Here is a 288,358-nt window from a genome sequence, read left to right on the forward strand (position 1 = left end):
CATGTATAAGATATGCATGAGGTCAATTGAGGTCACTGCGATCATTGCAATATACTATTAACTCATACTTCCATACAATTTTTCCTATTAAAGTGTGAAATATATCGATATATCTTTGCAAAAGATTGATCTCTTACTCTCAGCAAATTGTGGAAACATAAACATGAAGCCACTGCGAAGTCATTAACTTTATATTAGATTAATTTGTCTGGTGATAGTGAAATTCAGTTAAATCAAAGTGCATGTATCTTAGAAATTTCAAAACAGAAAGGCCATATCAGGACAGTACAACATATAATTGTACACTATTTTAAGCATACACTACATTCTGTAATGCAGATGGCAAGTCTCTGATTTCTAGTTTTATTTCTCCATGGTATAAACAAAGAGTGTGACCATGGCCTTCAGTAAGTGTCAGTCCTTTTTAAAATCTTTTGTTGCAGATGAACTTGGCATTTTCTCTTGTAACTGTGTTGTTTTGGGGAATTTCAACATCAAAGGGTGCAAGGGTGCATCCTTGCAATCATTCATACATGTAAAACAAGTAAGTATTTTTAGATTTATGTTTATTACTAACTAAAAACTGATAAAAATAAGGCTTTTCAAAAAGTTTGGTTAAAACTAGTAGACTGAAAAGAGCGATTTATTTTCTTTTCTATTTTATTTCGTTAGCACACCATTAATACTTTAGTTGTTTCATTCCTTTTCTAGATTGGTACAAACTAGAGGAGGTGAAAAATTAGAAATTGAGAGAGGCTACCAAGTAACACAGCTTTGCAGTAGTAGAAGGATGTCTTTGGATTGGATGATGCACATCAAGAATGTGATTGCAGCTGTTTTTATGAGAAACAATTTGTTGTTTGTATTTCCATTCATCTCTCTCCACAATTGATAATACCTGTTGGTACAACTGCAATGAACTTGCATAGAGATGGCCTTTGATAAAGAAACATGTGGAAGTGCTCAGGAATTTTATGTCAAAGGTCATTTAGGGGTCGGTTTAGTTGATTGTTTGGAAACGCTTCTTCCTGAGTCCACGGACGGACATGTTGATGTATGCAAAACGTGATCATAATTATGGTCATTCGAGTTTCAGAAATTTCAGTTCAGGGACACTTTAATCTATTCTTTAACTACTTAACTGTTAGCTTAAAATCTTTTCAAATTCATCTTTCTTGTGGTGATGATAATCTTCACTTACCACTGTTTTTAGGAGTTAAGGGATGAGCTTATGACTAAACCATTTATGGTATCGTTCAAGCCTAGTTATTTTCTAGCATATGTTTGGTTTGCCTGTGCAAAGTAGTGATATATAATTGTAATTAAATTAAAAATATGAATTAATTACCAATAAGTACATAATTAAATTTAAAAAGTAAATTTGGTATTAGGCCATCCTTAGCAACAACAATGAACATAGATCTTCTTAGACCTTTCTATCTAGTTTAATTGTAGTCAGTATAGGCCCCAAGTTATAGCACGCTATATTGGCAAGAAAATTTCAAAAAGTACCCTCCTGGAGGTCTTTACTCTCCAATTGTTTTCAGACATTTTTAAGGAACACACAAGATGACTGAATGGGAACATTTCCTCAAAGGTTGTTATAAAAACATCTTAAGTTTTCTTTCCAAAGGTGACCACATTTGAATATCTAGCATATTTAGTTCTAATACAGCATACCATAAAGAAAAGAAGCGGCTGACACAGGGCTGAATTTTACCTTAACAAAGGTTATCGGGAGAGAGACTTTTTTACTTTTTTTTTAAGATAAAGGAATAGGATCCATTTCTTGTTCTGTACTGAAAACTATTCAAGTGATTTTCAAGTTGTATCCATGTGCAAAAGTGCTGATCAAGGTCTTGGTATCCCTGTTACATTTCACAGTTGATGTCCAGCAATCAGAGCTTCAGCATGTGACGATGGTTATGCTGTAAATATGTCCTCCTTATTTTTGATTTCAGTATTAAATTTCTTATATTAATACATTGTATAAACATTTGAGGAATTCATTAAACTAAGTTGCGTTAATTCACTTAGTACTCAAAATTTAAAAGTAATGAAGATGCAAATAAAGTTAGCTATCAGTAGCATTGATGATGCTGTTTATAATTTGTTTTGCTTTTTCTCAATTTGAATGCATTGCAACTTAAATGGAGAATACGGTGGCATACCGAATAGTATTAACCAGTTTAATATTAACCAGGATAATGGTGACATCAACCAGGAAATGTTGGTTAATTTGACCAGGAAAGAGGTGGAACATCTTATGGTATTAACCAGAAAAGTATTATAGAGCTGGAGCCCAGAGGGTTTGGTTAGCTGGGAAGGTAACCAATTGCCTTTTACATCACAAAGTTTACAGTGCATTCCTGTATATGAAACCAGACGACTGATTAACCGGTTGTGGTGGGTGTGGCTGGGAGAGCAATTTAAAAGTCACCTTAAAGCTAACCTTGATCAGCTTTCATGGTAACCACATCAAAGTAAGTACAATGTGTGTCAGGTATGGGCCCAAGAGCAACAAATGGCCATCGCCAGTAATTATTGGTGGTGGGGGTACCTCTGCCAGTCATCAATAATTGACCCCTCACGGCTGACCTGGGTAAAAATTCGGTTCGTCTTTTTTTCCCGACTACTCGATAGACTATTGCAAATCCACGCGTCGTCGGTTCCATGTCGATAAAGACGTCCATATTGCGCCAGTAAGACATTTATCCGACTATATTGAAACGACGTTAAATGAACTTCTTTCCAATATGAAATATGTACTCCTGTTGGCCGTAGAAGAGTCGTACTGACTTTTCCAACGGATAGTCCGACCCAAATCTGACTTTCACAGTACAACTCTGACCTTATTATTGATTGTTGTAGCGAGTGCCTTATAGTTTACTAACAAATTACACAATATATGGTTAGTTTGTTTTAAATCGAAAATGAAGAACATGAGTTGACTGAAATATTTTGTTTTAAAAGAAAACGGCCCTTTTATATTTGATAACAATAATATGAGAAAGTCACAAGAAATGTCTATTATAAAGTTAATAGAGGTAAAATGTGCTACATAGCATACACTATATGTTACTACAGCTGCATGTTTATTAGTTTCCCGTTAACAGGCAGTAGAAGTTGTTGACTGTTGTTCCAAACTTGCCAACATAAACCGCTGTGGTAAAAAGGAGCGTTCTACATGTACATTGTCGTACGAGTTACACCCCACCGCCAATGAAATGCCATATGTTAAAGTCCCATTCAGAGTTTCCTTATGAATTTAGAAAACAAACTTCCGAATTAGATTCCAACGTTTCTTAACCTAAATACACTCTGACCAGGTGGGTTTTATGGAGAAAAGCTGTCGCAATCGAAGGAAAGAAAGAGATTATTGTCTGTCGCCATATGGTGGTAACGATTTACCGTAATATCACTGCAACCGGCTATGGTTCATTACACAAATGTAAAGAAAATAGTCCATGCAGTCCTATTGGTATCGCATTTTACAAGTAGAAATAGGTTGACACCGCTAGGTCACGGTAAGAGGTAGGGAAAATTCCGAAAACACTCGAGAAGTAAAAAAGGAAAAGTACCACAAAAAACAATGTAAAAAATAAATATTGAAAGCCACGGGCATTTTCCCATAACAGAAATCCAAAAAAAAGTAGTGATTGCCTCTTTAATACAACTGAAATTTCGAAATATAAATGTTTATACATCAGTTCTTAAATCGTTAATAGACACACGTAGATTGCAAATGTCGGTGCCTTTGAGAATATACCACATTCTGTCTATCTACAAGATGTAAGGTTATTAACCTCATTGCACTTTTGACATTCCCTTGGTTCCCACGATCACATATAAAGAAATACATAAGAAATTGCTTGACCTGCCATTTCAGATGTCTAGTCAATTCAGAGAAAAACAATAAAAGGATGAACTACACGTGACATTTCTTTCTCACTCATGGTTGGTCCTACCAGTGACCGATTTGATGAATTAGGTAACATTAAACCAATCAGTGACCAGATGCCCGACCATGAGGTTGCCCAAGCTTGAACGTGCGGATATGTTATTTCAGAGGCATGTCAGTAGGGAAAAGTCAGTCGAAACAACCGCTCTTAGTGATCATTGTTTGCGGACGTACAAGCTATTTAATTAAACATGGTTTCTTATCAGTATCTTGAGGTAACTTTACAACGTTAATTGAACTTTAATTTAGAGACGAGGACAGGTAATCTTAAAATCAACGGAATATTTGACTCATTTACTTGAGCAAGGGCGATAAATCGAGATACCAGTTATACCGAGCTCACAAGGCGTCGTCACACTGACAGTAGTAAACCGACTCATAACACTTGTTACGGATCTCCATTCCAGCCTAATAACTTTTTTCCAATTAATACGAGAATATATGCAATAATATAGATCGTGCTACCAAAAACACGGAATGAGCAGTATCGATCGAGTTGATAGGTAAGAACATATTTATCCCATCAGTTGTTTAATCATCATGTTACTCGTCCTCAGTTGCTTAGTCATTACCAGAGTAGAAATAAGATTCCGAGTTGGTCATGCCCTGGATAACCCTACAGCCTGTACAGGAAGGGTACATGCCGTGGACCTATCAAGAATCAATCGAAGTTTTCAATAGCAGTTGGTATATAGTTGCAGTACAATATTTGTATACACTATTTTTATTTGTAGCTTATTTGGCTAATGCTTGAATTCCAACACCCTTTAATTTAGATTAAAGTTCAGGCCAGGATTTCCTTTGCAATTTTGTTGTTGTTGTTGTAAAGTCGGTCTGCGTATCGACCAGCATGTAGCAGTGCTAATTAAAGGTATGCAGTATTTCCACAAAATATGCCAGAAACTTAAATATGGTCACCTTTGGTCATAATTGTTAAATTGTTTTTTATTGCCTTACCACCTTGGAAGAAATTTACCCCACTGAGAAATTCTTTCATCTTGGGTGTTCATTAAGAAAATGTCTGAGAACAATTTGGAGAATAACGACCTCCAGGAAAATTCTTTTTGAAATTGTCTAGCAATTATATTGCATTTTTTTTTGTACAGGAGAGTCAGATTCTTATAGCAAGAGAAAATAGGTGGGACATATACTATGTGGTATGTGCATCCCTTCAGCTGAAGTGGAAGCCAAGAGATACAAATTTACAGCCCATTTGCCATCACCATTCCCCCTACCCTTCAATGGGGTGTATACAAGACCTATACAGGTTATAGCAAAAGTTTCAAGGTATACAATATTTTGTGTGAAAGTAACACAATTACAAAATCAATAACGGAGTTATCTCTCAATGTGATTTGGCATTGGTTCAATACATACCAGGAGTAGATGATGGTAAATGTAGGAATTGAACAGAAAGTGGGAGGGTTCTTTAACGTGGGTTAAAATAGTATATAAATGAAATACTACTATTGCTACCTTTAACCTCAAAGTACAGGATAGCCAAAGCAATGGAGGTCAAGGCAACTCCAACAACCCCCCCCCCCCCTAACATCCTTAGCTTCAAGACAGAACGGAAATGTTTCACAGCCCGGCCCCTGAATGATTCTCCCATTGCAAACAGGGTAAAAAGGGTCTATGTTAAAGGTATGCTGTATTGACCCCAAATATGCAAAATTTTCAAATATGGTCCATTGCATATGGTCATAATTTTTATACTCTTCATATTACCACCCTGAAGGTAATTTACCTCACTGGGACATCCAGCCATCTTCTTTGCTTATTTAGCATTATGGGAAAAGTTTAGAGGGTAATGCCTCCAGGAAAAGTGCAGTTTGAAATCCTATAGCAAGTATAGCATTTAGTTAGGGGCCTATACATCTTTAACCTCTATACATTAAGAGTGATCAAGAGAAATATATTGGGTTGGGATAACTTAAGTACATATAGGCAAAGGTATTAGTAAGTATATAGGAATACCACCTTTGAAATTAATTTATTAGCCAGGCAACAAAAAAGGAGGGCAGAGGATATACCCAGTAGCTTATCAAAAGGAAGATCAAACGGGGATCAGGACCGCCAAGAAGTCATCCCTTAGCTTCCAGATGGAAGGTATAACAGAAGTTTTTTAATCAATACCGCTGACATTTGTTCATCCCTTAGGTAGAAAAGAACAGGGCAGGAATATGCCCAGTAGCTTGGACAAACAAGGGTGGGGAGGCAGAGCATCCACAGGGAAGACTTAAAAACATAATCAGGACCACCAAGAAGTCTACCGTCAGCTTCCAGATGGAAGCCAGCTGAGGGTACACTTCAGAGCCCCAATGATCACCCCCTCCCCTCCGATCCTTCCGTTGGAAACAGTTTAAAATAGGGTCTATGTTAACCTATACACATTGAGTATTGCAGTTATCAAAATGAGACAATAAAGGAAGCACGTCTCAATTTGATTTTACATCGTTTCATGCATACGAGGGCATGGAGAATGGGTGAGGGTAGAGATTAAAGGAAAAATGTGACAAAGATATTTGGGAGTAGGTTAACATTATTACATATAGGCAAAGGTATATTGGGAAGTATATCTAAGAATACTACCGTGAAATTAAATCGGTTAGATAATAAAAAGAAGAAAAGTAGGGTAGGGATATATCCTGTAGTTTAGCCAAACAAGGAGGGGAGGAAAAGGGGGGGGGGATAAATCAGGACCACCAAGAAATCTCCTTAGCCTCCAGATGGTAGCCAGCTGGGGGAATATTTGATAGCCCACAATAAATCCCTGTGGCCCATTGCAAATATGGAAAATTGGGGTCTATGTTTACCTCTTCATAATTGAAAGTTATCAATAACATAATAAGGCAATCTAAAAGGGAGGAAACTTTCAGTGTTATCTTGCATTGGGTCTGCTTAACAGGTTTAGAGGAGGGGTAGGGTCGAGATTGAAGAGAAAGGGGGAGATGTTTTGGAGTGGGGCAACATTATTAAGTATGCTATATTTATAGTGAAATATCTAGCACTGCTATTTTTGACCTTTATGTATGTACAGAGCAACACAGGACAAGAAATTCCCCATCCCCTTGCCATTTGTTGCAAAACAGAAGCCAAGGGATATTTTTTCACAGCCCCAATGTTTCTCCCCATTACAAACAGGGTCAAAAGGGGTCAATGTTAACCTCTGCACATGCAGTATTGCCTGCAGTAACAAAATTAGGCAATCAACAGAGGAGGCAACTCTCAATGTGGTTTTAGAGTGAGTATTCTGACTGGGCATACACAATTTCTTAAAGTTATTGAATGAATGAACAAACATTTACAGATACACAATGAACATGAAGTTTACCCACTAAAAATCCCAAATGCATAAATGGCAATAAGATTTATACAGATCAACCTTACTATAGTGCTTTAATATTGGATTCTATGCAGTACTCTTTTTGCCTTTTTCCAATTTATTTGGTATTGACTTGTCCGCTTTCTAGTGAATACTTTAGGATATATTATTCCTTTCAACATTTCATCATGGACTGGTTTAACTTTAAGTTATGAGTAGGGGATAATTGCTATCTGTATGGAATAACATATGAAGCAAGCATGAATGAGTTCTGACACATTATTACAATGTCAACATTAAGTTTATTTAAGGTGATCCTAGCAGGTTAGGGTCATGTACCATAGATCCTATTGCTCAATTGACACATGCTTTTGCAATTTGCTTTCTTGCATTGCAATTGCAAAGAGATATCTTATAGTTTTAACACATTGACATAGTCCTAGATTTATCCATTTTATTAAATGTTTTCTTTTAATGGGGTTGCATAAAAATAGATATTTAAATAATCAAACATAACCAACTAATCAACCAAGTAAACAATCAATCAATACTGAAAATAAAAGCAAGCCTTTGTCAAAGTTAATGTACAGTAAAGGCTGTTAAACGAACTACAGTATTGATTAGATGAGCATGATTTATATTGCTCTGTTTTACACAGCCTTAATTTCTATTGATGAATCTTTCTTAGATGATCAATAAAGCAGAAGGATTACCTTCAAAAGGACACAAAAGGACATGTTTTCCAGGCTGGAACTGTCATTGGTCGCTGCCTGGAAGAAACTTCATTTTGTAGATTTGAATGAAGTATAATGAAAGAGTATTTTAAATAAAGGGCAACACTAAATATAAGTGTATTTTATATGAAATAGATTTGTGGTTTCAAACCAGTGTACTTAAACCAGTAGTCAGCCAACTTTTGACTGCAAGAACTTTTGACAGCAAGAAATTCAGGCACTCAGCCATGAACAAACTGATTATCAGCCAATCCCATGCTATCCCCCCCCCCCCACACACACACTCACACCTCCACAGAAATACAAAGTCTTAACTCTCCAGAGAAAGGGCTTATCAGAGTATCACTTTTCTGTGTGGTAAAAAGAGCTAGTGCACAGGTGCAATCATATCCATAAATGTCTGCAACTTACCTGACTTATAAACAAATTTGTCCGAAACAACAGAATGGAAAACAAGTGCAACAAAAACTTACGGGTACTACAGAGTTATCTCTGACATCACTGTCTGTAGCTTCTTCCTCATTCTCTGGCTGCTAAAGAGAAACAAATACTCCTCAATTGATTTTAATATAAATGAAATTCAATGCACGTTAAAGAATTGATGTAAGTAGAGAAATGAAGGAGAAGGGGGGGGGGGGGAGGCTCAGGTACCTAACGGTACTGTGGTAACTTCTCTAGAATTACTGTAGAACATTACCAGACAGAACATAACATAAAGAAATCATAACAAGTAAAAAATTACTCCAATGTTGCTTTTTAACTTGGGAAGTTTGCACTTACTTGTGCATCATTACTTTGAGCAAAAATATTGGCCATATTCCGAGGTCAAGTTCTTTCATACCCCTAAATTGACACATTCGTTGATAAGCTAACTGTAGTGTAGTGTAGTGAGGCCTTAGTATACATCAATTGACTTTGTATGCAGTTTGCTATGCTCTGAGCCTCTAAGCTCAGACAGGTCAGGTCCCAGAGATAAGTGGTATCATATTGAGGTAATGTTGGTTATTTTTAGGGTGTGAGATTCCAAATGACCAAGAAACGTGCAAAACTGGGTGGAGGGTGTTAAAAGCTTAAGAAAAGCCACAATGTGGTCAGCAAATAGCTGAAATGGATTCAAGCTGATAAAATATGTAATTCTGCTACACTGCAAAATGTTTAGGTGGCCTGCTGTATCGTTGCTAGTAATATTTGAAGGTGTGTCAATTACGAGGGTGCGTCAATCATGAAGCCTTTACTATACTACAGTTAGTTACTACTGCATGTGTAATGTATTGAATGGTGATACCTAGTACTAGGTACTGCAGTACTGGTAGTCCTACAACTTACAAACTACGTGTAGGCTAATCAATCGCAAATTCAGCTAATTCAATGCATCCTCACTAAGAAAGTAAGTATCACATTTATCATGCTAGCAAATCAAAGCAGCTGTCACCACTGCCATTACCACTCAACAATTTGAACAATAAAGTACTACCGTGGTATTGGGCCATTTTCTTTGAATAAAGGACCCAAGGAGTTCTCAATCATCATATTTTTCTGATGAAATGCAATTGGTTTTTGATTTGTTAGTGCAATGTGAATTGTGTTATTTCAATTGAACAATGCTTTGATAGGGAAATATTGGAAGGTTTGGCTGTTAATAAATTTGAGCTTAGGCTGGACAATTGTTTAATCAAAATCTTCATGACTTATGGAAGTGGATTGACTTCATTTTAGTCCATATAAGATTGTATATTCAATCAACAGGGAACATAAGTAGAATGCTCACGCTTCAACCTACCTTTTGGAGATAAAGCCCACCAGCCTGCTATGCTTGACTAGTCAAGAATTTTTTACTCATTTATGGCCAGACACAATTGTTCAAATAGTGCAGATTAGAGAAGGGTGTCTTTGAATTCAGTCACATCTATGTATAATACTCATAGAGTAACATAACATATCCTAGGCCTATACTGTTACTTTAGTCTTAGAAGAGTTTTGACCATCCATCTTACACCTATTTTGTATTTCAGTCCTGTAGATGAAGTTATGTCCAAGATTAAGAAAAACTAGTCATTTGCAAGCAGCTATTAACTACTGCAAAGAGAAAACAGATCACACTTCATTGACATCTTGTTGGATAGATGACAAAATAGGTACAGTACATTGTTAAATTTTGTATCTTTTCCAGTTAAACCTAGTGCAAAGCATTTTGTCAGAGTTTATATGTAACTTAAAGTGTGCTTGCTGTATTCCAAGTTCCAACATTCAACATGCCAACTCTACAAGAGATAATGCTCAAGCCAAGCTAAACATGATCTGAACCTCTCAGAATCAATCAGTTTAACAACATTTATTTTTTCATCGTCTTTGCAAACTGAACTGTACCAGAAGAACACATACTAGTGAAAAACATAAGAAGAATGATGTATATATTTCCAGGCTAATTTGAAGTCAGAGCTTTTTTTTAACTTCTACAGTCTACAGCTAGAATGTAATCTCATAAGCTTTTAAAGTGATAGCATGCTGAATATGGGGCCAGTAAGTACAGATCTTTAAGATACAATTAGTTGATTTGTTGCAGTTTCTGTGATCATGGGAGATGTATACATCTCACATCTCAATTGCTACACATACCAATTTTCTTGCAAAATTTTAAGATTTTGTGTCATGTTATTATATAGAAAAGGTCTTGATCCGGCTGCAATAGTCTCTTTAAAGCTTTGATATGAGATTGATATAAACTAGTGTTTGCACAAGTAACCCAATTACCCTCCCAACTGATTGCTACCTGGTTCCGAACATACTACCCGGTTCCGACGTAAAATGTAAAGTTATATTTTTGTACAAAATGTATAAGTTTGTTCAGGAAACCTATTGCCGCATTGTGTTTAATGTTTGCCACAATGCCCCCGAAAAATAAATTACATTTACTGTAGAAATGTTGATACGACTGGAATCCATAGTCGCCATAGTCACAAGCTGCTACTGTATTTCATCAGTAAACACGTCTGATTCTTCTAGAATTGATGTATGTTACGCCTAATGTTCAGTTGTAACATAAAAACAGGCCTCGGAATATTGCCAATATTTTTGCTCAAAGTAATGATGCACAAGTAAGTGCAAACTTCCCAAGTTAAAAAGCAACATTGGAGTAGTTTTTAGTTGTTATGATTTCTTTATGTTATGTTCTGTCTGGTAATGTTCTACAGTAATTCTAGAGAAGTTACCACAGTACCGTTAGGTACCTGAACCCCCCCCCCCCCCCCATTCTCCTTCATATCTCTACTTACATCAATCCTTTAAAGTGCATTGAATTTCATTTATATTAAAATCAATTGAGGAGTATTTGTTTCTCTTTAGCAGCCAGAGAATGAGGAAGAAGCTACAGACAGTGATGTCAGAGATAACTCTGTAGTACCCGTAAGTTTTTGTTGCACTTTTTTTCCATTCTGTTGTTTCGGACAAATTTGTTTATAAGTCAGGTAAGTTGCAGACAATTGTGGATATGATTGCACCTGTGCACTAGCTCTTTTTACCACACAGAAAAGTGATACTCTGATAAGCCCTTTCTCTGGAGAGTAAAGACTTTGTATTTCTGTGGAGGTGTGAGTGTGTGTGTGGGGGGGGGGGAGGGTGAATAGCATGGGATTGGCTGGTAATCAGTTTGTTCATGGCTGAGTGACTGAATTTCTTGCTGTCAAAAGTTCTTGCAGTCAAAAGTTGGCTGACTACTGGTTTAAGTACACTGGTTTGAAACCACAAATCTATTTCATATAAAATACACTTATATTTAGTATTGCCCTTTATTTAAAATACTCTTTCATTATACTTCATTCAAATTTACAAAATGAAATTTCTTCCAGGCAGCGACCAATGACAGTTCCAGCCTGGAAAACATGTCCTTTTGTGTCCTTTTGAAGGTAATCCTTCTGCTTTATTGTTCATCTAAGAAAGATTCATCAATAGAAATTAAGGCTGTGTAAAACAGAGCAATATAAATCATGCTCATCTAATCAATACTGTAGTTCGTTTAACAGCCTTTACTGTACATTAACTTTGACAAAGGCTTGCTTTTATTTTCAGTATTGATCGATTGTTTACTTGGTTGATTAGTTGGTTATGCTTGATTATTTAAATATCTATTTTTATGCAACCCCATTAAAAGAGAACATTTAATAAAATGGATAAATCTAGGACTATGTCAATGTGTTAAAACTATAAGATATCTCTTTGCAATTGCAATGCAAGAAAGCAAATTGCAAAAGCATGTGTCAATTGAGCAGTAGGATCTATGGTACATGACCCTAACCTGCTAGGAACACCTTAAAAAAACTTAATGTTGACATTGTAATAATGTGTCAGAACTCATTCATGCTTCCAAACAGATAGCAATTATCCCCTACTCATAACTTAAAGTTAAACCAGTCCATGATGAAATGTTGAAAGGAATAATATATCCTAAAGTATTCACTAGAAAGCGGAAAAGTCAATACCAAATAAATTGGAAAAAGGCAAAAAGAGTACTGCATAGAATCCAATATTAAAGCACTATAGTGAGGTTGATCTGTATACATCTTATTGCCATTTATGCATTTGGGGTTTTTAGTGGGTAAACTTCGTGTTCATTGTGTATCTGTAAATGTTTGTTCATTCATTCAATAACTTTAAGAAATTGTGTATGCCCAGTTAGAATACTCACTCTAAAACCACATTGAGAGTTGCCTCCTCTGTTGATTGCCTAATTTTGTTACTGCAGGCAATACTGCATGTGCAGAGGTTAACATTGACCCCTTTTGACGCTGTTTGTAATGGGGAGAAACATTGGGGCTGTGAACAATTATCCCTTGGCTTCTGTTTTGCAACAAATGGCAAGGGGATGGAGAATTTCTTGTCCTGTATTGCTCTGTACGTACATTAAGGTCAAAAATAGCAGTGCTAGACATTGCACTATTAATATAGCATACTTAATAATGTTGCCCCACTCCAAAAACATCTCCCCCTTTCTCTTCAATCTCGACCCTACCTCTCCTCTAAACCTGTTAAGCAGACCCAATGCAAGATAACACTGAAAGTTTCCTCCCTTTTAAATTGCCTTATTATGTTATTGATAACTTTCAATTATGAAGAGGTAAACATAGACCCCAATTATCCATATTTGCAATGGGCCACAGGGATTTATTGTGGGCTATCAAATATTCCCCCAGCTGGCTACCATCTGGAGGCTAAGGGTAGATTTCTTGGTGGTCCTGATTTACCCCCCCCCCCTTTTCCTCCCCTCCTTGTTTGGCTAAACTACAGGATATATCCCTACCCTACTTTTCTTCTTTTTATTATCTAACCGATTTAATTTCACGGTAGTATTATCATTTCACGGTAGTATTATTATTTCACGGTAGTATTATCTAAGTTGAAATATTATCTATAGGAAAACATGCTCAGAACACTATACCAGACCCTGGTTGTCCCGCATGTCACTTATTGTTCCATTATCTGGTCTGGTACATACAACACCAACCTTAACAATCTTATAATACTCCAAAAGGCAGCCATTCGCCACATAACACACTCAGCCCCACGTGAGCACACCAGTCCCCTATTTAAAAAACTCAACTTACTAAAATTGCACGATCTCATTAAAGTTAAGCTTGCATTATTTGCCTACAAGACCTGGAATGGATTACTACCGGCTGCCTTTGACAATTTTTTAACCAGTAACAGAGATGTACATAATCATAACACGAGGCATGCTAATCATGCCCACTATAATCTCTACAATACCACCATTGGAACTTTAAGCCTACAAAACCGTGCAACAAAAACATGGAATCTTCTAATGAACGATTTAAAGAGTAAAAAGTCAGTCACATCCTTTAAGAAGTGGTTTTGTAAGGAAATAATAGCTAGTTACTGACTAAAACTAAATTATACCTGTATGTAATTACTATATATATATATATATATTGAACATTTAATTTGTACTTATATCTATGTATAAATTCATACACATATATATATATTGTTTTTTCTTTTCTTTTCTTTTCTTTCTTCAGGGAGTCTTCCACATTGTTAAGCTTTTCAGCTTTATGGAAGACTTCCTCCACTTTGTACTTTTGTGGGAAACAAATAAATAAATAAATAAAGTATTCTTAGATATACTTCCCAATATACCTTTGCCTATATGTAATAATGTTAACCTACTCCCAAATATCTTTGTCACATTTTTCCTTTAATCTCTACCCTCACCCATTCTCCATGCCCTCGTATGCATGAAACGATGTAAAATCAAATTGAGACGTGCTTCCTTTATTGTCTCATTTTGATAACTGCAATACTCAATGTGTATAGGTTAACATAGACCCTATTTTAAACTGTTTCCAACGGAAGGATCGGAGGGGGGGGGGGAATGATCATTGGGGCTCTGAAGTGTACCCCCAGCTGGCTTCCATCTGGAAGCTGACGGTAGACTTCTTGGTGGTCCTGATTATGTTTTTAAGTCTTCCCTGTGGATGCTCTGCCTCCCCACCCTTGTTTGTCCAAGCTACTGGGCATATTCCTGCCCTGTTCTTTTCTACCTAAGGGATGAACAAATGTCAGCGGTATTGATTAAAAAACTTCTGTTATACCTTCCATCTGGAAGCTAAGGGATGACTTCTTGGCGGTCCTGATCCCCGTTTGATCCCCTTCCTTTTGATAAGCTACTGGGTATATCCTCTGCCCTCCTTTTTTGTTGCCTGGCTAATAAATTAATTTCAAAGGTGGTATTCCTATATACTTACTAATACCTTTGCCTATATGTACTTAAGTTATCCCAACCCAATATATTTCTTTTGATCACTCTTAATGTATAGAGGTTAAAGATGTATAGGCCCCTAACTAAATGCTATACTTGCTATAGGATTTCAAACTGCACTTTTCCTGGAGGCATTACCCTCTAAACTTTTCCCATAATGCTAAATAAGCAAAGAAGATGGCTGGATGTCCCAGTGAGGTAAATTACCTTCAGGGTGGTAATATGAAGAGTATAAAAATTATGACCATATGCAATGGACCATATTTGAAAATTTTGCATATTTGGGGTCAATACAGCATACCTTTAACATAGACCCTTTTTACCATGTTTGCAATGGGAGAATCATTCAGGGGCCGGGCTGTGAAACATTTCCGTTCTGTCTTGAAGCTAAGGATGTTAGGGGGGGGGGGGGTTGTTGGAGTTGCCTTGACCTCCATTGCTTTGGCTATCCTGTACTTTGAGGTTAAAGGTAGCAATAGTAGTAGTTCATGTATGTACTATTTTAACCCAGGTTAAAGAACCCTCCCACTTTCTGTTCAATTCCTACATTTACCATCATCTACTACTGGTATGTATTGAACCAATGCCAAATCACATTGAGAGATAACTCCCTTATTGATTTTGTAATTGTGTTACTTTAACACAAAATATTGTATACCTTGGAACTTTTGCTATAACCTGTATAGGTTTAGTATACACCCCATTGAAGGGTAGGGGGAATGGTGATGGCAAATGGGCTGTAAATTTGTATCTCTTGGCTTCCACTTCAGCTGAAGGGATGTACATACCACATAGTATATGTCCCACCTATTTTCTCTTGCTATAAGAATTTGACTCTCCTGTACAAAAAAAAAATGCAATGACTCTCTGTAGAGTAAGCAATTACCCTGACATGTCACACAATTGAATAGAAGCATGCTGATAACAGCTAATCATATATGGTGTAAAAAAGTTTTTGAATAATCTACCATTTGATTTTAAAATGTTGTATATAGGACTTCTGACATCATATACTATTTTAATTGTACATGATTTCATCTCATTCAGCTAGTTATGTTCAATCTTCCTGATCTTCCAAAATTATGATGTGTTGGATATTTGTTTTGCAGAAACACACACAAACTGACTGCAACAACAAGACAGATGGAAAATATTCAGTCTCTGAATCAGATGAGGATGGTGAGTTTGACTGTTTCTCCACAGGATTGTCCTTAGCCGGCTAACTAAATGTAGTACCTTGTAAATTTCCAGCTAACTGCACTCTGCTTGCTTTTATGTCATCTTTATGTTACTGTACAATAAACCACATATAAAAAAGTGAGGTATATGACTAGAACAGAACAACTGTTGAAGATATAATCTTATAGGTCATACTGCTGTATTGGCCCCAAATATAGCATGCTACCGCAAAAAAAAGTTTCCTACAATTATGTAATCCACCTGCCATGGTCGTAAAATGACCTCATTTTAACAGTTAGCCTGCACTGCCTGGCACATATCTTTCCTTGTATCAGAATCTTTGTGTATAGACACTGTCTTGTAAACTACACTGTCGACATATAACGATATATTACCACACAGCGTTTACACGAAGAACCTCACAGTGTCAAGCTGTGCAGACTACTTCATAGTGACCATCATCGAGGTAAATGAATCTGGAGAAACTATCACACAGTAAATACGCGCGTACGCGCGTATCATGCATGGGGGGTCATGTGATGTGTTCCAGGGTGGTACTAATATATTACTCTCCCCATTACGCATGATGATTTCACCCAACTAGTACGTAAATGTGTACGCTTGCTTAGAGCAGCAGACGACACCCGTTACCTAGCAATAACCGTGCATGTAGCCTAACGTGATAGCTATATTCCCGTCGAGCATCATTAGGCTATGTCCCATGGAGAATTCCATGGTTGCACTGAACTAAACATTTCCCCACAGCAACACGTCCAGTTCAACAATCCTTTTCGACAAAAAATCGTTCTTGATAATACAATTCAGACATCGACATTTCCTGCTGCAAGCCCAATGTATCTGTACTTGTTCTGTGCCAGCATGTCTAACGTTAGCATATTAGCTATGAAGTACCAGTACCTTCTTATGCCGTTAGTTCCCATGTCCGAACCGACAAATCTTTCACAAAGTCACTAACACTATTCTCGAACTGCTACACAGAAATATCAGTTTGGTACCACCCTGGAACACATCACATGACCCTCCATGCATGGTACGCGCGCGCCCAATTGACATGAATCCTCCAGATTCATTCACCTCGAAGGTTACCACCAGTGAAGGTGGCAGGTGTCACATTAGAATAGTATAATTTAGTTAATTTGTATTTGTATGACAGAAGAAGTCAATCTGTCAGCTGTTTATTTTAGAAAGTTTTGTTTTAGTAACTTTTACTTTAGTCAATGCTGGTTGTTGTTGATGTTGGAAAGTAGTATCCAGGGATGTAGGACAATTTACATAAACCCTAATCCCTCTATTCACTACAAAAATACAAGGTAGCATAATTGAGTATGTATACAAAAGAAACATCACCAGGTCAGGGCATAGTATAATAATACAAAGGTACAGGGTAGCATAGCATAGCTAGTGCACACAAAAGAAACCTACCAGGGCAGGACATAGTCAAGATGACAATGTATTGTATTGCCAAGTTATGCAAATTGATGCACTAGTAATTATGTGTGACATCACATCCAGCCAGTGAAGTGAGTGTTGGATAAGATTTTTATTCACTCTCCAAAATACCATCATCGGATTGAGTCCTGCTATATCTCTTAGCTGAAAAAGACGGAGCTACAATATTGTGATTTTCATATCATGGGGCACAGGATCCTATATATAGGATACCTGTATTGAAGCCTGGGCCGGCATACTTTAATTAATGTCTGGCATTTAACTGTGAAAGCTTGAAACACAATTTTTCCCTGGAGATTCCAGTATCACACAATATTTAGTGTTCTGGATAGGGCAGCTTGTCGGCAGAGTTGGGATGGAAGTACATCACCTGACCGGATAAAGTATAGCTGTATTGCAGAGCTCGTCTGACAGTTTAAGAACTGGAACCATTGTAAGTAGAAACTCGTTATATTAGTCTGTTCTGTATATGTAATATTTGGGATGCAACCATTTTAAAGTTTGTATACTTTTGGAGGTGCACAAAAGTCAGTTTAATTTTGTGTAGTAATTTTTCATTGTGTTGGATAGTAAAAGCCACGCCTTAATTGACTTTCCTTAAGAAAGTGGGTGTTTGCTATGATTGTAATAGTGATGGTAACTTTTATAGCATTACAAATTAATTCAAGTGATTTTGGCAGAGAGGGGTTATATGTTTAGTGGAGTGAACATGAGGTTAGTGTGCATAAAGGAGAGTTATGATGTGCTCACCATAGCTTTGGAGTAGGAATGTATATATGTTTGAGTTTAACCAATTTTTTTGTTTGTATGTGGAACAAACTAAACTTTGTTCAAGATTCATATATGGCTTATTGTTACAAATTTTGTATTATAAATTTATGCAACATATTTGGTATATTGTATTTGGACAACGTATTATCAGAGAATCTGATTGTGTATTTTGTTCCGATACAGTGCCACTCTCCTCACATTGAGTCGAAGACCGGAAGCTTTTGAGGATAGTTTTTTCACCGACTATGACACCTACCACAACCTGATATCAGCAACCACGTGTCAACAAGTATTATCAACATCTTTAGGCAATATTCATCACAGTGACAACTCAGAACTCATTTTTTTTTTAAAGATAAATGTTAAATCAGAATTTAATGATGTAAAGGGGGGAAAGCTCTTCAGACTAGAAGAGGTAATCTCATTCTTTTATAGAGAAAAGAATATCCAATTAATATATATTAAGACTAAATTTATACGTGCCAGTTTGCTCTCTCGCAATTGAGAAAGATCCAGGGATATCAAAACTTTGGAAAGTCTTAAACTTTTCAGTAGTTAAGCTAAATCTAGTATATGTTATCCTCTGGTAAAGATTGCGCCAAAGCAATCTGTCATCTCTAAGTATTCAGGAGTCCTACGTATTCTTAAGCAGTATTACAGAACGTTGTAACCTTTATTTTCCATGTTCCTTTTTTTTTTTTTTTTTTAGGGAGAAAGTTCCTCCTCAATAAATACCTGTTCACTTAAGAAGTTGAATTTATAAAACTTGTTCTGCATCATTAGTTGGTTGGAGTATTTCTTTTTTACATTGCATATTGATTTTGGATAGCCGCTAGGCGAATGTGTCGCATTGCCACTTACTAACTTTTTGTGGGTGACAGCAGGTTGATAACATAATTACGAAACTTTCCTAGCTATTGCGTGCTATAATTGGTCACAATACAACAGATTTTGCAATGTAGCATTTACACATACTGAAATACAAACTTTTCTTACTTTGGTAATAAACTGGAAACAACAATTAAGGCTATTTAGGGACCATTTTCATCTAAAGGCTAGAGGGTTCAGTTGAAATTCAAGGCCAAAGTCTGAAAACCTCAAGTAGCAGTGGGTACATTGTTTAGATATTAACTCTTTATCTTTAGACATTGATCAATTTATAAAGAAGAATTCCACTCAAAAACTTGCCTGAATTCATCCTTTCATATACAAATTTAGTCAGACTATAATCAAGCATTCACATTTAAGCATGTCCGATATGAGGAGAAGAAAGAGCATGGGGAAATTCATCCTCATCACAGTAAGCTGGTTAACCATTAATACTCATTTACATAAGGACAAGCGCACAATCTGTAGGCATACATGACACTTAAAGAGGGGTGAAATGGACAGATTTATGAATCATCATTTTATATACACTCGTAGCTTTCCAATGATACACAATTTGTGTCAAACAAAGCTTGCATCCTCCAGGAATAAACAATCAAAAATTCTCGGGCAATAAAATCTTTCCAAAAAATTGTTGTATATATGGTCGAGGAACCCAGCTCACTTCCGAGACGCTTTTTTTACATTCTTAAACTTCTGAGTACACACAACATTACACTGTTGCAGTGCTCTATAGTAATTGAGATTAGGTGACTGGCGTTGTGTTATGATTTTAACGTAACAATTGGATGATACAACTTACACAGGCTAGCCTGTTATAGAACGTCTATTAGTTAGGTCTAGACCCATGTTACTACTACTAGTACTATAGGGTTGCACTTGCACTGTAAGTAACACAATTTCTAGAAGATTTGCTACTATGTTAAGTAGCAGGATCATCGACATTCGAGTAAATTTAACTCATATTATGGTCTTAATAATGGTGGTTTTGTTTATGCTCAACCGTCCAATTTCGGTTCAGGATAGTCCACCCATTCTGCTCGGGGACTTCCATCGGCAGCAACGCGTCTCGGCCATCGGGAACGTATTACAATTCTTCTGCAAGGGGCTCAATTGATAGGATAAAACACCAATATCTTCATCACCCTAAAAAACTATTTCCTCTTCTTCTTTCTCAAGAAAATAATTGTTGTCAAAGCTTTTGAATGTTCTGAGAGTTAAAGGCCCATTTCCTCGGAATCGGAAGATTCGGGAGATGACTTTTTCAGTTGATGAGGAGAGTGTGTTGTAGTTACCTGTACGTAGTAAACTGAATGACGCCGTAACAGTAAATATCGGGCAGTCGGCTTTGGCTGAAATGGTCCCTTTACTGACGTCATATGAACTGCAGGTTTTTTTTCACAAGTGTCTGCTCGGGAGTTCTCTAGGGAATACTTCGACAGCGAATTTCTGGCTTTGGCAGCTGCATTTACGGGAAGTAGTGAATGCATGGTGTTGAAGTAATGTAGATAAATATTTCTAAGACATGAAAATCCACCATTTCATCCCCTCTTTAACTTCCAAGTTATGTCTCATACAAGAGTTGAATTTGATTAAACTCATGTGTTTTTGCACCATATTGACTGAAAAAAGCTTGCTTTGCTTTTGGAAATGTCAAGAAGTAAAACCATAGTCAACCAGGAAGCTCATAGCCCATAGTTTTTATGTCTATGTTACTTCAGATTTAAGGCAATGAAGACTCGCCCCAAACCGCGTGCGGCCATCTGCAAAACTTAACTTTCTGTTGCTTGCAAGTGAAGTTTTGTTCGTGTCGCTTCAAAATGCCGACAGTAATGAAACGTGATACCGTGTTATCTTTAGCTGGACCTGAGATGTCCATTGCTGTATCGTGTATACACTGTGCCATGGGTATTGACCGCATCTGTATGTACTGACTGTACACTAGTGTCTTATTACCGACGGTAGCAAGCTGTGTGTGTATTTTCTGGCATCGATGGTGGTGTCTAACACTTCTGTTACACCTCATTCGAAACTAAGTCATATTACCGGCATTAGATGTTCTTTTTGCGCGAGTCTTCACACCCTGTAATTGCCGTCATAATTTGTTTTGGGTCAGCCAGAATGAAAGTTTGAAGCAGCTAAGTGTAGTAAAACAGAAATGAAGTATTTTGTTTTTCCTTTAAAATGTAGAAGTTTGTTTTGGGTCAGCCAGAATGAAAGTTTGAAACAGCTAAATGTAGTAAAACAGAAATGAAGTATTTTGTTTTTCCTTTAAAATGTAGAAGCCTGTATTATTCATTCTCTTCATCGTTATGCACCGTTGCTACACAACATTGCTAATCTGTCACTCACATGTAATATTGGTTTATTGCAATGTGAAATCAAGTGGTGAAACACACAGAATGGACAAGGGTGGACTAACTACACTGTAAGACAAGACTGGACTAACTACACTGTAAAACTCCTTGTCCCTTAAATCATTCTGAACCACAATATGGCTATGTTGATGAATAATCCAACCAGAGTTCATAAGTAATTTAGGCTGTTATCATATATATATCATATACCACAGGAAAATTTACACCAGAACCTGATGAAAGAAGCATGGAACTGGGAACACTTTGTGAAAGTTGTGAAAGTGTCTTCATCTGAATTTATTGAAATCTATATTTCTTTTTAATTAAAGAAGACATCAATGTCGATATCAGTAATGATTGGCTCTGTGTACAGTGAATGTAATTGGGCAGTTTGTGGTGACCGTGGGTGTTACCAATGCATTTGCAACCATGGTTTAAGTGCAATTTGTCATTTCTTTTACTTCTTATTTACAGCTCATAAACCGCTTCAGCAAAGGCAAGGATGTCCACAGAGATTGTCACAGTGCCCGTTCTGTTCAAAGACCTTGGCTGGATCTCAGCTTTCTCGACAAAAAGAAATCAAGAACCATTTCAATTAAGAATTTTGACAAAAGGTGACCATATTTGACTATATAGCATATTTGGGGCCAATAGAGCATACTGTTATGAAATAGTGATACCATCTCTTTGATGTTACCGAAACACTCCATCGAGACACCTTACAGGCCTCTTATGTATTTATCTAGGTCATGGATTCAGTTTTCCCACGAGAAGTTTTTTAACTATCTTATTGAATCTTGGTACAGGGCCTTTTCCCAAAATAGATTCCATTATGTCTGTGGAACATTCGAGAAGGTTCTCTCACGTGGTATGGAAGTTTCCATAGAAAGGGGATGGACTTCCAAACTCCCAACCAATCAGGGCAGATCAGTGCCAGCGCACTTATTTTTATATCGTTAGGTTAATACAGGATGGTCAGGTTATTGGTTGCCTACTGATTGTGCGCAGTGAGATTTTATGGAAGTAAGGTTTAAAAGAGGGCATGGGGCCGAAAGTTTTATCACTTGGTCAGCAAATTTATCACTCCGTCAGCGCTCCGTGATCAAGTCAAGGCAAATCATTGTAATTTAGTTTTATTTGTTAAGAGAATCGACAGAGAAGAAATTATACCGAATCATCAAATCAAATCCTATCTCGTCAAATTGTTTTTTGTGTGAAGTCATTGTTTTCTTCCGTTCGAGACATCTCCTGAAGAAGCATAAATACGGCATCAAGATATCCCAGTACCTTTCTATCGCGAGTCCCGATATAGTTTTACTATCGGAGGAGCCGGGCTCGTCACAATATTACATGGTGGAGATCGGTTGCTTTCTTCAGGAACAAAACGGTAACGGAACTTTTCACAACTTTCGTTCGTTACGTTCAATAACGAACAGGAGATTTTTTTTTTTGGCCCGAAGACCTAACGAGGAACACAACGTATGTTCACGACCTAGCCTAACGGAAACACTCTACGAGGGAAGACGGCCTATACTAGCCTAAGCCTGTACACCGGATGCCGGAACCACTGATCTGTACACTAACGTTAATCAACCCAGCATGCAGTTCGCGTTTGAACATTCGCGCAACTAGTACCTAGAATACTACAGCTCTAAACATCAGAACTGAACATTTTCGCGATCTAAGCCTAGACTCTACCCGATGTTAACGGCGAACGAATCTGCAGTTATACGAGATGTAGGCCTACCTGCTACTACCTACTACTACTGCTAACCGAGGGACTTCAATCATCGTTTGCAGTACCAGTTCTTAGTTAAACTTAAGGGTGAGTGAAATCATGCCAATTTGTATCCCAACCCCTATTTGAGATCAGAGTGTACCGACAAGTTATTTTAATAGTGTCCATGTATTGCATATTTGTTATTTGTATTTAATAACGGTCGATAGTGTGTTCAATTAAGTATAGGCTCATGTTGTATACTCATAACTAGCCTAATTGTATGCGGCATAATGTCCGTCAGTAAACAGGAAACTTCGACCTCTGTTAATGTTATGCAGAAACATAGGCCCACTGATTTTTTGCCATCACGATTTCAGGGTGATGTAATTGATGCAGATTTAGCCGAAGCTCATTATTTGGGATTTGAAGATTATTTAGAGGTGCATAAATTGCCGTCCCAAACCACCCCTGAGGCTGTAGCGGAAGAATTTAATGAAATATGTCGCATATTTAAGCGAACACTTAAAGGCCAAGCCAGACTCTGGATTGAAAACAAAAATTTTTCAACTGTTGCTGATCTTCAAAAGCAATTCCTTGCTCGTTTCAGTCCAGGCACTTCTTCCTATGCAAATCACAGGCATTTCATGCATTAAGCTATACGCCAGGTGATACAGCTCAAGCTCATTTGGCCAAAATTTCCAAAGCTGCAGCACAATTAAGCTATGGCGAGGACCAAATTAGAGATAAATTCATCTCGACCCTGCCATTGCAATGCCGCTCAGCAGTGTTAATGTCTGCATCACCAAAAGCAACAATTGCAGATTTGGTCATGAAAGTACAATGCTATTTTGACTTACAAATCCAAAGTCAACCCACAGTTTCTTCCGAACCATTTATGGCAATGCACGACAAAGCGTCTACTATTTCTGCATCTTCTGAGATACACGAGTTGTGTACCAAAATTCAGGAGTTAGAAACCAAGTTTGATCAGTCACGTAGGTCAGAATCGCAAGACAATCCAAAAGATATGAGGCAAAGATATAGTTCTCGTGATTCTCGTGGTCCTAGGACAGGTCAGAATGATAACAGGAGAAGGTTACCGTATTTTAATCCTTCAATCACATGTCATTACTGTCAAAATCGAGGTCATTTTGCACAGTATTGCCAAATTCGCCTAAGCCATGAAATGGAGGCTAATGTAAAGAAAGTACCAACACAGAATTTTCATTAGGGAGCACTTGTGACAGCACTCATCATACAGTGACTCCAGACAAAGTACCAAGTAAGGGAAGATCGAAACGAAAAACAAATAATATTTGGAAGAATAGTAATATTCCTAGTTCTAGATATACAGGGAACGACCGTAGTGTGGATATTCAACTGGACACACGTAATTTTGTAAGAGGTACTTTACATGATGGTAAAGGAATTTCATTGTTGTTTGATAGTGGAGCGACACGCTCTATCATTTCTTCTTCTACAGTGCAAAATTCAAAGTATTTATCCTCTATACAACCAGTCTCAGTTGATGTAGTAAACCTAAAGTTGGGTAATGGTCAGTTTATTCATGCGTATAGCACGATAACATTTCAGGTCAGAATTCAAGGTCATGAATTTCAGCTTTCTGCTTTAATTGCTGCAAACCTGACAGGTATTGACTTAATATTAGGTAGTCAAACTCTGAAGGAATTGAATGGTTCTTTGGACTTTACCACAAACTGTTTTAAAATTAAACAAGCCAAAGTTTTCCTTAGGCCAGTGCAGAGATTTGTTATTTACCCAGGTCAGCAAAGATACATTACTGTACAGGGACGTCTTCCACTATATGCACGAAATGCAGATGTGGTTATTAAACCGTTCCCTCTAATATCTCGTATGTGTCCTTCACGAATGTTAGTGAAAATGCATAAAGGTAGAACAAAGATTCTACTAAGGAACATGGGTAATCAGAAATTTTGTCTGCATCCTTCTCGCACAGTGGCTCATTTAGATTTAGCAGATATCATTACGGTCACAGAAGACATACCTACTGATTCTCTAGATTTTCTCAATGTCATGAGAGACGTCGAAAAACCGTCTCTTTTTCGAACCAATTCTAACTCTAAAGAGAATCGTGATGAAATTACACGATATAATTTACATCGTTATCCACATTTGGCAGCTGATGATCCCCTGGTTTCCAAATCCGAACAGGATTTCATGAGAGAAAACATTAATTTGGAACAAAGTATTCTGAATGCTTCAGAAACAGAAAGCATATATGAATTTCTAGACTCACATAGAGATGCATTTTCTCTTTATGGTGAATTATCTCACTGTCCAAATTATGAGGCTGATATTACACTTACTAATGATGAGCCATTTTACAAACGTCCCTATAGACTTTCAGATGAGGACAAAGTCATTGTCGCCAGTGAGCTAGACAAATTAGTGCGATTAGGAATCTTAGCGGTAGGACATCAGTCTTATACCTCACCGGTTTTCCTCATTCCAAAGAAGGGAACAAAAGACAAAAGGGTTGTCACAGATTTTCGCTACTTGAACAGTAGAATAAAACGTCTCAATCACCCATTTCCATTACTGAATGAGACTATCCGTACCATAGGGTACTCTGGAGCCAAAATTTTGGGTGTTCTTGATTTAAAGTCTGCATTCTTCTGTCTGCCACTCAGTGTTCATGCACAACAATATACAGGTATTGCTTCATTTCATGGAGGAAAGCATTATTATTATAAACGCTTACCACAGGGATTGAATTTATCTCCAGCGATCTTTCAGTCGAAAATTAATGATATTTTGGCAACGATCCCAAATTCCAATAAGTTCTGTATTGCTCATCATGACGATATTGTTGTGTACAGTGCAGACAAACAATCTCACCAACAACACCTAAAGGCAATTTTTAAGGTTTTAATGGACAACGGATTGAAAATCTCTCCGAAAAAGTGTAGCATTTTTCAAAATTCAGTCCGATATATGGGACATTTGCTCTCAATAACCCCAGAAGGTGAGGCTTGTATCCAACCTTTGCATGATAGATGTGCAGCAATCAGGAACACACCGAAACCACACAATGTTAAGTCAGTTAGACGATTTGTAGGTGCAGTTAATTATGTGGCTTCGTTTTTCCCAAATATTCAAGCACTATTGAGACCATTACATCATTTGAGTCGTAAGAGAAAGGTATTTAAATGGACAGAGGAACATCAGTGTGCATTTCAAAGTATTAAAGAGTTGTTGTGTAATCCACCTATATTGCATATGCCACAGAAATATGGTCGTTTTGTATTATATAGCGACACATCACGAGTAGCAACAGGATCATACCTGACACAAAGAGTTAATGGCAAAGAGAATATTATTGCATATTACTCTAAGATATTACCACCAGCATGTCAGAGGTATAGTGTCACTGAATTAGAAATGATGGGTCTATTTATTAATGTGACAGCATTCAAACATTTATTGCAAAATGTAGAATTTGAGGCATATGTTGATCACTCTGCCATTGTGGAATTGTTTAAATCGAAACAAGAACCAGCAACTTCACGCTTACGTAAGCTTCTGTTCAAATTGTCAGAATATACATTTCAGGTTGGTTATAAGAAAGGCTCAGAATTGGTTTTGGCAGATTATTTGTCTAGAGCACCACATGAATTTCACTCTGAAATAGATCAGGTTGCTCAAGAGGTCAGTTCTAGTGAGGATTTTTCAACTCCACCTAAGGAGACATTTAATCCAATCATGACAAGGTCAATGGCAAGGTCAAAGGGAGTCAAAGTTCCAGATTTATTTCCGAATAAAGTCACAAAGGAGTCCAAGCAGGATTCCCCAGCCAAAGAATCAACAAATAGAGTTAATAGGACATCCGTTCCTAAGGCAACACATTCTAATGAGCATGTTACACAGAGACCACAATCTGAGTCACAAAAGACGACTACACCAGTTATTTCTACGGATAAGAGAGATACATATAGTCAAAGGCCTACTATTACTATGCCGAGTGAAAAGAGACATACATTTAGCCCTGACATATTAGTTGCGCCAAATTTTGCAAGTGTTTCTCAACCTTCAGAGCCAAGATTAGTGGATCAGAGTAGACATAGAGTGCAAGAGGTAGTCAGAGAACCACCACCAGAATTATTTTTTCAGCCAAAGCCAGTCATAACAAACATTGATCATTTGGTTACAGGGCACATTCCAAAACAAAAGGAATTGAATATAGTCATGAAGGCAATTCAAGGAAAGCTGATCAAAAACTATGATCTACCGTTTGATGTAAAAGAGTTGCAAATTCAACAACAAACTTGTCCTTACTACAAACCAATTTATGATTTTCTTGCACACGACATTATTCCAGGTAATGTTAAGCATGCTAGAACTGTTCGTTCTCAAGCAGAGGATTATTTGTTATGTAATAGTTTGTTATTCAGGATATTTTTGCATGAGACTAATGATGCTAAGATGACTCTTCAGTTAGTCGTACCTGAGACTATGGTAGAACAAATAATATCTCGATATCATGATGACTTGTTAAGTAATCATCAGGGTGTAATGCGTACATATTTGACCATTAGACAGCATTTCTATCTGCGCAATATGTTTCAACGCATCAGTAATTATATTCAGGCATGTCTCCGTTGTCAAGAATTCCGTAAGATACCGGACAAATTGAGACAATATCATGCTCGCATTCCTGTTTCTTATCGTCCTTTTGACAGACTTAGTCTGGATTTCAGGACTATGCCCACAACGGCTACAGGATTTAAACATTTGATGGTTGTTTGTGATGAGATCACTAGATTTGTTGTATGTGTTTCTCTTAAGACTCTTGATGCTGAAACAATATGTGAAGCATTATTGCAGAGGGTAGTCACAACCTTTGGTCCACCGTCTTGTATCATAAGTGATGCGGCAGCTTCTCTTACAGGAAAATTAGTGGAGCTCTTAAGTAAAGCTTTAGGCATTGAACAAAAGTTCATCAGTGTAAACAATCATGGAAGCTTACAGGTTGAAAGACACATTCAGACTCTTTCAAATTTCCTCAAAGTGAACTTAAATCAGTTTGGTACGGATTGGGTACGATTTGTCCCAACATCAGCCTATGCATATAACACATTTTCCTCTCCTCAGTTAGGTAACTATAGCCCATTTGAACTTGCATTTGGACGTAAGCCGCAAAATCTTACAAATTTATCGTTCAATCCAATGGCAGGATTATCACAATCTCATGGAGAATATGCTGCATTGTTAAAGAAACGATTTGATCATTTGTCAAGGGTAATGTTAGTCTTACAAAAGAAGCAACAAGATGCTCAAAATGTTAAGATAAGTGCAAAACTGGACAAAGGTGCAATTTATTCAACGGGTCAATTAGTGTATCTGTATAAGCCAACGTCTTCCTCCTTGACTGCGAACTCTCGCAAAATTGCTGCAGAATGGTGTGGACCACTAGTGATCCATCAAGTTTTGGATAGGACTCATTATTTGTTGGCCACTCTCAAAGGAGAAATTCTTAGTGATGTATTCAATTATAACAGGCTTAAACCATGTTTTGTAAGAGCATCTTCTGAAACTAAGAATATCACCAACATTCAGAAATTGCGTCAGGTCTTGAAAACAAAGGGTTCATCAAGTGAAAAGGTTGCACGAATGAGAAATGTTTTGAGTAGTAACATTTCTAATGCAGAAAATGTTAATGTCATGCAAGATGCACATATTGAGTTTCATGATGAGTTTGGTAACATTTTGCCAGGGGTAACTTCAGATCACATCATGTGTCTTATGACCACTAAGCCAATGAATGTTGCATCATTTCTAGAGAATAGAGCGCATAATGAAGGATTAGCACTTCCATATCCTTCCATCAAAGATAGCATATTAAGGCAAAAGAAAGTTTTTGCAAATGCTCCACAAGGAGACATGAAAGTCCAACGTGCTCGATACAAATTGGGTGAATTACAGGTTCTGGTCACCTATCAGACACCATGTTTTCCAACAGGCTTTAAGAGTCATGGTTTTTGGTGGAATGTAGGAAAATATTCCAACACAGGGGAAATAATGAATTTTCTCCATGAAAAGGGATTGAACATTACAGGCAATCCAGGTAGGATGTTGCAAACATTATATGGTTAATATGTATAACTGCATAATTGTTTAAGTTAAGATGAACAGGTGTTTTACCCAGATTGTATGAATGGAATGCGTCATGGCAATTACCTGCATACCTTTTAAGTGGAAGTCATTGTACTGTATGGTGTAACAATATAAGCTTTATTGTTAAAAACGCCACCAAGTGACCTAGTTTCATCTTTTATAACAAATGTGTAATGAGTATACCTTATTTCTCCTTATGAATTCGTTCAAACGTTTACCCGGCAATTAGAACATATCCGGAATATTAGCAACTTGGGTTTTCATATATTGAGAAATATTTTAAGGATATTTACATTGCATCATTTATGTTATATTGAAAGCTATTTAGAGACAGCATTGAAGATGTGCAACTTTTTACTTACAGCAACAGTTATCGAAGCAAATGAAAGTATAGATGTTTTGAGGAAATTATGTATATATTTTCTTTTCCTCAAAAATTTCATCATGAAGTTGAAAAGAACAAGATGTTAAGTAATATGTAATTTGAAGAAAGATTTGTTGATGTCATAGTCTATGGGGTCTCTTTTATGGTATCGAATATCTAGTACTTTGGTACTTTACTAAATCATTCGGAGTGCATACCTAGGGTCACCATGCTATCGAGTCACATTTTCTTGATTTTCTTGAGGTGAATGTATGTATGTATGTATGTATGTATGTATGTATATGTGATCTTCCCGCAAGCAGGAACTCGCGAATGTATATGATTCACAAGGTTTCAAAGCAGTTTTGAAACTATGACTTCATTAAAGAGGAGTTTTGTAAATGAGTTTGTAATATTTTAAGGTTCTTTTTTAGTGTACGAATTTTTATGGAACGCTAAGGTGTTCTGTTCAGTAAAAAGATAACTAAGTCTAGTATTTTCTGATCTCTCCCCATTCACGGCATGATTTCACTTTTGATATAAATGTATTATTGATGTATGAAATGCATAAATGTATTTTGTAAGAGATCCTGCATATTTTGCTGTGTCATGTAACTTTAAGATATCTTAATGATATTTTTTTTAGATTACATCATATGATGTCATCAATATTGAAGAGGTACACACAAAATTCATGGAGATAGTGTCAAAGTGTCAACGTATATACCATATGATCATTTTAATAATTCGTAACCAAGATGTTAACCTTTGAGATATATGAAGACCATTTATTGAAGTCAATGAAAATTAGTGAATGTGCTTACAGTACTCTACCTTCTTGAGATAATGATAAGTTAAAGCAGTATGATGTTAAAATTTTGGAGTATCCAAAAATTTTAAAAGATTGAGGGGGATGTTATGATATAGTGATACCATCTCTTTGATGTTACCGAAACACTCCATCGAGACACCTTACAGGCCTCTTATGTATTTATCTAGGTCATGGATTCAGTTTTCCCACGAGAAGTTTTTTAACTATCTTATTGAATCTTGGTACAGGGCCTTTTCCCAAAATAGATTCCATTATGTCTGTGGAACATTCGAGAAGGTTCTCTCACGTGGTATGGAAGTTTCCATAGAAAGGGGATGGACTTCCAAACTCCCAACCAATCAGGGCAGATCAGTGCCAGCGCACTTATTTTTATATCGTTAGGTTAATACAGGATGGTCAGGTTATTGGTTGCCTACTGATTGTGCGCAGTGAGATTTTATGGAAGTAAGGTTTAAAAGAGGGCATGGGGCCGAAAGTTTTATCACTTGGTCAGCAAATTTATCACTCCGTCAGCGCTCCGTGATCAAGTCAAGTCAAATCATTGTAATTTAGTTTTATTTGTTAAGAGAATCGACAGAGAAGAAATTATACCGAATCATCAAATCAAATCCTATCTCGTCAAATTGTTTTTTGTGTGAAGTCATTGTTTTCTTCCGTTCGAGACATCTCCTGAAGAAGCATAAATACGGCATCAAGATATCCCAGTACCTTTCTATCGCGAGTCCCGATATAGTTTTACTATCGGAGGAGCCGGGCTCGTCACAATATTACAATACCTTTGATACACTGTTCATTTCTATCACTTTACCTCCATTGATTTATTAATGTGAAATTTAATTTCTTATCAGTACAACTTTCATGTTTAATAAAAGCAAAATTGACAGTCTACTGTAAATGTGATGCCCATTTGGATGAATCTCAATAATAGTTAAAGTAAATTTCACATGGCTTTACTCAGCTTAGTTTTTCATCAATATATCATCATGATACATTGTTGTTACACGATGCACATTACAAACATTGTACCATGGGTGATTCATTAAAATGTGTATATCTGATCATCAGCACAATCTTCCTTCTTGCAGAGCATAAATCCTTTATACTTTAACTGTTCTCTTGTTGTTATGTGACTGTTCATTGCCAAGTTTCTAAATTATTTATCAAAGTTTACTTATTTTTCAACACACAATATTCACACAACACATTTTTCTTAGAGAGTTTTGTTTATTTCCCCTTCTTAATAGTGGAATCAATGTGCCACATTGGAATAAGAAAAGAGACTTTAAAGAGAAATAAAAAAGAAAAAAAGGTTTAGAGAGTTCAACACCAATTGACTGTTATTAGTCACAACAAGTTCAACAATATACTTACAAGTTTATACAATAGAAAGCAGTAGTGGCTCCTGCTGTATTTATCATTTAAGTCACAACAGCTTGAAACAAGTTTCATTGGAATTTGCTGTATTAACAGGGAGAAACCAAATCTGTCAATTCGATAAAACCAATAATAATTGATACCCTATTGTATGACACTTAGTTTGGCTCTTGTTTGTTAATCATAAGTGTCTGCATGTGTTATGTTGAGACTCTTGTCACTGAAGCTAATTATCACCAATATAACTGTCTTCATTCTATAATTGAATTATTATATTATATTGAATTGTATCGAATTATTGTAATGAAATGACCTAATCTTAATCTTCATTTTTCATTGGATCATTTTGATCTCTGAAGTTGTTTTTGCATTGTTGACTTCAATTATTCAACAAGGATTTTCCTAAAAATATATGACATTTGCATTCAGTGTTGTAGCCATAATTGACATAATTTTGCATGAAAAAATTACCTAATATACTGTCACACAATGAAATTAATTATCTCATGCATTCTGTGTTGTATCTTTGACCTCCTATGTATAAAATAACCAAGCATATAGTGTCAAGCATTGGAATTCTTCATTTCATTCATTTTGTGCTGTAGCCACCATGTACTTCACTTAATGTTAAAGAAATAGCATACTGGTGCATTCTTCATTTCATTCATATGTATTGCAGCTATCTTTGATCACCTTCGCATGAAAAGAAATCACCAAAACTACTGTGAAAGTCAATATTGAGAATGACTTAAAATATGATATAGATAGTCCCACCATTCAGATGTAATTTTTTTATTTAAATGCACACTGAAAGTACCTTTATACTTGGTATGTTAAGGATCATGTATGCACTTTTAACAGTAGAGTTAACAATTGAAATGGAAATAACTGGCTGAAAAATTACACTTTAAGCATTGTTGTCTAATCATTCCAAGTAGCTGGAGTACTACTCAGTCGAGCACACATACCCCACTAGGACTTCTATGGCCTGCACTGACAATCCCATGTTCAAAGACATTCACAATTTATGAAGGACAGAAGGCATTGTAGTCAAGCCTACGTGGTCTTGTGGAGCCAGATTCGCTGATAAAACATTTTACCCTTAGGTTTGCAGGTTAAAGAAAGCAGCATGAAAGCTTGAAAATAAAAGATAAAAAAAAAAAAAAAACTATATAAAAGACAGAAGGAAACAACTTAGGCTCATATTCCGCTAGTTTGTAGTACCGGTACTATAAGATTTCAAGGCCAGAATTCTGCCTAAATTAAGCATTTCATAGTGATGGAATCCTTTGTTTCAGGTATTGTTTAAAGTGAACTGTCACAAATTGGTATTGTCCTATATGCATAATAGACCCATTAATTAATGGTTCATCCACCAGTCCTTCTTTTGAATATATTTGTTAACTCACAATTGAAATATTATGTAACATCTTGCCAGTCCAAACGCTTTGCATAAGTTTAATCCTCTTGGGATTACATAACACAAGTAAAACCCTTTGTGTAGGTTAATAAATGTGACAATTAAAAAAGCATGAAGTTTGTCTTCATTTGTGTTTGTGCTTTTGTAATCTTTTGTAGATTATTTAGGCAACCAGATGGAACAAGATGGAAAATGTAGTAATTCACTTTGCAGTACATTTCCCCATCCTTGTCTTTTTTCTACATTTAGACTGGAGAGGAATGTGTTTCTTCAAAGTTTCAAACACTCATTTGGAACAAATAATTTCAGCTTCATTGTTTGTTTTCCATGATTGAACCCTATACTATAGGAGAGGGGTGTTAAAACTGTCCAATTTACCTTGGCTATGTACCTAATGAGGTGTTATGTATCATCCTCCCTTTTCGGTGGCTGACTTGTCCATTCAGGTCAAAATAGTAGCAGTACTGGATATTTCACTTACCATTTGTAAACTAAATGAACCTACTCCAAAACATCTTCCTCTTTCTCTTAATCGCTGCCCTTACACATCCTTCACCCCTGGTATGCAGTGAATCAATGTATCTGTCTTGCAAAAAGGGGGAGGTACAAAGCCTGTCCACTCATTAACAGTGTTCGATATTTCATTTACTTATGTTACCCAACTCCAAAACACCATCCCCTGTTTCTTCAATCTGTACCCTTACCCATTCTCCATCTCGTGCTATGCAGACCCAATGCAAACTCAAATTGAGAGCTACCTCCCGTATTAATTGCATAGTTTTGTTACTGTAATTCACAACGAAAATAGACCCTGAAAATTTTGATGCAATATCTGATGACAATAAATATACTGGCTAACATACACCCCACTTTTTGGACAGTGAAGCCTTTCCTGTTGTTTTAATGCAACTAGGCGGAGGGGGTCTTGGCCCTACTTTTTTTCTATGACCTGTACATTGTCATAAAAGTAAGTATTCCTAAAGCATTAACTAACAAGTTTGCCTATATATAATGTTTCACCACTCAAAATCATTTTCCACTTTGCGTCCACCCCCGCCCCCTACATCCCCGGCATGCACTGAAGCAATCCAAAAGGACATTGGGAGCTGCCTCCTTTATTGATTGCATAATTTTGTTTCTTTCACACCAGATATAGACCTTCAAAACGTAAGTGCTAATTCTGATAACACTAAATATATGTGGAGATTAATATACACCCCTTTTTTGGTGTGGTGGGGGGGGGGGGGCTGTGAATCATTTCCATTTGTCTTTTATGCAACTGAGGGGAAGTGGGTGTCCTGCCTTTCCTTTCGTCTATGGGTTACCTGCACAAAGTTAGTATTCCAGGATAATTTAACACATAACTTTGCCTATATATGATTTTACACCACTCCAAAACATTTTATCCTTTGTGTCCAGGGCCCACCCTTACCCATCCTCTCCCCCTAGCATGCAGTGAACCAAAGCAAAAACACATTGGGGCTTCTTCCCTAGATAATTGCATAATTTTGTTTCCTTCACACCAGATAAAGACCAGCCTACAACATTAATGCAATAACTGCAAATGCTAAATTCATGTAGATGTTAACATACACCCCAGTTTTGGGGGCTGTGAATTATTGTTCTTTATTTTTTTCATGCTGTTAATGGGAGGGGGGTGCTGGCCTTCCTTTTGTTTATTTGTAACCTGACATTACATCGAAGTTAGTATTGTAAGTTATCTCACTACAATAACTTTGCCTATATATAATGTTACACAACTTTGATACATTTTCTCCCTTGTGTCCAGCCCCACCCTAACCTTCCCTCCTCCAACCATTGCGTGCAGTGAAGCAATGCAAAATACTATTGGGAGCTGCCTCCCTTATCTATTGCATTTCTTTCCTTTACACCAGATTTATACCTTTAAAACATTAATGCCATATCTGTTAACACTATTATATATATATATATATATATATATATATATATATATATATATATATATATATATATATATATATATATTATAACGAAAATCCACGTTTACTCCAAAAGAAAATATTATTAGAGAAAACCAGAGAAATAAGATATGACTCATAATTGACAAATAAGGAGTAAGTTTTACAAAATATATTGGAATTTTCGGTCCCCCTGGGACCTTCGTCAGCAATACTTGGCAGTCGAATGAGAAGTACAAAATGTGACACAATGAAAGTATGACGCTAGATAAGAGTAAGTTGCAATGATGGAATTAAAACCAAATAAACCATGACTATACAGGAAGCGGATTAAGGAGCAAAGAACGGATTACATATGCTTGTAGAACTGGTAGTTGTTAAGGGGTCCCAAGTCTTTGTTGAGGCCGGTGATGTGAGACTTAATACGAAAGATCCAATCGATTTCTTTACGTTTACGTTCAGTAGTTGATTTGAAGTTCGAGGCAATTAAAATACATTTTAGGTTTTTTAGAGAATGACCATGAAGATTGAAATGTTCGGACACTGGGAATCCTGCAAAATTATCACGAATAGATTTTTTGTGATTATTAAAACGTAAGCGGAATCGGGAGCCTGTTTCACCTACATAATTGCCCTCTTTGCAAAGTACACAATAGAAAATGTAAATAACATTAATAGAATCACAAGAGAGGGAAGGGGGTCTAAGACTAAAGTCAACATTGGGAATCTTGACCACGGTGCCTGGGGTAATATGGGGGCATATTTGGCATCTAGGTTTACCGCAAGGAAAATTGCCTGCGGAGGTGGAAACTGAGCGGGGGAGTCTGGAGGAAGTGAGAAGAAATTTAAGGTTGGGGGGTTGACGAAATGCTAGCATTCCGTTCGTTACCAGTTACAACCCCCTCATCAAATCTTTCATTCGCTCCATCAAACAGGAATTTGCTGTATTTCAAGACGATCAGTCTGTAGGAGAATCGTTTAAGGTACCCCCCATGCTAGCATTTCGTCAACCCCCCAACCTTAAATTTCTTCTCACTTCCTCCAGACTCCCCCGCTCAGTTTCCACCTCCGCAGGCAATTTTCCTTGCGGTAAACCTAGATGCCAAATATGCCCCCATATTACCCCAGGCACCGTGGTCAAGATTCCCAATGTTGACTTTAGTCTTAGACCCCCTTCCCTCTCTTGTGATTCTATTAATGTTATTTACATTTTCTATTGTGTACTTTGCAAAGAGGGCAATTATGTAGGTGAAACAGGCTCCCGATTCCGCTTACGTTTTAATAATCACAAAAAATCTATTCGTGATAATTTTGCAGGATTCCCAGTGTCCGAACATTTCAATCTTCATGGTCATTCTCTAAAAAACCTAAAATGTATTTTAATTGCCTCGAACTTCAAATCAACTACTGAACGTAAACGTAAAGAAATCGATTGGATCTTTCGTATTAAGTCTCACATCACCGGCCTCAACAAAGACTTGGGACCCCTTAACAACTACCAGTTCTACAAGCATATGTAATCCGTTCTTTGCTCCTTAATCCGCTTCCTGTATAGTCATGGTTTATTTGGTTTTAATTCCATCATTGCAACTTACTCTTATCTAGCGTCATACTTTCATTGTGTCACATTTTGTACTTCTCATTCGACTGCCAAGTATTGCTGACGAAGGTCCCAGGGGGACCGAAAATTCCAATATATTTTGTAAAACTTACTCCTTATTTGTCAATTATGAGTCATATCTTATTTCTCTGGTTTTCTCTAATAATATATATATATATATATATCTGTAGAGGTTAACGTACACCCCATTTGTAAGGACAGTGAATAATTTCCCTTTGTTTTGCATGCAGTTAATGTGACATGGTGTCCTACCCTACATATTGTCTATGGGTAACATGTACATTGCATCAAAGTTAGTATTCCAGGAAATTTCACTACAATAGCTTTGCCTATACTGTACTGTTTTAACACTCCACTTGCCCCTTTGTGTCCAGTCACCACCCTTACTCCCAACCCCCCCCCCCCCCACCCGCCCCAAGCACCACTGCCATTTAGAAGCACATTGGGAGCTGCCACCTATATCGATTGCATAATTATGTTTCTTTACACCAGATTTAAACCTTACAAACATAAGTGCGATATCTGATAACACTATATATATGTAGAGGTTAACATACACCCCATTTTTGTTGGGGGGGGGGGTAGGAGCTGTGAATCATTTCCCTTTGTTTTTCATGGAAGTAAGGGGAGGCGATGTGGTACCCTTCCCATGGATGTCGCTCGAGGGGGATGTGGGGATGTCTCAACCCAATCTTGGTAAACTGACGATAGTCGTAAAATATGAGTGCGACAGTCGGAATTTCCTACTGTCGCACTCTAATTTTTCCGACTGTCGCACTCTAATTTTCATACATTCTTTGTAATTTTGAGTGACCTAAAATTTCCAGTCAAAATTGACCTTTAATCAGTCATATTTACCACGTTTTCCTTGTCACGTTGAAAAATTGTGTCTCGCGATCCTTATACTCCACCATACAAGAAATGCCTAATATAACCACTATGCAACGTAAGCATAAATAAAACTCATGCTAATCTACGGAAGCTAACAAGGGCCATCAACATAAGAAATACTTTGCCCCATAAGGCGAAATTTTCAGTAAATTGTTTAGATAACAAGATAAAATCTGATCAAAAGACAGAAAAATGTTGGATTGCTCAGTTGCTTTGACCATGGAGGTAAAAACAGACTGAGCAATTGAACAATTATATGAAAAATGTTTAATTGACAACTTATCATATCTCGTGAATTGGACATTTTGCTGCAAAATGTTCAATTGTTCACTTCATTCCATCTAAGCAATTGAAAATATTTTTGCAAAATGGTTAATTGACACCTTATCGTATCTCGTCAACTCAACGTTTTTCTGCAAAATGTTGAATTGTTCACTTCCAAACGCTCAGTTGGAATGAAGTGAACATTTGATTTGTGAACACTTGATGTGAGCGATAAATAGCCCCAACCCCCCTCCCCCCTAAAAAATATATATTAAGCGCGCTAGGAAAAAGCACTGCATTTTCCCCCCTTTATTACGTTAACATAGCTTTTGTACTTAGTAGTTTATGTAGCCTATCAAGCAGATAACATACACTCAGTTGCTTACTTGCTTAACCAGAGTGATTATGTTTGTGAAGTGTGCCAGTGGTACAAATGTACCGAAAAAAGATCGGAACAAAAGTGCAGTCGTGAAAGATAGGTACGGTGTCTGACTGTAACTGACCGTATCGTTGGCGAGTAGTGCGGGGGGGGGGGGGGTACAAGGCAGCAGTCGGAATTTTCTGGCTCCAAAACCCATCTACTTGGAATTTCAGCCAGTACACCCCCCCTCCCCAATTATCAGGCCTTTGCTACGTCCCTGACCCTTCCTTCCGTCTTTGGTAATCGGTACATTAATGTCATAGTTAGTATTCCTGGATATTTCACCAATAACTGTGCCACTTTATAGTTTTACTCCACTCCCCTGTGTGTCCATCACCTTCCACCGCCTCACATACACCTCCCCCCCCCCACTGACCTTCCACTTACCACCGCCTGGCACGCATCTTCCACCGCCTCACACATATCTTCCATCCCTTCCCACTTACCTCTCCCTGCCTCATCTTCTCCCCTCGCACTCAGCTTTACCCCCTCCCACTCACCCTCCCCCTGCCTCAGCTTCCACCGCCTCGCAAGCACCTTCCATCCCCTAGCACACACCTCCCCCCTCGCTCTCACCTTCCAACGCCTCGCACACACCTCTCACCACCTCGCACACATCTTCCTCCCCCAATCACCCCCCCTGCCTCACCTTCCCCCTAGCACTGACCTGCACCCCCTCCCACTCACCTTCCCCTTGCCTCACCTTCCAACGCCTCGCACGCACCTTCCATCCCCTCGCACACACCTTTCACCCCCTCCCACTCACCTTCCCCCCTAGCACTCACCTTCACCCCCTTCCCCTCACCTTCCCCCCTAGCACTCACCTTCAAATCCTCCCACTCACCTTCCCCTTGCCTCACCTTCCAACGGCTTGCACGCACCTTCCATCCCCTCGCACACACCTTTCACCCCCTCCCACTCACCTCGCCCTGTCTCACCTTTCACCCCTCGCACTCACCTTCACCCCCTCCCACTCACCCTCCCCTCCCTCACCTTCCACCGCCTCGCAGGCACCTTCCATCCCCTAGCACACACCTTCCCCCTCGCACTCACCTTCCACCGCTTCTCACGGCTCTTCCATCCCCTCGCACACACCTCCCCGCCCCCCTCGCACTCACCTTCACCCCTCCCACTCACCCTCCCCCTGCCTCACCTTCCACCGCCTCGCACGCACCTTCCATCCCCTAGCACACACCTCCCCCCTCGCACTCACCTTCCACCGCCTCTCACGGATCTTCCATCCCCTCGCACACACCTCCCCCCCCCCTCGCACTCACCTTCCACCCCCTCGTACGCACCTCTCACCGAATCGCATCCACCTTCCATCCCCTGCCTCACCTTCCACCGCCTCGCACCCATTTTCCATCCCCTCCCACGCACCTTGCAATCACCTCCCCCCACTCACCTTCCACCGCCTCGCACGCACCTTTCACCCCCTGCCCCACTCACCTCCCCCTGCCCCACTTTCCACCGCCTCGCACGCACCTACCCCCCCCCCCCCCCCCCTTGGCATGCCGTGAACCAATGCAAAACATATTTGGAGCATCCTCCCTTATCGATTGCATAATTTTGTTACTGAAGATATATACCATGATAGCATTGGTGCAATATATAATAACACTAAATGTATGGTGGTAAACAAACACCCCGAAAATGGGATATGAAAAGCGCACTGGGTATATGTTAACCGAAATGGATATACCGTTCCCTTATGGGCTATAGAATACCCCCTAAATAGTTTTGTCATCATATACCCCCTTGTTTGTGACAAGTGGTATACAAGGTACAACATGACACCTCTACCATGGTGTTTGGTCATATGTCCAAATGGCAACCTATACCCCACTTAGAAGGGTGTCAACATATGCCCCAATTCAGTGCTATATATATATATATATATATATATATATATATAGCACTGGATTGGTATTAACGTTTACTTCTCCAAGTTGGTGCTTAGGTTTACCTGAGGTGAAATGATTGGATCAACTCGAAATTTAATATCAGTATACCTTATGGTACTAAGACTGCATATCAGTCGTTTAAAGGTTGCTACCTACTTTTTGGGTCATTTGGCAAGGAAAAATTCAATTGGTCAAACCCTTACGGTAAACCTAAGTCTTGCTCTCAAAGTATATCCCCAGTTAGTATATAAGTTTACTTGACGTACAGGCATCCGTAGTTTTCTGGACAGCGGCAGTAGCCTGTATTCAGTATATACGCTGTACACTGTGTACACTGTATACGCCAGGGCTAACGCTAAAGCAGGCTGCATTGCATGCAACCCAATAACAGTTTCGGCTAAGATGATGTGTAGTATCTGTTCCCTCTCGATGCAAGGGGACCGGGCTTGAGATCGGGTCAGTCGTTCTGTAGTTTGGTTTTCGTGCCCAGGTTCTTTCCTTGTTGATTTTTTCTTAAAAAAGTACCGTTAACACGAAAACGTCTCACCAACAACTTCAGGTAAGGTCCATGAGATTAGTCAATAAAGTTTGGTGATATAGCGCTGATATTATAACGTTGTTGCATACAGCTTCACGTAATTCGTTCATACCCATATTCCAATACTATAGTCTAGACTAGCTTCTAGCCTAAAACTTGTAAGGCCTAGCCTACGTTCGGCTGTAGCCTAGGGCCATAGTCCAAGTCCTAACACTGCCTTAGCATTGGGTCAAGGGTAAACTGGTCTGTAGTTTGAGCTACAAATTAATACCAACTGCCAGAGAAATTAGATTTCAAGTAGGTCAGCTTAACTTCTTAGCCTACTGTGCATGTATGTATTATATAGCATGGTGACTTCGAAGTTCGGACACTTAAGACTTAAAACACCCCAAAACTAAATCTTCTGGTATAAATCACCTGAAAATATACTTCATATGGTGGGAGAATTGTATAATAGTAAGATACACGGCCAAACTTTCTTCCTGCAAACTGTTTTCACGTTGTTTCCAAGAAGATTCTTCGTGATTGTGGAACTGGTATTTATTTGCTAGAGTATTGCGAAGTTCGGACATGCAACCCACAGTGTGGCGCTGGTGATAAAATTGGTGGCGCAGTTGCTCTTTCAGTAATTATAACAGACTTCATAGATCTTCGTCATTTTATTGACAAATATGTAAGTAATATCATGACCAGATACTGTAGCATGGTGGGCTCATAATTGACGCACTTAAGGATTTGATCAATGATATCTATCAAGGAAAAATCCAAATTACTCAACTGTATGTGTTTTTCATATGTGTAGTTCCTCAGAAATTTTCTGATCTCAAAATATTTAAGGTTCTGTGCTTATGTACCGTACAATTGAGCAGAATTTGACCACAAAATGTCTGCCGTCTCAAGTTCTTTCATACCCCTAAATTGACACATTCGTCGATAAGCTAACTGTAGTGTACGCCTTAGTATACATCCATTGACTTTAGATGCTGTTTGCTATGCTCTGAGCCTCTAAGCTCAGACAGGTCAGGTCCCAGAGAGTAGTGTTATCATATTGAGGTAATGTTGGGATTCTTTAGGGTGTAAGTTTTCCAAATGGCCACAAAACGTGCAAAACTGGGGGGAGGTTGTTAAAAGCTTAAAAAATACCACAATTTGGTCAGCAAATACCTCAAATGGATTCAAACTCATGAAATATGTAGTTCTGCTTGACTGCACAAAAGTTTAGGTGGCCTGCTGTATCGTTGCTAGTAATAATTTAAGGTGCGTCAATTACGGGGGTGCGTCAATTATGAAGCCTTTACTAGTAGCTATGCCTAGATTATTAAAGACTGAAGTCACCATGCAAATGTAACTTACAAGTAGCCTGTATTGAATAAGACATGCTATAATTGCTAGAACTTTTTCAAAAAGTTCTTGGAAGTCTTTACTCCCCAAAATATTCTCAGACATTCTAAACATCACAGATGTCTGAATATCCCAGTGAGGGTATCAATAAAAACAGTTAAAGGATATAATACTTGAAAATCCAGCATCAAATTTGGGTCAATGCAGACTACCTTTAATCTAAGTCTCTCAAGTGATGCATTGTGTTTCTTTTGTGTCTTATTTATAACTAGCCAAAATGTGTACAAAATAACAATGCCATGCGTCCAAAAGGTTATTGAGTCAGTACAGTTCCATAATGTAACTGTTACAAGAGCAGAGTGCACCTAATTAAAAATTAACATCCTCCAAATATCTATATAACACAAAAAATTGATAAAGCCTTCTATCCCCCCTCCCTTGCATATAAGTCCTTTTGTTAAGTCTATTTACAGTAGATCCATAAGTAATACCAATTTGACTGAATGTGCAATATTCAGTGTTAAAGATCTGAGCTCTGTATTGGCCCAAAATATATTGGAGAGAAGTGTACAATAAAAATTGAAATAATGCACATCTACACTCTGACCATTTGATATTTATTTGATTGGTACTGTTAATGTTTTCACAGACAAATTTGATGATCAACATTCTCAAGATGAATGACAACAGCCCACTATCCGAGGGAATAACACTGTACGATGTAGCTGCCATGCAGTGAAAAAGTCAATGTTGGAACGGTAGCAATCATAGCTAGAGCACAGATGCCGTCTGGGACAGACTGATGTGGTGACCTACTGCATCATTGACAGCAAAATGGAAGATATTTTCTGAATTAACCAAAAAGTAAGTTAATATTCTGTAGGTTTGTCATCGCATAAACTTGATACCATAGGACTCTATTATCTCAGATACGAGTAACATCTGAGGTAAGTTATTCCAAAGTTATGGAATGAAGAAAGAAACAATCAGAAGGGATGAAAACTTTTGTATGATCTGGTTAATGTGGTGGTATCTTTTCCTCTATCTCCATAGTATTTAAATACACTAGAGCTATATCCACTCACTGGTTTTTCACTCTTAAAGGTCAATGCAGGACAACACCAAATTTTCAGGTTAGGTCCACATAAAATATACATATTTAAATTTTGAAATCTTTACAATTGGTGAAGCTTAAATGACTTGCAACTTTTAAAAGCACTTGCTATGCTATTGAATGCATGGCTGCATAAATAAAATGTGTAATGTTGTACAGTATACAAGGCAAGATGAATCAAGAATTTATGGGCCCAAAATGGGATAGATACACGAATTGAGATTTACAGTGAAAATAGTATATATGAATGGTTTTGAGATGATTAAAATATTGGCTGATTTACAGGAGATTTAGTTTTGTAAAGCAGTCCATTGTTTTCTTCATTTGTAGAGTTTGAGGTCATGTGAGGTCTATTCGGTTATCGCAAAACATTCCAAGCTATATTGCGTGCTATCTCTCTCTGTAATGGTGATCTGCCTTAAGGCAGGTCCCTCATCAAACACAAAATCATAATAACCGCTCTTCTGCATTCCTCTTCATAGTGAAATAATTTCTGCCATCTCTGATATCATCAATCAACATTATTCTCTTTCTCCCTCTTGGTCGCTTCCCGTTCATTCTACCTTAAAGCACATCTTTCAGTAGTCCGTTATGTCTCAAGATATGCCCAATCCACCTTTTCGTTCTCAACTTAATAGTTTCTCCCAGCCTGCGGACCTCACCAACCCTCTGTAAAACTTCCTCATTTGTGACCCTGTCTGACCACTTTATGTTCTCAGACTTTCTCCATAGCCACATCTCCAATGCATCTATTCTTTTTTCTGTCCTCTTTCCTTAGTGTCCAGGTTTCTGAGCCATACAGGAATACACTCCACACAAAATATTTCATTAGTCTCTTCTTTAATTGTTACTCAAGACTAGCTGTAAAAAGAGAGTTGTGTAGTTTGAAAGTTTCCTTGGCCATTGCCACTCTTGCTCTGATTTCGGTTTCACAATATCCATCTTCCGCCAGTAGACTACCAAGATGTTTGAAGTGTCTGACCTGTTCAAGTTCCTTCCCCTCTATCTCTATGTGAACTCTCCTTTGTTCCCTTCCAATCTTCATGACTTTCGTTGTTCTTGATGTTAATCCTCATCCCATAATGGTTGACAACTCTGTTGGTATTCTCCATCATACGTTGAAGTCCAGCCTCCGTGCTTGCTAACATTGCCTGGTCATCTGCAAAACGTACCGACTTTATCCATTGTCCTCCAACTTGTATTCCTTCTTGAATTTCATCAAGTGCGTCAATTATCATGGCTTCTGTGTAGATGTTAAATAGGACCGGAGACATAAGACATCCTTGTCTCACTCCTCTCCCTATTGTGGCTGATTTTGTTTTGCCCATTGTAGTTCTTACTACCGCTGTCTGTTTCATGTACAACTCGGCGATGAGCTTTCTGTCCCTCCAGTCTATACCAATCTTCTTTAGAATCTCCATTAACTTGCTCCAGTTTACCCGGTCAAATGCCTTCTCGAAGTCCACAAAACAGACAAACACATCTTGATTGAATTCTATGCCGCGCTCACTTAGTACTCTTATAACTCCAGTCGCCTCCCTAGTTCCACAGCCTCTTCTAAATCCAAATTGATCTCTTCCTATCCATTCGTTGGCATGTTTCTCCAGTCTGGTTGTGAGCACATGTAGGAGAACTTTTTATTGCGTGCTATAATTGGGACCAAATCAGCATATCTTTAAGAGAAAGCTTTTCTTTTTGTACCAACAGACCTACAGGCTGATACAGCAAAGGATATGCTCTAATTAGAAATGCCACGCAAGATTATCACACATTTTACAGTGGGGTGAATACAATCATCAACCAAGCTTTTTATCATGCTGTACATAGTGGTATAGCTCCTTGTTGGGCTTATCAATTAAAAGCTTGCATAGAAGCCGATGCCAAGCAAAGCAATAGTATGTCCTGTAAATCGCGAAGTAGATTCACACGTCTTGTGTATATCCTCTGGGACACATCACATCTTTCAATGGAGTTAGGAAGTTGCTGGGAATAGTTGTTGGATTGACACAGTAATAAAGTATTCGTTTCACATAAATGCAGAGCAGTAACAGAAAACTAACTAGTTCCAGGATATGTTACACTGTTACACCATATAAAAGATAGAGGAAATTAATAGTAAAAGCTTCAAGCAGACAGAACCAAGAGAATGCAGACCAGTCTTCATGGGAAGTCTTCTACATATTTAACTGTATAAATGGAAATGTTTTAGTTTGGTGACATTGTGGCACCACATGTTTTTGTAAGTATTAGGGAACATTTGCAGCTGTCAAGAACATGGAACTTGTTATACAACTGAAGTGGTCCTGATGCTTAAGTGTTTGGGTTACTGGATATCTTGCTGCCTTACCTTGCTTTAACTATTCTTAAATGCATTTCTCATGTTTTAAGATGTTTTAATGTTTTATTCCAAGCAAGATCAGCCAGCCATAGTACAGTAATTTTCAACAACCACCACACAAATAGTTGTGCAGGACTAAGGGCATTTGTTAAGCAGATTACTATTACAAAAATCTTTCAAACTTCTATCACTCAAAATCTCCAGGGGTACACTGCATTGTTTCTGAACCACAGTTTCACAATTCTACAAGTGGGATTCAGAGGTAATGCTATGGGAAAAGTTTACAATATTAGGCCTGACTTAATAACTGAAAGCTTGCGGTCCTGTATTACACCAAGAACCAGTTTACTCTTTAAACAAAATTAAATTATTTCCCCTCAAAATTGAGGGGAGTGAATACAGCAAAGGCACGTGCAACTAGCACCAATGTCATGGACACCTTCTAGTGCAGCCCAATGAAACATACTGTAAAACCACAACATTTGTAACTATAGGTATGAAATTGTGCAATCCAGGGGTATTGTGTATAATTTTTTTCCCTCCAAGCATGGAAACTCCATGATATTGTGGTAATTTGCATTGGTTACGGTATTAGATACAGCCTATATTGGTAAGATAAATACTTGAGGTATAAGTTAGTTCCCAAAATGTTTCTCATGTATGAGAGAGGTCAGTAAATTGAGGTCATGAAATAGTGAAATTTTCCTTGTTTATGTGAAATAAATCTTGTGGAAAATATAAACTGGGATTGAAAATGCAATCAACTGCTTGAATATGATTGTACAATTTTTATTGTGTCTCGTCTTTCAATATCATGCTAATCTCCACTACTGTATGTGTTTGGTAATAAGCCAGATTTCTGGGTAGAAGTTCGTCAACAATTTTTGATGAATTTTAAGCAATCACATTCACTGCCTATATCTCTGTTTATGTTTTGGGTCAGCAACACAGTATACTGTACAGTAGTGTACAGAAAGGGACACTTTCTGTTGTATTCCTGATCAATTGAAAATTGTTTGTTGTTTGACTGTTTGTAGCAGTATTCCTCTGAGGAGTGAAAAAAATAAACATACAGTGAACAGTTGCAACTGCGCATGCATTTATACATTACTTAAATTATGTTCTGATGCAATTCATGTAATATTCACTGTCGATTTTAGTTTAAAACTGCCAGTATACCATTAGCTTCTGAGCCATAATTTTTTTGCTTTAAAAATCAGGCTTTGAGTGTATAGTATTTTGTCAAACACATAAAAGTGGAGGGGTTGTTTATCATCATTCCCTGAACAGGCTTTACCCAATTTGTTAACTATAATGGAAGCATATCAAAATGTCTGGGGGACTGGCCGCAGTGCTGACAATATTCGAATATTTCCATGGTTCCACCAGGGATGTTAGAGATGGACAAACAACATTTGAGCTTTCTTTAACGTTTGGTTCGTGCCGACATTAATACTGTTTTTGGTCCAATACTAATACCTAAATAGGGTGACAGGACAAAATCCCCCCTGACAAAATCCCCCCAGGACAAAATCTCCCCAAGCTATAAAAAATCCCATCAATTCTTTACAAAAAGGCGTCATCCCGCCCCCCTCCGGTCCCCGGTATCGTCATCCGGTACCGTCATCTGGTACCCTCACTTGTATCTCCATTGGTACTCTCAGTGGTACTCTCAGTGGTTCCCCGGACCAGCACTCCGACCATACCCTGACCGGTACCTTAATAGTGAGCCTGACAGTTACCCCCACCGGTACCCCTCCCTGACCAGTACCCCGGCCGGTACCTCAACCGGTACGTCGACCCAATTCCAACTGGTATCCTGAAAGGCACCCTGACACGTACTCTGACACGTACCCTTACTAGTACTGGTACAATGACCAGTACTTTGACCAGTACCTTGACCGGTCCCTTAAATGTCACACCATGGAGCTGTATCCCATGGCCACACTAACAGGTAGCCTCGCCATTACCCTCAATGATCTCCCGACCAGTCCCCTGACCAGTATCCTGACCAGTACCCTAACCAGTACACTGAGTGGAACCCTGACCGGTACAGTAACCAGTATGATGACCTGTACCCTGACCAGTCACATGACCAGTACCTTGACCGGTAACTTAACAGGTACCCTAACAGGAGCCCTCGCACTTACGCTCGCCAGTACCCTCACTGGTACCCTGACCAGTTCCCTGACCAATCCCCTGACCGGTACCCTAACCAGTGCAATGTCCCATGCCTTGACTGTCACACTGGGCCATCCCTGGTTGTTGCAGGCAGGCTTTGTATGGGTCAGGGGTATTTTGTCCGGGGGGATTTTGCCTGGGGTATTTTGTCCGGGGGCATTTTGTCCTAGAACCCCTAAATAGCACTCAAAACGGATAATGGTACCACACGGTAACCTGTATGTTGTCTGCTAGATTCATACGATGTCAAAAGGCTAGAACATGCACTGTAATACTGTTATCAGTCGTCAGTAGGTATATGCCACACTCATCTCATATCAGTCTTTGTTTCTAATGTCATAACAGGCAGTGGCGGAGCGTCCATACAGTCAGAGGGGGGGGGGGGCGGACTCAAATGGAAAGCTGGCGCCCTTTTCAGCTATTCACCACTTTTTACTTATACGCGATTATTTACTTTTTTATTGCGCTCTCGTCTACCTATTGACATTTGTCACATTTTGTTGGCGATGACACCTATACCTAAAGGGTCATTTCTGGCGATATAGGGAGTATCTTTACTCAAAAGATTTATGTACGCTCTGCGCCAACCTGTCGTGGCGCTCCGCTTAGATAAAGTCGAAAGCGCCCATACAGACCATTCTCGCCCCTCTGACCAATACCCCTAGCTCCGCCACTGGCTCCCAATCTTCTTCCCCGTCAATCCGTCTAGTATCCCCCCCCCCCCTTCACCAACCGAGCCTCATTTGTTAAAGGAATATCTAATGATTAGAGACACTTATTCTAATGTTAAATCAGCAAAGAAGAAGCAATAATGATTTTATCACTAAGATTTTTTTTAATTTCTTAGTTACACCGTCATTTAACTTCCCACTCAATCCTACACTCCCTGATACTCTTCCATCCCAATGTAGGAAACTTCATCGTTACACGCAGCACGCAACGATCTTTGTTCTACTTAATTGATCCTTACTGAGTCTTTCAACTTAAAAGCATATTTTTTCCAAATATACTCAGTTTTAAGTAATAAATTAGCAGCATTTCCTTGTTAAAACTTTGTATTATCCGCGTATAATCTTCCGATAAGCGTAACTTAGGGTTGAAAGAAATCAGTGAGAGCAGGCAGTAATGATATAAACGTACATATATATATTTTCAAATCTCTTATTGAACGAATTATCAGCCCCCCCCCCTGGTTTCATCGTCGTTTATCCCTCCCCATCCTGCCCTACCCTTCTTGACCTCACACACTCCGCTCTATAGGGTTAAAAGAAATCAGCGAGAGCAGGCAGTAATGAAATTTACTTACATTAATGAATTTTTTAAAATCTCATTTAGGACAAATTATTAGGTCCCCCTGGTAACATCATTTACCCCCCCCCCATCCTCCCCTTCCCTTCCTCACAATCACCGCTTCTCTTACACCTAATATATGAGATATCCTCGCAAAACGTGATGATCTAGGTCCCTCATTTATCTAATGCATGGGAGGAACTCGAAACTTTCTTCCTTATCCGCATATTCCAAGCTTTCTCCAAGAAAAGAGTTACAGTACCTTTCACACAGATTGTTAAAAATAGTCTCTCTCCTAATAAAGCGTGATGATCTATGACTCCCATTAATCTAAAGCATGGATGAACTACCATCTTTAAGCATATTACAAAGTTTTTCCACAAAAGAGCTGCAAAACCTACTACACACAATCATGTAAATGTCACTAAACGGCATCCGTAGGGACATCGTTTTTTGGTCCACATTTGAGTTTCCATCATATCTTTAATCTGCTTTTCATACATATCTGTTATTGTGATTGCTATAATGACCACATCTTTTGAGTCGTATTTATTGCATCCAGTGGAATTGTCTCACTGAGATATAAAAGGATGAATTTTCCGTACGTTTTCACGGTAGGCCCTTCTGTTCAAGGTCAACGCACGACTATAACATTAGGTCCACCAAGTGCGGATATTGGTCTCCATTTGCCACTATTGCAGTAAACCCAACCGAGCAACGTATCTACGGTGTCTCTTAAAAGACAATATTATTAACAAATTCGAAAAATTTTTTTAGTCTCTTTGGTGTCATTTTAAAAGTATTTCTGATAACGTACAGAATTCCTTTATATAAGAAAGGTACATATGAGACACATGACAATGACCGTGATAAAACCAATTTCAAGATTACTAGCGACCAATTCGCTCAATTTGTTTCAAAAAATGGTTGAAAAGTGATATGAATTCCTCCTCATTCATTCTTTTTATTTGAGCATGTTGAACGCTTCCGATTACATGTCATTACGAATCATTGCAGACGCTCCCCCAAACCGCTAAAAAATACCGCCCCTCCCCCCCCTCTTCTCTTCCTACACTGAGCTCCCAACAGTGGCGGAGCGCCGGGAACGTCAATACAGTCAGGGGCGGACGCCCCCCCCCCCCCAACGGACTCAAATGGACTGCTAGCGCCATTTTCAGCTATTTATCACTTTTTTACTTATTCGAGATTATTGACTTTTTTATGGCGCTCTCATCTACCTATTGACATTTGTCACATTTTGTTGGCGATGACACCTATTTATTCTTCGTTTATCTGCAAATTAGCAAGTCCCGGAAAGGGTCATTTCCGGCGATATAAGGAGTATCTTTACTCAAAAGATTTATGTACGCTCTGCGCCAACCTGTGGTGGCGCTCCGCTTAGATTAAGTCGAAAGCGCCCATACAGACCATTCTCACCCCCTCTGACTAATACCCCTAGCTCCACCACGATAACAGGAGTGACTCTCCATATGTTATTGGTAGGAAATTGCAGGAATTATTGGAATCCTCAATGAAAACTATACCTAGGTAGTCTTGTTTGCGTGGGGATTGAGTTGTGTAGGTGTTACACAAAAATGTAGATATGCTTTCTTTATTCTTGTGGAAAGCCGCTTTCACTTTGATATCAGATAAACCTGTGGTACATGCAGTGACGTAGCCAGGATTGTTTCAGTGGAGGGGGTGGGCGCTTGGGGGGGCTTGACCAATTCCTGCGAGGGCGTCTTGTTACTACCTGAGTGGAGTGCCACAATGGGTTGGCGCTCAGCGTACGGGAAATTTTCAGCTATAAAGACCTCCTAGATCGTTGGAAATGACACTTCCCAGGCCTTTTAAGCTGCTCTAAAGTTTCACAACATCCTTTATTTTGAGACCCCCATGTCTTGATATGGTCATCAAATAGTTTAGAGAAATAGAAGAAAAAAGACAATCTGGTAAGTTGCTTTGAAATATCATGACATATCTCCGCCTATGCGCTACGTCACGTCAGGTTTTTCAGCAACTATAGCCTACTGCCGGTCCGCGGTCGAAGGGTCGTTTATGAGTGGTCATCATGGAGATTCGATACCATGCAGACCAATGAATGATATATGAATGATATATTTTTCGACACCCAAAATCCCAGTGGGAGGGCGACTTAGGGGCGACAAGCTTTCATGGGGCTGTCGCCCCCCCCCCCCTGGCTACGCCACTGGGTACATGGTGCAGAATCACATATCTTCAAAGAACTGTCTCCAACTTTCAATTGTTTCAAGCTTCTATGTGACCAAAAAAAAATACTCAAGATGAAGTTGCAGATCTGAAAGGACCAGTATTTTTACTAGGAAACCTTTCGACCACACCTTTGAAGTAGTATAGGATTACACAGTATTTGAATTCTTCATCGATCGGCTTAAATTCTTAGCTTTGTTCGTTGTATATCCATCTCTAGATAACACATCCCAGGTTCTACAAGGCTTTGTATTAAATTAGCTGAAACTCTATAGACCAGTCTTGCAAGGTTTAAAGAAATGGGTCCTTACATAGTTGGCATGATTCAAATTCATCCAGTTCAAATTCATCCAGATGCAAATTCATCAATATTGGTCGAGAACTTGCTAGAACATTCAGTAGGTATATTGAAATTTACACAGTATGAAATGAGGTGCCACATTAATCTCATATCAGACGACAGGGAGATGGGTTAAACAAATCTCCCAAACCTGAACATCTATGTACCCTAACCTACAGCGAAAGTTTAGTATAATGAATGAAATTCATACTTCAACCAAAGCTAGTCATGTTTGTCAACAATAGCGATAACTGGAATTTTGCATCAAAGGAAAACCCTATTTCTCACCAGGCAAGTCATAACAGTAAGCTGTCTGAATTAGCATCTTCAGATCGAATATGGGTTTGCTGAGTTAGGGAACAAAATGTTCGAAGTACAAGGACCAACCCATGAACACAATTTTAACATAAAAGGCAGAGATAAGACACTATTAACAGAAATCATTATGTGTTCTTTCTGTTTATTACTGATAAATGCAAATATTGTCATAAAAATCAATATGAAATTTCATGTTACTTTCAAAAATATATGAAAAAAGCAACTTCTACAACTTCAGCTCATTCACATTCATGCTATCAGCTAGAAAATATACCATGAGACACATTTTCTATGAGGCATGTGAATACCACTGACATTACTTGTGCTATTCAAATGGATAAAGGGCTTGGTCAAATCATGAATAAGGCTCTGCCCCATACGTATATTGCACATGTACAAAAAGGGTTACTGCTGTACATGCAATACTTTTTTGATGGGGGAGAGAGGGGGCGGGGAGATGTGGTAACATGTTGAAAAGACCACATCTTTTAATTTGTCATTTTTCTTTTGAACATATGCAAATGCTAGAAATGAAAGCACTTGGAAATGTCTTAAAGAGATAGGTAGTTGTTGCAGTTGTTGAATTCTGCACCACTGTAAATATTGTTGAAGGAGTGGAGTTCTGCAAATCTCTTGATAGTCAAGTAATAAATTTTTCTTTTACTGTTTGCTAAACAGATCCTAGCAGTAATATGTATTTACACGACATTGTATCTGAGGTTCATTATGTAACCGGTCTTTTCTACATACAGTCAAATTAAAAACCAATGTTAAACTTGTTCACCTGTTATGGTCTAAATTCAGAAAGTACATCAATATCATATCTCTTTTGCCTGTTGTATAACGGTACTGAATTTGAAGTGGATTATATTTATCAATGAATAAAGCAATGTTTTGGGTAAAAGCAATTAAAGCATCCATTTGAACTTCATGTTTTCCTTGCATTGTTTGCTACTTCCTCCTATCTAGATTCGAAAGGGAAATATAGATAAATGCTCAATACCTCAAACAACATTATTTAATCTTGTTTCCCACAAAACATGTTCTGTCCCAGTTTCTGTAAACTACTCGGGATAAATGGAGGGGGGGGGGGAGTTGGACGGGTAGGGAAACTAAATATTTGACAGATGTTGTATTTGACAATAAAATTCACCTTCCCAAGAAAGTAATACAGTTCTTTAATTAAGTGGCATTTTATGAAGGACCTACAGTATGTAACGATAGCAGAATTGGTTATTGCCTCCTGCTGAAATGTCCAATATAGACTCGCAGTATTGCAATGTTCATCAGATTCCCCATTTTATAGAAACATCTGTGTTTATTGAAAGTTTCCTAGGATGTTGCCAAACAAGATGCAGTTGAAATCCACTGTAACTTGTTGTCAAAGGTGGAGCTCACAAAAAGTCCTATCAACTAGTCTTATTCAAGCAGTGGCAACATATGGTAAAAAAGAAAAGCAAAATATGGTACATTTTTGTTAATATTATTTTGAACTATTTATCCCAACACCCTATCCTCCTTTTAGGACTTTTGCAAGCTTGTAAACCAGTTACAGCACTCATGCAACATGATATGACAAAGGTTCATATGCCAGAACATGAAACTAGCAATTTGGAGTAAATTTGTTAAAAGAATTATGAAGTTAATACACTGCAATATTGAATGGGGCTCAAAAGAGCTTAAGAAGTCTTTTGAGGTACATTACTTGTTCTGATAAATATATTAATTGCCCTAAGATTCAGCTATTAAAGCAGCTACTAGTCAGATACTAAATAATGGGGGATCATGAAGGTTTTCAGATTTTAGCTATATTGGCCTCAAATAACCTTTGACTTGGCTAAACGCATTAGCGTGAATTCAGCACATGATACACCTGCATACAAACTTCCATTCATCATTCCAATATTGAATTATCATGTAAACAGGGCTTTCAGTTTCAGATATCTAGTTTTCTCAAATGGGCTTCTGCTATACTGAACAAATTTATAGAATAGTACTCAATGTCAGAAACCTATATGCACTACATATGACTACCAACTTTTCCTTGTTGAGTTAGGTGCTCTATGTTACTCTACTGACCTTGAGTAGCCTTTGACCCTCAATGAAACCAACACCTACTGAAAATTCCAGTATAAATATATAATTAATGAAATGATTCAGAAAATACTTTAACAGAAAGAAAAACTATTATAAACACTGCTGTTCATATCGACCTGAGCGTAAACAATTTAGAGACCAAGAGCATATGGTATAATAACTATTAGCTAACATTTTTCCTTCTACTCTGCAATTTTGAGAGAACAATAAGCAAAATTGATACTGGCAAATGTAACATGGCAACAATAACAATAATTCACAAATGATGATGACATCAGAAAAAGTAGCAACCATGACAATGATGATGATTTGAAAATATTAATGTGCAATCCTAAATGTAACTAGAATATCACTTTTAGTAGAGCAGGGTTCTCCAAGCCCGTTTAAACCTGGCGGTGGTCGCAGTTTGAATATGATTTTGCCTCTCCCTGCATGGTTTGAAAATTGAGCGCCCGGTCTGAACATTTATGAACCAGGAAGGGCTTGCTGCCACTTATCTGGTCCGAAAAAAATATAGCATGAGGTAAATTTCCTCCTGGGTGCATAATTATCAAAACAGTTCAAGAATTTTCACCAAAGGTGATTATATTTGAATATCTGGAGTCGGCTCGGACTTGAGGGGTCTTGGATTTGGCTCATACCAAGTGGGCTCGGACTTGGCTCAGACTCTAGCTAATTTGACTCGACTACAGCTCTCCATAAATATAAAAAGATGATGGATTGTTAATAATTTATTATATGATGTTGAGAAGGTAGAGACTTAGAGAGTTAACTCCTATATGTAATGGATAGCATTAAACTCTTCGTTTCACAAACAAAAGGATTCTCAAATACAGTACTAGCAATATTACAGCTGGAATAATGGATCACCAATACGATGCAGTGAAGAAAGGGACTTTAATAAAGAGCATCCCTCAATGTAATGACTAGGATGAAACTCTTAGTTTCACTAACAAAAGGATACCACATGCAGTACCAACAAGAGGGATGCCCATTATATTGAGAGTCCACTTGACTTAAGGTTTGCTAGACCCAACACCCCCATTGTAGGAAGCATTATTGAGCGTCTAGTTACCATTTATTGGGTAACTGAAGTATTGAAGGACCTTGGTGTCTCCCCTCCCAGCAGTTTTATAACATTAATGAACCAGGAAGAGCTTGCTGCCACTTACATGTATCTGGTACGAAAAAAATATAGCATTAGGTAAATTTCCTTCTGGGTGCATAATTATCATAACATTTCAAGAATTTTACCAAAGGTGATCTTTGGTATCTGGAGTTAGCTCGGACTTGAGGGGTCTTGGATTTGGCTCAGACGAAGTGGACTCGGACTTGGATCGGACTCTGGCTAATTGGACTCGACTACAGCTCTGCCATAAATATAAAGAGAAAATGGATTGTTAATAATTTATTATATGATGTTGTGAAGGTAGAGACTTAGAGAGTACTCCTAAATGTAATGGATAGCATGATGTTGAAACTTTCCACTCACGATGGCATATGTGTGCGTGTGCGTTGGCGGGAGTACTGTGTTTGTGATCCTAGCTTGTAAACACAGTTTCTCATGACAGTAATCCTTATTGGACAGATCTCATAGTTGATACAGTATGTACATAGATGCATCAAAGGTACAAGAAGCCTATTGTTTTTGGTGAAGGTCAAAGGTAATTTAGGTAAAAATGGTCAAATTGTGAAAACTCAATTTGAAGCATGGATAGATCTATTGATTGGTATGTCTAGGCCAGTGGTTGAGTCAACAGGGCAAACTTGTGAAAACCTTATTTAAACCATACATCTCAAGCCTTGCAGAGATATATGATGTTTAGTTTCATGTTATATCGCTAAAGAAGGCTTTCAGTGGTCTTTTTAGATCCCCAACTGTCACTTTGAAAATGTTGTTTATTACAGTTCTAAATAGTTTTTTTGCTGTAAATTATTAAGCTACAATAAGTTGTACATGCAGCCTACATATAAACAGTAGCATATATGTCAGATTCATAAAATAAAACTTATTACATAATGGAAACCATGTGCAGTGCAGTTTGCATAATGGTGATCTATTTACACACCCAACCAGCTAGAATCGGATCATAGCAACATGTTACCACATATATGCATTTAAGTATTTTGTCACACAGTACAGTGCTAACATCATACGAGGGAGTTGTTATTGTTCCATAACAACTCTGATTATAATAGCCTGTTCGTGCAGGAAGTTGTAATGGAACAACTCCCTGGTTTGTGCTATGGACATGAGAACTATCTAATGCCTGTTGAACATTAGTCTTGTGCATTTTCATGTTACTTACTAACACCAAATTACTGCACACAGATGGTCATTTTTTAAAGTATGAAAACTGAATACAATCAAGAGCTTTTATTTGGACATGATACCCAATATGAAACTACTTTAGTTGCACATACTGTATGTATGCTGGTTTTTATCATGAATGATTTTTAAAGGAGCCATGAATTTGTTTGTTTTTTTATAAAGTAGGTCTGGATTCCCTTGACATTATAACCTGATTGAAATTTAACCTCTGTGATTGCACTAATATGTGAGACCATTGATTAACCTAATTAATAGCTTTTAATGATGAAGACTTTGATAACAATTTCATAACTCATTCGTGTGAACACAATGCAAGGTTCAATGAGGTACTGTTTATTTCCTTAAAATGCATTGCTGGTGGTTTTTCAACATACTCTAATCCTTTCAAATATGTTACATTGAATCTTTACACTTTTCCATTGATATATATCACAGACTGTGTTTTTTTGTTATGGGACTCCGTAAAACTGGATCAAACCTAGCAATTTCGGACAAGGAATTTGCTCTTTTCGCCAAAAGTCCTAAGTGCTCAAGTGACTGTTCACCCTGTAACGGCATTGTGGGACGTTGAGGAATACTTTTGATCAAGCTATTACTTCAGCACTATTAACACTACCCCCATCATAACGTTAATATCAAAATGCCTAAATTACTCAGCCATGATTGCCTTGTTATTCTAAAATGCAAACTCAATTGTTTACCTACAGCCATGATTCATCCCATAGGTGCAGGAAAAAAAACAACTCATGTTACAAAAAATTGGTGTACACTGCTACACTGAGGCCATGTGTGACTTAGTTCTCTGAATCAGAACCAATGACACACCACTACTACTGTACGCACAGGGCTAAGTGATGCACTCTAACACGTACAGAGAATATTGTGGGGATGAATATTGTACCGAGACGGCAAACGTTTTCACATTTTTTACTTTTGTAACTCGTTTAAGGAATATGGAATCTATCAGGCCCTTTCTTTTACTGTAGTGTTTCGTTTGCTTGTGTATCTGTTTTTGTGGAGTTGTGACTTTCTGACTGCCTTATTTTATTACAGAGAGATTAAGACATACCCAAAGATTTATATTTCGTGGAATGGTTCAAAATTGCATCGCACGAATGTAAGTTTTTCATACCCCTAAATTGACACATCTGTCGATAAGCTTACTGTAGTGAAGGCCTAAGTAAACATCCATTATCTTTGGATGCTGTTTGCTATGCTCTGAGCCTCTAACCTCAGAAAGGTCAGGTCCCAGAGATTAGTGGTATTATATTGCGGTAATTTTGATATTTTTAGGGAGTAAGATTTCCAAATGCCCAAAAACATGCAAACACACAATTTGATCAGCATATACCTAAAATGGATTCAAACTCATGAAATATTTAACTCTGCTTGGCTGCAAAAAGTTATGGTTGCCTGCTGTATCGTTGCTAGTACTAGCTACAGTATATACTTCTAGCTAGTATAGTAGTAGGCCTAGTAATATTTGGAGGTGCGTCAATTATTAAGCCTTTTCTTTAAAAGATCTGGAAGATCACTAGGCTGCAAAATGTGTAGGTTGACCAGTCTGTTACAAGTATATACTTAAATTAATTTATCACATTTTATATTCAGAGTATCAGCAAAGGCAGTTGCAGGCAGCTGTGATTTACCATAGTCAGTAATACTAATAGGCCTAATTTAGGACTAACGCTAGGCCTAGGCTAGTCCACTCTAACTCTAACCATTGTCTTACTTTATTTGTGTTCAGCATGAAGGTATTTACTCTGAATGTTATTAATATATCCCGAACACTTTTAAGGAATTTACTTACAATGCATATACTCCACCAAATTTCCAAAAGCCAACTTCAAATGGGCAACGTTTACGGTAACCTGCGTCACTTTCCTTTGTAGACTACCTGGCTAGGCCCACATAAAGTAACGTTGAATGTAGGTTATTGTGTTAGCAACGATACGATCCGATCGACTGCCCTGTTACCGAACACAGAAAGAGCTGTGTCACAAGTGACACATAGTGACCCTTTCCAGAAAGTAACGCTCAATCGATAACCAAGAAACCACGCAAACACTCTGCTTTTAATTCTCATGGATTTATTGGCACGAGATATTTCAATGATTATTTGTAAAAGAAAACATAAAAGAAATGCACATATGAAAATAACTACACCCCCTTGGATACTTATCCAGTGAATCCTACCCCCTTTATGCTAACTGACACTGCTATAGTACGCTTTAGGACCGGCTTCAGAAGATCACCGCCCACAAGGTAGTCGCTATAGGCGGGGTCAAACCATTCAGCTTTTCGCACGTGTCAAAGTAGGATACCTGTATCCGGCGTCTTAAAAGTGTGGACCAGACCACATCTATTGGCACGGAAGAATACCCCCGTGACCCCAAGCAGTTAGTTTGGAGTGACCCAAAATAAAACCCTGTAGACAAACAGAGGAACAAAACCATTCCTAATATTTGTTTTAAACATACGGTCAATTTCCCGAAGCAAAACTACGATTGATTTATCGTAACTTATAAAGGACATTTTAACTCTCACTCCTTCGAGACACATTAACGTAAACATGATACAGCATTTCCTTTGCTTTCTAAAAATAATCTTACAAATTGTTCACAATAAATTCTTTACGCGACAAATTTAAGATCTGCCCTTGTTCCTCAAACAAATAAGGCTCTTATATACTTAGTTTACTCTTCCCTTTTCTTTACAGGGAGACCTCTACTTTGTTAAGCCATCTGAAGGTTTTTTAGAAGATTTCCTATCACATTGTACATATTCACGTGATACAACAATTAAATCAATCAATCAAATATAAATTCCATACAATCTCAATAATAAACCAATTATGCGACAAAATGAAACTAACTCTCGTTACATGTATTAGTCTCAGCATTTCTACTAGGTTTTCGACCACTTTTGAGAATTTCGTTTCAATTCAAGCACTTTGAATCATACAGTTTACTTACAAATAAATTTACGAAATGATGACACTCTCTCATTTAATGTGGTCCTAGAATATACCAATTTTACATTAATACTTAGAATACTCACAGATTATTGGGGGTCGCCTGCCCGTAATCTGGTTTACTATACAGCAAACTCCGCTTGTCACACTAAACGAATAAAGCACTCTGCTCGACCTCGTGCGTCGAGAATACAATGTATCGTAGCGGCTTGTTCTCAATAACAAGTATACAAAATTGTCCTCAGTGACAATATCAGAGGAACACAATTTGAGGCCTCATTGCCTTTTAATTGAAGATGTTAACTCTCGTTCTCAATAACGGAGAAACTACCTCTCTCGCCGACGTGATATGGTTACCAGATGGAATGCAACTAACTAACATTCCTGTACCCCACCCTAACATCAACTTTGCACAAAAAAAAACGAATCTAATATGACGTAACCGCTCTTACAATTTGTAAGCACAGGTATTCCGATATATCTCGGTGAAACATACCAACAATAAGGAGCCGAGAAACCCGGAATTTAGTTTCTCTTTATATGCGATACAGGTGCTCCAATGCACACAGTGAAGCATATCAATACCAGGAATTTTGCATCCACTTACGTGACAAGCTGCTTATGTATGGGGGCGTTGTTTCGTTAGGTGTAAATTTGCCAGTTAAAATAGAAACTCTTATTTTCTTAAATATTCCAAATTAATGGAAGAAAAAGTACAAACGCGAAGTTTTCATTGTAATTAGAGGAACCTTTAAGTTTCGGAACTATATATAGCCGCATTTGGTCAAAATCGAGGTGTAAAGTTGGGATCAATATATATACCATGTACGTAATTCTGTTATATACCCTTCGGAATTTCCTCCACTTTTGAGGGAAAATCCCTTTTAATGAACGATTTTTTTCTAGTAACTTCGGAATTGAAAAGTTAATGAGGTTTTCTCTTAACTCAAAATGATCATTCCTCAAAGGAAGTGAAATTGATTAAACAAGAAGACCCTAGACTTACGTTTACCTGATGTCAGGTAAACGTATCCCCGAGATAAATTTAAGTCCCAGCTATCATGCGTAAGTAAACTCAAATACCAATGTGTGTGTGTGTGTGTGGGTATATATATATATATATATATATATATATATATATATATATATATATATATATATATATATATATATATATATATATATATATATATATATATATATATATATATATATATATATATATTCGAACCCGGGTGTCCCGCTTGATACGCGGATACCCTAACCACTAGGCTGTGGGCGCTGATTGTATGTCCAGAGGTTCGAAACCGGTAAGGAAGGTCGTAATTCCACTGTATGTGTTTGTCACTTGTATCGAAAAATACAAGTTTTGTTTTTGGTGACAAATTTTGCCTTACTCTAGAAATCACACATGATGTTAACCAACTCGAAATCATTTGTGATCGCTAAAGCCGGATCTCGAAAGAGATACTTGGAACAGTCTTTATTGTTAATGATAGGAAGTTAAACGACAAAGGCAACTTAATATATATGTAATTGAAATCGCAATGAGTCGGAAATCAAGAACGGTGAAAAAATGTCCAGCCTCAACCGGGATTCGAACCTGGGTCTCCCTTTTTAGATGCGGGCACCCAAACCACTAGTCTATTAACGCTGATTGTATGTCCAGAGGTTTGAAACCGGTAAGGAAGGTCGTAATTCCATTGTAGGCGTGTGTCACCTATATCGGTCAATACTAGTTTTTTCTTTGGTGACATATTTTTTTCTTACGAGATACGTTACATATAATGGGGAAAACAATTTATAAATAATGCACTCATGTTTTCTCCATTTCCACGCAGTAGTCAAAATAAATAAAACAGCTGGGAAATACGTTAAAAATAGTTAGTTTGGCCTATCTTTAAATGTTTGACATATATTATGCTTTTGAGTTTGCTGGAATAAATTCATAAAATGTTTCATAACATTGTCATTGTTCATGATTTTATTAAACTCTTATCTTGCGAAAAGAAATAAGAAATAGGTTCCTTTCGTTTAAAATGTCAATATTAATTCACACAATCTTGCGATCATAAATCTGTAAGACTTCTTCCCATTGCATATGATGTTACTGCTTGGGCTCCAAAAAAATATATACGGGTTATAATCACCATATAAAGGACTATTGTTTGTAGGCGGATTGCTAAAATATAAATTTCATTAACTCGTTAAAGTTTAACAGATTTTGGTAATGATCGCAGTTCTAGTATACTTCAATACGTCATTGATGTATCAAATAGTCCGTTAACATATAGGTGAAAAGTCATTCATCGAGTTAATCAATCTTCGTTTGCAATTGTTTTAAAGACTGATTGATGGAAAGTACATGAACATGCAATAAAAATTAAGGTTATCAAATGCAAACAAGTACTCGTTTACTATATGCTAATATAATTAGACTGATGCACCTCTTGCAAACCTATGGTTGATAAATGGCATGATAACGGATTTAAGCTATATATATATTATATGAGAACAATGAGACAGTTGAGAAAAAAGGACTTTGATATGGATTTAGTGACAAGGTATAACGACCTTGTGTGTTCTTCGTTGTATATCAAATATGCATCAACTGAATTTGCCACGAATAATCTGCCACACGCCGTTAGTATTGCAAAGAAAAACAACTTGTGAACGAAATGCTTTCTTTCCAATAAACTGAATTCATTATTATTATTATTATTATGATTATTATTATTCATTAAAATCTTAACATTCCCTTATTTTAAATTCATTTGTTTAAAAACGTCATTTTCACCTAAACTGTTAATGGTACTTTTGGCATATTTGAAGAAGCTTCGGTGAAATATCAGACTTCCACCAAAATATGTCGAATACTATAAAAATGAAATGTTACAAACTATTCAAACAAAGTTTCTTTTGGTTAAGAAAACTCTCACGTTTAAACAAATAAGGGATATATGACACATATCTAACATTTCGACCAATGACTTTCTCTGTGCATTCAAACAGAATCAATACATGATATGTCACTGGTTTTGAAAGACGCCCTTGATGATATAAAGCAGTTTGCTAACTAATAAAAAAAAAGGTATTAAACGTAAACAAAAAATGTTCTATCTTGAAATGCGGAATATAATAATATCTAACAAACATGGAACATATTAAATGGCATAAGCAATATAAAATAACACATACAAAGCGTGTACCTATATTCATTATTTACATCAATAAGAAATTTAAACATTGTAAATGGCTATTTTTTTCACCGATTTTGCTTCTGATTTAGCCGCAAATAAACCAGAAAAAGCTAAATCATTGTATGATGTGTGATTATTGTATGAATAATGTATGATTGTTAAGGTGACAAAAATAATAATTTTATGTTTTAGTAGGCACTTGTGAAATTGAAATTCTCGCTGTTACTCGAGAAGTAACTGACAAAGCCTCCTTTGATTGTATTATTGTTACGAGTAAAACATACTATTTAAAATGTTACACCAACTCTGAGGTACTTTTGTGTTTTCTCCTGGACAGTGTTGATGTGGCAAAAGTTATTGCAAGTTTTAAATGTGGCGGAATGAAAGCTTTCACAAAGTATAGTTATGTTTCTCCGTTACAAAAATCGTCCACGATACTTGATAAACATATTTGAGAAACTATTGGATGGCTTCATTGCCCAAACCCATCTCCTCACCGAGAGTCAGTATACTTTCAGACCTTCTTTCTCTACAACTACATTGCACATAAAAAGAAAAAGTATTACCAACAATATTCATTATGTCGCATTCTACTGTAAATGTTAAATGGATATGTAATTTTAGTATTCTTAGGTCAAACCGTGTACTCACCCATGCATACGTTCAATAAATGAAAACCCTCTGTAAAGAAGTTTTTATTGAGAATCTTCGAATTGCCCGATCCCTTCAATGCAGCAAAAGTTTGGCATAAAAGTACTTCGTTATTATGTTGATCGTATATAACACAAACATTTAAACCAAAATAGATTGTTTGGACGGTCAAGATGGATGTCATAACGAAACTATTACATAAATTTGTAAAGTAGCTTGCTAAAGTTTACTGCTGTGTGCCTCACCATCAAATACATGAAAGAAAATGTATTATTTGGTTTATGTCTGCATAAGTGTATACAACAGATGCCGTTCCTTTGTAAATTTTCTGATAAATTAAGTCCGATAAGCCATATGTCAGGCTTTTCACTGATTTTATGTTTTTGCATTACCATAATTCACAGCACGTTTACTTGTTAGTTGAGGGAAAACCATTTAATATGTTGATGGTTTGCAATATTGATAATGATGTGCAACCAATTTTAAGTTTTGTAAGATTTATGTCTTGTAAAATTCGTGCGTGACTCTTTCTGATATTAGCAGAAGAAGAATTTGAAGAAGAAGAAGAATTTGAAGAAGAATTTGAAGAAGAAGAAGAATTTGAAGAAGAAGAAGAATTTGAAGAAGAAGAAGAATTTGAAGAAGAAGAATTTGAAGAAGAAGAATTTGAAGAAGAAGAATTTGAAGAAGAAGAAGAAGAAGAATTTGAAGAAGAAGAAGAAGAAGAAGAATTTGAAGAAGAAGAAGAAGAAGAAGAATTTGAAGAAGAAGAATTTGAAGAAGAAGAAGAATTTGAAGAAGAAGAAGAAGAAGAAGAATTTGAAGAATTTGAAGAAGAAGAAGAATTTGAAGAAGAAGAAGAATTTGAAGAAGAAGAAGAATTTGAAGAAGAAGAAGAATTTGAAGAAGAAGAAGAATTTGAAGAAGAAGAAGAATTTGAAGAAGAAGAAGAATTTGAAGAAGAAGAAGAATTTGAAGAAGAAGAAGAATTTGAAGAAGAAGAAGAATTTGAAGAAGAAGAATTTGAAGAAGAATTTGAAGAAGAATTTGAAGAAGAATTTGAAGAAGAATTTGAAGAAGAATTTGAAGAAGAATTTGAAGAAGAATTTGAAGAAGAATTTGAAGAAGAATTTGAAGAAGAAGAAGAATTTGAAGAAGAATTTGAAGAAGAATTTGAAGAAGAATTTGAAGAAGAAGAAGAATTTGAAGAAGAATTTGAAGAAGAAGAAGAAGAAGAAGAATTTGAAGAAGAAGAAGAAGAAGAAGAATTTGAAGAAGAAGAATTTGAAGAAGAAGAAGAAGAAGAAGAAGAAGAAGAAGAAGAAGAAGAAGAAGAAGAAGAAGAAGAAGAAGAAGAAGAAGAATTTGAAGAAGAAGAAGAAGAAGAAGAAGAAGAAGAAGAAGAAGAAGAAGAATTTGAAGAAGAAGAAGAAGAAGAAGAATTTGAAGAAGAAGAAGAAGAAGAAGAAGAAGAAGAAGAAGAAGAATTTGAAGAAGAAGAAGAAGAAGAAGAAGAAGAAGAAGAAGAAGAAGAAGAAGAAGAAGAAGAAGAATTTGAAGAAGAAGAAGAAGAAGAAGAATTTGAAGAAGAAGAAGAAGAAGAAGAAGAAGAAGAAGAAGAAGAAGAATTGAAGAAAGAATTGAAGAAGAAGAAGAAGAAGAAGAAGAATTTGAAGAAGAATTTGAAGAAGAATTTGAAGAATTTGAAGAAGAAGAAGAATTTGAAGAAGAAGAAGAATTTGAAGAAGAATTTGAAGAAGAATTTGAAGAAGAAGAAGAAGAAGAAGAAGAAAGAAGAAGAAGAAGAAGAAGAAGAAGAAGAAGAAGAAGAAGAATTTGAAGAAGAAGAAGAAGAAGAAGAAGAATTTGAAGAAGAAGAAGAATTTTGAAGAAGAAGAAGAAGAAGAAGAATTTGAAGAAGAAGAAGAAGAAGAAGAAGAAGAAGAAGAAGAAGAAGAAGAAGAAGAAGAAGAAGAAGAAGAAGAAGAAGAAGAAGAAGAAGAAGAAGAAGAAGAAGAAGAAGAAGAAGAAGAAGAAGAAGAAGAAGAAGAAGAAGAAGAAGAAGAAGAAGAAGAAGAAGAAGAAGAAGAAGAAGGAAGAAGAAGAAGAAGAAGAAGAGAAGAAGAAGAAGAAGAAGAAGAAAAGAAGAAGAAGAAGAAGAAGAAGAAGAAGAAGAAGAAGAAGAAGAAGAAGAAGAAGAAGAAGAAGAAGAAGAAGAAGAAGAAGAAGAAGAAGAAGAGAAGAAGAAGAAGAAGAAGAAGAAGAAGAAGAAGAAGAAGAAGAAGAAGAGAAGAAGAAGAAGAAGAAGAAGAAAAGAAGAAGAAGAAGAAGAGAAGAAGAAGAAGAAGAAGAAGAAGAAGAAGAAGAAGAAGAAGAAGAAGAAGAAGAAGAAGAAGAAGAAGAAGAGAAGAATGAAGGAAGAAGAATGAAGAATGTGAAGAGAATTGAAGAAGAAGAAGAAGAAGAAGAAGAAGAAGAAGAAGAAGAAGAAGAAGAAGAAGAAGAAGAAGAAGAAGAAGAAGAGAAGAAGAAGAAGAAAGAGAAGAAGAAGAAGAAGAAGAAGAAGAAGAAGAAGAAGAAGAAGAAGAAGAAGAAGAAGAAGAAGAAGAAGAAGAAGAAGAAGAAGAAGAAGAAGAAAAGAAGAGAAGAAGAAGAAGAAGAAGAAGAAGAAGAAGAAGAAGAAGAAGAAGAAGAAGAAGAAGAAGGAAGAAGAAGAAGAAGAAGAAGAAGAAGAAGAAGAAGAAGAAGAAGAAGAAGAAGAAGAAGAAGAAGAAGAAGAAGAAGAAGAAGAAGAAGAAGAAGAAGAAGAAGAAGAAGAGAAGAAGAAGAAGAAGAAGAAGAAGAAGAAGAAGAAGAATTTGAAGAAGAATTTGAAGAAGAATTTGAATGAAGAAGAAGAAGAAGAAGAAGAAGAAGAAGAAGAAGAAGAAGAAGAAGAAGAAGAAGAAGAATTTGAAGAAGAAGAAGAAGAAGAAGAATTTGAAGAAGAAGAAGAAGAAGAAGAAGAAGAAGAAGAAGAAGAAGAAGAAGAAGAAGAAGAAGAAGAAGAAGAAGAAGAAGAAACACCTTGTTGACTTATTATCATCAACATTTATCAACATTTATTAAGTAATAATGTTAAAGTTAATCATGAAAATCAAAATACAGCTTTATGTACCAAACATCAATAAAAAATATAAACTGTTTCATAGTTTCAAGCTGCTTTCTACTTATACTTTCTACTATAACATATATAAAAGGGCTGTTTTTATGTTTTGTACTGATTCACTTGACAACATTATCTTTTAATGTGTATCTATATTAGTATATTATATTATAATACATCTGAAGGGAACGATCTCTAACAATCGTAAGTGACTAATGATTACTTTTCAGTGAGCATAATATTCAAAGTTAATCAATGAATTTGTATCGATGTTGGACTGAAACTTTGTTGTCACTTAAAAGCAACTGTATTTTAATTGTTTGCAGGTGTTAAAGGTGTTGTGTTATTTCAGCTGATGCTAAAATCAGAAATAGTCACGCTGTAATCTTACAAGACATAAATCTTACAAGACTTAAAGTTGGTTACACATCATTATCAATATTGCAAAACCTTAAACCTATCAACATATTGAATGGTTTTCCTCAAGTAATTAGTAAACGTGCTGTGAATTATGATAATGCCAAAAGGAAAGGTACCTTTTTAAAACGAAAGAATTGGGAATTGTAAATGATAATTGAACATAGACGATAATGAATTTCAATTTATTCGAAAGATAGTCAAGCATTTTGTTCACAATATGTTTTTCTTTTCAATACTATCGGTGTGTGGCAGATTATTCGCTGCAAATTCAGTCAATGCATATTTGATATACAACGAAGAACACACAATGTCGTTATGCCTTGTCACTAAATCCATATCAAAGTCCTTTTTCTTAACCGTCTCATTGTTCTCATATAATATAGAACTTAAATCCGTTATCATGCCATTTATCAACCATAAGTTTGCAAGAGGTGTATCAGTCTAATTATATTAGCACATAGTAAACGAAGTACTTGCTTGCATTTGATGACTTTATTTTTATCACATATCAATGTACTTTCCATCAATCAGTCTTTAAAACAATTGCAAAGGAGGTTTGATTAACTCGATGAATGACTTTTTACCTAGATGTTAACGAACTATTTGGTACCTCAATGACGTATTAGAAGTATTGAAGAACTGCGACCTCTACCGAAAGTTGTTAAACTTTAACGAGTTAACAAAATTTATATTTGAAAATCTGCCTATAAACAATGGTCCTTTGTGTGGTGATTATAACCCGTATATATGTATATATATATATATATATATATATATATATATATATATATATATATATATATATATATATATATATATATATATATATATATGTTGATACTAGATGAGACTAGTGGAACACTAGTAGTTGTAACTCGGAGTTTCACGCTTTGTAGCGATCTTCAGACAACTCAACAGAGTTGTCTGAAGATCGCTACAAAGCGTGAAACTCCGAGTTACAACTACTAGTGTTCCACTAGTCTCATCTAGTATCAACATATATTCCGCTCTGTCCAATGGACATAGAGCACTCTGCGCCAAGATAGACGCCAACCTACTCTATATATATATATATATATATATATATATATATATAAATGAAAATCGTAATGAGTTGGAAAATCAAGAACAGTGAAAAAAATCCCAGCCTCCACCGGGACTCGAACCACGGGCCTCCCGCTCTGTACGCGGACACCCCAACCACCAGGCTATGGACGCCGACTGTATGTCCAGAGGTTTTTGGTGACATATTTTGCCTTACTCTAGAGATCAAAGATGATGCTAACCAACTCGAAAATCATTTGTGATTCCTAAAGCCGGATCTCGAAAGAGATACTTTGAACAGACTTAATGTTAATGCAATGGAGGTAAATATATATGCAATGGAGGTATATATATATATATATATATATATATATATATATATATATATATATATATATCTTTAGAGAAAACCGAAGGTCCCAGGGGGACCGAAAATTCCAATATATTTTCTAAAACTTACTACTTATTTGTCAATTATGAGTCATATCTTATTTCTATGGTTTTCTCTAATCATATTTTCTTTTGGAGTAAACGTGGATTTTCGTTATACTATATGCCTACTATGCCTTCAAACAATGGTCGTTTCTGGAGCGTGCACTCAAGAGATTCGATAATGTACTGAACGAGGACTCACATCCTGCTCATCAGTATTTCCAGTTCTTGCCCTCTCGTAAAAGGTTGCGTACATTCAGTGGATCAAAGAGGCTCATAAATAGTCATTATCCTGATCTTGTAAAGATATATAATACACATAATGCCCGCTGATTATAACCCGTATATATATATATATATATATATATATATATATATATATATATATATATATATATATATATATATATATATATATTGTGTCAATTAATAGCGACATTTTAAACCAAACGGACTTATTTCTTAGTTGTTTACCCAAGATAAGAGTTTTATAATATAATTTACATTGGCAATGTCAATGAAACAATTTATTCAAGCAATGTCCGAAGCATAATATATTGTAACAATTTTCTCTATGAATACCGCCGACCAGCCGATTCATTGTTCTTGGCCTAAGATATAGTATCGTAATCGGCCAGAGAATGGAGATGGACACAAAGTGAGGTGATGATATTTTTAACAGCGATATATTGAAAGGAAACTTCTAAGAGTAAGGTAAGTGTCTTGTATTGGATATGTGGTACAAATTGCAATCAGTAATTATAAATACTGAGCGTATTATTGGTACGGGCCTTCCGTCTCTCCACTCTCTGTACCAGGAGCGTGCACTCAAGAGAGTCGATAACGTACTGAACGAGGACTAACATCCTGCTCATCAGTACTTCCAGTTCTTCCCCTCTCGTAAAAGGTTGCGTACATTCAGTGGATCAAAGAGGCTCACAAATAGTCAGTATCCTGATCTTGTAAAGATATATAATACACATAATGCCCGATGATTGGTTTTAGTCTTGCCTTCACGTTATAGCCACTGCTTCTTATTGTGTAATATGCTATATTTGATATACTTTTTTACCTCTGAATACTCTTTTTATATCATGAGCAGTATACATAGTACCCTTTTATATCCTTAACATATTCAAACGTATTGTTTACTTTTTAATTTATTGTCTTAATCGTGTCATTGTTTTCGCTTGAGCTCATGTTTTCATCCAATTTTCATTGTATATATTTCATCCTTTGGCTGAATAAATATCTATCTATCTATCTAAACTTGAGGCTACGTGGCCCTGAAGCAGACTATCAAGAGTGTTTCGTCCAACAGCAACCAGAGTAGACTGGCATGTTCCTCCCAGGTAATGCATTTTATATAAATCCCTAAACAATACGTGGAAATACCACATGTATACAAATGATGAACTTTACCTTACAATAATACACAAATACTACAGTACATTCCTGCCATCCCCAAGCAATTGTACTCGTTGACAGAGATGAATGTGATCACATGAGCATCCCTAGAAAATATCAAATGTGTTACATCACAATCCCAGGATAAGCCTAATACCACATGCCGATCCATAGGAGCAGCCCAAAAGGCCATAATCTGCCAACAATTACAACTGGTTTACTTAATGCCAGGAGAGATAACCCCTATATGATTCCAAGGGGATTTAAACTAAGACAATGGTGCTACACTGTCCATACATAACTCCCATTTCTCCACAACCTTACAGTGACAGCGCTACATAAGTCAGGTGGCTTAGCAACAATTTTCAGGCTTAACGTTACCGGCCGGACAAAAGTACCAAATTTGGCATGGAGTTTCTTTTCGACCTATCTATCGATTTTATCCGTGGAACCCACTTTATCGGTTCCGATTGGCGGCCAAAATCCAAGATGGCCGCCAGAAAAAAAGGAAATGTCATATATCTGGCTGTAAAAATCGGAGATGAACAAAAGAGGGGTCAATTAAGGTGTTTCCGAGTTCACTGAAACAGATGATGGTCATGGTATGTTGCTTGGGCCACCCACTTCCAAGATGGCGGCCAGAATCCAAGATGGCCCCCTGGATAAAAAAGGAAATTTCATATATATTCAAACCCCAGACCCCATGTGCCTTTTTCTGATCGGGACCATCAAACCTTCCGTCCTCAAACGTGTAAATGAAACCGGGCTAGCACCCTGACTATATGTTATGACTGGTATTCTAATTGTGTCACTTTGGCTCAGGAAGCCACTTAGGACTTATTGGGGAACTTTGAGGTGTGATCGACCGTGGATAGACACTGTCGCAAAGCCCGTTATTATATGGGAGTTACGAGTGTCATGTAATACTGATTACATTGAGTCAACTATATAATAGTGTAACTTGAGGGAAAACAGACCAGATGTGAATACCGAATCATTGAGAGATTGTGTACGATTGTGCACCTTTCATAAACACAACGTCAATTGTGCGAACAACACACGCAAAGTCAGGTCACTAGTCATCTGAGGTATTTAGGTCGTTCTTTTCGAACCTGTACTCCAGGGCTGCTATTAGCGAGGATCTCCAGGAAGACTTGTTGTCTGGTATAGACAAGCCCCCCCCCCCCCTTCATAAACACAACGTCAATTCTGCTAACAACACACGCTAAGTCGGGTCACTAGTCATGTGAGGTCAACCAATAACACTAATAACCAAAACAACAACAATAACAACCAATAACACCAATAATGAATGCGCGAAACCATCATTTCCACACCAACCGGACAAAGGGACACTCCAGCAGAAGGTGTTGCATAGTCCTGATGGCTTTACAGCCCACACAGGGACAAATCCCATAACCTAATCGCCACCTGACTAGGCGAAAATGGTTAGTGATGAGGACCCCATGTGCAATCCTCCTCGCCAAGTCCCGGAGACGGCTATGCAACACACAGAACACCACACATCTGGAGAGATGGCTGTTTGGCAAGCCGAGGGGGCCACGTTCAGCAGAACATCTGGCCCACCCTCCTCTTTGATTCTACAAAGTGAGTCACCAATCTGAGTATACACCCCCGAAGGGCGTGTCGCCTTTGGCCGGTTATTGGGAAAGGATCCGGGCCAGTAGTGGCGAAAAAGAAAACCACCCCAGAACCTAACAAAAAAAGGCAAACTCGGGATTCTCAAACGCAACGAAAAAACCTTTCAAAAGGAGAAAGCGCAGTTAAGATGGTAGGTGGACCAAACCATGCCCACCCGCTCAAGGGGCCTTTTACAGAACGGTCCTTTTGAGAAGGTTTGGTTTGCACTTTCCCCAAATGAAATAAAAAATGATCCTCTCCAATCGCACCAAGGCATAATCTGGTGCAACGATCACCGTACCAGGATACCAAAGGAGAGGAACAATAAAACGATTGACAACTGTAACCTTACCAGGGAGGGAGAGTCACCTCGGATTGAATGTGCCGAGCCTTGCCTCCACCTGATCAGCCTTCTCGGGCCAAGTGGTGGCCTCCGGGGCACCATAACCTAGCCAGATGCCGATTACCCTGATCATGACATCTGACCAAGTAGCATCGAACGGGAAGAATTGGCCGCGCCAACTTCCTGAATGCAGCCCTTTGGTCTTGGACTTGTTAAGTCTGGCACCAGTAGCCTCTTGGAAGGTGGCCAAAACCTTCGATAAAGGCTTGAAGGAGACCAGGTCCGACACAATACAAGTGACGTCATCGGCATATTGCACGCATTTAACTAGAGCCCCACCCGGTACATTGAAAGGTCGAAACCCCAAGCATCTGTCCAGCGAGGTACTGAGCGTTTCGCTGAAGAGAACATTCAACAACGGGGAGAGGGGACAACCCTGACGGACTCCCCTTCGAACCGGGAAGGGACCAGAAGTAAATCCGTTAACAGTGACCATGCTCGTGACGTCCTTATATAGTAACGAGACCCAACGAATAAACACTGAGTTCAATCAGAAAGACTCGCACAGCGCAAGTCTGGAGAGGACCTACAATATCCGGCATCACATCCGCTAAGCGATTTCCTAATGCTTTGGCCAGGATTTTGTAGTCCAGATTTAACAGCGTTATTGTACACCAATTAGGGTCCAAATGGTTTCCCGACTTTGGGAGGAGAACAATATTTCCAGCCCTCTGTGTTTGGCTCATGTAATTCAACTGGAAAGCGGTAGCGAACACGTCTCTAAAGTCCCCACCGAGAACCTCCCAGAAGGTCCGATAGAACTCAGCAGGGAGGCCATCGGGACCGGGGACTTTCCCTTCTTAATAGCTGCTACCGCTGTCCAGAGCTCACCAACGGAGAGATTCGAACCCAAGCTATCGTTTTACTATGAGGGGGGGGGGGGGGCCTTGTCTATACCAGACAACAAGTCTTCCTGGAGATCCTCGCTAACAGTAGCCCTGGGGTACAGGTTCGAAAAGAACGATTTAAATACCTCAGATGCCTAGTGACCTGCTTAGCGAATTTGGTTCGCACAATTGACGTTGTGTTTATGAAGGGTGCACAATCGTACACAATCTCTCAATGAGTCGGTATTCACATCTGGTCTGTTTTCCCTCAAGTAACCCTATTATATAGTTGACTCAATGTAATCAGTCTTACATGACACTCGTAACTCCCATATAATAACGGGCTTTGCGACAGTGTCTATCCACGGTCGATCACACCTCAAAGTTCCCCAATAAGTCCTAAGTGGCTTCCTGAACCAAAGTGACACAATTAGAATACCAGTCATAACATATAGTCAGGGTGCTAGCCCGGTTTCATTTACACGTTTGGGGACGGAAGGTTTGATGGTCCCGATCAGAAAAGGGCACAGGGGGTCTGGGGTTTGAATATATATGAAATTTCCTTTTTTTCCAGGGGGCCATCTTGGATTCTGGCCGCCATCTTGGAAGTGGGTGGCCCAAGCAACATACCATGACCATCATCCGTTTCAGTGAACTCGGAAACACCTTAATTGACACCTCTTTTTTTCATCTCCGATTTTTACAGCCAGATATATGACATTTCCTTTTTTTCTGGCGGCCATCTTGGAATCTGGCCGCCATCTTGGAAGTGGGCTACTCAAGCAACATGCCATGATCATCATCTGTTCAGTGTACCCGAAAACACCTGAATTGACCCCTCATTTGTTCATCTCCGATTTTTACAGCCAAATATATGACATTTCCTTTTTTCTGGCGGCCATCTTGGATTTTGGCCGCCATCTTGAAAAATCGGAACCGATAAAGTGGGTTCCACGGATAAAATCGATAGATAGGTCGGAAAGAAACTCCATGCCAAATTTGGTACTTTTGTCCGGCCGGTAACGTTAAAGTTGCTAAGCCACCTGACTGATGGTGGCGCTGCTCTAGTGGCGACACGCTTGCACTTGTTCTCGTCTGTTTACCGTCTTTTTCACTGTCTATATCGTAAAGTTACATATACTCACACATACAGGATGGATTCTACCACATGGACGATCATGTTACTCATGTTTCTCTCGATATTATATCCTTGCTTCGGGGAAATGGAGGATTGTTTGCCACCTGTCAGTATCCGATACACTACAGCCGAACTCTATGCACTGCGTAGTAAGCCTATACACGACGACCTACAACGTTTACTCAGTACGGACATATCGATCCCCAAGGAAGTTCGCAAACGGAAACGCGGCAAAGCAGGAGGCGTGCGAAAGAGAATGCAGAGACTGAAGCACAAGCCCTATTTACCAGCCATCGTAATGGGTAATGTACAATCACTGACCAACAAAATTGACGAGATTTCTGCTAACTGTAAATATTTCCACGAATTCCGTAACGCTAGCATACTGTCCTTCACCGAAACCTGGCTTACAGATCATCATAACGACTCACATGTCTCAATCGATGGATTTAAACTATTACGGGGGGATCGGACTGCCCAATCTGGCAAAGGAAAAGGGGGTGGTGTATGTATTTACGTAAATGAGAAATGGTGCCACCAGAACAATGCACTCATCAAGCGCCATTCGTGTTCACCGAATATCGAAGTTCTAACTGTTAGTCTACGCCCATATTACTTGCCAAGAGAGTTTTCGCATGTGATCGTTCATACTGTTTATGTGCCTAATCGTAACGTGGCCAAATCGGCAGCATCAGAACTTGTTGACATTATTGATCAATTCGAGACCATGGCCCCAGATGCTTTAACTATTATCAATGGCTACTTCAATCACTGTAATCTTAAAAGGAGTAGCGTGAACTACTACCAACAGATTAAATGCCCGACCCGAGATGCAGCTATCCTGGACCTATTGTACACGAATGTCAAAGATGCTTACCTGTCCATTCAATTACCCAAACTCGGAAAAGCCGATCACAACCTTGTCAACCTGGTGCCTCGCTATAGACCCAAGATACAAAGGGAGAAACCCCGAACAATAGCAGTAAAGCAGTGGAATAATGCCTCTATTGACCATCTCCGGGCAGAGTTGGACTCTACCTACTGGGATATATTCGTGGAGGCCAGCGCTGACGTGCACGAGCTAACCCAGACAATAAGTGATTACATCTCATTCTGCGTCGAGAATACCATCCCATCGAAGCAGGTCAAGATCTTCCCGAATAATAAACCGTGGATTACGAAGAGGGTGAAGGTAATTATCAACAAGAAGAAAGGACTCTTCAAAAAAGGTGACACAAATGCATTGAAAGAGGTACAGAAGGAGCTCAAAAAGGTGATCGCCGAAGAAAAATCCGCTTACCGTGACAAGATCGAGGGCTTATTCAAAGACAATAATATAAAACGTGTTTGGGACGGTATCCGACTTATGAGTGGCTATAGCAATAAATCTAAATCTTGCCACTTACCTGCAATCACCACAGACTATGCCAATGATTTGAACACATTTTACAACCGTTTTGATGATCATGATTTTTCGGATGAACTCCATGGTTTGAAAACTTCATTGACAGATTCTAACTGTAACATAGTAGTGTCAGAGAATGAGGTTCGCAGGCATTTTTTAAAGTTACATCCATCAAAGGCTGCCGGACCAGATAATGTTTCACCCAGAGTTTTAAAACATTGTGCCCTAGAGTTGGCTCACATTTTTACTAAAATTTACAATTTATCTTTTGAAACGGGACAGGTGCCTCATCTCTGGAAGCAATCTAGGATAGCTCCAGTGTCTAAGCGGCCGGTCATATCGAGTATGAATGATCTCCGCACTATTGCCCTAACGGCTGTGCCCATGAAAGTCTGTGAGCGTTTATTTTTGAACCACTTTAAGCCTTTGGTCACCCCTTTTTCAGACCCCTTACAATTTGCCTACAAAGCCAGTCGTAGCTGCGAGGATGCAATCCTCGTTCTACTTCAGTGGTTATATTCTCACTTAGAGCAACAAGGCACCTCTGCACGTGTGACGTTTTTCGATTTTTCTTCCGCCTTTAATACTATCCAGCCACACATTCTCACAAAGAAACTTATCAGAATGGACATCCCTCATGGGTTCATTAACTGGATAATGAATTATCTGACAGAAAGAACCCAGTTTGTTAGTCTCGGTCCTACATGCCGGTCAGGTGTAATTCTGTCCAACACTGGAGCTCCCCAGGGAACTGTCCTTGCACCTTTTCTCTTTACTTTGTACACGGCTGACTGTAGGTCTCAGGAGGAGATGTGCCCCCTCATCAAGTTCGCTGATGATACAGCCATGGCTGGTCTCATCCATGGTGATGATGATGAGGCATATCTCCGTCAGCTGCAGTCATTTGTGGACTACTGTGACACCAACTTTCTTCAATTGAATATCTCCAAAACGAAGGAGATGGTTATTGATTTTCGCCGTAGTACTGTCCCACCACCACCTGTCATTATCAAGAGTATGGAAGTTGAAAGGGTGTCCTCTTACAAGTACCTTGGCGTTCACTTCAACGATTCTTTAACTTGGGGCGATCAGGTGGATGCTCTAATCAAGAAGCTGAATAGCAGGTTGTATTGTTTAAATAAAATGGCCAGTTTTAACGTCCGTACTTCTATAATGGATATTTTTTACAACGCTACTATCTGTGGCGTATGGCGGTATTGTCTTGTCGGTTGGGGCGGGAACGCCACGGGGACTGACAGAGACCGTATTGACAGCATTATCCGTAAAGCGGGTAGAGTCATTGGAGACCCCCAATCAACAGTTGAGGAAATTTATGTGTGCTTGCTCCAAAACAAACTAGACATTGTTTGGAATGACCATGATCACCCGCTTCACTGTTATCTGCACGATAATATCATAACTAGGAGCACTGGCAGACTGCGTCTCCCACCCATGAGAACCAACCGTCATCGCAATTCGTTTATTCCACGTGCAATAAGGCTTTATAATGATAACTTGAGCCATTAGGTCCTGCCTATGTGTGTTTTTTATTGTTCGGTTGTTTAATGTTTTATCGTCCCGTTCTATCCCTGTCTTTCATATTTGTAACATAGCCATATTTTTGTACTGTCTTTTTACATTTTATGTGCAAGATCTTAATTTCCTTCTTTGGAGTAATAAAGTTCTACTTATCTTATCTTATCTTATCTTATCTAACAATATATATCACAAGCATGTGAACATTGACCAAATTAACTACTTTCAAACATATTTCCCAGCTGTTTTATTTTTACTGCTGAGTTGACATGGAGACAACAGGAGTGCATTACCTAAACATTGTTTTGCCCATACTATGCTGTAATAAATGTACTGGAAACGCAGGTTGTAAGAGAAACATTAAACACATCAAGTGCTACATAATTGACGATGAATCATTTAAAAAAAAATATATATATATATATATATAGCAAATTTAAATACTGCTTTTATCTGGTGTTAGAAGCTTTCACTTGATATCAAAGTAAACAATTGTCCAATATTTGTGGGAATAACATATGACATGTTCTTAACATACACTCTCCAGTTATAAAATACATTTGATCAGATAGTAAAACTTTCAGAGGTATGGTCTAACAAATTTGCATTATAAATTATATGTAAAACGAAGAACACATAATGTTATATGCCTTGTCGCTAAATTCTTATCAAAGTCATTTTTTAACAGTATCATTGTTCTGATATGTATAACATAAACCGTAATGATGCCATTTAATAACTAAAGGTTTCACGAGGAATGCCTTAATACCAATTGAAAAACGAAATACATGTTTGTCTTTGATGAATTGATTCTTTAATCGAATGAAGACGTAGTTTGCTTCAAAAAAGTGTAACCAAGTTCAATAAACTTTTCAACTTAAATGTAACAAACTATTTGGAACGTTAATGACGGCTTTAAAGTATTGATGAAATGCGATATCTACAAAAGATTTAACGAGTTAACGAACTTTTGATGTTTACAAATCACTGTTGGAGCAATATACCCATAACAGGTAAACAAAGACCCATATATAATTTATTGATGCAAAACAAAAGTAAATAATTAATTTTGATATTTCAAAACTAGAAAACGAAAAACGGTTTGTGGTTCCAATGAGATGGCTACATATATTCATGGAGTGGTTAGCCATACGGTGTGATATTTATGAAAGTGTGCCACACTATAATGAAGAGGATTATCTATTGACTAATGCGGCAACATATAAAAAAAGGTACCAGGAATCAGTTATCACGTTAACAAAAGAAATTTTAGTGATATATTGTAAACATATACATAAATGATTATTAATGAGGTCACATTTTATGGTCCCATAAGCTTATATCTTTATACTTACAATGTATTATCGAAGTTCATGTGTGAAGCTTATTAGACATACTATAAGAAAGATATCTGACTGGAAATTGTATTTTCACATATTAAGATTAATAATTTGCAAACAAACCCTGCACGGTTGATTGTATGAATGTATTGTGACAAAGTGTATATGTCAAGGATACAATCTATGGAAAATTGGTTTTTCTTTCTGCTTCAAAGCCATTTCTTGCAATTTGATGAATATCAATGACATAGTGTTGGAGACGTCATGAAAATGCTCCTAATGTGTACTGAATCGCCGTACCAGTATGAACCAAATTTTACGTTGAGCCCCGTCCACTAATTAATATTAATGAGATGAGAACCAAGAATAATTGGGAACATCTACTCATCATGGGGTTTTTCTATTACGTAACGCATTGATTCAACTGGTGGTTGTTGAGATATCTTGCTTACAAGTTGTTTTGACGATTTTGAAATTAATCCCGTCTATTCATGATCTTAATGTTGCAAAACGTGTTGCTGCAATGACCGTGTACATACTACATAACTAAATAACCATATCAAGATTGGACTAAATCGGATATAAGATTGCAGAGATATTGACATTTTGAGAATTGTATGTAAAGCCCCGACCACCATTAATAGTCGTGAGATCGGATCTTACAGCAATATGGCATATCTGCATATCATGGAGCATCTACCTACCAACTACGACATCAATTCACATTCTAGAGATATCGCTTTTACCGTAATAATACTCTAGGCCTGCCCATTCATGAGCATTAATGAGAATGAATGTTTTGAATATATGAACATGTACCTATCATCAACTGACATCATCATACCAAGTATGAAGACCATTAGACATTGGCTGCAAAGAGGTATACATGCTCATCGCCGTCCACTCATCAATATTAATGGCATGCGTACCAAAAACATTATATATCATGTACTCAATATGTACAACATATGTACCATATATGACATCATCTCATGTTCTTAGTATTGAAAGCAAAGTGTCACTAACACAAATGCACTCGCACATTTACACACAAGTTAGCATGACTATAAAGGTACCTTAGACTTTGGCATCGGAACCAAAGGAATTCATTTCTTAGTTATTTACGCCAGAGAGAAGTTTTATTCTCTTCTCGACGTGTTGGTTAACATCATGTGTAGTATATGTTCCCTCTCCAGGAAAATCAATCGTGATACACACCTGACAATGATCACACATTCACAGTCTCGATGCAAGGGGACTGGGGTTGAGAGCTGATCAGTCGTTCGGTTATTTGGTTTTTGTGTCCATGTTCTTTCTGGGTGACTTTATACGTAGTAATCGACGCGTCTAAACTGTTCAAATATCAAGCAACATAAAATAACGCTGTATGGTATAGTCACCAAAGGTAAAAAAACAAATCGAAAACAAATGAATGCGATACAGAACTCAATCGTAAGAAAGCAAACATTTGATCACAAGATGCTTATTAAAACATCATTGGCGTTAACAAGACTTGGCGGCAAATTCATTAAATGAATAACTGATATCAAACAAAAAATGTACAAGACGTTTATTGCCTTGTTGTTCAATTCTTATCAACTTCTTTTAGTAACGTCTTTCTGTTCTCATCATATAAAAATGAAAACCGTTATCATGCCATGTATCAATATGATGTTGTGTTATACCAGTTATCATTCTTAATATAATATCGTTAATGAAGAACTTGTTTGCCTTCTATCAATGGTATCTTACATCGCGTGTATTCGTAACTTGCTTAAATAAGTGCTATAAAATCTGCAAAGAAGTTCGTTTCACTAGGTCAATGACTTTTGATCTGAGATGTTAATGACTTATTTGGTATCTTACGGATGTTTTCAAAATATTGATGTATGACGACCTCTACCATAGCTGTTAACATCCAGTTAACGAACAATTCATTTTACAAACAGCCATTGACACAGAAGGCCTTTATTTTGTGACAGATAAGCTTATAATGCCCAAAACTGAACATATTTTTTCTTACACTATTTTATGATATCACTATTTTGTGAATTGAATTTGACATTTAAAACCAAATGAACCAATTTATGAGTTCTTAGGCAAGATAACAGTGAAATAATCATTGATTAAGGAACTGCTTAATGTCGCCAAAAGGCGCCTGCCAAAACCCTTGATATAACAATATATTGATTATGTTGGAATAGGTATATGTCATTCTAAATTCTTATTAATTTTTTTAGTCATAATTTGTTGGATGATTCGCGAGAAAAGGAATGTCTTTCATGGTGATGTTTACTTTATCGAACAACTCTTAACATGATAGTCCAAAACTAATCATAACTAAGTTGCTTCGATATGCAATAAGTATCGAAAGGAAAGATCAAGTGTGACAGCTGAAGTATATTTAGATCTTTGCATTAAAGCTGTCTTTGCAATAACTCAAAATATATTGTAACAAACCAAACATAAAAGGATTGCTTCGTTGACATTCTGGGGAGTACACAAGAAGAAGAAGAAAAGAAACCTGACAAAAACTGGAAAGAAACCTTGTTGAATCAATACCATTTTTTAAGCAATAGTTTAAAGTTAATCATGAAAATAAAAAAAAAAGCTTTAAGGACAAACATCAATAAAAAATATGAACTGTTTCATTTGTTCAAGTTGCTTTTTACTTCTACTATAACAGATATAAAAGGGCGTTTCGTTCATAAGTTGTTTTTCTTTTCAATACTAACGGCGTGTGGCAGATTATATATACATATATATATATATATATATATATACATATATATATATATATATATATATATATATATACATATATATATATATATATATCTATATATATATATATATATATATATATATATATATATATATATATATATATATATATATGTGTATATATATATATATATATATATATATGTGTGTATATATATATATATATATATATATATATATATATATAGCACTGGATTGGGGCATATGTTGACACCCTTCTAAGTGGGGTATAGGTTGCCATTTGGACATGTGACCAAACACCATGGTAGGGGTGTCATGTTGCACCTTGTACACTTGTCACATAGAAGGGGGTACATGATGGCAAAACTATTTAGGGGTATTCTATAGCCCATAAGGGAACGGTATATCCATTTCGGTTAACATATACCCAGAGCGCTTTTCATATCCCATTTTCGGGGTGTTTGTTTACCACCATACATTTAGTGTTATTATATATGGCACCAATGCTATCATGGTATATATCTTCAGTAACAAAATGCAATTATGCAAAGGGAGGATGCTACACATATGTTTTGCACTGGTTCACGGCATGCCAAGGGGGGGGGGGGGGAAGGTGCCTTCGAGGCGGTGGAAGGTGAGGCAGGGGAGGGTGAGTGGGAGTGGATGAAGGTGAAGGCGAGTGCGAGGGGCGAAGGTGAGACAGGGGGAGGTGAGTGGGAGGGGTGAAAGGTGTGTGCGAGGGAATGGAAGGTGCGTGCGAGGCGTTGGAAGGTGAGGCAAGGGGAAGGTGAGTGGGATGGGGTGAAGGTGAGTGCTAGGGGGGAAGGTGAGGCAGGTGGGTGAGTGGGGGGAGGAAGATGTGTGCGAGGTGGTGAGAGGTGTGTGCGAGGCGTTGGAAGGTGAGTGGGAGGGTGTGAAAGGTGTGTGCGAGGGGATGGAAGGTGCGTGCGAGGCGTTGGAAGGTGAGGCAAGGGGAGGGTGAGTGGGAGGGGGAAGGTGAGACAGGGGGCGGTGAGTGGGAGGGGGTGAAAGGTGTGTGCGAGGGGATGGAAGGTGCGTGCGAGGCGTTGGAAGGTGAGGCAAGGGGAAGGTGAGTGGGAGGGGGTGAAGGTGAGTGCTAGGGGGAAAGTGAGGCAGGGGGAGGTGAGTGGGAGGGGGTGGAAGGTGTGTGCAAGGGGATGGAAAGTGCGTGCGAGGCGTTTGAAGGTGAGGCAAGGAGAAGGTGAGTGGGAGGGGGTGAAGGTGAGTGCTTGGGGGAAGGTGAGGCAGGGGGAGGTGAGTGGGGGAGGAAGATATGTGCGAGGTGGTGAGAGATGTGTGCGAGGCGTTGGAAGGTGATTGCGTGGAGGGAGGTGTGTGCTAGGAGATGGAAGGTGCTTGCGAGGCGGTGGAAGCTGAGGCAGGGGGAGGGTGAGTGGGAGGGGTAAAGCTGAGTGCGAGGGGAGAGGATGAGGCAGGGGAGAGGTAAGTGGGAAGGGATTGAAGATATGTGTGAGGCTGTGGAAGGTGCGTGCCAGGCGGTGGAAAGTGGAAGGTGACTGTGGGGGGAGGGGGAGGTGTGTGTGAGGCGGTGGAAGGTGATGGACACACAGGGGAGTGGAGTAAAACTATAAATAGGCACAGTTATTGGTGAAATATCCAGGAATACTAACTATGACATTAATGAACCAATTACCAAAAACGAAAGGAAGGGTCAGGGACGTAGCTAAGGCCTGATAATTGGGGGGGGGGGGTGGGGGTGTACTGGCTGAAATTCTAACTGGATGGGTTTTGGAGCCAGAAAATTCCGACTGCTGCCTTGTACCCCCACCCCCCCCCCCCGCACTACTCGCCAACGATACGGTCAGTTACAGTCAGACACCGTACCTATCTTTCACGACTGCACTTTTGTTCCGATCTTTTTTTTTTCGGTACATTTGTACCACTGGCTCTCACTTCACAAACTTATTAATCACTCTGGTTAAGCAAGTAAGCAACGGAGTGTAAGTTATCTGCTTGATAGGCTACATAAACTACTGAGTACAAAAGCTATGTTAACGTTATAAAGGGGGGAAAATGCAGTGCTTTTTCCCCCCTGGGGGAGGGGGGTTGGGGCTATTTATCACTCACATCAAGTGTTCACAAATCAAATGTTCACTTCATTCCAACTGAGCGTTTGGAAGTGATTAATTCAACATTTTGCAGAAAAACGTTGAGTTGACGAGATACGATAAGTTGTCAATTAACCATTTTGCAAAAATATTTTCAATTGCTCAGATGGAATGAAGTGAACAATTCACGAGATATGATAAGTTGTCAATTAAACATTTTTCATATAATTGTTAAATTGCTCAGTTAAAGCAACTGAGCAATCCAACATTTTTCTGTCTTTTGATCAGATTTTATTCTGTTATCTAAACAATTTACTGAAAATTTCGCCTTATGGGGCACTTTTAAGCTTCCGTAGATTAGCATTGAGTTTTATATATGCTTACGTTGCACAGTGGTTCGTGTAAGATGTAGGATGTGTAAGGGCAGCAATAAAGAGAAAGAGCAAGATGTTTTGGAGTAGGTTCATTTAGTTTATAAATGGTATAAGTGAAATATCCAGGACTGCTACTACCTTGACCTGAATGGACAGGTCAGCCACTGAAAAGGGAGGATGATACATAACACCTCGCCTTAGGTACATAGCCAAGTTAAATTGGACAATTTTAACGCCCCTCTCCTAAAGTATAGGGTTCAACCATGGAAAACAAACAAGGAAGCTGAAATTATTTGTTCCAAATGAGTAGAAGTGTTTGAAACTTTGAAGAAACATGTTCCTCTCCAGTCTAAATGTAGAAAAAGACAAGGATGGGGAAATGAACTGCAAAGTGAATTACTACATTTTCTATCTTGTTCCATCTGGTTGCCTAAATAATCTACAAAAGATTACAAAAGCACAAACACAAATGAAGACATACTTCATGCTTTTTTAATTGTCACATTTATTAACGTACACAAAGGGTTCTACTTGTGTTATGTAATCCCAAGAGGATTGAACTTATGCAAAGCGTTTGGACTGGCAAGATGTAACATAATATTTCAATTGTGAGTTAACAAATATATTCAAAAGTAGGACAGGTGGATGAACCATTAATGAATGGGTCTATTATGCATATAGGACAACACCAATTTGTGACAGTTCACTTTAAACAATACCTGAAACAAAGGATTCCATCACTCTCAAATGCTTAATTTCGGCAGAATTCTGGCCTTAAAATCTTATAGTACCGGTACTACAAAATAGCGGAATATGAGCCTAAGTTGTTTCCTTCTGTCTTTTATATAATTCTTTTTATTCTATCTTTTATTTTCAAGCTTTCATGCTGCTTTCTTTAACCTGCAAACATAAGGGTAAAATGTTTTATCAGCGAATCTGGCTCCACAAGACCACTTAGGCTTGACTACAATGCCTTTTGTCCTTCATAAATTGTGAATGTCTTTGAACATGGATTGTCAGTGCAGGCCATAAAAATCCTAGTGGGGTATGTGTGCTAGACTGAGTAGTACTCCAGCTACTTGGAATGATTAGACAACAATGCTTAAAGCGTAATTTTTCAGCCAGTTATTTCCATTTCAATTGTGAACTGTACTGTTAAAAGTGCATACATGATCCTTAACATACCAAGTATAAAGGCACTTTCAGTGTGCATTTAAATAAAAAAATTACATCTGAATGGTGGGACTATCTATATCATATTTTAAGTCATTCTCAATATTGACTTTCACAGTAGGTTTGGTGATTTCTTTTCATGCGAAGGTGATCAAAGATAGGTGCAATACATATGAAAGAAATGAAGAATGCATATGTACCAGTATGCTATTTCTTTAACATTAAGTGAAGTACATGGTGGCTACAGCACAAAATGTATGAAATGAAGAATTCCAATGCTTGACACTATATGCTTGGTTATTTTATGCATAGGAGGTCAAAGATACAACACAGAATGCATGAGATAATTAATTTCAATGTGTGACAGTATATTAGGTGATTTTTTTCATGCAAATTTATGTCAATTATGGCTACAACACTGAATGCAAATGTCATATATTTTTAGGAAAATCCATGTTGAATAATTGAAGTCAACAATGCAAAAACAACTCCAGAGATCAAAATGATCCAATGAAAAATGAAGATTAACATTAGGTCATTTCATTACAATAATTCAATACAATTCAATATAATATAATAATTCAATTTATAGAATGAAGACAGTTATACTGGTGATAATTAGCTTCAGTGACAAGAGTCTCAAGTAACACATGCAGACACTTATGATTAACAAACAAGAGCCAAACTAAGTGTCATACAATAGGGTATCAATTATTATTGGTTTTATCGAATTGACAGATTTCTCCCCGTTAATACAGCAAATTCCTATGAAACTTGTTTCAACCTGTTGTGACTTAAATGATAAATACAGCAGGAGCCACTACTGCTTTCTATTGTATAAACTTGTAAGTATCTTGTTGAACTTGTTGTGACTAATAACAGTCAATTGGTGTTGACTGTTATTCAACAACTTGCTAAACCTTTTTTTCTTTTTATTTCTTATTAAAGTCTCTTTTCTTATTCCAATGTGGCTTATTCATTCCACTATTAAGGAGGGAAAATAAACAAAACTTTCTAAGAAAAATGTGTTGTGTGAATATTGTGTGTTGAAAAAAAAGTAAATTTTTATAAATAATTTGGAAAATTGGCAATGAACAGTCACATAACAACAAGAGAACAGCTAGAGTAAAAAGGATTTATGCTCTGCAAGAAGGAAGATTGTCCTGATGATCAGATATACACATTTTAATGAATCACCCATGGTACAATGTTTGTAATGTGCATCATGTAGCAACAATGTATCATGATGATATATTGATGAAAAACTAAGCTGAGTAAAGCCATGTGAAATTTACTTTAACTTTTATTTGAGATTCATCCAAATGAGCATCACATTAACAGTAGACTGTCAATTTTGCTTTTATTAAACATGAAAGTTGTACTGATAAGAAATTAAATTTCACATTAATGAATCAAAGGAGGTAAAGTGAAAGAAATGAACAGTGTATCAAAGGTATGCTCTATTGGCCCCAAATATGCTATATAGTCAAATATGGTCACCTTTTGTCAAAATTTTTAATTGAAATGGTTCTTGATTTCTTTTTGTCGAGAAAGCTGAGATCCAGCCAAGGTCTTTGAACAGAATGGGCACTGTAGACAATCTCTGTGGACATCCTTGCCTTTGCTGAAGCGGTTTATGAGCTGTAAATAAGAAGTAAAAGAAATGGTTGCAAATGCATTGGTAACACCCACGGTCACCACAAACTGCCCAATTACATTCACTGTACACAGAGCCAATCAATACTGATATCGACATTGATGTCTTCTTTAATTAAAAAGAAATATAGATTTCAATAAATTCAGATGAAGACACTTTCACAACTTTCACGAAGTGTTCCCAGTTTCATGCTTCTTTCATCAGGTTCTGGTGTAAATTTTCCTGTGGTATATATATATATATATATATATATATATATATATATATAAATGAAAATCGTAATGAGTTGGAAAATCAAGAACAGTGAAAAAACTTTCAGCCTCCACCGGGATTCGAACCACGGGCCTCCCGCTCTGTACGCGGACACCCTAACCACTAGGCTATGGACGCTGATTGTATGTCCAGAGGTTCGAAACCGGTAAGGAAGATCGCAATTCCACTGTAGGCGTTTGTCACCTATATCGAACAATACTAGTTCTGTTTTTGGTGACATATTTTGCCCTACTCTAGAGATCAAACTGATGCTATCCAACTCGAAAATCATTTGTGATTCCTAAAGCCGGATCTCGAAAGAGATACTTTGAACAGACTATATGTTGCATTAACATATATATATATATATATATATATATATATATATATATATATATATATATATATATATATATATATATGATAACAGCCTAAATTACTTATGAACTCTGGTTGGATTATTCATCAACATAGCCATATTGTGGTTCAGAATGATTTAAGGGACAAGGAGTTTTACAGTGTAGTTAGTCCAGTCTTGTCTTACAGTGTAGTTAGTCCACTCTTGTCCATTCTGTGTGTTTCACCACTTGATTTCACATTGCAATAAACCAATATTACATGTGAGTGACAGATTAGCAATGTTGTGTAGCAACGATACGTAACGATGAAGAGAATGAATAATACAGGCTTCTACATTTTAAATTTACTCGAATGTCGATGATCCTGCTACTTAACATAGTAGCAAATCTTCTAGAAATTGTGTTACTTACAGTGCAATTGCAACCATAATTATACTAGTAGTAGTAACATGGGTCTAGAGTCTAGACCTAACTAATAGACGTTGTATAACAGGCTAGCCTGTGTAAGTTATATCATCCAATTGTTATGTTAAAATCATAACACAACGCCAGTCACCTAATCTCAATTACTATAGAGCACTACAACAGTGTAATGTTGTGTGTACTCAGAAGTTTAAGAATGTAAAAAATGCGTCTCGGAAGTGAGCTGGGTTCCTCGACAATATATATAACAATTTTTTGGAAAGATTTTATTGCCCGAGATTTTTGATTGTTATTCCTGGAGGATGCAAGCTTTGTTTGCGCAAATTGTGTATCATTGGAAAGCTACGAGTGTATATAAAATGATGATTCATATAAATATGTCCATTTCACCCCCTCTTTAAGTGTCATGTTTGCCTACCAGATTGTGTGCTTGTCATTATGTAAATGAGTATTAATGGTAGACCAGCTTACTGTGATGAAGATGAATTTCCCCATGCTCTTTCTTCCCCTCATATCGGACATGCTTATATGTGAATGCTTGATTATAGTCTGACTAGATTTGTGAAAGGATGAATTCAGGCAAGCTTTTGAGTAGAATTCTTTTTTATAAATTGATCAATGTCTAACTAGATAAAGAGTTAATATCTAAACAATGTACCCACTGCTACTTGAGGTTTTCAGACTTTGGCCTTGAATTTCAACTGAACCCTCTAGCCTTCAGATGAAAATGGTCCCTAAATAACCTTAATTGTTGTTTCCAGTTTATTACCAATGTAAGAAAAGTTTGTATTTCAGTATGTGTAAATGCTACATTGCAAAGTCTGTTGTGTTGTGACCACTTAAAACTTGCAATAGCTAGGAAAGTTTCGTAATTATGTTATCAACCTGCCACATTCATAAATTACCTTGGTCACTATAAAGTAGTCTGCACAGCTTGACACTGTGAGGTTCTTCGTGTAAACACTGCGTGGTAATATATCGTTATATGTCGACAGTGTAGTTTACAAGACAGTGTCTATACACAAAGATTCTGATACAAGGAAAGATATGTGCCAGGCAGTGCAGGCTAACTGTTAAAATGAGGTCATTTAACGACCATGGCAGGTGGATTACATAATTGTAGGAAACTTTTTTTTGCGGTAGCATGCTATATTTGGGGCCGATACAGCAGTATGACCTATAAGATTATATCTTCAACAGTTGTTCTGTTCTAGTCATATACCTCACTTTTTTTAGATGTGGTTTATTGTACAGTAACATCAAGATGACATAAAAGCAAGCAGAGTGCAGTTAGCTGGAAATTTACAAGATACTACATTTAGTTAGCCGGCTAAGGACAATCTTGTGGATAAACAATCAAACTCATCATCCTCATCTGATTCAGAGACTGAATATTTTGCATCTGTCTTGTTGTTGCAGCCAGTTTGTGTGTGTATCTGTAAAACAAATATCCAACACCTCATAATTTTGGAAGATCAGGAAGATTGAACATAACTAGCTGAATGAGATGAAATAATGTACAATTAAAATAGTATATGAAGTCAAAAGTCCTATATACAACATTTTAAAATCATATGATAGATTATTCAAAAACTATTTTACACCATATATGATTATAGCTGTTATCAGCATGTTTCTATTCAATTGTGTTACATGTCAGGGTAATTGCTTACTACACAGAGAGTCATTGCATTTTTTTGTACAGGAGATTCAAATTCTTATAGCAAGAGAAAATAGGTGGGACATATACCATGTGGAATGTACATCCCTTCAGCTGAAGTGGAATCCAAGAGATACAAGTTATCAGCCCATTTGCCATCACCATTCCCCCTACCCTTTGATGGGGTGTATATTAAACCTACACAGGTTATAGCAAAAGTTTCAAGGTATACAACATTTTGTGTGAAAGTAACAAAATTACAAAATCAATAAGTTATCTCTCAATGTGATTTGGCATTGGTTCAATACATACCAGGAGTAGATGATGGTAAATGTAGGAATTGAACAGAAAGTGGGAGGGTTCTTTAACATGGGTTAAAATAGTAAATAAATGAAATACTACGATTGCTACCTTTAACCTCAAAGTACAGGATAGCCAAAGCAATGGAGGTCAAGGCAACTCCCACAAACACCCCACCCCTACCATCCTTAGTTTCAAGACAGAACGGAAATGTTTGACAGTCCAGCCCCTACCAATGATTCTCCCATTGCAAACAGGGTAAAAAGGGTCTATGTTAAAGGTATGCTGTATTGACCCCAAATATGCAAAATTTTCAAATATGGTCCATTGCATATGGTCATAATTTTTATACTCTTCATATTACCACCCTGGAGGTAATTTACCTCACTGGGACATCCAGCCATCTTCTTTGCTTATTTAGCATTATGGGAAAGGTTTAGAGGGTAATGCCTCCAGGAAAAGTGCAGTTTGAAATCATATAGCAAGTATAGCATTTAGTTAGGGGCCTATACATCTTTAACCTCTATACATTGAGAGTGATCAAGAGAAATATATTGGGTTGGGATAACTTAAGTACATAAAGGCAAAGGTATTAGTAAGTATATAGGAATACCACCTTTGAAATTAATTTATTAGCCAGGCAACAGAAAAGGAGGGCAGAGATATACCCAGTAGCTTATCCAAAGGAAGGGGATCAAACGGGGATCAGGACCGCCAAGAAGTCATCCCTTAGCTTCCAGATGGAAGGTATAACAGAAGTTTTTTAAACAATACCGCTGACATTTGTTCATCCCATAGGCAGAAAAGAACAGGGCAGGAATATGCCCAGTAGCTTGGACAAACAAGGGGGGGGGGGGGCAGAGCATCCACAGGGAAGACTTAAAAACATAATCAGGACCACCAAGAAATCTACCCTCAGCTGGGGGTAAACTTCAGAGCCCCAATGATCACCCCCCCCCCGATCCTTCCGTTGGAAACAGGAATGGGGTCTATGTTAACCTCTACACATTGAGTATTGCAGTTATCAAAATTAGACAATCAATAAAGGAAGCACCTCTCAATTTGATTTTACATCGTTTCATGCATACGAGGGCATGGAGAATGGGTGAGGGTAGAGATTAAAGGAAAAATGTGACAAAGATATTGGGAGTAGGTTAACATTATTACATATATCGGCAAAGGTATATTAGGGAAGTATAGCTAAGAATACTACCGTGAAATTAAATCGGTTAGATAATAAAAAGAAGAAAAGTAGGGTAGGGATATATCCTGTAGTTTAGCCACAAAAGGAGGGGAGGATAAGAGGGAGGGGATAAATCAGGACCACCAAGAAATCTACCCTTAGCTTCCAGATGGTAGCCAGCTGGGGGAATATTTGATAGCCCACAATAAATCCCTGTGGCCCATTGCAAATATGGAAAATTGGGGTCTATGTTTACCTCTTCATAAATTGAAAGTTATCAATAACATAATAAGGCAATCTAAAAGGGAGGAAACTTTCAATGTGATCTTGCATTGGGTCTGCTTAACAGGTTTAGAGGAGGGGTAGGGTCGAGATTGAAGAGAAAGGGGGAGATGTTTTGGAGTGGGGCAAAATTATTAAGTATGCTACATTAATAGTGAAATGTCCAGCACTGCTATTTTTGACCTTAATGTACAGAGCAATGCAGGACAAGAAATTTCCCATCCCCTTGCCATTTGTTGCAAAACAGAAGCCAAGGGATAATTTTTCACAGCCCCAATGTTTCTCCCCATTACAAACAGGGTCAAAAGGGGTCAATGTTAACCTCTGCACATGCAGTATTGCCTGCAGTAAGAAAATTAGGCAATCAACAGAGGAGGCAACTCTCAATGTGGTTTTAGAGTGAGTATTCTAACTGGGCATACACAATTTCTTAAAGTTATTGAATGATTGAACAAACATTTACAGATACACAATGAACATGAAGTTTACCCACTACAAATCCGAAATGCATAAATGGCAATAAGATGTATACAGATAAACCTCACTATAGTGCTTTAATATTGGATTCTATGCAGTACTCTTTTTGACTTTTTCCAATTTATTTGGTTTTGACTTGTCCGCTTTCTAGTGAATACTTTAGGATATATTATTCCTTTCAACATTTCATCATGGACTGGTTTAACTTTAAGTTAATATGAGTAGGGGATAATTGCTATCTGTATGGAATAACATATGAAGCAAGCATGTATGAGTTCTGACACATTATTACAATGTCAACATTAAGTTTATTTAAGGTGATCCTAGCAGGTTAGGGTCATGTACTATAGATCCTATTGCTCCATTGACACATGTTTTTTCAATTTGCTTTCTTGCATTGCAATTGCAAAGAGATATTATAGTTTTAACACATTGACACAGTCCTAGATTTATCCATTTTATTAAATGTTTTCTTTTAATGGGGTTGCAATAAAAATAGATATTCAAATAATCAAATATAACCAACTAATCAACCAAGTAAACAATCAATCAATACTGTAAAATAAAAGCAAGCCTTTGTCAAAGTTAATGTACAGTAAAGGCTGTTAAACGAACTACAGTATTGATTAGATGAGCATGATTTATATTGCTCTGTTTTACACAGCTTTAATTTCTATTGATGAATCTTTCTTAGATGATCAACAAAGCAGAAGGATTACCTTCAAAAGGCCACAAAAGGACCTCTTTTCCAGGCTGGAACTGTCATAAGTAGCTGCCTAGAAGAAATTTCATTTTGTAGATTTGAATGAAGTATAATGAAAGAGTATTTTAAATAAAGGGCAACACTAAATATAAGTGTATTTTATATGAAATAGATTTGTGGTTTCAAACCAGTGTACTTAAACCAGCAGTCAGCCAACTTTTGACTGCAAGAACTTTTGACAGCAAGAAATTCAGGCACTCAGCCATAAACAAACTGATTACCAGCCAATCCCATGTTATCCCCCTCCCCCCCCCCCCCCAAACACACTCACACCTCCACAGAAATACAAAGTCTTAACTCTCCAGAGAAAGGGCTTATCAGAGCATCACTTTTCTGTGTGGTAAACAGAGCTAGTGCACAGGTGCGATCATATCCATAAATGTATGCAACCTACCTGACATATAAACAAATTTGTCCGAAACAACAGAATGGAAAACAAGTGCAACAAAAACTTACGGGTACTACAGAGTTATCTCTGACATCACTGTCTGTAGCTTCTTTCTCATTATCTGGCTGCTAAAGAGAAACAAATACTCCTCAATTGATTTGAATGTAGATGACATTCAATGCACTTTAAAGAATTGATGTAAGTAGAGATATGAAGGAGAAGAGGGGGGGGGGGGGGGGTTCAGGTACCTAACAGTACTTTGGTAACTTCTGTAGAATTATTGTAAAACATTACCAGACAGAACATAACAAAAAGAAATCATAACAACTAAAAACTACTCCAATGTTGTTTTTTAAAATTGGGAAGTTTGCACTTACTTGTGCATCATTACTTTGAGAAAAAATATTGGCCATATTCCGAGGCCTGTTCTTATGTTACAACTGAACATTAGGCGTAACATACATCAATTCTAGAAGAATCAGACGTGTTAACTGATGAAATAGCAGCTTGTGACTATGGCGACTATGAATTTGAGTCGTATCAACATTTCTACAGTAACTGTAATTATTTTTCGGGGGCATTGTGGCAAACATTACACACAATGCGGCAATAGGTTTCCTGAACAAACTTATACATTTTGTTCAAAAATATAACTTTACATTTTACATTGAAACCGGGTAGTATGTTCGAAACCAGGTAGCAATCAGTTGGGTGGGTACCTGGGTTACTTGTGCAAACACTAGTTTGTATGAAACTCATATCAAGGCTTTAAAGACACTATTGCAGCCGGATCAAGACCTTTTTTGTATAATAACATAAGATATAAGATATATAAGATATAAGAATCTTTATTGACCATAAAAGGAATTGGAGTTCACTCCATCTCAGTATAACATACATAAAACAGTCAAAAATACATCAAAACATAAGATTTATAATATATACATTTCTTAAGACAATAAAAATTCATGTACTGGCATATAGTAAAAAACCTTATTTCCTACAAAACTCGTTGGCAAGACTAAGAATGGCCCTTGGCAAGAACGAACGTCTGTATCTTTCTGTCCGGCATCTGATGACAATTGGCCTGCCAGTTCGACTGCTATAATCAACCTGATTTCCTAGAGGATGTTCCGACGACGTAATTGACAAAATATTTCTTTTAGTTACCCTGACAAGCAGCTCATCTACTGATCTGAGATCATCAGACCGGCAAACTCGCCTCGCTTTTCTAACAAGTGTATTAATCTTAGCCATGTCTCTAGCGGTCGTATTGCCACCCCATGCTTAAAATCTTAAAATTTTGCAAGAAAATTGGTATGTGTAGCAGTTGAGATGTGAGACGTATACATCTCCCATGATCACAGAAACTACAACAAATCAACTAATTGTATCTTAAAGATCTATACTTACTGGCCCCATATTAAGCATGCTATCACTTTAAAAGCTTATGAGATTACATTCTAGCCGTAGACTGTAGAAGTAAAAAAAAAAAGCTCTGACTTCAAATTAGCCTGGAAATATATACATCATTCTTCTTATTTGTTTCACTAGTATGGGTTCTTCTTCTAGTACAGTTCAGTTTACAAAAATGATGAAATAATAAATGTTGTTAAACTGATTGATTCTGAGAGGTTCAGATTATTGTCCAACTTGGCTTGAGCAATATCTCTTGTAGAGTTGACATGATGAATGTTGGAACTTGGAATACAGATAGCACACTTTAAGTTACATATAAACTCTGACAAAATGCTTTGTACTAAAGTTTAACTGGAAAAGATACAAATTTAACAATGTACTATACCTATTTTGTCATCTATCCAACAAGATGTCAATGAAGTGTGATCTGTTTTCTCTTTGCAGTACTGTAGTTAATAGCTGCCTGCAAATGGCTAGTCTTCTTAATCTTGGACATAACTTCATCTTCAGGTCTGAAATACAAAATAGGTGTAAGATGGATGGTCACAACTCTTCTAAGACTAAAGTAACAGTATAGGCCTAGGATATGTTATGTTACTCTATGAGTATTATACATAGATGTGACTGAGTTCAAACACACCCTTCTCTAATCTGCACTATTTGAACAATTGTGTCTGGCCATAAATGAGGAAAAAAATCTAGACTAGTCAAGCATAGAAGGCTGGTGGGCTTTATCTCCAAAAGGTAGGTTGAAGCGTGAGCATTCTCATTATGTTCCCTGTTGATTGAATATACAATCTTATAAATATATGGACTAAAATGAAGTCAATCCACTTCCATAAGTCATGAAGATTTTGATTGAACAATATATCCTTATCAAAGCATTGTTCAATTGAAATTACACAATTCACATTGCAACAAATAAAAAACCAATTGCATTTCATTAGAAAAATATGATGATTGAGAACTCCTTGGGTCCTTTATTCAAAGAAAATGACCCAATACTACTACAGTAGTACTTTATTGTTCAAATTGTTGAGTGGTAATGGCAGTGGTGACAGCTGCTTTGATTTGCCAGCATGATAAATATGATACTTACTTTCTTAGTGAGCTTGCATTGAATTAGTTGAATTTGCGATTGATTAGCCTACTGTACACGTAGTTTGTAAGTTGTAGGACTACCAGTACTGCAGTACTAGGTATCACCATTCAATACATTACACGTAAGTTGCAGTACAGTACAGTAGTAACTAACTGTAGTATAGTAAAGGCTTCATGATTGGCGCGCACCCTCGTAATTGACGCACCTTCAAATATTACTAGCAACGATACAGCAGGCCACCTAAACTTTTTGCAGTCTAGCAGAATTACATATTTGATCAGCTTGAATTCATTTCAGCTATTTGCTGACCAAATTGTGGTTTTTCTTAAGCTTTTAACACCCTCCACCCAGTTTTGCACGTTTCTTGGTCATTTGGAATCTTACACCCTAAAAATACCCAACATTACCTCAATATGATACCACTTATCTCTGGGACCTGACCTGTCTGAGCTTAGAGGCTCAGAGCATAGCAAACTGCATCCAAAGTCAATTGATGTATACTAAGGCCTACACTACACTACAGTTAGCTTATCAACGAATGTGTCAATTTAGGGGTATGAAAGAACTTGACACGGCAGACATTTTGAGGTCAAATTCTGCTCAATTGTACAGTGCATAAGCACAGAACCCTAAATATTTAGAGATCATTACATTTCTGAGGAACTACACATATGAAAAACACATACAGGTACAGTTGAGTGATTTGGATTTTTCCTTGATATACAGTAGGCTACATCGTTGATCAAATCCTAGGCTTAAGTGCGTCAATTATGCCACCATGATACTAGTAGTAGTGACACGTAAATTTAGGCTACAATTCTTCAGAACAGCAAGGAAGCCCCAAAGCCCCCTACTCATGACCTTCAAATATAAACAAGTAGCCTAATGAATGAGATAGGTACTTGTTCGGCTCGGCACACTCGATACCTCCTACCCTATAGTACCTAGCTTAGGCTTGCCTAAGGTATGCCGTACAACCGGCTAATATGCACAATTTCCATCCAATAATACTGCTGTTAGTGGCGACAAGTTTCACATGAAGAAGTATATTGGATATTCAGGTAATGCGTAAGCCTTGGTTTCAAGTGAGCACCTTATCGGTAGTCTTTCACCGATAAAATTACAGCCAATATGAGATACTTACGTTGGATGATATACAGGATGTGTACAACAGTCGTAGCCTACTTCGCGTACGTACGAACAGTGTATACCTCTGTGCTGTGTCTAAACAGTTGATGGCGCCATGTCGTTACAAGTCTCGTACTGCGATGGTCTAAAATTGCCAATTTTCGTTATTTTACAACCAGAATATTCCAAATTTCACCAAGAATAGCAATCATGTGTCTTTAATACAAATTCTGGATGTCGCTGATATATATATCCTCGTTTTCCCATATATTGCGCGGAAAGTTGAGGATATCCTACATACACCGTATGCGAAAATAACGTTATATACACTGTTGAGTGAGGCTCAAATTTGCACTGAAAATGCTCTTTATAGCAAGAACATACAAACAATTCTAAGTTAATTTCTGATAAATACCATCATGTTGGCTAAATACGAAGTGAAATTTGTTTACACAACGCAGGATATTTGAATTGCTAATGCCTCAGACTTATGTTTACCAAAAAGTTGGTAAACAGATGCCCAAGGTACACATAGGCCCCGGCTACCATGCACGAATGTAAACATATGCCCGCATTCATAACTATATATATATATTGTTACGAAGTCCAGATATCATGGTTTGGGAAACGAACACAATAAAGTAGGTTAGATAGGTTTTGTTTTAAAAGAATCTAATGCGTGTCTCTTGGTAACAAAAAAATATAACTTAGCATAAATACATTACATACCTTAATACTTAAAGTTAACTTAGCGCGCACGCAAGGTACCTCGCTACCGTCGGGGTGTCAAATCCCAGGGTAGTCTGTAACCGTAGTGCGGGTGTGTCGGGAAGCTTCCGGAAGGCGCTTTTCGTATAAATAACAGCTCCGGTATAGAGAACAGGACCAGGTAAGGTAAATAATAAGTTCATAAGAATGGTATCCAAAAGAGAGTTAAGAGTAAGTCACACACAGCGTGGTTGGCATGGTGAAGAAAGGCCGGAACGGAAAAGGTAGGTTTTCTAAGGGCTATGCAGACATAGTTGTGACACGTGGCGTGACGTACAGGTTGGTGCCACTGGGAGAAGAGACCGAGCCACTCCTTGAAAACTAATTTATATGTCATTCGGTGAGGTTACTCGACCGTAGCTTAGAACTGCACTGATTGTGCTCTACGTTTACAAATTAGCATAATAATACACCATTAAAGAATTGCATAACATCAATTAGCGTAGTTAACCTTTAAAGTAACATGCTACATCATAACATCCCCCCCCCCATAAAGTGGAAAAATACAACCAAAAAGGGAGTCTTTTTCCCTTGAAAACACTTAGCATGTGATGATAATTACACAAATTAAAAACACTTTAACCACTCACATATATAAACAATTAACCGACACGGCTGAGTGCGTCTGCACATATGTTTTCCTTTCCAGGTATATGAACTATCTTTAGGTCATACCCTTGGAGTAAAATACTCCATCTCATCAAACGTGCACTCTTGTTCTTAAACTTATTAATGTAAACCAATGGATTGTGGTCGGTATATACGACAGTTTGATATGGACCGTTAAGATACACTTCAAAATGCCCTACAGATAAAATAAGAGCCAATGCTTCCTTGTCAATTGTAGAATAGTTTCGTTGACTTTGATTTAATTTTTTGGAAAAGTAAATAACAGGATGTTCCACTTTTTGGTCATCCTCTTGAAATAACACAGCGCCGACTCCGACGTCACTTGCATCGATAGTCATGCTGAATGATATCTTAAAATTTGGAGCCGCAAGTACAGGCTCACTTATAAGAATGAGTTTAAGATTCTCAAATGCGGTCTGACAACATTCTGACCATAAACATTTATTTTTCTTTGCTAATAGGCTAGTGAGTGGACTGGCCACATCTGCAAAATTCGGACAAAATTTCCTATAAAATCCTGTCATTCCCAAAAAAACGCATTAGTTCCTTTTTGTTTGAAGGAACTGGAAATTTATAAATTGCTTCAACCTTAGCTGTTTTGTGTAAAACTTTACCCCCTTCCACAACATGACCAAGATACATAACGGAAGCCTTTCCTAGATCACTCTTGTTTAGATTTATTGTTAAGTTTGCACTCTTAAGTCTCTCAAAAAAATCCTTGGTTTGTTGTATGTGAGATTGCCAGCTGTCAGAATATAAAATAACATCATCGATATAGGTACCACACCCTTTAAGACCCTTACAAACTATGTTCATGAGACGGGTGAACGTACTTGGTGCATTTTTCATGCCAAAAGGCATTACATTACATGCCCATACACCATCCGGTGTCACAAAAGTCGAAATTTCTTTAGCTCTTTTAGTTAAGGGGACTTGCCAGTATCCCTTCAATAAGTCATATTTACTCACAAATTTTGAATTTCCAATACGATCGATGCAATCATCGAGACGAGGTATAGGATGAGAATCGGTGACTGTCACTGAATTTACTTTCCTATAATCTATGCATAACCTTTGGGATCCATCTTCCTTGGGTACTAGTAATATAGGTGAAGACCAAGGGCTATGACTAGGAGAAATAATCCCGTTTTCAAGCATATATTCAATTTCTTTCCTAACCACAGATAGTTTTGAAGGATTGAGTCTACATGGGTGTTGTTTTATTGGTTTTGCATCCCCAACATCAACATCATGGAACAATACACTTGTTTTTCCTGGAATATCGTTAAGAATACTTGGAAACAAAGAGATTAACCGTTTCAGATCTTCCCTTTCATTCCGCTGTAGGTGACCTAACTTGCTGTCAAGATTGCAAAGAACTTCAGAGTTCGTTTTAGTCACTTTCAAGTACTTTCCCACCAATTCTGTCTCATCACCATTATCCTCTACTACTGACATCACACAAAAATTGTCTTCTCACCTCTCATGATACGATTTCAACATGTTAATGTGACACAGACGGTTAGACTTACGCCGTCCAGGAGTATCAATAATGTAGTTCACATCACTAATTTTCTTTGCAACACGATACGGTCCAGAGAATCTAGCACGCAATGGTTCACCGTGTACTGGCAGTAAAACTAAGACCTTTTCCCCAGTCTGAAAACTTCTTTCTTTTGACTTCTGATCGAACCTTTTCTTCATTCGATCTTGACTCTTTAACAAATTATCCTTTGCCAATTTGCTAGCCTTGTGCAATCTCTCATTCAAATCTGATACATAATCTAGTACATTGACCTCAGCAGGCGAATCTGTCAACCACTTTTCCTTCATTAACTTCAAAGGCCCACGAACCTCATGCCCATAAATTAACTCAAAGGGGCTGAAACCCGTAGACTCATTTGGTGTTTCTCTAGTTGCAAATACCACAAAGTCGATACCTTTATCCCAATCCATCTGACTTTCGTGACAGAACGTTTTTAGCATATTTTAAAGGGTTTGGTGGTAACGCTCTAGTGCACCTTGGGATTCGGGGTGGTAGGCAGATGACGCCGTTTGCCGAATGCCTAGTGTTTGCAATACTTCTGAGATCAACCCGCTCATGAAATTTGAACCTCGATCATGTTGTATTTCCCTAGGAAGTCCAACTCTGGTAAAGAACTTCAAACGTGCATCAGAAACAGATTTTGCCGAAATATTTCGAAGTGGGATTGCTTCAGGGTATCTGGTAGCCACGTCCATTATCGTCAAAAGATACATAAAACCGGACCTGGTTTTGGGGAGTGGACCAACACAATCAATGATAACTTTATCAAAAGGCTGCCCTACTGCGGGGATAGGAATGAGGGGAGCACTCTTAATTTTCTGGTTTGGTTTACCTACAATTTGGCAGGTTTTACAACTTCTACAAAACTCACTTACATCTTTATATAACTTTGGCCAGAAGAAGTGCCGCAGTATGCGATCTCTAGTCTTCCTAACGCCTAAATGACCTGACATTGCATGGTCATGAGCAACCTGAATGATCTGAGCCCTGTACTCTGATGGGACAACAATCTGATGAAAAACTAGCCATTCTTCATTGGCTGCTACTTCTGGGTGCCGCCATTTTCGCATAAGCACCCCAGACTTTGACATATAATACCCTACTGGTATCTTAGAAATCTCCTGTTCAGTATGAACCGATTGCAGAAGTTTCTTGATTTGATCGTCAGCTTTTTGCCTTTCGATCAAGAGAAATCAAAAGACGATGGAGATTGCCCTATGTGACTTTTCGTTTCCAGCATTTTAAGAGCCATTTCATGTTCTAATTCCTTCAGTCTAAATTCGTTCTCTATCTTTAACTTTTCACTTTCACGTATCTCTCTTTCGTTTTGCAATTCTAGTTCCCTAATCTTCAATTGGATTGTTAATTTCTTTAATTCTTCACTTTCTTCACTAGATTTTGGCATATCCTCCCCTTTTCCTTTGATGAAACCCCATTTTAGTCAATGATTACCAACTATACGGTTCAACTGAGGTTTCTTAGCAGCTGGAGGTACTACGATACTAAGGTGCTTAGCTAAGTCTAGGAGATTATCTTTGGATAAATCATCTACATTCTCTATAGTCAATTCAGTATGTGATACAAATGCTTCAGCCGTTGTAAAGGCCATAGCGAAATATAAATACACCGCTATTACATACATATAGAAACACTTATAAGACAAGAGACACTAATTAGATGCAAATTTTGCTAATCTGGTATTTTGAAAAATTTGCAAGTTTAGCCAATTTGTTCGTTTCCCGGACAGGCCCCCAAATAATATCTGTTACGAAGTCCAGATATCATGGTTTGGGAAAGTAAGTAAAGTAGGTTAGATAGGTTTTGTTTTTAAAGAATCTAATGCGTGTCTCTTGGTAACAAAAAAATATAACTTAGCATAAATACATTACATACCTTAATACTTAAAGTTAACTTAGCGCGCACGCAAGGTACCTCGCTACCGCTGGGCTCTCCGTCGGGGTGTCAAATCCCAGGGTAGTCTGTAACCGTAGTGCGGGTGTGTCGGGAAGCTTCCGGAAGGCGCTTTTCGTATAAATAACAGCTCCGGTATAGAGAACAGGACCAGGTAAGGTAAATAATAAGTTCATAAGAATGGTATCCAAAAGAGAGTTAAGAGTAAGTCACACACAGCGTGGTTGGCATGGTGAAGAAAGGCCGGAACGGAAAAGGTAGGTTTTCTAAGGGCTATGCAGACATAGTTGTGATACGTGGCGTGACGTACAGGTTGGTGCCACTGGGAGAAGAGACCGAGCCACTCCTTGAAAACTAATTTATATGTCATTCGGTGAGGTTACTCGACCGTAGCTTAGAACTGCACTGATTGTGCTCTGCGTTTACAAATTAGCATAATAATACACCATTAAAGAATTGCATAACATCAATTAGCGTAGTTAACCTTTAAAGTAACATGCTACATCATAACAATATATATATATATATATATAAATATATATATATACACATCAAAGAGGCTCACAAATAGTCATTATCCTGATCTTGTAAAGATATATAATACACATAATGCCCGCTGATTATAATCCGTATATATATATATATATATATATATAAATGTGATGCCGTACGAGAGCATTCACTAAAGAAGAATCAAAAACAGACGGATAGTTCTGCTCCAATTTATTAGGGGTTTGAATTAGCCTTTACTGGGTGTATGAGCCAGTAAAATATAGAAGAGGATAAATAGAGGACGGTGGTACAACCCACCGGACGGATGCGTAAAGCTCTGAAACTGTTAATAAAAATATGAAAAGAAATCATAAGTATAAATCCATAAATGAAACCTCAGTAATCAACGGTTAATAAGACAAAATACCTCCTTGCATAATATATAGGTCTATGAAACAACATGAATAATAAATGGCCATGACACAGGTATTTAACTCATGCATCAAACCTTAAACGATTCATAAAATAACACTTTAGGATTAAACAAGTAGTGGAGGTAACATTTAAGTTATGGCACGTCTGCCTCTAAACAACCACAATTGCATTCTAAAAACAAATTAACACAATTTAATATGACATCGTACCTATCCATTTCGATTTACCCTCGACTGATACAACGATTCATAAACTAAAACTCATGACCATAAACTGCAAGTTAATTTACTTTGAGGTACGGCATGCTAACCTTAACTGAAAAATGCAGCTAAATAACCACCGAGATATTCATATAGGACATACTATGACATCGTTGCATTATTTAGGATACAATATTCAGCACAATATGTATATGGTGAACCTATACACTTAACGGTACATGGGCGCAGCCATCTTGAATATAATATATAATGTACATAAATCTAACGAGACATGGGGGCCGCCATCTTAATAGGTGGCGCTCTTACACAACGACCTAGCACGTTATTACCACATACACAGTGTAAGGCATTTACAAACAGGCTCACACTGTATATACTCTAGACCTAGGCTACAAGAAATAGCGTAAATACGGTATTATAAACGTAACATTTACAGCATGTACTAAATAAATTGAGTGTGATTTAGAAAACAATCATTTAAGTATAATTAGACATAATACATATACTCTTCGTAAGCGATTGTTTACGATTAGCCTACAGGACTATTACAGTGAGTATGCAACAAGGAAAGTAACGTTGCCAATACTTGACTAACAAGCACACGTGAGGACAACAATTTGGCTATATTTCACGTGAATGAACCACTTCTTAACTTAAAATTGATATTGGGTGATCAAAGTGAATATTTATATTTACCTTTACAGCTTCTCACATCCCGAATGTGATAGATAAAACTTTAAAATAGATATACAGAAATGGTTGGTTACTTGATAACGTGATATTGCTTCAGTAGTTTGACGGCGTGTGTACAGAAGCAACGCTCACGATAGCTAGAACGGAAGGGATGCTGTACACCAAAACAATACAAGCCACTGTTCTAGTGAGTGACAGTACAGATAAACAATACAGTCCACTGTGCTACGTGCGTAGATACAGGCAAATTGTCGGGTCACAGGTCAAACTAGTTGCTAAGGGGAGAGTTCGTGAATATGGATTTCGCCAACTTCCCTCACACATATATATATATATATATATATATATATATATATATATATATATATATATATATATATATATATATATATATATATATATATATATATATATATATATATATATATATATATATAAATATATATATATTTATATATTGTGTCAATTAATAGCGACATTTTAAACCAAACGAACTTTTTTCTTAGTTGTTTACGCAAGATAAGAGTTTTATAATATAATTTACCTTGGCAATGTCAATGAAACAATTTATTCAAGCAATGTCCGAAGCATAATATATTGTAACAATTTTCTCTATGAATACCGCCGACCAGCCGATTCATTGTTCTTGGCCTAAGATATAGTATTGTAATTGGCCAGAGAATGGAGATGGACACAAAGTGAGGTGATGATATTTTTAACAGCGATATATTGAAAGGAAACTTCTAAGAGTAAGGTAAGTGTCTTGTATTGGATATGTGGTACAAATTGCAATCAGTAATTATAAATACTGAGCGTATTATTGGTACGGGCCTTCCGTCTCTCCACTCTCTGTACCAGGAGCGTGCACTCAAGAGAGTCGATAACGTACTGAACGAGGACTAACATCCTGCTCATCAGTACTTCCAGTTCTTCCCCTCTCGTAAAAGGTTGCGTACATTCAGTGGATCAAAGAGGCTCACAAATAGTCAGTATCCTGATCTTGTAAAGATATATAATACACATAATGCCCGATGAGTGGTTTTAGTCTTGCCTTCACGTTATAGCCACTGCTTCTTATTGTGTAATATGCTATATTTGATATACTTTTTTACCTCTGAATACTCTTTTTATATCATGAGCAGTATACATAGTACCCTTTTATATCCTTAACATATTCAAACGTATTGTTTACTTTTTAATTTATTGTCTTAATCGTGTCATTGTTTTCGCTTGAGCTCATGTTTTCATCCAATTTTCATTGTATATATTTCATCCTTTGGCTGAATAAATATCTATCTATCTATCTAAACTTGAGGCTACATGGCCCTGAAGCAGACTATCAAGAGTGTTTCGTCCAACAGCAACCAGAGTAGACTGGCATGTTCCTCCCAGGTAATGCATTTTATATAAATCCCTAAACAATACGTGGAAATACCACATGTATACAAATGATGAACTTTACCTTACAATAATACACAAATACTACAGTACATTCCTGCCACCCCAAAGCAATTTTACTCGTTGACAGAGATGAATGTGATCACATGAGCATCCCTAGAAAATATCAAATGTGTTACATCACAATCCCAGGATAAGCCTAATACCACATGCCGATCCATAGGAGCAGCCCAAAAGGCCATAATCTGCCAACAATTACAACTGGTTTACTTAATGCCAGGAGAGTTAACCCCTATATGATTCCAAGGGGATTTAAACTAAGACAATGGTGCCACACTGTCCATACAGAACTCCCATTTCTCCACAACCTTACAGTGACAGCGCTACAATATATATCACAAGCATGTGAACATTGACCAAATTAACTACTTTCAAACATATTTCCCAGCTGTTTTATTTTTACTGCTGAGTTGAAATGGAGACAACAGGAGTGTATTACCTAAACATTGTTTTGCCCATACTATGCTGTAATAAAGGTACTGGAAACGCAGGTTGTAAGAGAAACATTAACACATCAAGTGCTACATAATTGACAATGAATCATTTAAAAAAATATATATATATATATAGCAAATTTAAATACTGCTTTTATCTGGTGTTAGAAGCTTTCACTTGATATCAAAGTAAACAATTGTCCAATATTTGTGGGAATAACATATGACATGTTCTTAACATACACTCTCCAGTTATAAAATACATTTGATCAGATAGTAAAACTTTCAGAGGTATGGTCTAACAAATTTGCATTATAAATTATATGTAAAACGAAGAACACATAATGTTATATGCCTTGTCGCTAAATTCTTATCAAAGTCATTTTTTAACAGTATCATTGTTCTGATATGTATAACATAAACCGTAATGATGCCATTTAATAACTAAAGGTTTCACGAGGAATGCCTTAATACCAATTGAAAAACGAAATACATGTTTGTCTTTGATGAATTGATTCTTTAATCGAATGAAGACGTAGTTTGCTTCAATTATTGTTGATAAAAAGTGTAACCAAGTTCAATAAACTTTTCACCTTAAATGTAACAAACTATTTGGAACGTTAATGACGGCTTTAAAGTATTGATGAAATGCGATATCTACAAAAGATTTAACGAGTTAACGAACTTTTGATGTTTACAAATCACTGTTGGAGCAATATACCCATAACAGGTAAACAAAGACCCATATATAATTTATTGATGCAAAACAAAAGTAAATAATTAATTTTGATATTTCAAAACTAGAAAACGAAAAACGGTTTGTGGTTCCAATGAGATGGCTACATATATTCATGGAGTGGTTAGCCATACGGTGTGATATTTATGAAAGTGTGCCACACTATAATGAAGAGGATTATCTATTGACTAATGCGGCAACATATAAAAAAAGGTACCAGGAATCAGTTATCACGTTAACAAAAGAAATTTTAGTGATATATTGTAAACATATACATAAATGATTATTAATGAGGTCACATTTTATGGTCCCATAAGCTTATATCTTTATACTTACAATGTATTATCGAAGTTCATGTGTGAAGCTTATTAGACATACTATAAGAAAGATATCTGACTGGAAATTGTATTTTCACATATTAAGATTAATAATTTGCAAACAAACCCTGCACGGTTGATTGTATGAATGTATTGTGACAAAGTGTATATGTCAAGGATACAATCTATGGAAAATTGGTTTTTCTTTCTGCTTCAAAGCCATTTCTTGCAATTTGATGAATATCAATGACATAGTGTTGGAGACGTCATGAAAATGCTCCTAATGTGTACTGAATCGCCGTACCAGTATGAACCAAATTTTACGTTGAGCCCCGTCCACTAATTAATATTAATGAGATGAGAACCAAGAATAATTGGGAACATCTACTCATCATGGGGTTTTTCTATTACGTAACGCATTGATTCAACTGGTGGTTGTTGAGATATCTTGCTTACAAGTTGTTTTGACGATTTTGAAATTAATCCCGTCTATTCATGATCTTAATGTTGCAAAACGTGTTGCTGCAATGACCGTGTACATACTACATAACTAAATAACCATATCAAGATTGGACTAAATCGGATATAAGATTGCAGAGATATTGACATTTTGAGAATTGTATGTAAAGCCCCGACCACCATTAATAGTCGTGAGATCGGATCTTACAGCAATATGGCATATCTGCATATCATGGAGCATCTACCTACCAACTACGACATCAATTCACATTCTAGAGATATCGCTTTTACCGTAATAATACTCTAGGCCTGCCCATTCATGAGCATTAATGAGAATGAATGTTTTGAATATATGAACATGTACCTATCATCAACTGACATCATCATACCAAGTATGAAGACCATTAGACATTGGCTGCAAAGAGGTATACATGCTCATCGCCGTCCACTCATCAATATTAATGGCATGCGTACCAAAAACATTATATATCATGTACTCAATATGTACAACATATGTACCATATATGACATCATCTCATGTTCTTAGTATTGAAAGCAAAGTGTCACTAACACAAATGCACTCGCACATTTACACACAAGTTAGCATGACTATAAAGGTACCTTAGACTTTGGCATCGGAACCAAAGGAATTCATTTCTTAGTTATTTACGCCAGAGAGAAGTTTTATTCTCTTCTCGACGTGTTGGTTAACATCATGTGTAGTATATGTTCCCTCTCCAGGAAAATCAATCGTGATACACACCTGACAATGATCACACATTCACAGTCTCGATGCAAGGGGACTGGGGTTGAGAGCTGATCAGTCGTTCGGTTATTTGGTTTTTGTGTCCATGTTCTTTCTGGGTGACTTTATACGTAGTAATCGACGCGTCTAAACTGTTCAAATATCAAGCAACATAAAATAACGCTGTATGGTATAGTCACCAAAGGTAAAAAAACAAATCGAAAACAAATGAATGCGATACAGAACTCAATCGTAAGAAAGCAAACATTTGATCACAAGATGCTTATTAAAACATCATTGGCGTTAACAAGACTTGGCGGCAAATTCATTAAATGAATAACTGATATCAAACAAAAAATGTACAAGACGTTTATTGCCTTGTTGTTCAATTCTTATCAACCTCTTTTAGTAACGTTTTTCTGTTCTCATCATATAAAAATGAAAACCGTTATCATGCCATGTATCAATATGATGTTGTGTTATACCAGTTATCATTCTTAATATAATATCGTTAATGAAGAACTTGTTTGCCTTCTATCAATGGTATCTTACATCGCGTGTATTCGTAACTTGCTTAAATAAGTGCTATAAAATCTGCAAAGAAGTTCGTTTCACTAGGTCAATGACTTTTGATCTGAGATGTTAATGACTTATTTGGTATCTTACGGATGTTTTCAAAATATTGATGTATGACGACCTCTACCATAGCTGTTAACATCCAGTTAACGAACAATTCATTTTACAAACAGCCATTGACACAGAAGGCCTTTATTTTGTGACAGATTAGCTTATAATGCCCAAAACTGAACATATTTTTTCTTACACTATTTTATGATATCACTATTTTGTGAATTGAGTTTGACATTTAAAACCAAATGAACCAATTTATGAGTTCTTAGGCAAGATAACAGTGAAATAATCATTGATTAAGGAACTGCTTAATGTCGCCAAAAGGCGCCTGCCAAAACCCTTGATATAACAATATATTGATTATGTTTGAATAGGTATATGTCATTCTAAATTCTTATTAATTTTTTTAGTCATAATTTGTTGGATGATTCGCGAGAAAAGGAATGTCTTTCATGGTGATGTTTACTTTATCGAACAACTCTTAACATGATAGTCCAAAACTAATCATAACTAAGTTGCTTCGATATGCAATAAGTATCGAAAGGAAAGATCAAGTGTGACAGCTGAAGTATATTTAGATCTTTGCATTAAAACTGTCTTTGCAATAACTCAAAATATATTGTAACAAACCAAACATAAAAGGATTGCTCCGTTGACATTCTGGGGAGTACACTAGAAGAAGAAGAAGAAAAGAAACCTGAAAAAACTGGAAAGAAACCTTGTTGAATCAATACCATTTTTTAAGCAATAGTTTAAAGTTAATCATGAAAATAAAAAAAAAAGCTTTAAGGACAAAACATCAATAAAAAATATGAACTGTTTCATTTGTTCAAGTTGCTTTTTACTTCTACTATAACAGATATAAAAGGGCGTTTCGTTCATAAGTTGTTTTTCTTTTCAATACTAACGGCGTGTGCAGATTATTCGTGGCAAATTCAGTCAATGCATATTTGATATACAACGAAGAACACATAATGTCGTTATGCCTTGTCACTAAATCCATATCAAAGTCCTTTTTCTTAACCGTCTCATTGTTCTCATATAATAAAGAACTTAAATCCGTTATCATGCCATTTATCAACCATAAGTTTGCAAGAGGTGTATCAGTCTAATTATATTAGCACATAGTAAACGAAGTACTTGCTTGCATTTGATGACTTTATTTTTATCACATATCAATGTACTTTCCATCAATCAGTCTTTAAAACAATTGCAAAGGAGGTTTGATTAACTCGATGAATGACTTTTTACCTAGATGTTAACGAACTATTTGGTACGTCAATGACGTATTAGAAGTATTGAAGAACTGCGACCGCTACCGAAAGCTGTTAAACTTTAACGAGTTTACAAAATTTATATTTGAAAATCTGCCTACAAACAATGGTCCTTTGTGTGGTGATTATAACCCGTATATATGTATATATATATATATATATATATATATATATATATATATATATATATATATATATATATATATATATATATATATATATATATATATATATATACATACATATATATATATATATATTTATATATATTTATATATATATATATATATGTATATGTATATGTATATATATATGTATATATATATATATATATATATATATATATATATATATATACATATATATATATATATATATATATATATATATATATATATGTTGTTTATTATACTTCATTATACCATCAAACTCCCGTAAGTGGCACATCATGCATGTACGATGACAAAAACGTCTAAATGTGACAAATTTGATTCCTACCAACGAGTGACGCTCTTTTTTATTTAATCGTGTTGCATTTTGTCTTTCCATCCATTTCCTGAAATCATGGGTTGGTCATATTGAGTCATGTTACATGAATTGATTTCAAAATTCAAATCCGGTTAGCATTTCAGTCCTCATTATAAAATATGATGCTTGGTCAAGTAAAATGTCAGAAAGTCTTACCTTGCTCAGTTTGTTATGAACTTGGGTATTCTAAATAAAATTGCGTGAGCTGTTAAAGAGAATATGCTAATTTCATAGGGGCTCCGTGTTTCATTTGGCAGTACAGTTTTTCTAAATTTTTATCCGCAAGCGGTAAAGTGACGTACTTTGCTGTATCTGATATCAGATCGTACTTTTAAGATAGGCCAACTTCCTTACCGCCAAAAATGGTTTCAACCAGTCGATTTACACAGAGATTACAGTAGCTTTTGTAAATCTTAAAGTTCTGTACCACATTAAATACTGGATTGTGCTGACAAATCTGATAAATAGGTAGCATGTGCTGTTTGATTTACATTAACAACTGAGGATATGTGTAATCCCAACAAATCAAAAACCATCCAGTTTTTACTTTGGTACAACAATTTAAGATTTACAGTAGTAACTGTTTTCTCTGTGTGTACCGGGTGTTTCAACGCATGAAGAAATAAGGCATGACGTGACAAAGAAGTATTACTCATTATCGCTATTTAACGAACGCCTGTAAGTTGTTATCTTGTGCAGGGTCTGTTATTTACTTTTATACAGAATGTTTGCATTGATTTGCATAGATATGCTAATATAATAAACCAAAGTCCCATCGTGGTATACTGCTTTATTTGCTCGATTCATACCACGCTATGTTCATAACAGGATTGATGACTCGCACACGTTACTCTCCTTTGGGCAGAAGAAAATTCATTTTTCGTAAAGCAACATACTACTAGACCCCAAGCCACAAGAAGACATTAACAAGTCTTGTCTAATCGAAGGTAAGATTACGTTGAAAGATATTTGTTATATTGCATTTTCTACGCAGTGATGTCAACCTAAATAGCGTAGACCTACGGTACATGCACAGAGTGAAAGAATTATATCATACTTCCTAGTAGTGTATATATAACATATACCGTCGTTAAAGAGAACTACATGAACTGTTACTGATGTTTGGAGAACTTTGTTACTATTTTCATGTAGAAATATGGCACAACCAATAATGTAATAAATCTTATTTGAACATAAATAATATCTATGTAAATAAGACAGCACATAATACCATATGTACTTGACTACAAATATCTATCTTAACCATCAGTCAGTTACATCATAATAATCGTTTATGTTAGTCATTTTCTTTACGTAAAGCGGTTACATTCCTTGTTTGATTATTTGTAACGACGTATCGATACTTTGAATGAACCAATTCTGAATAGCAAGATAACAAAATGGATTCATTCATGCAAAATATTATAAATTCTCAGGAATCAAATCATCACAAAATGTATTACATTGTTTAACCAAGTTCGTCGTTGTCTCATACAATAAATTAAAAACACATCTATGAATAATTTCAAAGCATACGATGATAACAGTGCGAAATTGCACACACTGTTATAAATGTGTCTGTCACTCTGCTCAATGTTAATCGTTTGCGTTACAGATACTGTAACTTAGGGATCAGGTATGAAAAGCATTCATCTTTTGTTTGTGACGATGACGTATGCTGAAGTTCGTAACGTCGAATTCGGGTGAACTTAGTGATTATGCATTTCACATATCCTAAGGTTATCGAAAACTATTTTCACAACAATATCAGTATAATATAATTTATGTAGTATAATGCTAGTTGTATTGTTTATGTCTACAATTCCACATTAAATTGTCAATCAATCACAACAAACTATATTACGATATTATTCATATCTTACTTTCTTCTATGTGAAATGTAAACTATTGTGAAACCAAATCATTATTATATTTCACTCTGGGACTTACAGTCACTATATGGTGTTTTCATCGACCTTGGCATATTTGAAGTAAACGTCATTTACCATCACGTTATGAATTTAATCGTAACAGCATATTCCTTGCAGCTGTTGACAATATAATAAGAGTCAAACAATTATAGCTATAGCTTCAAAAAACTTCAACATCCCCTCAGGACTCTTTGAGTAGTGTGCCAAGGTAATTGCTAACAGTGTAAACCTTCAGTACATGTCTCAGTCGAGGATCGGCTCTACCACTTAGCTTAAATAACATGTACAAACAAATGCCAACATACTTAACAACCGTTCCTTTAAAACTGTACAATTATTTATAAGACCGTTAGTCCATCCTAGCTAATCTACCTACCTGTGCATTTTTACGAGATTATAATGAACTTAAGTGAGACACCCACCTTATCATTATCATCGTTCTTAGTGGTATCAATACATGTTATGACAACCGATTCACACAGAGATAACAGTTACTAATGTAAATCTTAAAATAAGAAAATTGGTAGCATGGGCTAGGATTACAGTAAGAACTGAAGATATGTGTATTTCCAAGAAATTCATTAAACTGGATTTGTTGGGACCACACATATCCTCAGTTCTTACTGTTATCTCAATAGCAAAGCTACGGGCTATAGAACGACCCACTTTTCACTGTGGTACAACGCTTTAAGATTAACATTACGTCCTGCGTTCTGGGTGTGCTTTGGGTGGTTATGAAGAACTTCTATAAACATATATAACAACAATTATATTGTATTTGAGAGATTTCAAGGATTAATGTTCCTCTACATTCAAGGCAAAGACTTTATCAAGTATAAATATGACATCATTTTGACATTTTTTCTTGATTTATTTCTGAATGGGGTTTTGCAAATACTGAATCTAAACAATGATTGAAGCTGTTCACACGACCTGATTATATAAGTTTCAGTGTCACCTAGAAAAAAATGGCAAAAAACATAGATAAATTAAAGGCTTCGGATCCTGATGGAACTATGATATCACATATATACGAATGCCAGCTCCAGAAAAGACCTTTACATTAGAAAATCTCTCACTTCCAACCGGAACAAGATTTTCTTAATAGTCTCCATCAGCATCGTCTCCAAATCTGAGCAGAAAAATATACCTGTTACGGTTACCAATTCCAACATTTCAAGAACCGTTTTACTGTCACTCATAATGTTGAAATCTACACTGTGCCCAATAATTATTGTACGTTTTAACGATTACCATTACTTTTCGAAAACTAATTTAAAAAAATAATGGATGGAGTGATAGACATGCATTTTTTGTTCAAAATGAGATGTTTGATTTGTTTTATCCTAGCGGCGGTATCTGCTGTACAAATGCAGAATCTATATCAACATCTTCCTTACGAAAATCATGTTACAATTTAACATCAGCATGTAATGATTGGTATTGCTTTGTAATAGACTTAAATATCATATAAGTTTCAGAAAACAATATGATCGTTTCGTTCCACTACCATATACGCACGTTAGCCAACGAATCTATAATCTCTCTCTTTGTGTGCATTGTGATCTTCAATTGAGATTACACAGTCGATTAGAGAGCAAATCAACATTAGGCTATGTAATATTTTCTATATTTAGTTTATTTTCCCGGGTACTGCAGTGATAAGTCAGAATCACAAACTGCACAACAAACCTTTGTCATGTACTCGATCATATAGGGTTATTTGATCAGTGCAGCAACGTTTAGTCCTTTAAACTATAATAATGCATTGATCGAAAAGAGGATAATTGATGTTTATCAACGAAAATTTGAGTAAGAGCTAAAAAGAAAGAAACATAGAAAAAGAAATTAAAAAAATGTGTTGATAGGAATTGAAATGGATGCAAAATTGTTGTATGTGTTTTAAGTCCTTTTAGATGTCAATAAAGATCGGATGTTGACGTCAGAGCAGCTATATTGTAACCCTTTGTGTTCCAGGTAGAAAACAAATTCTCGAAAGATTTATCAACCATTAGTTTTCGTACGTCTGAGTATACATAACGCATTACACTACATCAGTGTACAATACTTGAGTTAAAACTAATAAGGCCCATTTCGTTAATAATATTAACGAAAGGATGTGCATATTCATGAGAGCTACTAAAGAATATTATAAAGAAAGAACGCATTACACAGAGGAATTGGGATGAGTTTGCTTGACTGAAATTAATCAATTAGGTATCGCTTAAAGGCTGCTTTCAGTTGTCTGCTTCTTTCTAATATACCAAGACCAGGCTGCAAACAAAGATAATAAGGTAATATACAAGTTTAGAAGGAGTATGGTGGGGAGGATGCCGTCGGGGGTGTTAGGACCCTTCTTCCACGTATTTTGTTTTTTTTTGTGAATGATCAACACCTGCAAATGCGAATTTAAGCAAACGATTTCAAGAGCCTCGTAACGATTTTATTAAGGCTATTTAGGTAGTAGATTACTTAAAATAGTAAGGATAGAAGTAACCGGAGTGTAAGCCATGCAGGGACAGCTCCAATTCCAATGGAGTTGATGTGCTGACGTTCATAGAAAATCTACATACAATCCTTTAAGATAGAAAAGTAGTTCCAAAACGTATGATTAAAAAGTACGAGTTTTTTTTAAATCAATGAAATGGAATGTTGAAGGGGTTGTTTTGAAGATAATTCGAAGGTGAAAACGGGTACACGCTCGCCCCCAGGTTGTGAAGTAGCTTTCCGGCCCTCAGCCATAATGATCGAATGAAAATGACTCTCAATAAGCTTACGACAGCATCCAAAGCTCTCTCTCTCTCATGACACCTACCTCTCAACACGATGTGACGACGATAGGTGTAAACACCCAAACAGTGTCCAATAGAAGAAGTAACTTTCACATTTTATCAACTGCCGCACACCCACTCATGAATAACTGCCTTTATACAAACGGCCCAGCTACTGGTGAATTAAGTTACAATGATATCACGGAGCTTGTTAAAGATGGATCTCCTCTTCTTGGAACGATTTCGAAGTGGCTTCACAAATTTTCGCCGAAAACTTAAGCTGCTTAGTAACGTGACCAATTCCAGTCAACACGAAAATGCAGGTGTCTGAAAATGGGTTTTTAGAAAATTACCCTACAGATTAAAACAATCCAGCAAAGCATGACACGGCGCTTAAATTGAGTCTTTCATGAAATTTCCTTAAGAAATACGGGATTCACTAATACCTAAACATATTTAGCCGCAGTAAGGTCAATGTAACCTTTTAATTCCTGTTCATTAAATACGTGTACATCACCTACTCCCCCTTTAATTAATGTATGTAATACATTTGAGGACGATGAAAAATCAATAATTCGACCATTTCGTATGTGGTGATATCATAGCGACTCTTTGCCATTAAATCCTACTCAAAATATGCCTCAACGTTGGCTTTCCTTTTAATGATTTCAACTCTGTACATATACGGTTGAAAAGTTAAAGGCCAACGAAGCATACGCCTTTTGACAATTTTTTACCTACTTGTGCATGCCAACGGCTGGTGGTCTGTTTGAATCATGAATATCTTGCCTTAAAGATATGCTTGACATTTTTGCACTGCCCAAATAATGGCGAGTCATTGTTTGTCCGTCACTGAACATGCAGACTGCCACAGGCAACAGGAATAACTCTCTCGCCGATTCATGTAATAGGACTGCCCCAAGACCTTACTTTAAAACGTCACTGCAAAGAGTGAACTGCTCACTTAATTAGGCAATTGAAGAATTGGGGCGTCTGTCAGTTTACTTTTCAGAACTTGAAACGACCTTTGTTGTTTTTTTCCCATATTATTTTGTAAGGTTGTCCCTTTTTTACCATCTGTCAAAGGTAAAGCAATACTAGCAAAATCCTGAATAAAATTTCTATAAAAGCCTGACAAACCTATGAAATATCTCAGTTGTGTTTTAGTTTCTGGTCGTTTGGCCTGTTTGGTAGTCATGGTTTTGTCAAGCTTTGGTTTGACAATTCCTTTTCCTATAATGTGACCCAGAAATGCAATTTCTTCGTACTTACATAACTTGGATTATCTGGCGGTTAAGTTTATCAATTTGCCAATAGCCTTTAATAAGATCGACTTTTGTAAAGTAGTTGTCTTTACATGTTTCCTCTTGATTAAGTATAGGTTCTGCGTCAAAACCTGCAACTTGATTACTTTTTCTCATGTCTACACAATTGCGTAACGCGCCATCTGGTTTGCCTATAGCTACTGACGGAAAAGCATAAGAACCATTTGCATGTGTGATTATACATGTGTCCAACATTTGTTGTATGTCGTTATCAATTCTGCTTTGAATACATTAGGTAATGCATAGGCAGTATATAGTCTTAGTAATCAAGAGGTACTGTGCCTATTTTCTGTACTTGCTATGAGTATCGGCTGAAAACAACTGCTAAATAATATTATAAAGGTTGAAATCATTTCTGCTAGTTCTACATGCTAATTTACATTTCGGAGTAGTGTTGCACGAACCCCTTCATAACATTCATTTGGCCACCATTATATATATATATATATATATATATATATATATATATATATATATATGTATATATATATGTATATATATATATATATATATATATATATATATATATATATATATATATATATATATATATATATATATATAGGGTTCGTGTTCCCCATAGAATATATCCGCGCAGAGAGTATTTGTTCAGTTGTCTGACGATCGCCACCCTAAGGGCGTGAAACTCCGAGTAACAGCTGTACTTACCAAGGCATTTACTTATATGTTTAGGCTCTGCCCTAATAACGTTATTTCGGGGTTTAAGAACCTGAGGGCTGTAGAGAACTCAGTGGCGTAAGAAGCTACCAAAATACGAGGTGGGGATGAGTGTCAGCACATCTGTGGCCAAATTGTTTTGATGTGGTGGATGATCCAGATGGGAAACTTTATCAAAAAATCATCGGTTTCTTTTCAAATTAACTTCAGTTTTCCTCAGATTTTCAACATTGTATTGGACATTTGAAATGTTCCTTGAAATTTAAATTTAATACCGACATTTGCATTTGTCCGCCAAAAGTTCGTTTTTTCTTAAAATATGTTTATCAAGTTTTATATTGTTTTTCCGTTTTGTTCCATTTACAGATTTCTGTCACAGAAAAGGTAAATAATTTCTCAAATCAGTTGCAAAAAATGTCGAAACGGATGTGTTTCTTGCTTGATATACTGCAGAGTTTATTACAAAGCAATTGTTCAATTTCTCCTTGCATAATGTTCAGTCGAGGTTTAGGAACTTGAGTAGTGAAATAGTACTAAGTGGCGTAATTCGCTACCAAAAACCGGGGTGGGGATGAGTGTGAGCATTTCTGTAAAAATCTGTAATAGCAACATTTTCTTTTTACCCGTGAAATGTTCGTTTTGTTTTAAATATTTATAATATTTCAATGAAATTCATTCTTTTTTGTTTACCTTTATATCATTTACAGATGTCCGACGAAGAAAAGGTAAATAGTTTGTCAAATAAGTTGCCAAAATTGAAGTCAGCAAAATGTATATACTCGTAGTCGTAGCAATTAACCCCCAACGGTTTTGTCACGTAACAAAATCCCATTTTTTTTAAGTAACAAAACCGTATTTCTTGTACACCTACCGAGCACGCATAATGCAAGTAGTCCTAGCAACGCCTCGCATAATGTTCGGTCGAGGTTAGGAACTTCAGGGAGTGAAAGAGTACTAAGTGGCGTAAGAAGCTACCAATAAACGGGGGTGGGATGATTGTCAACATATATGTGTCCAGATTGTCAATCTTCGCAAGAAAAGTTTCACTGTAGAGATAATGCGGTGGTCAAGATGGGAAACTTTATCCAAAAATCGTCGGATTTTTTTTTTAGCTTAAATTAACTTTTTCTCAGATTTTCGACTAATGTATTGAAATTTCGACATTGTATTGGGAACTTCTGTAACAATCTGTAATAGCAACATTTCCTTTTAACCCGTCGAATGCTCGTATTATTTTTAATATTTATTCTATATATATCAAAAAAATTCATTATTTTTGTTTACCTTTGTTCCATTTACAGATGTCCGTCGAAGAAGGGGTAAATAGTTTCTCAAATAAGTTGCCAAAATTGAAGTCAGCAAAATATATATACTCGTTGTCGTGGCAATTATAATAAATATATGAATCCTATTATAATGAAATTTCAAACATTGTGTTGAACATACATGTTATGCCAATTTGATGTACTGTAGATGTAGAGTTTATTACAAAGCTTTCGTGCAATTTGCCAGTCACAATAGCTTTTCTATCTGGAAATTAAGCAATTATGTTGTTAGTACTTAGAAACTGAAGAATACGACCAAAGTCTTACCAGTTCAAACCATTTTGGAGATTGTTTGAAATTTTGATCTGAAACACCGACATTTCCTTTCAACGCTGTTAAATGTTTTCTTTTGTTAAAAAATATAATGGGGACATCATTTTATTACCTTTAGTTCCATTCACAGAGGTCCGGCGACGACAAGGTTGATAGTTGCTTAGATCACTTGTAAAAATTGTCTGAACGGATGTTCTGCCCATTTTATGTACTTTAGATTTATTTTATTCCAAAGCATTCGTGCAATGTGCAAGTCAAAATAGCTTTTTCCATCTGGAAATTAAACAATTTTGTTGTAAGTACTTAGAAACTGGAAAATAAGAAATAAATTCATTCCGGTTCAAACCAATTTTGACACTGTTTCAAACATTTGAAATTTCGATCTGGAATACCGACAATTCCCTTCACCAAGTCAAATGTTCGATTTTTCTTTGAATAAATATTATCGTGACATCCTTTTTTTTTTTTTTTTTGTTCAATTCACAGATGTCCGGTGACGACAGGGTAAATAGTTGCTTATATCGCTTGTAAAAACTGTCGGAACGGATGAGTTGCCCATTTTATGTACTTTAGATTTTTAATTTATTCCAAATCATTCGTGCATTTTGCAAGTCACAATTGCTTTTCTTTCTGGAAATTAAACAATTTGGATGTAAGTACCTAGAAACTGGAAAATAAGAACAAATTCATTCCAGTTCAAACCAATTTTGACACTGTTTTTAACATTTAAAATGTCGATCTTAAATACTGACATTTTCCTTCACCCAGTCAAATGTTCGATTTTTTTTTAATAATTATTATCGTGACATCCTTTTTTTCCCCCTTTTTTTTCATCAACAGAGGTCCGGCGACGACATGGTAAAAGTTGCTTAGATCATTTGTAAAAACTGTCGAAACGGATGGTTTGCCAATTTGATGTACTGTAGATTGATAGTTTATTCCAAAGCATTCGTGCAATTTGCAAGTCACAATAGCTTTTCTATCTGGATATTAAACAATTTTGTTGTAAGTACTTTGAAACTGGAAAATAAGAACAAATTCATTCCAGTTCAAACCAATTTTGACACTGTTTTAAACATTTGAAATTTCGATCTGGAATACCGACAATTCCCTTCACCAAGTCAAATGTTCGATTTTTTTTAATAATTATTATCGTGACATCCTTTTTTTTTTTTTCTTTTGTTCAATTCACAGATGTCCGGTGACGACATGGTAAAAAGTTGCTTAGATCATTTGTAAAAACTGTCGAAACGGATGTTTTGCCAATTTGATGTACTGTAAATTGATAGTTTATTCCAAAGCATTCGTGCAATTTGCAAGTCACAATAGCTTTTCTATCTGGAAATGAAACAATCTTGTTGTAAGTACTTGAGAAACTGAAAAATAAGACAAAAGTCTTTCCAGTTCATACCAATTTTAACATGGTTTTGAACTCTGAAATTACTATCTGAAATACCAACATCTCCCTTCAACGCTGTTAATTTTTTTCTTTTGTTTATAATTATTATCGTGATATCCGTTATATTTTTTTGCTCCATTCACAGAGGTCCGGCGACGACAAGGTTAATAGTTGCTTAGATCACTTGTAAAAATTGTCGGAACGGATGTTCTGCCCATTTTATGTACTTTAGATTTATTTTATTCCAAAGCATTCGTGCAATGTGCAAGTCAAAATAGCTTATTTCTATCTGGAAATTAAACAATTTTGTTGTAAGTACTTAGAAACTGGAAAATAAGAAATAAATTCATTCCAGTTCAAACCAATTTTGACACTGTTTCAAACATTTGAAATTTCGATCTGGAATACCGATAATTCCCTTCACCAAGTCAAATATTCGATTTTCTTTGAATAAATATTATCGTGACATCCTTTTTGTTTTCTTTTGTTCAATTCACAGAGGTCCGGCGACGACAGGGTAAATAGTTGCTTATATCGCTTGTAAAAACTGTCGGAACGGATGATTTGCCTATTTTATGTACTTTAGATTTATAGTTTATTCCAAATCATTCGTTCATTTTGCAAGTCACAATAGCTTTTCTTTCTGGAAATTAAACAATTTGGATGTAAGTACCTAGAAACTGGAAAATAAGAACAAATTCATTCCAGTTCAAACCAATTTTGACACTGTTTTTAACATTTAAAATTTCGATCTTAAATACTGACATTTTCCTTCACCCAGTCAAATGTTCGATTTTTTTTTAATAATTATTATCGTGACATCCTTTTCTTCCCCCTTTTTTTTCATCAACAGAGGTCCGGCGACGACATGGTAAAAGTTGCTTAGATCATTTGTAAAAACTGTCGAAACGGATGGTTTGCCAATTTGATGTACTATAGATTTATAGTTTATTCCAATGCATTCGTGCAATTTGCAAGTCACAATAGCTTTTCTATCTGGATGTTAAACAATTTTGTTGTAAGTACTTTGAAACTGGAAAATAAGAACAAATTCATTCCAGTTCAAACCAATTTTGACACTGTTTCAAACATTTGAAATTTCGATCTGGAATACCGACAATTCCCTTCACCAAGTCAAATGTTCGATTTTTTTTTAATAATTATTATCGTGACATCCTTTTTTTTTTTTCTTTTGTTCAATTCACAGATGTCCGGTGACGACATGGTAAAAAGTTGCTTAGATCACTTGTAAAAACTGTCGAAACGGATGTTTTGCCAATTTGATGTACTGTAGATTGATAGTTTATTCCAAAGCATTCGTGCAATTTGCAAGTCACAATAGCTTTTCTATCTGGAAATGAAACAATCTTGTTGTAAGTACTTGAGAAACTGAAAAATAAGACAAAAGTCATTCCAGTTCATACCAATTTGACCATGGTTTTGAACTCTAAAAATTACGATCTGAAATACCAACATCTCCCTTCAACGCTATTAAATGTTTTCTTTTGTTAATAATTATTATCGTGAAATCCGTTATATTTTTTTGCTCCATTCACAGAGGTCCGGCGACGACAAGGTTAAGAGTTGCTTAGATCACTTGTAAAAATTGTCGGAACGGATGTTCTGCCCATTTTATGTACTTTAGATTTATTTTATTCCAAAGCATTCGTGCAATGTGCAAGTCAAAATAGCTTATTTCTATCTGGAAATTAAACAATTTTGTTGTAAGTACTTAGAAACTGGAAAATAAGAACAAATTCATTCCAGTTCAAACCAATTTTGACACTGTTTCAAACATTTGAAATTTCGATCTGGAATACCGACAATTCTCTTCACCAAGTCAAATATTCGATTTTCTTTGAATAAATATTATCGTGACATCCTTTTTGTTTAATTTTGTTCAATTCACAGAGGTCCGGCGACGACAGGGTAAATAGTTGCTTATATCACTTGTAGAAACTGTCGGAACGGATGATTTGCCTATTTTATGTACTTTAGATTTATAGTTTATTCCAAATCATTCGTGCATTTTGCAAGTCAAAATAGCTTTTTCTATCTGGAAATTAAACAATTTGGATGTAAGTACCTAGAAACTGGAAAATAAGAACAAATTCATTCCAGTTCAAACCAATTTTGACACTGTTTTTAACATTTAAAATTTCGATCTTAAATACTGACATTTTCCTTCACTCAGTCAAATGGTCGATTTTTTTTAATAATTAATATCGTGACATCTTTTTTTTTTCTTTTGTTTCATCAACAGAGGTCCGGCGACGACATGGTAAAAGTTGCTTAGATCATTTGTAAAAACTGTCGAAACGGATGGTTTGCCAATTTGATGTACTATAGATTTATAGTTTATTCCAATGCATTCGTGCAATTTGCAAGTCACAATAGCTTTTCTATCTGGATGTTAAACAATTTTGTTGTAAGTACTTTGAAACTGGAAAATAAGAACAAATTCATTCCAGTTCAAACCAATTTTGACACTGTTTCAAACATTTGAAATTTCGATCTGGAATACCGACAATTCCCTTCACCAAGTCAAATGTTCGATTTTTTTTTAATAATTATTATCGTGACATCCTTTTTTTTTTTTTCTTTTGTTCAATTCACAGATGTCCGGTGACGACATGGTAAAAAGTTGCTTAGATCACTTGTAAAAACTGTCGAAACGGATGTTTTGCCAATTTGATGTACTGTAGATTGATAGTTTATTCCAAAGCATTCGTGCAATTTGCAAGTCACAATAGCTTTTCTTTCTGGAAATGAAACAATCTTGTTGTAAGTACTTGAGAAACTGAAAAATAAGACAAAAGTCATTCCAGTTCATACCAATTTGACCATGGTTTTGAACTCTAAAAATTACGATCTGAAATACCAACATCTCCCTTCAACGCTATTAAATGTTTTCTTTTGTTAATAATTATTATCGTGAAATCCGTTATATTTTTTTGCTCCATTCACAGAGGTCCGGCGACGACAAGGTTAAGAGTTGCTTAGATCACTTGTAAAAATTGTCGGAACGGATGTTCTGCCCATTTTATGTACTTTAGATTTATTTTATTCCAAAGCATTCGTGCAATGTGCAAGTCAAAATAGCTTATTTCTATCTGGAAATTAAACAATTTTGTTGTAAGTACTTAGAAACTGGAAAATAAGAACAAATTCATTCCAGTTCAAACCAATTTTGACACTGTTTCAAACATTTGAAATTTCGATCTGGAATACCGACAATTCTCTTCACCAAGTCAAATATTCGATTTTCTTTGAATAAATATTATCGTGACATCCTTTTTGTTTAATTTTGTTCAATTCACAGAGGTCCGGCGACGACAGGGTAAATAGTTGCTTATATCACTTGTAGAAACTGTCGGAACGGATGATTTGCCTATTTTATGTACTTTAGATTTATAGTTTATTCCAAATCATTCGTGCATTTTGCAAGTCAAAATAGCTTTTTCTATCTGGAAATTAAACAATTTGGATGTAAGTACCTAGAAACTGGAAAATAAGAACAAATTCATTCCAGTTCAAACCAATTTTGACACTGTTTTTAACATTTAAAATTTCGATCTTAAATACTGACATTTTCCTTCACTCAGTCAAATGGTCGATTTTTTTTAATAATTAATATCGTGACATCTTTTTTTTTTCTTTTGTTTCATCAACAGAGGTCCGGCGACGACAAAGTAAATAGTTGCTTAGATCACTTGTAAAAACTGTCGGAACAGATGTTTTGCCCATATTATGTACTTAAGATTTATAGTTTATTCCAATGCGTTCCTGCAACTTGCAAGTCACGACAGCTTTTCTATCTGGAAATTAAACATTCATTTCATTCATTTCATTTATTGAAAGCAGTATAAATATAGCATATTTATAAAAAGGAGAACACATGTCAAACTAAAAATAAATAAATATGAAAACCATGCTAGATAAGATGTTCAAATGATTGCACATCAAGAAAGCGTTAAAACTATGTACATTACTAGAACTAGGTGAAACAATTAGTAAAATTAAATGAGTGGTTCCAAAGTACCAAATTTAATGTATATTGCAGCACGGTAGATGAAAGAGTTCTTATAAAGTTGAATTCTATATTTTGGCAAGATATGTTCCTAAAATTCCTGGTAGCTTTCACCAACAGACAATTAAGTGGCACATGTAATGAGTGATCTTTGTCATCTCTAATTTTATTTGTCATCCTTACAAATTCATTCTTTGCAGCTGTGTTTACTTGATCCTTCAGTGATAGCTGGCTTACATTCAATATACGCGAAGTATACTTAAGGAATCTCATCAGTCTATGCTTGTCAGAAGATGATATAAAGTGATACCATATGGGAACAGCATACAGTAAACGTGGCAGAATAAAGGAGCTGAACACATTTTGCCTTGCACCTTCATTAAAGAAAGACACAATATAGGCAAGACTTGATACAAAATAATGCACTTTGCTCAATATTTTCGAGATATGCGCCGTGAACGTTAGATTGTCATCAATGCATACTCCTAGGTATTCAGTTCTTGATGTTTGCTCTACTTCAGATTCATGTATGGTGACACCTTGTGATTTTGCAGACAGAAGACCTTGATGTTTTATGTTGATATTAGCAAAGCACATTTCCTTCGACTTCTTAGCATTTAGCAACAAATTATTTCTGTCACATGTTGAAACCACGTTGTTGACTGATTGCTGATAGTTCAGCTAATCATTGACACATGAACACTTGGATGTTTTGCATAATATAGCAGTGTCATCGGCATATTTTGTGATTGAGATATGACCACCAGACTTGATTTCATCCGTATATAATGTGAAGAGTAAAGCAGACGATGGGCCACCCTGAGGCACTTCAACTTTAATCTCTGACCTATCTGACAACCCATTCTCCAATTTAACGTGTCTTGACCACCTAGTTAAGAACTGAGCAAGCCAGTGTAGGAGCCATGGTTCAGTGATAAAACCTGACAGATCTGTGATTAATTGATTTGGTAGGACGGTATTAAAAGCGCTTGAGAAATCTAAGAAAAGCACCTTTGCTATTGTGGTTTCCTTGCAATTTAATTCTGACACAACCTCGTGAATAAGTAACAGCATCTACACATGATACACCTTTTCTGTAGGCGAATTGACGCTTGTCCCCAAATTGATTGATACTGTCAGTTAGTGGTAGCAGGAGGATTCTTTGCATGCTGTTAAAAGCAATACTTGCTAGGTCAATTGGTCTAAAATCATTCACATCTTTGGGATTCGCCACTTTTGGTACAGGTGATGTTAGTGCTGTTTTCCACAGGTTAGGGGATCTGACTATGTTGTAAGCTTTCTTGGAAGAGTGATGTGTATATTGGTGCTAATTCAATGAAAAGTAATTAAAAGCCCACCACGGAATGCTATCTGACCCACAAGCAACACCCCTTTTGACCTTCCCAAACTGTTTCCTTACCACATTGACATCAAGTTCAGGACAACCCTAATTCTTCTCAGGTAGATGTAACGGTATATGTTTACTTATTGAGTCATTAAACCGTCCAAAATAGTCGCATAGTTCCATCCCAAAATCTGCATCAACCCGACTAGGCTGGTCATCTTTAATAGGGTGTCTTATGGATTTGACGATTTTGTTGTAAGTACTTAGGAACTGAAAAATAAGACCAAAGTCATTCCAGTTCAAACCAATTTTAACATGGTTGTGAACTTTTAAAATTTCGATCTGAAATACCGACACTTCCTTACAACGATGCTGTTAAAAAATATAATCGTGACATCGTTTTATTCCTTTCAGTTTCATTCACAGAGGTCCGGCGGCGACAAAGTCAATATTTGCTTAGATCACTTGTAAAAACTGTCGAAACGGATGTTTTGCCCATTTGATGTAGTGTAGATTTAGTTTATTCCAATGCATTCGTGCATATTGCAAGTCACAATAGCTTGTCTATCTGGAAATTAAACAATATTGTTGTAAGTACCTAGAAACTGAAAAATAAGAATAAAGTCATTTCAGTTCATACAAATTTTGACACTGTTTTGAGCATTTGAAATTTCGATCTAAAATACCGACATATCCATTCACCCAGTCAAAAGTTCGATTTTATTTAAAAAAATATGATCGTGACATCCTTTCTTTTTTATCCTTTAGTTCCATTCACAGAGGTCCGGCAACAACAAGGTATATAGTTGCTTAGATCACTTGTAAAAACTGTCGGAACGGATGTTCTGTCCATTTTATGTACTTTAGATCTAGTTTATTCCAAAGCATTCGTGCAATTTGCAAGTAACAATAGCTTTTCTATCTTGAAATTAGGCAAGTTTGTTGTAAGTACCTAGAAACTGAAAAAATTAGAACAACATCATTCCAGTTGAAACCAATTTTGACTGTGTTTTTAGCATTTTAAATTTCGATCTGAAATACCGACATTTTCCATTCACCCAGTCAAATATTCGATTTTTTTAAATAATTATTATCGTGACATTTTTTTTTCATTTGTTTTATCAACAGAGGTCCGGCGAGGACAAAGTAAATAGTTGCTTAGATCACTGGTGAAAACTGTCGGAACGATGTTCTGCCCATTTTATGTACTTTAGATTTAGTTTATTCCAAAGCATTTGTGCAATTTGCAAGTCACAATAGCTTTTATATCTTGAAATTGAACAATTTTGTTTTAAGTACTTAGAAACTAAAAAATAAGAACAAAGTCATTCCAGTTCAAACCAATTTTGACACTGTTTTAAACATTTGAAATTTCGATCTAAAATACCGACATATCCATTCACCCAGTCAAATGTTCGATTTTATTTAAAAAAAAATATGATCGTGACATCCTTTCTTTTTTTCTTCTTTTGTTCCATTCACAGAGGTCGGGCGATGACAAGGTAAATAGTAGCTTAGATCACTTGTAAAAACTGTCGGAACGGATGTTCTGTCCATTTTATGTACTTAAGATCCAGTTTATTCCAAAGCATTCGTGCAATTTGCAAGTCACAGTAGCTATTGTATCTGGAAATTAAACAATTTTGTTTTAAGTACTTAGAAACTAAAAAATAAGAACAAAGTCATTTCAGTTCAAACCAATTTTGACACTGTTTTAAACATTTAAAATTTCGATCTGAAATACCGACGTTTCCCTTCACCATGTCAAAGGTTCCATTTTTGTAATAGTTATTATCGTGATATCCTTTTTTTTTTTTTTTTTTCTTTTGTTCCATTCACAGAGGTCCGGCGACGACAAGGTAAATAGTTGTTTAGATCACTTGTAAAAACTGTCGAAAGTTTTCGAAACGGATGTTTTGCCAATTTGATGTACTGTAGATTTAGTTTATTCCAAAGCATTCGTGCAATTTGTAAGTCACAATAGTTTTTCTATCTGGAAATTAAACAATTTTGTTGTAAGAACTAAGAAATTGAAAAAAAACCCAAGTCATTCCCGTTCATACCAATTTTGCCACTGTTTTTTACATTTAAAATTTTGATCTAAAATACCGACATATCCATTAACCCAGTCAAATGTTCGATTTTATTTAAAAAATATGAACGTGACATCCTTTTTTTTCTTTTGTTCCATTCACAGAGGTCCGGCGACGACAAGGTAAATAGTTGTTCAGATCATTTAAAAAAACTGTCGAAACGAATGTTTTGCCCATTTGATGTACTGTAGATTTATAATGTTTTCCAAAGCATTCGTGCATTTTGCAAGTCACAGTAGCTTTTCTATCTGGAAATTAAACAAGTTTGTTATAAGTACAAAGAAATTGAAAAATAAGACCAAGTTATTCCCGTTTATACCAATTTTGACACCGTTTTGAACAATTGAAATTTTGATCTTAAATACCTTCATATCCATAAACCCAGTCAATTGTTCGATTTTATTTAAAGAAGTATTATCGTTACATCCTTTCTTTTTTTTTTTGTTCCATTCACAGAGGTCCGGCAACAACAAGGTAAATAGTTGCTTAGATCGCTTGTAAAACTGTCGGAACGGATGTTCTGTCCATTATATGTACTTTAGATTTTATTTATTCCTAAGCATTTGTGCAATTTGCAAGTCACAATAGCTTTTCTATCTGGAAATTAAACAATTTTGTTGTAAGTGCCTATAAACTGAAAAACAAGAATAAAGTCATTTCAGTTCAAACCAATTTTGACACTGTTTTAAACATTTAAAATTTCGATCTGAAATGCCGACGTTTCCCTGCACCATGTCAAAGGTTCCATTTTTTTAATAGTTATTATCGTGATATCCGTTTTTTGTTTGTTTTGTTCCATTCACAGAGGTCCGGCGACGACAAGGTAAATAGTTGTTTAGATCACTTGTAAAAACTGTCGAAAGTTTTCGAAACGGATGTTTTGCCAATTTGATGTACTGTAGATTTAGTTTATTCCAAAGCATTCGTGCAATTTGTAAGTCACAATAGCTTTTCTATCTTGAAATTAAACAATTTTGTTGTAAGAACTAAGAAATTGAAAAAAAAAACCAAGTCATTCGCGTTCATACCAATTTTGCCACTGTTTTGAACATTTGAAATTTCGATCTAAAATACCGACATATCCATTAACCCAGTCAAATGTTCGATTTCATTTAAAAAAATATGATCGTGACATCCTTTCTTTTTTTTTTCTTTTGTTCCATTCACAGAGGTCCGGCAACGACAAGGTAAATAGTTGCTTAGATCACGTAAAAACTGTCGGAATTTCGTTTTTCAAGTACTTAGAAACTAAAAAATAAGAACAAAGTCATTTCAGTTCAAACCAATTTTGACACTGTTTTAAACATTTAAAATTTCGATCTGAAATACCGACGTTTCCCTTCACCATGTCAAAGGTTCCATTTTTGTAATAGTTATTATCGTGATATCCTTTTTTTTTTTTTTTTTTTCTTTTGTTCCATTCACAGAGGTCCGGCGACGACAAGGTAAATAGTTGTTCAATTCACTTGTAAAAACTGTCGAAAGTTTTCGAAACGGATGTTTTGCCAATTTGATGTACTGTAGATTTAGTTTATTCCAAAGCATTCGTGCAATTTGTAAGTCACACTAGTTTTTCTATCTGGAAATTAAACAATTTTGTTGTAAGAACTAAGAAATTGAAAAAAAAACCAAGTCATTCCCGTTCATACCAATTTTGCCACTGTTTTTTACATTTAAAATTTTGATCTAAAATACCGACATATCCATTAACCCAGTCAAATGTTCGATTTTATTTAAAAAATATGAACGTGACATCCTTTTTTTTCTTTTGTTCCATTCACAGAGGTCCGGCGACGACCAGGTAAATAGTTGTTCAGATCATTTTAAAAAAACTGTCGAAACGAATATTTTGCCCATTTGATGTACTGTAGATTTATAATGTTTTCCAAAGCATTCGTGCAATTTGCAAGTCACAGTAGCTTTTCTATCTGGAAATTAAACAAGTTTGTTGTAAGTACAAAGAAATTGAAAAATAAGACCAAATTATTTACGTTTATACCAATTTTGACACCGTTTTGAACAATTGAAATTTCGATCTTAAATACCGACATATCCATAAACCCAGTCAATTGTTCGGTTTTATTTAAAAAAGTATTATCGTTACATCCTTTCTTTTTTTCTTTTGTTCCATTCACAGAGGTCCGGCAACGACAAGGTAAATAGTTGCTTAGATCACTTGTAAAAACTGTCGGAATTTCGTTTTTCAAGTACTTAGAAACTAAAAAATAAGAACAAAGTCATTTCAGTTCAAACCAATTTTGACACTGTTTTAAACATTTAAAATTTCGATCTGAAATACCGACATTTCCCTTCACCATGTCAAAGGTTCCATTTTTGTAATAGTTATTATCGTGATATCCTTTTTTTTTTTTTTTTTTTCTTTTGTTCCATTCACAGAGGTCCGGCGACGACAAGGTAAATAGTTGTTCAATTCACTTGTAAAAACTGTCGAAAGTTTTCGAAACGGATGTTTTGCCAATTTGATGTACTGTAGATTTAGTTTATTCCAAAGCATTCGTGCAATTTGTAAGTCACACTAGTTTTTCTATCTGGAAATTAAACAATTTTGTTGTAAGAACTAAGAAATTGAAAAAAAAACAAAGTCATTCCCGTTCATACCAATTTTGCCACTGTTTTTTACATTTAAAATTTTGATCTAAAATACCGACATATCCATTAACCCAGTCAAATGTTCGATTTTATTTAAAAAATATGAACGTGACATCCTTTTTTTTCTTTTGTTCCATTCACAGAGGTCCGGCGACGACCAGGTAAATAGTTGTTCAGATCATTTTAAAAAAACTGTCGAAACGAATATTTTGCCCATTTGATGTACTGTAGATTTATAATGTTTTCCAAAGCATTCGTGCAATTTGCAAGTCACAGTAGCTTTTCTATCTGGAAATTAAACAAGTTTGTTGTAAGTACAAAGAAATTGAAAAATAAGACCAAATTATTCCCGTTTATACCAATTTTGACACCGTTTTGAACAATTGAAATTTCGATCTTAAATACCGACATATCCATAAACCCAGTCAATTGTTCGGTTTTATTTAAAAAAGTATTATCGTTACATCCTTTCTTTTTTTCTTTTGTTCCATTCACAGAGGTCCGGCAACAAAAAGGTTAATAGTTGCTTAGATCGCTTGTAAAACTGTCGGAACGGATGTTCTGTCCATTATATGTACTTTAGATTTAGTTTATTCCAAAGCATTTGTGCATATTGCAAGTCACAATAGCTTTTCTATATGGAAATTAAACAAGTTTGTTGTAAGTGCCTAGAAACTGAAAAATAAGAATAAAGTCATTTCAGTTCATACCAATTTTGCCACTGTTTTGAACATTTGAAAAATAGATCTAAAATACCGACATATCCATTCACCCAGTCAAATATTCATATTTATTTTAAAAAAAATATGATCGTGACATCCTTTCTTTTCTTTTTTCTTTTGTTCCATTTACAGAGGTCGGGCGATGACAAGGTAAATAGTAGCTTAGATCACTTTTAAAAACTGTCGGAACGTATGTTCTGTCCATTTTATGTACTTTTGATCTAGTTTATTCCAAAGCATTCGTGCAATTTGCAAGTCACAGTAGCTATTCTATCTAGAAATTAAACAATTTTGTTTTAAGTACTTAGAAACTAAAAAATAAGAACAAAGTCATTTCAGTTCAAACCAATTTTGATACTGTTTTAAACATTTTAAATTTCCATCTGAAATACCGACATTTCCCTTCACCCAGTCAAATGTGCGATTTTATTTAACAAAATATGATCGTGACATCCTTTCTTTTTTTCTTTTGTTCCATTCACAGAGGTCCGGCAACGACAAGGTAAATAGTTGCTTAGATCACTTGTAAAAACTGTCGGAATTTTGTTTTTTAAGTACTTAGATACTAAAAAATAAGCACAAAGTCATTTCAGTTCAAACCAATTTTGACACTGTTTTAAAAATTTAAAATTTCGATCTGAAATACCGACGTTTCCCTGCACCATGTCAAAGGTTCCATTTTTTTAATAGTTATTATCGTGATATCCTTTTCTTTTTTTTTTTTCTTTTGTTCCATTCACAGAGGTCCGGCGACGACAAGGTAAATAGTTGTTTAAATCACTTGTAAAAACTGTCGAAAGTTTTCGAAACGGATGTTTTGCCAATTTGATGTACTGTAGATTTAGTTTATTCCAAAGCATTCGTGCAATTTGTAAGTCACAATAGCTTTTCTATCTTGAAATTAAACAATGTTGTTGTAAGAACTAAGAAATTGAAAAAAAAAACAAGTCATTCCCGTTCATACCTATTTTGCCACTGTTTTGAACATTTGAAATTTTGATCTAAAATACCGACATATCCATTAACCCAGTCAAATATTCGATTTTATTTAAAAAATTATGATCGTGACATCCTTTCTTTTTTTTTCTTCTGTTCCATTCACAGAGGTCCGGCAACGACAAGGTATATAGTTGCTTAGATCACTTGTAAAAACTGTCGGAATTTCGTTTTTTAAGTACTTAGAAACTAAAAAATAAGAACAAAGTCATTTCAGTTCAAACCAATTTTGACACTGTTTTAAACATTGGAAATTTCAACCTGAAATACCGACGTTTCCCTTCACCATGTCAATTGTTCGATTTTTTTCAATAATTATTATCGTGATATCCTTTTTTTGTTTCTTTTGTTCCATTCACAGAGGTCCGGCGACGACAAGGTAAATAGTTGCTTAGATCACTTGTAAAAACTGTCGGAATTTTGTTTTTTAAGTACTTAGATACTAAAAAATAAGCACAAAGTCATTTCAGTTCAAACCAATTTTGACACTGTTTAAAACATTTAAAATTTCGATCTGAAATACCGACGTTTCCCTGCACCATGTCAAAGGTTCCATTTTTTTAATAGTTATTATCGTGATATCCTTTTCTTTTTTTTTTCTTTTGTTCCATTCACAGAGGTCCGGCGACGACAAGGTAAATAGTTGTTTAAATCACTTGTAAAAACTGTCGAAAGTTTTCGAAACGGATGTTTTGCCAATTTGATGTACTGTAGATTTAGTTTATTCCAAAGCATTCGTGCAATTTGTAAGTCACAATAGCTTTTCTATCTTGAAATTAAACAATGTTGTTGTAAGAACTAAGAAATTGAAAAAAAAACAAGTCATTCCCGTTCATACCTATTTTGCCACTGTTTTGAACATTTGAAATTTTGATCTAAAATACCGACATATCCATTAACCCAGTCAAATATTCGATTTTATTTAAAAAATTATGATCGTGACATCCTTTCTTTTTTTTTCTTCTGTTCCATTCACAGAGGTCCGGCAACGACAAGGTATATAGTTGCTTAGATCACTTGTAAAAACTGTCGGAATTTCGTTTTTTAAGTACTTAGAAACTAAAAAATAAGAACAAAGTCATTTCAGTTCAAACCAATTTTGACACTGTTTTAAACATTGGAAATTTCAACCTGAAATACCGACGTTTCCCTTCACCATGTCAATTGTTCGATTTTTTTTCAATAATTATTATCGTGATATCCTTTTTTTGTTTCTTTTGTTCCATTCACAGAGGTCCGGCGACGACAAGGTAAATAGTTGCTTAGATCACTTGTAAAAACTGTCGGAATTTTGTTTTTTAAGTACTTAGATACTAAAAAATAAGCACAAAGTCATTTCAGTTCAAACCAATTTTGACACTGTTTTAAACATTTAAAATTTCGATCTGAAATACCGACGTTTCCCTGCACCATGTCAAAGGTTCCATTTTTTTAATAGTTATTATCGTGATATCCTTTTTTTTTTTTTTTCTTTTGTTCCATTCACAGAGGTCCGGCGACGACAAGGTAAATAGTTGTTTAAATCACTTGTAAAAACTGTCGAAAGTTTTCGAAACGGATGTTTTGCCAATTTGATGTACTGTAGATTTAGTTTATTCCAAAGCATTCGTGCAATTTGTAAGTCACAATAGCTTTTCTATCTTGAAATTAAACAATGTTGTTGTAAGAACTAAGAAATTGAAAAAAAAACAAGTCATTCCCGTTCATACCTATTTTGCCACTGTTTTGAACATTTGAAATTTTGATCTAAAATACCGACATATCCATTAACCATGTCAAATATTCGATTTTATTTAAAAAATTATGATCGTGACATCCTTTCTTTTTTTTTCTTCTGTTCCATTCACAGAGGTCCGGCAACGACAAGGTATATAGTTGCTTAGATCACTTGTAAAAACTGTCGGAATTTCGTTTTTTAAGTATTTAGAAACTAAAAAATAAGAACAAAGTCATTTCAGTTCAAACCAATTTTGACACTGTTTTAAACATTGGAAATTTCAACCTGAAATACCGACGTTTCCCTTCACCATGTCAATTGTTCGATTTTTTTCAATAATTATTATCGTGATATCCTTTTTTTGTTTCTTTTGTTCCATTCACAGAGGTCCGGCGACGACAAGGTAAATAAATGTTTAGATCACTTGTAAAAACTGTCGAAAGTTTTCGAAACGGATGTATTGCCAATTTGATGTACTGTAGATTTAGTTTATTCAAAAGCATTCGTGCAATTTGTAAGTCACAATAGCTTTTCTATCTGGAAATTAAACAATTTTGTTGTAAGAACTAAAAAATTGAAAAACAAAACCAAGTCATTCCCGTTTATACCAATTTTGCCACTGTTTTGAACATTTGAAATTTCGATCTAAAATACCGACATATCCATTCAACCAGTCAAATGTTCGATTTTATTTTAAAAAAATATGATCGTGACATCCTTTCTTCCTTTTTTTCTTTTGTTCCATTCACAGAGGTCCGGCAACGACAAGGTAAATAGTTGCTTACATCACTTAAAAAAACTTTCGGAACGGATGTTTTGCCAATTTGATGTACTGTAGATTTATAATTTTTTCCAAAGCATTCGTTCAATTTGCAAGTCACAATAGCTTTTCTATCTGGAAATTAAACAAGTTTGTTGTAAGTACCTAGAGAGTGGAAAATAAGAACAAATTCATTCCAGTTGAAACCAATTTTGACTGTGTTTTTAGCATTTTAAATTTCGATCTGAAATACCAACATTTTCCATTCACCCAGTCAAATGTTCGATTATTTTAAATAATTATTATCGTGACATTTTTTTTTTCATTTGTCGCATCAACAGAGGTCCGGCGAGGACAAAGTAAATAGTTGCTTAGATCACTTGTGAAAACTGTCGGAACGGATGTTTTGCCCATTTTATGTACTTTAGATTTAGTTTATTCCAAAGCATTCGTGCAATTTGAAAGTCAAAATAGCTTTTCTAACTGGAAATTAATCAAAGTTTGTTGTAAAGTAATGAGAAACTGAAAAAATAAGACCAAAGTCATTCCAGTTCAAAACCTATTTTAACACGGTTTTGAACATTTTAAATTTCGATCTAAATTACCGACATATCCATAAACCCAGTCAAATGTTCGATTTTATTTTTAAAAATATTATCGTAACATCCTTTCTTTTTTTTCTTTTGTTCCATTCACAGAGGTCCGGCAACGACAAGGTAAATAGTTGCCTAGATCACTTGTAAAAACTTTCGGAACGGATGTTCTGCCCAATTTATGTACTGTACATTTACAGTTTATTCCAAAGCATTCGTGCAATTTGAAAGTCAAAATAGCTATTTCTAACTGGAAATTAAACAAGTTTATTGTAAGTACCTAAAAAGTGGAAAATAAGACCAAAGTCATTCCAGTTCAAACCAATTTTAACATGGTTTTGAACATTTGAAATTTCGATCTAAAATACCGACATTTTCCTTCACCCAGTCAATTGTTCGACTTTATTTTAATAAATATTATCGTAAGATCCTTTATTTTTCTTTTGTTTCATCAACAGAGGTCCGGCGACAACAAAGTAAATATTTGCTTAGATCACTTTTTAAAAATTATTGAAACGGATGTTCTGCCCATTTGATGTACTTTAAAATAATAATTTATTCCAATGCATTCGTGCATATTGCAAGTTACAATAGTTTTTCTATCTGGAAATTAAACAATTTTGTTGTAAGTACCTGAAAACTGAAAAATAAGATTAAAGTCATTTCAGTTCATTCCAATTTTGACACTGTTTTGAACAATTGAAATTTATATCTGAAATACCGACGTTTCCCTACAAAGCTGTTAAATGTTCGAAGTTGTTAAAGATATAATCGTCACATCCTTTTATTCCTTCACTTCCATTGACAGAGGTCCGGCGACGACCAGGTAAATAGTTGCTTAGATCACCTGTAAAAACTGTCGGAACGAATGTTTTCCCAATTTGATGTACTGTAGATTTAGTTTATTCCAAAGCATTCGTGCAATTTGCAAGTCACGATAGCTTTTCTTACTGGAAATTAAACAATTGTTGTAAGTACCTAGAAACTGGAAAATAAGAACAAATTCATTCCAGTTCAAACCAATTTTGACACTGTTTATAACATTTAAAATTTCGATCTGAAATACCGACAATTCCCTTCACCCAGTCAAATGTGCGATTTTATTTAAAAAAATATGATCGTGACATCCTTTTTTTTTCTTTTCTTCCATTCACAGATGTCCGGCAATGACAAGGTCAATAGTTGCTTAGATCACTTGTAAAAACTGTTGGAACGGATGTTCTGTCCATTTTATGTACTTTAGATTTAGTTTATAACAAAGCTTTCGTGCAATTTGCAAGTCACAATAGCTTTTCTATCTGGAAATTAATCAAAATTTGTTGTAAGTAATGAGAAACTGAAAAATAAGACCAAAGTCATTGCAGTTCAAAACTATTTTAACATAGTTTTGAACATTTTAAATTTCGATCTTCAATACCGACATATCCATAACCCAGTCAAATGTTCGATTCTATTTAAAAAAAATATTATCGTAACATCCTTTATTTTTATTTTGTTCCATTCACAGAGGTCGGGCTACGACAAGGTTAATAGTTGTTTAGATCACTTGTAAAAACTGTCGGAACGGATGTTCGGTCCATTTTATGTACTTTAGATTTAGTTTATTCCAAAGCCTTCGTGCAATTTGCAAGTCACAATAGCTGTTCTATCTTGAAATAAAGCAAGTTTGTTGTAAGTACCTAGAAACTGAACAAATTAGAACAACATCATTCCAGTTCAAACCATTTTTGACACTGTTTTAAACATTTTAAATTTCGATCTTAAATACCGACATTTCCCTTCACCCAGTCAAATGTGCGATTTTATTTAAAAAAATATGATCGTGACATCCTTTTTTTTTTTTTTCTTTTGTTCCATTCACAGAGGTCTGGCAACGACAAGGTAAATAGTTGCTTAGATCACTTGTAAAAACTATCGGAACGGATGTTCTGTTCATTTTATGTACTTTAGATTTAGTTTATTCCAGAGCCTTCGTGCAATTTGCAAGTCACAACAGCTTTTCTATCTGGAAATTAAACAATTTTGTTGTTAGTACCTAGAAACTGAAAAATAAGAACAAATTCTTTCCACTTCAAACCAATTTTGACACTGTTTTTAACATTTAAAATTTCGATCTGAAATACCGACGTTTCCCTTAACCATGTCAAATGTTCGATTTTTTTTCAATAATTATTATCATAACATCCTTTTTTTTTCTTTTGTTCCATTCACAGAGGTCCGGGAATGACAAGGTAAATAGTTGCTTAGATCACTTGTAAACACTGTCGGAATGGATGATCTGCCCATTTGATGTACTTTAGATTAATAATTTATTCCAATGCATTCGTGCATATTGCAAGTCACGATAGCTTTTCTATCTGGAAATAAAACAATTTAATTGTAAGCACTAGAAACTGAAAATTAAGAACAAAGTCATTTCGGTTCATACCAATTTGACACTGTTTTAAACATTTGAAAAATAGATCTTCAATACCAACGTTTCCCTACAAAGCTTTTTAATGTTCGAAGTTGTTAAAAGATATAATCGTCACATCCTTTTATTGCCTTCAGTTCCATTCACAGAGGTCCGGCGACGACAATCTAAACAGTTGTTCAGATCACTTGTAAAAACTATCGGAACGGATGTTCGGTCCATTTTATGTACTTTAGATTTAGTTTATTCCAAAGCATTCGTGCAATTTGCAAGTCACAATAGCTTTTCTATCTTAAAATTAAGCAAGTTTGTTGTAAGTACCTAGAAACTGAACAAATTAGAACAACATCATTCCAGTTCAAACCATTTTTGACACTGTTTTAAACATTTTAAATTTCGATCTTAAATACCGACATTTCCCTTCACCCAGTCAAATGTGCGATTTTATTTAAAAAAATATGATCGTGACATCCTTCTTTTTTTTTGTTTCTTTTGTTCCATTCACAGAGGTCCGGCAACGACAAGGTAAATAGTTGCTTAGATCACTTGTAAAAACTCTCGGAACGGATGTTCTGTTCATTTTATGTACTTTAGATTTAGTTTATTCCAGAGCCTTCGTGCAATTTGCAAGTCACAACAGCTTTTCTATCTGGAAATTAAACAATTTTGTTGTTAGTACCTAGAAACTGAAAAATAAGAACAAATTCATTCCACTTCAAACCAATTTTGACACTGTTTTTAACATTTAAAATTTCGATCTGAAATACCGACATTTCCCTTCACCCAGTCAAATGTGCGATTTTATTTAAAAAAATATGATCGTGACATCCTTTTTTTTGTTGTTTCTTTTGTTCCATTCACAGAGGTCCGGCAACGACAAGGTAAATAGTTGCTTAGATCACTTGTAAAAACTCTCGGAACGGATGTTCTGTTCATTTTATGTACTTTAGATTTAGTTTATTCCAGAGCCTTCGTGCAATTTGCAAGTCACAACAGCTTTTCTATCTGGAAATTAAACAATTTTGTTGTTAGTACCTAGAAACTGAAAAATAAGAACAAATTTCATTCCACTTCAAACCAATTTTGACACTGTTTTTAACATTTAAAATTTCGATCTGAAATACCGACGTTTCCCTTTACCATGTCAAATGTTCGATTTTTAAAAAACAAATATGGTCGTGACATCCTTCTTTTTTTTTCTTTTGTTCCATTCACAGAGGTCGGGCGATGACAAGGTAAATAGTAGCTTTGATCACTTGTAAACACTGTCGGAATGGATGTTTTGCCAATTTGATGTACTTTAGATTTAGTTTATTCCAAAGAATTTGTGCAATTTGCAAGTCACAACAGCTTTTCTATCTGGAAATTAAACAATTTTGTTGTTAATACCTAGAAACTGGAAAATAAGAACAAATTCATTCCACTTCAAACCAATTTTGACACTGTTTTTAACATTTAAAATTTCGATCTGAAATACCGACGTTTCCCTTAACCATGTCAAATGTTCGATTTTTTTTTCAATAATTATTATCATAACATCCTTTTTTTTTCTTTTGTTCCATTCACAGAGGTCCGGGAATGACAAGGTAAATAGTTGCTTAGATCACTTGTAAACACTGTCGGAATGGATGATCTGCCCATTTGATGTACTTTAGATTAATAATTTATTCCAATGCATTCGTGCATATTGCAAGTCACGATAGCTTTTCTATCTGGAAATAAAACAATTTAATTGTAAGTACGAGAAACTGAAAATTAAGAACAAAGTCATTTCAGTTCATACCAATTTGACACTGTTTTAAACATTTGAAAAATAGATCTTCAATACCAACGTTTCCCTACAAAGCTGTTTAATGTTCGAAGTTGTTAAAAGATATAATCGTCACATCCTTTTATTGCCTTCAGTTCCATTCACAGAGGTCCGGCGACGACCAGGTAAATAGTTGTTCAGATCACTTGTAAAAACTATCGGAACGGATGTTCGGTCCATTTTATGTACTTTAGATTTAGTTTATTCCAAAGCCTTCGTGCAATTTGCAGGTCACAATGGCGTTTCTATCTTGAAATTAAGCACTGTGTTGTAAGTAACTAGAAACTGAAAAAATCAGAACTACATCATTCCAGTTCAAACCATTTTTGACACTGTTTTAAACATTTAAAATTTCGATCTTAAATACCGACATTTCCCTTCACCCAGTCAAATGTGCGATTTTATTTAAAAAAATATGATCGTGACATCATTCTTTTTTTTTCTTTTGTCCCGTTCACAGAGGTCGGGCGATGACAAGGTAAATAGTAGCTTTGATCACTTGTAAACACTGTCGGAAAGGATGTTTTGCCAATTTGATGTACTTTAGATTTAGTTTATTCCAAAGAATTTGTGCAATTTGCAAGTCACAACAGCTTTTCTATCTGGAAATTAAACAATTTTGTTGTTAGTACCTAGAAACTGAAAATTAAGTAACAAATTCTTTCCACTTCAAACCAATTTTGACACTGTTTTTAACATTTTAAATTTCGATCTTCAATACCGACGTTTCCCTTCACCCAGTCAAATGTGCGATTTTATTTAAAAAAATATGATCGTGACATCCTTTTTTTTTTTGTTTCTTTTGTTCCATTCACAGAGGTCCGGCAACGACAAGGTAAATAGTTGTTCAGATCACTTGTAAAAACTCTCTGAACGGATGTTCTGTTCATTTTATGTACTTTACATTTAGTTTATTCCAGAGCCTTCGTGCAATTTGCAAGTAACAACAGCTTTTCTATCTGGAAATTAAACAATTTTGTTGTTAGTACCTAGAAACTGAAAAATAAGAACAAATTCATTTCAGTTCATACCAATTTGACACTGTTTTAAACATTTGAAAAATAGATCTTCAATACCAACGTTTCCCTACAAAGGTGTTTAATCTTCGAAGTTGTTAAAAGATATAATCGTCACATCCTTTTATTGCCTTCAGTTCCATTCACAGAGGTCCGGCGACGACAATCTAAACAGTTGTTTAGATCACTTGTAAAAACTCTCGGAACGGATGTTCTGTTCATTTTATGTACTTTAGATTTAGTTTATTCCAGAGCCTTCGTGCAATTTGCAAGTCACAACGGCTTTTCTATCTGGAAATTAAACAATTTTGTTGTTAGTACCTAGAAACTGAAAAATAAGAACAAATTTCATTCCACTTCAAACCAATTTTGACACTGTTTTTAACATTTAAAATTTCGATCTGAAATACCGACGTTTCCCTTTACCATGTCAAATGTTCGATTTTTAAAAAACAAATATGGTCGTGACATCCTTCTTTTTTTTTCTTTTGTTCCATTCACAGAGGTCGGGCGATGACAAGGTAAATAGTAGCTTTGATCACTTGTAAACACTGTCGGAATGGATGTTTTGCCAATTTGATGTACTTTAGATTTAGTTTATTCCAAAGAATTTGTGCAATTTGCAAGTCACAACAGCTTTTCTATCTGGAAATTAAACAATTTTGTTGTTAATACCTAGAAACTGGAAAATAAGAACAAATTCATTCCACTTCAAACCAATTTTGACACTGTTTTTAACATTTAAAATTTCGATCTGAAATACCGACGTTTCCCTTAACCATGTCAAATGTTCGATTTTTTTTTCAATAATTATTATCATAACATCCTTCTTTTTTTTTTTTTTGTTCCATTTACAGAGGTCCGGGAATGACAAGGTAAATAGTTGCTTAGATCACTTGTAAACACTGTCGGATGGATGATCTGCCCATTTGATGTACTTTAGATTAATAATTTATTCCAATGCATTCGTGCATATTGCAAGTCACGATAGCTTTTCTATCTGGAAATAAAACAATTTAATTGTAAGTACTAGAAACTGAAAATTAAGAACAAAGTCATTTCAGTTCATACCAATTTGACACTGTTTTAAACATTTGAAAAATAGATCTTCAATACCAACGTTTCCCTACAAAGCTGTTTAATGTTCGAAGTTGTTAAAAGATATAATCGACACATCCTTTTATTCCCTTCAGTTCCATTCACAGAGGTCCGGCGACGACCAGGTAAATAGTTGTTCAGATCACTTGTAAAAACTGTCGGAACGGATGTTCTGTCCATTTTATGTACTTTAGATTTAGTTTATTCCAAAGCATTCGTGCAATTCGCAAGTCACAACAGCTTTTCTATCTGGAAATTAAACAATTTTGTTGTAAGGACTGAGAAACTGAAAAATAAGACCAAAGTCATTCCAGTTCAAACCAATTTTAATATGGTTTTAAACATTTTAATTTCGATCTAAAATACCGACATTTCCCTTCACCCAGTCAAATGTGCGATTTTATTTAAAAAAATATGATCGTGACATCCTTTTTTTCTTTTCTTTTTGTTCCATTCACAGAGGTCCGGCAACGACAAGGTAAATAGTTGCTTAGATCACTTGTAAAAACTCTCTGAACGGATGTTCTGTTCATTTTATGTACTTTAGATTTAGTTTATTCCAGAGCCTTCGTGCAATTTGCAAGTCACAACAGCTTTTCTATCTGGAAATTAAACAATTTTGTTGTTAGTACCTAGAAACTGGAAAATAAGAACAAATTCATTCCACTTCAAACCAATTTTGACACTGTTTTTAACATTTAAAATTTCGATCTGAAATACCGACGTTTCCCTTTACCATGTCAAATGTTCGATTTTTAAAAAACAAATATGGTCGTGACATCCTTCTTTTTTTTTCTTTTGTTCCATTCACAGAGGTCGGGCGATGACATGGTAAATAGTAGCTTTGATCACTTGTAAACACTGTCGGAATGGATGTTTTGCCAATTTGATGTACTTTAGATTTAGTTTATTCCAAAGAATTTGTGCAATTTGCAAGTCACAACAGCTTTTCTATCTGGAAATTAAACAATTTTGTTGTTAGTACCTCGAAACTGGAAAATAAGAACAAATTCATTCCACTTCAAACCAATTTTGACAATGTTTTTAACATTTAAAATTTCGATCTGAAATACCGACGTTTCCCTTTACCATGTCAAATGTTCGATTTTTTTTAAATAATTATGATCGTGACATCCTTTTGTTTTTTTTTTGTTCCATTCACAGAGGTCCGGCGGTGACAAGGTAAATAGTTGCTTAGATCACTTGTAAAAACTGTCGGAATGGATTATCTGTCCATTTTATGTACTTTAGATTTATAATTTATTCCAAAGCATTCGTGCAATTTGCAAGTCACAATAGCTTTTCTATCTGGAAATTAAACAATTTTGTTGTCCGACAACGACAAGGTAAACAGTTGCTAATATCACTTGCAAAAACTGTCGAAACGAGTCACAATTGCTTTTCTATCTGGAAATTAAACAATTTTACTGTAAGTACTGAGAAACTGAAAAATAAGACCAAAGTCATTCCAGTTCAAACCAATTATACATAGTTTTGAACATTTAAATATCGATCTGAAATACCAAAATTTCCCTTCACCCAGTCAAATGTGCGATTCTTTTTTAATAAATATTATCGTGACATCCTTCTTTTTTTTCTTCTTTTGTTCCTTTCACAGAAGTCAGGCGACGACAAGGTAAATAGTTGCTTAGATCACTTGTAAAAACTATCGAAACGGATGTTCTGCCCATTTGATGTACCTAGATTTACAGTTTATTCCAATGCATTCGTGCATATTGCAAGTCACAATAGCTTTTCTATGTGGAGATTAAACAATTTTTTTTGTAAGTACTAGTCAGTGGGCCGAACCCCAAATATATGCTTAAAAATTGACATCCGTTGCATTCTTTAGTCACTAAGGTTTGATGGTTGGGTATGGTTGAGGAACACCTGAATAATATATTTGCACTTGTTGTTCTGTAAAAAACGAGTTACTTTTTGAGAAATCAAAGGATTTTGAGAGGAAAAATCCACACACTTAAACGCCATATAAGAGTTCTGCTATTTATTTTTTGCTGAAAAATCAAAGTTCAGGCAATGTCAATGATAACTGCAGACAATGAAATATACGAATGAAATATACAAATGACCAAAACATGGACAGAAGTGCAAAGGTCGAAGGTCAAAGTCATGACCTCAAGGGATAATTAACTGTTGGAAATACATTAATATTTATTGATATTTTGAATACAAGTGCATTTATTTTTTGGAAAACATAACATTCATCCACCGCCTTGACCTGAAATGAAATATATTAAACGATATGAAATATAACAAAATTATTTTGTGAAGAAGGAAAATGTTTAGAAGAATTCTTATGTGAAACCTAAAATGAGCTGTGTTGCATATTAACAGATGCCACCAAAAGGACGTGTGCTTTGTTAACTACAAAAATGTGTTCATGTAGTTTCTTGTTTAACTTAATCTGTGAGGGTAATACTGAGATCTGTTAAGTTATTAAATACATTGGCTCAATTGTTCACTCATTGAGTTCATTCCTTTTTAAATATAAATGCATCCAGCAAAAGAAGAACCAATTGTTAAATATATTGATTTTATGAGCTAAAAAAGAATAGGTCCAACAGTAGCCTATCATCCACATACAAGTTTTCAAAAAGGCATTTGAAACTTTGTTCACAATGTAATAGTGATTAACGTTTTGGATCTGTATTTCATCACTCCAATTTGTTTCTACCCCTGCCACCCCCACCCACACACACACGTTCTGGAAGTGTCAAGGTGTATATACAAAATAAAAACCACATTTATAACATACAAATTGAAGCATGTGTTTGTAGCAGCATCCAGGGCATATTTCAAAATTGAGGAGAAAAACAGGTTGTTTTGGTAATTAATCAGTTACAACAAATGTGCCATTGCTTGGCATAAAAAATTATCAATTTTGCCCATAAATTGTCTCAATTTGAGGAACTTGACATACCTTGATCCTGCTATTATAAAAAATATGGTTAAATTGTATTAATAAATTATACTTAAGTTTGAAATCTAATTTTCAAAAACATGATTTGTCAGCACAACAACTAATTATCATATACGGAAACACCATAGGTGACAACATGTTTGTACATCAGCAAGACACCCTATTGTACAATTGTTTTCCTTTAAAATGTACCTCTAATTTTATTTTCCACAATTGGATGGATCCATAAAATTAATGTACCATGGTATTGGTAATTTATAAACTTCACATCCCCTTTAGACAAACTATTAACCAAATCCAAGGTAAAATCAATAGACTGAAAAATAAAGAAAAACAAAACATTATTTGTAACTATGTGTAACTATGACAGCCTGTTTGCTCCAAGTTTTCTCATGGTACGAAAGTTGGCAACTTCAACTGTCAATATCCCAAAAAGGTACATAGGAATTAAATGTCAACTAGAATGATAAGATTATGTTCCTCTTTAACATATCAAAACGAAATTTTGACCTGGACTATTCTTTTAAAGGAATGCTGTACTGGCCCCAAATATGCCAGATATATAAATATATATAAGCATCACAATTAACAAGTTGCTGTAACACAGCCATTGCGTCAAATATCCAAGCATGATTCTCTTCAGCTACACTTTTGAGTTCCATTGTTACATGGTCCTTTTCTTGGAGTTGGAGAAGTTTTGACTTGCATGTCTTGATCAAACATCCTCCAGGTGTGGAGAGGGAATACGGATAGGTTCCAAGAGTGTAGGTGAACATATCCTGAAGATCGACTTTCCGTTGGAGCTTGTTAATGACCACCAATATCGAGCTGAAGAGATTGCGATCTTCCTGGACGTTAACTGTGGGAGAGACTTTTACCACTTTCTTTATGGTGTTGAAAGTTTTCAATTTCGAAAGCTTCAGTGTGGAATAAAGTCTATATTGTTTGTCAAGAGCCTATCATTCACAAATTGTAAAAACCTTTCCTCACCAATGGCTTTTGCACTCAACAAATCAGAATGAACTTCAGGAGGAGGGACATATCCTGCTGTAAGATGCATAACTTGGTTGCAATCTTCAGTGAACGGATTTGCAAAACCTTCAACGGTATCCATCACTCTTGAGACATCTTCCTCATCCCTCTGAAGTTGACTTTGGTCATTATGATGCCAGACAGAGCTGTCATTTAGTCCTGCCAGCTATCTGCATTTGGCCACAGTTGCAGCTCTCTCTGGGGATGACAGTATCTACTTTGCCACAGCACCACTGTTAAGACTAAACGCAATAATTCCACCTGAAGACTTGGTATCTGTATTGAAGGTCTGCTCAATGGCCATGTCACAGGCCACCTGTCCAAACTTGCTGCTTCTTGAGCGTTTAACAACAAACTCGCCTGAAAGTATCTGCTGACTAACACTGGGATAGGTGTTTGGTAAAACCATCATCTCTAACCAGCAAACTGAGAAATACCTCATATAATTGTGCTTGTCATATGCACACATCCAAGGCAACATAGATCGAATTGCAGCAAGGTGTAACTTGAAATTGCCTGTTCTTGTTGCTCTGATAAAATTCAGCACATATTGCATCATGTCCAGGAACAATGACCAGACAGAAAACATCTCAGATTGATGACCCAGGCAGAATTCAGTGTTCAATGTCTAGAAGTTTCTGAAAGTCTTCATTTGTCAGATATCTTTGAAGCTTTTTAGCATCATTTTCGATGAGTTGAAGTTGACCAACAACTTTGTCCTTAATTTCTGCATGTGCAGCCATGTCCTGTGTCTCCAAAAATGACTGCCAGTGTAAACGATGAAGAGCTTCGTAAATGATCTTGAAGATTCGAGTTGCTCTGTTGTAGTGCTTTCCACTCATCACACCATTCATCGAGCCAGAAGCAAGAATGCCCGAATCAATCAGAATGTCTTCCAAGCCTGCATCCCTGAATCGTTTCCCTATCACTGCCAGCATAACACAGGTTGTGTGGAAAGATCCCAGTCGTTAGACAATCTTGCTAAATTTCTCCTTCTCTTTCCAAAGAACCTGTTGTGCTTTACAGTATATTGCCTCATCGTGCACAGCAACTACCTCTTCTTGATCTAGCTTTGAGCAAATTACCAACGATTTTACAAGCAAGGAGTATACAGTTGACATCTCAGTGGGACTAGCTGGAACCTATTCTGCTGATTTTGGGAACATCTTCTGTCTGCATTGAATTAAAGACAGACCAACCAGGTTCTGTCTGTTGTTCAGTCTGCCTTGTTGCTGCTGGCCCGGTCACATATTGTTCTTGACTTGTCGAGGGCATGTCTAATGAATAATATGTTGTTCTAGCAGTAGACGCTTCATACAACCCTTGCATTGTTGCATCGTTTAAAGGAGTAGGAACGAAGAAGCAGCCAAGCAAAATCTAACGAAAGGGCACCGTTACCTGCCGACTTGTCTTCAGTCAACAATGAGGAATCCAACTGAAATTCCCCTGGTCCTTCACTTTTAGTTTGGAAGTAATGTGGAAGTGGCTGGATATGGCTTGCAAAAGAACGTTCTCTTGTTCGTTTAACTTCTGGGGTGGTATGGGCCTCTATCTCTCTTACTGCATTCCTCTGAATAACAATTCCATTGGTGTTATGAGTGGTGCCCTTTCCAGACAGTGTTTCCTCCATCAGGTCTCTATTGTCAAAAACTAAAGTGGTATATTGAGAAGGCATAATATTTTCTGGAACACAGTTTTTCTTCAGTACTTCATTCGCAATGGCAGTATCAAGCTCCTGCAAGTAGCTTAGTGAAACGGAATGCCCAAAACTGTTCATCATTCCCAAAATTTTGACGTTTTTGCTCAGATGTCGAATGCTGACTCCAAGTGCAACATGTTTGGGAGTGGCAACTCTTCCTCGATAGTGGGCAAAAAGTATGTCTTGAGCGATAGATTCTACCTAAAACATCATGTCCTTAGGCAGCCTGACCTTTTCCTTATCTTCAAACATCAAATCTTGACAGTCTGGTGAAATCAATAAAACAAGAAAGTTATGGAGTTTCAAAGGAATGATTTGATCTACATCAGAGCTATTCAACTGGTTGTTTGTTAGTGGCCACTGCAGTCCATCACCAATATCCATCATACTCCTCCGTAAAATTTGAGCAGCATGGTAGAGATCTCTTGTCTCCTCTACTTGCACTCTTTGACCTGGGTTTGTTGATCTCACTTCAGTACAATCTGAACCTTCGCTCATTGAACTTGGATCCACATTTTTTTCAAGCAAAGCTCCCTTTGGAAGAAAGTCTGAGTAAATCAACTCACATCTCTTCCTTTTTTTGGGCACCAGAATGTATTTTAGGCCCAAACCTTGCAAGCATTTTTTTCTGTCCTGAATTGTGTATTACTTCCACCTTTAGCATGAACAAAGCCCGTGTATTGTTTCATAAGTTTTGAAATTTTCAAAACTTCCCCCTTCACTATTACTGTTCCTTCCACATAAAGAGCAAGATCATCAAAAGCTTCAGCATCAGTTTCTTTATTTTCTGCTGATTGCTGGTTAGTTCCATCAACATTTTCATGTGTTCTAACATATAAAAAATAACAGTTCCTGTGGTAGCAAACTTCAACAGCAATCAAATCTTTATCTCTTATTTGGAACAGTAACTTTTCATCATTGCTCTGCAGAGCTGCTAACTTCAATCGTCTTTCTGCATCCAAAGTTAGGCATTGTTTCTTGTTTTCTGTTGCCAGTTTTCCTGTCTCTGATAAATTTGTGACCGAATTTGCCACATAGTTTTGACGTTGATACCATATGAAAAATACATTCACGCGGTAGTATTCTGGTCGCAGATTCTTGGCCGGGTTGGGAGAACGAACGTCGTTGCCTCTTGGTAGCCGGTGGAGCATCAGCCGGTTCTTCTGAAAAATACCAAAATAGGAACAAATACTTAGGAACGCTCAACTATACATACATAGTTACAGAATTAAATAATGCTTTTCGTTTAGAAAACCACGGTTATGCAGAGGCTATGTTGAAAATAGTGCAAGTTTTCAAGTACTTTAATACTACAGTATATCTATGCGTTTACTGTTTAGACTACAAGAGCATCAACATGGAATTTCTCTTCTTCATCAATCTAACACAAACATGAATTACTACCCACCCACCGAACCTACTAGCAGTCACAAAAGTATAGTTATAGGAGATGTTATAATCATCGCACTCATCAAATAATATCAAGGAAAACTTTTACCTATGTAACAGATGGTGGTTAAAATTTATAATCAGAACGACCAATTAAAATAAAGTATGAATGAAAGTAAATAATTTCAACATTAATATTTGCATGCATGCCTGCCTAAATATGGTAAAGAAACTGCTGTCGATGATAAAATATATGATATAATGGACAAAGAAGAGGCCTAAATTCAAATACAATAGATACAGTTTCATTGAAGACGCTGTTGTAGCCTCCGCTAAAGACAACAAGATATACTCGGGCCAGAATGCCAACTATAATCGTACAACATATAGAAACTGAAAAACTGAAGCCTTGGTTATGGGTATACACGGCTACACATCTGGGAGAGTTGACTTAACTACGCATACTGTATTGCTGTTGGCTAGCAAAAAATTATTAATAGTAGGACTGTGTCATATTGTAAGGATCGAGTGAGAGAGATGACATGTGCATAATCCAGGGCCTGGTGCAGCTCATAAGCAAATATAAGTTTTGGATAACCAATGGCTAGATGGGGACACAAGGAAACGCAAGATAGTAAATACATCATTATCCTACACCTCAATGGTCCATCCGACCCCATCTCTCTTAAATGTCATTGTTATGAATAGGCTAGTTATGAAAATGTTTATAAACACAAGAAGCAGTAGGCCTACACAGTCGGGAAGAACAGAATGTAAAGTTAAAAAAAGGAAGCCATCTTGCACTATAAAGCTGATGTTCGGATTCAAAATATGTGCTAAAATAGTTATACGGTATGCCCCAACGTTAGGCTTACAAATGCTCGAGGCACTCGTAACGTTAAATATCACTAGGTCCATAGATATGCACGTTAGGAATACGAGCCTCTCACTATAGGCCTCAAAAAGAGAAAGTCAAAAGATTCTCACGGGAAAAATTATGATTTAAAAATTGATTGAATATGTGGTCAGTGATGAAAATTAGGAATCATATTAATAAAAATCACCTTCCGAAGTAGTATCATGAGATTTCCTTTCTTTACTGATGTTCATTTTAATGGTGAAGTCCTGGTAGTAACTTCTGTGATAACGAAACGAATCGTACTCTCAATTCCCTGTCCAAATACTCTCCGATTGAAGGGCAATAAGGCTAAATCTGCTATGGCAGATATCTCTCAACTGCTTCGCGCAGGTTCTAAAGGTGTTCCAGCTTTTTCGGAAAATTTTGCCAATTTTTCAGTACTATTTGCTCGAGAACAGCACACACATTCATCCATCGTTCGTATCGGTTTTCGGTATGACGCCGATCGGTTTCAGGTGAAAACCACAACAAAGCCTTTCTATAGCGCCAGGTGACATAATCACGAGACACAAACTGCCTTTAGCCATTGGCTTAAAACGTCAATATTGTTACGCGAGGTAGGTGACTTTCACAGTATCGGAACGTACACAGGTATAAATTAGTAACTATTTAACTCTTGTTTTCTCGAAAAGTATCTCGTTTCACTCTGGACAACAAGTTGAAATGACAAAAGGGTAAAATATTAACGAATTCTGACTGTCAAACCTTAGTGACTCTAATGGTGCAACGAAAGTGTAAAATTTCAGTGGTCGGCCCACTGACTATTCCTAGAAACTGAAAAATAAGACCAAAGTCATTCCAGTTCATTCCAATTTTAACATGGTTTTGAACTTTTAGAATTTCGATCTAAAATACCGACATTTCCATTCAACGCTAAGAGATGTTCGATGTTGATAAAACATATAATCGTGACATCCTCTGATTCCCTTCAGTTCAATTCACAGAGGTCCGGCGACGAGATGGAAAATAGTTGCTTAGATCACTTGTAAAAACTGTCGGAACGGATGTTTGGCCAATTTGATGTACTGTAGATTGATAGTTTATTCCAAAGCATTCGTGCAGTTTGCCAGTCACAATAGATTTTCTATCTGGAAATTAAACAATTTAATTTTTTTTCTAAATACTGAGAAATTGAAAATGAAACCAACGTCATTTCACTTCAAACCAATTTTGACATGGTTTTGAACATTTAAAATTTCGATGTGAAATACCGTCATTTCTCGGATGTTCTGCCCATTTGATGTACAGTAGATTTAGATTTTATTCCAAAGCTTTTCGATCTGGAAATTAAACAAATTTGTCAGTATTGAGAAAGTGAAAAATAAGACCAAAGTCATTCCAGTTCAAACCAAAGCTCAGTCCAAACTCTTGTTTCTCTTCAAAAATGAATGGCATGGACGAATGATGAATGGCATACTGAAAACAAGCTATCGTAATGTGCAACATGACAAATCTAAAAATAAACAACACAACAAATTAACAGAATGGGTTTTATTAACATGCGAACAATGAACCATGATAGATGGTACAGTTCACTCTGCTTCATTCAAATTTAGTCATTAAGTTGCCCATGTTCTAATAAATTAAATACAATGGTCTTTTTTGAGCCAGCGAATAAGTCTTGGACCTCAACGCATTTTTGTAGTTTTGATTTGGCACGTAATAGTACCTCGTTTTGTAAAAATAAAAAATAACAATAACTGTAGTTCCTTCTAAACATGTCGAGCACACAGAATGCAGTGGCGTGAAAAAAGAAAAAAAAACATAAAATGAGGGAGGGGGAGACGGGCATTTTACCGTTGGTCAGTTTGCGGATCTTCGCCAGAAAAGTTTTAGTTTTGAGATCCTGCTGTGGTCCAGATGGGACACTTTATCCAATACATCGTTGGTTGAATCTCATATTAAATTGAGATTTCGTTCAGATTTTCGAGTAATGTATCGACATTTTGGTAAGGTTCGGGGCTTTTTTTCTGTCGTACCGACATTTTCTTGTTTCCCTTAAAAAGTTCGAATTTAAGCAAATATTATCTAGCTTTATTTTTATTTCCTCTTTTCCTTATGTTCTATTTACAAAAGTTGGTCGAAGAAATGGTAGATCGTTTCGCAGATGAGTTACAAGAGTTGCCGGAAAAGATGCGGATCTTCTCACTGTGTCTTAGATCTCTATATGTGGAGCATGCAGTGGGTTCTTTTGCAAACATAGCCACTGGTTTCAATAGCATCCGTGATCAAACGAGGAAAGACGCTATCTACTATGTGAAAGCTATTTTGCCTCTGTCTACCCAAGTGGTAAGGTACATCCAAGAGTTCTTTGCGTACTATGAAGGGCTGGAGCTAGACGAATGGAAACAATTTCTTCCTACTATCCTGGAAGACGTGACCGGACAACAGCAATGCTGCATCGAGATAGCAAAAATGCACGAAGAAATGATGGGAATCCTGCAGCAGAGACTTGAGGATGCGAAAACTAATTTCCGTAAGCTTGATGATTTTAACAACGATCTCATGGAAAAGATAGCCAAACTGGAAGAAGAAGCTGTGAACTCAATGGCATGGATCCGTGGAGTGTCGTTTATTCCAATTGTGGGATCAGTTTTAGCCTCTCTATTCAACAAGAGTGTAGAATATGACTTGGTTAAGGCGGTGGCGGACGTTCAGCAGGTAAACATCAATTTTGTAGCAACCATGGTCGTTAGCAATGCAATAATTCCAGCACTTTCTGGTGTCCTGAATGGGCTTGGTAGAGTTGCATATTTCTTGCAGATGATGAAAGAGGAGCTCACTACTTTCCACAGCAAAGAAGAACAGGCAGTTGAGGAAACCAAACGGCTTCATTACATCATGATGAAAAAGAAAGCAGTGGAGATGAAAACAAGCTGCAAAGCATTTTACGCCATGATTCCTGGAGTACGAACCGACCTGCAGTGTATCCCAGAGATGCCGGATGACCTGAATTACGTCGATAAATGGCTTATCAAGCAGCAGGAACTTATTAAGAAGAAATACGAAAATGAGCTCACAGACCAGTTGAAAAAACTGCTCAAGCAATGCGAATCAATCGAGGGGGTGCAACAGCTTGCGATTGAGTAGTAGGTGCTAGTGCCTTGGATGTACCTAACACGCTGTCGCGTTATAGTCATTTCTGCACTATTAGCACTTAACTACTTACGCTACAGCTTAATAGTCTACTCGGTAAATTTCAAAATGTCGACACTTTCTGTTTTGCTAATACCGCACTGATATAGAAAAAAACGAAGTAATTAATCTTCATGTGGCCACATAAATGAGTTTGATCAATAACTCTATAACTATGCAGCTTGCAATATATAATTTCAATGATAAATTGGCAATGAATTAAACTTTTGATTTAAGTTGAGAGAGATACATTTGACATGCATGGAGGGGAGTGTTACTTTTAAGGGTCATAAACGGTTGTTTGAGCAGAACGGTCGGTGGTTCCAGCATATCGATAATCAATATTTTGTATTTATTTCATTTCCTGAGTTCCATTCCAATATTTTAGCATTTATCTTAAAAGGCAATGTAATGCTTCCTTAGCGATGAAGTGAATCGTATACCTTAAGGAAAGGGAGCATGGCTTGATAATCCACTTGATTTAGTATATGAGTAAACGAGAAAATAAAATATGTTGCTCTACGTACTGTGCTCAGTGTAGCCGGGTATAGTTTGCTTAAGTAGATAACTAATAATATACCTATTGTGAATGATCTGTAAAGTGTTCTACGCGTTGTTCATCTTTCTTTGGTTGACTGAGCAAATAACTGAAGTGGTTTTCGGCAGAGCTCAACCATCATTCATTAAAGAAGGGCCAATGAAGTGAGGACTTGTATTTATGATACAAAAACTGGTAAATTATGCATATGCGTGGTAGAATATATAAATACATAATATGTACAGGTATATGCAGAATGGTGAAATAATCCCAGTAAGGGCCAACAGCAATAAAGCTTATAAGCAGATCTCCAAAGACGGTAAATGATCATTTCAGTCATGTGGCAATGACCCAATGATACCATGCCATTCTAAAGACTCACCCTGTCACTCACGAGTATTTGTCTGCCTCAAGGTTGGCCAGAGGAACCCGTTGTAGTGTAGTCCGTAGAAGAAGTATTGTGAACACTAATTAATTTTTAACTCGTATCTTTGAAATAATAAAAATGCTACTTTTTTGGGGACAGACAACGGGGCATGTTTAATCAATCAACAGTCAGTGGTTTACATGGTTTAATAAATAAAAGCATTGTAGTTTCTTCCTCTTGCTCTCTTTTTTGATTGTTAGCGTTTAATGAATACTTATATCAAGGATTATCATGCGGTGACCGGACAACTCCCCTCTAGACAATTACCTTTAGGGCAATTACCACCCGGACATCTCCCCCCCCCCTGGACAATTACCCCTCGGACAGTTCCCACCCACACAATTCCCACCCGGACAGTTCCCGCCCCCCAAAAAATCCCCCCGGACAATTCCCATCCCGGTCGACCCCCCCCCCGGAAAATTAGCCCCCGGTCAATTACCCTCCCGGACTATCTCCCCGGACAATTTGCCATTGTCTTAGGGCTTATTAGAAGGGTATATATATATATATATATATATATATATATATATATATATATATATATATATAATGAATTTTTTTGCCGACGAAAATGGCAATAACACCACGCAACAAACCAACGACTTGCATTCCAATTTTAAGCCAAAAAGCTCGTGGAATCCACCCAAGGCCCATTATGCGCCTCTTGAATCATTTATTTCGGCCATTGAAGAGGATATTAAAACACACACCTCCGCCCCAGACTTCCGCGACAATCTCAACAAAACTGAGAGACAGGCCATTCATGAACTCCGGAAGCGCGATGACATTGTCATCAAGCCAGCCGACAAGGGTTCTGCAATTGTCGCTATGGGCAAACAATTCTACAGAGAGGAGGCCAACAGACTACTCGGCAACCCTCAACACTACAAACTCCTAGATTCTGATCCTACTCAAGAAATCACACAAAACGTGAAAAGAGTCATCCAAAAGATAGTCTCTAACGGTTCCATTGACCGCAAGTTAGGCCAAAACCTCCTGGAAAACGACCCAAAACCTGGTCGCTTTTATTTTCTGCCTAAAATTCACAAAGAAGGCAATCCCGGGAGGCCCATAATATCGGGTAATGGCACAGCGACTGAAAAAATTTCCAAATTCGTGGATCTCCTCATCCAACCTCTCGTTTCGGCCCTACCGTCCTATGTGCAGGACACTACGGATTTCATCCGGAAAATTGGGGAAATCTTCCCTTATCCTCTCTGTTAGTTACCTTGGATGTGTCTTCGTTATACACAAATATCCCTAACGAAGAGGGCATTTCGGCCTGCACAAAAGCATTCAAACCGAAACGTGGCAAAACCCCCACGAAGAAAGAATTGGCCGAATTAATGCAACTTATCTTGACCAACAATAATCTGGTATTTGGCAACAAACACTACCTCCAAATTCATGGCACCGCAATGGGTACCAAAATGGCACCGTCTTTTGCCAACATCTTTATGGGAAACCTCGAGAAAGAATTTTTATCTCGACAAAACTTGAAACCACACACGTGGTTACGTTACATTGACGATATCTTTATGATATGGACCCATGGTGAGGAAAATCTAAAACTCTTCATTGATGACATAAACTCGTTTCATCACACTATCAAATTCACTGCTGATTTTTCTGGACATGGCGTTTACTTTCTGGACACCACCGTGACCCTACAAAATGGTTCACTCAAAACAGACTTGTTCAATAAACCCACGAACAAGCACAACTACCTCTTACCAAGCAGTTGCCATTCACGTCACTGTACCAGAAATATTCCGTACAGTCAAGCGTTGCGCATTCGACGCATTTGCTCCTCTGAAGTCGATTTTGATTCACGCACCAAAGAACTGTCACAACACCTCCTAAACAGACAGTATTTTCGGGGTACTATTGAAAATGCCATCAAAAAGGCTAAAAGCAAACCCCGTACAGAAACATTGACGTACAAAACTCGTCAAACCAGTTCCAAAAGGGTACCATTGGTTACTGAATTCCACCCTGGTCTCCGGCCACTGGCTAATATCATTCAGAAGAATTTTCACCTACTTCAAAGCACCGAACGCCTGAAATCAGTATTCCCAGAATTACCTGTCATCGCCTTTAAAAGACCCAGCAACTTACGGGATATCTTAGTTCGGGCATCCTTTCGGGATGACACCCCATTAGGGGAAAGCAATACAGAAACTACAGGATCTTCGCCCTGTACACAAAATTGCAAAACGTGCTTACTTGTCGATTCGACCGGGGCCTTTTAGAGCAACCAAACCAAACGCACGTTCCAAATTCGGCACAAAATTAACTGCCTATCCAAAAATGTCATTTACCTCATCTACTGCAATATTTGTAACTTACAATATATTGGAGAGTCAAAAAAACACTCTTAGAATGAGAATGACACAACATAGATCGGCGATCAAAACAAATCAGTTGCAAATCAGTTCAATCTCTAAAATCATTCAATTGAGAATTTGCGTGTTATTGCCATTGACCAGAACGATTCTTGGACAGATAAGTCTAGGAAAGCGAAAGAAAATTTCTGGGAACTAAACCTAAAGACCACGGCACCATTCGGTTTAAACATCAGAAACGATTTGCCGTCCCAGATAAACCAAAACAATTCCTTTACAATTACGACGGAATCGGATTAAAATAATCCGACGCGGATTAAAATAATCCGAATTTCTAAAACTTCTGCTCAAGTCGCTTTGCCTTTACAACCATGCCGACATCTTCTCTATAAAACAGTTGCAATTCCTGCTACTCCTTGTCACTTTCGGTGATAATGCACTGAAGAAGAGCTAGTTTTGCTCGAAAGCTTTGCAAAAACCAAACATTGACTGTTTTACTTCCAATCACTTACCTAATTCAATTATTGTATCTCACTCGAGATCCAGCCTTAATATATATATATATATATATATATATATGTATATATATGTATATATATGTATATATATATATATATATGTATATATATATATATATATATATATATATATATATAATTGAAATCGTAATAAGTCGGAAAATCAAGAACAGTGAAAAAACTTCTAGCCTCCACCGGGATTCGAACCCGGGTCTCTCGCTCTGTAAACTCTAACCACAGGGGTTATGGCGGGCCATCAGTCTTAAATCGTGGTGAATCGACTTATACCGATTTAAATCGACTTATCCCAAACAAACAAAAAACAGGGAAATTATTGTTGATTTTCGTGCAGTGCAAAGTCATGCCCCATTGTACATTGACAATAATGTGATTGATTGTATCAGATTTTAAATATCTTGGATTAACTTTCAGCAGTTCGCTTACTTAGAATACCCACGTGAACAATATGGCATCTAAAGCTAAAAAAAGATTTGTTGTATTCGTAGGCTCGCCGGTGTAGCAGTACAAATTGTAGCAAATATCCAATATTCAATAAATACTATCCTAGTCCCAATGGGACAATTTATACTGGATTTACCAGTACATTTGGTCTCCTCGGACCTTTTGTACAATGCCATATGGTACATACTGTTTCCCGTACAGTATATGCTATGGTTAAACGAAGGGGGTACATTATTTGACGGTTGTATATTTTGTTGTAAATTGTGTCCCCTGAACACAATGTCCGCCCTAGCAGGTACGTTGGAGAAGCAAAAATTTAATTAGTAATGGACTCTGGCAGTATCCGTATTTGTCACATTTCGGCTTCCGTATATTTAGCAGTAAGTCGATCGATCGTGCCGAGCGACAAATAAAAATGGAAAAGTTAGCAGAAAACGTGAGACAAATTGACGATATTCTAAGAGATGGGAGCTATCAAAGTGGTTTAACAAATATAAAACAGAGAAGGATCTTACGGAGAAAAGTACGTTTTTCATACCGGCTGAAAATGAAACTCTTGCATACCGAAATTGAAAGAAAGTTTTTCTATCTAGGGCTTCTCAACTCGCCCAAATCGAGGCAGCTAATACTAGATACTGAGATAGTCTGGTCTGCATGCATGAAACAATATAACATGCAACTAGTGGACTATAGCCTAGCCTATTTCTAGAGGAAAGTGGCACTAATACTGTACCTAACATATTTGGTTGGTAAGATATTGAAGGCCTTATAGTATTTTCTTTAGGTGTGCCATATTCATTACATGCCAAACCTTACTGCAGAAGAAAACTTCATAAACATCTAAACCCAAATAGTGGCCATGCAATATGTACAATAATGGAAATATTTCATTTCAAACACATTAGAGTTGTAGTTAAATTTTAGTGACACTTTAGTTAAAATTACCAATCCTGTGGCCCATATAATTGTTGTTGTTTTCTTTGGGGGGCGGGGGGACAAAAAACATGATATCTCCTTGATCATGAATTTTCTAATCTCTTTGAAGGTGCTCATCTTTGCATAGGTAAACCATGCAACAGAATATTTCGAGATTATGTTAGAAAACTACGTTGATGTACAAGGTATATTCAACAGGATGTCAAAGCTTCATTGTCTTGTAGACCTATTTGAACAAGTCGCCATAGCATTCCTGTAACTGGATTATGGAAACAGTTAATTCTCAAACTGTTCTAAGTGTACAGGTTGTCCGGAGCATGCAGTGAAGATTAACTTTAGTTAAAGTCACTCTGTCTGGACAAATTGAAAATTTACAAGTGTAAAGGGAGCCTATATAGGCTTTAAATTGTGGTCACTTTATTTAAGTCAGAAGTTTTCAAAAAGTACTTTCCTGAGAGTAATAACCCTTTAAATTGTGCCACACATTCCAAATGATGACACTAGCAGATTGAATGTCCCATGAGGTAAATTTCCTGCAAATTAACTGCAGAGCAACCATCAATATAGGCATATAAATGTAAGTTAAAAAAGTGGACGCACTACTTTTCTGGTTAAGTGGTTTAAGCGATTGTAAATATATGGTACAGTATGGTTTAAGTTACATTTTCATGAAGGCAAGGTGAAAATAATTGGCCAAAATCCACCAACACTCTGTTTCTATCAGATATCACACTATTTTTTTTTATCTTGATATGTGTACAGAATGAAGCAATGGAATAGAACAACAGTCAAAACAAAGCCTGCAACTAGTAAATGTTTTTGAAATTTGCACCTAAATGCTGTTTTCTTTCTTAACAGGTTGGTGTTGATCTGAATGGTCCACTGCCAGTGACAGCTGCCGGTGACTGTACATAATAACACTGTTTAAATTCTGTTCAAAGTGGCCTGAGACTAAGGCTGTGCCTAACAAGACTGCAGCATCAACTTATTTTATTACTGATGTAATGAGGTAAACATGTCTAAAACAGTTGATATTTCTCTGTACTTAGTGCCAATAATGAATGGCGCCATATCTGTTATTTGTACCATGCATATTACTGATAGCGTATGGCAGAATGGTCAACACTGCTGTGTTTGAGTATAACTATTTCCACATAGGTATAAAGCATACGGAAAGGTCATGAAGGTAGGTGAGAACAGACAAAGTGTAGGCTACTGTAAATCTTTGCAGGTGTAATATCCATTAATTAAGTTAATCTAAATTTTCATATGGGTTTGTTTAGACGGAAGCATTATTCTGATATTAATGATGTTATAAACTTCATGGAGATATGGTTAACGACATCAAGAAAGTTACACGGTTATATAAAGGTGGATTAATCTTAAATGTATCATGCTTGGACTGACTGTAAGCAGAGAAACTGTTTGCTTGATTCTTGAATTTCTAGATTCAGAGGGCGTTCAAGTAATTCGGAGAAGAAGATTGAGACGACACCAATACCGCGTTGCCGGGTCTAATATCATATGGCACATTGACTCGTATGATAAACTGAAGCCATACGGCATATGCATAAATGGATAAATTGATGGATTCTCTAGGCAGATCATATGGTTAAAGGCATACCACAATAACAGTGACCCACGGCTAATTGCCGGCTATTACATGGATTCGATCCGTGAGACTGAAAGATATCCAGCCGTACTTCGCGCTGACTTTGGCACCGAAATAGCATAATCAAACGTATACAGCAGTTTCTAAGGAGAAATGGTAATGATGCCCTGGCTAGTCCTAGTAACTTCCTGCAGGGCACAAGCCATCACAAACAAAGAATCGAATGTTGATAGGGTTTTCTTTGCAAGCATTGCACTCAGTTCTGGATTAATGCTTTTAGTTACCTCAGAGAGGAGGGCATGTTCACTGGAACATACCTGTACACAACGTTGTTTCAGTTTTGCTTTCTAAATCTTATCCAAGCAATGTATTTTGTTTGTAGTCAAATAAATCCATGATATGTGTTACGTTGGAAAGCGAGAGGTCTCGATAATTAATTTTTAACGAGACACAAGCCTGGGTTCGTTTCCGTAAGGAACACAGACAAATTGACGAGTCTAGAGAATTTGAATGAGAACGTAAACTATATTGAACAATGGAGTCTGAACCAACAACAACAAGTGGTAATTACAAATGTACAGAAAATTACTCACAAACTTAACAAGATAGGATACACTTTAAAACACGCTGGTCTCTTCCAACGGCGATATCCCTCAGCGGCCACGACCTCGATGACGACGATTCTCGGTCCGTTGTACAGCGAAATTCACTGGTCCTCGACGAAGTTTCTCGCGATCCCAGAAACAGCAGTCACCTTCTTTCCGGCGATGCTCCAAAATAGAAGACGGACTTTCAGCCACAATCGAGTGAAGCACAAGTCGAACTTCTCGCCGACTAAATATTACCAGAGTCAGTCCAAAATCAGCTTTATAGCCACCAACTCCTGGCGTAACGAACTTCCTCAACGGAGACAGAAATTCTTCACCTTCTCCGAAATAAAGACTGGAAAACTGTACTTTCACAGCAAAGTCCTCTTCAAACTTCTGAATGGAAGTGTAGAATCAATGTTGTTATCGATTTCTCAATCCTTCAGAAACTACTGGCAGTTGAGCACTGACGATATATAGTAGAATGGTAAAATATGTGTCGTCGCTTGTATTCTTTCAGAAACTGAGAAACTCTCCGATCTGGGCGGTTTTTTTTTATACGATTCGCCATGTCAAGAATCATCTAGATCTTTCTCGTTACACTTGACCCAGTTTCTCTATTCTTGGAAGTCCTTTGCATATCTCGCGAACATTCCAGAGAATCCACGAAAATGAGTGTACAGCTTACACGCGATTTCACGTAAACCGACGTTAACCCGAGACTAGCGCGTCATCATGAGGAATATACCAGAACAATCGTGTATTATAACATTCTGACACGGTAACCCGACCTAATTTCTCAAATACTGATTTATCACGTAGGCCATTTTTTCAAATACTTTCTATATTATAACATTAGGTTCCTCACTAGCAGTGACTAGCGTTAGGCTACAATGGGCCCTCGTAACATATGTGTTAGTAACAAATTGCTTGTTTATGATATGTTTGCAAAATGATAAACCAGAATGCAGAAATGGATGAAGATGGGACACATTTTATACTACTGACTATGTTGACCAAATGACAGACTTGTGCTTGAACCAATGTGATTCATCAGCATTCAATATGCTATTTTAACCATGATATCTCTCCAAGCTTCCGCATCTTGAGATATTGTCTTCACATTGTTTCACAAATTGATGCCTGTTAACCAAAACTAACCTTTGACCTCCATCAAAACAATCTGCTTCTTGTAATCAATGCAGTAAAACTACATACAACATACCAGACCTTTCAAGCTCCCAGCCTTGAAATATGGTGTTTACTAGCTAGGCGTCACCACACGCCAAAAATGTAACGATTATCATCTATTAAAACAACAGGAGGGGCGGACATAGCAAATAGAACAAGAGCATGAAAAGTTATACTTCAAAATTGTGTGCAGCTAATGATTTCTAGGTGCAGAAAGATGGATATGCGAATTCAATAAGCATTTTCACCATGGAGGTAAAATTCAATATATACATGATTATGTTTGAACCAAACTTCGGAACACTCCAACCCTATTTTTTTTATTTACATACAGAATTACAAGATCTGCAGCTTGGATGGAACAACCATCAAAAAATAGCATCCAGATATAGAATTGGTTCTTTCGGTCGACCGGAAAGTATGTACACTGCACCGGAACTATATCAAATTAGGAGTTTACCTAATGGAAGTGCAACAGGACGAAATATAAGTATGTGAGGAAGAATGTGTCTTTAGGAATAACTTTCCCTGCGACAGAGAGATGTATATGAACTATGGTGTATTCAAATGGTAGATAATAATATTGATGTTCCAGTTACAGCATTTGATGCCATGATGTTATATTAACGTCTTAGAAGATTTGTGCTGACTGAGCTCTAGGGAAATTTGCCACACACCTGCACCTTTCCTTTCTGTTTTTACCCTAGTTTTTCCTTTTCTTACCCAAAAGCCGTGCATCCCAAGCTCACCCTGGACAAACGTTGTTAGTTAATTTGGTTTGAGAATAAGGATATGCTTGTCTCAAACTGTGGGATCCCCTGACTTTTACTTCAATTATCTGATGTTAATATGCATGTCTTCTTTAGCTAGTCTTCTCTATGCAGCAATTAGATCAATAATTCAGTAATCAATTGCCCTATTAGCTCATAACCGCTAAACCGACCAAGTTCATATTAGCCCCCTTTTGCAATCCTTCTCCAAGGTTGTCATAGGTCTATGTACAAATGAAAATGATAATTATAGGGTACAATTTTTGTGTAGTTTCATACATATGACATATCACGTGGTAATATAGGGCACATAACCTGCAGACCTATAAGATAAAAACAAATTGTTACAGCAAATACACAGGATCATACACAACAGTGGCTTAATGAAAATAGTTTGTGGTCAAATTTTAAAAGTAGAGTTAACACCCCTCTGAGAAAGAAGCAAGGCACACCTGACAGTTGTATGGACAAAATCAAATGTAAATGCACATAGGTTGCATTTAAACTTGTTAACGGACGTATGAGGAAGGACATGAGACAAGGTGAGTAATTGAAGGAATGGAATGCTAAGAGTGTAAATGGTTGTCAAACGGTTGGCAATATAAGTAAATGGCATTAGCTGACAGTACTAGCGGTACCTGTTCTGACGAGGGATTTTTAAATACCAAGACAGAATAATGTAAAGAGGACACTACGACTGACAGCAGTATCCTCCAACTACAGAATATTGATGTGGACACAATATGTAAGGATATAATGACTGACAGTAGTGTAACCCATGTTCTGCAGAAGCAGGCTGCGTCCAATCTAAACACGTACGACAACACATGTTACAAATATGTTACAATATAATTACACAGATTTGAAGTATTATCAAATCTGCAGTGTAAAAATGATCATTGGACACAAGAAAATAGCATCAATAACTGAACTGATAGCTAGACAACTGAGTATCCATCTATATAAATGTTCTTCAAAAAGTGTCGTATAGGACCATGTTTTAAGTATTGATCGGAATGATTAAATGAGACAAATTCTTTTTTTTACTTTGGTATATGTATAATTTATGACAAGAATTTAAAGAATTCTTCATAAGAACAAACTTATTCATAAAACAGAGAAATGGTGCAAACTTCAAACTGTTTTTTTCTTGTATCCAACTGGTCATAGTCAATAATTAATAGATTAAGTACATATTTCACAACCACACTGCAAGCAATACATTTCTCAACTTTTGTATGTCAATTGTTTACACTATTAAACAATAACTCCTAACACTAAACAGCAACAATAAGAAATTCTTTGTAAAGGCTGACTTAAAAGAAAGTCAGGTGTAGAAAATATCACAAAAATATCATCGCATTTTTTTCTTAAAAAAAAAATTTAAAAAAAAAACAGCTTTAATGAATTTTATTGACCAAAAACACTGTTTAACCTGTAAACTCATATACTAGAAACGAAAAAAAAAAATAAAATGATCATCTTGGAACTTTGATATTTCAGACTGGAAGACCCATTTTCATGGAATCGCCCTCATGGTAATAAAACAATTCGGCAGCATTACTGGTATTTCGTATACTGGACAAATTTTGAAAATTAATAAATGAAACATTTCTAATATAATATTCAGGTCGTGTAAAACTTCAGCTTGAGGGAGACTTGACTGTTGTCCTGTAAGAGGATGGAACCATCATAGATGAGGATGCGATCTTGATGGAGTTCACTAGTGCAACTTTATTGTTGTGTCAAGGAAACGAAGTATGGACACATGCTGCAAAAGATTTGCCAGTCCCCGGTCTAGCGTTGGAGGGCAGTGCTGGTACCGATTCATCGAGTACTTCTGGGCCTTCCCATAGTAGTATTGTAATTTCTTTAATTTTGCCTGGACCTTCCATCTCAACTGCCGTTTCTGGCAGTACTTCCATTGCTACTGAAGAGTTTGCTCCACGAGAAAATAGTAGTTATTCAATCTTTAATAGTGAGTCATAATTGTTTTTGTTTTTTTGTTGTTCTATGCATGGGTACAATGCAGTCCTAAAATTCTCATTCCACTTCACTGATTTTTAGGCAAACATAAGTTCTCACCAGGCAGCTATAACATACAAATTACAGCTCACTACAAACCACAAGTAATGAAACCTGATATTCTGTCTGCCTCCGAGCATGGAGCTAAAAAGAGCTCCATTGTAGAAACTGGAATTGTATTGTAACTGGCCAGCTGATGCATGTTTTTTAACCCTTTTCAGCTTCGGGGGTGGGAAAACAATTAGGGTCTGGGGGCACTTATCTTGTTAGGGCTGGCTATAAAGTTTAGGGACAACTTCTCTATTAGGAAGTTGATTTAGATCCATAGGGAACAATATTTGGAATTGATAATTTTTTTTAAAAATCCAAATATATGCAAATTATAATATGCAAATTAGGTCGCAATTTAATTTTAATTGGAAAACACCAAAATACAATAAAATCACTACGGACTTCAAAATTGACTTCAAATTGTATGATAAAGGTTCTTCTGGGGCTGCTCTTTCAGATGATACCTTATTTTCTGAAATCTGCTGAGGATTGACAGAGTTATGACTGATTTAATTTGTTGTTTACTTTGTTTACTTTCTACAAATACAGCCTAACGTTGGCATAACGTTAGGCCTAGCCTAGCCATTTTTGTAAAAAAACGCTATGGAACTTACAATTTCTGGGTCCTCAAAGGACCGAACCTTGATAAACTGGTTCGACCAGAAGGTCCTGGACCTCATCAAGGTATCTGACCAATCGTCCCACATCTTTAGGGCCTATTGGGCCGTAATTTGGGACGCTGTGTGCAGCCACGACCTATTTGAAAATATCCACTACGTTGAAATGTACACTAAACATTCAGTATTGCCGTTCTTACACACTATTGCGCAAGAACGTCGGTTGCTATAGACTTACAAAGGAATGTGATGGCGCTATGTCATAACTATCAATTACAAAAAAGTGAGCGGCCTAAATATCAAAAATAAGAAAAAATCACGTACGTAGGTTGAAGCGTTCGGGAACGAGAATTCGATCAAAAATGAACGGATTTGGACGATTTTAGTGTCAAATTACAGGAAATTTCAAGGACATTTGCATTTTTTTTAGAACTCTCTATAGATATATTCCTGAAATGCTCAGAATATGTTCAAAACATGTTAGGGTTTATACCAAATATAATGGGGGGGTTTGTTCAACCCTTATTTTCTCTCACGATTTAGTTGAAGCGAACATCGATTTTTAGCCAAATTACGTCATTTTCAGATTAACCTTTGACCTTTGAGCCCCACCCACTAAAAAAAAATCACAGTGACCCCCCTTTTTATTTGTTTTATACACAAACGTATGGTCTTAGATACATTTCAATACCTTAAAGGAATGGACTCCACATTTGATCTTGGATCAATTAATCACAGAAGCTGCAAATTTTTACCATGCTACTGGCAGCATACATAGCAGCATAGAGTACCAGGCTGTCGGCTCAAAAACGTATAACATATATCCATCTTTTGGGATGGATGGCAGCGAACCATGGGTATGTACATGTAACACCTTAATCTTATAAAGCACCTTTCTTTATGCAAGCGTATACTCAAAGTGTGTTACAATGAAACTTTGATTCTCAAAGCTGCAGTCACATATGTTGCATCGGCTCAAGCCTGTACTTTTACCCTGCTTTGATCCCGTAAACGGGCTGGAAAACGAGTGCCCTTTGAGTTAATTGAGCTAACCAGATGGTTTAAAAAATACATTGAACAGAACTTGTTTGGTGGACAATGCTTTTAACATGCATAGTTTTGTCACAAAAGTATTACTTGATCTTGTGTAGATATGCATGCAAGTAATGCAATTTAGTAAAGCTGTACTTTATTGTAATTGGTTGTATAACCATTTTGAAATCACTTGTACTCAAGAAAATGACTTACTTTTTCTCATCAGCTTTAAGCATTTATACTCATACAACAGGTAAGTACTTACACTACACAGTCTGACTAACTAGTGGTTTCTTGAAGCTGGGACTGGTAGTGGTTTGTCAATCACAGGTGCAGTGTAAAAATCATTGCATTTGCAAATGTCCTAAACATGATATATCCATTACAACTCCCTATCCATTTTTCAGAACTTGTTTACTACCACTTTAAGTCAAAGAAATAGACATATGAGCTGGCTGGAGCAGGAAAAAATCCCAACCAACTTCTACCCATCCTTCTCCATCCTTCACAACCTCTGCATCCAATTCCAAACATAGATGCTCAGGAATGAATATTGTGTGTTTACCTGAGGAGGAATATAATATGCACATAGAGCAGTTGAAGAAGGAATGAGCGAAACTAGCAATCAACAGAAATGAAGCACACATGAACAATTTACTGAAAGAGACATTTCAAAATTAAACAAAATATGTAAAGAGCTTGACAGACAGACTAATTGCACCAGCTCTCCAAAAAAAAAAACTAATTGGAAGAGGGAACATTCGTAAGTTTTTCACCTTTCATTTTTGTCATTGTATGACCTTTCTTGTGATATAAACCAAAAATTCAAAAAACAGTTCCACAGAGGTAAGCTGATACTGATTAAAGGGTAAGTTTACCCCTAGGAAAAATGTTAGCACATTTAGTTCCAGCGTCGCGTATACGCGTCCAAATATGGAGCCTTTCATAACCTCCGACTTCCAGACGTGGTTTCAAAATACTGCTGGGACTCAATGGGTAAAAAGAACCGCGGAGAGTTCCAAAATCCGAAAATATATGTAGCATCATTCCGGTAGGCGGCCCACCTGGTCAGTCAAGCCGAATGAGTCTGACTATGCTGCTCAGAAGGCTTCGGACACCACAATGATCAAGTGCTGATTTACACAATGAGTCCCAGCGTCGCGTATATGCATCCAAACTTCCAGGCGTGGTTTCAAAATACTGCTGGGACTCAATATGTTAAAGGGGGTAATACATTCATTTTAATTATGTGTACCTTCTTAAGCATAACGGGGACATAAACTTGACAAAACACTTTTACGTAGCTTTTAAAAAAAATGGCATAAAGCTTTTGTGAAAGGATAACTAAGGAAAGACGTAACAGTGTACAGCATTTCATTTGACTTTATTAATATTAGACTGCATATAAACATAAACTCAATAGGGCTTTTGAACTTTTTCTTCCAATTATTTTTTAATAAATCCTTTGCTTGCATGTACTGAGAAAACTTGAAAAATATGACAAATTTAAGAGTCAGGTAGTGTTATTATGTAACCATGAAGAAACATGTTTTTTAACGATTTATTTATAACAAACATCTTCACTATGGATTTCCCTTCAGTTTATATGTCAACAGGCCACGGCTAGTAATAGCAGGCTACATCAAGCTTATGTTGATATTGCCAAAGGGCCAATTAACAGTTATTACCTAGACCATGAGCTCTCAGACTAAATAATGCACAGATGGAAACAATGTTGGGTAGTACACAACATTTCTCCTTGGATCTGATTTCGCCAAGCATTTCCTCTAAACGTTGTGCTGACCTTAGTGTCACAATGCCCCCTCTTCTCTCAGCAGTCCCCATAGAGTGTTTGGTCAAATTTTCACAAACCACCAAAAAAGTAATTAAAAAACAATATTTTCACCTAAAAATGCAAGATTAGTCTTTGAATAGCAAAACATTATATGCACACAATGTCCACAGCCCTCATAGCGAAGATGTGATGTCACATGCTGGTCACCGTAAAGTAAATTACGCAAACACACACAACACCACACTCGCAAACATACACACACGTCAGCATGACTATAAAGGTTCCTAGACTTTGGCATCGGAACCAAGAAATAATTAATTTCTTAGTTCCTTACGCAAAAGAGGAGTCTTATTAGCTTCTCGGCATTCTTGCTAAGACCATGTGTTGTATGTGTTCCTTTCCAGGGGAATCGTGATACACACCTGACAATGATTACATAGTCCCGATGCATGGGGACTGGGGTTGAGAGCAGAACAGTCGTTCGATTATTTGGTTTTCGTGTCCAGGTTCTTATCTGGGTGACTTTTCTTAAAATGTATTCTTCTCGATTTTCCTCTCAAACTTACATCATTGAGAATGAGTTAAGAATCAACCTCCGTGTTAAACATATATGGTCCAGATAACTTTGCACACTTACCGGTCACAAATTGTTTTATATAGCCAATAGTCTTAAAGTTTTTCAAAGGCGACTTCAAACACAAAGTTAGTTTTCAGATGTTGTTGACCGGCGTTCAAACACTGACCAAGATGTATGTCTTTACCAAATTTTAGTTTGCAAAAAGACCACCTCAACCAATTTGAGAGGCTCATTATTTAATCTGACTGCTGTACTTATTCTAAACCACAAACGATTCCATCACAAACCCATTAAGAAAATAGGACGTGTATGACAACATTAACATGTTTACAATGATGTTCTTATTATCTAGGAACATGGCGTTAAATAACATCCAAGGGTACCTATTCAAATAAAAAAATATATATTGTTGAGATTATATAATACATACAATTTTTGTTCACATCAACGTCGAAAAGCTGAATTTGTTACTAATTTTGCCTAAAGGTATCTAAATAACATAAAGCGTACATCGTAAAGAAAAAAAAATACAATAACATTATTAATAGATATAGTAACATCTAGTACTCAGGTTAAGTGTTCTTGTTGGTAGGGCAAAACCCTTGCTTAAAAAACGTATTTATTATGATATTGTTATAGTAATTGACAAAAGTATGATATAATGTTCACTTAGTAAGTAGTAAGTTGAGTCTCGTCTATCCGACATGCTCAGTGATTAACCTCCGCCACGTATCACGATCTTGCGCAAGGTTTATTGCTTCTTCGAAATTGTTAATATTAATGTCCTTGAATTGCGATTTTATTTTTCCAAGCAATGTAGTCACGGGCCTTCCAACTGGTTTAGCAGTATGTCTCAGTGCTTCTCTTAAAGCAACCTTTGCTGGAGCGTCCTCTTGGAGTCTTGCTACATGACCGAAAAATCTCAATCTTCTATGTGCGACTATCGATGACCAAGGTGTTTGGTTGGTTTCGTTGTAGAGCTCATCATTTGATAACCAATTATTATTGGTCCATCTAATGTTGAGAATATTTCGAAGTAGTCTCCTTTGAAAAGTGTCAATTTTGCGATCAAGATCCTTGGTACTTAAAATATCTCATAGCACTTATCGAGCTCTTTACTGTGCATCGTATAACCAGTAATTAAAGAGCTTCTTAACGCCATCACAAGACGTCTGTCAAGACCCTTGAAAAATAATTTATTGATTATGTTTGAATGCACCGTAGATAAGATGTCTTTTGACATTCTTATTCATTTCATTATCCATTGTTTGATGATTCGCGAGATAAAGAATGTCTTTCATATATGCTGTTTACTTTAATCAAACACCTTTTTTTACAATTTGGACTTCACATTCCAAAACAAACTTTAATAAGACGTAAGCTGCTTCTCTATACAATATGTATTGAAAGGTTAGAACAAATGTGAAAGATGAAGTATACTAAGAATAATTACAAAGATCTGTCTTTGCAATTACTCAAAATATGATGTTACAAATGTTACGTTGGAATGCGAGAGGTCTCGATAATTAATTTTTAACGAGACGCAAGCCTGGGTTCGTTTTTGAGAGGAACACAGACAAATTGAGGAGTCTAGAGAATTTGAATGAGAACGTAAATTATATTGAACAATGGAGTTTGAACCAACAACAACAAGTAGTAATTACAAATATATAGAAAATTACTCACAAACTTGACAAAATAGGATACACTTTTAAACACGCTGGTCTCTTCCAACGGCGATATTCCTCAGCGACCACGACCTTGATGACGACGATTCTCGGTCCGTTGTACCGCGAAATTCATTGGTCCTCGACGAAGTTTTTCGCGATCCCAGAAACAGCAGTCACCTTCTTTCCGGCGATGCTCCAAAATTTAAGACGGACTTCCAGCCACAATTCGAGTGAAGCACAAGTCGAACTTCTCGCCGACTAAATATTACCAGAGTCAGTCCAAAATCAGCTTTATAGCCACCAACTCCTGGCATAACGAACTTCCTCAACGGAGACAGAAATTCTTCACCTTCTCCGAAATAAAGACTGGAACACTGTAGTTTCACAGCAAATCCTCTTAAAACTTCTGAATGGAAGTGTAGAATCAATCTTGGTATCGATATCTCAATCCCTCAGAAACTACTGGCAGTTTAGCACTGACGATATATAGTAGAATGGTATAATATGTGTCGTCGCTTGTATTCGGTCAGAAACTGAGAGACTATCCGATCTGGGCGGGTTTTTATACGATTCGCCATGTCAAGAATCATCTAGATCTTTCTCGATACACCTGAGTAACAACTCGACCCAGTTTCTCCATTCGCGGAAGTCCTTTGCATATCTCGCGAACATTCCAGAGAATCCACGAAGATTCGTGTACAGCTTACACGTGATTTCACGTAAACCGACGTTAACCCGAGACCAGCGTGTCATCATAAGGAATATACCAGAACAATCGTGTATTATAACATTCTGACACGGTAACCCGACCTAATTTCTCAAATATTGATTTGTCACGTAGGCAATTATAAGTACTTTCTATATAATAACATTAGATTCCTCACTAGCAGTGACTAGCGTTAGGCTACAATGGGCCGTCGTAACACAAACAAAACATGAAAAGTACGGTATCTTATGCTTCGTTAGGTTCTGTGGATTTTACAATAACAAGAAGAGAGGACAAATCATAAAGAAAAAAAAAGAAAAGTGTAGCTAAACCTTTTTGAATATTTATGTATCCACCATTTATTAAGCAATATTCTATAGTTTAATCACAAGAAACGAAAAACAACTTAAAGGAACAAAACATCAATATAATAACATCTAATTTGTCATTTGTTCATACTTTTCCTAATATAACAGATAGAAAAGTCCGGTTTTATGTTATGTACTGATTTACTTCACAACATTTGCTTTTAAGTTTGTCTGAAGATTAGTATATGAAGCAGTATACGTAACATCACCCCCAGACCACAATCATGGTACAACGGCAGCCTCCGCTGTTTTAAAGCAAACTAAGCGTGCTGCTGTGAGTAAGTGGATTAAGTCTGGACTATAGTTTGAAAAGCAACCGTTAATTGAAAATTGCAAAGAATACAAACATGCACTTTCAGAAGCCAACAAGGAATACCACCAGAGCCAAGTCACCAGAACTGCTCCAAACGGATGTTTTGCATGATTGATAAACTCTCGACCCACAAACCGACGCAAGTGCTCCCTTTACACACTTGTTTAGAGAATGCTTGCCAAGGATTTTGTTTGTTTTTCGACGACAAATTCCGCAATCTTCATCTTGCTTTAGATCAAGCTCAAACTTGCCCCAGTCTCAAGCAGACCGAGACTCTTTACTACAGTGCCTACAATACATTTTTCGCCTCTCTTTCACAGAAGATCTTAAGAAAGTAGTATACGTAACATCACCTTCAGGCCACAAACATCATGATACAACGACATCCTCCGCTGTTTAAAGCAAACTAAGCGTGCTGCTGTGAGTAAGTGGATTAAGTCTGGAATATAGTTTGACAAGCAACATTTAATTGAAAATTGCAAAGAATACAAACATGCACTTTCAGAAGCCAACAAGGAATACCACCAAAGCCAAGTCACTAGAAGTGACTCCTAACAGCTGTTTCGCATGACTGAGAAACTCTCAAACCACAGACCGACGCAAGTGCTCCATTCACACACTTGTTTGAGAATGCTTGCCCAGGATTTTGTTTGTTTTTCGACGACAAATTCCGCAATCTTCATCTTGCTTTAGATCAACCTCAGACTTGCCCCAGTCTCAAGCAGACCGAGACTCTTTACTACAGTGCCTACAATACATTTGCGCCTCTCTCACAGAAGATCTGTTCAAATTCATCAACATTTTAAAGCTGAAATTATGTCAGCTTAACTCTCTCCTGTTAGCTTGACATCGAAAACTTGTGTTTGCCTGCCGAGGATCGCTGACATCACTAACATATCGCTGTCATCAGGCCGTTTAACAACTACTCTGAAATCCGCGCTCGGCAATTCCAATATTAAAGAAACCTCATCTTGACCCAAAAGAAATGAAGAATTACCGATCCATTTTAAACTAAGAATTTTTAGGCAAGGCGATTGAGCGTTGTGCCATGAATCAATTTGCTGACTATTTATCAGCACCACAGCGTCGAAACGGCACTAACCCGTGTAAGCAATGACCTGGTCATTAGCTTGACCAAAGAAGGTGGTGAGGCGAGCCTTGTGTTGTTAGATCTGACTGCAGCCTTTGACACCGTTGATCATAGTGTTTTCCTAAACGACTGGGTGACCGTTATGGTGTTGGAGATTCAGCCCTTGCCTGGTTCGCGTCATAATTGGATAGAAGGCATCAAAGTGTAGTCATCGGATACGTTTATTTGACCCTATGAAGCTCGGATATGGTATGCCTCAGGGATCTGTCTGTGGTCCAATATTTTTTATCACCTACACCGCACCCCTGGAGGATGTTATCCGAAAGCATGGTCTTTCATGCATGACTTACGCTGACGACTCGCAATTATTCATCGGAATGAACTCACAAAAATGTCAGCTGACCGTAGCAAAAGTGTTATGTTAATTGTTAAAAAATTGTTAAAAATATTTATTGTTATTGACAGAAATAGGTGAAGAAAGATCTTAAAATAGGAGTGCGGTTAGTATTGTACAGAGAAGTTGGTTTATTGATGGGCAGAAGTTTAGCTGTAAGGCAAGAATGGTGTCTGTACACGTTATCGTAGTAGTTTGTTATTGGTGGCCAGAAGTGTAGATGTGAAGTTGGAATGGTGTCTCTACTGTACAAAGTTACTAAAAGTGAGATGCTAAGGTAAGAATGGTGTTAAGACTGTACATGGTGGCCAGAAATGTGAAGCGATAAGGGCAGGAATGGTGTGATGGCAAAAGAATGAGTAGATGTAAAGGAAGGAGTGGTGCTAGTATTGTACACAGTAAGTGGTCTTTAAGTATATTGAGAGTAGGAGAGAGGATGTTAGTAATGTTCTATGTTTGTAGTGCTGTTTACGTTGGCAAGAGTTTTAGATTTGAAGGTAAGGACTAATGTATGTATTTATGATGGTAAAATGTTTTTGCTGTGGTTGGGGTTATAGTTTTGAGAATAAAACAGTCATCAGTCGGAATCTGTATCGAGAACTTTGTCAAAGTTTTGTTTAAAGGACATTATCTGTTTGTCTTGAATTGTGGATGTAGCTGATATGTGCATTTCTTGATCCAACCCTGCGATATTTTCCTGAATGAGGGATGAATACCGCAGCATTCGTAGTTTCTTCAATGTCTCTTCTGTGGATTTATATTCCAATGTCTAATGATCAGTTGAGCAGAGTAGTAGGAAAGTTTTGTCTTCCACAGTGTACCCAGTGATGTTTAGGTGGTCTATAATGTTGGTTTTACCTGTAAAGAGAAATGAATAGTTAATGAATAAATTATGTTAGGAAAGCATGGATATGTAGTTCACTATCATTTCATGTTTTTTGCAATTTTGAGGCAGAGAGGTGCACAGGAATGCATTGCTATAAGGAGCCTTGATTTTGTTTTGATCTTTAGTGTTTACATCATTATTTATGCAGTGCCTTATGCTAGAGTTAAATCCTTTAATATGGTGAGATTATTGGGACTATATTCAAACAATGGCTTTTTATGATAACTAAATGATCTTTTGAGCTAAAGTTCTTGAACACAGACATTTAACCCGGTGCTGTGGCCGAGTAGATAAAGGCGGTGGCATTTGAAGCAATAGGCTTAGCAATCGGGAGATTCGGGGTTCGATTCCCGGCCGGGTCATAGTAAGGTTGGTTTTTCATCCAAGAGCAATCTACGGTTTTCCCATCAGAAATGACTTTCTATTTTGAATTGAAAAGACTCCAAATTTGAGTTAAAATGTATAATTGGAAGCCACCTGACGTGGAAATTGTAATCCATAAGCCCTTGCGGGCTTTTCCCACATTTGTGGTCGCTTAAGCGTCGTAAAACATAATTGCTGTGTTCAAGGTAATTATAATCAGACAAAGATCATATCTCAATATATAAGCAGTTCACACTTAAACATCAAATACATTGTTTTTCTCCCAGTTTACAATCTGATTATTCTATTGTCAATATGGAATTAAATGTTTTCTGCGAGAAGAGAGGTCCAGGGTACTGGAAATTTAATTGTTCTTAACTTAATGATGAACAGTACCTTAAGATTATTGAAGTTACTTTTCACTTGATTTGTAAAAATGAACCTAAGTTTTTGAAACCATCTATAAAATGGGATTATATAAAATTCTTACAGTGTCATCATATTATAGTAAAGGAAATGCTAGGACTCGTGTAAAACATAAAATAGATTTTGTTAAAAATATTTCTAAGTTGGAAAAGGACTATTTTGCTACCCTTTCCTTAGATGTTCTTCACAAGCTCAATATTGAAAGAAATAGGCTTGATTTTGATTACAAGCTGCGTGGTATTACTGTCCGTTCTAGGGCGAGGTGGGTAGACGATATGGAGAACAATACTAAGTACTTTCTTAATCAAGAAAGACACAACAAGACTAGAAATGTTATTCGCAAGTTGCAGGATCCAGGTGGTTCAATTATTTCTGATTCTACTTCCATTATTTGCATGCGCTCATCCTTTTATGGGGACCTGCACTCCAGTTAACGTATTTCACGGACCTCGAGATCACAAAATCTTTAAATATTGAGGATGCTAATATATGTGATCGGCTGTTAACGGAGGATGAATGAAGAACCGCTCTCTTTTCTATGAGTAAAGGCAAAGGGTAATGATGGATTGTCGATGAATTACATCAACATTTTTTTGCCTTTAATCGGTACTGTTGTAACACACTCTTTAAATTTCTCGTATGCTCACTTGGGTCTCTCGAAAGAGCAGGCACGTAGTAATATCATTCTTATTCCTAAGCCTGGAAAAGATCATAACTTTGTTAAAAATTATAGGCCTGTTTCTTTATTGAATGTAGATTATAAGATTTGTTCAAAAGCATGTATTTTAGGTTCTATCGATTTCTATCAGCTGAATTCAATCCCTGGTCTTTTAGTTTTTATTGATTTTGAAAAAGCGTTTGATAGACTGAATTGGGATTTTATTTTTTATATTTGAATTTCAATGGAAGTTTCTGTCGTTGGATTCGTACGTTATATTCAAACTCTTCTGTTTCAGTTTTTAATAACGGATTTTCCTAAGCGCCTTTTGACATTACTAGGACAAGGTTGTCCTCTCCTCCTTTACATTTTTATACATTTTGTGTGGAATTTGGGCTAAAGATTAATTTTAATAAGTCTAGGGTTTTTCCACTAGGTTCTTTCATTAATCATAAACCACACTTTATTGACCAGTATTTGACCTGTTTTAGGTATTGTCATCTACAATGATGAACATGAACCTTTTCGGTTAAATTTCATGCCCAAGTTGTCTCGACTAAAGAAGTCATTGAATTTGTGGTCTTGTAGAGACCTTACACCTATTGGTTAAATAATGTTGGTAAAAACGTTTGCTTTATCTCAATTAGTGTATCTATTTCAATGCTTTTCAAATCCTCCCAATTATTTAATTTAGCTTGTGGATAATGTGTTGTATAACTTTATCTGAGCGGGAAAACCCGATAAAATCAAACGTACTGTTATGATTAATTCAATTTCAGAGGGAGGATTAAACGTTACTCATACGATCAGTTTTTTTTTAATGGTTTAAAATGTACATGGGTCAAGAGATATACTGACACTACAGAAGTTTATTGGAAAATGTATTTTTTCCTATTATCTTTAAAAGTTTGGAAACAAATTCTATTTGACTGTAATTTATGCCAGGCGACGTTAAATAAGATTTTATTCCAAAGGGTGTTTAATTAAATCTCAAAACGATTTATTTTAAAGACACAGAGCCAAAAATTCACACAACGTAGTTCAAGTCTTAAATCATTGAACAAAATTTATTCAATATCAGTTCTAGACAGTCATTCTGGACAATCTAAACAAGCCTTTAACTAAACTAACATTAACAACAATCATTGTATTATATGACATAAAAGTAAAACTGTACTTTCCATAAACATTATCATTCTTAAATTACACTAATGTAATTTGTGGCATCAAAGGAGGTTTAAAGAAAACAACTTACATGAATTTTTTTGCTTTAAGCCTACAAAGCAGTTGCATGTCCATCGCTAGCAATCGTTGTGACAAATTAATTAGAATAATCCAGAAGCAAATACAATAAAGGGTTATTTAAACCAAGAAACACTGCACGAAGTAACTCACATGCAAAAATGTTACCCACGCACGACGACACGTACAACACTGACAGGCAACGTGAAACACAGCATCACACGCATTAAAACAATCGAAGACCATTAACAGGGTGTACTGCTGAGTTTCTGAAGAAAGACTGTAAACCAAACCAACTGCTGCTTAAAAAACAAAGTCTAAACATTCAAGAGTTCTGCTGCCTCCATTGGTCTTTATTATGACTTTTCTGTCAAATATCATTGGTGATATGGATATTTTGTCCTCCAGATTAAAGTTACGAAGCAAACGTCTTGGAGGTAAATGCTCCTAAAAAGGTCAATGCCCGTTCCCTAATGCACATATTATATGACATCATGGTCACGCCAAAACTTGTGTCCAAATGCTTCAAAACATGCCTTTTCTTTCATTGTTGATGCTGGGTCTGGACAATAACCTTTTCATCCTGAATTAAAAATCTTGAATTTCGATATATCAACACTGAGGGAACCCTGACGGATTGATAATATAAAACAATCATAGTTTAGAAAAGTTGTATCTGGAGGAATTTCTCAACCAAGGCTTCCTATACAATGAGTTTTCTCCTGGAAACTTGAATCCAGTGTAATGACCATTGGCTGGAAACTCACTTCTGATCCTTTGGACTGCACATGATGGTAGCACAACCCTGACGTGTCTTGCTAGGAACCCCAAGTACCATTGAACCTGTTGATCGTAGGCTATGTATCTGTACTGCCTGGGGAAAAATTTATGAAAGTTCAAAAAGGATTAATGTTGGCCCATGATGTCCACAATAACAAGCAGGCATACAATGTACAGTTATGGTTACATTTATTGTGATTTTACACCTTCCATGTATCATGAACCATTCTTTTGTTTCAGAAAATTGATTTGCATAACTCCAGGCCAAAGTACTAGCAAAGTAATAATGAGTATGAAATAACACATATGCCTATCTAGCATGGCTGCACAATGCAACTTACATCCCTGAGCCAAACTTTCAGGAACACAACGCACAACACGGTTTAGGGAGTTCCGCGAATTCCAACAACACATGCACAAAATGGACTGAATTTTCTTTTTAAATGCTTCGTTAATAAATTCTTACCACGTTGTATGTTCCTTGCAATCGTTTCGAACGGATTTCTGCTTCGATATGTTCTGGAGCTTCAATTTCGGCTCGTTTAACAGGCTCGAACTGATACGGTTCTAACACCTCCGGTCCACCCTCAACGTTCGGTTCAATATTGGAATGATCATCGCCTTCACTGTCTGCTTCGATTATGAGAAAGGGCACTCTAATTATAGCCCAATTTCACTGCCTGGTGAAGAACCACTATCACTTTGAACTTCGGTTGCCGCAATTGGTTCTGGATCCGCCATTTCACAGGAATTTTTTATTTGATATCGCACTTGTGATCGGTGTTTTGTTTAGTAACTACTAGTGGTATGTGTACTTGTCTACTGTGTACGTGAATGGTATGTTCGGAGGATCGTAAAGCAGCGACAACAAATGTGTTCAAAACGTGACGTCACATGACGTCATGAGAATCGGAAAATTTTCGAGTAAACAAAGTTTCAAACGCCGAAAAGGGTAAATTCATTCTCAATTTTTAACTTGAAAAATCAAGTTTTAAACTGGCAGATTGGTTGATAAATGTTCTTTAATTAACTTTGTTAATAGTGGAGCTTACACATAAACCTTTCAAGATGATAATTGATTTTATATATGAGTTACAATGTGGCATTCAATACTCATAATATTGCTTTCAACTTTTATTTTGCACAGATTTGGCTGTACTAATGCTCATCTCTGACCACCAATGGAGTTAACAGAAGACCCCAGAAGACATGTCTAGACAAATTTTTTGGCAGTTTACTTGTTTCCGGCAATAATCCTGTCTTTCACTCTAACATATCATGAGAGAAGATTTCGTCGGCTGCTACACGTTTAAGCAAAGACAGGCCATTGACTTTACACTGCCATTCGTTCAGTGTAAATACATATATTTTGCAAATCAAGTTGACGCGATGTGACGCTCGAATTTTTTTCTCACCTCATTACTTCATAAAATAACAAATAAAAAGGCGTGTTTCTTGGTCCTGTAAATTGTGCTCAAGTTAACTTCTCATTTAAAAAAAAAACATATAACCGAACATAGTATGCTTCCTGTTGTAAAGTTTGCTGTTATGGAGTTATGTGTAAGTCTTAAGGACAAACCTGTTGGATATATGACAATCAGCCATTTTATTTGTAATTTACAATAAAGATTTAACTTTTGGCAGTATGAAGTTGCACATTAAATCATTATACAGGTAATCCTACTGTTTATGGAAAGCAGTTCAAGGGGGAATTCTATAGGGAAAATTCTGCATGTTTTTATTGTTATTTTGTCAAGTATTCCACATTAAAAACTCCGAAGACCAGATTGGAGAACAGGAAACCTCCAATGGGCAAGTGACGATCCTTGTACTTGAATATGAATACATAACCAACACACTATATATATATATGGGTTGTAGTTCACCGTAACACAACGCACAATACGGTTTAGGGAGTACCGCGAATTCCAACAAAGCATGCACAAAATGGACTGGATTTTCTTTTTAAATGCTTCGTTAATAAATTCTTACCATGTTTTATGTTCCTTGCAATAGTTCCGAACGGGTTTGTTCTTCGATATGTTGTGGAGCTTCAATTTCGGCTCGTTTCACAGGCTCGAGTTGATACGGTTCTGACACCTCAGGTCCACCCACAACGTTCGGTTCAATATTGGCATGATCCTCGCCTTCACTCTCTGCTTCGAAAATGAGAAAGGGAAGTCTAAATATAGCCCAATTTCACTGCCTTGTGAAGAACCACTATCACTTTAAACTTCGGTTGCCTCATTTGGTTCTAAATCTGACATTCCACTGGAAATTTCGATCTGATTTTGCGCCGACTTGTTATCGGTTGTTATGTGTATTTATGTACACTTGTCCTACTGTAAGTATGATGTGTGTTCGGAGGATTCAGAGAGAGCAAAATTGTGTTCAAAACATGACGTCACATGAACGTCAAGTGAATCGGAAAATTTTCGAGTAAACAAAGTTTTAAACGCCGAACAGGGTAAATTAAATCTCAATTTTCGAAGGGAAAAATCAAATTTTTAACTGGCAGGATGGTTGATAAATGTTCTAGAGAGCATGCTTAGATGGATCCCAAAAAGACATGACGTTGAAATTTTCGTGTCATGGCCACTTTAAATGCTAGGTAAAAGTTGTTTTCGACCTAAAAGGTTTGTTGTGTGGGTAAATTAATATATATATATAGTATATTGAACAATATAATGGAAATTGTTGAACACATTATACATCCTTTGCTTCAAAGCTTTGATGTTATTCTAAATTGGTGAATTATTTAATATAAAAAAGTGGCTGTAGAAATGACCTCGTCTTTATGCGAGGTAAAAGCAAAGATAAGTTAATGAACAACATTACATTCAATGTTGAACATATTATATTTATCCTTTCAGAGCTTTGAAGTTAATCCAAATTGGTTAACAGTTGAAAGTGTCTAAAATACTAAGTGTAGAAAAAATTACTTTTTCCAACTTTGACAGGCCTCACTTATATTTTAAACTGTGTTGGGGATATTTTAGATGCGATGGGCCAAACAGCAACTGTGATATTGTTTGTCTGGCAATCGATGCATACCCCATCACGGAGAATGAAGCTCCCCTTGAACTGGCCATTGCTGCTGAAACTCGCAATGTTAGGAACTGTGCGTGCTGTTCTTTCTAGCTATGCTTACATGTCTGCATCTGCAACATCCTGCAAAGATAATAAGTAAAAACATCTGTTGTTTCACTTCACTCATAGGCGTAGAAGGTGGGGTATCGCGACCCCCAGTTGGAGAAGAATATGTAATTTTTCGGGCAAACTTAATTGTGATATTTTTCGATAACATTTTAAGGAAATATGTGCCCAGCCCCCCCCCCCCCCCCATTTCCAGAACTGCACAAAACGACAGCACGTACATGTATAAATCTTACTACTTGAACAGTTGAAGGGATGCGATGTAGATCATTACAACTGTATTTATTAACATGTTCGCCCATGTGACGCCACTCATCAAGAAACCCTCACTGAATCCTACCGTTCTCTCAAATTATAGGCCAGTGTCAAACCTTCCATTTGTTTCAAAGATTCTAGAAAAAGTTGTGTCATCCCGTCTCACATCCTATCTTGAACACAATGGTCTACAGGAGACTCATCAATCTGCCTACAGGAAACACCACAGCACCGAGACTGCCTCGTGCGCATTCAGAATGATGTGATGGTAGCTCTTGGAGGTCAGAAAGCGTGCCTGATGGTTCTGTTAGACCTTTCGGCCACTTTTGATACGGTCGACCACCGCCAGTTTCTTAGTACACTCAGTGACCTTGGTGTTAAAAGTAGCGCCTTAAAGTTGATGACATCATACCTCAGTTATCGCCAACAGATTGTGTGCCTGGGAAAGGATTCTTCTGACCCTCAGACGTTAGAATGTGGCGTGCTCTAGGGTTCGGTCCTGGGGCCTGTGCTCTTCACGATATACACGTCTTCACTGGGTCAGCTCCTTCGCTCGCAGGACATGGACTATCACTTCTATGCAGACGACTCGAGTCTCTATCTTATGTTCCATCCCAATGACATTTCTATCACTGTGCACCGTCTAGAGAAGTGCATAGCCTCAGCTCGGCAATGGATGTCTCACAAATGCCTGAAAATGAATGACTCAAAGACTGAGGTGCTTCTAATATCATCAAAGCATCTAGCCAGGAAGATAGCGTGTCCAAGCATTGGTGACCATCAGGTGGAGCCTAGTGATGTGGCAAAGAGCATCGGTGTCATAATGGACAAGCATGCCTCTATGGAAGACCATATAACATCTGCGTGTCGGTCTGCTCAGTACCATCTCTACAACATCGGAAGAATACGAAAATACCTCACCAGAGAAGCCACAGAGCAGTTAATCCATGCTTTCATAACATCTAAACTGCATTACTGCAATGCACGTTTATGTGGACTACCAGTAAAACAAATAAAACGACTGCAAAGGCTTCAAAACATAGCAGCAAGGATCGTTACACTAACAAGAAAATCTAGTCATATTACCCAAATTTTTGCATGAACTTCATTGGCTGCCAGTGTCACAGCGGATTAGGTTCAAGGTCCTTCTTCTTGTGTTAAAGTGCCAAGAACAACATGGTACCTCCATACCTGCAAGATTTGATCCGTCTTTATCAGCCAACAAGAGCCCTACGTTCTGCTGGTCATAGTCGTCTGGAGGTTCCGATCACCAAGACAAACAGCTATGGGAACAGAGCTTTTTGCGTGGCTGGGCCACGCCTCTGGAATGAGCTGCCAGCTGAACTGAAAACTGTTTCTACTCTCACGACCTTTAAATCAAAGCTGAAAACTTTCCTTTTTAGACAGCATTACTGCAATTTGTAACTGTGTATTTAAATTTCTTCCATGTGCAATACTCAAACGTGCATGTTTTTTTTTTTAAATTTTTCATACTTATTTATATTGTATTTAATTCTGCATTTTTTACTGTGTCATATTTTTATATTTCTTATTTGCTGTTACATAGCGTTTTAGAGTACTTTTATGGATTTTTCGCTTTACAAAATAAATTATTATTATTATTATGTTGATGTAGTTGTATGTGATTTTTAAGTACCAAAAGTTTGTTTGTGGACTACACTTAAAATACCAGCTAAAATGGCAGCTATGTCACAAAAGTTGGTTCGTTATGTGGCATCACCAGTGAGCATCTATAAACCAACATATTTCACTAGCCATAATAGTCTGTAAGAATACCAGGACCTGTGACTACTGTATATCTGCTGATAAACGGCTGTGATTTTGAACAACTGGCAACCAATGCATTTTCCAGACAATGCCTTTATTTCAATTGAGAAAGTACTACCACTTATAAGGCCTTAAATGCACAAATCAGTCAAAATGCAGAAAATTTATTTGAAATATGCATTTAACTTATAAAAAGGCAAATTTGAACAGGGAATATGCAAGGAAATTCTTCACGGCCCCACAATGCAATATATTGTAACATGTGAACATTTTGTCATGTGTTCCCCATGCAGGCGATACATATTTCGATTAATCAACGCAATCAAATACTTAAGTTTAATTTAATTTTGAGACTGGAGTGTAATGCACGGTGGCATAGGGACCGTACAGTGTATGTTGTGTTTGTCGGTTCAGCAATTTTTTTTTAGATATCTGTCCCAAACTTTGGTTAGTTGATACCCAGACTGTGTAATGATAAAGGGTACCTGGTTAAACAATTTTGCTACCCAACTCAAGTTTAATTGGTTCACCAATTCTATATAGTAGTCATATATTTGTTCAAAACTAATCCTATTTTTTTTCTTCACACTTTTATTTCCAAAAATTAAACAATTGTAGTTATTGCATTCAAAACTTTCTCTGTATGTGATGTCACCAAGATGAATTCATTCTCAACACATACCACTTTTGTAAGCAGAAACATTTTTTTCCACCATATTTTTGTTATTGCACCTATGGAACTTCTAACCTTCATCCATGATTCCTATATAACTTGTAAGACCAACAGATTAGACTATTATGCTTGAACCAAAGATGATTTACCTTTGTTTTTGTACAATAATTGATGACTTATTTGCTTTTCCTCTCCCAAAGCATGCTTTTCTTTCGCTATACATAATGCACTTCAGCATTCTTCCAGCACCCTAGGAAGAAAGACAAATTTTCATTCACATAAAAGTGGTGGTGAATTGTTTCTATCACTGTCAAAAGAAGTGGATTAACCCTAAATCCTCTAAAGTGTCTGCTTACTGAATTTAGTAGAATGAAAACGACGAGTACAATTCTTTCCATTTCAGTAGTGAATATAAGGGTCAAAGAACTTTTACAGAATTTTTCAGGAAAGGGTCCAGTATCCAGCTAGCTGCTGGGGGAGTATTATTAACAGGTGTTCGTTTCAAAAATGTTGCTACGCTACCCAAAACAACCATTACACCTGTACACCTACTTTGACTTTCCCTGGGGAATTTGTTCAATAAGAAACTAGCACTATACCTCCTCTCACATTAAATCCTCGACTGCTTCCAGAAAAGTGGCAACTGCCTTCTTTAGGCCTATGTATGCCCCAATTCCTAGGAGAAGGCGGAAATCATATAGTAGCTGCGGAAGACACTACAAAAATAGATTATTCAGTTATTAAGGAGGAGCAATAGAGGAGTAATTCCGTGACCGTGACGTACTCTTACGGTCACAGAATTGGCTCCGCATTACCCTGGGACCCTTTCACGGCAATGCAGTGCCAATTCCGTGACCGTGACGGACTCTTAAGTCACAGAATTGGCCAGATGTTCAATTGAGGGCTGCACTTGCTGATATTAGCTTCCTGCTGAATTAAAAAAAAATCCAGCTGAACCTTTAAGAAGGTACAAATAATTAAAGTGAATATAGTACCCTCTTTAACACATTGAGTCCCAGCAGTATTTTGAAACCACGCCTGGAAGTTTGGACGCAAATACGCGACGCTGGGACTCATTGTGTAAATCAGCACTTGATCATTGTGGTGTCCGAAGCCTTCTGAGCAGCATAGTCAGACTCATTCGGCTTGACTGACCCGGTGGGCCGCCTAACGGGATGATGCTACATATATTTTCAGATTTTGGAACTCTCCGCGGGTTTTTTAACGCATTGAGTTCCACTAGTATTTTAAAACCACGTCGGAGTTAATGATAGGCTCCCTATTTGAACGCGTAAGCGCGACGCTGGGATCAAATGTTCTTACATTGTTCCTAGGGGTAGACTTACCCTTTAATGAGTATCAGCTTACCTCTGTGGCACTGTTTTTGAATTTTTGGTTTATACCACGAAAGGGGCATACAATGACAAAAATGAAAGGTGAAACACATACGTATGTTCCCTCTTCCAGTCAGGGTATTTTTTGGACAGCTGGTGCAATTAGTCTGTCTGCCAAGCTCTATATATTTTGTTCGATTTTGAAATATTTCTTTCAATAAATTTTAATGTGTGCTCCATATCTGTTGATTGCTGGTTTCGCTCATGCCTTCTTCAACTGCTCTATGTGCATATTCTATTCCTCCCCAGTAAACACACAATATCCATTCCTGAGCATCTATGTTTTGGATTGGATGCAGAGGGTGTGAAGGATGCAGAGGGACGGGTAGAAGTTGGTTGGGATATTTTCCTGCCCCATTCAGCGTATATGTCTACTTCTTTGACTTAAAGTGGTAGTAAACAAGTTCTGAAAAAAATGTATAATGATTTGTAGTGGATATATCATGTTTAGAACATTTGCAAATGCAATGATTTTTACACTGCACCTGTGATTGACAAACCACTACCAGTCCCAGCTTCAGAATCCACCAGTTAGTCTGACTGTGTAGTGTAAGTACTTACCTGTGGGTATGAGTATAAACGCTTAAAGCTGTTGAGTAAAAGTATGTCATTTCTTGAGTACAAGTGATTTCAAAATGGTTATACAACCAATTACAATAAAGTACATCTTTACTAAATTACATTACTTGCATGCATATCTACACAAGATCAAGTAATACTTTTGTGACAAAACTATGCATGTTAAAAGCATTGTCCACCAAACAAGTTCTGTTCAATGTATTTTTTAAACCATCTGGTTAGCTCAATTAACTCAAAGGGCACTCGTTTTCCAGCCCGTTTACGGGATCAGAGCAGGGTAAAAGTACAGGCTTGAGCCGATGCACCATATGTGACTGCAGCTTTATGCATCAAAGTTTTATTGTAACACACTTTGAGTATATCCTTGCATAAAGAAAGATTAAGGTACTACATGTACATACCCATGGTTTGCTGCCATCCATCCCAATAGATGGATATATGTTATACATTTTTGAGCCGACAGCCTGGTACTCTATGCTGCTGTGTATGCTGCCAGTAGCATGGTAAAAATGTGCCTCTTCTGTGATTAATTGATCCCAGATCAAATGTGGAGTCCCTTCCTTTAAGTGGCGTTGAACGAGTAATGAAAAGTTGGGCAACACCATATTCTTCAGATTTTTGCTTGATCTTGGGGTTACAAACAACAAAACGAACAATCATTATATGCTTGATTCACTTCCAACCATAAAATGAAGACACTAAGTTTTATATTTTTTAGCATGAAACGACCCCTTCAAGGATACACTACTGCATGTTGTCTAATAATTGTAATCTAAAGTAACAGTAACAGTGTTCACACTAAAGTTTTTGCGGGGTGGTTTCCCTATTGCATATTTTGTTTGTTGGAGGACTGGGGAGGGGGTTGAACAGGGAGGGATATTTAAATGTTAAAATCTTCCAAAGTTTTTTTGACATCACTTCTTCTTGCGAAGTAATTCCTTTAATTTCTTTACCTTGCCGAAATCTAAAACTTATTGTTATTCATCACATGATCAACTAAACAACACCAGCGTTTTAGTTTTTGCGCGAAGTAATTTCTTTAACTGTTTAATCTTGCCGTGATCTAAAAATTATTGCATTTCATCATGTGATTGAAGAAAAAACACCAACATTTTTATTTATGCTCGCAGGTATTAAAGACTTCGATTCAAAGTGAAGATTGTAAAAACCATTTTTAATTTTTGTTTTTTCTGAAAGATCATGGTCAGACTATAGTGTTACTCCTTGACAACTGTTTATGCATAAAATACATATGAAATACTCTATTTCGTTTTGGTTCATTCAGATTTTTTGCAGCAATTTTTTCCCTTAACAATTTTCTTGAAGGGGATTCGATTTTCTTTTGAGAAACTACTGCAATTTTTCCTTATAATCTGAACACATTTTTTTAATGTGAGTACATTTTATTTAACCAGAAAGCAAAAAGACCTAGTAGTTACGATGCATAATACATTTAAGAGAAAAAAAGACATTTGGTTTTACAAATATAACCAATCTGAACCATATATGACATTCATAATACCAGTGTATTGTTTGTGAGATTTATTGTGTTTAAAAGCCTTTTTAGACAAAATCACATTAACTCCGCCCACTTTGCATATAAATGATATTTAACATTTTGATATCATTCAAACGTACATACTAGCTACAGCAACATAATTACACTAAATATGACACAAACTAAACATTCGGAGGGTTAAATTATGAAGATTTCAAGAATCTTACAATTTACTGCCTACTCATTAATATGCATGGGTATCACTAATAAAAAACAATAGTGCACATCTACGGTTCTATGGGATATCAGTGTACCCAATATAACATGCATCCTATGGATCGTTCCTGAGATTTCGTGTTTACAAGCTTATCTTCACACACATATAAAGTGTGTACATGGGCTAAGAAAATCTGCGTTCCTTAACCGCTCATTTTCATTCATTCACAGATGTTCCCTGTCATTGATGCGATCATATCACATATAATTAAAAAACATGCATCAGCTGGCCGGTTACAATACAGTTCCAGTTGCTATAATGGAGCTCTTTTTAGCTCCATGCTTGGAGGCAGACAGAATATCAGGTTTCATTACTTGTGGTTTGTAGTGAGCAGTAATTTGAATGTTATAGCTGCCTGGTGAGAACTTATGCTTGCCTAAAAATCAGTGAAGTGGAATGAGAAATTCCGCAAGGTTCCTAAGGAGATGTACACGCTATGCAAACACACCAACATGACTGCATTATACCCATGCATAGAACAAACAAACAATTATGACTCACTATTAAAGATTGAATAACTACTATTCTCTTGTGGAGCAAACTCATCAGAAGCAATAGAAGTACTACCAGAAACGGCAGTTGAGATGGAAGGTCCAGGCAAAATTATAGAAATTACAGTACTACTATGGGAAGGCCCAGAAGTACTCTAAGAATCTGTTAGAGCACTGGCCTCCAACGCTAGACTGGGGACTGGCAAATCTTTTGCAGCATGTGTCCATACTTCGCTTCCTTGAATCAACAATAGAGTTACACTAGTGAACTCCATTAAGATCGCATCCTCATCTATGATGGTTCCATCCTCTTCCAGGACAACAGTCAAGTCTCCCTCAAGCTGAAGTTTTACACGACCTGAATATAATATTAGAAATGTTTCATTTATTAATTTTCCAAAATTGTCCAGTATACGAAATACCAGTAATGCTGCCGAATTGTTTTATTACCATCAGGGCGATTCCATGAAAATGGGTCTTCCAGTCTGAAATTTCAATGTTCCAAGATGATAATTTTAGTGTTTATTTTTGTTTTCTTTTTGGTTTCTTGTATATGAGGTTACAGGTTAAACAGTGTTTTTGGTCCATAAAATTCCTTCAGCTGTGTTTTTGTTGTGCTCTTAAGAAAAAAAATGTCAGCCTTACAAAGAATTACTTATTGTTGCTGTTTAGTGTTAGGAGTAATTGTATAAAAGTGTAAACAATTGACATAAAAAAGCTGAAAAATGAATTGCTTGCAGTGTGGTTGTAAAATATGTAAATAATCTATTAATTATTGACTATGTCCCGTACGACACAAAAAAAACATTGAAGTTTGCACCATTCCTCTGTTTTATGAATAAGTTTGTTCTTATGAAGAATTCTCTAAATTCTGGTCAAAAAGTATACATACACCGAAGTAAAAAGACAAAAGGATTTGTCTCATTTAATCCTTCCGATCAATACTTGAAAATGTTCCCATACGACACTTTTTGAAGAACATTTGTGTCGTACGGGACGTTTGCAAATGTCCTGTATGGCACAAAATGCAAAGCTGATTGAAACCAATCATTTACACCTACAGTACATGTAGTTTGATATGTAAATTTGGAACACCAGGCAGCGTTGATTTAGATACGTTACTTGCATAAGTTGAAAACTATTTTCATCTCATAATTGATTTAAAAATTGCAAAGGAGCCCAGCTGAGATTACTTGAACGTTGTATATCAAAGTTCATACCTAGGGTTTCTATGTATAAAATCGAACAGTTGTTGAATTTGCAGATTTAAAAAAAAAACAAAAAAAAAACTTCGATGTATTTCCTGGGTTCATAATTGAACTGCTAAACTTGTAGTTTGTTAAAAAACTTTAATGTGATTTCTGGGAGAATTATTGATAAATGTTAATGTTAAAATTGTAGCTTTTTAAACTTTGAAATGTTTTCTTGGTACACTATTGTACTTAAAACTTGCAGTGAAAAAAAAAATGAAATGTGTTTTCAGGGTGCATTATTGAACTGTTGAATTTGCAGTTTTTGAAAAACTGAACACAATTGTTATTAAAATACAAATAGACTTTATCTAGTGATGAAAGTTCATGAGTTGTGACAGAGTTATTCATATTGTGGGAAAGTCATTGCTAGCAGTAGTATAGTAAATCCATTGTAAAAAAAGTGGGGGATACATGACATTTAATCAAAATTTATTTGTAAATAATTGTTATGTATTAGAAAAATGGGAATATAATGTACATGTATATTCCCATCCCCAAAAATTTGGTTGGTATACATCCATGTTAATATTGTTATTACCTTCGATCTAATGTTTTCAATATTGTTCCCAAATTTTGTTATGCCATAATATAGCAATTGTCCCGTACAGCACAAAAGGATATCCCGTACGACACAAATGTTGTTTTATATGACTCATTATTATTTCATGAGAAATATTTTAAGATTTGTTTTTCCAATTCTATTACATATAATGGACTACTTAGCTTGTTTTCTCTACACAAGCTATAGACCGTACGTGTAAATTTTAGGTAATTTTTCATTTTTTAGAGATGTCTCGTACGACATATTTTGGATGTCCGTACGACATGCCCAGCCCTTTAAAAAAAAAATACATACAGTATGTTTACCATAAAATATTAAAGAAACAAAAATAATTTGTGATAGAAATGGTAGACTCAACTCTGCCATTTCACAGGAAAATTGTCTTCAAAATCATTTCTGTCCATGAACTTTTCTTCCAGTGTAATTACTAAAATAAAACTTCTGTGTGATATCCATCAAACAGTTCCACACAACACACTTCTTGATCGTTCGATGACTATATAACACTTTAAACAATGACATCTTGAATAAAATAACAACAAGCCTCTATGTGGAAACATTCAAATGAATTAATTCAGGAAAACTGTCTGATGATATTGGTTCTAATATTTCTACTGAAAAAATTAAGTAACAGCAATGAATTAACATTAAGTAACCACTGTAACTGCATTATTGTCATCAAAAGGATTACCCAATACATTGGTTATTTCAAATGAATATAAAATTTGACTGAGAAGAGTATTATTAAGTAGTGTAAAAAGGTTAGGGCGTAGTTGTTGACCTAATTAGCATAAACTGGATCTGGTCAAGTGCCCTAGTTAGCCTGTTTTTGTCAAAAATTGTGGAACAAAGCTTTGCAAATTATTGCATAAAAAACAATTTTTCGCACAATTATTAATAAATCATATATTTGCATAAAAATACAAATATATATCATACATATTTTTATATAAAACAGTCAAACTAGACTTTAATACCAGAATGCTAATATTGTGATGTATGGCAAGATTTGTCGATACCACTATTCTTTGGACGTATTCCTTTGTTCCACTGAACTAAAATATATATCACCTAACTATATCACTTTATCTAGTCTGTCTCACCATCAGTTTGAGATGATCTCAGCCGCCTACTGTAACTCGCAAAACCAATAGAATATGATATAAAATACTCATTTCTAAATACAAAATACAAAATTATTTTTTGGGGTAACAATCCACATTGATGTATGTTACTCTTTCTGACACCTACATCATACTTTAAAGTTAGAGCATAATTCTTTGCTATCAATCCTTAACTAAGCTTCTATCATTAGAAAAGTACTCTTGGTAGAAGCGGATTTCTAAAACAAATGAATTGAGGTGTTGTTACTTTAAGGGTTCACATATGTGAGAGAACTTATTTATCACACATGTCTTTCCATTATAAAATGTAGGACTGCGAGGCAATTTCGAAAAAAAAAGACTTGAATGAGGCACAATCATCAACTGATTATCACTTAATAACTGGTAGCAAATAGCATGTTTATCAAACCTGTTATTTCCATAGGTTTTACAACAAATAGTTTCATATAATTTTTTTATTTTTTTATGACAATGTCTTGTAAAATACTAAATGTTGGAACATCCTCTTTATCCTTTGATACTAGACAACAACCTTGAAGATACTCCTACCAAAGAATGGTTGCACATTAGGTTTTATACACAACTTCATCTTTAGCACTCATTGGAACTATAGCACTAAACATGCCAGTAAGTTCAGGATAAACTTCTTTCAGGACTACCTGATCATCTCCTTCCCTCACAATTTCCCCACTGTGCAAAAATTATTCAGACAATTTACCATTTGGTCCAGTTTGTTTATAACACATGCATGTTTGGAGTTTTACTGCTTATACTTTTAGGCAGGTTCTTAAAACATTTCCATTTCTGTGATTTAAAAACAAAATGTGTTTTGCCTTAAATATCATACACCAGGGATTTCTTGGTGGACCATAATCTAAGATTTGCCTTGTCAGATGCACACAATAGTGCATTTTTGGTGTAACAGATGCACCTGGATATTGTGAAACAAATGTTGTATGGTGATCATGAATAAGTTGTGCCAGTATACCAGTTGTAGTTATTTGACATTGAGGAGTATTGTATGAAACGCAATAAATGTTTCCATGTTTTCCTCATGGACAGGAACATTCTGTGAAAGAATACATGAAATTACTTTACACAATGTCATCATTGCACTGGCACTCTGCTTTATTTTGCCACCTTCATGGAGTGCAGTCATATGAATTGGTACAGGTTTGGACCTGGCTTCTGAGTAACTGTAGTCAAATTCGGCTAACCTTGAATTAAACCACTTAAAAGTGAAATACTTTCCACTATGATAAAGGAATAAAGCATCAATCTAAGCTCATATGGAACTATACCTTTTAAGAAAAGATGCATAGGGTATTGAACTAAAGCTGTCCATACAAGGAAACTGTCAATGGCAATCAGGCAACTTCTGCCATTGATCCCCCACATTTGACTCCAATATGTTTTTGCAGCTTTACTCAAAGTGCTAACTCGTTACACCTTTCCCTATGCTGACCCTCATCTCTTAAATTGAATTGGTTTTCAAACAAGTGTCTTTTTAAGTCAGAGTTTGAAGCAGAACATCTTCCGCAACCTTTATAGGCAAATCCAACTCCCTTTTTGAATCCCCCTAACCAATGAGAAGCTGGTGTACCACACGGGGCTAAGACTTGTGATCCCTCAACAACCATCTCTGTATTACTAAGGTTAACCCTCCAGATGCAAGAGAATATACACTTGATACAAAACCTTCCAAATGCACCTCTAGTCCACATGATCCTATATATTTTGTGTTTGCAACTGCAAGTAGCTGAATTGCATGAAGTCTTGATCTGTACTCTGGGGGAAAATTTCCTAGTGTCTAATAGAACATACTTAACTCATGTTTCTTGGTATGTGATCGAGTACGTATAATTCACAAACTCAATTTCATCTATGTTAATAAAAACTTGCATTGCTTTAGGATTTCTCTGAAATAGTTCATCATTTTTAAAAACTTCTCAATCACATACATCAGACATGAATTAATTTTTACTGGTATGGGGTTATTGAGAAAATACTGTACTTAAGGCATTTGTAGAAAGCTAGCCAAACTTTTTGCAAAGGGAATGATGTACCTATATCTCTTTTATTGTTGTCAAAATTCCACGCAAATTAAGTAACTGTCATGTTATTTTAACGGCCTGTGGTTTAACTAAAGAAAACTCTTTCTCATAAAATGTCCTAAGTTGTGACTAGTATCAAATTCTTCTAGAAGGTACTCCGATGTTATGTCATCAAAGAAATCATCTGGTAGTAAACGTTCTTGTAACTTCTCTTTAATTTTTAATCTTAACAACTACATATGTTGATCAATGAGTGAAGTATAGCTGAACCTACAATGTTACGTTAGAATGAGAGAGGTCTCGATAATTAATTTTTAACGGGACACAAGCCTGTGTTCGTTTTTGGAAGAAACACAGAAAAATTGACGAGTCTAGAGAATTTGAATGAGAAAGTACACTATATTGAACAATGGAGTTTGAACCAACAACAACAAGTGGTAATTACAATATATAGAAAATCCCTCACCGTCTTAACAAGTTAGGATACACCTTAAAACACGCTGGTCTCTTCAAACGGTGGTATATCCCTCAGCGGCCACGACCTTGATGACGACGATTCTCGGTCCGTTGTACCGCGAAATTCACTGGTCCTCGACGAAGTTTCTCGCGATCCCAGAAACAGCAGTCACCTTCTTTCCGGCGATGCTCACAAATAGAAGACGGACTTCCAGGCACAATTCAGTAAAGCACAAGTCGAACTTCTCGCCGACTAAATATTACCAGAGTCAGTCCAAAATTAGCTTTATAGCCACCAACTCCTGGCGTAACGAACTTCCCCAACGGAGACAGAAATTCTTCACCTTCTCTGACATAAAGACTGGAAAACTGTACTTTCACAGCAAATGCCTCTTCAAACTTCTGAATGGAAGTGTAGAAACAATCTTGCTCTCGATATCTCAATCCCTCGGAAACTACTGGCAGTTTAGCACTGACGATATATAGTAGAATGGTATAATATGTGTCGTCGCTTGTATTCGGTCAGAAACTGAGAGACTATCCGATCTGGGGCGGGTTTTTATACGATTCGCCATGTCAAAAATCATCTTGACTTTTTCGATACACCTGAGTAACAATGCATCCCAGTTTCTCCGTTCCCGGAAGTCCTTTGCATGTCTCGCGAACATTCCAGAGAAACCACGAAGATGCGAGCACATCGTTAAACGGGATTTCACGTAAACCGACGGGAAACCGAGACCAGCGTACATTCATAAGGAATATACCAGAACAATCATGAATTGTTCATTACATAAATAAAATTCTGACACTGTAACCCGACCTAATTTCTCAAATATTGATTTGTCACGTAGGCCATTTCAAATACTTCCTATATTTTAACATTAGGTTTCTCACTAACAGTGACTAGCGTTATTCTACGATGGGCCCTCGTAACAACAACATCATTAATAGCTATCTGAGCTTGTGATGTGCTTCAAGAGCTAGAGTTGAATATGAATTGCAGTGTCTTTTATTCAAATTTGTAATGGCAGCTTACTGTTGCCCAAATACATTTGGCAATTTATCATTCCAGTTAAAATCAATGTCCATTTCATCATCAGCTTGATTTACTTCATTATCAACATTCTCAAGTCTATGTTTACGAGAAACATGAACCGTGAAAGCACCCTAACTTTTACTTGAATAAGCACACTCTCCAATAGAGCAAAACACTATAATGTTTGGGTCATGCTTATGCAATCTTACAGCATGATTTATCCATTTTTTTGTTGTTATTTGTTAATAATATAGCACACTTAAATTGATATATACCTGATATATTTTTATGATTTTAATTAATTAAAATATTGAATCCACCAAGAACTTTGAGATATAACACGATTTTGAGTGGTTCACAGAATTGTATTAAATTTGTGAGCATAATAAAGAAATTGACTAGAGCAAAGCCTAGGCCTATTAAATTATTGTATTCAAAACAGTTTATCATGAAATTGGATTCAAGTTTCTGGGATTTAGGCCTATGCTATAATTATCAATTATTATTTTCATATTAAGATGTAAGGTATGCATTCAAGTTTCATTTAAAACTAAAATTTAAAAGTAATTCAAAACATTTCCGGAAAAATGTGTACAGATTCCTAGCACCTATTCCGATTTCGCGGGAATACCCTTGTAAAAATTACTGATTTGTTTCATATCTCTGCCTAGGCCTAAGCCAATGGCATCAACGTTTGCGTTTGGGGTTAGTACATAGTAGGCTACTAAAGACCAGTTACTAATGACCAGACTTTTTACTTAAGGTAAATTTTGAATTTTAAATGTCACTTTTATTATACTAGACTTGGTTGACTTCTGAAAAGTTTCGAAAAAGAAATCGGAGTACATATTTATTTAGCGTTGACTTAAACGGACATCGACCCTCCGAATAAAACCGATTCTTAAATAGATTGATTTTGGAAATATGGTTACGGTATTTTGAGTTTTTAAAGGAAAAGTTGACTATGTTAGATTTTAAGGGGTTTGTTTTTATTCTCCACATTGAGCACCAGTTTTCGAGATGTGTAATTATTTTTTTTAGATTTAGTTCCGTTATGTGAATATTTTTATTGGTGCTCCAAATGGCTATATCGTCAGCGTACTGACTAAAGTTGCAATTTGTGAGAGAAGGGATGTTTAGATCATCTACAAAAAGGGTGTAGAAGAGGGGCTGAGAACTGCGCCATGAGGGGTGCCTGCACGAAGTGGAATAGGCTTTTAATTTTGTTTGTTTAGTATATTTTAGTGTTGCGATCACTCAGGAAAGAGGAAAGAAGTCTGGTGTAATTGGAGAAAAGGTTATAGTTTAGTAGCTTAATTCTCATGCCGTTGTGCCAAGTTTTGTCAAACGCCTTTTAGTCGGGTCAATATAGGACCTGACCTCAAAAAATTGCAACAAAAGTTTTTTTTTGGTTCAAGCCACTCTATGGGTTACTGACATCTCCAAAAAAAAGTCTCCCAAAATGGCGCACCCCAAAGGCTTCAATGTACCGAAAACCTCCTTATACTTCAATTTTGGCATATGAAATGTATTACCAACCTATAGGAACATGATGCTAGAAAACCAAAAAAAAACAAAAACATTTTCAATGTTATATGACGTCGCCAATCACCAAAGGGTAGGGATGACGTATGTGACCCAAAATTAACACATATCAGCCGATTAGGTTGAAATTAACACATAATTTTCAAATGAAACCAGGCAGATGTAATACATAGAAGGGTACATACTCGAATTGACATGTTCATGAAGTAGAAACGACATCGAATTACGTCAGCAACCAATTGATGCTCATTTTCAATTAACTATACCAAGGGCGCAACCACGTATAAAAGGTAAGGGGTCCCAGTCAGATTGTGTTGGAGGCGCTCAAGCCACCAATAAGTTTTCGTTTCTCTGCCAGTTGAGGTTCTACATGAGGTTTGGGCGTGAGCCTCCAAGTGGTTGTGCCCTTGGGCTATACACGTAACAATTCAGATGACATTAGGATGTTGTGGATGAATGACATAAACATTAGGACCAGCATTCTGAGGATATGACAATTAACCTAGTGCAACAGGGTCACACACACCTATGTATTCTACACGTTAACGTCATCGTCGGATTCAATGTCTGGTCCCAGTGTCTGGTTAAAAGGGTTCTCACAGAAATACACTTGGCATGGTCCACATGCTGCTGTGCAGGGTAATCCATACCCTCGACAAGTACACCGCCTCGTTGTACACGCCGTTTGACAGTTACAATGTACAACCTTGAGTAAGCAGTCAGGGGCAGGCGACTTGTCACATATTACAGGCTTGTATAGATTGTTCTCAAGCTTCGAGCCCCAGTCTTTTGCATGGAGGTCTTTCTCCTCGCCGCAGCAAGCTCTGATTTGATAGTAACACCTCAATGAGTGGAATTTCGTCGCTGACGCAGTCGGGTAGCCGTTCTGGAGTAACAAAACTTGTCACAGAAGCAACCTTCTTCCTAAATACCTTATGTCTCAGCTTGGCTAGATCCTCTGTTGCTTTTCCACCAAAGAGTAACGCGATTGGTTTGTTTCCACATTGTTCAATAGTGTCAGATGTTTCTCCAACACTCTCAAAACGAACTGCACACGAAACTAGGTCTTTGTCCCCATTGACAATCTTCTGGAACAACGACTTCTTCCCCACACCAAGTATGCAAGATGTCGTGTCACACCCCGTGAAAGCATGGATGAACAGCAAGTGAGAGCACAGGTTTGATCCAGCAGAAGTTTGAGCTCATTAATGTTATAAACTCGAACTTGATGCCTGGATTTGTTGTCAGACCGGAAGAACAAAGTTTGTTTTTGGTGTTCATATAGAACAGGAGAAGAACCAACAAGTCGGTGTCTTCTCCAACTAGAGTAGTTGTTACAGTTTCGGAAGCTGCAATGGCGGCATGAACAATGTCACAGTCCGCATCTGCCTGACAGTTGACTACATGACATCTTTTCTCTCGAAGCCTATTGCTTATCATGTTGATTAGTGCCTGTTTGTTACTTCCCCTCGAGAGAAACTCATTCTTTGTCCCACGGAGCACTGATCCAGGGGTTACGCTCACCAGTGGGTGCTGCCTGTGTTGCCGTCTCTCGTGAGTGCTGTCTTTGGTAGATGGTGTCACTTGGTACCCATCAAAGACAACAGTTGCAGTGTCATCGTTTCTAAGGGTGAAATCTGCATAACAGTGGCGATGGTGTCATATGTAGTGCTTTTATCCCAGGGAACTCGATGCATCAGTGAACCGCCATCTAATACATAACTTTCAGTCTTTGGGATATCACTGGTTTTCGCTGTCTCTGACTGCCCATTAGCTAACTCCTCAATAGCTCTCGCCAAATCCGGAATACACCATTTGCTTCCCAAAGCGAAGGGACTCAATTCGAACTGCAGAACATCTCCCAAGGATAGGTCTCCAGCCCTCGAAATCGCAATGAGTCTTTGGAAAAGCAGTGTAGGGTCAATTGATTCCTTCGTTGAAATCTTGACTGCAGATGCATCACCAAGTGTCTTTGCTTTGTCCTTCCGTTTGAATGACCAAGTAAACGCAAGACGATTTTGTCAACCATCCTCTGCCCAACAACGAACAAGTCATTAACATTGACGTTCTGGGTAGCCTCTACTCCTGTGACGATATTACGAAAACTCTCATCATCTGCTGTGAACGGATTGTATGTCTGAACCCTTTCTTCAAGCTTCCTTAAATCTGAATGGTTTCTGGTCATTCTTGCTTCTGTACTGTCTTTGTGTTGCTCACTCGTCGTGAACGCATGATGGTTGAAGTCTTGTAGTGCAATGTTGTACTCCGAACAGACTGGTGACGACATTGTCCAGAGTGTGCGTTGTTTCTCCGTCATTCCAGATTCTCTGATAAGTCCACCTGTTCATTAGCGTTTGCTCTATCATGAGATCGGCACCAAAACCAGCCCAGCACTGGTCCGTTCTACGGATCACATGGAAGCCTTCCTGAAACTTTCGGAACACCTCTGGGTTTCTGGTTTCAAGATTGCTTATGTTTTGCAAGTACATGTAAGCAGACTTGAGATAATTGTAGTGACCTGCAGCACCAAATATTGGTAAGCATTCTCCAACAGCAGACAGGTGTCTCGACCAGGATCCAAGTCGATCAGCCAAAATAAGCATCCTTGCAACTTTGACCATCTTCATATAGGTACAGCCGTGGCTCGACACGTGTGCTGTGTGACTCACTGATGTTAGTCATCACTGTTCTGGCTATGTGTATCAGGTTAGTTGTGCGTAGGCTGCGGTGAGAAATGTTCCCATCAGCAACTTAGGATTCAACCTTCAACCATGGCAATCACATCATAGAACAGTTCATCGGTTGTGAAAATCAGATATTGGAGACTTACCTGACGGAACAGAATGACACTCCCGGTTTCGGAAAGCGGAGATCAGCAAGTTTTGGATGTTTTCTTCCCGCTGATGCACACCCGATACGCTGAGCGGAGCGCGAGTTCGTTCCGACAGCTGACTTGTAAACTGTAAGAGCGCCCCTTCACTTCTATGAAACGTCAACTTCGTCACACACGTCACCCCTACGTCGTGGTGACGTCATATGACATTGCGAAAGTGCTCAATATGTAGTTTGGCATCATGTTCCTATAGGTTAGTAAAATATTTCATATGCCAAAATTGAGCACGAGGAGATTTTCTGTACATTGAAGCCTTTGGGGTCCGCCATTTTGGAATTATTCAAATTAACCCCTTTCCCGGGGTCCGATTTTGGGAGACTTTTTTGTGGAGATGTCAGTAACCTATAGAGCGACTTAAAGCAAAAAAAAAAAACATTTTGTTGCAATTTTTTTTTTGAGGTTGAGGCCATTCTTGTCATATATTGACCGGACTATTTTCGGCATCAAGGAAGAGAGCAGTGGTATAATGTTTTTTTTTTTATGAAGCCGATTCGAATTTCTTCGAAAAGGCGAAAAGTTTGGTTTATTGTGGAAGTAGTTGGTCAAATATTAGAAGTTCACCCCTGTTCGACCTCGCAAGAGGTTCTACGGGGATAAATAGCTGGTCATCCAGATACATAGAATTTCATGTCATTTAATGGAACTGACAGAGAATACCCAAATATGAGGACACTGATTGGTTAATTTTCGTGTGCTACAGTGTTGAGGCACAGAAGCCATTCCTTATGTGTGCTAGTTTATATTGTTCTTTTTTTTTCATTTTAAAGGCATTAAGGTTCTCTCTCATGATGAAAAATGATTAATTGTTGTCTCCTCTAAAATATATCAGGGATTCCATGAAGGAACTCTCTATGTATCTATCAACTATTTTTTTTTAGGAAAAGAGATGCATACTATAACATATAAAGAATAGCAGTTTGTCACTCTTCTTCATTCAACTCATATCCACAAGTAATTGATATTGCCAACATTAAGATATGAGTAGAACATAAGCTGGCAAAAGGTTTGTCATTTCAGTATTGCAAAAATATAGGACAAAATCATGGAAAAATTGCTGTAAATGTACCATCATGTTTCATAGTGTGACCCATATATGTTCTAATGTGGTAAAATCATGGTACAATTATGGTAAATTTACCATAGTTTAATTGCACCGTATAGCTTTACCCTATTTTTACTGTGGTTAATCATGTCACAATTGTAGGAATTTCACCTGTGTATTATATGTACCATACAAATTTACCCTACTTTTACTCCAGTAATATCATGGTAAAACTACGGTAAATTTACCGTAGTAAATGTACCACACGTTTACCCTACTTTTACCGCGGTAATACCATGGTAAAACTGCGGTAAATTTACCGTAGTAAATGTACCGCACTTTCACCCTTCTAATACCGCGGTAATACCATGGTAAAACTGCGGTAAGTTTACCGCAGTAAATGTCACGCACTTTTACCATACTTTTACAGCAGTAATACCATGGGAAAACTGCGGTAAACGTACCGCGGTTGATTTTATCACACATTTTCCCTATTTACCACACATTTACCATAGTTTTACCGCGGTAAAATTAGGGTACATTTTTTGGTGGGTTATAACATTAAGAGTTCCAATTTGTTACCTAGTGATGTGGTGTTTCATTTTTACATTTCTCATGTGGTTAAAACTTAATTGTGACTAAGCCTAGGCTATACGTTTTTTATTGCATGGGTAGGCTCAGCCTAATTAATTTCAGACAAAATTTGTAAAAGTTTGACAAACAATAACTTTCCCCCCCCCCTCCCCTAATTTATATTGAAGTATAGTCTATATTAAGATTAACAATACACAAGTTTCTTGGTTTTTATAAATGAATAGTAGACAATTATCATTTTGTAAATTAAATTTCACATTATCAATGCATATAACCTTACATTACTAATATAGCTTAACTGGTTATAGCCTAGCCTGGGTAAGTTTTACACTCAGAGGTTATTGTAGGCCACTGCAATATATGCATCACTTGAAATTTTAAGCAATCTCTTCTTTCACTGTCGGCAATTTCTAATAGCCATTTCCCGAACATGTATACCACTATAGAAGTATAGCCTAGTCTTTTAGAAGCGAAGGCAAGCTAGGCCTACAGGGTCTAAGACTAAAGTTTACTGACCCAAGAGCACACAGGTCTATACATAATTTCACTATAAATGTGTGGCTTTAATTACGTGTGCACTCAGAAGCTACCGTACACCACAATTACTCGAATTTGGTAGAAGAAGTCACTAAAAGTGGCCGTTAATTAGGGAAGGTCTTGCTTTAAGTATGACACACTGTAGGAATATACTAACTTAGGTCTAGACTTGGACCTAGTCCTGAAGTGAAGGTACTAACTATACAAATACGAGCCTATACTATCTCATAGCCAGTACAGTGTAATGACGACATCAGGGAATGAATCTGGCCTAGCCTAACAACGTAAGGGCTAACGTAAGTTTATACTTCAATATCGTGCGTACTGACTGTATCACAGAAATGACAAAATCAACATGATCCCGGTTTTTCACCTTTACATTTAAACACTGATTTAAGGTTACTGATACCCCATTGATCTAGCAAAATTTTGACATCGTCATCTGCAATAATTAGATGGTTATTTTAACATTCTTCGTTGTATTCGAAAGTTTCACTTGCTTACGGTTGTCGTCGTAGGAAGCTGCTAGATCGAACGTCTTGAGTCGCGACTACCAACTAATCAGAGGCGAGGATTGCGATATGCAAATAATTTATTTTTAACAGGGTTATTGTAAGATCAAGTTTTCGCCAGAACGGATAGAGCGTAACCAGGATGATGTTAACTAACGTTGCCAATAACCAGGATAATGTTAGCAAATTGTTAACCAGGAAATTTTCATGGTGTTGTTTTTAGAATGTCTATGTAGCCATCTCTTCGGAACCACAAAACGTTTTCGTTTTCTACTTTTGAAATGCTAAAATATATTTTCACAATATTGAGATCGTTAAAACAGTGTCCGGTTCTTCCCAAGTTATACCTCTCAACTTACTTTTGCTTTGCATCCAGAAATTATATATGGGTCTTTGTTTACCATTTATGGGCATTTTGCTCCAACAGTGATTTGTGAACATTAAATTTTCGTTAACTCGTTGAATCTTTTGTAGATAATGCATTCATTCTTTAAAGCAATTAGGCATAAACATTTCAAATAGTTGGTTACATCTAAGCTGAAAGGTAATCGAACCTGGTTACAATTTTGAAAACAATCATTGTAGCAAATTAAGTCTTAATGCGATTAAAGAATCAATTCATCAAAGACAAACACGTATTTCGTTTACTATTGGTATTTTAGAATTCTTCGTGAAACCTGTAGTAAATAAATGGCAACATTACTATTCTCTGTTATATATTATGATAATGATGATGAAAATGATTGAGCGACGAGGCATATTAATCTTATGTGTTCTACGTTTTACGTATTATTTTCAATGCACATTTCTTAGACTATACCTCTGATGTTTTACTAATTAAATACTTTAAAATTATCTCAATTAATATATGTTATAATTGGAGTCTTTATGTTTACAACTTACCATTTGTTACAAACCTTGGCTAATGATTTACTTCGATAACAAGTGCAAGTTTCTAACACCACATTACAACAGGCTTAAACTTGCTATATTGTTTTCTTTTTTAATAATTCCTTGTATATTGTTTAGCAATTGATGTGTTTACAGTTTGTCTTCACAACCAGCATTACCAGTATGTGTATTAAAACATATTATGGGGAAAACATTTGAAAAGTTATGCCATCCTGTTGTCTTCATTTTCACGCAGCAGTCAAAATAAAAGAGCTGGGAAATATGTTTAAAAGTAGTTAATTTGGCCAAATTTTACATCTTTGTTATATATGTAATTTGCTTCTGAGGTTGCCGGAATAAATTGTGCCATAGCCATTGTCATTGTTATGAAATAGATAAACTCTTATCTTGCGTAAAGAAGTAAGAAATAGGCACCTTTTGTTCAAAATGTCAATATTAATTCACACATTATTGCGATCATAAAACTGTACGACTTCTTCCCCTTGCATATGATTTTACTGCTTGGGCTCCAAAACATGTATACGGTCTTTATAATCACCAGACAAAGGACTATTGTTTCTAAGTGGAATTTTTAAAATAACATTTCGTTAACTCGTTAAAGTTCAAGAGATGTTGATAGAGATCGCAGTTCTTCAATACTTCTAATACGTTATTGACGTACCAAATAGTTCGTTAACATCTAGGTGAAAAGTCATTGATCGAGCTAATCACACTTCGTTTCCAATGTTTTAAGGACTGATCGATGAAAAGTACATAAACATGTGATAAAAATGAAGTAATCAAATACAAACAAGTACTTCGTTTACTATATGCTGATATAATTAGACTGTTACACCTCTTGCAAACTTATGGTTGATAAATGGCATGATAACTGATTTAAGTTCTATATTATATGACAACAAAAAGACGGTTAAAAAAGGACTTTGATATGGATTTAGTGACAAGGCATAACGACCTTGTGTGTTCTTCTTTGTATATCAAATATGCATCGACTGAATTTGCCACGAACAACCTGCCACAGATCACTCGTATTGAAAAAGAAAGCATTTTTTGAACGAAATGCTTGCTTTCCCTCGAATGAATTGAATTCATATCGTCTATCTTTACTCTTCATTTACAATTTACAATTCTTTTGTTTGAAAACGTCAAATGCAACCTAATACTGTTAATGGCACATTCGACATATATTAAGAACCTTCGGTGAAATATCAGACTTCCACCAAAATGTGTAGAGTACTTTTGAAATGAAATGTTACAGTCTATTCAAACAAAGCTTCTTTTGATTAACAAAAATCTCACGTTTCAACTAATAAGGAATATATGATGCAGATCTATGGTAATCCTGTCTGATTCTATGTTTGGGTTAGGGGAAGGGGTCAGGGTTAGGTTAGGGTTAAAGTCCTTTTTAACCGTCTCATTGTTCTCATATAATATAGAACTTAAATCCGTTATCATGCCATTTATCAACCATAAGTTTGCAAGAAGTGTATCAGTCTAATTATATTAGCATATACTAAACGAAGTACTTGTTTGTATTTGATTACTTCATTTTTATCACATGTTTATGTACTTTTCACCAATCAGTCCTTAAAATATTGGAAACAAAGTGTGATTACCTCGATCAATGGCTTTTCACCTAGATGGTAACGAACTATTTGGTACGTCAATAACGTATTAGAAGTATTGAAGAACTGCGATCTCTATCAACTTCTGTTAAACTTTAACGAGTTAACGAAATGTTTATTTTAAAAATTCCACTTAGAAACAATAGTCCTTTGTCTGGTGATTATATTATTTCTTACTTCTTTACGCAAGATAAGAGTTTATCTATTTCATAACAATGACAATGGCAATGACACAAATTATTTTGTCAACCTAAGAAGCAAAATACATGCATAACAAAGATGTTAAATTAGGCCAAATTAACAACTTTTAAACATAACCTAGCTTTTTTATTTTGACTGCTGCGTAAAAATGAAGACAACAGGATGGCATAACTTTTCAAATGTTTTCCTCATAATATGTTGTAATACATATACTGGTTATGCTGGTTGTGGAGACAAACATTAAACACATCAATTGCTACACAATTTACTAGGAATAATTAAAAAAAAAAACATACAAAATATAGCAAGTTTAAACCCTTTTGTAATGTGGTGTTAGAAACTTTCACTTGATATCGAAGTAAATCATTATCCAAGGTTTGTAACAAATGATAAGTTGTAAACATAAAGACTCCAATTATAACATATATTATTTGAGATCATTTAAAAATATTTAATTAGTAAAACATAAGAGGTTTGGTCTAAGAAAAGTGCATTGAAAATAATACGTAAAACGTATAACACATAAGATTGCTATGCCTCGTCGCTCAATCATTATCAAAGTTATATTTTAACAGTATTATTGTTCTCATAATATATAACATAGAACCATAATGTTGTCATTTATTTACTACAGGTTTCACGAAGAATTCTAAAATAACAATAGTAAACGAAATACGTGTTTGTCTTTGATGAATTGATTCTTTAATCGCACTTAATTTGCTACAATGATTGTTTTCAAAATTGTAACCAAGTTCGATTACCTTTCAGCTTAGATGTAACCAACTATTTGAAATGTTTATGCCTAATTGCTTTAAAGAATGAATGCATTATCTACAAAAGATTCAACGAGTTAACGAAAATTTAATGTTCACAAATCACTGTTGGAGCAAAATGCCCATAAATGGTAAACAAAGACCCATATATAATTTCTGGATGCAAAGCAAAAGTAAGTTGAGAGGTATAACTTGGGAAGAACCGGACACTGTTTTAACGATCTCAATATTGTGAAAATATATTTTAGCATTTCAAAAGTAGAAAACGAAAACGTTTTGTGGTTCCGAAGAGATGGCTACATAGACACTCTAAAAACAACACCATGAAAATTTCCTGGTTAACAATTTGCTAACATTATCCTGGTTATTGGCAACGTTAGTTAACATCATCCTGGTTACGCTCCATCCGTTCTGGCGAAAACTTGATCTTACAATAACCCTGTTAAAAATAAATTATTTGCATATCGCAATCCTCGCCTCTGATTAGTTGGTAGTCGCGACTCAAGACGTTCGATCTAGCAGCTTCCTACGACGACAACCGTAAGCAGGAGAAATTTTCAAAAACAACGAAGAAATGTGCAAATAACCATCTAATTATTGCAGATGACGATGTCAAAATTTTGCTAGATCGATGGGGTATCAGTAACCTTAAATCAGTGTTTAAATGTAAAGGTAAAAACCGGGATCATGTCGATTTTGTCATTTCTGTGATACAGTCAGTACGCGCGATATTGAATTATAACCTTACGTTAGCCCTTACGTTGTTAGGCTAGGCCAGATTCATTCCCTGATGTCGTCATTACTCTGTACTGGCTATGAGATAGTATAGGCTCGTATTTGTATAGTTAGTACCTTCACTTCAGGACTAGGTCCAAGTCTAGACCTAAGTTAGTATATTCCTACTGTGTGTCATACTTAAAGCAAGACCTTCCCTAATTAACGGCCTCTTTTAGTGACTTCTACCAAATTCGAGTAATTGTGGTGTACGGTAGCTTCTGAGTGCACACGTAATTAAAGCCACACATTTATAGTGAAATTATGTATAGACCTGTGTGCTCTTGGGTCAGTAAACTTTAGTCTTAGACCCTGAAGGCCTAGCTTGCCTTCGCTTCTAAAGACTAGGCATAGGCTATACTACTATAGTGGTATACATGCTCGGGAAATGGCTATTAGTAATTGCCGACAGTGAAAGAAGAGATTGCTCAAAATTGCAAGTGATGCATTTATTGCAGTGGCCTACAATAACCTCTGAGTGTAAAACTTACCCATGCTAGGCTTTAACCAGTTAAGCTATATTAGTAATGTAAGGTTATATGCATTGATAATGTGAAATTTAATTTACAAAATGATAATTGTCTACTATTCATTTATAAAAACTAAGAAACTTGTGTATTGTTAATCTCAATCTAGACTATACTTCAATATAAATTAGAGGAGGGGGGGGGGGGGAGTTATTGTTTGTCAAACTTTTACAAATTTTGTCTGAAATTAATTAGGCTGAGCCTACCCATGCAATAATCAACGTATAGCCTAGGCCTAGTCACAAATAAGTTTTAACCACATGAGAAATGTATAAATGAAACCCCACATAACTAGGTAACATCTTTGTACTCTTAATGTTAAAACCCACCAAAAAATGTACCCTAATTTTACCGCGATAAAACTATGGTAAATGTGTGGTAAATAGGGAAAATGTGTGGTGAAATCAACCGCTGTTCATTTACCGCAGTTTTATCATGGTATTACCGCTGTAAAAGTATGGTAAAAGTGCGTTATATTTACTGTGGTAAATTAACCGCTGTTTTACCATGGTATTACTGCGGTATAAGTAGGGTGAAAGTGCGGTACATTTACTGCGGTAAACTTACCAAAGTTTTACCATGGTATTACCGCGGTAAAAGTAGGGTAAAAGTGTGGTACATTTACTACGGTAAATTTACCGTAGTTTTAGCATGATATTACTGGAGTAAAAGTAGGGTAATTTTGTATGGTACATATACTACATAGGTGAAATTCCTACAATTGTGTCATGATTAACCACAGTTAAAATAGGGTAAATCTATACGGTGCAATTATACTATGGTGAATTTACCATAATTGTACCATGATTTTACCACAGTAGAACATATATGGGTCACACTATGAAACATGATGGTACATTTACAGCAATTTTTCCATGATTTTGTCCCATATTTTTCAATACTGAAATGACAAACCTTTTGCCAGCGTATGTTCTACTCGTATCTTAATGTTGGCAATATCAATTACCGGTGGATATGAGTTGAATAAAGAAGAGAGACAAATTGCTATTCTTTATATGTTATAGTATGCATCTCTTTTCCTCAAAAAAAAAAAAAAACAAGCAGTGGATATTTACATAGAGAATTCCTAATGTGTGAAACCCCCATGGATTTGATGAATTAAGAACTGTTGCATGCTACAACTGTGGACTTACAGGCATACAACCATTACAGTAAGGGAAAAGGCATCGAGCCAAATTATGATACAGTACACTGATGGGTGAAATTCGGAGAAATTGATGGTGTAAATGCTGATTGGAATTAGGACAAAATGTTCAATGTGAGGTAAAACTGTCCTACAATAAGTTTAAAATTTGGTAAACTGAGGTAAAACTAAGATAAAAAACGTGATAAATCTACGGTAAACCTATTGTAAAATTGGGGTAAAAGAACTGTAAACTGTGGTAAAAGTATGGTTATTTGAGATAAAACTAAGGAAAAAGCGTAGCAAATATACGGTAAAATTTGGGTAAAAGAACGGTAAAACTGTGGTAAATTTAGGAAAAAAGCGTGGTAAAAGTGTAGTAAAAGCGCGGTAAAATTATGGTAGCACCGTGGTAAATTGCGGTAAAATTGGGGTAAAAGCGAGGTAAAACCATTGTAAATTTGTGATAATATACTGCGTCCATAGGGCCAAAACACTGCAGTAATGTACAAGAAATTTACCGCGGTTTTACCGTGGTAAAAGTGTGGTATGTTAGCGCGGTAAATTTGAGGTAAATGTTTTCCTGGGAAGCACCACACTATAAAACAGAAATGAGTTTTAATACATCTCACGTTGTTCTTATTCTACAATTATACTCCCCAGAGGTAGGTCTTTAAGCACTGTCAGTGAGCCAGGTTATATGTTCATATTAGGCACAGCATATCATGAATTTGGTGTTAATGTCAATAAACTGAACTGCCCATAGCAGGAACTCCTTAAAGCATTGATTTTCTGATCATTAGAAAAGGGACACATTTACAGTAAGGCATATTATTTTTCCATATATATCACAGCAGAGCATGATATTGGTGTTAATCTCAATAAACCGAACTACCCATAACAGGATTCCTTATGGCATTGATTTTCTGAACATTCAAAAAGGGACACATATAAAGTTTTCATGGGAGAGAATGCTTGTATATTAACTGATAAGTATTTAAACATGGTACAAAACTCAAATAAAGACCGTTAATGTAATTGATTTTGTTTAACTTTGAAACTATTTTCTAACAAGGGTGACCGGCTTCGGTTAGGTGCAGAAATAAATAACTCTTTCGGCTGGCATGTGTTATTTTGTTTGGCAGAAATGGTAGATTTGTCCCAAGAGGAGCTAAAAGCCATGACAGAGTACAAGAAACACACAACCTTGAGCCTTCCATTACTGTACTTGCAAACTACATGACAAATATGTAGGATGCATTTTTCTTAGCCCTATGATGGTGAGTGTTGTTCAATGTAATTGCAACTAAATACTGTTGAGAATTACTATTAAGTAAAATATCTCTATATACACAAGTTGAGCAACTACAACCATCAAGTTAAAAGTCCAACACAAAAATGAGTTGCAAGGTGATTGATACCATGTATAAGTTATGCATGTAGAGGTCAATTTAGGTCACTGCGATCATTGCAATATACTATTATCCCATACTTCCATACAATTCCTCCTATTAAAGTGTGAAAGATATCGATTTTTCTTTGTAAAATATTGATCTCTTACTCTCCGCAAATTGTGGAAGCATAGCATGAAGCCACTGCGAAGTCATCAATTTTATATTTGATAAATTTTCTGGTGATAGTGAAATTCAGCTAAATTAAAGTGCATGTATCTTAGAAATTTCAAAACAGAAAGGCCAAATCAGGACTGTACAGTAAATAATTGTACACTATTCTAAGCATACACTACATTCTGTATTACAGATGGCAAGTCTCTGACTTCTAGTTTTATTTCTCCATGGTATAAACAAAGAGTGTGACCATGGCCTTCAGTAAGTGTCATTCCTTTTTAAAATTGTTGTCCTAGAACAGTGAGATACCTTGGCTATCTTGGAAAAGGATGTGGGATGGTTGGGAGTTGAGAGTTGCCTCCTCTGTTGATTGCCTAATTTTGTTACTGCAGGCAATACTGCATGTGCAGAGGTTAACATTAATCCCTTTTGACCCTGTTTGTAATGGGGAGAAACATTGGGGCTGTGAAAAATTATCCCTTGGCTTCTGTTTTGCAACAAATGGCAAGGGGATGGGGAATTTCTTGTCCTGTATTGCTCTGTACGTACATTAAGGTCAAAAATAGCAGTGCTAGACAGTTCACTATTAATATAGCATACTTAATAATGTTACCCCACTCCAAAACATCTCCCCCTTTCTCTTCAATCTCGACCCTACCCCTCCTCTAAACCTGTTAAGCAGACCCAATGCAAGATAACATTGAAAGTTTCCTCCCTTTTAGATTGCCTTATTATGTTATTGATAACTTTCAATTATGAAGAGGTAAACATAGACCCCAATTATCCATATTTGCAATGGGCCACAGGGATTTATTGTATGTATGTATGTATGTATGTATGTATGTATGTATGTATGTATGTATGTATGTATGTATGTATGTATGTATGTATGTATGTATGTATGTATGTATGTATGTATGTATGTATGTATGTATGTATGTATGTATGTATGTATGTATGTATGTATGTATGTATGTATGTATGTATGTATGTATGTATGTATGTATGTATGTATGTATGTATGTATGTATGTATGTATGTATGTATGTATGTATGTATGTATGTATGTATGTATGTATGTATGTATGTATGTATGTATGCTTGAACGGACACATCAATCTGGGGACTTGTGTTTGAATACACACCTAGAAGGGGGGGACAAATTTTTTAATTGGGGGACACCTAGGTGTCCCCCAATTAATGTTTGTCTTAAAAGCCCTAGGGAGCAATAAAGGGTCATTTAATTAATTAATTAAGGCAGTCCTCTAATTGAGGTGTGTATTCAAACAGTGTGTTTTGTGTTTTCTGAAACACAATACACACTAATATTGGTGTATAACATTAAGGAATGGCGCCCTCTTCAATATATGTTGCAGTTGAGGGTGGGTATTCAGATTTACTGGTAATTTGTACAGTTTTTTTGGGTTGACAAAGGGTGCTGGTGGGTGACCTTGTGTGTACCGACGCTGTGGCACTCAAACTACAAAAATGGTCAGGTGAAGGTTAAGTTTTATTTGATCATTTTAGTACCTTTCCAACTGCAAGAAACTGTGGTCATTGTGCATCTCGACTGCACTGCAACCACTGCACTGTCCAATACTGGCTTCGCTATAGATATTGGGGATTGAAGCCCCGTTTAAGTAAACAAGACTCTATCCATACCCACCCTTCTAGTTATAAGTATTTTAGTGAAATGTCCTGCACTGGATTAAGCCATGAAAAGCATTATTTCATTCCACCAAATGTGCTCCCACCATTCTTGGTGATGACTTTCCCCTTGATACCAAGACAGGAGGAAGGAGCTTGCCATAACCACTGAGAAATTCAGTGCCATGTCATATCCAGCATGAACCAGATTGCACTTTCCCCATGCCCACATGATCCAACCCATGTTAGAAACAGATTGGGACACCACTGAACTTTGTCAAGCATTTGAGATAAGAGAACATGGGGTGATTTAAGCACTCCTGTATCCTTCAAATGTATCCTTAGACTGAGGTATATGGGGCATGAATTTTACATAACTACATAAGCATATGATGAAAAAATATATATATTACATATATATTTATTTATATATATTATTATAATATATATATATATATATATATATATATATATATATATATATATATATTCCCACAAGGATATAATTGGTATTTACCAGAGACTGACAGAAAGTTCCATTAAGAAATTACAGGTACCTTGCTTTAAAGCTGGCAGGCAAGCGCAATAAGATGTCAACATGATCAAGGATTAAAACATTGTTACATATCAATTATAAGTGGTGCAGTTGAGAAATAATGACAGCTAGGGTGAGAAAGTACATTTATGAATGGTATTATATTGAATGCACCATAATATCTCACTCATTTAACTATTCCTTTTATCTAGTAACAAATGTTTGTGGGTGAGTAGGTGTCAGTTTATGCAGGAGCTGAAGATCTATAATTTAGTATTTCAGTATGCTAAATATACAAGTGCCATTATATAAACTTTGTGAATAACTTCGCATGTGTGAAATGATGCTGTTGGGCAAGCTGATTTCTGAATAATCTGCGGCTGGTCATCAACATTGAGAAAACTTAGCCGTTCCATGCGAAGCTGACTGGTAAGTTACCTTAACTTACAAATACACATGAAGTTATTAGGTGAAAGTCACTCCTATGTTATGAATATCCTTTACTAGAATAGCCTTTAAAGCTTGATAATAACTTTTAAAGTAGCAAAACAATCTGATCAATTGGCTTAAAACCACAGAACTCAGAGTTCGTCACATTTAAGAAAGTCCATATTGTTACCAAATTGTGTCAATAGGATGGTAACTGCATGCCTTCACTACCATACTAAGTTGCCATTGTTCACTGGGGTAATGTTGACTAGGATTCCCCATCTTTTTGGATTATGAGAATACTTGAGGTGGTCAAGCAATGTTTACAGTTTGATATCATTCCCTGTTAAAGTAGCATATAGGGTGTGCCAGCTCTCAGCATTTCCAATGACATTTAGTTTTAAAGTGAATTTTTGTTTTACTTTTTCAAGGCCCAAAATAATGCTTACATGCTGTAGATATTACCTGTATTTTCTTATTTTGCAAAACTTAATTAAGCTGAATGCTACTGTGATTGTGCTTAAATTCATTATCAACATTGGCAGTCTAAGATTGAAAGTAATTAAGGTAACCTTGCATTTTATTTCCAGTGTAGATTACAACTTAATCCATAAGTTTACAATTACCCTCATCCTTATTCTATTTTTTTAAATCTTCATAATTATGAAATTTAAAGAGAGTTAATTCTCCCTTTTCTGATCCCAGTGTCATGCAAGGTATGAGGACTCATCGCATTTTGCAGGAAATGAGCACATAACTGATGGGTAAGTTATATATCTTTTAATTATCCAATATATGTAAGGGTATAGCTCTGCAGTATTCATTTGAACATTTATGTGTACCCTGCTAGCTCTCTCTAATATGAATGCAAAGCCCTGTATATAACCTTTACATAGAGGCATGACTAGTGATTGTCAATATTGAACCTCTGACTATACAGACTCTCCTTCCACTGCCCTCCCGGAACCCCTCATCCAAAAGAGCAAAAACAAGCAGGGTTTCCCTATTAAGTGCAAATTGCAAATCATGCAGCTTTGCTCAATATCTATACTCTCTGTCACAAGACTATGAAGAATGTCAATGTGGTATCCTTCCATCACTTATGGCCAGTCATATCAGAAGTATGAAAATAAACAGGCATTTTGGAATAATAATAATAATAATAATAAATGAGACTTATACAGCGCCAAATCAGTAAACAAAAGTCAATGCTCAAAGCGCTTTACAAAGAACAAGTGAAAGAATGGGTCTTAAGTAGACTTTTGAAAGTAGAAAGTTTATAGCATGTTCCAATGTGATCTGGTAACTTGCCCCAGAGATAAGACCCAGAGTATTAGAAGCATCTGTAACCATAGTTCTTCAATCATGGTTTTGGAACAGTTAAATACAGTTTGTTGGAGGAAAGAAGTGTGAGAGTTGGAAAATATGGCAAGAGAAGTTGTGACAGGTACACAGGCTGTTCCAGATGATGAGCACAAAAGGTGAGAAGAAGTAGTTTATACTGAATTCTGTAGCCGATAATGAAGTTACTCCAGAAGTGGGGTGGTTCGGCAATTGATTTTTTTACTAATACACTTTCAGCTTCCCCAAATTCCCTTCAACTGCAAAAAGAAACACTAAGGTATTTTTTGGGGAATTTCATCCTGGAGGATTTACTTCATAAATTGAATATTCACTATAAAATATATTCAGCATATATATATAGATTTACCATATAAATTCAATATTTAAATTCCAGATATGCAATGCACAGTCAGTATGGTAGCATGCACATTGAACCATCTGGATTTGTACTTTACTTATTCATTATAATATATCATTATTTTTATCCTCTTTGATTACTTTTTAGGATTGTATATTTAATATACAATTCACACAATTCATACTCTAACAAGTCCAACTACTAATGAGATTGTAACTTTGTTAACTACTCTAGTACTCTGTAAAATGTTACAAAGTGATGACATCAAAGCGATTGTCACCCAAAGATGTAAAGTCTAAACGAACCCCATTCCCGACCCCCCCCCCTTCCTAACACACAAACACACACAAATCATGTGTTGATAACTTTTATGATGTCTGTTTTAATTATCATGCTCTAATTACTAATTTAATAGATATGATTACTCTTAAACCCAAACTAAGGTGACTATTTTGTATACCTGAGGTAAAACCCCTACGGGAGCTTAAAAGTGCCATTAAAATAAGAAAAGCTTTGCCCCATAAGTAAACCTTTTCAGTAAATTGTTTAGATCTCAAGATGATATCTTATCAAATATGAGAAAAATGTTGGATTGCTCGGTTGCTTTCACTCCACAATTTACTATTCTTCTGCAAAATGTATATTCTTCAATTCATGCCAACTGAGCAATTGAACAATATTCTGGAAAATATTTAACTGACAACTTATCTAGTCATAAGGTGATGTGGAAGATTTAGAGTTACCATGTTAATATAACACAACATTTTGACAAAATATTGAACCTTGGTTGAGATACCAAGTTACGCTAACTTGAAATCTCCGTAAAATTTGTTGAAACGATGAGTTGCCATGTTACACCTAACTCGTCATCTCGACAAAATTTTGATTTTTGGCGAGATACCAAGTTAAGCTAGCTTGACATCTCATTACATTTTTTGGATTCGAGACAAAACATGACCAAATGATAAGTCACCTTTGCTAAAATGAATCCTACATTGTAACATGTAAAATTGTAAAATATATCTAAAGACCAAAAAGTTTGTGATAACTTTGCCTCTCTCTCCCTCCCTCCCCATCCAGATGCCATTGTATTGTGCTATTGTACAGTTGTTCAGTACTAAGCATTTACTGTCAGTTTGTTGTAAGCGCTAGATAGAAAAATTCAGGAATGAGCTCCATACAGTATTAATGAAAGCAATGTTAACCTTTTGTCTGCACACTTAAAGACATATACAACATGAACCCTATACCTTTTCTTCGTCATTATGTCTTATCACAGGACCCACGAAGGTTATTCCCCAACACCAAACCCACCTCTACCCTCCCCCTCCCCCCCCAGCCTCCCCTCCTACAGTCCCAAACTTTCTTGATGACGTAATTATATTTCTTATTTGAAATGGGAATTGACTATAGTACCGGTAATAAACTACTATGTGAATTTAACATCTAAAGAGAAAACTTCAATAGCACATGTAAGTAATGAAACAAGGTACCGTATTCAAGTTTGAATGTAATATGTCACACATGAGTGGATATACTAACAATCATTACATGAGAATTAACAACCCTGGTAAACACCCGAGTTGGTATACTTTCTTTTCATGTAAGTAATGAAACAAGGTACCGTATTTCAAGTTTGAATGTAATATAATGTCACACATGAGTGGATATACTAACAATCATTACATGAGAATTAACAACCCTGGTAAACACCCGAGTTGGTATACTTTCTTTTCATGTAAGTAATGAAACAAGGTTCCGTATTCAAGTTTGAATGTATATATAATGTCACACATGAGTGGATATTCTAACAATCATTACATGAGAATTAACAACCCTGGTAAACACCCGAGTTGGTATACTTTCTTTTCATGTAAGTAATGAAACAAGGTACCGTATTTCAAGTTTGAATGTAATATAATGTCACACATGAGTGGATATACTAACAATCATTACATGAGAATTAACAACCCTGGTAAACACCCGAGTTGGTATACTTTCTTTTCATGTAAGTAATGAAACAAGGTTCCGTATTCAAGTTTGAATGTATATATAATGTCACACATGAGTGGATATACTAACAATCATTACATGAGAATTAACAACCCTGGTAAACACCCGAGTTGGTAACCTTTCTTTCCACGCTTCCGAAAAGCACTCTTACTGACAGTTTGAGCAGTATCAATGTAATATGCTTCTGTCAGATTAGGAACGGTTAGGAACTGTTCATATATACTGTCAGTATAGGTCAGCTTTGACGCATGATATGAGAGAATAGTATAGAGAAGTGGTACTATAGCATTGGTTATAGGCATCCTGCAGGTGGGACCAAAAGTTCCTTCTATAAGTATTAAGTTGTTACATATCACGCTTCAGAGCACTTGAACTGAGAGTATATGGCAGCAACTACATTACAATAAAATGTTGTTAACTTGAATACCACGAACCCTTCTAATTATTTGTAAGAGAATCTTTTAGCATTCTGATTCCAGGCCATGTAACTTTAGTCAATGTTGTGAACACTTTAATGTGCTACATAAGGTGCAAGCTACTTCCATTCAAATATAGTACGCATTACGTGTGTTAATTAGATATGCAACTTCATTACTTCTAATTCTAACATATTTCAATTATTCTTAGAGTCATAAGGGGAAGGATATGGTTTTCTTTGGAATTGAACAAAGCAACATTTGACTGGCTCTTGAACAATTTACATTAAAGTTACCACCTCATGGGCCTGTACGGAATAACATACTTTTAAACGTTTTCAAACTATATGACTATGGAGACGTTCATTGGTACTTTACTATCCTTGTTTAATATCAATGAAATATTCACAATTGAACAAAGCCTCCAAAGTTAAATCAGTAAATCAAAATAAATTTAGTACTCCCACATTATACTTTACACCAAGAATTATGTAAAATGTGCACATATTTGAGCTCAGACATAGAAATAAACTTGAGTTGCAACTTCAAATAGTAACGAACAAGGACTCCAAAGTTATATCAGTGCTCCACAATAAAAATCAGTACCCCCACATGGTACTGTATACCAATAATTATGTAAGGTTTGCTAGTTTCTTGTCTGAAAAATTAGGTAAAAGTTGGAAATTGTTAATTCAAAGATTTGTTTTCTTTAAAAAGAACATATTTGAGCCCGGACATAGAAATAAACTTGAGTTGAAACTTCAAATAGTAACAAACAATGACTCCAAAGTTAAAACAGTACTTCACAATAAAAATCAGTACCCCCACATTGTACTGTATACCACAACTTATGTAAGGTTTGCTAGTTTTTTGTCTGAAAAATTAGGTAAAAGTTGGAAAAATATTAGTTCAAAGATTTGTTTTCTCTAAAAAGTACATATTTGAGCTCAGAAATATAAATTAATTAATTAAAATGAGGTAAAAGTTGGACATTTTTAAGGGTGCATCAAAGTATAAAAAGTTTTCACAAAATGATCTCTGACTTGCCTATTTTTTCTCTCTCAGTACTAATTACATTTACGTCTTAAAGATATATTTAAAATCTAGCTTCATGCAATAGTGGCAAATGTTTCAATAGTTTCTCTGAAAATTTGAACTCAAAACCTTAAACCATTGCTTACTTATACTAATTCTGCACAATAAAAAACAATAAACTACATAAGGAGTACAGAGAAATTAGTGTGCAGGACAAAGTGACTTCAACATAAGACTAAAGAACTTTTTGCTTTCTTTTTCTATTTATTTCAATGATTTACAATTCATTAATCTGTACAAATTCAAATTCATTAATCTGTACAAATTCATTAATCTGTACAAATTCATTAATCTGTACAAATTCAAATTCTTTAATCCGTACAAATTCATTAATCTGTACAAATTCAAATTCATTAATCTGTACAAATTCAAATTCATTAATCTGAACAAATTCATTAATCTGTACAAATTCAAATTCTTTAATCCGTACAAATTCATTAATCTGTACAAATTCATTAATCTGAACAAATTTAAATTCATATTAGAATTGCATTTATTGCATCATTATTGAAATAATTAGTAAACAAAAACACAGAAACCCTGAGAACAGACCCTGAGAATTAACAGAAATACACATAAATATCCCAATGCATAACGAAAATTGGCAATATATGATCTACAATCAAAGAAAACCCTTTCCCCCACAATTGACACATAACATAACAAAAATTGACCCCTAATTAAAAGTTAATTACACAAAAGACAAAACTAACAGAAAATTATAACTGAGATGTAATGTGATTGGAAGTATTACAGCACATGACAGCATATAAACAGGTAAAGTGCCTGTATGCATACTTTAATGTGCTGTTAGACTACGTTTAGAAAGCTAAGAGGCAGTGAGGTAGCGGTTGGTTAGTTAAAACAAATTTAACTAGGTTAATAAAGCTTAACTCATTTACAAACTATTTACAAAGTTATGATGGCTGACAGTGGCTACACATCTCAGTAAAGTATATTCCCTTCCTGTCTTCTCCCTCCTCACTGTTGTCCTATATCAGTTTACCTATCAATCAACTATTCAGTAACGAGGGTAGGTAAACCTACATAGGACAAAGAGACAGAAAAGGAATACATATCACTGAAAGTTGTAATTTAAGAAGAAGAAAAAAAAAATCTAAACTACTGGTAGGGAGGTGATCTCCACAGCAACAAGACTGGTGTATTTACAAGCCGTGTTAGTTTTAGCTTTGTACATGCAGGGACAGGGGGAAGCGTTTGCATTTACAGCAAACAATATAATGAGAAAAAAATAGAAAGGTAGAAGGTACATTGACAACAACAAATTCAATGAAAAGCTTTTGTATTAACAGCAAACAATGTCATGAGAAAATCAGTACAGAGGCAACTAATATTTACAGCAACTAAGATAAAAAAGGAAGAACCATTAAAAGACAAGTACTGAACAATACCAGGACAAGGACTAGACAATATCAGGACAAGGAATAGACAATACCAGGACAAGATAAGGACTGGACAATACCAGGACAAAGACTAAACAATACCAGGACAAGACAATACCAGGATAAGAAAATACTAGGACAAGGACTAGACTATAACAGGACTAGATGATACCAGGACAGTACAAGGACTGGACAATACCAAGACACAACCTTTGTCTTGGTATTGTTCGGTCTGTTTGTCCATTGAACTGGTATGATCTATTCTGGACAAACAATACAAACACATATATTGTACAATTTTTAGTACTGGCACAATAGACATCACATTTGAAAGTAACAATAAACATTTGTATACCATTTAAAAAAACAAATTTTACACAATATGACAAATTCCTCCCTCCCCACCCCTTTTACAAGTTCCCTACTTATTAAATCTGCCTTATTCCCATGGATTCCTTAAAATGCCCCAGACTCAAAAGTTACCCCTTCCACTTCTGGGTTGCCTCTTTTACAATAGTTTTTTTTCCTTTTCTTCTTTATGAGCATGAAATGTGAGTAGGAGTATTTTGAACTTTCCTCAAAAATCAATAGGAAGCCAGTGCAGATCCTTTATGAGGGGGGTGGTATGACATCTTTTCTTTGCTCATTTGACTATTTGTGCTGCAGTATTTGAAGTTTCTGAATTTGGAACTCAGGATTCCAAATAAAAGAGAATTTAATGGTAGTTAGTATAGGCCCCAAATTATAGCAGGCTATAATTGCTAGAAGTTTTCAAAAACTACTATCCAGGGGGTCTCTACTCTCAAAATTGTTCTTAGACATTTTTATGGAACGCACAAGATGACTGAATGAAGCAGTGAGGAATATTTCCTCAAAGCTTAATACTTTTGACCAAAAGTGACCATATTTGTATATCTAGCTTATTTGGGGCCGAAACAGCATAACTTTAAGTAATCTAGTTTGAAGTAACAAATGTACAAGAACTTCACATGATCTCTGATCAATGTACTTCCTCATTGGACCAATGTTTCATAATTTCCAATTAGCGGATCAACAGACATTTTCAACATGCTTATTGAAAGATGGATGCGCATCGAAAAAGGCACCGAGGTTCCTTACTGTAGAAGATACAAGTACAGACTCATTACCCACAGAAAGTAGAGGGTAGTTTTGTCTAACGACAGAAAATTTTGAATGAAATACAATAAAACTCAGTTCTATCACAATTCAATTTAAGATAATTAGAAGTAAACCAGCTATGAAGGTCTCTGATGCATCTTTCCATTATGCTGAAATCATTTTGTAAGTTGTCAAATGTTATGAAAGGCAAGAAACACCTGGGTATGGTCAGCAGAATGATGAAACTCACGTATAATATCACTTAGTTCAGCAAGATTCAAGGAAAAAAGTACTGGTCCAAGTACTGAGCCTTGTGGTACACCACAATCAAATTTATGAGATGCGGAAATAACATTTCCAAGTTGCACATGTTGATGACGATCAGAGAGATAAGACTGAAACCATCACAAGGCAGATCCTGTTATCCTGTACTTGAATGAGGCTTACTCAATAAAATATGATGATTCAACAGTATCAAATACTGATGAAAGATCCAATAGAACCAAAAGAACCTGTCGGTTTTTATCAAGCTCCAATGTAAGAAAGTTGTGGACTGCATTAAGGGCCATCTCAGTGCTATGGCCAGACTTATAAGCAGATTGATATGGTTTGAGTAGATCTTCCTGAATGAGGTAGTCCATTAAGTGTGATAAAACAACCTTTTCTTAAATTTTAGATACAAATCCCATGTTGGAAATAGGACAATCATTACGTTAGCAGTTTCTTTCTTAGTAATTTTTCTTTAACACAGTAGCAGGAATCAAATGGGCAACTTTGAAAGAGTCTGGGACAGTTCTTATTGCCATAGAATGATAAATAATATGTGTAATTGAAGAATGCAGCACAGTTCAGCAATCCTTATCTTACTATGTTGGCAATGGATCAAGTAAACATGACTTGGATGGTAAATTCAAAATAAATTTTCTATTACAACAAAGTCCTCAGAAACCTGAGGTTAAGAGTCAAGTAGAGTGCCAGAAGATGGTGTAACAGAACATATTAACGATGAATGCTGGCTCTGAATATTTACTGATGCACAAAGTTCAGCAATCTTGTTGTAAAAATAACAGGACAATCTTGTTGACAGCTCAGTCTCACAAGAATAGTCTGGTAGTATCAATGTTTTCCATTTGTGAGAAAATCCTTGGAAAAGCTTCAGTGACCCTTAAAAGAATAGTATTTCCTATTTGCCTCATAAATATTTAATATTTTCTATAGGGTTTGCTTGTAACCAGTGGTAGCATGTTCAAAATGCTGTAGATGTCAGGCAGTCCTTGTCCCAGTCCAACCTCCATTGCAGCATAGGTCATTCGCTGGTTGAGTTTTTGCTGGACGTGATGTTAGCTGATGTCTGTGGCTTTGGACCCTTGCTACAAGCCAAGCAAACCAACATCAATTGAAAAGAGAGACCTTTGTAATTTTTTCAACTTGATGAAAGCTGAGAGGAAAAGAAAAACAGCTACTGATTAGTTCATTAAGCATGAGGCTAGTCTAAGGAATTATATCAGCAGTAATTACTAATTACAGGGCAAAGAGAAAGAAAAAGAATATTCTCTTATCAGAGTCACTGTTTATAGCCTATAGCATGCTAGCCTTGCTACACCTTGGCTAATACTTTCTAGGCCTGGGCCTAGGCTACATAGAGCTGGACTTTAGGACATCCTTTGTAACTAAACATACTGAAAATAACTCTAACAACGACGGAATAAAAGGAAGGAATCAGATATCTGAATAAGTCGAAACACTTAACATATTCCAATATAGACAAGGCTATGAATGAGCTAGACCACCTGGAAGGAGGATTTATCTCATGTGGTTTTTCTAGACCAGAATTTCATAAGGAATAAGAATAGCTTGGGTAAAAAGCCCAAATCCTGAATGCACGCCCCAAAAGGGGGTTTCCTAGGAGGGGTCGATTTTTTTAACGAAAAATGCCAGAGGTTTCATTTACACACAAAATAGGATAAAATGTGGTTTTTCTAGACCCTAATTTCATAACGAATAAGAATATCTTGGGTTAAAAGCCCAAAACCTGAATGCAACCCACCCCCCCCCGAAAAGGTTTTTTTCTGGGGGGTCTATTGTTTTAAGGAAAAAATACCATAAGTTAAATTTACACAAAAATAAGATAAGAGAAACTATTATCCTCAAGATTTAAACCCAGTTGGTTAATTAAGCCTTATATATTGGATGTGGTAACACTGGTGGTGGGGGGTATTACGGGTTCTCTAAAGTATCCCTATTTAACCCTTACTGCACTGGGGGGAGCATTATGAAATTTTTGCCACAAATTTTAAACTGTTTGAGATATGAACTAGATTCTTTCATGACTTTTCCCCCACTTCTTGCACACATTTTAACACCACTTTGGTCCATATAGGGCCCCTGTAGGTTAAGTTATGTACCAATTTGTGATGACCCACAGAAATGTTTGCAATTTTTACATTGACTTGTGTTCAAAAACGTTAGTTTAAATAGGTTACAAATACTCAAACTTTTACCCTTTATGATATGTAGCAATGCCACATGTTCCTCAAGCTCTGAGGATGCAAAAGTTGTATTAGATAACAACACATGTAGGCACATATCGCAAGGTCTTCAGAATGAGCGACATTGATCTAACACCAGCACAGAAGACATCACTTATTGGCATTCATGCCCTCACAGGCAACGACTACAACTCTTCCTTTTTTTTGAAAAGGAAAAAGGAACTTGCTATATAGCATAAAGAGTAGGAGTGTCAAAGAAGGTTTAAATTTTTGAGGTTAATAAGATTTTGTTTTATCGTATTGTGTGTAAATGTAACTCATGGTATTTTTTCCTTAAAAAATGCCCCGGCCCAGATAACATCATGCTAGCGGTCCACCGGCGGCCCGCTAGCTGCACCACTGGCGGTCCACCGGCGGGGAAAGCCGGCGGAACGCCAGAGATTTGGCCGGCTTTAATCCGGCGGTCCGCCGGCGACTACGCCAGAAGACCGCCGGAGAAACGCCAGTGTACCGCCGGTATACCGCCAGTGTTCCACAAGCAGACCGCCGAAGAAACGCCAGCGTACCGCCCGTGTACCGCCAGTGTTCCACCAGTAAACGGACAAAGAAACGCCGGCGTTCCGCCGGTGTACAGCCAGTGTTCCACCGGCAGACCGCCGAAGAAACTCCAGCGTACCGCCGGTGTTCCACCAGTAGACCGCCAAAGAAACGCCAGCGTACCGCCGAATAAACGCCAGCGTACCGCTGGTGTACTGCCAGTGTTCCACCAGCAGACCGCCGAAGAAACGCCTGTGTACCGCCGGTGTACTACCAGCAGACTGCCGGAGAAACGCAAGCTTACCACGGGAGTACCGCCAGTGTTCCGCTGAATTTCTGTCAGAGAGAGCCACTGGCTATCCGCTAGCTAATATCCAGTGTACTGGCGACCTGCTAGCCCAAATCTGGTATTCCGCCAGCAACCCACTAGGCAGAGATCTTCACATCAATTGCTAACCAAATATCTGTGTTCCGGCAGGAAACTGTCCGTCAAATATCTGGTTTCGTCCCAGCACATTGTCAAGGGAAAGCCAGCATGAGTGCCAGCTTGTTTGGGGTGTACTACAGTACTAGAACAGAACTATTGGTCTACCTGCAGATTTTACTGAATTACACATGCGGTTACATATGAAGAAATAATGACTACCACAGTGAAATTAGTTGCTACCTTTTTATTACGCCTATAAATTACAAAGCGAGAAAATGAGTTCCAGCGTTAAATATTCCAACAGCACTAAAGAAATTCACTTGTCAACTGATTGTGGTGTAGTCCGAGATTATCGCCCTCCCTCACAACCAGATGCACCCTTCAGAAATCTCACCACCGCCGCCTGAATATCAGATGAATTCGATTGTGCAGTTCCTCCGTACAGCTTCTGTTAATACGAAACACATTACAAAAAACATTACATAAAAGATTGCATTCTACACAAGCAATAAAATGAAGCCAATAATTGGTTACCCGATACTCATAGCTTGAACAGTTACAACTTTTCATGTTCCACAACCGTGCATCAGTTACTTCTGTACTGTGCTCGTAACACAGTAACATGTGTTACAGGTGGCACGTGGCAAGTTTTTTCTAATTGCAAATTTAAAAAAAATAATAATAATTTAAAATTTAAAACATTAAAAAAATTAAATTTAAAATTTTTTAAAATTACTGCAAATTTTCACCTGTCTGACTCTTAGTTCAACGTGTCACAGCTTTCTGATAATTACTGTGCCAACTGTAACACTAGCTATGAGTATCGGCTGGGGTCCCATATTATGATCACAATTGGTTAAGCTACATTATTCACATTTTCACACATTTACCTTTTTTCCGTGATAAACGAAATATTTCCTTTGCCTTCACCTTCTTTCATTTTATACTGAACACATGCATTACTGTTGCAAATCCAGGTCCCATCAATTGGGAAATTGGATGATAGAAAGTGACAATGAACTGGTCAATAAAGTCATATGGTGAATAAACTTTAAAATCAATGCTGAATGCTGCTTTACAACTGCATCTGAAACAACACATCTTTCATCAACATATATTTGTAGTAAATTTTTTAAATGACCAGAATTCAATGTAAATTAAAGCAAGAATTCTCGTTGATGGGATGTTGCATTGAAAAGTTGGCCGATCCATGAGTCAAATGCACAACCCCCTCCCCACAACTCAAGATTCTCTTCACTGCTGCTGTAAACAAAAATGACACATATAAACTCACTTTCAAGTATGTATTTCATACATGTAGCTTCGCAAAGGCTGTTTTCCCAGTGGTACACATGTGTCCAGTTCAGTGTGGTAGCAACTGCATTTGCCAATACATCTCTCACGATTCTTTTAACGCACTCCTTCAATGTGTTGCCAACAAGAATTGATAGTCTTTTCATCTTGAAACAACAAAAAGAAAGAAAAGTTAATCAGAAACCATTACAATAATTATAATACAAACAGAAATATTCAAGTAATTCTATTTCATCCCACACTTTGGCATCTTTTGCTAATTTCTTATCAATATTTTAAGAGGAACTAGCAATGCAGTGCTGCAATGTTCCTTGAACTGGGTCCAGTCAAAAACAAGATTGATTTAACAGCCCACTTTTGTAGAATGCACCGCAAGGTAAAATCATTTCTGGCCAAACTCTTGTTACCTAAATGCTTTCATATCTGTTACTACCTTAGAGTTTTAATTGTCCCCCATGAAAAGGAAATTAGCCCCTCAGGAAATATTTTCATTTTGTACAGACCACTGACACAATAAAACCTGACTTGGCTACAAATTTATAATGATTAACTAACATTACTCTGGAAAACTTTTTTCTGATTACTTCCCTTACACTTTTAAACTGACACACCAAATATCTTTCCAAAGCCTTGTTTGTTTCAATAGAGTCATCCAGGTAATTAAATTCCTCCAAAGATCCCACAGGAATAGTAATGCGCTGGCTTCTAACTTAGTTCCTGAAAATCCTGATCTGGAAAAATTGATAAATTGTGATTAAATCTGCTGACCCCATCTTCCTCAAAAAACAACAACAACAACAGCATACTTTGGTGTTTCCATACTTCAAATTAAAGTCAACAGTAAATAAGTTCACAACAACATATTGTGCAGGAGAGGAATGGCTATCTGTCGCTCCTTTATATACTTAGAATCCTTTCATTATTAACTTCAACTGTGTCATCGTGCAGCTCAAAGTTGTTATCATTATTGCATGTTTCTTGTAAAATAGCGATTTTGTATTCACCTCATTTTGTATTTTCCTTGTTTAGTTCGCCCAGGGATTTCACATAAGTCATTTTTTTTCCTGTAAATCTACTGCAAAAAAAGAACCAAAAACCAAAACCTAGAGCTCTTCATTCTGTATTCATTACTTACAATCGGCATCACCCCTTCAATTAAAATGTTTTTTTTTTTGGAGAACTTCCTATGTACATTGTCCTTATATAAGGTCAAATTTACATCATCAAATACAGACATATCATTTGATTTGTTACTTTGTCTGCAGAGATTTCTAAACATAATAAAGACTGGTAATTACCCTCCTGCTTGCCCAAAGTTGTATCTACTTTCATTGCCATTAAATTCACCTGGGAATACAATAGAGGGGCAAATTGAACCTAAGCTACCTTCACCAACTGTGCTTTCAATGATTTATTGCCAAGGAATTTAAACAGTTCTCCCCACAACACTGTAAACTTTTAACCCTTTAAAGTAACTTTCCATAGAGTTAAATAGTGGCATCATACAGACATAGCATAGAGGCAGTTCAACTATTGGGCAAATAAACTTTATTTTAACTGAGGATCACTTCAATGAAGGCAGTTATTTTCTTGGAAATCATGCGCAGAATGATTCACCAGAAACTGAGCACATGGAATAGACCCAATGCAAATATTTCAAATTGACAGTAGCCAAGACAAAAAGCAACAAAAAGAGATAAGGCAGCCACAATTTTTTTAGAAGCCTAGAGGCTATAGATATGAAATATTTTTCATTATCGTGTTGGTTGGTATCACTATACTCCACAGGAGTACTCATAAACTACTCATAAAAAATGACGATGATCTATTGTTCTCCAAAATGCTTAATTTGTTACATAAACTTTGAAGCCTAAGCACTAAACATGAAATCCAAAAAGATTTAACCACCAACCCATTCCTGATATTTGAAAACAACCATAGGGCTACTTATATTATTATTATTAAAAAGGTTTTAACATTGAGTCTTTACCTTCTTAACTAGGCCCAGGGGCCTAGCTATAAACAAATAAAACAGTGCATTATTTCTTAAAAGTTATGGATGACCATGATTTTTCAATACTGTAACATACCAAATTATTCAAAACTAGGCCTAGCCTAGTAGTACTAGTGTACTAATACTAGCCTAGGCTTACTTAGTAACTAGTATAGTAATATATATTTCAGAATATGATATTTAAAATTAGGGGGAAGCCTTCCATAGTCATCTAGTAATATTTACAGTATTAACCTTCTGCAGATAACATTTTTCTTCTAATACAGTGAGCAAACAAATTTTTCGGCATAACATTGCATAACCTAGCTATTATACAAGCAACGGTCATTAGTTTACCTTTATGTGTGATCGTTATTGCTCAGCCTAACACAATTAACACCTACAAATGTAGGCTAGGTGTAATTTATACACCGCGAAAGGCTTCTCATTAAGCGATACATTCTAGCCTAACGCTAGATTACGTCTAAGTTTATTTAAAAAATAGTCACTTCAAATACTTGTGAAATCAATTATGTACAACTGTCAACCCTCAGTAAGAAAACACAGGTATATACATACCTCTTAAGCAAATTTGTATCTGCAGACTGCAAGTACTTTCAAAAGAATAGATCAGGATATCCGACATCGAAAGAGTTGTAACGCACTACGAAAGCGACCACTTTTCAAACTAGCTGCTATATTTGAGGACACTGAGCATTGCGGTTTAACGATTGGATGCCAGTTATACTAGACTCGTTCGATCAGTGAAAAATGTTTTCTGAACTGTTTTCTCTCAACTACGCTAAATTGTTGAATAATAAATACTTTTTGGATAGTTGAAATTTATTAAAGTATTTGGATATCGCTTATAACGTTATTGCTCAATATTTATTTCAGAATTTGAATTTGTTGAAAATATTATTCTGTAAGTGTTCCTGTGGTTAAGGGTATTACCCGCCCATTTTGCCCAAATGCTTGCCAACATTTCTTCATGTGGTATCCGTCAGACTCGTTCGATCAGTAATTTTTTTGTTGTTTTCCCTTCAAATATTATGTAGTGTATGATAATATATATTACATTGGATGGTATGCAAAATTTAACTACTTTGAGTTAGCTCAATCTTTAGTTACCTTATAGTTATTGGAGAATATAGGTTTTAGGAAAATATTCTGTTTGTGCCAGTGTGGTAAGGTAACTTCCCACCAAGTCGGCACAAAAGCTATACAATATTTCCTCCGGCGGTACTGCTGTCGGCATTCCGCTGTAATATCTATCGGTCCGTTAGCGGACCACCAGCGGTTGCCTAATTACGTATTAACCCATGCAGCCGCACCTAAACCTGGCCTATACTATGTACACAAAATCCAAGTATTCTTAATTTTTCTCCCCACAGGAACAAATATATATTAAAAAAGCACAGGTTAAATAGTTTAATAGAAACTCATCTTTAACTAAACTTTCATATAGAGACGTAAGATTTTGGACAGACCCGATGGTCAATGTGTATGTGAGCTTGTGTAAATTGCTGAATGACTTTCATAACATACTATTTGTGGGAAAATTTCTACGGCGGTACGCTGTTGGTCAGCTGTCGGAATTCTGCTAGGTTTCTCCAAGCAACAATGTCTATCGGTCCGTTGGAGGACCTCCAGCGTGTAACCGCCGGCTTTTTTACGACGTCGATACGCTGTCGGCAATACGCTGGGTTTTTCCAAGCAGCAATATCTATCGGTAAATCGGACGTCCAGCGTTTTACCGCCAGCGTTTTTACGCCAGCGGACCGCCAGTGTGATGCATACTGGGGGCCCCCTCGAAAGATCCCCCTTTTCAGGGGGGTGCGCTCAAGATTTGGGCTTTTTACCCAAGATATTCTTATTCCTTATGAAATTCTGGTCTAGAAAAATCACATGAGATAAAGCCTCCTTCCGGGTGATACCTAGCTCATTCAAAGCCTGGTGTAATACTAGGGTAGAACTCAAATGAAGCTGTATGATATATGTACATGTGCCTACAGTAACACAAACACTAGTGATGCCTAAAGCTAGCCTAGCCCATAAACCTTGGCCTAAGCTCGGAATGAAATTTAATTATTCATACCTCCTGGATAAAGGTTCACACTATTCAGGGAATCTGAGAGTTGCTTCAATTCCACAAATATGTAGCCTTTAGGTGTGTATTGGCAAACAGGGGCAACTTCTGACACCATGGCTTGCTTGGTCGCCATGCCAAACTTCCTGCCTGACAGTGTCGTTGACAACAGCTTACTATTACTATAGTAGTAGTGCTACACTGAGAAGAAGCAGCGACTTTCTGTAAAACTTTCCATTTGTCAGTGAAATGGAGTCCCACGAAAACGAGAAACTTTGAGGTTTTTTTTAATTCCTTTTTTTGCTGGGTGCCATAAAATTTAGTTTTAAATGAAAAAAATTAGTTGGAATCAAGATGATGTCCTGAGATTTGGCAAATACAATTTTTGTACACGTACAGTAGTGAAAAGTTACAGATATAATACAGGGAAGCGCAAATGGTTATAAATTTTCAAGAACAGTTTTGTTTTTACTACACAGTCACAACACTTTGGAGGGCCAATTGAGAAAAAATACCAGAATTTTTTAACAAATAAGCCATGATTTTGATAAGATACAGAGATACTTCCTGATGAAAACACTGATTACTAGTTACACAAAACTTACGGAAATATTTTTCATCATTAATGATCACTTATTAATGACTAATAAGTAACGTTATTTTTCACCTTATGGACACAATGATAACTTTGAGTTGAAGGGTGCATCAAAGTAAATACGAAGTTATCGTATCCCATATTGGAAAACACTGATCAATGGAATTTCGGAAAGAGACAATGTTGAGGGAACGTAGTTGGTATTTGCAACGCGTGAGTAGTACTGGGTATATTTTGAGGGTTGATATAACATGAAATGGGGTATCACTTGTATCTTCATCAAATTAGGCTGCCAGGGTTGCCGATTTTGCTTTCCTCGTGGTTAGTGACTTCATATTTCTCGGCACAGTAAGTATAGTAACAATACCTATTTCGCGAATTAACGAATGTGCTGGATATATAGACTATGATTCCTATGTTGACTAGCTGAGTGTAGGTTACGTTCAGGCATCAAATGCTCCGTAGTGCAGTATTTGATGCACTAATTTGTAATTCGATGTTTCTTTTTCTCACAATTTGCAAAGGGCCATGCTTCCCTGCCCATCACCTCTCTCTTATATCTCTATTTTTTTTAACCTTTCGATGTTTGCCGCAATTAAGGCTCTCAAAAATAATTTAATATCGGCAGAAATGCTTATAAAACATGCCTCTAATCCATAGCTGTCGCATTAAGCATAATACTAGGTTGTTACATCGTAAAAAGGGTCTCGGAATAAAATTTGCTCAAATTATGCACAAGTGAACGCAATTTTTCATGTGAAAAAACAATATTTGAGTAGTTTCTAGTTGTTATGATATCTTTACATCAATCTGGTAATTAACATTCTACAGTAATTATAAACAAGTTATGATGGTACCATTTGCTGTTTAGTTTGATTGGCCTTAGCTTACATTTTCTAATTGAACTTGAATGGAATTAAATTGGTAACAAATAAGGCTGTTTAACTTCAAGTTAGTACTTCTATTTGTTCATAAACGGAATAATACTGATAATGTGTACAAACCACCCTTTGCAAGTGCTTATAAGCACTTGCAAAGGGTGGTCCCAATACATGCAAATTGTGAGCCCTCTTTGGAGATAGGGGAGGAGGGGTGTAAGGAGTATGCATTGAAACATTCAATAAGCAATAGACCTACACTTTGTGGTTTCCAAATAGGAGCAACTCAAAGGCTTTTGAAATCTTGTACTTGAAAAATATCATTGATATGACAATATGACTAAGATCAACGATTTTAGGGCAGGTGTAATGTCATCAATAATTCCTGTGTCAATCATTTATGGTGCTCCATAAAAGAACTATTAGCTGCAGAAAATCATCTCTCAAATAATTTGTTCAAAATGTACTATGCTGGATGGTACGTGCCACTTGATGCAACCGCCTACATTGATTTACATTGCAGAGATAAATCATAAAAGATTTCTGAGGATCAAGGTCTTCTTTAAATTCCCAAACTACGAGCAGCTGGCTACGGGCCACATCCACAAAAACCGAACATATATATAGTCATACAGTACCAAAATTGCTCATTATTCTGTATATGAATGTGTTACAGTTACTGAGGGTAATCAAACATAGGTCGATACTTGGAAAAACATGGGATGAGGTGGTCTATATCAGTGAGCTGAATGCGTGGCTAATTCCATGCTATCTTTGAATTATACTCTTTGAACTATAGTTGCACATATCATAAATGGGCGTAGGAATGATTTGTGTGCACCCTAATTGGCTTAAGTGAGCAGTAATAATTGCATTAGTGAAGATCGATGCTGTCATGTGACTAAAAGTCTAAAACAGTTCATTTGAGTGCATTCAGGAGGTGCATGTCTTCGAACACAAGCAGGTTTCTCTCCATGCCATATTTAGCACATAGTTAGAGAACATATCCCTGTAGAATATTTGCTGATCACTGACCTCCAAGGTAATAAAGTTTAATTCAATAACACCTCTGCATTAGTATGACCTTGGCCATACTCACAACACACTCAGTGACCATCAGCTACTTCAGGCCTTTTCCTACAGTTTATATTCACACAGTGCAAAAAATAACAATGTGTTCGGTCATCATGTGCATGTGTATAGCCTATGCTTGCAGTGTGGCAGTGTAACAGGTGAACATGTATTGCAGGGATGAAGTGTTGAAATTAAGTTTATGGACCATGAACATTACATTTTGTTTTAATTTCCAAGAAATAGGGATTGAAGTAGCTCTAGGTCTATAGTCAACCAGCTTAGCTTTTAGCAGAAGCAAAAATTGCAGGATTAACACATTTGTTTGATAAGTTTTAGCTGGTGAATGTGCCAAGCATGTCTGTAACAACTTCCCAGACTAAGCAAACTGTATTTAATTATGTACTAAGCAGACTAGACATAGTATGGGAGCCTCTATGACCATATATGTGTGTTATACCATTTAAGTAAGCTTCAGCCTGTAGGTGTTGCTATCCACACATCACATGGACTCCTAAGTTAAAACAGTACTCCAAAATAAAATGCAGTACCCTCATACCCTGTACTGTATAGCAAAGTTTATATAATACAGAACACATGTTTGAGCTCAGACTTAGCAGTTACTTTGAGGAGGCACTTCAAATTTCCACAACTTATTACTCCAAAATGAAAACAGTACCCAAAATTTTACCATATATCAAGATAAGTGTGAGTTGTGCTAGTTTTGTCTCAAAAATTATAGGTTCAAGTTAGAAATGTTTGGTTTATGGATTTGTTAACTATAAGGAACACATATTTGAGTTCATTCATAGCAAAGAACTTGATTTTGCATTTCAGATTATCACATACAAGGACTCCAAAGTTAAAACAGGACCCCCACACACTGTACTGTATAGCAAGAGTTACTGTACATATAAGGTGCACTAGTTTCCTGTCTAAATAAAGCAATAAAGGTTGGAAAATTCTTGTTCAAAGGCTTGTTTTCAATACAAAACACATGTTTGAGCTCAGACTTAGCAGTTACTTTAAGGAGGCACTTCAAATTTTCCAAAACCTAGTACTCAAAACTGAAAACAGTACCCCAAATTGGACCGGATATCAAGATAAGTGTGAGTTGTCCTAGTTTTGTCTCTAAAATTAGAAGTTGAAGTTGGAAAAGTTTAGTTGATGGATTTGTTAACTATAAGAAACACATATTTGAGCTCAGTCATAGCAAGTTACTTGATTTTTCATATCCGATTATCACATGCAAGGACTCCAAAGTTAAAATAGTACTTCAAAATCAAATGCAGTACCCCCATACAATGTACTGTATAGCACAAGTTACCGTATACAGTGCAATAGTTTCTTGTCTGAAATATGAAGTCAAAGTTGGAACAATTTTGTTCAAAGACTTGTGTACAATACAAAACAAATGTTTGAGCTCAGACTTGGCAGTTAACTTGAGGAGCCACTTCAAATTTTCCACAACCTAGTACTCAAAACTGACAACAGTACCCCAAATTGTACCGTATATCACGATAAATGTGACTTTTCCTAGTTTTGTCTCTAAAATTAGAAGTTGAAGTTGGAAAAGTTTAGTTGATGGATTTGTTAACTATAAGAAACACATATTTGAGCTCAGTCATAGCAAGTTACTTGATTTTTCATTTCCGATTATCACATGCAAGGACTCCAAAGTTAAAATAGTACTTCAAAATCAAATGCAGTACCCCCATACACTGTACTGTATAGCACAAGTTACGGTATATAGTGCAATAGTTTCTTGTCTGAAATATGAAGTCAAAGTTGGAACAATTTTGTTCAAAGACTTGTGTACAATACAAAACAAATGTTTGAGCTCAGACTTGGCAGTTAACTTGAGGAGCCACTTCAAATTTTCCACAACCTAGTACTGAAAACTGAAAACAGTACCCCAAATTGTACCGTATATCACGATAAATGTGACTTTTCTTAGTTTTGTCTCTAAAATTAGAAGTTGAAGTTGGAAAAGTTTAGTTGATGGATTTGTTAACTATAAGAAACACATATTTGAGCTCAGTCATAGCAAGTTACTTGATTTTTCATTTCCGATTATCACATGCAAGGACTCCAAAGTTAAAATAGTACTTCAAAATCAAATGCAGTACCCCCATACACTGTACTGTATAGCACAAGTTACGGTATATAGTGCAATAGTTTCTTGTCTGAAATATGAAGTCAAAGTTGGAAAAATTTTGTTCAAAGACTTGTGTACAATACAAAACAAATGTTTGAGCTCAGACTTGGCAGTTAACTTGAGGAGCCACTTCAAATTTTCCACAACCTAGTACTCAAAACTGAAAACAGTACCCCAAATTGTACCGTATATCACGATAAATGTGACTTTTCCTAGTTTTGTCTCTAAAATTAGAAGTTGAAGTTGGAAAAGTTTAGTTGATGGATTTGTTAACTATAAGAAACACATATTTGAGCTCAGTCATAGCAAGTTACTTGATTTTTCATTTCCGATTATCACATGCAAGGACTCCAAAGTTAAAATAGTACTTCAAAATCAAATGCAGTACCCCCATACACTGTTCTGTATAGCACAAGTTATGGTATATAAAGTGCAAAAGTTTCTTGTCTGAAATATGATGTCAAAGTTGGAAAAATTTTGTTCAAAGACTTGTTTTCAATACAAAACAAATGTTTGAGCTCAGACTTAGCAGTTAATTTGAGGAGGCACTTCAAATTTTCCACAACCTAGTACTCAAAACTGAAAACAGTACCCCAAATTGTACCGTATATCACGATAAATGTGACTTTTCCTAGTTTTGTCTCTAAAATTAGAAGCTGAAGTAGGAAAAGTTTAGTTGATGGATTTGTTAACTATAAGAAACACATACTTGAGCTCAGTCATAGCAAGTTACTTGATTTTTCATATCCGATTATCACATGCAAGGACTCCAAAGTTAAAATAGTACTTCAAAATCAAATGCAGTACCCCCATACACTGTACTGTATAGCACAAGTTACGGTATATAAAGTGCAATAGTTTCTTGTCTGAAATATGATGTCAAAGTTGGAAAAATTTTGTTCAAAGACTTGTGTACAATACAAAACAAATGTTTGAGCTCAGACTTAGCAGTTAACTTGAGGAGCCACTTCAAATTTTCCACAACCTAGTACTCAAAACTGAAAACAGTACCCCAAATTGTACCGTATATCACAATAAATGTGACTTTTCCTAGTTTTGTCTCTAAAATTAGAAGTTGAAGTTGGAAAAGTTTAGTTGATGGATTTGTTAACTATAAGAAACACATATTTGAGCTAAGTCATAGCAAGTTACTTGATTTTTCATTTCGGATTATCACATGCAAGGACTGCAAAGTTAAAATAGTACTTCAAAATCAAATGCAGTACCCCCATACACTGTACTGTATAGCACAAGTAACGGTATATAGAGTGCAATAGTTTCTTGTCTGAAATATGAAGTCAAAGTTGGAACAATTTTGTTCAAAGACTTGTGTACAATACAAAACAAATGTTTGAGCTCAGACTTAGCAGTTAACTTGAGGAGGCACTTCAAATTTTCCACAACCTAGTACTCAAAACTGAAAACAGTACCCCAAATTGTACCGTATATCACGATAAATGTGACTTTTCCTAGTTTTGTCTCTAAAATTAGAAGTTGAAGTTGGAAAAGTTTAGTTGATGGATTTGTTAACTATAAGAAACACATATTTGAGCTCAGTCATAGCAAGTTACTTGATTTTTCATTTCCGATTATCACATGCAAGGACTCCAAAGTTAAAATAGTACTTCAAAATAAAATGCAGTACCCCCATACACTGTACTGTATAGCACAAGTTACCATATATAAAGTGCAATAGTTTCTTGTCTGAAATATGATATCAAAGTTGGAAAAATTTTGTTCAAAGACTTGTGTACAATACAAAACAAATGTTTGAGCTCAGACTTAGCAGTTAACTTGAGGAGGCACTTCAAATTTTCCACAACCTAGTACTCAAAACTGAAAATTGTACCGTATATCACGATAAATGTGACTTTTCCTAGTTTTGTCTCTAAAATTAGAAGTTGAAGTTGGAAAAGTTTAGTTGATGGATTTGTTAACTATAAGAAACACATATTTGAGCTCAGTCATAGCAAGTTACTTGATTTTTCATTTCCGATTATCACATGCAAGGACTCCAAAGTCAAAATAGTACTTCAAAATCAAATGCAGTACCCCCATACACTGTACTGTATAGCACAAGTTACGGTATATAAAGTGCAATAGTTTCTTGTCTGAAATATGATGTCAAAGTTGGAAAAATTTTGTTCAAAGACTTGTGTACAATACAAAACAAATGTTTGAGCTCAGACTTAGCAGTTAACTTGAGGAGGCACTTCAAATTTTCCACAACCTTGTACTCAAAACTGAAAACAGTACCCCAAATTGTACCGTATATCACAATAAATGTGACTTTTCTTAGTTTTGTCTCTAAAATTAGAAGTTGAAGTTGGAAAAGTTTAGTTGATGGATTTGTTAACTATAAGAAACACATATTTGAGCTCATTCATAGCAAGTTACTTGATTTTTCATTTCCGATTATCACATGCAAGGACTCCAAAGTTAAAATAGTACTTCAAAATAAATGCAGTACCCCCATACACTGTACTGTATAGCACAAGTTACGGTATATAGAGTGCAATAGTTTCTTGTCTGAAATATGAAGTCAAAGTTGGAAAAATTTTGTTCAAAGACTTGTGTACAATACAAAACAAATGTTTGAGCTCAGACTTAGCAGTTAACTTGAGGAGGCACTTCAAATTTTCCACAACCTAGTACTCAAAACTGAAAACAGTACCCCAAATTGTACCGTATATCACGATAAATGTGACTTTTCCTAGTTTTGTCTCTAAAATTAGAAGTTGAAGTTGGAAAAGTTTAGTTGATGGATTTGTTAACTATAAGAAACACATATTTGAGCTCAGTCATAGCAAGTTACTTGATTTTTTATTTCCGATTATCACATGCAAGGACTCCAAAGTTAAAATAGTACTTCAAAATCAAATGCAGTACCCCCATACACTGTACTGTATAGCACAAGTTACCGTATATAAAGTGCAATAGTTTCTTGTCTGAAATATGATGTCAAAGTTGGAAAAATTTTGTTCAAAGACTTGTTTTCAATACAAAACAAATGTTTGAGCTCAGACTTAGCAGTTAACTTGAGGAGGCACTTCAAATTTTCCACAACCTAGTACTCAAAACTGAAAACAGTACCCCAAATTGTACCGTATATCACAATAAATGTGACTTTTCCTAGTTTTGTCTCTAAAATTAGAAGTTGAAGTTGGAAAAGTTTAGTTGATGGATTTGTTAACTATAAGAAACACATATTTGAGCTCAGTCATAGCAAGTTACTTGATTTTTCATTTCCGATTATCACATGCAAGGACTCCAAAGTTAAAATAGTACTTCAAAATAAAAGGCAGTACCCATACACTGTACTGTATAGCACAAGTAACGGTATATAGAGTGCAATAGTTTCTTGTCTGAAATATGAAGTCAAAGTTGGAACAATTTTGTTCAAAGACTTGTGTACAATACAAAACAAATGTTTGAGCTCAGACTTAGCAGTTAACTTGAGGAGGCACTTCAAATTTTCCACAACCTAGTACTCAAAACTGACAACAGTACCCCAAATTGTACCGTATATCACGATAAATGTGACTTTTCCTAGTTTTGTCTCTAAAATTAGAAGTTGAAGTTGGAAAAGTTTAGTTGATGGATTTGTTAACTATGAGAAACACATATTTGAGCTCAGTCATAGCAAGTTACTTGATTTTTCATTTCGGATTATCACATGCAAGGACTCCAAAGTTAAAATAGTACTTCAAAATCAAATGCAGTACCCCCATACACTGTACTGTATAGCACAAGTTACCGTATATAAAGTGCAATAGTTTCTTGTCTGAAATATGATGTCAAAGTTGGAAAAATTTTGTTCAAAGACTTGTTTTCAATACAAAACAAATGTTTGAGCTCAGACTTAGCAGTTAACTTGAGGAGGCACTTCAAATTTTCCACAACCTAGTACTCAAAACTGAAAACAGTACCCCAAATTGTACCGTATATCACGATAAATGTGACTTTTCTTAGTTTTGTCTCTAAAATTAGAAGTTGAAGTTGGAAAAGTTTAGTTGATGGATTTGTTAACTATAAGAAACACATATTTGAGCTCAGTCATAGCAGGTTACTTGATTTTTCATTTCCGATTATCACATGCAAGGACTCCAAAGTTAAAATAGTACTTCAAAATAAAATGCAGTACCCCCATACACTGTACTGTATAGCACAAGTTACGGTATATAAAGTGCAATAGTTTCTTGTCTGAAATATGAAGTCAAAGTTGGAACAATTTTGTTCAAAGACTTGTGTACAATACAAAACAAATGTTTGAGCTCAGACTTAGCAGTTAACTTGAGGAGGCACTTCAAATTTTCCACAACCAAGTAATCAAAACTGACAACAGTACCCCAAATTGTACCGTATATCACGATAAATGTGACTTTTCTTAGTTTTGTCTCTAAAATTAGAAGTTGAAGTTGGAAAAGTTTAGTTGATGGATTTGTTAACTATAAGAAACACATATTTGAGCTCATTCATAGCAAGTTACTTGATTTTTCATTTCCGATTATCACATGCAAGGACTGCAAAGTTAAAATAGTACTTCAAAATAAAATGCAGTACCGCCATACACTGTACTGTATAGCACAAGTTACGGTATATAGAGTGCAATAGTTTCTTGTCTGAAATATGAAGTCAAAGTTGGAACAATTTTGTTCAAAGACTTGTGTACAATACAAAACAAATGTTTGAGCTCAGACTTAGCAGTTAACTTGAGGAGGCACTTCAAATTTTCCACAACCTAGTACTCAAAACTGAAAATTGTACCGTATATCACGATAAATGTGACTTTTCCTAGTTTTGTCTCTAAAATTAGAAGTTGAAGTTGGACAAGTTTAGTTGATGGATTTGTTAACTATAAGAAACACATATTTGAGCTCATTCATAGCAAGTTACTTGATTTTTCATATCCGAATATCACATGCAAGGACTCCAAAGTTAAAATAGTACTTCAAAATAAAATGCAGTACCCCCATACACTGTACTGTATAGCACAAGTTACGGTATATAAAGTGGAATAGTTTCTTGTCTGAAATATGAAGTCAAAGTTGGAAAAATTTTGTTCAAAGACTTGTTTTCAATACAAAACAAATGTTTGAGCTCAGACTTAGCAGTTAACTTGAGGAGGCACTTCAAATTTTCCACAACCTAGTACTCAAAACTGAAAACAGTACCCCAAATTGTACCGGATATCAAGATAAGTGTGAGTTGTCCTAGTTTTGTCCCTAAAATTAGAAGTTGAAGTTGGAAAAGTTTAGTTGATGGATTTGTTAACTATAAGAAACACATATTTGAGCTCAGTCATAGCAAGTTACTTGATTTTTCATTTCGGATTATCACATGCAAGGACTCCAAAGTTAAAATAGTACTTCAAAATAAAATGCAGCACCCCCATACAATGTACTGTATAGCACAAGTTACCGTATACAGTGCAATAGTTTCTTGTCTGAAATATGAAGTCAAAGTTGGAAAAATTTTGTTCAAAGACTTGTTTTCAATACAAAACAAATGTTTGAGCTCAGACTTAGCAGTTAACTTGAGGAGGCACTTCAAATTTTCCACAACCTAGTACTCAAAACTGAAAACAGTACCCCAGATTGTACCGGATATCAAGATAAGTGTGAGTTGTCCTAGTTTTGTCTCTAAAATTAGAAGTTGAAGTTGGAAAAGTTTAGTTGATGGATTTGTTAACTATAAGAAACACATATTTGAGCTCAGTCATAGCAAGTTACTTGATTTTTCATTTCGGATTATCACATGCAAGGACTCCAAAGTTAAAATAGTACTTCAAAATAAAATGCATTACCCCCATACAATGTACTGTATAGCACAAGTTACCGTATACAGTGCAATAGTTTCTTGTCTGAAATATGAAGTCAAAGTTGGAAAAATTTTGTTCAAAGACTTGTGTACAATACAAAACAAATGTTTGAGCTCAGACTTGGCAGTTAACTTGAGGAGGCACTTCAAATTTTCCACAACCTAGTACTCAAAACTGAAAACAGTACCCCAAATTGTACCTTATATCACGATAAATGTGACTTTTCCTAGTTTTGTCTCTAAAATTAGAAGTTGAAGTTGGAAAAGTTTAGTTGATGGATTTGTTAACTATAAGAAACACATATTTGAGCTCAGTCATAGCAAGTTACTTGATTTTTCATTCCGGATTATCACATGCAAGGACTCCAAAGTTAAAATAGTACTTCAAAATAAAATGCATTACCCCCATACAATGTACTGTATAGCACAAGTTACCGTATACAGTGCAATAGTTTCTTGTCTGAAATATGAAGTCAAAGTTGGAAAAATTTTGTTCAAAGACTTGTGTACAATACAAAACAAATGTTTGAGCTCAGACTTGGCAGTTAACTTGAGGAGCCACTTCAAATTTTCCACAACCTAGTACTCAAAACTGAAAACAGTACCCCAAATTGTACCTTATATCACGATAAATGTGACTTTTCCTAGTTTTGTCTCTAAAATTAGAAGTTGAAGTTGGAAAAGTTTAGTTGATGGATTTGTTAACTATAAGAAACACATATTTGAGCTCAGTCATAGCAAGTTACTTGATTTTTCATTTCCAATTATCACATGCAAGGACTGCAAAGTTAAAATAGTACTTCAAAATAAAATGCAGTACCCCCATACACTGTACTGTATAGCACAAGTAACGGTATATAGAGTGCAATAGTTTCTTGTCTGAAATATAAAGTCAAAGTTGGAACAATTTTGTTCAAAGACTTGTGTACAATACAAAACAAATGTTTGAGCTCAGACTTAGCAGTTAACTTGAGGAGGCACTTCAAATTTTCCACAACCTAGTACTCAAAACTGAAAACAGTACCCCAAATTGTACCGTATATCACGATAAATGTGACTTTTCCTAGTTTTGTCTCTAAAATTAGAAGTTGAAGTTGGAAAAGTTTAGTTGATGGATTTGTTAACTATAAGAAACACATATTTGAGCTCAGTCATAGCAAGTTACTTGATTTTTCATTTCCGATTATCACATGCAAGGACTCCAAAGTTAAAATAGTACTTCAAAATCAAATGCAGTACCCCCATACACTGTACTGTATAGCACAAGTTACGGTATATAAAGTGGAATAGTTTCTTGTCTGAAATATGATGTCAAAGTTGGAAAAATTTTGTTCAAAGACTTGTGTACAATACAAAACAAATGTTTGAGCTCAGACTTAGCAGTTAACTTGAGGAGGCACTTCAAATTTTCCACAACCTAGTACTCAAAACTGAAAACAGTACCCCAAATTGTACCGTATATCACGATAAATGTGACTTTTCCTAGTTTTGTCTCTAAAATTAGAAGTTGAAGTTGGAAAAGTTTAGTTGATGGATTTGTTAACTATAAGAAACACATATTTGAGCTCAGTCATAGCAAGTTACTTGATTTTTCATTTCGGATTATCACATGCAAGGACTGCAAAGTTAAAATAGTACTTCAAAATAAAATGCAGTACCCCCATACACTGTACTGTATAGCACAAGTAACGGTATATAGAGTGCAATAGTTTCTTGTCTGAAATATGAAGTCAAAGTTGGAACAATTTTGTTCAAAGACTTGTGTACAATACAAAACAAATGTTTGAGCTCAGACTTAGCAGTTAACTTGAGGAGGCACTTCAAATTTTCCACAACCTAGTACTCAAAACTGAAAACAGTACCCCAAATTGTACCGTATATCACGATAAATGTGACTTTTCCTAGTTTTGTCTCTAAAATTAGAAGTTGAAGTTGGAAAAGTTTAGTTGATGGATTTGTTAACTATAAGAAACACATATTTGAGCTCAGTCATAGCAAGTTACTTGATTTTTCATTTCCGATTATCACATGCAAGGACTCCAAAGTTAAAATAGTACTTCAAAATCAAATGCAGTACCCCCATACACTTGTACTGTATAGTACAAGTTACCGTATATAAAGTGCAATAGTTTCTTGTCTGAAATATGATGTCAAAGTTGGAAAAATTTTGTTCAAAGACTTGTGTACAATACAAAACAAATGTTTGAGCTCAGACTTAGCAGTTAACTTGAGGAGGCACTTCAAATTTTCCACAACCTAGTACTCAAAACTGAAAATTGTACCGTATATCACGATAAATGTGACTTTTCCTAGTTTTGTCTCTAAAATTAGAAGTTGAAGTTGGAAAAGTTTAGTTGATGGATTTGTTAACTATAAGAAACACATATTTGAGCTCATTCATAGCAAGTTACTTGATTTTTCATTTCCGATTATCACATGCAAGGACTCCAAAGTTAAAATAGTACTTCAAAATCAAATGCAGTACCCCCATACACTGTACTGTATAGCACAAGTTACGGTATATAAAGTGGAATAGTTTCTTGTCTGAAATATGAAGTCAAAGTTGGAAAAATTTTGTTCAAAGACTTGTGTACAATACAAAACAAATGTTTGAGCTCAGACTTAGCAGTTAACTTGAGGAGGCACTTCAAATTTTCCACAACCTAGTACTCAAAACTGAAAACAGTACCCCAAATTGTACCGTATATCACGATAAATGTGACTTTTCCTAGTTTTGTCTCTAAAATTAGAAGTTGAAGTTGGAAAAGTTTAGTTGATGGATTTGTTAACTATAAGAAACACATATTTGAGCTCAGTCATAGCAAGTTACTTGATTTTTCATTTCCGATTATCACATGCAAGGACTCCAAAGTTAAAATAGTACTTCAAAATCAAATGCAGTACCCCCATACACTGTTCTGTATAGCACAAGCTACGGTATATAAAGTGCAAAAGTTTCTTGTCTGAAATATGATGTCAAAGTTGGAAAAATTTTGTTCAAAAACTTGTTTTCAATACAAAACAAATGTTTGAGCTCAGACTTAGCAGTTAACTTGAGGAGGCACTTCAAATTTTCCACAACCTAGTACTCAAAACTGAAAACAGTACCCCAAATTGTACCGTATATCACGATAAATGTGACTTTTCCTAGTTTTGTCTCTAAAATTAGAAGTTGAAGTTGGAAAAGTTTAGTTGATGGATTTGTTAACTATAAGAAACACATATTTGAGCTCAGTCATAGCAAGTTACTTGATTTTTCATATCCGATTATCACATGCAAGGACTGCAAAGTTAAAATAGTACTTCAAAATAAAATGCAGTACCCCCATACACTGTACTGTATAGCACAAGTAACGGTATATAGAGTGCAATAGTTTCTTGTCTGAAATATGAAGTCAAAGTTGGAACAATTTTGTTCAAAGACTTGTGTACAATACAAAACAAATGTTTGAGCTCAGACTTAGCAGTTATCTTGAGGAGGCACTTCAAATTTTCCACAACCTAGTACTCAAAACTGAAAACAGTACCCCAAATTGTACCGTATATCACGATAAATGTGACTTTTCCTAGTTTTGTCTCTAAAATTAGAAGTTGAAGTTGGAAAAGTTTAGTTGATGGATTTGTTAACTATAAGAAACACATATTTGAGCTCAGTCATAGCAAGTTACTTGATTTTTCATTTCCGATTATCACATGCAAGGACTCCAAAGTTAAAATAGTACTTCAAAATCAAATGCAGTACCCCCATACACTTGTACTGTATAGTACAAGTTACCGTATATAAAGTGCAATAGTTTCTTGTCTGAAATATGATGTCAAAGTTGGAAAAATTTTGTTCAAAGACTTGTGTACAATACAAAACAAATGTTTGAGCTCAGACTTAGCAGTTAACTTGAGGAGGCACTTCAAATTTTCCACAACCTAGTACTCAAAACTGAAAATTGTACCGTATATCACGATAAATGTGACTTTTCCTAGTTTTGTCTCTAAAATTAGAAGTTGAAGTTGGAAAAGTTTAGTTGATGGATTTGTTAACTATAAGAAACACATATTTGAGCTCAGTCATAGCAAGTTACTTGATTTTTCATTTCCGATTATCACATGCAAGGACTCCAAAGTTAAAATAGTACTTCAAAATCAAATGCAGTACCCCCATACACTGTACTGTATAGCACAAGTTACGGTATATAAAGTGGAATAGTTTCTTGTCTGAAATATGAAGTCAAAGTTGGAAAAATTTTGTTCAAAGACTTGTGTACAATACAAAACAAATGTTTGAGCTCAGACTTAGCAGTTAACTTGAGGAGGCACTTCAAATTTTCCACAACCTAGTACTCAAAACTGAAAACAGTACCCCAAATTGTACCGTATATCACGATAAATGTGACTTTTCCTAGTTTTGTCTCTAAAATTAGAAGTTGAAGTTGGAAAAGTTTAGTTGATGGATTTGTTAACTATAAGAAACACATATTTGAGCTCAGTCATAGCAAGTTACTTGATTTTTCATTTCCGATTATCACATGCAAGGACTCCAAAGTTAAAATAGTACTTCAAAATCAAATGCAGTACCCCCATACACTGTTCTGTATAGCACAAGCTACGGTATATAAAGTGCAAAAGTTTCTTGTCTGAAATATGATGTCAAAGTTGGAAAAATTTTGTTCAAAAACTTGTTTTCAATACAAAACAAATGTTTGAGCTCAGACTTAGCAGTTAACTTGAGGAGGCACTTCAAATTTTCCACAACCTAGTACTCAAAACTGAAAACAGTACCCCAAATTGTACCGTATATCACGATAAATGTGACTTTTCCTAGTTTTGTCTCTAAAATTAGAAGTTGAAGTTGGAAAAGTTTAGTTGATGGATTTGTTAACTATAAGAAACACATATTTGAGCTCAGTCATAGCAAGTTACTTGATTTTTCATATCCGATTATCACATGCAAGGACTGCAAAGTTAAAATAGTACTTCAAAATAAAATGCAGTACCCCCATACACTGTACTGTATAGCACAAGTAACGGTATATAGAGTGCAATAGTTTCTTGTCTGAAATATGAAGTCAAAGTTGGAACAATTTTGTTCAAAGACTTGTGTACAATACAAAACAAATGTTTGAGCTCAGACTTAGCAGTTAACTTGAGGAGGCACTTCAAATTTTCCACAACCTAGTACTCAAAACTGAAAACAGTACCCCAAATTGTACCGTATATCACGATAAATGTGACTTTTCCTAGTTTTGTCTCTAAAATTAGAAGTTGAAGTTGGAAAAGTTTAGTTGATGGATTTGTTAACTATAAGAAACACATATTTGAGCTCAGTCATAGCAAGTTACTTGATTTTTCATTTCCGATTATCACATGCAAGGACTCCAAAGTTAAAATAGTACTTCAAAATCAAATGCAGTACCCCCATACACTTGTACTGTATAGTACAAGTTACCGTATATAAAGTGCAATAGTTTCTTGTCTGAAATATGATGTCAAAGTTGGAAAAATTTTGTTCAAAGACTTGTGTACAATACAAAACAAATGTTTGAGCTCAGACTTAGCAGTTAACTTGAGGAGGCACTTCAAATTTTCCACAACCTAGTACTCAAAACTGAAAATTGTACCGTATATCACGATAAATGTGACTTTTCCTAGTTTTGTCTCTAAAATTAGAAGTTGAAGTTGGAAAAGTTTAGTTGATGGATTTGTTAACTATAAGAAACACATATTTGAGCTCATTCATAGCAAGTTACTTGATTTTTCATTTCCGATTATCACATGCAAGGACTCCAAAGTTAAAATAGTACTTCAAAATCAAATGCAGTACCCCCATACACTGTACTGTATAGCACAAGTTACGGTATATAAAGTGGAATAGTTTCTTGTCTGAAATATGAAGTCAAAGTTGGAAAAATTTTGTTCAAAGACTTGTGTACAATACAAAACAAATGTTTGAGCTCAGACTTAGCAGTTAACTTGAGGAGGCACTTCAAATTTTCCACAACCTAGTACTCAAAACTGAAAACAGTACCCCAAATTGTACCGTATATCACGATAAATGTGACTTTTCCTAGTTTTGTCTCTAAAATTAGAAGTTGAAGTTGGAAAAGTTTAGTTGATGGATTTGTTAACTATAAGAAACACATATTTGAGCTCAGTCATAGCAAGTTACTTGATTTTTCATTTCCGATTATCACATGCAAGGACTCCAAAGTTAAAATAGTACTTCAAAATCAAATGCAGTACCCCCATACACTGTTCTGTATAGCACAAGCTACGGTATATAAAGTGCAAAAGTTTCTTGTCTGAAATATGATGTCAAAGTTGGAAAAATTTTGTTCAAAAACTTGTTTTCAATACAAAACAAATGTTTGAGCTCAGACTTAGCAGTTAACTTGAGGAGGCACTTCAAATTTTCCACAACCTAGTACTCAAAACTGAAAACAGTACCCCAAATTGTACCGTATATCACGATAAATGTGACTTTTCCTAGTTTTGTCTCTAAAATTAGAAGTTGAAGTTGGAAAAGTTTAGTTGATGGATTTGTTAACTATAAGAAACACATATTTGAGCTCAGTCATAGCAAGTTACTTGATTTTTCATATCCGATTATCACATGCAAGGACTCCAAAGTTAAAATAGTACTTCAAAATAAAATGCAGTACCCCCATACACTGTACTGTATAGCACAAGTAACGGTATATAGAGTGCAATAGTTTCTTGTCTGAAATATGAAGTCAAAGTTGGAACAATTTTGTTCAAAGACTTGTGTACAATACAAAACAAATGTTTGAGCTCAGACTTAGCAGTTAACTTGAGGAGGCACTTCAAATTTTCCACAACCTAGTACTCAAAACTGAAAACAGTACCCCAAATTGTACCGTATATCACGATAAATGTGACTTTTCCTAGTTTTGTCTCTAAAATTAGAAGTTGAAGTTGGAAAAGTTTAGTTGATGGATTTGTTAACTATAAGAAACACATATTTGAGCTCAGTCATAGCAAGTTACTTGATTTTTCATTTCCGATTATCACATGCAAGGACTCCAAAGTTAAAATAGTACTTCAAAATCAAATGCAGTACCCCCATACACCTGTACTGTATAGTACAAGTTACCGTATATAAAGTGCAATAGTTTCTTGTCTGAAATATGATGTCAAAGTTGGAAAAATTTTGTTCAAAGACTTGTGTACAATACAAAACAAATGTTTGAGCTCAGACTTAGCAGTTAACTTGAGGAGGCACTTCAAATTTTCCACAACCTAGTACTCAAAACTGAAAACAGTACCCCAAATTGTACCGTATATCACGATAAATGTGACTTTTCCTAGTTTTGTCTCTAAAATTAGAAGTTGAAGTTGGAAAAGTTTAGTTGATGGATTTGTTAACTATAAGAAACACATATTTGAGCTCATTCATAGCAAGTTACTTGATTTTTCATATCCGATTATCACATGCAAGGACTGCAAAGTTAAAATAGTACTTCAAAATCAAATGCAGTACCCCCATACACTGTACTGTATAGCACAAGTAACGGTATATAGAGTGCAATAGTTTCTTGTCTGAAATATGAAGTCAAAGTTGGAACAATTTTGTTCAAAGACTTGTGTACAATACAAAACAAATGTTTGAGCTCAGACCTAGCAGTTAACTTGAGGAGGCACTTCAAATTTTCCACAACCTAGTACTCAAAACTGAAAACAGTACCCCAAATTGTACCGTATATCACGATAAATGTGACTTTTCCTAGTTTTGTCTCTAAAATTAGAAGTTGAAGTTGGAAAAGTTTAGTTGATGGATTTGTTAACTATAAGAAACACATATTTGAGCTCAGTCATAGCAAGTTACTTGATTTTTCATTTCCGATTATCACATGCAAGGACTCCAAAGTTAAAATAGTACTTCAAAATCAAATGCAGTACCCCCATACACCTGTACTGTATAGTACAAGTTACCGTATATAAAGTGCAATAGTTTCTTGTCTGAAATATGATGTCAAAGTTGGAAAAATTTTGTTCAAAGACTTGTGTACAATACAAAACAAATGTTTGAGCTCAGACTTAGCAGTTAACTTGAGGAGGCACTTCAAATTTTCCACAACCTAGTACTCAAAACTGAAAATTGTACCGTATATCACGATAAATGTGACTTTTCCTAGTTTTGTCTCTAAAATTAGAAGTTGAAGTTGGAAAAGTTTAGTTGATGGATTTGTTAACTATAAGAAACACATATTTGAGCTCATTCATAGCAAGTTACTTGATTTTTCATTTCCGATTATCACATGCAAGGACTCCAAAGTTAAAATAGTACTTCAAAATCAAATGCAGTACCCCCATACACTGTACTGTATAGCACAAGTAACGGTATATAGAGTGCAATAGTTTCTTGTCTGAAATATGAAGTCAAAGTTGGAACAATTTTGTTCAAAGACTTGTGTACAATACAAAACAAATGTTTGAGCTCAGACTTAGCAGTTAACTTGAGGAGGCACTTCAAATTTTCCACAACCTAGTACTCAAAACTGAAAACAGTACCCCAAATTGTACCGTATATCACGATAAATGTGACTTTTCCTAGTTTTGTCTCTAAAATTAGAAGTTGAAGTTGGAAAAGTTTAGTTGATGGATTTGTTAACTATAAGAAACACATATTTGAGCTCAGTCATAGCAAGTTACTTGATTTTTCATTTCCGATTATCACATGCAAGGACTCCAAAGTTAAAATAGTACTTCAAAATCAAATGCAGTACCCCCATACACCTGTACTGTATAGTACAAGTTACCGTATATAAAGTGCAATAGTTTCTTGTCTGAAATATGATGTCAAAGTTGGAAAAATTTTGTTCAAAGACTTGTGTACAATACAAAACAAATGTTTGAGCTCAGACTTAGCAGTTAACTTGAGGAGGCACTTCAAATTTTCCACAACCTAGTACTCAAAACTGAAAACAGTACCCCAAATTGTACCGTATATCACGATAAATGTGACTTTTCCTAGTTTTGTCTCTAAAATTAGAAGTTGAAGTTGGAAAAGTTTAGTTGATGGATTTGTTAACTATAAGAAACACATATTTGAGCTCATTCATAGCAAGTTACTTGATTTTTCATATCCGATTATCACATGCAAGGACTGCAAAGTTAAAATAGTACTTCAAAATAAAATGCAGTACCCCCATACACTGTACTGTATAGCACAAGTAACGGTATATAGAGTGCAATAGTTTCTTGTCTGAAATATGAAGTCAAAGTTGGAACAATTTTGTTCAAAGACTTGTGTACAATACAAAACAAATGTTTGAGCTCAGACCTAGCAGTTAACTTGAGGAGGCACTTCAAATTTTCCACAACCTAGTACTCAAAACTGAAAACAGTACCCCAAATTGTACCGTATATCACGATAAATGTGACTTTTCCTAGTTTTGTCTCTAAAATTAGAAGTTGAAGTTGGAAAAGTTTAGTTGATGGATTTGTTAACTATAAGAAACACATATTTGAGCTCAGTCATAGCAAGTTACTTGATTTTTCATTTCCGATTATCACATGCAAGGACTCCAAAGTTAAAATAGTACTTCAAAATCAAATGCAGTACCCCCATACACCTGTACTGTATAGTACAAGTTACCGTATATAAAGTGCAATAGTTTCTTGTCTGAAATATGATGTCAAAGTTGGAAAAATTTTGTTCAAAGACTTGTGTACAATACAAAACAAATGTTTGAGCTCAGACTTAGCAGTTAACTTGAGGAGGCACTTCAAATTTTCCACAACCTAGTACTCAAAACTGAAAATTGTACCGTATATCACGATAAATGTGACTTTTCCTAGTTTTGTCTCTAAAATTAGAAGTTGAAGTTGGAAAAGTTTAGTTGATGGATTTGTTAACTATAAGAAACACATATTTGAGCTCATTCATAGCAAGTTACTTGATTTTTCATTTCCGATTATCACATGCAAGGACTCCAAAGTTAAAATAGTACTTCAAAATCAAATGCAGTACCCCCATACACTGTACTGTATAGCACAAGTTACGGTATATAAAGTGGAATAGTTTCTTGTCTGAAATGTGAAGTCAAAGTTGGAAAAATTTTGTTCAAAGACTTGTTTTCAATACAAAACAAATGTTTGAGCTCAGACTTAGCAGTTAACTTGAGGAGGCACTTCAAATTTTCCACAACCTAGTACTCAAAACTGAAAACAGTACCCCAAATTGTACCGTATATCACGATAAATGTGACTTTTCCTAGTTTTGTCTCTAAAATTAGAAGTTGAAGTTGGAAAAGTTTAGTTGATGGATTTGTTAACTATAAGAAACACATATTTGAGCTCAGTCATAGCAAGTTACTTGATTTTTCATTTCCGATTATCACATGCAAGGACTCCAAAGTTAAAATAGTACTTCAAAATCAAATGCAGTACCCCCATACACTGTACTGTATAGCACAAGTTACGGTATATAAAGTGCAATAGTTTCTTGTCTGAAATATGATGTCAAAGTTGGAAAAATTTTGTTCAAAGACTTGTGTACAATACAAAACAAATGTTTGAGCTCAGACTTAGCAGTTAACTTGAGGAGGCACTTCAAATTTTCCACAACCTAGTACTCAAAACTGAAAACAGTACCCCAAATTGTACCGTATATCACGATAAATGTGACTTTTCCTAGTTTTGTCTCTAAAATTAGAAGTTGAAGTTGGAAAAGTTTAGTTGATGGATTTGTTAACTATAAGAAACACATATTTGAGCTCAGTCATAGCAAGTTACTTGATTTTTCATTTCCGATTATCACATGCAAGGACTGCAAAGTTAAAATAGTACTTCAAAATAAAATGCAGTACCCCCATACACTGTACTGTATAGCACAAGTAACGGTATATAGAATGCAATAGTTTCTTGTCTGAAATATGAAGTCAAAGTTGGAACAGTTTTGTTCAAAGACTTGTGTACAATACAAAACAAATGTTTGAGCTCAGACTTAGCAGTTAACTTGAGGAGGCACTTCAAATTTTCCACAACCTAGTACTCAAAACTGAAAACAGTACCCCAAATTGTACCGTATATCACGATAAATGTGACTTTTCCTAGTTTTGTCTCTAAAATTAGAAGTTGAAGTTGGAAAAGTTTAGTTGATGGATTTGTTAACTATAAGAAACACATATTTGAGCTCAGTCATAGCAAGTAACTTGATTTTTCATTTCCGATTGTCACATGCAAGGACTCCAAAGTTAAAATAGTACTTCAAAATCAAATGCAGTACCCCCATACACTGTACTGTATAGCACAAGTTACCGTATATAAAGTGCAATAGTTTCTTGTCTGAAATATGATGTCAAAGTTGGAAAAATTTTGTTCAAAGACTTGTGTACAATACAAAACAAATGTTTGAGCTCAGACTTAGCAGTTAACTTGAGGAGGCACTTCAAATTTTCCACAACCTAGTACTCAAAACTGAAAATTGTACCGTATATCACGATAAATGTGACTTTTCCTAGTTTTGTCTCTAAAATTGGAAGTTGAAGTTGGAAAAGTTTAGTTGATGGATTTGTTAACTATAAGAAACACATATTTGAGCTCAGTCATAGCAAGTTACTTGATTTTTCATTTCTGATTATCACATGCAAGGACTCCAAAGTTAAAATAGTACTTCAAAATCAAATGCAGTACCCCCATACACTGTACTGTATAGCACAAGTTACAGTATATAAAGTGCAATAGTTTCTTGTCTGAAATATGATGTCAAAGTAGGAACAATTTTGTTCAAAGACTTGTGTACAATACAAAACAAATGTTTGAGCTCAGACTTAGCAGTTAACTTGAGGAGGCACTTCAAATTTTCCACAACCTAGTACTCAAAACTGAAAACAGTACCCCAAATTGTACCGTATATCACAATAAATGTGACTTTTCCTAGTTTTGTCTCTAAAATTAGAAGTTGAAGTTGGAAAAGTTGAGTTGATGGATTTGTTAACTATAAGAAACACATATTTGAGCTCAGTCATAGCAAGTTACTTGATTTTTCATTTCCGATTATCACATGCAAGGACTCCAAAGTTAAAATAGTACTTCAAAATCAAATGCAGTACCCCCATACACTGTACTGTATAGCACAAGTTACGGTATATAAAGTGGAATAGTTTCTTGTCTGAAATATGAAGTCAAAGTTGGAAAAATTTTGTTCAAAGACTTGTTTTCAATACAAAACAAATGTTTGAGCTCAGACTTAGCAGTTAACTTGAGGAGGCACTTCAAATTTTCCACAACATACTACTCAAAACTGAAAACAGTACCCCAGATTGTACCGTATATCACGATAAATGTGACTTTTCCTAGTTTTGTATCTAAAATTAGAAGTTGAAGTAGGAAAAGTTTAGTTGATGGATTTGTTAACTATAAGAAACACATATTTGAGCTCAGTCATAGCAGGTTACTTGATTTTTCATTTCTGATTATCACATGCAAGGACTCCAAAGTCAAAATAGTACTTCAAAATAAAATGCAGTACCCCCATACACTGTACTGTATAGCACAAGTTACGGTATATAAAGTGCAATAGTTTCTTGTCTGAAATATGAAGTCAAAGTTGGAACAATTTTGTTCAAAGACTTGTGTACAATACAAAACAAATGTTTGAGCTCAGACTTAGCAGTTAACTTGAGGAGGCACTTCAAATTTTCCACAACCTAGTACTCAAAACTGAAAACAGTAACCCAAATTGTACCGTATATCACGATAAATGTGACTTTTCCTAGTTTTGTCTCTAAAATTAGAAGTTGAAGTTGGAAAAGTTTAGTTGATGGATTTGTTAACTATAAGAAACACATATTTGAGCTCAGTCATAGCAAGTTACTTGATTTTTCATTTCTGATTATCACATGCAAGGACTCCAAAGTTAAAATAGTACTTCAAAATCAAATGCAGTACCCCCATACACTGTACTGTATAGCACAAGTTACAGTATATAAAGTGCAATAGTTTCTTGTCTGAAATATGATGTCAAAGTTGGAAAAATTTTGTTCAAAGACTTGTGTACAATACAAAACAAATGTTTGAGCTCAGACTTAGCAGTTAACTTGAGGAGGCACTTCAAATTTTCCACAACCTAGTACTCAAAACTGAAAACAGTACCCCAAATTGTACCGTATATCACAATAAATGTGACTTTTCCTAGTTTTGTCTCTAAAATTAGAAGTTGAAGTTGGAAAAGTTTAGTTGATGGATTTGTTAACTATAAGAAACACATATTTGAGCTCATTCATAGCAAGTTACTTGATTTTTCATTTCCGATTATCACATGCAAGGACTCCAAAGTTAAAATAGTACTTCAAAATCAAATGCAGTACCCCCATACACTGTACTGTATAGCACAAGTTACGGTATATAAAGTGGAATAGTTTCTTGTCTGAAATATGAAGTCAAAGTTGGAAAAATTTTGTTCAAAGACTTGTTTTCAATACAAAACAAATGTTTGAGCTCAGACTTAGCAGTTAACTTGAGGAGGCACTTCAAATTTTCCACAACATACTACTCAAAACTGAAAACAGTACCCCAGATTGTACCGTATATCACGATAAATGTGACTTTTCCTAGTTTTGTATCTAAAATTAGAAGTTGAAGTAGGAAAAGTTTAGTTGATGGATTTGTTAACTATAAGAAACACATATTTGAGCTCAGTCATAGCAGGTTACTTGATTTTTCATTTCTGATTATCACATGCAAGGACTCCAAAGTCAAAATAGTACTTCAAAATAAAATGCAGTACCCCCATACACTGTACTGTATAGTACAAGTTACGGTATATAAAGTGCAATAGTTTCTTGTCTGAAATATGAAGTCAAAGTTGGAAAAATTTTGTTCAAAGACTTGTGTACAATACAAAACAAATGTTTGAGCTCAGACTTAGCAGTTAACTTGAGGAGGCACTTCAAATTTTCCACAACCTAGTACTCAAAACTGAAAACAGTAACCCAAATTGTACCGTATATCACGATAAATGTGACTTTTCCTAGTTTTGTCTCTAAAATTAGAAGTTGAAGTTGGAAAAGTTTAGTTGATGGATTTGTTAACTATAAGAAACACATATTTGAGCTCAGTCATAGCAAATAACTTGATTTTTCATTTCCAATTATCACATGCAAGGACTCCAAAGTTAAAATAGTACTTCAAAATAAAATGCAGTACCCCCATACACTGTACTGTATAGCACAAGTTACGGTATATAAAGTGCAATAGTTTCTTGTCTGAAATATGAAGTCAAAGTTGGAAAATTTTGTTCAAACACTTGTGTACAATGCAAAACAATTGTTTGAGCTTAGACTTAGCAGTTAACTTGAGGAGGCACTTCAAATTTTCCACAACCTAGTACTCAAAACTGACAACAGTACCCCAAATTGTACCGTATATCACGATGAATGTGACTTTTCCTAGTTTTGTCTCTAAAATTAGAAGTTGAAGTTGGAAAAGTTTAGTTGATGGATTTGTTAACTATGAGAAACAGCAAGTTACTTGATTTTTCATATCCGATTATCACATGCAAGGACTGCAAAGTTAAAATAGTACTTCAAAATCAAATGCAGTACCCCCATACACTGTACTGTATAGCACAAGTTACGGTATATAGAGTGCAATAGTTTCTTGTCTGAAATATGAAGTCAAAGTTGGAACAATTTTGTTCAAAGACTTGTGTACAATACAAAACAAATGTTTGAGCTCAGACTTAGCAGTTAACTTGAGGAGGCACTTCAAATTTTCCACAACCTAGTACTCAAAACTGAAAATTGTACCGTATATCACGATAAATGTGACTTTTCCTAGTTTTGTCTCTAAAATTAGAAGTTGAAGTTGGAAAAGTTTAGTTGATGGATTTGTTAACTATAAGAAACACATATTTGAGCTCATTCATAGCAAGTTACTTGATTTTTCATTTCCGATTATCACATGCAAGGACTCCAAAGTTAAAATAGTACTTCAAAATCAAATGCAGTACCCCCATACACTGTACTGTATAGCACAAGTTACGGTATATAAAGTGGAATAGTTTCTTGTCTGAAATATGAAGTCAAAGTTGGAAAAATTTTGTTCAAAGACTTGTTTTCAATACAAAACAAATGTTTGAGCTTAGACTTAGCAGTTAACTTGAGGAGGCACTTCAAATTTTCCACAACATACTACTCAAAACTGAAAACAGTACCCCAGATTGTACCGTATATCACGATAAATGTGACTTTTCCTAGTTTTGTCTCTAAAATTAGAAGTTGAAGTAGGAAAAGTTTAGTTGATGGATTTGTTAACTATAAGAAACACATATTTGAGCTCAGTCATAGCAAGTAACTTGATTTTTCATTTCCGATTATCACATGCAAGGACTCCAAAGTTAAAATAGTACTTCAAAATAAAATGCAGTACCCCATGCACTGTACTGTATAGCACAAGTTACGGTATATAAAGTGCAATAGTTTCTTGTCTGAAATATGAAGTCAAAGTTGGAAAATTTTGTTCAAACACTTGTGTACAATGCAAAACAATTGTTTGAGCTCAGACTTAGCAGTTAACTTGAGGAGGCACTTCAAATTTTCTACAACCTAGTACTCAAAACTGACAACAGTACCCCAAATTGTACCGTATATCACGATAAATGTGACTTTTCCTAGTTTTGTCTCTAAAATTAGAAGTTGAAGTTGGAAAAGTTTAGTTGATGGATTTGTTAACTATGAGAAACACATATTTGAGCTCAGTCATAGCAAGTAACTTGATTTTTCATATCCGATTATCACATGCAAGGACTCCAAAGTTAAAATAGTACTTCAAAATAAAATGCAGTACCCCCATACACTGTACTGTATAGCACAAGTTACGGTATATAAAGTGCAATAGTTTCTTGTCTGAAATATGATGTCAAAGTTGGAAAAATTTTGTTCAAAGACTTGTGTACAATACAAAACAGATGTTTGAGCTCAGACTTAGCAGTTAACTTGAGGAGGCACTTCAAATTTTCCACAACCTAGTACTCAAAACTGAAAACAGTACCCCAAATTGTACCGTATATCACAATAAATGTGACTTTTCCTAGTTTTGTCTCTAAAATTAGAAGTTGAAGTTGGAAAAGTTTAGTTGATGGATTTGTTAACTATAAGAAACACATATTTGAGCTCAGTCATAGCAAGTTACTTGATTTTTCATTTCCGATTATCACATGCAAGGACTGCAAAGTTAAAATAGTACTTCAAAATAAAATGCAGTACCCCCATACACTGTACTGTATAGCACAAGTAACGGTATATAGAGTGCAATAGTTTCTTGTCTGAAATATGAAGTCAAAGTTGGAACAATTTTGTTCAAAGACTTGTGTACAATACAAAACAAATGTTTGAGCTCAGACTTAGCAGTTAACTTGAGGAGGCACTTCAAATTTTCCACAACCTAGTACTCAAAACTGACAACAGTACCCCAAATTGTACCGTATATCACGATAAATGTGACTTTTCCTAGTTTTGTCTCTAAAATTAGAAGTTGAAGTTGGAAAAGTTTAGTTGATGGATTTGTTAACTATGAGAAACACATATTTGAGCTCAGTCATAGCAAGTTACTTGATTTTTCATATCCGATTATCACATGCAAGGACTCCAAAGTTAAAATAGTACTTCAAAATAAAATGCAGTACCCCCATACACTGTACTGTATAGCACAAGTTACGGTATATAAAGTGCAATAGTTTCTTGTCTGAAATATGAAGTCAAAGTTGGAAAAATTTTGTTCAAAGACTTGTGTACAATACAAAACAGATGTTTGAGCTCAGACTTAGCAGTTAACTTGAGGAGGCACTTCAAATTTTCCACAACCTAGTACTCAAAACTGAAAACAGTACCCCAAATTGTACCGTATATCACAATAAATGTGACTTTTCCTAGTTTTGTCTCTAAAATTAGAAGTTGAAGTTGGAAAAGTTTAGTTGATGGATTTGTTAACTATAAGAAACACATATTTGAGCTCAGTCATAGCAAGTTACTTGATTTTTCATTTCCGATTATCACATGCAAGGACTGCAAAGTTAAAATAGTACTTCAAAATAAAATGCAGTACCCCCATACACTGTACTGTATAGCACAAGTAACGTTATATAGAGTGCAATAGTTTCTTGTCTGAAATATGAAGTCAAAGTTGGAACAATTTTGTTCAAAGACTTGTGTACAATACAAAACAAATGTTTGAGCTCAGACTTAGCAGTTAACTTGAGGAGGCACTTCAAATTTTCCACAACCTAGTACTCAAAACTGAAAATTGTACCGTATATCACGATAAATGTGACTTTTCCTAGTTTTGTCTCTAAAATTAGAAGTTGAAGTTGGAAAAGTTTAGTTGATGGATTTGTTAACTATAAGAAACACATATTTGAGCTCAGTCATAGCAAGTTACTTGATTTTTCATTTCCAATTATCACATGCAAGGACTCCAAAGTTAAAATAGTACTTCAAAATAAAATGCAGTACCCCCATACACTGTACTGTATAGCACAAGTTACGGTATATAAAGTGGAATAGTTTCTTGTCTGAAATATGAAGTCAAAGTTGGAAAAATTTTGTTCAAAGACTTGTTTTCAATACAAAACAAATGTTTGAGCTCAGACTTAGCAGTTAACTTGAGGAGGCACTTCAAATTTTCCACAACATACTACTCAAAACTGAAAACAGTACCCCAGATTGTACCGTATATCACGATAAATGTGACTTTTCCTAGTTTTGTATCTAAAATTAGAAGTTGAAGTAGGAAAAGTTTAGTTGATGGATTTGTTAACTATAAGAAACACATATTTGAGCTCAGTCATAGCAAGTAACTTGATTTTTCATTTCCGATTATCACATGCAAGGACTCCAAAGTTAAAATAGTACTTCAAAATAAAATGCAGTACCCCATGCACTGTACTGTATAGCACAAGTTACGGTATATAGAGTGCAATAGTTTCTTGTCTGAAATATGAAGTCAAAGTTGGAAAATTTTGTTCAAACACTTGTGTACAATGCAAAACAATTGTTTGAGCTCAGACTTAGCAGTTAACTTGAGGAGGCACTTCAAATTTTCCACAACCTAGTACTCAAAACTGACAACAGTACCCCAAATTGTACCGTATATCACGATAAATGTGACTTTTCCTAGTTTTGTCTCTAAAATTAGAAGTTGAAGTTGGAAAAGTTTAGTTGATGGATTTGTTAACTATGAGAAACACATATTTGAGCTCAGTCATAGCAAGTAACTTGATTTTTCATATCCGATTATCACATGCAAGGACTCCAAAGTTAAAATAGTACTTCAAAATAAAATGCAGTACCCCCATACACTGTACTGTATAGCACAAGTTACGGTATATAAAGTGCAATAGTTTCTTGTCTGAAATATGATGTCAAAGTTGGAAAAATTTTGTTCAAAGACTTGTGTACAATACAAAACAAATGTTTGAGCTCAGACTTAGCAGTTAACTTGAGGAGGCACTTCAAATTTTCCACAACCTAGTACTCAAAACTGAAAACAGTACCCCAAATTGTACCGTATATCACGATAAATGTGACTTTTCTTAGTTTTGTCTCTAAAATTAGAAGTTGAAGTTGGAAAAGTTTAGTTGATGGATTTGTTAACTATAAGAAACACATATTTGAGCTCAGTCATAGCAGGTTACTTGATTTTTCATTTCCGATTATCACATGCAAGGACTCCAAAGTTAAAATAGTACTTCAAAATAAAATGCAGTACCCCCATACACTGTGCTGTATAGCACAAGTTACGGTCTATAGTGCAAAAGTTTCTTGTCTGAAATATGAAGTCAAAGTTGGAAAATTTTGTTCAAACACTTGTGTACAATACAAAACAAATGTTTGAGCTCAGACTTAGCAGTTAACTTGAGGAGGCACTTCAAATTTTCCACAACCTAGTACTCAAAACTGAAAACAGTACCCCAAATTGTACCGTATATCACGATAAATGTGACTTTTCTTAGTTTTGTCTCTAAAATTAGAAGTTGAAGTTGGAAAAGTTTAGTTGATGGATTTGTTAACTATAAGAAACACATATTTGAGCTCAGTCATAGCAGGTTACTTGATTTTTCATTTCCGATTATCACATGCAAGGACTCCAAAGTTAAAATAGTACTTCAAAATAAAATGCAGTACCCCCATACACTGTACTGTATAGCACAAGTTACGGTATATAAAGTGCAATAGTTTCTTGTCTGAAATATGAAGTCAAAGTTGGAAAATTTTGTTCAAACACTTGTGTACAATGCAAAACAATTGTTTGAGCTCAGACTTAGCAGTTAACTTGAGGAGGCACTTCAAATTTTCCACAACCTAGTACTCAAAACTGACAACAGTACCCCAAATTGTACCGTATATCACGATAAATGTGACTTTTCCTAGTTTTGTCTCTAAAATTAGAAGTTGAAGTTGGAAAAGTTTAGTTGATGGATTTGTTAACTATAAGAAACACATATTTGAGCTCAGTCATAGCAAGTTACTTGATTTTTCATTTCCGATTATCACATGCAAGGACTCCAAAGTTAAAATAGAACTTCAAAATAAAATGCAGTACCCCCATACACTGTACTGTATAGCACAAGTTACGGTATATAAAGTGCAATAGTTTCTTGTCTGAAATATGATGTCAAAGTTGGAAAAATTTTGTTCAAAGACTTGTGTACAATACAAAACAAATGTTTGAGCTCAGACTTAGCAGTTAACTTGAGGAGGCACTTCAAATTTTCCACAACCTAGTACTCAAAACTGAAAACAGTACCCCAAATTGTACCGTATATCACGATAAATGTGACTTTTCTTAGTTTTGTCTCTAAAATTAGAAGTTGAAGTTGGAAAAGTTTAGTTGATGGATTTGTTAACTATAAGAAACACATATTTGAGCTCAGTCATAGCAGGTTACTTGATTTTTCATTTCCGATTATCACATGCAAGGACTCCAAAGTTAAAATAGTACTTCAAAGTAAAATGCAGTACCCCCATACACTGTACTGTATAGCACAAGTTACGGTATATAAAGTGCAATAGTTTCTTGTCTGAAATATGAAGTCAAAGTTGGAAAAATTTTGTTCAAACACTTGTGTACAATACAAAACAAATGTTTGAGCTCAGACTTAGCAGTTAACTTGAGGAGGCACTTCAAATTTTCCACAACCTAGTACTCAAAACTGAAAACAGTACCCCAAATTGTACCGTATATCACGATAAATGTGACTTTTCTTAGTTTTGTCTCTAAAATTAGAATTTGAAGTTGGAAAAGTTTAGTTGATGGATTTGTTAACTATAAGAAACACATATTTGAGCTCAGTCATAGCAAGTTACTTGATTTTTCATTTCGGATTATCACATGCAAGGACTCCAAAGTTAAAATAGTACTTCAAAATAAAATGCAGTACCCCCATACACTGTACTGTATAGCACAAGTTACGGTCTATAGTGCAATAGTTTCTTGTCTGAAATATGATGTCAAAGTTGGAAAAATTTTGTTCAAAGACTTGTGTACAATGAAAAACAAATGTTTGAGCTCAGACTTAGCAGTTAACTTGAGGAGGCACTTCAAATTTTCCACAACCTAGTACTCAAAACTGAAAACAGTACCCCAAATTGTACCGTATATCACGATAAATGTGACTTTTCCTAGTTTTGTCTCTAAAATTAGAAGTTGAATTTGGAAAAGTTGAGTTGATGGATTTGTTAACTATAAGAAACACATATTTGAGCTCAGTCATAGCAAGTTACTTGATTTTTCATTTCGGATTATCACATGCAAGGACTCCAAAGTTAAAATAGAACTTCAAAATAAAATGCAGTACCCCCATACACTGTACTGTATAGCACAAGTTACAGTCTATAGTGCAATAGTTTCTTGTCTGAAATATGAAGTCAAAGTTGGAAAATTTTGTTCAAACACTTGTGTACAATACAAAACAAATGTTTGAGCTCAGACTTAGCAGTTAACTTGAGGAGGCACTTCAAATTTTCCACAACCTAGTACTCAAAACTGAAAACAGTACCCCAAATTGTACCGTATATCACGATAAATGTGACTTTTCTTAGTTTTGTCTCTAAAGTTAGAAGTTGAAGTTGGAAAAGTTTAGTTGATGGATTTGTTAACTATAAGAAACACATATTTGAGCTCAGTCATAGCAAGTTACTTGATTTTTCATTTCCGATTATCACATGCAAGGACTCCAAAGTTAAAATAGTACTTCAAAATAAAATGCAGTACCCCCATACACTGTACTGTACAGCACAAGTTACGGTATATAAAGTGCATTAGTTTCTTGTCTGAAATATGAAGTCAAAGTTGGAAAATTTTGTTCAAACACTTGTGTACAATGCAAAACAATTGTTTGAGCTCAGACTTAGCAGTTAACTTGAGGAGGCACTTCAAATTTTCCACAACGTAGTACTCAAAACTGACAACAGTACCCCAAATTGTACCGTATATCACGATAAATGTGACTTTTCCTAGTTTTGTCTCTAAAATTAGAAGTTGAAGTTGGAAAAGTTTAGTTGATGGATTTGTTAACTATAAGAAACACATATTTGAGCTCAGTCATAGCAAGTTACTTGATTTTTCATTTCGGATTATCACATGCAAGGACTCCAAAGTTAAAATAGAACTTCAAAATTAAATGCAGTACCCCCATACACTGTACTGTATAGCACAAGTTACGGTATATAAAGTGCAATAGTTTCTTGTCTGAAATATGATGTCAAAGTTGGAAAAATTTTGTTCAAAGACTTGTGTACAATACAAAACAAATGTTTGAGCTCAGACTTAGCAGTTAACTTGAGGAGGCACTTCAAATTTTCCACAACCTAGTACTCAAAACTGAAAACAGTACCCCAAATTGTACCGTATATCACGATAAATGTGACTTTTCTTAGTTTTGTCTCTAAAATTAGAATTTGCAGTTGGAAAAGTTTAGTTGATGGATTTGTTAACTATAAGAAACACATATTTGAGCTCAGTCATAGCAGGTTACCTGATTTTTCATTTCCGATTATCACATGCAAGGACTCCAAAGTTAAAATAGTACTTCAAAATAAAATGCAGTACCCCCATACACTGTACTGTATAGCACAAGTTACGGTATATAAAGTGCAATAGTTTCTTGTCTGAAATATGAAGTCAAAGTTGGAAAATTTTGTTCAAACACTTGTGTACAATGAAAAACAATTGTTTGAGCTCAGACTTAGCAGTTAACTTGAGGAGGCACTTCAAATTTTCCACAACGTAGTACTCAAAACTGACAACAGTACCCCAAATTGTACCGTATATCACAATAAATGTGACTTTTCCTAGTTTTGTCTCTAAAATTAGAAGTTGAAGTTGGAAAAGTTTAGTTGATGGATTTGTTAACTATAAGAAACACATATTTGAGCTCAGTCATAGCAAGTTACTTGATTTTTCATTTCCGATTATCACATGCAAGGACTCCAAAGTTAAAATAGAACTTCAAAATAAAATGCAGTACCCCCATACACTGTGCTGTATAGCACAAGTTACGGTCTATAGTGGAAAAGTTTCTTGTCTGAAATATGAAGTCAAAGTTGGAAAATTTGTTCAAACACTTGTGTACAATACAAAACAAATGTTTGAGCTCAGACTTAGCAGTTAACTTGAGGAGGCACTTCAAATTTTCCACAACCTAGTACTCAAAACTGAAAACAGTACCCCAAATTGTACCGTATATCACGATAAATGTGACTTTTCTTAGTTTTGTCTCTAAAATTAGAAGTTGAAGTTGGAAAAGTTTAGTTGATGGATTTGTTAACTATAAGAAACACATATTTGAGCTCAGTCATAGCAGGTTACTTGATTTTTCATTTCCGATTATCACATGCAAGGACTCCAAAGTTAAAATAGTACTTCAAAATAAAATGCAGTACCCCCATACACTGTACTGTATAGCACAAGTTACGGTATATAAAGTGCAATAGTTTCTTGTCTGAAATATGAAGTCAAAGTTGGAAAATTTTGTTCAAACACTTGTGTACAATGCAAAACAATTGTTTGAGCTCAGACTTAGCAGTTAACTTGAGGAGGCACTTCAAATTTTCCACAACCTAGTACTCAAAACTGACAACAGTACCCCAAATTGTACCGTATATCACGATAAATGTGACTTTTCCTAGTTTTGTCTCTAAAATTAGAAGTTGAAGTTGGAAAAGTTTAGTTGATGGATTTGTTAACTATAAGAAACACATATTTGAGCTCAGTCATAGCAAGTTACTTGATTTTTCATTTCCGATTATCACATGCAAGGACTCCAAAGTTAAAATAGAACTTCAAAATAAAATGCAGTACCCCCATACACTGTACTGTATAGCACAAGTTACGGTATATAAAGTGCAATAGTTTCTTGTCTGAAATATGATGTCAAAGTTGGAAAAATTTTGTTCAAAGACTTGTGTACAATACAAAACAAATGTTTGAGCTCAGACTTAGCAGTTAACTTGAGGAGGCACTTCAAATTTTCCACAACCTAGTACTCAAAACTGAAAACAGTACCCCAAATTGTACCGTATATCACGATAAATGTGACTTTTCTTAGTTTTGTCTCTAAAATTAGAAGTTGAAGTTGGAAAAGTTTAGTTGATGGATTTGTTAACTATAAGAAACACATATTTGAGCTCAGTCATAGCAGGTTACTTGATTTTTCATTTCCGATTATCACATGCAAGGACTCCAAAGTTAAAATAGTACTTCAAAATAAAATGCAGTACCCCCATACACTGTGCTGTATAGCACAAGTTACGGTCTATAGTGCAAAAGTTTCTTGTCTGAAATATGAAGTCAAAGTTGGAAAATTTTGTTCAAACACTTGTGTACAATACAAAACAAATGTTTGAGCTCAGACTTAGCAGTTAACTTGAGGAGGCACTTCAAATTTTCCACAACCTAGTACTCAAAACTGAAAACAGTACCCCAAATTGTACCGTATATCACGATAAATGTGACTTTTCTTAGTTTTGTCTCTAAAATTAGAAGTTGAAGTTGGAAAAGTTTAGTTGATGGATTTGTTAACTATAAGAAACACATATTTGAGCTCAGTCATAGCAGGTTACTTGATTTTTCATTTCCGATTATCACATGCAAGGACTCCAAAGTTAAAATAGTACTTCAAAATAAAATGCAGTACCCCCATACACTGTACTGTATAGCACAAGTTACGGTATATAAAGTGCAATAGTTTCTTGTCTGAAATATGAAGTCAAAGTTGGAAAATTTTGTTCAAACACTTGTGTACAATGCAAAACAATTGTTTGAGCTCAGACTTAGCAGTTAACTTGAGGAGGCACTTCAAATTTTCCACAACCTAGTACTCAAAACTGACAACAGTACCCCAAATTGTACCGTATATCACGATAAATGTGACTTTTCCTAGTTTTGTCTCTAAAATTAGAAGTTGAAGTTGGAAAAGTTTAGTTGATGGATTTGTTAACTATAAGAAACACATATTTGAGCTCAGTCATAGCAAGTTACTTGATTTTTCATTTCCGATTATCACATGCAAGGACTCCAAAGTTAAAATAGTACTTCAAAATAAAATGCAGTACCCCCATACACTGTACTGTACAGCACAAGTTACGGTATATAAAGTGCAATAGTTTCTTGTCTGAAATATGAAGTCAAAGTTGGAAAATTTTGTTCAAACACTTGTGTACAATGCAAAACAATTGTTTGAGCTCAGACTTAGCAGTTAACTTGAGGAGGCACTTCAAATTTTCCACAACGTAGTACTCAAAACTGACAACAGTACCCCAAATTGTACCGTATATCACGATAAATGTGACTTTTCCTAGTTTTGTCTCTAAAATTAGAAGTTGAAGTTGGAAAAGTTTAGTTGATGGATTTGTTAACTATAAGAAACACATATTTGAGCTCAGTCATAGCAAGTTACTTGATTTTTCATTTCCGATTATCACATGCAAGGACTCCAAAGTTAAAATAGAACTTCAAAATTAAATGCAGTACCCCCATACACTGTACTGTATAGCACAAGTTACGGTATATAAAGTGCAATAGTTTCTTGTCTGAAATATGATGTCAAAGTTGGAAAAATTTTGTTCAAAGACTTGTGTACAATACAAAACAAATGTTTGAGCTCAGACTTAGCAGTTAACTTGAGGAGGCACTTCAAATTTTCCACAACCTAGTACTCAAAACTGAAAACAGTACCCCAAATTGTACCGTATATCACGATAAATGTGACTTTTCTTAGTTTTGTCTCTAAAATTAGAATTTGAAGTTGGAAAAGTTTAGTTGATGGATTTGTTAACTATAAGAAACACATATTTGAGCTCAGTCATAGCAGGTAATTTGATTTTTCATTTCCGATTATCACATGCAAGGACTCCAAAGTTAAAATAGTACTTCAAAATAAAATGCAGTACCCCCATACACTGTACTGTATAGCACAAGTTACGGTATATAAAGTGAAATAGTTTCTTGTCTGAAATATGAAGTCAAAGTTGGAAAATTTTGTTCAAACACTGGTGTACAATACAAAAGAAATGTTTGAGCTCAGACTTAGCAGTTAACTTGAGGAGGCACTTCAAATTTTCCACAACCTAGTACTCAAAACTGAAAACAGTACCCCAAATTGTACCGTATATCACGATAAATGTGACTTTTCTTAGTTTTGTTTCTAAAATTAGAAGTTGAATTTGGAAAAGTTTAGTTGATGGATTTGTTAACTATAAGAAACACATATTTGAGCTCAGTCATAGCAAGTAACTTGATTTTTCATTTCCGATTATCACATGCAAGGACTCCAAAGTTAAAATAGAACTTCAGAATAAAATGCAGTACCCCCATACACTGTACTGTATAGCACAAGTTACGGTCTATAGTGCAATAGTTTCTTGTCTGAAATATGAAGTCAAAGTTGGAAAATTTTGTTCAAACACTGGTGTACAATACAAAAGAAATGTTTGAGCTCAGACTTAGCAGTTAACTTGAGGAGGCACTTCAAATTTTCCACAACCTAGTACTCAAAACTGAAAACAGTACCCCAAATTGTACCGTATATCACGATAAATGTGACTTTTCTTAGTTTTGTTTCTAAAATTAGAAGTTGAATTTGGAAAAGTTTAGTTGATGGATTTGTTAACTATAAGAAACACATATTTGAGCTCAGTCATAGCAAGTAACTTGATTTTTCATTTCCGATTATCACATGCAAGGACTCCAAAGTTAAAATAGTACTTCAAAATAAAATGCAGTACCCCCATACACTGTACTGTATAGCACAAGTTACGGTATATAAAGTGCAATAGTTTCTTGTCTGAAATATGAAGTCAAAGTTGGAAAATTTTGTTCAAACACTTGTGTACAATGCAAAACATTTGTTTGAGCTCAGACTTAGCAGTTAACTTGAGGAGGCACTTCAAATTTTCCACAACCTAGTACTCAAAACTGACAACAGTACCCCAAATTGTACCGTATATCACGATAAATGTGACTTTTCCTAGTTTTGTCTCTAAAATTAGAAGTTGAAGTTGGAAAAGTTTAGTTGATGGATTTGTTAACTATAAGAAACACATATTTGAGCTCAGTCATAGCAAGTTACTTGATTTTTCATTTCCGATTATCACATGCAAGGACTCCAAAGTTAAAATAGAACTTCAGAATAAAATGCAGTACCCCCATACACTGTACTGTATAGCACAAGTTACGGTCTATAGTGCAATAGTTTCTTGTCTGAAATATGAAGTCAAAGTTGGAAAATTTTGTTCAAACACTTGTGTACAATACAAAAGAAATGTTTGAGCTCAGACTTAGCAGTTAACTTGAGGAGGCACTTCAAATTTTCCACAACCTAGTACTCAAAACTGAAAACAGTACCCCAAATTGTACCGTATATCACGATAAATGTGACTTTTCTTAGTTTTGTTTCTAAAATTAGAAGTTGAATTTGGAAAAGTTTAGTTGATGGATTTGTTAACTATAAGAAACACATATTTGAGCTCAGTCATAGCAAGTAACTTGATTTTTCATTTCCGATTATCACATGCAAGGACTCCAAAGTTAAAATAGTACTTCAAAATAAAATGCAGTACCCCCATACACTGTACTGTATAGCACAAGTTACGGTATATAAAGTGCAATAGTTTCTTGTCTGAAATATGAAGTCAAAGTTGGAAAATTTTGTTCAAACACTTGTGTACAATGCAAAACAATTGTTTGAGCTCAGACTTAGCAGTTAACTTGAGGAGGCACTTCAAATTTTCCACAACCTAGTACTCAAAACTGACAACAGTACCCCAAATTGTACCGTATATCACGATAAATGTGACTTTTCCTAGTTTTGTCTCTAAAATTAGAAGTTGAAGTTGGAAAAGTTTAGTTGATGGATTTGTTAACTATAAGAAACACATATTTGAGCTCAGTCATAGCAAGTTACTTGATTTTTCATTTCGGATTATCACATGCAAGGACTCCAAAGTTAAAATAGAACTTCAGAATAAAATGCAGTACCCCCATACACTGTACTGTATAGCACAAGTTACGGTCTATAGTGCAATAGTTTCTTGTCTGAAATATGAAGTCAAAGTTGGAAAATTTTGTTCAAAGACTTGTGTACAATACAAAAGAAATGTTTGAGCTCAGACTTAGCAGTTAACTTGAGGAGGCACTTCAAATTTTCCACAACCTAGTACTCAAAACTGAAAACAGTACCCCAAATTGTACCGTATATCACGATAAATGTGACTTTTCTTAGTTTTGTCTCTAAAATTAGAAGTTGAATTTGGAAAAGTTTAGTTGATGGATTTGTTAACTATAAGAAACACATATTTGAGCTCAGTCATAGCAAGTAACTTGATTTTTCATTTCCGATTATCACATGCAAGGACTCCAAAGTTAAAATAGTACTTCAAAATAAAATGCAGTACCCCCATACACTGTACTGTATAGCACAAGTTACGGTATATAAAGTGCAATAGTTTCTTGTCTGAAATATGAAGCCAAAGTTGGAAAATTTTGTTCAAACACTTGTGTACAATGCAAAACAATTGTTTGAGCTCAGACTTAGCAGTTAACTTGAGGAGGCACTTCAAATTTTCCACAACCTAGTACTCAAAACTGACAACAGTACCCCAAATTGTACCGTATATCACGATAAATGTGACTTTTCCTAGTTTTGTCTCTAAAATTAGAAGTTGAAGTTGGAAAAGTTTAGTTGATGGATTTGTTAACTATAAGAAACACATATTTGAGCTCAGTCATAGCAAGTTACTTGATTTTTCATTTCGGATTATCACATGCAAGGACTCCAAAGTTAAAATAGAACTTCAAAATAAAATGCAGTACCCCCATACACTGTACTGTACAGCACAAGTTACGGTATATAAAGTGCAATAGTTTCTTGTCTGAAATATGAAGTCAAAGTTGGAAAATTTTGTTCAAACACTTGTGTACAATACAAAAGAAATGTTTGAGCTCAGACTTAGCAGTTAACTTGAGGAGGCACTTCAAATTTTCCACAACCTAGTACTCAAAACTGACAACAGTACCCCAAATTGTACCGTATATCACGATAAATGTGACTTTTCCTAGTTTTGTCTCTAAAATTAGAAGTTGAAGTTGGAAAAGTTTAGTTGATGGATTTGTTAACTATAAGAAACACATATTTGAGCTCAGTCATAGCAAGTTACTTGATTTTTCATTTCCGATTATCACATGCAAGGACTCCAAAGTTAAAATAGAACTTCAAAATAAAATGCAGTACCCCCATACACTGTACTGTATAGCACAAGTTACGGTATATAAAGTGCAATAGTTTCTTGTCTGAAATATGATGTCAAAGTTGGAAAAATTTTGTTCAAAGACTTGTGTACAATACAAAACAAATGTTTGAGCTCAGACTTAGCAGTTAACTTAAGGAGGCACTTCAAATTTTCCACAACCTAGTACTCAAAACTGAAAACAGTACCCCAAATTGTACCGTATATCACGATAAATGTGACTTTTCCTAGTTTTGTCTCTAAAATTAGAAGTTGAAGTTGGAAAAGTTTAGTTGATGGATTTGTTAACTATAAGAAACACATATTTGAGCTCAGTCATAGCAAGTTACTTGATTTTTCATTTCCGATTATCACATGCAAGGACTCCAAAGTTAAAATAGAACTTCAGAATAAAATGCAGTACCCCCATACACTGTACTGTATAGCACAAGTTACGGTCTATAGTGCAATAGTTTCTTGTCTGAAATATGAAGTCAAAGTTGGAAAATTTTGTTCAAACACTTGTGTACAATACAAAAGAAATGTTTGAGCTCAGACTTAGCAGTTAACTTGAGGAGGCACTTCAAATTTTCCACAACCTAGTACTCAAAACTGACAACAGTACCCCAAATTGTACCGTATATCACGATAAATGTGACTTTTCCTAGTTTTGTCTCTAAAATTAGAAGTTGAAGTTGGAAAAGTTTAGTTGATGGATTTGTTAACTATAAGAAACACATATTTGAGCTCAGTCATAGCAAGTTACTTGATTTTTCATTTCCGATTATCACATGCAAGGACTCCAAAGTTAAAATAGAACTTCAAAATAAAATGCAGTACCCCCATACACTGTACTGTACAGCACAAGTTACGGTATATAAAGTGCAATAGTTTCTTGTCTGAAATATGAAGTCAAAGTTGGAAAATTTTGTTCAAACACTTGTGTACAATGCAAAACAATTGTTTGAGCTCAGACTTAGCAGTTAACTTGAGGAGGCACTTCAAATTTTCCACAACCTAGTACTCAAAACTGACAACAGTACCCCAAATTGTACCGTATATCACGATAAATGTGACTTTTCCTAGTTTTGTCTCTAAAATTAGAAGTTGAAGTTGGAAAAGTTTAGTTGATGGATTTGTTAACTATAAGAAACACATATTTGAGCTCAGTCATAGCAAGTTACTTGATTTTTCATTTCCGATTATCACATGCAAGGACTCCAAAGTTAAAATAGAACTTCAAAATAAAATGCAGTACCCCCATACACTGTACTGTATAGCACAAGTTACGGTATATAAAGTGCAATAGTTTCTTGTCTGAAATATGAAGTCAAAGTTGGAAAATTTTGTTCAAACACTTGTGTACAATACAAAACAAATGTTTGAGCTCAGACTTAGCAGTTAACTTAAGGAGGCACTTCAAATTTTCCACAACCTAGTACTCAAAACTGAAAACAGTACCCCAAATTGTACCGTATATCACGATAAATGTGACTTTTCCTAGTTTTGTCTCTAAAATTAGAAGTTGAAGTTGGAAAAGTTTAGTTGATGGATTTGTTAACTATAAGAAACACATATTTGAGCTCAGTCATAGCAAGTTACTTGATTTTTCATTTCCGATTATCACATGCAAGGACTCCAAAGTTAAAATAGAACTTCAGAATAAAATGCAGTACCCCCATACACTGTACTGTATAGCACAAGTTACGGTCTATAGTGCAATAGTTTCTTGTCTGAAATATGAAGTCAAAGTTGGAAAATTTTGTTCAAACACTTGTGTACAATACAAAAGAAATGTTTGAGCTCAGACTTAGCAGTTAACTTGAGGAGGCACTTCAAATTTTCCACAACCTAGTACTCAAAACTGAAAACAGTACCCCAAATTGTACCGTATATCACGATAAATGTGACTTTTCTTAGTTTTGTCTCTAAAATTAGAAGTTGAATTTGGAAAAGTTTAGTTGATGGATTTGTTAACTATAAGAAACACATATTTGAGCTCAGTCATAGCAAGTAACTTGATTTTTCATTTCCGATTATCACATGCAAGGACTCCAAAGTTAAAATAGTACTTCAAAATAAAATGCAGTACCCCCATACACTGTACTGTATAGCACAAGTTACGGTATATAAAGTGCAATAGTTTCTTGTCTGAAATATCAAGTCAAAGTTGGAAAATTTTGTTCAAACACTTGTGTACAATGCAAAACAATTGTTTGAGCTCAGACTTAGCAGTTAACTTGAGGAGGCACTTCAAATTTTCCACAACCTAGTACTCAAAACTGACAACAGTACCCCAAATTGTACCGTATATCACGATAAATGTGACTTTTCCTAGTTTTGTCTCTAAAATTAGAAGTTGAAGTTGGAAAAGTTTAGTTGATGGATTTGTTAACTATAAGAAACACATATTTGAGCTCAGTCATAGCAAGTTACTTGATTTTTCATTTCGGATTATCACATGCAAGGACTCCAAAGTTAAAATAGAACTTCAAAATAAAATGCAGTACCCCCATACACTGTACTGTATAGCACAAGTTACGGTATATAAAGTGCAATAGTTTCTTGTCTGAAATATGATGTCAAAGTTGGAAAAATTTTGTTCAAAGACTTGTGTACAATACAAAACAAATGTTTGAGCTCAGACTTAGCAGGTAACTTGAGGAGGCACTTCAAATTTTCCACAACCTAGTACTCAAACCTGACAACAGTACCCCAAATTGTACCGTATATCACGATAAATGTGACTTTTCCTAGTTTTGTCTCTAAAATTAGAAGTTGAATTTGGAAAAGTTTAGTTGATGGATTTGTTAACTATAAGAAACACATATTTGAGCTCAGTCATAGCAAGTTACTTGATTTTTCATTTCCGATTATCACATGCAAGGACTCCAAAGTTAAAATAGAACTTCAAAATAAAATGCAGTACCCCCATACACTGTACTGTATAGCACAAGTTACGGTGTATAAAGTGCAATAGTTTCTTGTCTGAAATATGAAGTCAAAGTTGGAAAATTTTGTTCAAAGACTTGTTTTCAATACAAAAGAAATGTTTGAGCTCAGACTTAGCAGTTAACTTGAGGAGGCACTTCAAATTTTCCACAACCTAGTACTCAAAACTGAAAACAGTACCCCAAATTGTACCGTATATCACGATAAATGTGACTTTTCGTAGTTTTGTCTCTAAAATTAGAAGTTGAATTTGGAAAAGTTTAGTTGATGGATTTGTTAACTATAAGAAACACATATTTGAGCTCAGTCATAGCAAGTTACTTGATTTTTCATTTCCGATTATCACATGCAAGGACTCCAAAGTTAAAATAGTACTTCAAAATCAAATGCAGTACCCCCATACACTGTACTGTATAGCACAAGTTTAAAAGTGCAATAGTTTCTTGTCTGAAATATGAAGTCAAAGTTGGAACAATTTTGTTCAAAGACTTGTGTACAATACAAAACAAATGTTTGAGCTCAGACTTAGCAGTTAACTTGAGGAGGCACTTCAAATTTTCCACAACCTAGTACTCAAAAGTGAAAACAGTACCCCAAATTGTATATCACGATAAATGTGACTTTTCCTAGTTTTGTCTCTAAAATTAGAAGTTGAAGTTGGAAAAGTTTAGTTGATGGATTTGTTAACTATAAGAAACACATATCTGAGCTCAGTCATAGCAAGTTACTTGATTTTTCATTTCCGATTATCACATGCAAGGACTCCAAATTTAAAATAGTACTTCAAAATCAAATGCAGTACCCCCATACACTGTACTGTATAGCACAAGTTACCGTATATAGTGCAATAGTTTCTTGTCTGAAATATGAAGTCAAAGTTGGAAAAATTTTGTTCAAAGACTTGTGTACAATACAAAACTAATGCTTGAGCTCAGACTTGGCAGTTAACTTGAGGAGGCACTTCAAATTTTCCACAACCTAGTACTCAAAACTGAAAACAGTACCCCAAATTGTACCGTATATCACGATAAATGTGACTTTTCCTAGTTTTGTCTCTAAAATTAGAAGTTGAAGTTGGAAAAGTTTAGTTGATGGATTTGTTAACTATAAGAAACACATATCTGAGCTCAGTCATAGCAAGTTACTTGGATTTTTCATATCCGATTATCACATGCAAGGACTCCAAAGTTAAAATAGTACTTCAAAATAAAATGCAGTACCCCAATACACTGTACTGTATAGCACAAGTTACGGTGTATAAAGTGCAATAGTTTCTTGTCTGAAATATGATGTCAAAGTTGGAAAAATTTTGTTCAAAGACGTACTTGTGTACAATACAAAACAAATGTTTGAGCTCAGACTTAGCAGTTAACTTGAGGAGGCACTTCAAATTTTCCACAACCTAGTACTCAAACCTGACAACAGTACCCCAAATTGTACCGTATATCACGATAAATGTGACTTTTCCTAGTTTTGTCTCTAAAATTAGAAGTTGAAGTTGGAAAAGTTTAGTTGATGGATTTGTTAACTATAAGAAACACATATTTGAGCTCAGTCATAGCAAGTTACTTGATTTTTCATTTCCGATTATCACATGCAAGGACTCCAAAGTTAAAATAGTACTTCAAAATCAAATGCAGTACCCCCATACACTGTACTGTATAGCACAAGTTTAAAAGTGCAATAGTTTCTTGTCTGAAATATGAAGTCAAAGTTGGAAAAATTTTGTTCAAAGACTTGTGTACAATACAAAACAAATGTTTGAGCTCAGACTTAGCAGTTAACTTGAGGAGGCACTTCAAATTTTCCACAACCTAGTACTCAAAAGTGAAAACAGTACCCCAAATTGTATATCACGATAAATGTGACTTTTCCTAGTTTTGTCTCTAAAATTAGAAGTTGAAGTTGGAAAAGTTTAGTTGATGGATTTGTTAACTATAAGAAACACATATCTGAGCTCAGTCATAGCAAGTTACTTGATTTTTCATTTCCGATTATCACATGCAAGGACTCCAAATTTAAAATAGTACTTCAAAATCAAATGCAGTACCCCCATACACTGTACTGTATAGCACAAGTTACCGTATATAGTGCAATAGTTTCTTGTCTGAAATATGAAGTCAAAGTTGGAAAAATTTTGTTCAAAGACTTGTGTACAATACAAAACTAATGCTTGAGCTCAGACTTGGCAGTTAACTTGAGGAGGCACTTCAAATTTTCCACAACCTAGTACTCAAAACTGAAAACAGTACCCCAAATTGTACCGTGTATCACGATAAATGTGACTTTTCCTAGTTTTGTCTCTAAAATTAGAAGTTGAAGTTGGAAAAGTTTAGTTGATGGATTTGTTAACTATAAGAAACACATATCTGAGCTCAGTCATAGCAAGTTACTTGGATTTTTCATATCCGATTATCACATGCAAGGACTCCAAAGTTAAAATAGTACTTCAAAATAAAATGCAGTACCCCAATACACTGTACTGTATAGCACAAGTTACGGTGTATAAAGTGCAATAGTTTCTTGTCTGAAATATGAAGTCAAAGTTGGAAAAATTTTGTTCAAAGACTTGTTTTCAATACAAAACAAATGTTTGAGCTCAGACTTAGCAGTTAACTTGAGGAGGCACTTCAAATTTTCCACAACCTAGTACTCAAAACTGAAAACAGTACCCCAAATTGTACCGTATATCACGATAAATGTGACTTTTCCTAGTTTTGTCTCTAAAATTAGAAGTTGAAGTTGGAAAAGTTTAGTTGATGGATTTGTTAACTATAAGAAACACATATTTGAGCTCAGTCATAGCAAGTTACTTGGATTTTTCATATCCGATTATCACATGCAAGGACTCCAAAGTTAAAATAGTACTTCAAAATAAAATGCAGTACCCCCATACACTGTACTGTATAGCACAAGTTACGGTGTATAAAGTGCAATAGTTTCTTGTCTGAAATATGAAGTCAAAGTTGGAAAAATTTTGTTCAAAGACTTGTTTTCAATACAAAACAAATGTTTGAGCTCAGACTTAGCAGTTAACTTGAGGAGGCACTTCAAATTTTCCACAACCTAGTACTCAAAAGTGAAAACAGTACCCCAAATTGTACCGTATATCACGATAAATGTGACTTTTCCTAGTTTTGTCTCTAAAATTAGAAGTTGAAGTTGGAAAAGTTTAGTTGATGGATTTGTTAACTATAAGAAACACATATTTGAGCTCAGTCATAGCAAGTTACTTGGATTTTTCATATCCGATTTTCACATGCAAGGACTCCAAAGTTAAAATAGTACTTCAAAATAAAATGCAGTACCCCCATACACTGTACTGTATAGCACAAGTTACGGTGTATAAAGTGCAATAGTTTCTTGTCTGAAATATGAAGTCAAAGTTGGAAAAATTTTGTTCAAAGACTTGTTTTCAATACAAAAGAAATGTTTGAGCTCAGACTTAGCAGTTAACTTGAGGAGGCACTTCAAATTTTCCACAACCTAGTACTCAAAAGTGAAAACAGTACCCCAAATTGTACAGTATATCACGATAAATGTGACTTTTCCTAGTTTTGTCTCTAAAATTAGAAGTTGAAGTTGGAAAAGTTTAGTTGATGGATTTGTTAACTATAAGAAACACATATTTGAGCTCAGTCATAGCAAGTTACTTGGATTTTTCATATCCGATTATCACATGCAAGGACTCCAAAGTTAAAATAGTACTTCAAAATAAAATGCAGTACCCCCATACACTGTACTGTATAGCACAAGTTACGGTGTATAAAGTGCAATAGTTTCTTGTCTGAAATATGAAGTCAAAGTTGGAAAAATTTTGTTCAAAGACTTGTTTTCAATACAAAAGAAATGTTTGAGCTCAGACTTAGCAGTTAACTTGAGGAGGCACTTCAAATTTTCCACAACCTAGTACTCAAAAGTGAAAACAGTACCCCAAATTGTACCGTATATCACGATAAATGTGACTTTTCCTAGTTTTGTCTCTAAAATTAGAAGTTGAAGTTGGAAAAGTTTAGTTGATGGATTTGTTAACTATAAGAAACACATATTTGAGCTCAGTCATAGCAAGTTACTTGGATTTTTCATATCCGATTATCACATGCAAGGACTCCAAAGTTAAAATAGTACTTCAAAATAAGATGCAGTACCCCCATACACTGTACTGTATAGCACAAGTTACGGTGTATAAAGTGCAATAGTTTCTTGTCTGAAATATGAAGTCAAAGTTGGAAAAATTTTGTTCAAAGACTTGTTTACAATACAAAAGAAATGTTTGAGCTCAGACTTAGCAGTTAACTTGAGGAGGCACTTCAAATTTTCCACAACCTAGTACTCAAAAGTGAAAACAGTACCACAAATTGTACCGTATATCACGATAAATGTGACTTTTCCTAGTTTTGTCTCTAAAATTAGAAGTTGAAGTTGGAAAAGTTTAGTTGATGGATTTGTTAACTATAAGAAACACATATTTGAGCTCAGTCATAGCAAGTTACTTGGATTTTTCATATCCGATTATCACATGCAAGGACTCCAAAGTTAAAATAGTACTTCAAAATAAAATGCAGTACCCCCATACACTGTACTGTATAGCACAAGTTACGGTGTATAAAGTGCAATAGTTTCTTGTCTGAAATATGAAGTCAAAGTTGGAAAAATTTTGTTCAAAGACTTGTTTTCAATACAAAAGAAATGTTTGAGCTCAGACTTAGCAGTTAACTTGAGGAGGCACTTCAAATTTTCCACAACCTAGTACTCAAAAGTGAAAACAGTACCCCAAATTGTACCGTATATCACGATAAATGTGACTTTTCCTAGTTTTGTCTCTAAAATTAGAAGTTGAAGTTGGAAAAGTTTAGTTGATGGATTTGTTAACTATAAGAAACACATATTTGAGCTCAGTCATAGCAAGTTACTTGGATTTTTCATATCCGATTATCACATGCAAGGACTCCAAAGTTAAAATAGTACTTCAAAATAAAATGCAGTACCCCCATACACTGTACTGTATAGCACAAGTTACGGTGTATAAAGTACAATAGTTTCTTGTCTGAAATATGAAGTCAAAGTTGGAAAAATTTTGTTCAAAGACTTGTTTTCAATACAAAACAAATGTTTGAGCTCAGACTTAGCAGTTAACTTGAAGAGGCACTTCAAATTTTCCACAACCTAGTACTCAAAAGTGAAAACAGTACCCCAAATTGTACCGTATATCACGATAAATGTGACTTTTCCTAGTTTTGTCTCTAAAATTAGAAGTTGAAGTTGGAAAAGTTTAGTTGATGGATTTGTTAACTATAAGAAACACATATTTGAGCTCAGTCATAGCAAGTTACTTGATTTTTCATTTCTGATTGTTACATGCAAGGACTCCAAATTTAAAATAGTACTTCAAAATAAAATGCAGTACCCCCATACACTGTACTGTATAGCACAAGTTATGGTATATAAAGTGCAATAGTTTCTTGTCTGAAATATGAAGTCAAAGTTGGAACAATTTTGTTCAAAGACTTGTTTTCAATACAAAACAAATGTTTGAGCTCAGACTTCGCAGTTAACTTTAGGAGGCACTTCAAATTTTCCACAACCTAGTACTCAAAACTGAAAACAGTACCCCAAATTGTACCGTATATCACGATAAATGTGACTTTTCCTAGTTTTGTCTCTAAAATTAGAATTTGAAGTTGGAAAAGTTTAGTTGATGGATTTGTTAACTATAAGAAACACATATTTGAGCTCAGTCATAGCAAGTTACTTGATTTTTCATTTCTGATTGTTACATGCAAGGACTCCAAATTTAAAATAGTACTTCAAAATAAAATGCAGTACCCCCATACACTGTACTGTACAGCACAAGTTATGGTATATAAAGTGCAATAGTTTCTTGTCTGAAATATGAAGTCAAAGTTGGAACAATTTTGTTCAAAGACTTGTTTTCAATACAAAACAAATGTTTGAGCTCAGACTTCGCAGTTAACTTTAGGAGGCACTTCAAATTTTCCACAACCTAGTACTCAAAACTGAAAACAGTACCCCAAATTGTACCGTATATCACGATAAATGTGACTTTTCCTAGTTTTGTCTCTAAAATTAGAATTTGAAGTTGGAAAAGTTTAGTTGATGGATTTGTTAACTATAAGAAACACATATTTGAGCTCAGTCATAGCAAGTTACTTGATTTCTCATTTCCGATTATCACATGCAAGGACTCCAAAGTTAAAATAGTACTTCAAACTTGTTAACTTGAGGAGGCACTTCAAATTTTCCACAACCTGCTTTACGTAACTCGATATCTCGACAAAGTCAAATTTTGTCGAGATGCCGAGTTGTGTGTAACTTGGCAACTTGACATTTTGGAAAGACATGACCAATTTAACATTTTCCAGAAATTTTTCACTTGGAAAGAAGTGAGCAACATTTGCCAAACAATGTTTAAATGCTTCTTTGGAAAGAGATGAACAATTGAACATTTTGTAGAAAACTGTTGAATTGACAAGATGTTATTCTCGTATTTACTGACAGTAAATAAAAGATTTTTATTGCAAATTGTCCAGAATAGATGTAGAAGCCAACTAATTAAAAAATGTTGGGGCACACAGTTTTCTTTAGGGGATAGGGTAGTGGAACCTGCCACAGGACACAGGCTTCACAATGTCTGGATTTTGTAATAGTCTCCAGTTTCACAAAATTCCTAGCGGATTACCGCCATAACCGCCTTCACTGGGCTGCATTGCATTGTAAGGTTAACATCATGTATGTGCTCTAGGAATGGTCTAGAATCATGGCCACGTAGATAGAACCCATAAAATTTAAAAAAAAGAATCTGGGTTGCATATTTTTCTTTGGTAGATAAAATTCATAAACCCTCAATAGACATTTAAACTGTAGCAAATTACACTATGAAATGCAGGGAGCCATTGTTCAATCATCGAGAAACCACATTGTGCCCAGTGTCAATTACAATCAGCTACTACTACAATTAGAGAGAATTCATAAATATAGGATTTCCCAGCATGAAGTCCTACATTGAATGCAGGGAATTAGAGATTTTTAATTGAATATCATAAAGCATCCTTAGACAAAAATTAACATGAATTATTTAATTAGACAGTTCAAACTTGTTTTTAAGCATTAGGGCCTTGATAAAATGCTCATCACATTAATATATTGCCCCAAAATGTAAGTGTGCTGTAAATTGCCTGTATATTGTATTCCTATACATCAGGGTTCAATTAGACAAATTGATGTCTCAGAAAGGAAAATTACTGGCCCAAACAGTTTCAAGCCATCTTTTAAATTGTAATGCCCCACTTAAGTTTCATTATTGCTACTAATGTATATCCCCACATTCCAAAGAAACCCCCCCCCCTCCCCTTCCTCCCCTTCACTTTCCTTTAGTACATGTGAGAGCAGTTATTTGGCAAGTAATTGGCCTTTTAACAATCCATGTAATGATCCAGTGTTGTATACAGGGGAGGAGGGGTGACTAGTCCCTCCCTAATTTTTGCACCGTGTTGTAAAGGAACAATTTTGTACATACATCGGAGGCTAAAATATTTAGAAAGAAATGAGAACGAAATTAGGCAAATTTTACAAAAGTGCAAATGTAAATATGCATAGGCTATCTCTGGTTGATTGGCGCCATATGTTGTAAAGTAGATGATGTCTGAGAAGCTTGTTGAATTTAGCAGTAATCGCCTTGAACGCTCCTATCGTCCCATTCACTAAGACAGACATTTGCAAATGATGCATAGAACTACACATGATGGGATCATTATTGTAATTAATGACAAAGCAAATAGGCCTACTTCTACACACAAAAAAAAAAAAAATCACCAGGAATTTAGAACAATTTTATCTGACAAAATATGTCCAGAAAAAGAGGAAACTTTATCTATCGGATATCTTGAAGAATTCTGTACATGAAGGTCAACCCTGCTTATTGAAAAACAGTCCTTAAATTCACTGAGCATTAATAATTTTCTTTTTTGATAGCATAAACTACCCCAAGTACTGCAATTAGGATTCATCTTAAAGCACACCTGAATAATTGACCAGTCATGGAATGACCAGAAATCATCTCCAGTGTGAAGACAAATTTGTCTTGACCACTAAAATAGTACACACTGTGTTTAATCATGAATTTTTACAGAGGAGTGTTTATTTAGTATTGTAGCATTACCAACTCAGATAGATATTAAATCTCCTCTGTTTTTGGCAAAAAACAAGTGACTATGGTGGTTTATGCTATAGGGAGGGAAGATCTTAATGTACATTCGTTCCATGTCTGGAACTATTTCTGGGCCTGAAATATGACAAAATGTTAAGTTTTTGCAAACTATTGCACCAGTTTGCACTTGAGCACCCATAACTAAACAACATTTCTAAAAGGTAAGGGGCACCCCCTCCACTTAGACCCCTCCCCAGGATTCAGATCAATTGACAAATTCTTTGATCTACCACTGTGATCATAATAACAAGAAAGGGTTGGAGGCTAGACCCTTAAGCAGGTAAAAATTGGTTACTGCATTTTGCTGAATATTTATTGTAATAATCAGAAATAATGAAATATTTCTATTATTCTATTATTAATGTAGCCACATGACTACCAATGCTTCATTCATGTTATTTCAATTTATCATACATTGTAATGAATAATGGATTTTTACTCTTGCAATTTTAGTTAAAGGAGGGAAATGTTCAGGTGCATCATGGATTGCTCATTGTTATTTGTATACACACATTCCTTCATAGGTCTGCCATGGGAGCTATACCCACAGCTATACCCACAGTATACATGACTGTACACACAAGAGCTCACCATACTGTGATGCTGCTGACCACAGGTGTCAAATAGCTGACCTTTTTTTATTGCCAAGACCTTGGTAGTTTATTGATACCTTTGGAGATCAGTTCCAAAAGTAATTTTTTTTTCTGTAATAGAGCAGGCAGTTCTTGCAATAACAGTTCAGGGTACTGTTATGTATACACAGTCCTATATGCCATCATCTATGAATTAGAAGACAATTGATACAATGTGTAGCTGTGCTGTTGGGCTGTGATGGGAGGACTAACAGATTTCAATATAATCTTCTGTTAATTCACAGCAAGCAGTTCATGAATGTTAACAGGTGCTAACATAAACTTTATAATGCTAATAATATACAGAAATGGTGATTAGTGATCGTGCCATATTTCCCAGAAGGTGGGTGGGGGAGGGGCTGAAAGGAGATAGGTCACTGATTACTGTGTTACAGGAGGAAGCCAGGAAGCAAATTGATTGTTTTGACCTGGGGAAGTCTGGGGTAAGCAAGGGCTCAATATGGTCTGGTGGAGGGGGGGGGGGGGGGGGTAGCACCTGCATGTATGCTCTGGCCAAAACTACCAACCAGAAAACCCTCATATCATCTGTGTATACATTAACCTGGACTGACATTTTCGATGAGGAGAAATGCAAGGAAACCAACCATCCATGGAGGGTCATGTGATATGTGCTTGTAGCACTCAACTCATTATAGTACTCCTTGTATTTATTATTCTACAACTAATGTTCTGATCTCATAGCTCTAGCAACACAATTAAGGCTCCTTGCAGTTTTGCATGTAAACAAGCACTATTGATCTTTAAGAATGACAATAGATGTTTGAATATAGTAGACAGGATCTATATGCAGATCAAGCTTTTCATGAGGTGGAATATAAATCTCATTAACGGTATCATCCAAGCCTGTGCAATTATTCTCAGATTTTCTGTCAATGCCTGCTACAATAATAGCATTAGTAGTCAACGGAACACTCATCTCTTCAAATTATCAAAGAGCTTAATAACATATTAATAGCACCCAGGAGCAGGTCACATACCCTCCATGGTAGGTACATATTTTCCTACCGTGGTCTGAACCTTCAAAGTCATATAAATATGATGATCAAAACAAATAAAGCTGAAAGCTAATAAACATGATGAATTTAAATAGCAAACAGACCATTTATTCGTCTACACCTTCTGTATTAGTTAGAATGCCCCTAACTTCCCCCTCTGATTAATGTTACCTCATAATTCTTTTCTTGTTCAAAGGAGGGGAAATACTGCAGGGTGGGAGCATTGTCCCATTTCTACTATTGAAATTTATGGTACACCTATTGAAACATGCAGCACCTTCCTTTATGCAAATGTATGTACAAATTCAACCCTGCTTTATTGGTGCGACTGGTCCCATGGGCATCAACCTGTTCAGTAAGCCATGTAAAGAAATGATTATTAAGTGTGATGATTGGCATTGTCATAATCAATAACAATCCAGCTAGCTTATCCAATTTTCCAAGAGAGGTTGGTCCATTATCAGGTTGTACTGTTGTGTGTTAATGGATAGCTTTCACCATAAATTCATTTCGATATGTGATAGAACCATTAAATAATACATTATTGGTCTCATTTAGGAAATCTATTTTAATTACATTACAATTGTCACAGAAAAATTGCCTTGACATTAATGACATTAAATCTTGAGTGCGCTGTTATTTATAGTAATAGAATTTTGTGCACAGTAATTTAAAATCATGAAAGAATGGAATAATATTAACCAGCAGTCCTTAGCGTAGCATTTGGCAATTACTAATATACAGGTTGTGAGGTATATTTGCTCAGCCGGTGTCCTATGAACAATAAAATCTGTCTTACAGTTATTAGATCTATGAGTCCTTTACACAGTATCAAAATGTCCTTCATTAAAAAAGACCCAATGATTACCCTGCAGAAGCAGCTACTAAGTCACTTTGGGTATTTTTTTTGCAAAGTGTAAGGGGAGCAGCTCGATATTCATAAGGTCCATTACTCATTAGTTTCATTGGTCATAAGGTTCATTGTTCATAAGATTTGTTATCCATAATTAGAAAAATAATTCTTCAGTCATCAGGTTCGTTATTCAAAATTGGAAAAAGGTTCAATATTCATAATTGGAAGAAAGGTTCGTTATTCATAATTGAAAGGAAAAAAGGTTTGTTATTCATAATTGAAAAGAAGGTTCGTTTTTCATAATTGGTAAAGGGTTTGTTATTCATAATCCTCTAGAAATAAGGTTCAATATTCATAATCGCGGGGTCGTCATGCCCCAGTGCCCCTACATCTCACTGCCTAAAAGTGGAGGTACCCATTGGCAGTTTCAAGCTGTGCGTGGCCAGGGGAAGAGGGGGGTCACTTGCGGCCCAGTCGTGGGCTTAAGGGTTTTTACGACAGAAACTACCGAAAGTACGGCTACCGCATGAATAATTTGCCGACTAGTCACAGCTGCAGCATGATCAATTAGCCCACAGGAGGACTTTTTATTACCTTTTTTGGGGAAGGGTGGGGGAGGGAAAGGGTCACTCAGCCCTGCTTATATTGTTGCTATTATTACTGTATGAATACTGGATCTTTTTCTGATTATGAAAAAAAAGATTTTTTTTGCTATGATGAACATCCAACCTTTTATCCAATTATGGAAAACGGACCTTTTATGCTTTCATGAATATCGAAACTTTTTTCCGATTATGAATAAACGGACCTTTTTTTGATATTATGAATATCAGATAGTCCATTTGCTCTTTGGACTGTAGACTTCAGGAATAATCAGCTGGCATACATCTTTCTTTAATACTGTTTCACTGTTCATATTTTCAGGATCTGGAGAGATGCAAATATTGACCATTCATTTAACCAAGCTCATCAACTGGATGTTAAAAGAGAGGATAGCGACTGTGAAAAACTAGGGGAGAGCTACATTTTTCATTTATCAATCAAAGTGAAGGAGGAATTAAACAACAGAGAAAAATTATCTGAGAATGCAGGATATGGAGGTGTTCATTATCGTAAGCGAGAGAAACCTAACCAATGCAGCTAGTGCAACAAAAGTTTTGATCGTTCCAGCGATTGGAAGACTCACGAAAGGACGCACACAGGAGAGAAATCATATCAATGTAGCTATTGTAACAAAACGCTTTCTCAATTTGGACAGTGAAGAGACATGAAAGGACACATACAGGAGAGAACCTTATCAATGTAGTATTGCCACAAATAGTTTGTTAACCCTGGCGATTTGAAAAAAACATGAAAGAATACACACTGGAGAGAAACCTAATCATTGTAGGTATTGCAAATGTTCGCTTGGTCTAGTACTTGAACGTCAATGAAAGAACTGTTACGAGAAAGCAACTTAGTTTTCTCGTGTGTATGTATTTTCTATCTAGCCTGTTTTACCTTTATAAATTGTTTCTTGCTTTAATGTTTAAACTGGGAGGTCCCTAGTTTGTGTAACTTAAGTTTGAGTTTATTGCTGGCTGCAAGAAATGGTTCTTCCTGCCTGGGCTTAATGTTATCTGTCTGGTGGACAAGGCCACCTTTGTTCTTAGTATATGGGGAACAGTTGGGGGTGCATAGACAGTGGGGCGGGGTTGGCTATTTCCAAATTGGTCAGTTAATCATGTATAGGATTCTACACAGTTACAGGGTCGTTTATAATGTCGTGCAAGGAGCGTTTTTAGGCATTAAGTTGGGGTATATTTAATGTAAGTTGCTAGGCAGAATCTATGCTGAATTTGTACGTTGTATTAGGGGCTTAGGTTATTTTTGGCTTCTGCAGAGGATCGGGTTATGCACTCTGCAGCTGCGCTGCGTAACTGCTTGTGCCTGCGCAAGGATGTCGCAGTGTAGAAGAACACAGGAGAGAAGCCATATCATTGTAGCTATTGTATCAAAGCGTTTGTACTATCCAGTCAGTTGAAGGACCATCAAAGAACACATACAAGAGAGAAGCCATATCAATGTAGTTATTGTAAGAAAAAGTTTGCTTGGTCTAGCAATTTGACGACCACCAAAGAACACTTACTGGAGAGAAGCCATATCAATGTAGCTATATTGTAGGTAAAATTTTGCTTGGTCTAGCAATTTGAAGGACCATGAAAGAACACATGCAGGAGACAAGCCATATCAATGTAGCCATTGTAAGAAAAAAGAGCCTAACTTCACACTAAGTCAACATAGAGATCTAACCTAGCCATCTGTTTATTCACTCAAGTTGTGTCGCAAATAAAATAAAAAATATCCATGTAAAACTGAAATATTCGTAAACATGTTAGCCTAACAACCACACACAGTAATCAATCTACAGTAATCAATCTCTACATATATATACGTTTATAGCTCCATGATTTCATTAGCCCGGGCTGTAGAGGCCTACAGTAATCAATCTTTAGATTCTCTGTAATTGTATACAAGTCCTATCAAGGTATATATGCAGAGATGTACAGTGAGTGTTAAGTAGGTATTATTAGTGTTTGAACCATTGCCTTAATTTTGGTACTATGAAAGTTCCCATATAATGGTCTAGATACATTCATTTGAATAAATTTTCAGGCCCATAAGAATCATTGATTGTTGCCTATCCTAAGTTTCCTACCAACATCATGACCCCCTCCCTACAGTAATCAAACTCTAGATTCCTTGCAATCGTATACAAGTCCTATAAGTATATATGCAGAGATATACAGTGAGTGTAAAGTAGGTATTATTATTGTTTGGATCAACGCCTTAATTTTGGTACTATGAAAGTTCCCATATAATGGTCTAGATACATTCATTTGAATAATTTTTCAGGCCCATAGGAATCATTGACTATTTCCTATCTTCAGTTTTCTACCCATATCCTGACCCCCCCCCCTGCAGTTATCATTCTTTAGATTCACTGCAATTGTATACAAATGCAGAGATTATTGCCTAGATCCTCTATTCCCTACCCAGATCCTGACCCCCACCCCCTAGTAATCAATCTCTAGATATATGTTTATAGCTCCATGATTTAATTGACCAGGGCTGTACAGGCCTACAGTAATCAATATTTAGATTCTCTATAATTGTATACAAGTCCTATCAAGGTATATATGCAGAGATGTACAGTGAGTGTTAAGTAGGTAATATTAGTGTTTGAGCCATTGCCTTAATTTTGGTACAATGAAAGTTCCCATATAATGGTCTAGATACATTCATTTGAATAAATTTTCAGGCCCATAAGAATCATTGATTGTTGCCTATCCTAAGTTTCCTACCAACATCATGACCCCCTCCCTACAGTAATCAAACTCTAGATTCCTTGCAATCGTATACAAGTCCTATAAGTATATATGCAGAGATATACAGTGAGTGTAAAGTAGGTATTATTATTGTTTGGATCAACGCCTTAATTTTGGTACTATGAAAGTTCCCATATAATGGTCTAGATACATTCATTTGAATAATTTTTCAGGCCCATAGGAATCATTGACTATTTCCTATCTTCAGTTTTCTACCCATATCCTGACCCCCCCCCCCCCCTGCAGTTATCATTCTTTAGATTCACTGCAATTGTATACAAATGCAGAGATTATTGCCTAGATCCTCTATTCCCTACCCAGATCCTGACCCCCACCCCCTACAGTAATCAATCTCTAGCTATATGTTTATAGCTCCATGATTTAATTGACCAGGGCTGTACAGGCCTACAGTAATCAATATTTAGATTCTCTATAATTGTATACAAGTCCTATCAAGGTATATATGCAGAGATGTACAGTGAGTGTTAAGTAGGTAATATTAGTGTTTGAGCCATTGCCTTAATTTTGGTACTATGAAAGTTCCCATATAATGGTCTAGATACATTCATTTGAATAAATTTTTAGGCCCATAAGAATCATTGATTGTTGCCTATCCTAAGTTTCCTACCAACATCATGACCCCCTCCCTACAGTAATCAAACTCTAGATTCCTTGCAATCGTATACAAGTCCTATAAGTATATATGCAGAGATATACAGTGAGTGCATATCAATTCCTTAGCGCTCTTCCTTGTGCAGCGGCAGAAAGTCACAACAGTTACTACCCACACCCCTCGTTGACTTACTGTTAGGCCATGTTTTTCTTCACTGATAACAGTTCTTTCCTCATTTCATTACACTTTGTCTAAAACATCTTTAGAAAGGTGAAATATATCTCTTCATATCTCTGTTGTTTCCTAGTTTCTATTTAGCATGGCACAATCGGACTTTGGGGGTTAAAAAATGTAAAAATACGTAACTTTTGAAAACCAAAAGTCACTTGTAAAACACACATGGCAACATGTAGCGTCGTGTGGCTTTTGAAACTCCCATTTTTGAAAGTTCAATTGTGTTACTATAACACTGGCCCTCCTCTTTGTCTAAATTGAATATGCCATACAAATGAGTGACAGATTCTGTACATATAAAAATTATTGTGATTGGTTTAAGTTTTCAATCGGACCTAGGGGTAACAAATGAGAGTCTTCGTTAGAAAATATCGACCTTCTATAGCCCAACCTCGAGAGATGCTATTGTAGATGCCCGCGTGGTAGCGCCTAGTATAGGGGACTGTAACTACGCACTGTTTAATCGTTTATGTGTAATTGTATAAAAATTGGTTATTGTACTGTTAAGAACTCAAAATTAGTTTAAAACCACATTTATTGGTAGTTTTTTCACCCAAATTCCCATATACATTGAGAATGCAATAGTTTGCGTCACAGCAATATATAAAAAAACCCGCAACAGAATGGCTCAGTCCAATCTTCCTGACCGCGTTGATCCACAGCGCTCACGTACGGGAGTGATGAGTCACACTTAATCCTTCAAAGAGCTTATATTGCAGTACTTTTTAGTGTCGATTTGGGGGGGTGAAGGAATTGATATGTAAAGTAGGTATTGTTATTGTTTGGATCAACGACTTAATTTTGGTACTATGAAATCCCCACAATATGGTCTAGATACATTCATTTGAATAATTTTTCAGGCCCATAGGAATCATTGACTATTTCCTATCTTCAGTTTTCTACCCATATCCTGACCCCCCCCCCCCTGCAGTTATCATTCTTTAGATTCACTGCAATTGTATACAAATGCAGAGATTATTGCCTAGATCCTCTATTCCCTACCCAGATCCTGACCCCCACCCCCTACAGTAATCAATCTCTAGATATATGTTTATAGCTCCATGATTTAATTGACCAGGGCTGTACAGGCCTACAGTAATCAATATTTAGATTCTCTATAATTGTATACAAGACCTATCAAGGTATATATGCAGAGATGTACAGTGAGTGTTAAGTAGGTAATATTAGTGTTTGAGCCATTGCCTTAATTTTGGTACTATGAAAGTTCCCATATAATGGTCTAGATACATTCATTTGAATAATTTTTCAGGCCCATAGGAATCATTGACTATTTCCTATCTTCAGTTTTCTACCCATATCCTGACCCCCCCCCCCCCTGCAGTTATCATTCTTTAGATTCACTGCAATTGTATACAAATGCAGAGATTATTGCCTAGATCCTCTATTCCCTACCCAGATCCTGACCCCCACCCCCTAGTAATCAATCTCTAGATATATGTTTATAGCTCCATGATTTAATTGACCAGGGCTGTACAGGCCTACAGTAATCAATATTTAGATTCTCTATAATTGTATACAAGTCCTATCAAGGTATATATGCAGAGATGTACAGTGAGTGTTAAGTAGGTAATATTAGTGTTTGAGCCATTGCCTTAATTTTGGTACAATGAAAGTTCCCATATAATGGTCTAGATACATTCATTTGAATAAATTTTCAGGCCCATAAGAATCATTGATTGTTGCCTATCCTAAGTTTCCTACCAACATCATGACCCCCTCCCTACAGTAATCAAACTCTAGATTCCTTGCAATCGTATACAAGTCCTATAAGTATATATGCAGAGATATACAGTGAGTGTAAAGTAGGTATTATTATTGTTTGGATCAACGCCTTAATTTTGGTACTATGAAAGTTCCCATATAATGGTCTAGATACATTCATTTGAATAATTTTTCAGGCCCATAGGAATCATTGACTATTTCCTATCTTCAGTTTTCTACCCATATCCTGACCCCCCCCCCCCCTGCAGTTATCATTCTTTAGATTCACTGCAATTGTATACAAATGCAGAGATTATTGCCTAGATCCTCTATTCCCTACCCAGATCCTGACCCCCACCCCCTAGTAATCAATCTCTAGATATATGTTTATAGCTCCATGATTTAATTGACCAGGGCTGTACAGGCCTACAGTAATCAATATTTAGATTCTCTATAATTGTATACAAGTCCTATCAAGGTATATGTGCAGAGATGTACAGTGAGTGTTAAGTAGGTAATATTAGTGTTTGAGCCATTGCCTTAATTTTGGTACTATGAAAGTTCCCATATAATGGTCTAGATACATTCATTTGAATAAATTTTCAGGCCCATAAGAATCATTGATTGTTGCCTATCCTAAGTTTCCTACCAACATCATGACCCCCTCCCTACAGTAATCAAACTCTAGATTCCTTGCAATCGTATACAAGTCCTATATGCAGAGATATACAGTGAGTGTAAAGTAGGTATTATTATTGTTTGGATCAACGCCTTAATTTTGGTACTATGAAAGTTCCCATATAATGGTCTAGATAAATTCATTTGAATAATTTTTCAGGCCCATAGGAATCATTGACTATTTCCTATCTTCAGTTTTCTACCCATATCCTGACCCCCCCCCCCTGCAGTTATCATTCTTTAGATTCACTGCAATTGTATACAAATGCAGAGATTATTGCCTAGATCCTCTATTCCCTACCCAGATCCTGACCCCCACCCCCTACAGTAATCAATCTCTAGATATATGTTTATAGCTCCATGATTTAATTGACCAGGGCTGTACAGGCCTACAGTAATCAATATTTAGATTCTCTATAATTGTATACAAGTCCTATCAAGGTATATATGCAGAGATGTACAGTGAGTGTTAAGTAGGTAATATTAGTGTTTGAGCCATTGCCTTAATTTTGGTACTATGAAAGTTCCCATATAATGGTCTAGATACATTCATTTGAATAAATTTTCAGGCCCATAAGAATCATTGATTGTTGCCTATCCTAAGTTTCCTACCAACATCATGACCCCCTCCCTACAGTAATCAAACTCTAGATTCCTTGCAATCGTATACAAGTCCTATAAGTATATATGCAGAGATATACAGTGAGTGTAAAGTAGGATTTATTATTGTTTGGATCAACGCCTTAATTTTGGTACTATGAAAGTTCCCATATAATGGTCTAGATACATTCATTTGAATAATTTTTCAGGCCCATAGGAATCATTGACTATTTCCTATCTTCAGTTTTCTACCCATATCCTGACCCCCCCCCCCCTGCAGTTATCATTCTTTAGATTCACTGCAATTGTATACAAATGCAGAGATTATTGCCTAGATCCTCTATTCCCTACCCAGATCCTGACCCCCACCCCCTAGTAATCAATCTCTAGATATATGTTTATAGCTCCATGATTTAATTGACCAGGGCTGTACAGGCCTACAGTAATCAATATTTAGATTCTCTATAATTGTATACAAGTCCTATCAAGGTATATGTGCAGAGATGTACAGTGAGTGTTAAGTAGGTAATATTAGTGTTTGAGCCATTGCCTTAATTTTGGTACTATGAAAGTTCCCATATAATGGTCTAGATACATTCATTTGAATAAATTTTCAGGCCCATAAGAATCATTGATTGTTGCCTATCCTAAGTTTCCTACCAACATCATGACCCCCTCCCTACAGTAATCAAACTCTAGATTCCTTGCAATCGTATACAAGTCCTATAAGTATATATGCAGAGATATACAGTGAGTGTAAAGTAGGTATTATTATTGTTTGGATCAACGCCTTAATTTTGGTACTATGAAAGTTCCCATATAATGGTCTAGATACATTCATTTGAATAATTTTTCAGGCCCATAGGAATCATTGACTATTTCCTATCTTCAGTTTTCTACCCATATCCTGACCCCCCCCCCTGCAGTTATCATTCTTTAGATTCACTGCAATTGTATACAAATGCAGAGATTATTGCCTAGATCCTCTATTCCCTACCCAGATCCTGACCCCCACCCCCTACAGTAATCAATCTCTAGCTATATGTTTATAGCTCCATGATTTAATTGACCAGGGCTGTACAGGCCTACAGTAATCAATATTTAGATTCTCTATAATTGTATACAAGTCCTATCAAGGTATATATGCAGAGATGTACAGTGAGTGTTAAGTAGGTAATATTAGTGTTTGAGCCATTGCCTTAATTTTGGTACTATGAAAGTTCCCATATAATGGTCTAGATACATTCATTTAAATAAATTTTTAGGCCCATAAGAATCATTGATTGTTGCCTATCCTAAGTTTCCTACCAACATCATGACCCCCTCCCTACAGTAATCAAACTCTAGATTCCTTGCAATCGTATACAAGTCCTATATGCAGAGATATACAGTGAGTGTAAAGTAGGTATTATTATTGTTTGGATCAACGCCTTAATTTTGGTACTATGAAAGTTCCCATATAATGGTCTAGATAAATTCATTTGAATAATTTTTCAGGCCCATAGGAATCATTGACTATTTCCTATCTTCAGTTTTCTACCCATATCCTGACCCCCCCCCCCCCTGCAGTTATCATTCTTTAGATTCACTGCAATTGTATACAAATGCAGAGATTATTGCCTAGATCCTCTATTCCCTACCCAGATCCTGACCCCCACCCCCTACAGTAATCAATCTCTAGATATATGTTTATAGCTCCATGATTTAATTGACCAGGGCTGTACAGGCCTACAGTAATCAATATTTAGATTCTCTATAATTGTATACAAGTCCTATCAAGGTATATATGCAGAGATGTACAGTGAGTGTTAAGTAGGTAATATTAGTGTTTGAGCCATTGCCTTAATTTTGGTACTATGAAAGTTCCCATATAATGGTCTAGATACATTCATTTGAATAAATTTTCAGGCCCATAAGAATCATTGATTGTTGCCTATCCTAAGTTTCCTACCAACATCATGACCCCCTCCCTACAGTAATCAAACTCTAGATTCCTTGCAATCGTATACAAGTCCTATAAGTATATATGCAGAGATATACAGTGAGTGTAAAGTAGGATTTATTATTGTTTGGATCAACGCCTTAATTTTGGTACTATGAAAGTTCCCATATAATGGTCTAGATACATTCATTTGAATAATTTTTCAGGCCCATAGGAATCATTGACTATTTCCTATCTTCAGTTTTCTACCCATATCCTGACCCCCCCCCCTACAGTTATCATTCTTTAGATTCACTGCAATTGTATACAA

At 35.9% G+C, this 288,358-nt stretch overlaps 3 long non-coding RNA genes across 5 annotated transcripts; 1 reads left to right on the forward strand and 2 right to left on the reverse strand.

The window, feature by feature from the left end:
• Positions 1-10,014: 10,014 nt before the first annotated feature.
• LOC139965849 (uncharacterized) lies at positions 10,015-22,071 on the forward strand. 2 transcript variants are annotated; one of them, XR_011792398.1, is made up of 5 exons: positions 10,015-10,155; positions 11,366-11,422; positions 11,866-11,922; positions 15,902-15,971; positions 21,932-22,071. It is a non-coding gene; the product is annotated as an uncharacterized lncRNA (long non-coding RNA). The 2 variants fall into 2 exon arrangements; XR_011792399.1 differs by having other exon boundaries at positions 10,026-10,155; positions 11,363-11,422.
• LOC139965850 (uncharacterized) lies at positions 21,482-163,492 on the reverse strand. Of its 2 annotated transcripts, none has more exons than XR_011792400.1 (3): positions 163,194-163,492; positions 31,901-31,987; positions 21,482-22,017 (listed from the first exon to the last, which is right to left on the reverse strand). It is a non-coding gene; the product is annotated as an uncharacterized lncRNA (long non-coding RNA). The 2 variants fall into 2 exon arrangements; XR_011792401.1 differs by having other exon boundaries at positions 21,482-22,021.
• LOC139965851 (uncharacterized) lies at positions 88,485-96,078 on the reverse strand. Its single transcript, XR_011792402.1, has 3 exons — positions 95,837-96,078; positions 93,976-94,102; positions 88,485-88,554 (listed from the first exon to the last, which is right to left on the reverse strand). It is a non-coding gene; the product is annotated as an uncharacterized lncRNA (long non-coding RNA).
• Positions 163,493-288,358: the final 124,866 nt, after the last annotated feature.

Source organism: Apostichopus japonicus, chromosome 3 (assembly GCF_037975245.1).
Source record: "Apostichopus japonicus isolate 1M-3 chromosome 3, ASM3797524v1, whole genome shotgun sequence".
In the NCBI taxonomy this organism is placed as follows: domain Eukaryota; kingdom Metazoa; phylum Echinodermata; class Holothuroidea; order Aspidochirotida; family Stichopodidae; genus Apostichopus; species Apostichopus japonicus.